The sequence below is a fragment of the Ctenopharyngodon idella genome, chromosome 6, assembly GCF_019924925.1.
Source record: "Ctenopharyngodon idella isolate HZGC_01 chromosome 6, HZGC01, whole genome shotgun sequence".
Classification (NCBI taxonomy): domain Eukaryota; kingdom Metazoa; phylum Chordata; class Actinopteri; order Cypriniformes; family Xenocyprididae; genus Ctenopharyngodon; species Ctenopharyngodon idella.
The window spans coordinates 31,569,949-31,858,306 of NC_067225.1; the positions used below are offsets into that span (position 1 = coordinate 31,569,949).

The following is a 288,358-nucleotide window of genomic DNA, read 5'->3' on the forward strand; positions in this document are numbered from 1 at the left end:
AATTCGGAACACAACTTGGTTAGACATATGGCTTTCATTTGATAGCAATTTTAGAGTAAAATATATTTGATAAAATATAAATTTTATATAAAATAAAAAAAATGTTTAGTACAGGACATTTGATTTACAGTAAATTTAAACTTCCATAACTTTTTCATACTTTAATTTTTTCACTACAGCAATAATCTGCTGGGTGTCTTCTTTAAAACAAGACCAAACTTAGGTCTGTACTCCAAAGCATTCTCGAATTATAATCATTGAAGCTTGGATAGTGCATTTTTATGTCCATTCTCAAAAATGGAGGTGACAGTTAAACAAAGATGCTCACGGAGAAATCATTTAATATTCTATAAAAAAAAAAACCAAGAACTGTCCATTTTGATTTCATGGTGACTTTATATAATGTTTTTGCGGCATATAGTGACTATGACCCGAAATATATTTTATGCAAGTACGCAGATATGAACGCTTGACCAATGCATTAGAAGCACAAGGTCCTGTTGAATATACTTAACATGCATTTTTGCAGCATCAATATTCTGCACAACATCCATGGACAAAAGAATATCATAACAGCATGAGAATAAATGAGTCATTTTATTTCTGGGTGAACTGCCTCTTTAAATTTTGAATTTCAGCTCCATCCTGCATGATTTTAAAGGTCAAACTATCTTACTAAACCTTTTTAAAATTGGGGTTCAATGCAAATGTCAAATATAACATGCAGCAAAAGAGAAGTTTTGCTTCCATGCATTTTATCCCCAAATGTTTGATTCTGTTCCAAACAGGAAAAGGAAAAACCTCATGACTCATCTGAGGATGCTGAAGAGGATGACGAGGAGGAGCAGTAACAATCTAACCGGAGCACTACCTCATACTCAACCAAACAAGCCGACTGGTCTCCAACCTGGAATGTCAATCAATTCTTTCTACAACCACAAAAGGACAGTAATAGATGTAATATTCTGCATTAATATTACATATGTCATTAGATCAAATATACTGTAGACCAGAATCACACTGCATACAAATATGTCATGTGTTTCCAGCTATTTTTACTATATATATATATATATATATATTATTGAACTGAGGTGCTTTTCTACGTAAGCTTTGTTTGTAGATTTGTTTAGTAACGTTTGTGTCCAAGTTGTAGACTAGATTTAGATCAAACTATAATTTAACTGTGTAACATCATGTGCTTGATAGTTCTCATAGATGCATTCATTCTGAATGTAGCCGTTTACAGCTTACCTAGCTTTTTGTTAGTGTATATTCCAGTGAACATTTGTTTCAAGGCTGGTTCTTATATTTTGTAATCAAATATGAGTTACCCAGGCCAGGTGTTGAGGAAGCACATTATTTTAGCTTATAATGTGATGTTTTCCACTAGAATCCCCAGGAATCAGCATTGAGGATAATAACAAAGGTTTGTATTTGGATGTATATTTCTGCATTTGTCTGTATTTATTTGTCACTATAGAAGTTTATGGAAGCATTGGTCAATTTAAGAAGCCATCACTGACACCGATCTTGCGAGTACAAATCGCACTTTGAAACTGATTCGCAGAAAACAGACGTCTTTGCTGGTGTATTACTGTGCTAAATGACATTCCAGCTAAAAAGATTTGTGTTTTGGAACTACATGATGACATTTATTGTACTAATCCCTTATTTGGCACTTCTTAAATGGTTAAAAAGGATAAAAACTTAATGGTAAAGAAAGAAATTACACATCAAAAAAAATAATTCCCTAAAACACTTTGCTTATAGAAGTGGTTCTCAGGTGGTTATGTTTCAGGACACCATCAAGTGGTGACTCAAGGTACTAAAAAGTAAATAAAAATGTCCTTCAATTTCCTGATAATTTACTCACCCCCATGTCATCCAAGATGTTTATGTCTTTCTTTCTTCAGTCGAAAAGAAATGAAGGTTTTTGAGGAAAACATTCCAGGATTTTTCTCCATATAGTGGACTTCACTGGGGTTCAACGGGTTGAAGGTCCAAATGTCAGTTTCAGTGCAGCTTCAAAGAGCTCTACATGATCCCAGACGAGGAATAAGGGTCTTATCTAGAGAAACCATCGGTCATTTTCTTCAACCTGCTGAACCCCAGTGAAGTCCACTATATGGAGAAAAATCCTGGAATGTTTTCCTCAAAAACCTTAATTTCTTTTCGACAGAAGAAAGAAAGACATAAACATCTTGGATGACATGGGGGTGAGTAAATTATCAGGAAATTAATTCTGAAGTGAACTAATCCTTTAAAAATCGAACATTGAGATGTATTAATATTGCCAACAATATGTAAAATACACAACCCACTTTATTTTTTGCAGCATCATTCCTTAAAGGACTGTTTGCATTACAGGGATCAGCTCAAGGTTTTCCACACCCAAGTGCTTATGGAATACTTATGATTTATTTTAATCATCTGGCTGTGTACATGACAGATCACAACAGTGACAATAAGCTATGGTTCTCAAGGATTCAAATGTACTACTTTTCAGGGCACCAAAAAGCTTAATTTACACACTCCCTTGGTATCTTGAGTGAGATACATATATGTGCAATCTAAATCATGGCCCATATTAATCCTCCTTAAACACTTTAGGATTGTATTTTCTGCATTTAAGTCCTCATAACTTCAGAATTCTGAAATATTCACCTCAGGTATTATGGTGTCATGAAAAGACAGCAAAAGCCCAAGACAATGTCAATAGTAGAAATACCCTTTATTCTGCAATGATCGTCCGTGTAGCAGTAAATAGCCTATATGGGCATAGTGTGTGTGTGTGACATTTAATTAATACAATATTAGAGTTCTAAAATGTGTATTAGATTTATAAACTGTTCATGTATAATGTGTGATCTTAATAAAAAATACTTTTTCAAATTGTTTATGCATTTACATGTTTTATATGTTATATATTAAACATGTTTCAAATATTAGTATAGTCATCATTTATATACACAAAATATATAATCATAGAGTAGTCTGGTAGGCCTTATGTTGCTGTGTTGGTAAAATGGATATATTTTGGGAGAAATATATATATATTTAAAATTATTTTAGGTATTAGATGGATTTATATTTAATGATTATGATGTTTATGATGTTTTATATCCACTTCAATTTAAATACTAAAAGTGCAGAGGTAATGATTATATTTTTGTAAATATACCTATTTTTATAGAGTTTTTATTATTTGTAGCATTTGATTGATCTGTATATTTCGTAATTATTTGTCATTGTTAATGTTGTTTATTTGTATACTTATTGGTTATGATGATTTTGTTTTTTATTATTTTATTGTGAGAGATGTTATACATAGTATGATGTAATGATTTGACGGTATAGAGTCTTAAAATATTCTTAAAATAATTGTTTAAAATAGCAATAATAAATTAAAAATTAATCATATGTATATTCTGTAAAATATTTTAATAAATTTTATTAAATACGATTTATATCAAATTAATATTGTTGTTGTTAATGTTAATATAACAATAATAAATTAATAACAAATAAAAAAAACATTTATAATTAATAACAATATAACGTGTATACAATGAACAGATTACTATGCGCAATTTCATATCCGCAGGCCTTATTCTTTAAAACCTAGAACGCGCCTTTTATCAGTATGCGCTGTGCAAGTTGCGCACATCCCGTAGCGGTTTTGATAATGGCGTCTGTCTCCGAGATGCGCTCGGCTTTGGAAAAATGAAGCGTAGAAGAGTCTATTTTCAGTGATTCACGCGGGGTTTCCATTTCGCGGACTTTGCCTCTCTATCCTCGCGGCAAGTTCAGGTTCCGATCTCAGTCGTGACACCCAGCCCGAGATGATGAAGCTCAAGTCGAACCAAACGCGCACCTATGATGGAGACGGGTACAAGAAGCGGGCCGCCTGCCTGTGCTTCAGGAACGAGACCGAGCAGGAGGTGAGTAAGTGACGGTTGAATGGGCCGCCGGGAGAGCGCGCGATGTTCGCGCCTCTCAACGCGTCAGCTGGCGAATCTCAAACGCTTTGGCAGCGCGTTAGCGGCGTGCTATCAGCGGTTAGCCCGGGACTAGTTAGCAGAGTTGGCCTAGCGTTAAACGACGCGACGAAAAATAATCAATGAAGCTTCACTACGAACGCGCGACTCGGTGACAGCTTGATTGATTCATTGACATTCATCTGATGTGGGATTGTGCTAAATCTCAGTTGAGATAAGACTTTCTTGTGTAGTGGTACTATGGTAACCATGTCCAAAAAAACATGGTAATGCTATTATTTTCCTTGAACACCACTAACAACAAAAGTACCATGGTATTCATGGTATATCCGATGGTAAAATTGATTTGAAATATACCATGGTACTGAAATTCATATGTTCCATGAATATGGCAGGTTTTCCATACTCACAGTACTTCCAAGAATACCATGGTACATCTTATACATACTTTTTTTTGTAAGTATCATCTAATACCATGAATTCTTTATAAACTAAACCACTTTATTCAGTTGTTTTAAAGCATCATTCAAACTGGTAAAATGAGAATTTCCAGTTGTGACAAAAAATAATGCTAACATCTATATATTATACATTTATAAAATGCACGTAAGATCAAATTTGATCCCAAATTCCATGGATTTTATCTTATACAAAAAAGAGAGGAACAAATCAGGATTTAGAAAGGCAAAAACTTGTGAAAATGTTCTTATGTCAGACATTTTTTTTTAAATTGTTCATAGGAACATTTCGGAAAACTGTTGTACGTTCACATTTAGGATCATCCTGCACTACATCTTTACAAATGAGACCCAGATGTTCACAAAAATGCTGAAATTACTTCTATTGTATGAAATATTTACCCAAAAATAGTTAAAATGCTGGTAGATTTTGATCTGACATAAGGGGAACCATCGCTTCTGTTAATGAGCACTGGCCAATGATTATTTCACAATGGCCTATTATTAACTGGCCTGTCCGGTATATTGTTCAGTCACTGACTTTCAGCCCTTCTGATAGACTGATACCTTGTAATATGTGTCCACGCAGGTGTTATTGGTGAGCAGCAGCAGACATCCAGACAAATGGATCGTTCCTGGAGGAGGAATGGAGCCCGAGGAAGAGCCCAGCGTCGCTGCTGCCCGAGAAGTCTGTGAAGAGGTTTGACTTTTATTCAGCACATGCACTTCTCTAGGATTATCATGCACAACATTCTATAAAAGGAAATGAATCATTGAAGTTTCACACACCGTTTGTAGGAGATCTCAGTGATTTCATCATTTTACAGTGTTAGAGCTTTATAGGTTTTTATGGCTAATGTGCATAAAACATAGAATTTCTGACTTAAATGCATACTTGTTTTGTACGATATTTACTTAAAATAGATAAAGCTCAGTAAATTCTTGCTTTAAATCTTGGTGGAATGACTAATAGGCCTGATCATTTTAATATGGCCATATACCAGCTAATTAATTGCCTGACTGATGTATTAGGCCATGTTCAGACTGCCAGCAAAAATCTGAGTTTTTGCACATCCAGATGTTATCCAGATGGGTTTTTGAAAGTGTGGACAGCAACAAAAAAAAAAAAAAAAAAAAGCTTGAAATCGGATTTTTTCCACATATTAGGGCTGTGCAATTGATTGCAATCGTGATTTGAGCACATGCAATTTCTAAATCGCATAAGACTGCAATTTTATTTATTAATTTATTTATATTTTAATTCAGAATATTTTGGATTTAGGAGAGAGGATGTGTCAGAGAGCAAGGTAATTTGCAAGACCTGTGAGATTATTGCAACGAAACGGGGCAATACAACAAACCTGTTCCAGCACTTGAAACAGCGCCATAAAAAACTGTATGATCAATGCATGTCGACAAAGTCCATCGAAACTAACAAAAGCACACCTCAAAGCCAGCTTGAACCAACTGAACATGTATCCATTGTTCAAGCATTTGCAAGCATCACGCCTTATGAGAAAAGATCAAAACGGCATATATATGCAAAGACATGGTGCCTGCGGACATCGTCAGTAAAGACGGCTTCCGAAGACTAATGCAAACACTCGACAAAAGATACCAAAAGATGCCATCTCTGTTTATCAAGCTGTTAATACTATGTTATTTAATTGTGAAATGTTTCGTTATGCACTTCTTGCGCGCTGAATACATTTAGAATGTAGCATATTTGAAAAAGCAAAAACAGTAGCTAAAATTGCAAATAAAATCGCAATTGCAATATTCATTAAAAAAAATCACAATATGATTATTTTGTCCATATTGCACAGCCCCACCACATATAGAGGTGGTTTGAAATGGGATTCCAATCAGATTTTTACAGATGCGTCTCAGTATAGACACTCCGGCTGCTCAAATTGCATTTCAGACTGTCTTTTGCGTCACTCTTAACACGACACACAATGATAATGTCAAAACTGGTGACGAAAATGCCGGAAGTATTTATATAGTGTTCAAATAGTATGTCCGAAGATTTCGGCATTTTCCTGTGCGACGGAGGGGCTCTGCACTGAAACTTGACAGGGCGCTTATTTGGAGAGCAATAGGGCTGCACGATTATTTGAAATTAACCCTAAATCGTGCTTAAACCGTTTGGCTTAGTGCGATTATGAAATTGCAACGGTTGCAATTATTTTATTTTCATGCACAGCTTGTCAGTGAAGCACGGCTCTGTGATCAGTAGTAAATGCTGCTCCATCTGAAAGCACTGCGAGTTTGAGTCGCTTATAACGTGCATTTGATAAAGCAACATGCGTTAAACATCTTTCCAGACATGAGAAGCTTTTATGAACCTCTTTTCGAACAAAAAAACAACATTTAATAACATGTTTTTACTCCAAACTCACTTCATGTTCGTTGAGTCTTTGAAATAACATCCTTCTATGAGATGATGTGGCTTCTTACACAGAAGAAGGCACACAACAAATCATTTCATAGTATTCTATACAGTGATAAAGGCTATGTCGATTAGTATTGCATTATAAATATACTTTATTATCATGAAAATACCTAAGACGAACTCTGATAAAAAATATATTGTCGTAGTCGTGTGTTTATTAAACATGTTTAATCATTCAAAGCGTTTCAAACTTCTGTTTATTCAGCTACAGCGATAGCCTGATGCCCACAGAGATTTCCTGCATTTTCTTTCTTCTGCGGGGCATATTTGGAGTTTCTGCGTGAGAGCGCCCTCTGGCTTTCAGATGGAGCAGTATTTAGCTGTGCTTCACTGACAAGCTGCGCATTAAAAAAAATCGCAGCCAGTTGCGGTTTAATTTTGATTAATCGTGAGCGAGATGATGCACCTCCATTTTTCCTGCATCCATTTTGAAAGCCACTTGCAATTAATAGTGCAGGACAGTCTGCCTGAAAAGATCTGATTTGAGGGAAAAAAACGATTTGGCTACAGTCTGAGCATAGCCTTCATAGTCAATCATTATTCTAACAATAACTGTAGTAACTCTGATGTTTAGGCATAAATTTTTTTCTTGAGCCATTGTTCAAAGATGGAAACTCTAGGTTTTCTCTCTGCTGACACTTAACCTATGGGGTTTCTCATAAAGAGAAGTGATAATGTTCCATCAGCTGAGATCCGCCACACTCTCTTTCTTTCGCTGGCCACCTGACAGACAGCGAACATGCTGCTCATTCTGCCGTGACGATCGCCTTACAGTTTTAAAGGGCATTACACTCAGATTAAGAGCTGCTCTTCACACCTCGACTGCCAGACAGTAGCCAAGAGTGACCGCGGACTATAAACGTACCATGACACAATGCCATCAGCGTTCAGCGTTGCTAAATACTTTTTATTTAGCAAGAATGCATTAAATTGATCAAAAGTGACAGTAAAGTCATTTATAATGTCACAAAAGATTTATATGATGCTGTTTTGAAAGTATCCTGAAAAAAATGAACCAGGGTTTCCTCAAAATATGAAGCAGCACAACTGTTTTCAACATTGATAATATACTGAAGACTGGCGTAATGATGCTGAAAATTCAGCTTTGATCACAGGAATAAATTACATTTTACAATATATTACAATAGAAAATAGTTATTTTAAATTGTAATAACATTTCACATTATTACAGTTTTTACTGTGTTTGGTGAGCATAAGAGACTTCTTTCAAAAATAGGTAAAAAAAAAATCCCAAACTTTTGACCGGTAGTGTATATTACATTTTAAATTAATGTAATAGTATAATCACTAGTGGTCTCAGACATTTGGACCACCGCTTTATAATCAGGATTAAATTTAGACCATGTTTGACGGCAATCAACTACTCAAGTTGAGGTCAACCACCATGTTGTGTACATGACATTTGGCCTAAAGAGCGTCATGATGGATCGCTATCACTCAGGACGGGTGTAGACTGTCACTGACTGAAGAAGGCCTTCATGTTCCTACTTGAGTTCACCACTACATCAAAACAAACTGTCTTTTCTTGACCTCTGAAAACATATCAGCTGTCAGATTCCCACATACTGTCAGTCAGCAAACTGAAGAACCTCACATTATAATGACTGTCTCTTAAAATTCTTTGTTTTATAGGCTGGTGTCAAGGGCACTTTAGGAAGACTAGTAGGAATATTTGAGGTAAGTAGAAGTACTATGAGAAAGCATGGTGTTCTATAAAAGCTGATCAATTATTGTTAAGCATTTAAAATGTTGTGCTGCTTGTCTTAACTATTTTATTGTTTTGTTTTATGCTCAGAATCGAGATAGGAAACACAGAACGTATGTCTACGTTCTCATTGTTACCGAAGTTCTGGAAGATTGGGAGGATTCAGTAAACATTGGTTAGTACTTCTGAATAATACACTATCCTTCAAAAGTTTGGGCTTGGTAAGATTTTTTTTAAATATCACCAAATACACAGTAACACAGTAATATTGTGAAATGTTATTACAATTTAAAATAACTGGTTTTTATTAGAATATATTGTAAAATGTAATTTATTCCTGTGATGTAAAGCTGAATTTTCAGCATCATTACTCCAGTCTCCAGTGTCACATGATCCTTCAGAAATCATTCTAATATGATGATTTGCTGCTCAAGAAACATTTATGATTATTATCAATGTTAAAAGCAGCTGTGCTGCTTCATATTTTTGTAGAAACTGATACAATTTTTTTTCAGGATTCTTTGATGAATAGAAAGTTCAAAAGAACAGCATTTAATTGAAATATAAATCTTTTGTGACATTATAAATGTCTTTACTGTCACCTTTGATCAATTTAATGCATTCTTGCTAAATAAAAGTATTCATTTCTTTAAAAAAAAATTTGAACGGTACATCTAGAGTCAGCCTCAATGACACTTACATGCATATTATTTGCCGGTTAAAGGTCAGTAATCTAGTAGAATAATCAGCCTGAGTAAACTAAGAAATGCATGTTCTTTTCCTGTTATTCCTCTGTGGAAATACTGGAGATGTTTGCATTTGTTTCTCATAGCACCCAGAAGTGTGTGTGTGTGTGTGTGTATGTATGTATGTATGTATGTATGTATGTGAAGGAATATTTCTATACATTGTATATAATGAATAAAGTGTGCACATGACACATAATTCAGATTAACACCGTCATGTGGCAGTGTTTAAGCAACATTTACATCATGTACACTATATTGCCAAAAGTTTTGGGACGCCTGCCTTTATGTGCACATGAACTTTAATAACATCCCATTCTTAATCTGTAGGGTTCAATATGGAGTTGGCCCACCCTTTGCAGCTATAACAGCTTCAACTCTTCTGGGAAGGCTTTCCACAAGGTGTAGGAGTGTGTTTATAGGAATTTTTGACCATTCTTCTAGAAGCGCATTTGTGAGGTCAGGCAGTGATGTTGGAGAGAAAGCCTGGCTCGCAATCTCCGCTCTAATTCATCCCAAAGGTGTTCTATCGGGTTGAGGTCAGGCCAGTCAAGTTCCTCTACACCAAACTCGCTCATCCATGTCTTTCTGGACCTTTCTGTGTCCACTGGTGCGCAGTCATGTTGGAACAGGAAGGGGCCATCCCCAAACTGTTCCCACAAAGTTGGGAGCATGAAATTGTCCAAAATGTCTTGGTATGCTGAAGCATTAAGAGTTCCTTTCACTGGAACTAAGGGGCCAAGCCCAACCCCTGAAAAACAACCCCACACCATAATCCCCCCTCCACCAAACTTTACACTTGGCACAATGCAGTCAGGCAAGTACCGTTCTCCTGGCAACCGCCAAACCCAGACTCATCCATCGGATTGCCAGACAGAGAAGCGTGATTCGTCACTCCAGAGAACACGTCTCCACTGCTCTAGAGTCCAGTGGTGGTGTGCTTTACACCACTGCATCCCACACTTTGCATTGCACTTGATGTAAGGCTTGGATGCAGCTGCTCGGCCATGGAAACCCATTCCATGAAGCTCTCTGCACACTGTTCTTGAGCGTGGCCTACCACTTTGTGGCTGAGTTGCTGTTGTTCCCAATTGCTTCCACTTTGTTATGATACCACTAACAGTTGACTGTGGAATATTTAGTAGTGAGGAAATTTCACGAATGGACTTCTTGCACAGGTGGCATCCTATCACGGTACCACGCTTGAATTCACTGAGCTCCTGAGAGTGACCCATTCTTTCACAAATGTTTGTAGAAGCAGTCTGCATGCCTAGGTGCTTGATTTTATACACCTGTGGCCATGGAAGTGATTGGAACACCTGAATTCAGTGATTTGTTGGGGTGTCCCAATACTTGTGGAAATATAGTGTATATCTCAAATAAGACCCAATTCTAATTAAAGGGATAGTTCACCCAAAAATGAAAATTCTGGCATTAATTACTCACCCTCGTGTCGTTCTAAACCCGTAAGACCTTCGTTCATCTTCAATTTTATGAATCGACACATCACGACGCATGCATGTTGTGTTGATACGAGAGCAGGCGCATTGGAGATTAATATTTTGTTAATAAAGTGGTAAATTATTTTTTTTTTTTTTCACAAACAAAGCACTTGCGTCGCTTCATAAAATTGAGGTTAAACCACTGGAGTCACATGGATTACTTTAATGATGTCTTTACTACCTTTCTGGACCTTGAAAGTGGTAGTTGCGTAGGCTGTCAATGAAGGGACAGAAAGCTCTCATATTTCCTTAAAAAGATCTTCATTTGTGTTCTGAAGATGAATGAAGGTCTTACGGGTGTGGAACGACATGAGGGTGAGTAATTAATGACAGAATTTTCATTTTTGAGTGAACTAACCCTTTAATATCAGAATATTCTTATGAGTGCCACTGTGGGATGTGCAAGTGTGTAAAACCTTAAAAGGTCCTAAAATCAAAAGTTTGTGATTGACTCACACACAGTTGCATTGTGCTGACTAACATCAACCCGTTTGTGTCATAACACCTGTTTGTCTTTTTTGTTTTGACAGGGAGAAAACGGGAATGGTTCAAAATTGACGATGCCATAGAAGTATTGCAGTGTCACAAACCAGTACAGGCCACTTACTTCACGGCTCTACAGGAAGGCTGTCTGAACAGTAACGGGACGCCCCTGGTGGCAACGATAGGCGGAGATATGTCGCCCACCTACAGCATTAATCAGAGCTCCGTCTCTGATATCAGATAACTAATGCAAAACACAGACACTCCGGATGCTTCCACCACTCTTGCTCTTACTTTCATTATTCTGTTCTTATTTGGATTCTTTTTCTTTAAAAAAAAAAGACACAAAAACAACGGTTTGCCAAGGCTTTTTGAGCTCCAAGAAGGTGGCAAAGGAGTGTTGGTTGAATATTCAAAACGATGTTTTGTAAATGTAATACTTTTGCTTTTCCCTGTTTAATTCTCCTTTCATGCGGACTGTTGAATGAAACCCATGACCCACGTCCTTTTAGCGGCCCAAGTGTGTGATTAAACGAATGCAAGAACTACTTTTTACTGTTGTGATGTAAAAATATACACATGGTGCGTCAGCATGTGGCTTTCAGTATTTTTACACTTTGGATTTCCTCTGCGTGTGTATGTGTGAACGAGTTTTTCATTGGTTCTATTTCCGCTGTTGTGAGGGAAAGCGTTTAGTCGTGTGAATGGTGGAACTGTGAGAACTTGATAGTTTTGCATGAACACTGGTATTTATTTGTCTAATGAGTTTGTGTGATGCGATGAATGTTTAACCTGTACTTCGTGTTAAATTGTTGCTCTTAACTTAACCATTTTTTTTTGTCTTGCCATCTTGTAAATAACTTATGGGCCTCCAAAAAACACATTTAATTTATTCTAGTACCTGATTAGACTGGAGCGTAATTCTACAAGCGCACACTTTTTAATTCAGAACATTTTTTTCCAAATAGCTGATGTTTGAAGGACTTTGAATTTAATATTGTAAAATCTACAATGAATCCTGTGTGTAATTTTGTGCCACTAGCAGCACCAATTAATTGCAACTGAATTGTTCGGACATTATTTTTGCAGTTCTGTTTGGTGATGCAGAAACGAACACTTCCCCTAAGCGAACTGTGATATAATGGCGGTATGATTTTGTGCTGTTAGGGTTATCTGTAGCACTTTTTAAAGTCAGCATGGAAACAAAATTTACTTTTTAATACACTTGCCTGGTTTCATCAGTGCACCATATTGTGCCGGCACAATTTGACTGCAAACCCATTCTGGTATGAATTATGAAACGCTTTTCATGATCTAATCACTTCCAGATTTATTTTATTCCTCGCCATATGTAAGTAAAATGGGTTGTGCATACAATGTTGACTTCAAGAAGTGCCACAGTAGATAGAATGGCCAATGAAATCGAGTAGCTTGGAAATCCTACACAAGAAGATACTTCAATTTTCAATGCAATTTGGCAATCTCAAATCTCTGTGAACCACATCTTTTTACTTTTTTTAATGTGCTTAATGTATTATTGAGCATGACTAATTTCAGTTCATGTTATTCCATGTGGAAAAAAAATGCCATCAAGAATGAGCAATTGATCTTCTGAAAAAATTAAGCCATTTTTCTTTTCTTATGGAATATACTGTTTCGCTCTGAAATACATCACATTAAGGAAGTAAAACGGTTTTATGTTCATTTTAGCTATTAGCAGATGTTTACATTTTGTTAATACCGTAACGGCTCTCAGATGACACCTAAAGAGCTATTTGAATGAAGATGTTTATATAGTTTATTATTTTTAGTTTAATTCAATGTGCATACATACAAAACTAGCTCTAGTGTGCACTAGCAGCGTACATACAAGACACATTTCACATCATGTTTTTGAGGGCACTTTTGACAGATCTTCAGTAGACCCCTGAAATTGTTTAATTTTCTATTAGTAGATTTGGCCATTTAATATTATTGTGACAACAATTGTTTTCTGGCCTTTATCTTGGATTTTGAGATTTTTGGTGGTTTAAACCTCCTTTAGAAGTGACCACATCTTCATCTACAACTTATTAACTGCTTAACATCGCGAGATTTTGATCAACATGCACAGATTGTTTTAGTATATAAAAAAAGTTTTAACATCTTCTCTTCTTTTGAAATGCCGCTCTGTAAAGTGCTTGGAAAGCAGCGGATGGTAAAATACTGTGAATCTTGAGCCACTGTAGTTAGAAAGATGTTTTGGTGTCTTTTCATTGCTCTTGTACAGATAAAAGGCAAAACGTCAAATTTCGAGTGCTTGTAATTGCGATGTATAGATATGGTAAACGTTAGGCTGGGAGTTTTATTTCCTCGAGACTGAACTGCATCGTTTCGCTCCTCTAGGAGTTTTAAGTGCATTTATGATGCAAGGTCCTTATTAAGTACATTTCTGATTTAAGATTTCATCTTTGTATTGTTAGTCTGACTGCAAAGTGAGTAATGAACCCAAGATTTAACAAGTGAATGAACATACATTTCTCAATGATTTACATTTACATGCCTTTGATATCTATCAACACTAATGTCATCGATTTTGCAGCTGATTGCAAGTCTTTCTCTTTCACTTTTAGTGTAGCATGTATTACTTAATCTGGACTGTTTTTTGATTGATATATGTGATGATGGCCATACTAATGTACCCCTCGTTTTCGACGGCACAACAGCATATAAAAGAACAACTTCTGTATTGAGTGGAAGTGGTCCAAACCACCTTTAGCTGACATCAGTGCTGTGAATGGCCTTCTCTGAGCACACTCATGCTACAAAACAAGGATGAGAGATCTTAACTGCTGCATTTGAAGTACAAAACCATGTGAAATACTCATATCCTTTGAAGAAAATCTCACGGGAAGCACCTTAAATTTGCCCTGCTTGTGACTCTGAATGTAAACTTTAGTAGATTGCATTTTATTTGGCCACATGAATAAAGAGTTCGCACTGGTATACGTGATGTAATTGGTCCAAATGGGATGTTGTAATTATGACTGAAATCTCCCAACGCTTCAAAACAAAAGCTGTGACCATTTTTAGTTCCACAGCTGTACGCTTCACTGGAATATTTTGCTTTTTCATTTTGGGATTGTGAAATCAACCAGTATGAGAATGTAATATAAATGTGCCAACTAATAAACACCAGTATTTCACCTCAAGGTTTCAGTGAATTTGTTTTGTTTCAAAAGTCAAATTTTTAATGGTTTAGCATGCTGCATTTTCCTGATTCATGTAACATTGTTGAAAGTTTTGAAAGGTCACGCTTTAGTGGCAATATGTAAGCTAGAGTAAACTTGTGTAGATAAAAATGTGAACCACTTGCAGAATCTGTGAAAATGTGAATAATTTTAACAAAATGAGAGATCATACAAAATGCATGCTATTTTTTATTTAGTACTGTCCTGAGTGAGATATTTTACAAAATGTTTATAGTCGACAAGAAAAAAATAGCTGAATTTATTAAAATAACCCCGTTCAAAAGTTTGTTACCCATTGGTTAATACTGTGTGTGGTTACCTGGATGATCTACGACTGTTTTTTTGTTGTGTGATGGTTGTTCATGAGTCTCTTGTTTGTTCTGAGCAGTTAAACTGAGCTCTGTTCTTCAGAAAAATCCTCCAGGTCCTGCAGGTTCTTCAGTTTTCAAGGATTTTTTTGCATATTTGAACCCTTTACAACAGTGACTGAATGATTTTGAGATCCGTCTTTTCACACTGAGGACAACTGAGGGACTCAAACACAACTATAAAAAAGGTTCAAACATTCACTGATGCTCCAGAAGGAAACACGATGCGTTAAGAGGCAGGGGGTGAAAACTTTTGAACAGGATGAAGATATCCAAATTTTTCTTATTTTGTTTAAATATCATTTAGTACTGCCCTTCGGAAACAAAGATACTTGCATGTTTCCCGGAAGACAAATTAAGTACAATTTACCTTGATCTTCAAATACAAAAAGGTTTCACTCCCTGGCTCTTAATGCACCAGGTCTTATCTCAAAATCATCATCGCTGTTGTAAAGGCTTCAAATATGCAAAAAAAATCCTTGAAACTGAAGAATCTGCAGGACCTGGAGGATTTTTCTGAAGAACAGAGCTCAATTTAACTGCTCAGAACAAAGGGACTCATGAACAACCATCACAACAAAAAAAACAGTCGTAGATCATCCAGGTAACCACACACAGTATTAAGAACCAATGGTTCACAAACTTTTGAACGGGTTTATTTTAATAAATTTTTTTCTTGTCGACTATAAACATTTTTTGTAAAATCTCTTACTCAGGACAGTACAAAAAAAAAAGAAAAAAAAAAAAAAAAAGCATTTTGTATGATTTCTCTTATTTTGTTAAAATTATTCACATTTTCAGATTCTGCAAGTGGTTCTCATACTTTTTCTTGCAACTGTATATATATTTTAACTAACAGGTTCTTTCCAGGAAAATGGGTCAAAAACACAAAGCAGGTAAGGAAATTAAACCATCATATATCACACTGAATGCATTCACAGTTACCAGCAACCAATATATGAATGAGTCGGACACAAAAGTACTTTTGAAACTTTATTGTACAGATAATGTGGAAAATCACTGTGGTTGCTGTCCTCGGCCACGGCCAAAACCACCTCTCTGAAAAAACAAACAAAATGGAGCACATGCCAAAAGTGAGCGTCACCATTTCCATTTCCCAGTTGGATTATTCAAGCTTGCATTTTTGTAATCTAGTCACACACTGAAATTGCATTTTAAATAGTATTTAAACAGCAGTACTTACAAACTGGAATTCTGTGGCTGCACCTGCACCAGCCTCACCCTTCTTATCAGCAACGGCTGTAGGACAAACAGTTTTAGTTTAACAACGCTGCACAGAGGCCACAGCTAATGATTATGCTGATGTCAACAGTATGTATTGTGTACGTACGTGGAGCTGCAGACCGCCTGTAAGCATCTCTGTCTCCCTCACCACGGGCCAGACGAGCCGGTCTCTCTCCCTCAAGACCTGAAAAACACCACGTTTGATTTAGCAAGGTCTTTGAAATGGACTTGAAATGGACAAGTTCATGGGTTTGGAACATCATGAAGGTGAAAAATAAAAAGCATTTCAAATTGAAACTGGTTAAGTGAGGAAAAGATGACCATCTTACCCTTGGGACGGGGTCTGGCGGTCTCTGGGCGGGTTTGGCGGCGGAGGGTGGCGGGCACGATCTCCGGGGGCAGGTGGAGGAAGTCCCGCAGGTACTGGATGCCCTCATTGGTCAGGTACCAGTAGAAGTGGCGCCAAGCAAACTGCTCTTTCACGTACCCACATGACTTCAGAGACTGGGAAGGCAAAAGTATTTCAGTATACTATGGCTGCAACAACTAATCGATAATAAATTGATAATGAAAATCATAGGACAACGTATGTCATTATTCGCATCTGCCCACCGTGCACAGAAAACTCCAAATTACAGCACTAAACGCATTATGTACAAAATGCATCTAAAAATAGTGGAGGAAACAGTCAGCTGCTGCGGGAAAGGTACGTGATCCAAGCTGCCCAAAACATGAGAATTCTTTAAGCTTCAAGCTAATGCATTAGTGTAATGTTGTGACATGGCTTTCCCTGTCATACGCTTTGACAGATGCACGTGCTGTTTAATGTGTGATGTTTCCTCAGCGCAAAACTTTCATTTTACGGTTATATCCTTATCTGTAAATGTTACAAACTTTACTGAATAAGCACCAGCGCATCTGCGTGTCGAACAGACGGGACGCATTAGGGAGGGAGACAATTAATATTCAGCACATAAATATTAATTTTGCTGAAATATCTGTTGTTGGATGTTAAATTTAGCTTTAAAAGTCAACATGTATTTTATGAGAGTGGTAACTATAATGGGATAATTGTGTGTAATTGACGTTTCTTACATTTACAGGATAAAGAAATTACAGTAAGAGTGAATGTGTTCCTGCAGAATATTCCTCTTATCTTTTAACACTGAGTTTGTGTTTGTTTTTCTTTATTATCTTCATTTTTAATGTAGGGATTTAAAATGCTTTATAGCTCTTTTGCATATATTAGAGATGCACCGATACTAAATTTCTCTGCCGATTATTCAGAATGAAATCGACCGATAGTTTGGTTTTTCTTAAGAAAAAAAAAAAAAAAAAAAAAAAAGAAAAAACTCTCCCAAATAATGTTGCAAACTATACAGGGAACCCTCTCATCTGGTACACTACAATATTAGAGGTTACAATTAACGGCAGAGGTATTATATTCAGCTGCTGTTTATTTTCAGATATAATTATACTCAAAAACTGAAATGTATAAAACTTAGTATCACATAAGGTAGTTTTCATAAGCACTTGTCTTCATGGCAAATTTGCACAAACATATAATTAACAGTAAATAAGCTCCTCTCGTGTTTTTTTATATATATATATATAGCTAAGGATCTGTGAACATTGGAAAACATTCCTGAGGCAAAAGTGACGTGACACTGTTCACAAGCTGTTTTATTGACGTCTTTCCCAGTTGAAACACAAATAGAGTACATGAGACATGATGCATTCTTGTAAATTGTACTATATATTTCAACATACCTGTTTTTCGAGATATAACTTGTATTGAAGAGGAAGAAAAGACTCGCGCTCTGCGCTGCCGCCTGAACTGAGGCATTACAGCGATCTGACACGCCACATTTAAGAGCGTCAAACGGCATTTATTGTTTGAATTTCATGATAAAATGGACAGAATTTGAAAACTGAAACTTTAATTCTTATCACAAGTAATAAAGCATGAATCTTTTTGTGATTATTGGATGGGAGGCGCTACAAATAATATTTGATGTAGGAAAAAAAAAACGCAGACCTGGCAACCCTGGCTTGAACTCCGGGTGATTCATAGGGTCAAAAAGAGCCTGCTTTAACATCACTATTTTTAAACTATTAATGCATTAAAATTCATGCAGTCTGAACACATCTTTCCGCACCCTTTTGATTGACAGGATATAATCGGCCCTGACCATCGGCAGTTTTTAAACAATCGGCCGATACATCGGTACATCTCTAGCGCATATATATGTTTTTATAGCATTCAACTGGCACGTTTGTTTGAAGGACAGCATTGGGCAGGATGTGGAATAGTGTTTTGTCAAAATCCGATTAATCGAAAAAATATCAGCCAACTAATCGATTATCAAAATAATCATTAGCTGCAGCCCTACAATATACATTCATAATGTCATTGATTGATCCATTAATGATGGTCAGAAGGACTCACCTGCATAGCCTTCATCACATGAAGGTTGGGTACGTTCTTGTCGGCGAGCTCTGGATGTTTTGCAAGATGCACATCTTTTTTGGCCACCATGACGCCCTCTTTAAAGAGGAGCTCATAGATAGCAATGCGGTTCTTCTTGGGCATCAACATCTGCAGAGAGAGAAAAAAAAAACAATCATGAGCATGATATGTATTCATACATTTTATGATATTTACATTATGCATTTGGCAGATGTGACTTGCATTGCATTCAATGTATATTTTATCAATTATCATCAGTATATTAATATAGAAACAAACTTAAGCAATTCTAAGAGATTTTTAAGCCAACATTTGAGACCCTAGTTTTACCAAAAACACCACGGTATTCTTTGGCATATCTTACATAACCATTTACATAATATATGACAAACAGTACCATGGTATATTATTCAAAAACACCCTACTATTTCTATCAATTCTATCATCACTAGATCAACGAAACGCCACATACAAGGAAGTACTGCTGTAGTACAGTGATGGTAATATCACACGACTATCATATTGAAGTATCGTATTATGTGCATGTTAGTACCATAGCTAAAAGAAAATATCATAGTAATAGCATGGTACTTTTAGTAACGTTAGACGATGATGTTCATGCTAAACGCCTAAACGTATTCGGCGTATTTCGGCATTTAAAATATTTCTTTTCTGAAACAACAACAATAAATCTTTTATTCAAGGTTATTTTCTTATTTCACGTTACTATTGTGACTTTATACCAGCCGTGAAACACTCTCGCGCCGTACCGTACAAGACAGGAACATATCCTGCCTTATATATAGAATTTCCCCTCTGCATATTTTCTCAAGACTGAGATATACTCATTATAAGGACTTTATTCAAATCGAATTCGCTTGAAACGACACATAAAATAGTAAGATGATGAAGATTTTGAACGGATTTTTGGCTCTTGTTTCGGCCTACCTTTACTCTTGCTGAGAGACCGGAGCCGGAAAGAACGTCATCAGCTGTTCTTCCTGTATTGTTTCGCTGCGCTTTATGCGTCACATGTGCAGCGCGATGCGCCAGCTAGTGAGCTGGAGGTAGTATTAATTTCTCACAAAATCGTATTAAAAATTATAAATAATAAAAATTTATACTAACATTACCGATCAGTAATTTTTAAAAAATGTTTTTGAAAGAAGTCTCTTCTGCTCACCAAGGCTGCATTTATTTGATCAAAAATACAGTAAAAACAGTAATATTGTGAAATATTATTGCAATTTACAATATCTGTTTTCTATGTGAATATATTGTAAAATGTAATTTATTCCTGTGATTCAAAGCTGAATTTTCAGCATCATTACTCCAGTCTTCAGTGTCACATGATCTTCAGAAATCATTCTAATATGCTGATTTGCTGCTCAAGAAACATTTCTGATTATTATCAATATTGAAAACAGTTTTTTGATGAATAGAAAATTAAAAAGAATAGCATATCTGAAATAGAAAGCTTTTGTAATATTATACACTACCATTCAAATGTTTGGGGTCAGTAAGAATTTATTTTTTGACAGAAATTAATAATTTTATTCAGCAAGGATTCATTAAATTGGTCAAAGGTGACAGTAAAAACATTTATAATGTTACAAAAGCTTTCCATTTCAGATCAATGCTTTCTATTCATCAAAGAATCCTGAAAAAGATGTTTTCAACATTGATAATAATCAGAAATGTTTCTTGAGCAGCAAATCATCATATTAGAATAATTTCTGAAGGATCATGTGACACTGAAGACTGAAGTAATGATGCTGAAAACTCAGATTTGATCACAGGACTAAATTATATATTAAAGTATATTCAAATAGAAAACAGTTTTTTTTAAATTGTAATAATATTTCACAATATTACTGTTTTACTGTATTTTGGATCAAATAAATGCAGCCTTGGTGAGCAGAAGAGACTTCTTTTAAAAACATTTAAAAATCTTACAGATTTCTAAAACTTTTGAACGGTAGTAGTATATACAGTATATTACAAATGCAGTGAATGTCCTCAGTCATAATTCGTTGTATGAATGCAAAACAGCGACCAATACAATTCCGACATCGCCTGTTTTACCCATAAATATTGTCCTGTTGTGACATCAAATACAGTCACAACCACTTTGATTCAGTTGTCATTTCTCTGCCCTGCTATTTTTTGAGTCGAATGCTAAAGGATAATCTTTATATCTCAAGGTTGCTGTCTAGTGACATAGAGGTCATCCACATCCATCATACATGAGAAGTAAGCATGCAACTTAACAATAAAGATACACTATATTGCCAAAAGTTTTAGGACGCCTGCCTTTACGTGCGCATGAACTTTAATGACATCCCATTCTTAAACAGTAGGATTTAATATGGAGTTGGCCCACCCTTTGCAGCTATAACAGCTTCAACTCTTCTGGGAAGGCTTTCCACAAGGTTTAGGAGTGTGTTTATGGGAATTTTTGACCATTCTTCTAGAAGCGCATTTGTGAGGTCAGGCAGTGATGTTTCCTCATTTAGTAGTGAGGAAATTTCACGAATGGACTTATTGCACAGGTGGCAACCTATCACGGTACCACGCTTGAATTCACTGAGCTCCTGAGAGTGACCCATTCTTTCACAAATGCTTGTAGAAGCAGTCTGCATGCCTAGGTGCTTGATTTTATACACCTGTGGCTATGGAAGTGATTGGAATACCTGAATTCAGTGATTTGGAGGGGTGTCCCAATATATTTGGCAATATAGTGTATATCCTCCTTATATATATGGCCTTTGACCTTGTTCTCAATTATGGCACTTAATGGGTTAATTTGGCATGTATTATGTATGGTCTACTATTATGGTAAATTTTTCTCAATCTTTATAGTTTGACCTTTGAAAGTAGGCCTATGTTATGAGAGAGATCAAATAAATGCTGTTTTTAAGATGAACAGTTAAATTTAAAGTTTCAGCTTCTGATTTGGCATCAGATCTGTGAGAATTTCACTAGCAATGGCTCCATTCAATCGCTAAAACTAAATTAAATCTTCATTGGATGCGTTAACGAGATGTACTGGTTAATATTTCAGCGCTCAGCACAATTCTCTGGCAGTTTGCGTTTGGCAGCGAACAGAGTTTTCCTGTTTCCCCATCTGTTTTGTGAGGCGGTGATGTGTTTAGTGCCTGAGGTTTGTGGACTTATGGGAATGAACCTTACAGGAGCTTTGATTGTTGTTCCACCTGCGCCAACAAATTGAGAAGTTAACATTGCAACACCTCCATCTGCTTTCATACACGGACCACCTGTGCCGCACTGACTTTGCAGTCGAATTCTTTTCATGTAATATTACATTTAGGAGCAGATATATGCCAGAACCGGTTAGTGCACATACTGTACAGGTTTGAATTAAACTTTTTTAAAGAGTGCAAATGCAAATGAAAATGCAAAGTAGCTCATGAATATTGTGTTCGATATTATGACGTCCTCAAACATTTAGTTTTACTGCAGTATGATGACACCGCTGACCCCAACAACACATTGAAGCTCAAGTAAATGCATTAGCAATGTTTCACCAATAGGTGGCAAAAATAAACCCTAATATACCCTGAGTGAAGTGTAAATAAATACCACAGTACATGAATTTCACTATCATAGCACCATGCTATTAACATAACTGTACTGCCACAGTGCTTTTTTGTTGTTAAATCATCCCAAACACCAGTTGTTTTGCCACTTGGACTGAATTAAGAGTTTAATTGAACCATAGTCAATTGTACGTCTTTCACGAGAATGAGAAATCATTCAAATAATATTTAAAATGATGTATTACTGCATTGGTCACCTATTCGTTAGTGCTCATTTCAGTAGAGGTCATTAATATGTAAAGTGGGTCTCTTGACTGACCATCCCCCATCTGATACACCCGCAGAACAACACTGGCTGTGTTCATCCGATACCTTTGTGTTATAGTGATGTTCGATTCGAGAACGAATCATTCTGTCGAACCGATTCTTTTTTATTCGGTTGAACTGTTTCGCAGTGCGTTTGTAAACCACTACCTATAATAGACTGAGGCACACCATATGAATGACGTATTCAAAATATGTATCGAAATATTTATTTAATTACACGAAAACACCTCGTAAAAGGATTTCTGTAAACAGACGCGGTGAACTCGCTGAAACGAATTCGCCGAGCGAACCGACTCCCTAAACTGATTCAGACAGATCACCGACCGTTATTGTGTTTTACTAGAGTGGTGGATCGTGAGAAGCTGGATTCTCGTTCATCTGTGTTTGGTATGTCTTAACGCATGACTTTGTTCTTATTTAGCTGTAGAAATGAGACCTGTATCTATATATGCGGATAGACATGTCGTCTTGTGTTGTGTCGTTTATTTCTGAACGCTTGCGCAGTCATTTAAGAACGCTGCGGTTCTTCGCATCAATGCTGAACACTGAACGCTCTGTGCACCTGGAATTAATATGCATGTGTCGAATGAAATTGAATTGCATGAATAAATTAGACTTTTATGCATTCTTCATTATTATACACATGTTTTGCATTCGGCATAATAGGATGTATTGTAAAAAATAAACTACTTAAAAGCTATTTCGTTAACTATTAATATAAGCCTACAAGATACAGCCATTTTACAGAGACTTAAGGAGAATTGTTTTAATATTTATAGAATGTACTTACTAATTTGTGTTTAAAGTAGTATGCTATTGTAAAGTTGCATTTCAGTGGTAATCACATGGTCATGCCATGGTACTTTGATAATGAAATATTTACATTGTACTCCAAGGTACTTTTTGGTACTTTTTTTGTAAGTGTTTTTGTACTGTTTCAATATAATTCTTTATAGAAAACACCTACTGTCTAAATGTTGATGCTTTAAAGTTATAAACAGCTCATTAATTTAACTTAAAATGATCTGGCTAAAATTAGTAGTCAACTTTTAGTTTAAAATAGACTGATTTTGTTTCTTAAAAAAAAGGTTTGTGCTAGCCTAACAAGAAAATACCAAACGTTTCTTGGACATGGTACCGTTGAAGTACCTAGCATGAATAAAGATGCTAATTTATGGCACTTGTTAACCCAGACCTCTGTTCTGAGATTCACAATAGTCCATTTTAGTAAGTGCAATCTCTGTTGCTCCCAAAGGACACTTTAGTGTGGTTTTGCATGCTAAATTTAAAAGGTCTGCTTTAATAAATCAATAGCAGCAGCTCAATATTAATCATTACACCAGTGTGTTGTTTGATTAGGAAATGTCTGATGGTTGTCTCTTGTTGCCATTTAGTTTGATCTTACATTGGTAGTCCCATCTGTCTCAACCAGCAGTAAATATACATATGAGTTCACAGACACCAGATGTCCGTTTGACTTCTTCTGCTCGAGTCAAAGGTGAAATCCTCCCCTTGGAGGGTCTTGAACTGTCCAAGGTCCTGAATTGTCTCTTGGCATCTGAACTCTTATTATTTGTTCTAAAGTTTTGATTTTTGTGCATTTTTGTGGGAGTTTGGCATTTCTTATCCTATATAGATTCTATGCAGCGCTATGTTAGTATTAATCTCAAATTTATTATTTAATCTCAACTATAGTGTTTTGCAATCCTTTCACCCAATGGAGTCAAAGCTATAAAGTATATACTGTAACTGGATTGTGTTGGAGGACTCGTTCACCTTCACTCTGAATCCGTCCTTCAGCCTTCAGTAGCTTCAGATGGCAATTAAACCCAAGGAGATTGTGTCCTTAGAGGCTTTTAACTCAACTCAAGATACATTACAAGGTCTGAGCACAAAATCTCAATGCAACAGTTTCAAACTCTGCTGAAATTTCATTCCAGCCAAGACATCACCTTTAGAAAATACTAGATTATCATTGCATATTGCCTAGTGCTTTTTATAAGTGTATAGTATGCAGTTAATAGCATAGGTTTGGTTGCATTATCCAGATTGAATCATTTGTAATTTATGGTGAACCACCTGTGGTTTTGAAGGATGACCCAGGGGTCAGCAGGGCCGTGTCATTGCTCACTTCAGGATGATCGGGGTCAAGACTCAGGCTCAAGGGCACACATTTTATCACCCATTACTGCCCACATGGGATTCTAAGCTTGTTACAGCGCTAATTTCTGTTCTTTTGATTAATCAGTAGCTTTTGTTGGTAGTTTTGGCAACATATCTGATCGAGCTTTAGTTATAATTTCTAGCTAAACTTATTTATATAATTAATTTGGAATTTTATTTGTAAAATTAATTTGGTACTTTATAAAATCAATTTGATATTTTATTTATAATATTAAATTACTATTTTATTTATAAAGGTAATTTTTATTTATAAAATGATTCAGTAGTTTATGTAAAAATTTAATTTGGTAATTTATTTATATAATTACTTTAGCATTTTATGTATAAATACATTAAGTTGTTTAGTAAAAATATAATTTTATATTTTATTTATAAAATTAATTTAGTGTATTTGCTGGTAGTTTTGGCAACATGTCTGATTGAGCTTTAGTTTGAATTTTTAGCAAATGTAATTTACTACCTATTATTGATATAATCAATTTGGTATTTTATTTATAAAATGAATTTGATACTTTATAAAATCAATTTTATATTTTATTTATTATATTAAATTACTATTTTTTAGGTAATTTAGCATTTTTTTAAATAAAATTATTCAGTAGTTTATGTCAAATGTAATTTTGTAATTTATTTATAAAATTCAGCATTTTATTAATACAATTGTTCAGTAGTTAAGTAAATATGTATTTTGATATTTTATTTATAAAATTAATTAAGTGTTTTTGTTGGTAGTTTTGGCAACATGTCTGATAAAGTAATTTTTAGATATAATTTTATTTGCTGCCTAGTTTTTATATAATCTATTTATAAAATTGATTATAAAATTAGCATTTTATTTATACAATTATTCAGTAGTTTATTTAACAATGTAATTTAGTATTTTATTTAAAAAAATATATATATATACTTATAAAATTCTGTTATGTATAAAATACATTAATATAATTAAATAAGTATTTTATTTGCTAACTACACTGTAAAAATTATTTTCATGATTTATCACAACTTTTTTCTTTTGTCAAATCAACTTAAGTGTTACCCATAATATTTTGAGTTTCTATTTATTAAACCAATCTCCTTCATTGTATTAACTCAAACTTTTTATTTCAAAGAACTCAAAATTTTAAGGCAACCAGGCAACTTACTTTTTAAAGTTAAACCAAAAATTATTTTTTACAGTGTAGAAATCATTTGTTATTCTTTTAGTTATTTACATGATCCAAATCAAACGTAGCATTAGTTCTGGCAGGTCACGTCAGTCAACCTCGCATCAGCTGATTCACGTCTACCTATAGAAATACGACGCATATCTTATCTCAGCATCCCAATATATAAGGTCTATTCAGTATTATCAGCAGCTTTATCTCCTCTCGTCCAGTCAGGACTTGGCCTTCTGATATTGCTCTTCGAATCAGACTCATATTTCTTGAATTATGTTGTTACATTAAATTATTGAACATTAATGATATCTGCAATACATTTATGCTGGCTCTGTTCTCTTTACCCTACGGTTATCGCTGCTCTCCCTGCTCTTAGTTCTTGCCTAGAACAGAAACACACCGCCAGTCCAAACTGTATGCTAACTGTCAATCATCTTTGATGATAGTGGTCCTGACAGAAATCAATATGTGCTTTCAACAGGAAAAAAGGAACATCTTTTTATACTTTTAATTTAGATAGTATCCAAGCTGTTTTGTATGTGTGAGACTTCTGGTGGATATAGGAAGAACAGAATCATGGGAAGAATTCTGTGGAAAAGAGAGGGAGATGTGATCAGAACATCAGTGCTGGTCGAATTTGAACCTGAGCTGCTGCAAGGAGCCAGTAGAGAGCGTTTTAAGAGTGTATGTCCGTATATGACGTCTTTTATAGGATAGATTACGCTGTTCTTTGAAGCCTCAGGGAATCCATGCAACAAGATCTCAGCTGCTGCAGCTCTCCAGCGTCGTATTACCAGGAGGCTGGCTTGCTTTTTGACAGGTTCTCATGTGTGTCTGAGGCAGTGTGGATATCAGCTGCGCTGTGACCTTGCCTTAACACACACAAACACGTGCAAATCCTCACAGACACGCTTTTGGCTGCTGTGAGGTCCTGCATTGATCCTTCTCTGCAGTCTTGCCCAAGTTTCTGCCTGTCTGTGAGATGGACAAAGATAGAGAGAAACAAATTGAAGACTTGGATGGAAGGACGTATCGATTGAGACTAAACGCTTGAGAGAATGAGATGCTGGGGAGAGATGTGAGATTTATGCTTTGAACATTGCCAAGCAGCAACGATCTGATATAAATAATCCATTCCTCGGTTTCTAAATGTCTCTGAAAATGTTTACTTGTGCTTCACGAATGCGAGTAAGAACTTATTTGAAGCTTAGTGCAGCTTGTTAGATGTTTCCACAACCTTACCCATAAGCAAAAACAATATTGTATGAGATATTTGAAATCTCAATTTTTTTTCTTAGACTTCTTTTATGAGTAAAAGCTAACATGTGTCTCCTCTAGAGATTCAGAAGAGATCTCATGCTCGGATTTGCCAAGATGCAAGTCTGCGACCAAAAAGTTAGTTATCTTGAACTCAAACAGTATATTGAGCTGAGATTGAGACTAAATGCTTGAATCCAAGGATAGTTCACCCAAAAATGAAAATTCTGTTTGGTAATCAAACGGTTGTTAGATCCCATTGACTTCCATTGTACTTTTTTTCATACTGTGAAAGTCAATAGGGACCAGCGACTGTTTGGTTTCCAACGTTCTTTAAAATATATTCTTTTTGTGTTCAACAGAACAAAGAAGCTCTTAGAGGTTTAGAACAACTTTAGGGTGAGCAAATGATGATAGAATTTTCATTTTTGGGTGAACTACCCCTTTAAGACAGCAGAAGAAATTTTAGTTCCCTAAAGCTGAATTTAAAGGGGACCTATATTGCCCCTTTTACAAGATGTGATATAAGTCTCTGGTGTTCCCAGAATGTATCTGTGAAGTTTCAGCTCAAAATTCCCCACAGATAATTTATTATAGCTTGTCAAATTCGCCCCAATTTGGGTGTGAGCAAAAACACGCCGTTTTTGTTGTGTGTCCCTTTAAATGCAAATAAGCTGCTGCTCCCGGCCCCCTTTCCAGAAGAGGGCGGGGCTTTAACAGCTCACGCTTCGATTGCTCAACAACAACAAAACTGTAGAATCTCACGCAGCCAAAATGAGGATTGTCAGTAACGGCGTTCAGCCTTACATTGTTCAAACCGGAGTCGACACTGATGGAGAGACTCAGGAAGAAGTTACAACTTTTAGAATGAAACTGGACGTTTCTGAATGGTTAGTGGATAGATTTGCGTATTCCCGGGGGCGGGGTTTATGTAAATTTTGTGGTTTGTGATGTCACCAACATGGGAAGAAGCTCATTGTAGTCCCTACCAGCCGTTTGTTGTAGTCCTTAAAAAGTGATTTCTGTAAAAGAAAATATCTCACTTTGCATTGAACTTTGAGTGTCGTAACTTTGCAGATGTTGTTTATGCTCAAACAGCAACATTACACACTAACTAAAGTTAAAAAAGTGAAATCATAATCAACCACCCCTTATAACTATATTGGTGAATATTTGTATATTATTGTACATTGAATGTGTGAACTCTCTCTTCTTAGGTTAAATAAGCCTCTGTTTTTCCAGGGTGTGACTTTCACTGCTGTTAGCTCCTCCAACACATTTTTAAAGCACGAGAGATAGAGGGAGTGTGCATCAGTCTCTTGAGTATTTATTGAATGAATGAATCAGTCTCTCAGTTTATGACTGTCTTCCTACACAAAGCTTCACCTGCGGTGTTCAAATCCAAACACAGCTGTGGAGCTTTTGTATTTCACAAACATAGCAATGATTTCCATTAATTAGGGCGTTTACTATAAGCATTTCTATTATTGCTCACATCTAGCAGTATTGGTATTGTTAATTGAAACTAAATAGTTTTCATTAATTGTAATAAAGCCGAAATTTAATTAACATTAGATTAAAAAAACTTCAGCAAAAATGAGATATATTGCCTTGGCAACTACCTGAAATCAAGTTAAAATTGAAGGACCAAAATCACTAAAACTAATACAAATAATTTAAATATAACAGAGATAATGAAACAAAAGTAATAAAAATGATAAAAGCGCATAATAAAATGACTAAAACTACAATGAAAACTGAAAATATAAAAAATATAAGCTAATTTAAAATAATAATAAGTGCTATAATAGTATATAAATAATACACTGAAAAAATGCTAAATATAATTAGTTTGAGTAGGGCAAACTCAAATTAAACAAATTAGTTAAATCAAATGAACTTTTATGAGTATTTAGGACTTTCTTTTTCTTTTGAGTTCACGTAACTGCCACATTTTAAGTAATCTGAACTGTTTCATTGTTATGAGTTTTATGAACTTGTTTCTTTTAATTTAGACAAAATCAAATTTACCTGAAACTGGGCTGAGAATCGTGTTCTAAATTACTGTGTGTACCTCTGTGTCATTATCTAATGCAATTGTCTTGCATAAATTGTATCTCTTTTATGGCTGCTGTGGGAATGGAAATCCCACCTTTCAGTTAAAAGAGCCAGTCAGCTTACTGATCATGCATATGCATTAACTGGGCCGTGATTTGAGCTGAAGATGCAATGTTTTTTATACTATCGTTGTTAGATTTTATTTGAAACAAGTGTCATATTGTTATTCTTTATGTGTAGTTCTAGTTTGGTTAAAAGTATACTAGTCAGTGTGACTGCAGTTAACATTTGCTGGCTCTCATGTCAAATGGATCCTGTCACTTTAAGTGTTATTGAGCTCAGGTGTGTGTGTGTGTGTGTGTGTGTGTGTGAATGCAGTGTTGGTAATGGATGGTCTGTGCTGCCTCAGCCACTGTATTTCACATTTGAATGCACTGAACTAGAGCCAAGTAATTTGTTGTAGAGATCTGTTTATTGTATTTAGAGGCAAAAGCAAGAGAAAGAAAGAGGCATGTAAGGGTCTATTATATGCAAAGAAACTTTGAAATCATGTAAATGCATAAAAAACTTGTTTGTTGATAGCTGCTGACTGCTCATTTTAGTCGTTATGGTTATTTTATGTGGCTTTCATTAGTATCTGTTATGCGGTGAGCTGCTCTTTCATGCTGAGGAACGAACCGAGAGAGAAAGTACACGGGCTAAATGTTAATGTGGTTATTTAGGCACAGAATAGAAGAGGACCCTTTGAATTTCCCTTTGGGTCGTGGAGGAAATTAGACTTCTGAGGATGAAGAAAAGGCCATTGTCAGCATGAACCGGGTTTGAACTCATCTGAAATTGGAAAGACATTAACAGAGTGAATCTGTAAGGCTCATCTCCTGGAAATTAGCCAGTGCAATTAAACTGACTTGAGGCGCTGAGCTGGCTAAAGAGGAACGAGAAACCTGTCAAACTCTGATTCCCACGCAAACCCTTCGATTATATGCAGTGTGAGGTACACTATAATCACTGCAGAATAGAATAGAATAGCATTGCTGACACACACACACACACATATATATATATATTCAAATTTTTACATTTTATTTTAATATTATTTATATATTATAGTATTTATTAATATTTCAATTTATTGATATAGCTTTATCTATTTTCCTTTTTGATTTTATTTTTAGTTTAAAGGGTTCACCCAACACAAATGAAGATATTTTTAATGAAATCTGAGAGATTTCTGTCCCTCCATAGACAGCTAAGCAACTACCACTTTGACACATCAAAAAGTTCATAAAGTGATCGTAAAACTAATCCAAATGAATTGAGCGGTTTAGTCCAAATTATCTAAAGAGACTCGATCACTTTATACGCTGAATAGATTGAATTTAGGCTTTTTTTCACATATAAACATTGATCAGCGAACATAAACAGAAGCTCAACTGAACCTGCTTGATGTATGAGAACAAACATATTGCGGAAGCTCAAACATGCTGCGTAACGCATGAGATTGAACCTCATTGGTTCTTGCAGAAGCTCAAACGGGCTGCGTAACACGAGATTGAACCTCATTGGTTCTTATGGAAGCTCAAACGTGCTGCGTAACACGAGAATGAACCTCATTGGTTCTTGCAGAAGCTCAAACGGGCTGCGTAACACGAGATTGAACCTCATTGGTTCTTATGGAAGCTCAAACGTGCTGCGTAACACGAGAATGAACCTCATTGGTTCTTGCAGAAGCTCAAACGGGCTGCGTAACACGAGAATGAACCTCATTGGTTCTTGTGGACGTTCAAACGTGCTGCGTAACACGAGAATGAATCTCACTGGTTCTTGCACGTCAATGGAACATGATTGAGCTTCCGTTTACCACAACTGATGTGTGAGCTGATCAATGTTTATATGTGAATAAAAGCCTAAATTCAATCTGTTCATCATATAAAGCGATCGTGTCTCTTCAGAAAATTTGGACTAAACCTCTCGATTCATATGGATTGGTTTTACGATCTCTTAATGAAATTTTTGAGGCGTGAAAGTGCTAGTAAATTGAACTGTAAATGGAGGGACAGAAATCTCTCAGATTTCATTAAAAATATCTTAATTTGTGTTCCAAAGATGAAGGAAAGTCTTACGGGTTTGGAACGACATGAGGGTGAGTAAATGATGACAGAAAATTTTTATTTTTGGGTGAAATAACCCTTTAAGTTTTAGTAATTTTGTTATAGGCCTATGCTTTTGCCATATTTGTTAGTTTTTTTTAATATTTTTATTTAGCGTTAATGTATTTTTATTTCAGTTTTAGTAATTTTAGTCCTTGAACTTAAACATATTTGTTTCAGTTACTTGTTAAGGCCACATTTCTTTTGCTAGGGCGTTGCTGTGTGGTTTCTTTGATCTTCTAGGTGGTTGTTAGGGTGTCGCTATGTTGTTGCTAGAGTGTTCAAGGTAGTTGCAAGGGCTTTGCTATGTGGTTTCATTTCAGTCATATCTGATTCTATGGTGATATCTCTCACTATACGCGCCATTAGCATCTCCAATGCACCTATACTGCATGTGTGGGGGAAACTGGAGCATCCGGAGGAAACCCACACATACACAGGGAGAACTTGCAAACTCCAGTATGAACAATAGTACTTAATAATAGTAATATTTAGCAAATTCTACTGAAAATAATACTAACATTAGCCATTTAGTTATTAGCCTCAGCATTGAGCATTTCAGCTATTGATATCTGCTGGCCTCAGTCTTCCTTCACAGTGACCCGATCAATGGTATTGATTAGTTCCTGTGGTGGGCGAGATCCAGTTGACTGTGTGCTGAACAGCTTTTAGTTGGCAATTAGCACCATTTAGCTCTCTTTCTCGACAACACTGGCGTATCCATCAGTATTACTGGTGGGTTTACTGATGTTTATGTTTCTTTCATCAACATTTTGGAACATATTAATACCAATGTCTTTGTCTGTGTCCCAGTTGGCTTAGTACTACTAGTATGCACTAAACATTGGTACTTTGCTGGTAATGGGAATAAACACTGTGTGTGTTACACATTTATGCCCCCTTGAGGAAGACTGGATTGACCTGAACTATGCATTTTATAAAATATCACTATGCATTTTACAAAATATCAGACTAGGTTAGTCTTATTAGTTGTGCCTGTCTTTTTAAGACTCAGTATGTGGTAATGTTGACATGACATTCCTCTGGTTAATCATTAATCATCTGCCATCTTGTTGGGTGGGGTTGTCAAAGTTCAGTTTAATGCGTGAGTGTGTGTCAGAGCAAATATTTCTAAATAAATATACTGTGTGTGTGTGTGTGTGTGTGTGTGTGTAGTAGAGAGTGGGAGAAGTTGTGTTTAACATCTTTAGACACGCCCACTAATCCAACACTCGTCTGATGTCAGGAGTATCCAGTGTCACTCGCAGGTCCTGGAACATCTTTCTCTTTTAGGCTGGATTTTCCAGGTGAGATATTGTCTTATATTGAACAAATATTTTAAGTCTATATCAAATACTGTAAATCTCTTTTGTGTAATAGAAATTATATCCTGTGTAAAGGTGAATGTCACGAAACCTGTCAAGAATATGTCCAGGTTATATTTCACAACAAAATCAAAAGATTTTGTATATTGTATATTATATTATGTGGTTACACTTTACAGTAAGGTCTCATTTATTAACATGAACTAACATTGAGCAATACATTTGTTACGATATTTATTAATCTTTGTTAATGTTAGTTCATACAAATACAGTCCTTCATGTTAGTTCACATTGCATTAACTAATGTTAACACATACAACTTTGATTTTAATAATGTATTAGTAAATGTTGAAATAAACATGAACTAAGATTAACAAATGCTGTAGAATTATTAATTCTTAGTTCATGTTAACTAAAGTAGTTAACTAATGAAACCTTATTATAAAGTGTTACATATATTATATTATATTATATTATATTATACTGACAATTTTTGTGTTCCAGTATTTTTAAAAGTAATAGAGTAACTGTATTACAATAAAGAGAATCTAGTGAGAATCACTATAATGGGAATTAAAATTTCATAAGTAAAACATCTAGATGCATTATTTTAATCAGAATATGTGCTTAACGTTTATGCCAGTTTTCTTCTGTAAAATATAATTTCTTTAATTTGTTTTTGGGGTGAAATGTGACTTGTTGGAAAGGTAGTGATGACAAAAGATGAATAACTGTGAATTATAACGAATGATGAAACTAACGTCAGTTATGCAGATATGCCTATAATTATGTGACATCATGCATTACGATTGGGCGTATCATCTTTAGGGCTTTTATATCTATTGCTGCAATGCAAAGCTTTTCTATCAGTATCGTGCTTGAGGATGTGGTGAAGTTTTCCCTCTCAGCTCAGGAAATTACGTCTTCTCTTATTTCGGTGTCGTCACATTTCAGGACTGCTTTAATCAACTCGATGTGGAGCCGATAGGCTGAAATTGTGTTGACTTGCACAGGGCAGCGTGTGTCAGTGATGGCTTCAGTGTGTGCGGACATCCGTCCGGTTTTTGTTGGTTGTGTGGAGAGGTTTTGGGAGAGAGGTGTTTAGTTTCAGTGCAGGGTGCCAGTGGAATATACTTTATTTATAGCTGCAGACAGCAAAGAGAACCTGGTCACTTGCCCAATGACAAGAATAAAGGATAGACAATCACCTCTGAGTTTCATCTGTGAGTTTAATTTATATGCAGAAAAAAATACACTGACAAAAAATCGGTGTATTTACATTTAAAACAATTTTCACTCAGAAATTGCATGTAAATTTCACGAATAATTAAATGTGAAATTTTGAAGAAGAAAGACTGAAATAGCATTTTCTTCATACTCTAATAATCTTTGATTTTTTACACTTTTAAAAAAAATAGTTTTTTTTAACAGTGTATACAAAGTATGCATTCATATTACAATATTGCATTAAATTAGGAAAATAAAATGCAAAAGAGGAATTTTCACTGGTGGTCTCATATTTTGGACCTGGTTTAAGCTGTAGTTTTTCATCAGGGATGGCATAATAAGATATGTTTTTTCATGGTTGAACACCTTGCAATCAGATATGCAAAGAGATTTGGTGCTCAGTTATGTTTTTGCCGCAGTTGGGTAAATGACAAGTAACATGGAGTTGAAATTTATATTTTTAATATAAATTATAAAATTTAATATATTAATAATATACATTTTTAATATATTTTAATATATTTTGAAATTTATATTTATTTAATAAATGTTTATTGTTTAATTATTATTCATTAACCTTATTAATAAATGTTAATTTATTAAACATATTAATAAATGTTAATTTCCAACATATTTTGGGTTCATTTTAAGCGAGCAATACAGTCATTTTTAAACAATAGTAACTTGAGTTAAATAAAACTACCCAGCAGTTTGGACAAACATTTAACCCAACTGCTGGGTTAAAACAACCCAATCGTTGGGTTTGTCCATTTTCAGCCCAGGGTATATATGACGGAAAATGCATTTTTTTTTTTAACTGGCCACCAATTTCTTTGAGTTTCTCACCATTTTTAATCACCATTTTGCCCCCATTTTTTATTTTTTATTTTTTTGCAGTTCACCTACAAATCCTGACAAATTAATTGCTAAATGTACAGATTTTTCATATATTTTCTCAGCTGCAGATGAGAAAATACTATTCAAGAATTAGCTAAAAATATTGTTTAAACTAGTTTTACATGGACTACATACTAACTAGCATGTCACACTGCAGGACACTGTGGTCACTGATGAAGTATCATGTCAGTTGCCCAAATGCAAAGCAGTTAATCAGAATAAATGTCCATACAGCATCTTTTGAGGGCTTTGCAAGAACCTGAAGTGTTCGTGTTCAAGGGAATCTGCATCATGAGCTGTGACATCAGATCTGAAGTCACATCAGAGAAATAACAGCCCACATGACTCAAGTTGTACAAGCGTTGGCGTATGTGGGTATGCAGGGGCTCTAGAATCAGTTGCCAATGTGATCCGTTAAATGAAAGCTGTGAATTATTCATCAACCCTGGGCTTAGCCGATCATAATCCTGCTACTCTTGCATTTTCAGAAATGGCAAACGTGGGTCATAATGCAAATCTGTGTCATTTAGTGGGTTTATCATTCTAGAGTTTGAGAGAGAGTTAAGTAGATTACTTCTGCAAAGCCAAGAATCTCTGCTTGATCCGATGAGTTCATAACAATACTCATATTCAGTCATTATTAGGGCCACTTTGTATTTTGCATGTTTTCTGTGTTGACTGTGTGGGAAATGTGATCAAATATGTGGTAAAATGGAGAGTACTAGACTTTTATTCACCGTGAACCCAAATAAGTTGGCAAAACTCAAAAAATTTGAGGCAATCAGTTACCTCAAAATTTTTAAGTTAAGAAATTCAAAGTTTAAGTAGCAGAACTGGCAGATTTTTATTTTGTACTCAGACATTTTAATTGGTCTTAAATCAAAATGTTTGAGTACACTAATTCATACATTTAACTTAAAATGATTATGTAACCTCAATGTGAACATTTTTATTAGTGTAAACTTAGCTAGCTATAACAAGATAATTCAGAAAATGCTAACTTGATAATTTGCTAACTTGTTAACAATAGTATGGCATAGCACTTGCTGAATGAGTGCAGAAATATAAAGCATTTAACATACCTGCTCTCAAACCAAGCCACATACACCACTTGTCACCATGATGGTAACTCTCCAAAAAACCACATTAACAGAAACTCTTCTAAATTAGCACAAAAAAACATTAACATTAAACACTCAATTTTAGCATTTACTCTCCCTATCGAGTGCCATGGGCAAAGCATGCTGGAAAAATTGAAATCCCAAAAATTGAAAGTTCATCTAAATTAAAAGAAATAAGTTCATAAAACTCAAAACAATGAAACAGTTCAGTTTACTTGAAATATATCAGTTCTGTGAACTTGAAAGAAAAAAAAAGTGTTAAATAGCTACTTAATTTGACTGAACTAATTTGTTTAATTTAAGTTTGTCCTACTCAAACCAATTAATCATTTTGAGCGTTGGGGTTTACAGCATGATTAAATTAGTAACACTTTACAGTAAGGTCCCGTTAGGAAATGTTAGTTAATGCGTTAACTAAAATGAACTAACAATGAGAAATTCATTTGTTGCAGTATATATTAATTTTTATTAACATTAGTTAATAAAATACAACTGTTAATTGTTAGTTTGTGAGAGTTCCATTTAATAATATTAACAGATACATCTTTTAATTTTAGTAGCGAATTAGTAAATGTTGAAATTAAAGGAACAATTTGTAAGATTTTTGGATTAAAATATCCAAAAACCACTAGAACAATGTTATATATTTTGTTGACTTGGTACTTACATTATTCAAAATGTTTCCAAGAATGTTTAAATCCAGTTAAATAAGCAATTTTAACCAGGACACTGATCAATGACATTGGAAATCATCGTTACCCTTGATTTCCGGTTTTATTTTGTAAAAATCATTGAAACACCAAAGACGCTTTAATATATTACATGTTTTATTAGACAAGGGAACAACTGTTTGGATACATTCATCGACAGAAAACTAATCATTGTTATATAGCTCAACAGGTTTAGTCTTATTATTTGAATCTTGTTTTCTTGATTATATTAATTTGATATTCTAATATCAATCTAGCTTACTGCAGCAAGTGTCTCATAGCGGCCGCCGAGCAAACGTTCAGAGTAACGTTATAACATCATTTTCAAAACCCTCAAATGTATCTAATATAATAAACAGCACTGAGTTACCCCACATATGCTTGACTGGAAGAAGCGGAAGCGGAGACTGTGGAATAATAAAAGTTCCACTGCTCTCGAGATGTGTGTCGCGCTCGTCTCTCATTAGCAATCGCTCCAGTGGCCTCGTTCAGCTCCCACAGCACTCGGCCTGCTCTGCTTCATACTAGAGTAATGTTAATAATCTCATCCATGAACATGATTTCTGCCCGAGTCCTGTCCGATTCTTTTCCCCTGGCTGTGAGATGAAGACAACATCTCCCATGATTCCGCGCTCAATCTCGGTGTCATCAAGCTATGCCTTTGTTTTGAATTGGCGACCTCTAGTGGTGAAAAATTACATATTGTGCCTTTAACAGTAGCTAAGATTAATAAATGCTTCAGAATTACTTTTCATTGTTCATGTTTACTAGTTAAACAATGTTAACACATAGAAGCTTATTGTAAAGTGTTACCATGGAATTATACATAGTAAACGAACACACAGTGGCCAGGGAATGTGTTTAATTAATGACTGATTGGCATTAGAATTGTGTGGAATTCTGTGCCTGCAGGTTCCGTGCAGGTGGAGTCTTCAGGCTCTGTGAGCCGGCGAGCGCTTGTATGTTTCTGGTTCAGAAGCGGCGTATAGGGTGTCCTTGGCTTTATTGATCTGCAGGTCTCATGAGTGCTGCAGTGGAGGCACTGCGGAGACACAGCCACTGCAGATGCAGCCGTTTATTGCTTATTACAAGATGGGTTATGATTACAGTGTGGTTCAGTACTCACTGAAGTACTTGATAACAATTCCTTAGGATGGATGTGAGAGTGAGCTTTAATAGACTGTAAAAATGTTTCGTCAGCCAACTAAAAATCTAACGTGTCAACATAAAAGTTCTAAGAGTCGCATCAGTCGGAAATAGCTTCTTTAAAGTAACATCTGCACATTTTCACTTTTAACAGTGATAGAAACAGATATAAAACAACAAAAATAAAATGAATATTTAGTTTATTTAAAATTTCAGGAAGATTTACAAGTATTTGTTGTTACCACATTTCCCCTTAGAAAAAGTATACCATAGTATTTTCTTAAAAATACTGCTAAATTTCTTTAAGGTTTGAGCGTGTGTATGTGGGCTTGACTTCTTTTGCTGCTCTTCCTGCTGACTGTGATCAATAAGAGTCAGTTCTCCTCCTCATTACGTCTTTCTTCACTCCATCCTTTTTACTTCCACCTCATGTGAGGGAGATGCTTAGATTCGTATTCACTTATCATATGTTACATTGGTTTCATTTAACATAATGTTGCAATAATCCACTTGAGGCGACATGTTGAAGTGATTAAAGGGGTCCCATTTCACGCTGTGCCTAAAAACAATCCTTAACCATTGGCTGTGTGACTTTTTAAGAGTCATTTGAATGAGCTTTTATATAATTTCTGTTTTTTTTAAGCTCCATTTGTCTTTAGTTGTGATTGAATGTGACGTGATTGAGGGCTGTAAATAACATTCTCACATAACTGTACTATACTTCAGACTTTGAACAGCAGTTGAGCAGCTTCAGATAGGTTATCTTAAAGGGATAGTTCACCCTAAAATGAAAATGAAGTCATCATTTACTCACGCTTGTGTTGTTCTAATGAAGTATGCCCTTCTTTCGTTTTGAACCACAAAAGGAGTGTTTTAAAAAAATGTCCTGCTTGTGCTCGACCATATAATGGCAGTGAATAGAGACCGTCATCAAGCTTTAAAAAAAGACGCAAAACTGTCGCAAAATGGTCTTGGTCTTTTGTGCACGGTGTTGTGCACTATTATGCCCTCTTTTACAAGATTTAATATAAGTCTCTGATGTCCCCAGAGTGTGTTTGTGAAGTTTTAGCTCAAAATACCCCACAGATAAGTTTTTATAGCATGTTAAAATTGCTACTTTTTGGGGGTGAGCAAAAACGCGCCATTTCAGTGTGTGCCCTTTAAATGCAAATGAGCTGCTGTGCTCAGCCTAAGAGGGCGGAGCTTCAAGAGCTGATTCTCCGGTGTCAAGAGTCAGTCAGGATGCACTATAATGTCAGAAACTGCGAATATATGCTGCATGGAGATAGAACAGGTATAGTTTAGTTTAATTACGGTTATAACTTATATTGTCTTCTTGTAGTACAAGCAAGTTTACCAGTGAGTTTTATGACGTTTATTGTACTTCACACAAAATATGAAGCGTCTGTTTTCACTCTAGAAAATCACTGTAAGAGCTTAATAAAACACAGTGCAAGTGTGCATTAAAATATTATCCATAAACTCTCTCTCTCTCTCTTGCAGTATCATCAACATACATACCGTATTACAGAGAAACACTCATTACAACTAACAGTAAACAAATATATAAAGACCTTATGCCTTTTCAGGTGGTGCTTAATAAACTGGTAAACTTTATATCCGTAAATCAACTCCAATGAACTGTAATAAAGTGCTCTCACCTTCATTACTGCCGTATCCAGTATCACTCTGGAGGCTGTAAGCTGGATCACGAACAGTTTGTACTGATCTATCCTTGAGTAACAAATTTTTAGCACAACCTGTTTGTATTGTCCCTTTGTACTGAGATTCGTTCACATAGCAGTCCGGTGTGAAATGATTCGCGCAGACATAAACGAATTTCGAAAGAGTTGAGGGAGCATTTTCTTGGAAAACAAAATTAATCCACCTCATCTTCAGCGGCTCAGATTTCGTAAGTAAATGGAGAGAGCTATGTGGATTAATCCATCCAGCTACAGAACACCTAAAACGCTTGGGAGACATTCTCGTCAGTGCAGCAATGGCGGACTGTACAACTCGCTGTGAATTCGCTCAGGGAGGTTCTATGTTAAAATGGCAGTGTCTGTCAACATTTGTGGGCGGGGCCTGTGGCTAATGTGACGTCACATTGTCAGGGATCTGGACACGGCTTGTTCTGAGACACTGCTTATGATTTATGGGGATTAAAAAAAAGGAATGGTTGGATTTTTATCATTATAGGGTGGTTGTGTACACACACTGCCAACACACGTTTATGTCCAAACACCATGCAAAAGTGAATTTTGCATAATAGGTCCCCTTTAACACAAACGTAGCAGCATTCCTTTAGGCATTGTGATGTCATTATGACACTCTGTAGAAGTGCTGAAAGGTGTCAGTACATTTTGTGTTTTATGTTTACATTCTAATATATATTTGATTACAGTTTTTTCAAAAAAATTTAAAAAAAAAAGTATCACAGTTTCCACAAAAATATGAAGCAACACAACTGTTTTCGACATTGATAATAATCAGAAATGTTTCTTGAGCAGCAAATCAGCATATTAGAGTGATTTCTGAAGGGTCATGTGACACTGAAGACTGGAGTAATGATGCTGAAAATTCAGTTTTGATCACAGGAATAAATTACATTTTAAAATATATTATAATAGAAAGCAGTTATTTTAAATTGTAATATATTTCACAATATTTCACTTTTTATTGTATTTTTTGATTAAATAAATGCAGCCTTAAGGTGCACATAAGATAATTCTTTCAGAAACATTAAAACATTGAATGGTAGTTTATATATTTGGAATAACATAAATCCTTTGATTACATTTTCCATATTTACAAAAGCAATACTTAACTAAAAGAACATGTATTTACCACCAGCTTGAAGCTCAACTGTATTACTGGCCTGATCGAATGAGAAACATGTTACGCTAGTAAAACAGGCGTTATTTTATTTGGGTTGGCAAACAATCGTCAAAATGCCACTGGACATTGTTATGTCTCTGTCTTTTTATGACACAGAAAGACATTCATCAATCATTAACATTGCTGTATTTAATACCCACCTGTCATGGAAAAATGTCAGAAAATGTTTAGGCATTCCAGCTGTTCTATCATTCCTGATCTTTGTTTATCGCTTCAGAGCTTTGGGCTTCAGGCATGGATATTAAAAGACATAAAGGCATAATAAAGCATACAGTTATAGAAGATAAATGGAGACAAACTTTACAAAATAGAACCAAATATCTGTGTTATTGTTGTCTAAAATAAACAGAATTCACCCCCCATCATCCCAAGGCCAAGACTGACCCCCCTCCCACCCCCCTCAATGTCAGAATAATTCAAGTCAAATGTGATTAGTCTCTCTCTCTCTCTCTCTCTCTCTCTCTCTCTCTCTCTCACACACACAATCACACACACACACACACTGCTGCTCATGTGAGCACCCACTTTGTCCACCAAGAAGCATTTTTAACTACCAGACATCAGAGGTACAGTGAGCTTGACTGCGTCTGCTGTTACTCTAATACCTAACTAAGTTAACTCAGTAAGAAAGAGGCAAAATTGAACAAAAGTGTGGAGTGGAGAGGGTTGGTTTTGAGGGGGTGGAGAGTCCCACGTGCCTGAATCTGAATGCAGCCTAAGCCACAGCTGAACGCGGGGGATCGGTGAGCCTTTTGTTGCTTTTCCTCTTTTGTCATGGCTGGATTGGACTCTTTGGATGGAGCGTTCGTCATCAGTATGGAGTAGATGATGCATGTGTGTGGATGTTGGAGGAGAGCTTTGTTTGGGGGTAGTGTGGGGTTTTGTTTTTGATGGTGCAATTTGGAGAGAGACTGTCTGACGCGTATTTACATTCATGCATTTAGCAGACGCTTTTATGATACTTGATTTGCATTTAAGGTATACATACAATCAGCTCATGATTAGGTCAGTTTATCAAATTTACTTTAACACACAAGCTCATGCAATTAGCTGGAGTCTGTCTTTTCGTGTTTTTGTGTGTATTTTAGTGCATTCATACATGCACTGGCCTTTGTTCTTTTGGTGTGTAGATTTTATTTGAAGTTGTATTATTCAAAACTCTCATATAATTTGAAATGAGATAAAGATAGCATTTAATGTCAAAGACTATCAGTACTATTTTTAATGTGATCTAAATATAGAAAGTGGTTAAAGTTTATAATCTTAAATAACATGCATGCGGTGGCATGTTTTATTCATTTGGGAAGCAATGTTTTGAGTGTTGCTATGACCTTGTGTAAGTCAATCAATAGTTAGGAAGCCTAACCACTTTTATAGTTCTTTTGTCTAATGTGCCAAAGAGAGTCATGTGCAATGATTAAAATGCCTCCCACTGCCGCCCCGTCAATTTGAATGGATTAACTGAACATGCCGCTCAGATTGAGGCCATTTTGCCAAATTGTTTTTGAGCAACTTGCACTATAATTAGTTTAACCCTGAAAATCTGACATATGAAATAATAGTTAGGGAAATAAATAATGGAATTGTTTATTGATTCTTTAGACAATTCTGTTTTTAAAAAATCTTTAAAAAAAATACATTTGATACATCAGGACTTTTTGGCTCATATAGTATGGCTCATATAGACTACTTACATAAAATGCATATAAATATTAGCGGTCACTTTATATTTCTAAAAATATATGACTGATTAAGATTATATTTAAATGCTTAGTTTTATGATCAAAGCTCTGTACTTTATAATGTGGCGGGCAAAAAATATAATGCAATGCAATACAATGATGATTGAGAGATGAACAAATAAACATTCATCAAAAGCCTGTTGTATAAAATTTTAGATATTTTAACAATTTTTCTAAAAAAAAAAAGTGTGGATAATTAAGTAGACCTAAGTTGCTTCAGTCCAGTAAATGTTTATCTTGAAATATTACAAATATTTTTAAATAAATTATACTAAAAGGCCTTTCACTTGCTAATCAGACAACAGAAGGCATGTAGTAGCATTATTAGCAGTTTTGAGCATGTTTATTATTTAGAGGCCTTAGAAATTTGCATATCAAATGATACAGTAGGCTTTATTAGGCTTAAAGGGTTAGTTCACCCTCATGTCGTTCAACATCCATAAGACCTTTGTTCATCTTCAGAACACAAATTAAGATATTTTTGATAAAAAAATATATTTTTGGCTCAGTGAGGCAGTTCATGTGAGCACAGCGGTTCAACCTTAATGTTATGAAGCGACGAGAATACTTTTTGTGCGCCAGAAAAAACAAAATAACGGCTTTATTCAGCAATATCTAGTGATGGGCGATTTCAAAACACTGCTTCATGAAGCTTCGAAGCTTTACGAATCTTTTGTTTCGAATCAGTGGTTCGGAGCGTGTATCAAACTGCCAAAGCCACGTGAACCATTGAAATTTCGAAACGTTTCGAAACGCTTATGATGTAACGAAGAATCGTTTACTGAAATCACGTGACTTTGGCAGTTTGAGACACGCTCCGAACCACTGATTTGAAACAAAAGATTCGTAAAGCTTCGAAGCTTCATGAAGCAGTGTTTTGAAATCCCCTATCACTAGATATTGTTGAATAAAGTCGTTATTTTGTTTTTTTGGTAAAACAAAATAACAAAAAGTATTCTCGTCGCTTCATAACATTAAGGTTAAACCACTGTAGTCACATGAGCTGTTTTAAATATGTCTTTAGTAGCTTTCTGGTCATTTGAAAATTTTAATTATCTTGCTGTCAATGCAGGCCTCACTGAGCCATCAGATTTTATCAAAAATATCTTAATTTGTGTTGCGAAGATGAACGAAGGTCTTACGGTGTGGAACGACATGATGGTGAGTAATTAATGACAGAATTTTCATTTTTGGGTGAACTAACCCTTTAAGATTTCATATTTTGTTGTAAATGTTTGTGCATTTTTGCCACCCTTCATTGTTTTTGTTACTCTAAACTGTTCACATTTATTGGTTTCAATTGACCCAAATATTATTCACCCGCCCTCCCAGTATCCTATAAATAAGTGGAGGCCGTCTTGTCTTGTCAAGTCTGAATAATGGCATGATATCATCATGGCTCACCCATAATTTTATTATTATTGCAAACACTCAGAAGTCACTTGAGTCATTTGTCAATGTCGTTTTTGTTAGTTTTGTTAGTACGCCTTCAGCACAGCAATTCGTAGTGACATTCATACATTTTATTCCAAGGTTACATAAAGATATACAGTCATCAGATGTTATTGTGCATGCAGGTTATGTTTGTGTGATGTTGTGACATTGGATTAATCACGTCAATTATACAATCTTAACAATTTAAAAAAAGTATTTAATATGAGATAAGATATCTGTATATATTTTTTGCTCATTTCCTTCAGTGTTTTCACTCTGATTGTTGTCCATCACTGTGATGAGACCACTGACAGAGAATTAAATTATCAAGGGCTCAAGGTTGAAGGCTGAAGGTTTGTGTTTGTGTTTGTTTTTGAGCATAATGTGGCCTGGAATAGATCAGGTGGATCACAGATTTAAAGTGGCAGTGTGATTTAATCACACTGAGTCATTTGTGTAGTCTGGGTGGGTGATGCCTTTATCTTCAAAGTCTGGTCTTTTTAGTGACTTTTCTTTGAGTGAGAATATAAATTCAGTGTTTTAAAGATTGGATGCCATATCTGGATTGTGCAAACAGTTACATTGCTCTTTTGCCCTGAAAGATCACATTGATCTCTACATTACTAATTTGTCACATTAACAACTTATTGAATGTTTTGCACAGGCAAAAACTACATTTTAATTAAATTTCTTCCAACAGATTCAATTAAGATATTGTCTGGGTTTAGGTAATCACAAAACAACATAACTTAAGTCATGACAATTATAAAAATTTCCTGTGTTGTATTGGAAACAGCTCACTTTGTCAGATGGCGTCTGTTTTGATTCAGTTGAAATGATGTTCTTTATCATGAACCGCTGCTCACAGCAATATTGGATTAGTGAAGTGAACTATATTGGTTTAAAATTACCTTGCAAATCCATCTCAGAGTGTGCATGTCCAGAACAACAGATCTAGTTTCCACATGATTGCTAAAAGAGTACCCCAGGGCTCTGTTTTGGGCCCTACTTTGTTTTCTGTTTGTCAATGATTTAGGAAAAGGCACAGCCAAATGACTGAATAGTTTAGTACTGAAAAGGCTACTTGGGTTGGCAACCAGCAACAGGTCATTATGGACCTTTCTGCAAGATTGTAAATTAGTTTTGAATACTCTGAAAACAAACTTCATGACTAATACAAAACAAGACACTACATGACTGTCCGTTGTTTCCATGCTTTTAAGGCTACTTAAACTATTAAATGCACAGTCTTTTTGTTAGCTGGGTTGTTAGATTTTTATTCTATACTTTTTCCTTTTATTTTAAATGCAACCATATATGTTCATTATTAAGTTCTCATAACTTTTGTCTTTCTTTTTCTGCAGTACATGGTGAATTTCATTTGTTAGCTTCAATCCTGCTCTGCCAAATTTCACAGCATGTCGGGTGCCTACGATGAGTCCGCCATGTTCGACGAGACCACAGACAGTTTCTGGGAGGTCAGGCTCAAAAATTTACTAATTCTGTAATATTATTATTCACATTATGTAGGTTAAATGTCTTATTCGTGCAGGAAACCACAGCCATGAAGCTCTGGTGGTTTGATTAGCTGCCAAACAAACTGTTAGCTGCTGTCACATGTTGTTGTATCATATTGACTAATTGACTTTTAATGCTGTGGAAGTATGTCATTCAGCCAAAGGGCAACCAAACATTATATTGAATAGTATGGTGTTAACATAGTATTAGAAGTAAAACTGTGTCATTGTTGATTTATCGGCTATACATTACAGCGCAGACTGTAGTAGGATCACATTCATTTTTTCCAGAGATATCGATGTTTAACAGATAATATATAAACCTTTCAAGACCGACTGACATGAGCTCTGAAATTATTACCACAAGTAAATGTGATTTTGACTTCATTTAAAAATATTAGTTTAAATGAATAAAATTCCAGGTCAAGAACTACACTAGCCATAATCCTGAGAGAGTTTTAAACTACTCATTTACATGTATAATATTTGAATATAATTAAGGATTCATTATTTTTATTATTATTATTACTATCCATCCATCCATCCATCCATCCATCTATCTATCGTTCTATCGATCATTCTATCCATCCATCCATCCATCCATCGTTCTATCATTCTATCTATTGTTTTATCGATCGTTCAATCCATCCATCCATCGTTCGATCATTCTATCTAATCGTTCTATCGATAGTTCAGTCCATCCATCCATTGTTTGTTTCATCCATCTATCTATCTATCTATCTATCGTTCTATCTATCGATTGTTCAATCATCCATCCATCCATCCATCTATCTATCTATTGTTCTATCGTTCTATCGTTCTATCTATCATTCTATCCATGGTTCTATCCATCGTTCTATCCATCGTTCTATCCATCCATCGTTCTATCGTTCTATCTATAGTTCTATCGAAACTCCATCCATCAATCCATCCGTTCTGTCTATCGATTGTTCAATCATCCATCCATCCATCCATCCATCCATCTATCTACCTACCTACCTATCTATCTATCTATCTATTGTTCTATCGTTCTATCTATCATTCTATCGATTGTTCTATCCATCATTCTATCCATCCATCCATCATCCATCCATTGTTCTATTGTTCTATCTATCGTTCTATCGATCGTTCAATCCATCCATCCATCCATCCATCCATCCATCCATCCATCCATCCATCGTTCAATCCATCCATCAATCCATCCATCCATTGTTTGTTCCATCCATCCACCATCCATCTGTCTATCGTTCTATCTATCGATTGTTCAATCATCCATCCATCCTTCAATCCATCCATCCATCCATCCATCGTTCAATCCATCCATCCATCCATCCATCCATTGTTTGTTCCATCCACCATCCATCTGTCTGTCTATCTATCTATCGTTCTATTGATTGTTCAATCCATCCATCCATCCATCCATCATTACATCCATCTATCTATCTATCTATCTATCTATCTATCTATCTATCTATCTATCTATCTATCTATCTATCTATCTATCGTTCCATCCATCCATCATCTATCTATCTGTCCATCTGTCTGATTAACGTCACTGGCAATCATGGGATGGGTATCATAAGCCCCTCATAAAATACATTACATCTATAACTTTTATCTTACATTAATATACTTTTTTTTATTTGTTTAAAATCAAAATTTGTAATATTAATTGGTTTAATTAATTAGATTCATGTGAAATACTTCTAGAGCCAAAGACACCGAAAAATGTGGATGGCGACTGTTTTCTATTGAATTATAGATAATTTAGCTCTAATGCTTTAGTAGTGCACTGTCCTTGACTTTACCTATGTTTCTCAGGTCGGGAACTACAAGCGTACAGTAAAGCGAATCGAGGATGGCCATCGACTCTGCAATGACATGATGAATTGCATACAGGAGCGTGCCAAGATCGAGAAGGCCTATGCCCAGCAGCTCACCGACTGGTCTAAGAGGTGGAGGCAGCTCGTGGAGAGAGGTGCTGAATGATTTATGATGTGGCCATAGAGAATGACGTTTATGCACATGAGAAACCCTTGAATACATTTAAAGTGACAACCTTGAAAGCAAACGTTGTGTTACTTCTCAATCTAAACAAGCTTCTCTTTCATCCTTGCATTCTAACTCAATCAATTTTAATGCGCTGTTTATTGCTGCTCGCAGGGCCGCAGTACGGTTCTGTGGAGAGAGCCTGGTTAGCTGTGATGACAGAAGCAGAAAAAGTGAGCGAGTTGCATCAAGAGGTGAAAAATAACCTGCTGAACGAGGACTTAGAGAAGGTGAAGAACTGGCAGAAAGATGCCTACCACAAACAAATGATGGGCGGATTCAAAGAAACCAAAGAGGCGGACGAGGGGTTCAGGAAAGCCCAGAAACCTTGGGCCAAAAAACTCAAAGAGGTGAGGCGACAGATCTTCTCTCACAAGTCTTTTTTTGGGACCCATTTCCAATTAATGATCGCAGATCTACATTCTTCTAAACGTGCACTGTCATTTTTCCACTTAAAAACATAAATATTACTTTCAAAAAATGATTTATAGAGAATATCAGCTTATTATTTGCACACCAATCAACCTGAAGTGAAATACCATAAATGCTGATGATTTAGAGGCAGCAAAACCTGGGCTACATTTGGAATATATATATATATATATATATATGAAAAAAAGATTAGATTAAAAAATGCCAAATAACCATATTTATTTCTTGAGATTATAATTGGTCACCATTTGGTGAATTAAACATGAGGTTATGTGACAGCTAGGTATAATGTGTTCTGTTTCACATACTATTTTTAAAAAATATAGTATGCAGCAAGCAGTACTCTACTATTCCATTCCAAATATAGCCATTAACAAGAATTGACTTAGTGCATGTTATATCTTGGCTGAAGAAATATCTTCATGTGAAACTACAAACAAATCATTGAATAATTCACTCAACTTGCTTATGTTCATCTTTAATTTTTCATGTTATCTTTAATTTGCAGTTGGAAACAGCAAAGAAAACATACCATATGGCCTGCAAGGAAGAAAAAATTGCATCTACAAGGGAGGCCAATAGCAAAGGAGAGGCGTCAGTCACATCAGATCAGCAAAAGAAACTCCAAGAGAAGGTGGACAAGTGCAAAAACGACGTTCAGAAGGTCAGCCAAGAAAACAATGCATGTTATGTACAACTTGCATTTTTCATAAACAAACCAAAAGTTGTTTATGTCATGTACATACAATTAAAGTCTATGGAACAACTCTAACATTCCTTTAAATTGTGTGCATGACATATATTATTGTCATTGTTTTTGTATTTTAGCAGTATCCAAAACAATTTTGATCTAGAATGCAGCTTATTTGTGGCCTGGTTTCTTCTGAAATTCATGTTGCACTTTATGTGAAATTTCTTTCGGTCATCTGTTAACAAAAAAAAAAAAAAAAAAATCTTTTCAAAGCCCACCACAATAGATGCAACAGACGGCAGCCAACAGAAATATCCTCAAGCAATTTCATCCGCTATTCATTACACCAGCAGGTCCGACTCCCCAGAGCTTGCTTTCATATTACTGCTCTGCCTTTGGACCACTTAATGGGAAACAACACAGGGGTGTTCAATAAATGGGCCTCGAACGCACTGTAGAGCCAATTCATTAGCCTTTAATCTAACCCAGCATCCATTATAAGCACTTAACCCAGAGTCCCAGTGGAATCAGCTGTGTCACAGTAGAACAATGGACAAGCTGGACATTTGAGTGACGGCTGTAGTTGCCTATAAAACCATCCCATATAATGATATTGTTCAATTAAGAAAATGTACACATGCTCTAACTTTACAACTCACATTTCACCCCTAAAAGAAAAAATATAGAGATATTTTGCATAAAGCAATCAAACCTGCTTCAAGAGTCATTAAGATGTTTGCATTTTGTTATTACTTTCATGACAATTAAGCTTGTTTCCGCCATGAAATAAAAAAATAAAAAAGGTAATTGTGACTTTTTATCTCACAATTCTTTTTTTCTCGCAATTGCAAAATATAAAGTCAGAATTGTGAGTTATAAAGTCAGAATTGCGAGTTGTAAACTCAGAATTGCGTGATATAAAGTCAGAATTGTGAGTTATAAACAATTCCGAGAAAAAAAAGTCAGAATTGCGAGTTTACATCACACAGTTCTGACTTTATAAGACACAATTGCGAGTTTATATCTCACAATTAACTCTCAATTTTTACTTTTTTTCTCAGAATTGCGAGTTATAACTCACAATTGTGAGAAAAAAAGTCATGATTGAGAATTATAAAGTCAGAATTACGAGATATAAACCCACAATTCTGAGAAAAAAAGTCGCAATTACCTTTTTAATTTTTTTTATTTAGTGGTGGAAACAAGCTTCTATATATTTCCCTCAGAAATGATAAATTACTTAAATGTGTCTGGACATTTAACTTTTGAGCTTATTTTTCTTTCATTTCTTTGAATAATGATTCTTAAATTACTATAATAGTTATTTTAATACACCATAATAAAATAAAAAAAATTTGTCATTCTTTTTTTTTTGTATTACGATAATGAGAATTTGGGGGAAATTGTCATAAAGTGAGCAAACATTATATACCTTAGTGGTCCCAAAAATAGTTTTATTTGTTATTAAATATATATTTACCTAAATTTCATTTTAAATTGATTGTGTCATTTTTTTTATTATTATTTAGTTTTTTGTTCTTTCAGTCCACTTATAATGCCATGGTTTTGTGTACCAAAGTCATTATTTAGTTTAACATGACCATTTTCCATCCTCTCTAATCCTTGAACAGGGCTAGAATTTAATAGGCTTTAATTTTAGAACTTTATGCAAATTCCCTTTGTTATGATTGGCTTACCTTTTTACATTTGCATAAATAAGACATCTCACATTATATGCAACAAGTCAGAGGATTTAAGATGTCATTTGTTTTGTGTTTCAGGCCAAAGAGAAATACGAGAAGACCCTTGATGAGCTCAGCAAGTGCACGCCGCCGTACATGGAGAACATGGAGGTTGCGTTCGACTTGTGCCAGCAGTTTGAGGAGAAGAGGCTGAACTTCCTCCGCGAGGTGCTTCTGGATGTCAAACGCCATCTTAACCTCACCGAGAGCCAAAGGTCAGCTTGAAATCACAGATCTGGTCTCCTAAGCCTGGTGGTCTGAAGCCTAGTTAATTTTATTAACATAATGCACACATAATTCACAGTATTTTTCTTTTTGGAAAACAGAACAAAAATATGTATGCTGGCCCATATACAATTTTCTCAAATTATAAGCTGTCAAGTGTGATAAGCCCTTCAATGTCCAGCCACTAACTTCCTACTGTATGTGAATAGGAAATGCATTAGCACATAAGAAAGAAAATTGCATTTACTAAAACAAGCATCAGTCTCTTATTAATCTCTATAATTCTAATTCTACAGCTATGCCGCAGTCTACCAGGAACTGGAGCGTACCATCACCTCAGCCAGTGCCCAAGAAGACCTCAAGTGGTTCAGCAGCGTCCACGGGCCCGGCATGCACATGAACTGGCCACAGTTTGAGGTAAAGTCCGTATGTGGGATCAGTGAGAATGCACAACAACACATATCTGGTGTTAGGACTGTTTATTTTATTTAACAGTTGCTGAGTATTTCTCATATAATTCACCTTGTCTCTAAATCAGGAGTTCAACCCAGAACTGAGCCACTCCATTAATAAGAAAGAGAAGGTGAAGAGGAACTATGATGGAGTCACGTTGACTCACATCACACATGGTGTAGAACACGGCACACCGAAGTCTGGAGACCGGGGCAGGTAAAGAGGTTTTTTGTGTTATTTAACCCTATAAAGTCTTCTGTATCATATTTGATACACACGTTTCTAATGCCTCTAAGTGATCAACATGTTCAAAATTTTGAAAAACCTGTTGCACACAATCTAATACATGCCCTCTATCATCTGATTGATAGTTTATACATTTATAGCAAGGAAAAATCTTTTTAGTATAATCGTAAAAACATCCTCCTTCAGGTCGTGGTCTTTTTGCTGTAAAATCTTGACTGATTTTTATAAAGTAAATGTAAGAATAATTTTCAGATTGTTATTAATATTTCAAGATGAACATTTACTGGACTAAACCAACTTAGGTTTACTTGATTATTCATTCATCCATTCACTTTTTTTTTTTAAATCATGCTAAAATGTGAGTATCAAATATGATACATCAGGCTTTTGAGGAATGTTTATTTGTTCATCTCTCAATCATAATATATTATACTATGGAGCTGTTGAATGCTTGAATCTGATTGGTTGATGAACGTTCTAAGGTGTGCAATTATTTTCAGGAAAACACACAGCTAAAGTAGTTCTAGGCAGGTCTTGACCGCAGTATATGTCTGTATCACTTCGCCAAATGATTTCAGTTATTTCAAAGAACCTTACAGCCTACAACAGCAAAAGAACCAAAACCCAAATAAATATAGTAAACAATAGGATAAAAACGACATTATTTCCATGCTTTTTTGTCACAAAATTAAGTTTTATTATGAAAGCACATACTCCCTCTCCCACTCAAACGCACACATACAGTACGGACACACACTCGCACAGAAACGTGTTGTCCACACTGCTCTGACGATTTTATCAGTAAAATAGTTTAGCAACTTAATAGCTACATGACATTTCTCACTAGCGAGGTAATAACGCCGCTGTTCTTGAAGCAGATAAACTTACAGTTTAGCTATTAGTAGAGACGCTGCTGCCGAACACTGTTGAGAGACGCACAGACTCAGGTAATTCACATGCTTAATCTCTGTCTCTCTCTCTCTCTCTCTCTCTCTAATAACTGCATAAAGGCCCGTTCACGCCAAGAACGATAACTATGATGATAACTATATTTGCGTCCACACCAACAAACGTTAACGGTCTGTTAATTCTAAGCTCACACACTGCGATTTTAAAGTGTGTATAGCATGTTTTTGCTGTTCTTGTTGCATTTACACGGCGTAAGAAATTTGTAAGAAATTTGTCCTTCACACAAGAGCGTTTTAAGGACAAAAACCTGACAAATATCTTAAAATACAACATCTGAACAATGTCTTGAAGTGTGGTAACCGTAGTATAAGCAGAATAATTGACTCAGGTTAGATTATTTTCTAATAATTCAACAGACCGGAGTCAGTTATTCCTTACGCATTGCATTATATGTTTTGCCCTCCAGAATTAAAACTACAGAGCTTTGTTCATAAAACTAAGCATTTAAATATCATCTTAATAAGACAAATCTGTTCTATGTGTGGACTCTTATGTTGTTTTTCCTTTGGTTTCCATGTTTCCTTCCGTGTTTTGTTTCTGTTCCCTTTGTTGCTAGTTGGTTTCTAAGGTTACTCATTGGTTAATTGATTATGTTCACCTGAGTCGTGTTTGGTTCCTCATTTAGCCATGTATTTAAGCCCTCGGTTTGGTTCTTCTCTTTGTCCTATATTGTCTTTGCATTAGTGAAGCTGTTACGTTGAGTGTTTCCTTCTGGATTGCCTTTGTTGTTGTAAGTAAAAGTATATCTGCTGCAACTTAGATCCTCTGCTCCTCTTCCCTTGCCTGCACTGTGCTGTTTGTGAATGTTCACCATTGTTGCTAACCCTAATCTCTGGAGAAATTAACCTGCGCTTCTCCCATCTGGTTGTCGTGTTCAGCGTAAGCAGTTACGAGAAGAACCAGCAGCGTTCTGCCGAGTGGTCTGATGACGAGCAGCCGCCTGCCGCCCGACCAGCCAGTGAATCTAACGGTGGTGAAAATCCATTCGATGAGGAGAGTAAAGGAGTGCGAGTGAAAGCGCTGTATGACTACGACGGCCAAGAACAAGACGAGCTCACGTTTAAAGCTGGTGAGAATCACATGACAGATGTTTTTGAGAGAAGTTTTTATGTTCACAAGGCTGCATTTCTTTGATCAAAAAACAGGAATATTGTGAAATATTGTAATTTAAAATAATTATTTTAAAATATATTTAAATAGAACATGTGATGTATTCCTGTGATGCAAATACTGTCACATGATCCTTCAGAAATCACTCTAATATGCTGATTTGCTGCTCAAGAAACATTTCTGATTATTATCAATGTTGAAAACAGTTGTGCTGCTTCATATTTTAGTGGAAACCATGATACATTATTTTCAGGATTCTTTGATTAATTGAAAGTTCAAAAGAACAGCATTTATTTGAAATAGAAATCTTTTGTAACATTATAAATGTCTTTACTGGCACTTTTGATCAATGTAATGCATCCTTGCTGAATAAAAGCATTTTTTTTTTTTTTTCAGGAAAAAAAAAGTTTTGAGCAGTAGTGTATATCATATGGTGGTTATGGCTCTGCTATAGCCTACAATTTATGTTTTAAAAATGTTTTTCAAACATTCCAGGGCTCGACATTAAGCCTTGTTATGTTTTTGTCCTTTGGACAAGTAAATCGATGACCTTGTTACAGTAAATACATTATCCATTATTTATGGAAGCTTGTTTCCGTCATGAAACAAAAAATAAAAAAGGTAATTGCGACTTTTTATCTCACAATTCTGACTTTTTTTTCTCAGAATTGCTTGATATAAAGTCAGAATTGTGAGAAAACACGCAATTCTGACTTCATATCTCGCAATTCTGACTTTATAACACGCAATTCTGACTTTATAACACGCAATTCTGACTTTATATCACGCAATTCTGACTTTATATCACGCAATTGTGAGGAAAAAAACAGAAATCATTCTCGTCTGAGAATTTTTTGGTGTCTGAAGTTTCGGTGCTTCCCAGGTTATTTTTTTATTTTTCATTTTAATCAGACTACTTAGCCGGTCGGGCAAGGAAAATCCTCTTTCGCTGGCCCTTTCAAAAAAAATCCACTTTCGAGCCCTCGAGTTGTCGAGCCCTGCGTTTCATTTCGGTTGTGAGAATCTTAAACTGTACCTGTTTTCTTACTGTGAATAGAATGTTGTTTAAACGTTCTAACAATGTTGATTTCGAATATTCAGATAGTGAGTATTGAATATGTAAGGATAAAGTACATTTAGCTGTTTATTATAATGGCCATTTCACTGTTCGCTTACCAAACAGATAAATAAATGGACATTAAATATTGAGTTTAAAACTTATTACGCTACTGGAACATATTTAATGATGCGACTTGCATCTTTAAAAGTGCATACTTTAGCATTTTATCAGCTCGTATTAACTGTTGATCAACATGTTTTCCCAGGAGATGAGCTGACCAAACTGGAAGATGAGGACGAGCAGGGTTGGTGCAAAGGCCGGTTGGACAGCGGTCGGCTAGGCTTGTACCCGGCTAACTATGTGGAGACCATTTAGTTGCCTCATGCGGTGAAGAAGGCCTTAAAGACTTTACCCCACACTGCTCGAATGCGAGATTCCGGAGAAACTATTTCCTTGCCTGATTGACTTGCTGAAAAGCTTTACTTAGCATTTCTTTAATACCGTAACGAAAACCTACAGCATCCAAAACACATATCGAATCCCAGCGAGAGCAGGGAATGATTCTGTGCGTCTATATAGCCATGTTCAGTATGAGTTATTGTGCTGCTGACATGTGTTTGCGTATGGTCTCCTGTAACAATATTAATGTACTGACGTCCATGAAGCCTAGCATAGCAAGAATCGGCTATGCAATATGTACACTAGACTTTATTTTGAAGTGAAGTGTTCTGTGTTGAACCTAGTGAACTTGAAACAGCATTTCGCTTACATAATCTGACGTATTTATGTGTGAAATAACAACATATTCAATAAGAACAAATTTAGGGCGGGGCTTGATTTAATGCTAATTGGATTATGAAAAGTGGGCGTTACCATAATGGATTGAAGGGGAGGGGTTTAAAATTTAAAGGGTTTGGTGACATCATTCAACAAGGAGAGAGAATGTAGAGGTGGAGCATTTTAAAACGTATTATTCTTGATAAATTGTGTACAAGACCAGAAATATGTGTTAACAAAGTAAATAGGGTCAGTTTTGAATACATGTTGGCTTTAATGCGAGATGCGTCAGGATTTTTGTCCTTTTTTTTTTTTTTTTTCATCTAAGTGCAAATTATGCCTCAAAACACATTAAATGCACATTTCCATGTTTTTCTTCTCATTTTTTTTAATCTTTAGTTTTTCCAGCCATTTTTAGAACCTGCAAAGAGCCTGTGAACAAATTGTAAGCTTTTACTTTAAAGAGGAGTGAAACTTTTTTTTTTTTTTTTAAATATCCTGATTCTAAAGGATTGCTAATGGAATTTTTGTCTTAATTTGGAATAAATCCAGAATGAATCAGAACTGAAATTCTAAAAGAAAAAGAAGTTTAGTTTATCTAGTGCATTATATATATATATATATATTTTTTTTTTTTTTTTTACTTTTTTTTTATTTTTTTTTTTATTAAATCATTATAAAAAAAATAATTAGTTATGATTTCATGACCATTGAACTGTGTGGTTCACAGTGATATCTGGGCACATGCTATTGAAAAGTATGTTCAAATGCTTTTAAGTATTTCTTTTGCCTTTTTGTCTCTTTATGTAAATGGAAATGTCTTTTAACATGCGATCCATAACTTATGTAGCACAACAATAATTTAATTTGTCATTTGTTTTTAACACTGTAGCGTTGTTTTTAGTGTGGGAGCTCACTCGGGCTCAGCTGTAATGGATTATGTCTTTAAGAGCAGGATGGAGGAGGTGATGTGTGTGTGTGTATATACTGTATGTTTAGACTGGGCTGATGTGTTCTACTCTTCATGTCAGTGTAGTAACTGTTCCAATCAAGTTCACAATAAAAATTATTACAAAGCTTTGGGTCACCACTAGAGGTCAGCATTGCAGAATACCTTTACTATACTGTTTAAAGTGCCCAATAATATCTAGTAAATCGATCATATTTCACCCCAAAATCAGTAGATAAAAAGCAGTAATAATTAAGATTTTGAGATTTTTTTCATTACTATTTCTTACATAAAAATTATAATAATAATAAAAAAAAAAGTATTAGAATAAAATTTTAATAAAAATATTCTTTTTTTTTGTTTTGTTTAATTTGCATCTGAAAGGGGAAAAAATATTAAAAGTAAAATATATGGATGCATTTTGGTAAAGAGAATGTGTTTGTGGCCATTTTTTTTTTTTTTTTTTTTTTGTGAGATTCACCCGTACCCTTTTAGAAAACAAATTAAAAATATCATGGTACATGTTAAGTATTCAATTCTATAATGATAAAATTATGATTAAACACTTACAAAAGAACAAGTGAAATATACAGGAGACAGCCAAATGAAAAAGGAATATTTAATAAAGAAGCTGAGGCAAAATTCATGAGGAAAAAACAACTGAATGTACATGAAAAATTGCTTTTCAGCTCTGATATAGTTATAACAGTACGGATAATATTTCGTAACAACTGTTATCTAATGACTCTTCGAGATTAGAGTTCACAATAGAGATTTACAAAAATACAAAAGCCACAATAGAAACCAAACCTCCCTCGGGCTCAAAATGACTTTCTCTCTCAAACTCGGACTTCCTGACTTAAACGTGTGTCAATTAACCGTTACAGCACACGTGACACATGCGGTATAAGAAAATACGCGGGCCGTCGGTAAGCCCTCGTTTGCATCAGTATAAAGCCTGACGCGATCACGGAGGTGTGTACAAAGCTGGCCGATTATTGAAGAAAGTGGAGAAAGTTCACATGGACAGACTTGAAAGGTTTGCAGTGCAATTAATCAGAAACCAGAAAAAAGGGGATGTTTGTTGGGTGGCAGGCAGAGATTAACGCGAACTCGTGGCCTTTCCACTGCAAATCATGGGCAGGGAAATGAAGGTTTGCTTAGAGACACGCTGGCAGATTCACACGGTGATTCACAGGCAGACCTTGCGAGTAACCTGTAACATACTTTAAAGAATATAGGCTACTAAATCTCTCTTATTTTAATATTAGTGCTAAACATCATCATTTATTCTTGAAGTAACAGGAAGTAGCAGTGCAGAGCTGATACCACGTTTGAGGCAAGACATTACAGGCAAAAGCACAGGTCAATTTTGAGATGTTGGGCTGTTTTGCTTACATAACATGTTTTCTTTCAGACTAGTGGAAAGAAAACATTCAGAATACACATTTAAGTGTTTATTTTATATGTAGATTTCAATTACAAAACAAAGGCTGAGTTTTTTTCTCCTCAGAAATCTACGGAAGCTTGTTTAGGCCACGTACTAGTAGAAAATTTTTAAAGATAATTGCGATTTTTTAATCTAGCAATTATGACTTTTGTCTCGTAATTGGGAGTTTATATCTAAACTCCCAATTGCGTGTTATAAAGTCAGAATTGCGCAATATAGACCTTATGTAGCTCCGCCCCTTTTCAGCGCTTCGCTCGTTTTCTTTTGACTTCCGGTTTGTATTTCCACAGCGATCTTATGTATTTATGAATGAACTGATCGTTTTAAAATCTTCCCGGTCTACTGACATTTGTTAAGACATCTGCTTTAAACATACAATGCTCATAATAACTTTTGTTAACTCTACAAGTAAATTTACTCCACCAGTTAGTTATTCTTTGACAGCAATACTATATACAGAGCTACCGCAAAAACGGAAGTTCAAAGACAATATTATAAAGATGGCGGCGCACTTGTTTCTCTGGCGAATAAGGTCTATAAACAGGCAATTTTGAGGAAAAAGTAATAATCGCGCGTTTCTATCTTGCAATTTTTACTTTATAACTCGCAATTGCGAGTTTATATCACGCAGTTCTGAGGAAAAACTTTAGTTTAGGGTCATATTCTCACTGTTAACTACGACTTTTGCCTTAATAAACTCTTAATTACTGCTTAATAATAGTTAGTAAGGTAGTCGTTAAGTTTAGGTAGGCTATTGGGTAGGATTAAAGGGATAGTTCACCCAAAAATGAAAATTCTGTCATCATTTACTCCCCTTCAAGTCGTTTCAAACCTGTATAAATTTCTTTGTTCTGCTGTACACAAAGGAAGATATTCGGAAGAACGTTTGTAACCAAGCAGATCTCGCCCCCCATTGACTACCATAGTGGGAAAAAACATACTATGGTAGTCAATGGGGGGCGAGATCTGCTTGGCTACAAACGTTCTTCCGAATATCTTCCTTTGTGTATTTAAATTTATACAGGTTTGGAACAACTCGAGGGCAGTAAATGATGACAGAATTTTCGTTTTTGGGTGAACTATCCCTTTAAGGGATGTAGAATATGGTCATGAAGAATAAGACATTAATATGTGCTTTATAAGTACTAATAAACAGCCAATATCCTAGTAATATGCATGCTGATACGGAACTAGTTAATAGTGAGAATTGGACCCTAAACTAAAGTGTCACCAAAGTCTGAATTGTGAGATGTAGAACAAAAATTTCGCAATTAGCTTTTTAATTTTTTATTCAGTAGCGGAAACAAGCTTCCATAGAAATCTTTACTTTAGTATCACTTACATACTCCAAAGTTTACAGTTTTATTCCTATCTATATTCTAAAGATTTTTACAGAGGGGTTTGTTGTAGAGATGCACCGATATATCAGGCAATAATCGGCCGATAAAAGCAAATTTTCACATTATCGGTTATCGACCGATAGTTTAAAAACAGCTGATAGTCAGGGCCGATATATCCTTTCAATCAAAAAAGGACAGGAAAATGCACTGAATTTGTACTTTGTGTAAAGAAAATGCTAAGAAACCAGTTTGAAACCAATTAATAACATTCAGGAAGAAATATAAATAATGTGTTTGTTTATAATTATACCAGTTACTCTGAAACAAGTTGATGAAATGGAGAGAATAAAGTTTTTATTTGCATTTCTTTCAAAATATAATTATTAATTATTAATTATAATGAAATTATCATTAACTTAAAAGAAGGTAGGCTATAAAAGGCAGAACCCCCAAACTATCGGTATCGTTATCGACAGATATCACTCTGAATAATCGGCTATCGGTGGAGAAATTTAGCATCGGTGCATCTCTAGTTTGTTCATATATCATTTGCTTGATTTATATGACATTGTATTCCTAAAAACATGGTGACTTTATTTTTCTGGCTGTTGACAGTTTTTCCTGATTTATGGATTGATAAAAAGAGATCCAAAAAACCCTTTGTAAAAACCTTTAACTCTAATATGTCAACAAAATCAAACAACCATTTTTGAGCCATGGCTTTCTCCAATGTACAGGTTTTTGTTCTGGAAATTTATGCAAATTAGTGCATATTTCATTAGATAATGCATCATTTGCATATTGCATAAACAAAACATTTCAGAAAACTGTACTGTCATTAATTATCTATTAGTTCACCTCTAGTTTCTCGCTTTAATGGTACATTTAAAATGTTAAACAGACACACAAGTGTTTTTAAAAGAGTGCAAGTTTATATTGGACGTTTCCAAGCACAATTCTATTTTATACTTAGAAAAAGATTTAACTTCCTTACATTTTTCTTGGTTTCGCTGGTGTGCGAAACCCAGAAATAGTCTCCAAAATAAAGCAAGAAATGTGTAGGAGGGTTTGTCAGTTCATAAAGTTCTGAGTTCACTATCTCTCTTATACTGGATGGACAAACTGATAGACGAGTCTTTGAGAGACATCTGGCTTCCGGATGATGCCCTTTTTATAGTACTGCCGAATAGAGCGGCTGAGTTTATCATAGTTCATAGCCGGACGGTTCTTCCTCAAACCCCAGAGACGTGCCACGTGAGCAGAATCTTCGATTTTGAAGATCCCTGTGAAGACACAGATCCAAAAGAATGGCATTAGGTAAGTAACTTAACTAACAAACCAAATAGTAGTATTAAAAATAAAAGTTTCAAAAGTTTTTGCGGTGATGCTATACAAGAAACAGTTCGGGTTTCTTCAAATAGCCTTACAGTGAGCAGTTCCATTTCTTCTTAGTGTGAAGAACACTTCTGAATGTTTTGTGCAGTGAAAAGATTCATTGGATGTTAAAGGTTCTTCATGAAACTATTGATGCCAAATAAAGGGATAGTTCACCCAAAAATGAAAATTATTCCATGATTTACTCCCCCTTAAGCCATCCTAGGTGTATATGACTATCTTCTCTCAGACGAACACAATCAGAGATATATTTAAAAATATCCTGGCTCTTCTAAGCTTTATAATGGTAGTTAACGGGGGGCTTGTTTTGAAGCCCAAAAAGTGCATCCATCCATCATAAAAAATAATCCATACGGCTCCAGGGGGTTAGTAAAGGCCTTCTGAAACGAAACGATGGGTTTTTGTAAGACAAAAATATCCATATTTAAAACTTCATAAATCAAAATAACTAGCTTCCGGCAGACGGCCATACGCATCGATTTGCGGCGGAAGAGTGACCTCTGACCCGACGCATGACGTAATGACAAACGCGGAAGCGCAGAGGATAGAGCAAAACAAAACACTGGTCAGGAATTAGAAGTCTAAAACGATCATTTTTAAAGAGAAAGGGAGTTAACTTTTGTGGCACAAGTTGACTTGTGCAGTATGTGTACGGTCGTCTGCCGGAAGCTAGTTATTTTACTTTATAAAGTTTTAAATATGGATATTTTTTCTTAGCAAAAACCCATCGCTTCTCTTCAGAAGGCCTTTACTAACCCCCTGGAGCCGTATGGATTATATTTATAATGGATGGATGCATTTATTTTGGGCTTCAAAACACGCCTTCTGTTCACTCCCATAATAAAGCTTGGAAGAGCCAGGATATTTTTAAATATATCTCTGATTGTGTTCATATGAAAGAAGATAGTCATATACACCTAGGATGGCATGAGTAAATTATTGGATAATTTTCATTTTTGGGTGAACTATTCCTTTAAGAATCTTTAATTTTAAGACTGTAGCATGGTATTCTTGAAAATAGTACCATGGTTTAAAGCATTGTGGTAACCATTCAAAAAGTCCCTTTTTACTGACCCATCATCAGCATCCAAGACTGACCATTATTCTTTGGCCATTAAGAGCTGCCTGAGTAATGTCCTCACCTTTGTCTTTATTCAGCCAGCGGATGCATCGTCCGTAATTGTGAGGTTTGAGGAGAAGTTCTCTGAGGAACTGCCACAGGTGGATCGGCTGACCAGAACAAGACGAATCTGCTTCTGACCACAGCTCTTCACCTTCTGTGAGAAACACACACACAGACGTGGTCACCGGGAGTTTGCCAAGTAAGACGTTCCATTTTGATTGTTTTGAAAAATGTAGTCCTAATCCTATCCTTACCCCTAAACCTATCCCTACCCATAACTTATCCGTAATATCGGATAGAAATGATAGGTGAATAACACTGATGCAGAAGCACCTAACCTTGGTTGTAAGTCTAAATTTGACCAAAACTTGTCCCTCAAATCTGATTGGTTGATTGGAATGTTCGAGGATCAACAAAGACGTTGATCCAGGCATATGTTGTACTTGGTGAACTGTGATTTTGCCAAGCAAGTTTTTGTAAACAATACATTATCGTCTCCGTGTAAACTACAAAAACGTGAATTTGTGAAAACGGTGATGTCATGCACGTGTATTACATGTTAAGTCTATAGGCACGTAGTGTTTCTTTACAAAGTGACATCGCCATCTACTGGCCTGGCAGTAGAATACAGCTTTTTTAGTCGTTTTCGCAGATCCGTGTGAACAGGGATCGAGTTTGATTTTGACATTGTTGTCGTCTGTACGTGAAAAGGAAAAACTTTTCCATTTTTAGTACATGGTTGTAGTGTAAACGTGCCCTGAGTTTTAGTTAAAAATAACAACACTGCCATGGAAATAACATGGTATGTGAATATTGTAAGCAGCATCAGTACCTTGATATTGCTAGAGTATTTGTAAAAGTAGTGCAATTTAACTTGCAGTGAAAATTCTGTATTGAAAATGTCTATTGATGATCTGATCTGGACAGATTAATCATTACATGGCAATGACAACTCTCTGCTGTCCTTTTCCGGTCTGTCCATTGTAGATTTGTAAGTGAATGCCATGGTATTTTTCTGTACTTAGTATCATCTGTGTAGTTTACTGTGACGTACCTCTCATCCTGGTCTCTCCACCTGTACATCTTTCCTTCATCCAGGCAGCTGAATTCAAAAAGAAGCGAGAAATACAGCATGAATACACACACATGCAAGCATCCAAGATGCCTCATACAATACAATTTCTGAATTTAAAATACAGTTTCAAACAGGATGCAAACTTAGATGTAAATGTGAATATAAGCAAGTGGAATTAAAATGGAATGGAAAGAAAGCTGCTACAAGTGGTTTTTAATGATAAATAGTCATTTTTCATTACGAGTTACCTGTAAATATGTTACATTAATAAACTATGTTAATTGTTTTGACAGTATTTTGTAACTTAAAGAAATGGGTCTTAAAATGGATTCTACATATAAGCGAATAAATATGTATTATTAGTCAAAATGATTAACATTATTATTATTAACATCTTTAACTTCCTTTTATTTTTTCGGTAACGCTTTACAATAAGGTTCATTTGTTAACATTAGTTAATGTATTAGGTAACATGAACTAACAATGAGCAATACATTTGTTACAGTATTAATCTTTGTTAATGTTAGTTAATACAAATACAGTGATTCTAGTTTGATTCATAGTTTGTTCATGTTAGTTCACAGTGCATTAACTAATGTTAACAAATACAACTTTTGACTTTAATAATGTATTAGTAAATGATGAAATTAATATTAGCTAACATTAATAAATGCTGTAGAAGTATTCTTAGTTCATGTTAATGTTTTAAAACATTTTTTATTTTAGCTTTTTTTTTAATTTAATGAAATTGAACAGTTTTAGTTAACAGTAACAACACTGTCACTGTATTGTGTTTCAATATTATAGTGTAGAAAGTTTCACTTCCTGCCATTCAAATTCCAATTCAACTTCCTGTAGGGACAATTTTATTCAAATTCACATAGACGAATCGAAAGGGAGTGAATTTTCGCATTCTGAATTTTCACAACCCTGAATTCAAACAGTTCTTTGCATGCAGTACTTCATCGTTGACTTAGTACACGCATACTGATCCGAATATTTCACCTGATTTCCATATATCCAGATGTGCGTGTAACGTTTCACTGCACTGTGGCGAACGCTGTCGGAAGTCTTCCTCACTCATGGAACATAAATCTTTCCCATCCAGATCTTGGAAGGCCTTTCCCACCTGCGGAAGCCTGTAGAGATGCTCCGTCCATAATAGCCACTTCTGAACGTTCCCACAATTCCACTCCATCGGGTCTGAAAGATCAAATCAGATCAGATAAGTCACTCATGATCGGTCTGGAGCGCCCAACCACCTCTGACAAAGCACACTGTTGGGATTCAGAGCTGTTTGGACAGACTCCAGAATGTTTTGAAACGTCTTAAAGAGAGTTAGTGAAGGAAAGCGACATTCAGAAGAGCAAACAGTGGGGATGGGTGTTTGCGCAAGGTGGTGTGACTTTATAAAGATGCAAAATTTTAAGTGATACCACAAATTGCGTGAGCGCATTCATAAAATAAGGATAAATCAATAGCAGTATGACATATCACTGATAATTAAAGCCAATTAAAAGCTATTTTTAATATACATCGCTATTAAAAAACAATATCTGCAAGACCTATTTGATTGTTTGCTTTCTCATTATTGTTATACGGGAGGGGTTTGAATGTCCTTAAGGAAAGTTAGTGCAACAAAGCTCTCAGCACATTAGTGAAACTCCGGAGGATTAGGCAGATCCTGGTGGAGATACTTTCAGCTGCCTTCAGGGGTGGTTCAGTCAAAGACCTTTTCTAACAGTTTCATTATGAATGTTTGCACGGCTCAATCATAACCCAGAGCTGCCTGTCACTCACATTGAACATGAGTGATGAATGGTGTGTTGTTCATTTGAATAAGTGTCATGAAAATATCAGCATGTTATGTTTTAATGCCGCACCTGTGAATAAGATGCGTCATAGCTGTATTACGGTATTTCATGTGGAAGTATTTTTAGGCGATACGTAGGTTGTTTGCTAAATTTGGAAATTGAAACATTTCGCATATATATTTTACCTTAATATATTAATACCTGTATACTATATACTTATAACTATATATAAATAAATATATGTGAACTTCATCATATCTTTGTTATTAATATAACTAATATAGCTGCTCTACTTGAAAATACCCCTTTATTCTATATGGCCCTAATCTGAATCTAATAATCTGAATTTGGGAGATTACTGTCTAAGATCTTGTCTAAGTTTTTGCATAAATATCAGACCTTAATTTGTTTCTGTACTATTTTATGATTGGGTTAATATGCATAAAAAGTCACATTCTGTGTTTAATCTGTTTAATTACAGTATACTTCTTTTTGAAACTGAGTATCATATGTTTTTCTTGGATGCTTTATTTAACAGCTTTATTGCAACATGCATAAAATCATAATCTGAATCGAATCGTAATTTCATCTAAATTCCGTGTTCACACCTGTTTCTAACTGTAAACTGAATGTAATTGACTATACCAGTGTAAATGTGTGACTGTCCACATGGTACTCTCGCTTAAACGTCTTTAAGTTAAGGCATATTTAACATAAACATTAAACACATTAAATGCGTAGAGTGAAAATTTTGAAAGCAAGACATTAATACAGTTTTGTACACATTTTCCAATGTTGCACCAAAAAGATATTTATATATTTTATATATTTCTTTTTCTTTTATTCTATTTTTAAAATCTAAATAATATAAATATTTTCTTTCAAAAATACACATATATTTCTTTATTTTTTATTAATAAAAATATATTTTAATATTTAAAAAAAAATCTATTTTCTTTTGAAAAAAAAAACATATATCTTTATTTTTTAGTGAATATAAGAATTAATATTTATATAATATAATGTATATATAATTTTATATATAAGAACATATTAATATTATTTAACATAATAATGTTATTTAAATATTAAATTTGTTAATTTTAATTAATAAATATTTAATTAAATATATATAAAATACACATATTTTTTTAATTTTTAATTAATAACAAATATATTTTAAACACAATTTATTATATTAAACACAATTTCTATTTTCTTTTAAAAAATACATATATATTTCTTTATTTTTAATTAATAAAATAATATTTTAATATTTAAATTATATATATATATATATATATATAAAGAACATATCAATATTATGTAAATATTAAAAGTAATTTTAATTAATATTTAATTTAATTAATTATTAATAATTGTATTCATTTTTAATAATTTCTTTTTGTTATTTATATATTTAATAAAAAATTATTTTAATATTTAAACAATATTTATATGTTCTTATAATATAATAATATACACATAATTTCTTTCTTTTTTTATTGGAATGATTCTGCAGCTTCATTAACCAACATAAAAGTCTGTATTATCTCACCTGGTGTGATGTTGAGAAGTTTACAAGCTGTTTCAATGTCCTTCAGAACTTCTCCCACTACCAGACTCTGCACCTGTTCTAAAGATCTCTCCTCCACCTGTTCTTCCAGGGTGGGAGACAGCGGTGAGGCTCCCAGCCCGGGGCTGTCGATCACAGGGCACTGCTCCGGTTCCTGACACGGCTCCAGTCTGGACCCGCCACCCGCAGACGTGGACGAATCTGACACCCTGACCAGCCAGGCGGCGTCCTCGGTGAACAGCATATCGAAGCAGGACAGATAGAGTCCCGGATGGCCTCGGTCCGAGCCGTCAAGACGGGGTTTGTGTTCAACCATCTCTGAAGTCTGCACTATGCCATCTTCTCGCTTGAGAAGGGCCAGCGAGCTCTCGGTGAAGCCTGTGGAGCGTGGTGGCTGAAGAACAGTGCTGTCTGTCTGGATTCGGACTGGACTGGCCATTGTTTCCTGCAGAAGTTAAAGAGAAGAAACTTTAAATGAAACCATACACCTCGATATTATCCAATACTATCAGTTTATAATGCGTAAAAGAGCTGACGTATACCAGAACGCTCAGCAAACTGCTGGGTCTTGAGCGTTTTGGTGTTCCATAGCCAACCAACCTATCCTATCCAAAGAAATCACTGAGTCTAGGTGATGCTGTTTCTGTTTTTAAGGGTTTCAGGACGAATGGGAATGAATGAAGAAAGTCAGTGCAGCATGGGGGAAGCAAACTGGATTTGACTGAGTCACTTACTCATGGGTCACTTGTACAGAATGACGGGTGACACTGAAGCAAAGCAGCGGTTTGGAGGACTGCTTTCAAGGTGCCGTCCCCGCTCTCCTGTCTCCTGTGTCAGCATGAGTTTTTAATCAAATTGCAAAGAGGAAAAGACACAATGCACAATGCATTCTGGGTAATATTATTAAACGTTTTCGAGAAAGTAACCTATAGGCTACTCTCTCGAAAATGACAAATATTACCCAGAATACATTGTTTTTACAGTATATTACTTCTGTATATTACAATGCATTCTGGGTAATATTATTTGTTGTTTTTGAGAAAGTAGCCTATAGGCCTCTTTTCTTAAAACAACAAATATTACCCAGAATGCATTGTTTTTATGGTATATTACTGTTTCAATGGAAAACAGTATTTTACTGAGTAAATTTGTTTCGTTTTTTTGCAGTCATATATATATATATATCAGTTTATTTACAGTCTCACACACACACACACACATATATATATATATATATATATATATATATATATATATATATAAACCAGTGTTGACTGGATAATTAAAACTATTGATAATAATAAAAAAGATTATATAAGATATGAATATAAATAGTAAATGCAAAACTTAAACTTAAAGAACTTAGGCAACTAACTCAAATAAGTTTAAGTTGAAGTATAAAATGACTGAAAAAACTGAAATTAAAAATTAATTAAAACTAAATAGAAATGTTAAAAAAAACAAACTAATAAAAATAGCAAATGCACATAACAAAATTACTAAAACTTCAACTGAAATTAAAAAAATTGGAAATATACAAATACAAGCTAAAATATTAAAAATAAAATAATCAAAAATTAATAAATAATATATAAATAACACTAATATAAACTACATTTTTACATTTTCTGAAGAAAATATGAGTGTTGTGGATGCTTGTCCTTAATACACTGAAAAAATATATATATTTTTCCTAAAAATATATGTTGTTCTTTGAATAAAGGCTGTGTAACATTAAAATCTGGCCTAGGGCATCTAAGAACCTGTACTCTGAGGAATGCAAAAAAGCTGTAAAATATTCCCAGTGACAGAAACAAGGAACTTCATGAATCATGAAGGTCTTGTGAGGGCCTCCACATTACATGAAGAACACTGCAGGCAGCCAGTGAGGTGCTGTCGGAACGAACAAAGCGTGACTTAATGTGCTGACACGGGTCAAGTGAGTACAACTGTAATTTAAACATGCTAAATGTTAAATGTCATAGTTGCATTTGTAAAAGTACAGATGGTTCACAAGTATTTTCAAGTATGCATAAAGATTTGGCAACACTTTATTTTGATGGTCCACTTTAGACATTCTACTAACTATAAATAACTTTGCAATGAGATTTTAGGTTAAGGTTAGGTATCAGTAGACTGTTTGCTTAATATCTGCAACTTTATTTTGATGCTCCACTAACAGACATTCTACTGACTGTAAGTAACTTTGCAACTACTAATCTGACTGCTAAAACTTAACCCTAACAGTCTACTATACTCTAATGAGAATTAGATGACATGTAGTTGCAAAGTTAGTTAGTAGAAGTTTAAAGTGGACCATCAAACTTAAAGTGTACCTGAGGATTTTCTCTGCTCTTAAAGAGATAGTTCACCTTAAAATAAAAATTCTGTCATCATTTCAAAATCAAACATTCTTTTTTTTGATTTTGTGTTTTGCAGGAGAAAGAGTCATACAGGTTTGGAATGGCATGAGGGTGAGTAAAAAAATTTTTTTCAACATTTAGTGGAATTTTCCCTTTAATGTGGATACTGCGAGTTCAGGTCCAGTCTGTGTCATTTCCCCTTTTCGCCACAAAAAAAATCTTCCAGCAACCACATTTCTGATTTCTGTATCCATCCTGCATTGCCATTTTCCTCCTTGCACTGTTTGCTTGCCATAAATGCTTCTTATATAGATCCTGTGAGGGTATTTGTTGGACAGCCTCCTCTCTTCATCCCATAAGTAAATATGCGCCCATAATCGTTTGATTTAAAGTTCACGGCACAGATGGAGAATAAGACGCATTTGTAGGTAATCAGTTGTCATTAGAGCGTATGTCTACAGGACATTCCCTATCTGCCACATGTTCTCGGACAACCTCCGTTTGTTTGGACACGCCACTGCCGTCATTCATAAAATTGTGAGATTGCTCCACACCCAGCAATAGCAGAGGAAATGAGGTATAAAATGAAAACAATCAGTTTTAAAGGATGGATTATAGTGGCTTTAATCTTTTATTGTGTCTTTCAGTTGACGTTTTAATCATTTTTTAAAGTTTTTAAAAGTCAGATTTTCCAGAATTCCACTTTGTCAATATTTTTGGGTAACACTTTACAGTAAGGTCCCATTAACATTAGTTAAAACATTGACTAACAACAACTAATTATGAGCAATATGTTTGTTACAGTATTTATTCATTTTTTGTTAATGTTAATTAATAAAAAGCTTAGTTTGGCTTAGCTCATGTGCATTATACTGTATAATAATATTGGTACAACAGATACAAATTTTGATTTTAATAATGTAGTAGTAAATGTAATTAACATGAATAACATGTAGTTCATAATGTTAACTAATGGAAACTTACTGTAAAGTGTTACCAATGATTGTTATTATTTATTTTATACTTCAATTAGAAATCATCTGCTATTTGTGTACAGTTTATACTTTTTTTACCTACTCGCCATCATTAACATCATGTCAAGTATTGAAAACAATTGAGTCTTTCTAAAATAAGTATATCTGTTTTCATAAAAAATAAGATGGACATGTTCTATAGCAATACAGATCGTTTCAAAGCAGCTTTACTGTAATAAGCAGGAAAGTAATGATCAATGATGCAAACAGAGATTAATTCTGCTGTAAAGCAGCTCTAAAAAGACAACAGTGTCATTGTTCGGCTGAAGTCAGTTCAGTGTTGATTCAGTTTGGTTCAATGACTGTGTAAAGTTCATCCGTTATGAAATGAGTTTATAAAGTAGCTCTGGAGAAAGCAGTGAAGTCATCATCCAGCTCAATTCAGTTCTAATCTGAAATATTATTAGATCAGATCTTTATTCCAGGACATATTATTATTGTTTTAACAAAAATAGTTTGAAGGCGTTTCATTTATCAAGATTTTAAATAGTAAAAATTGTCAAAACTGCGCTGCTGCTGCATGTGTCACGTTGGACACAGCGATAGAATGGCAGAGGGTCAGAGGTCAAACCATTTGTCTCTCGCTTTTTCACTTCTCCGTATGCAAAGACAAACGGAGGCCCCGGACCGTGTCTTTGAAGCTGTCCTGGAGTAAACCCTAAAGGAAATGAAGTTATCCTTCCTGGAATCCCTGTTCTCATCTCCAAACTCCTGCTGCTTTCACATCCCCCTCCCTCTCTTCTCCGAAGAAAATGATGGAGCGTGATTTTGCGGCCGGCTTAGTTTCAAGTCTGTAACCTAGTGTCCACTCTTGCTCGCAACAGCTTGCAATAAGCCCATTAGACAGGCACATTTAGTCATATTGACTCTGGCCAGCAGAGAAAAAGCAGCGGTGAGGAGATGCAAACACACTCCCCAGGCACGGGATTAAACCCGTGACTGATCCTTAAATGAGTTTGGTTAAAGACTCGAAAATTCATTTTGGAAGGGTTAAGAGCTGCTCCATTTGCCAGGTCAGCAGCATTCAGTGCTAAATAACGACTGTTTATCAGCAGGGTGCGAATTACACAATAGCCTTCAGGGGGGTCAGAGAGATGAGGGGGTTTTATATATATATATATATATATTACACCTACTGTTATAGTAATGAATACAACTTTCGCGCTCCTGTTTCAGTGTTGTTAAATTGTGGATATTTTCAACAAAAAGTTTGCTTCGTACATTCAGTTTAACAGCATTAAAGAGGGCAAATGTTATCATTCAACTGAACTGTGTATATGCATTTTAAACACATTATGTTCTTCATCAATGCAATAAATGCACGTCCCATAATGCATAACCTATCAAGCCTTCTTTAGGGGGGGGGTCAACCCATCCCCTGACCCGTAATTCGCACCATTTATCGGCGTCTCACACCAGAAGACACAAGACTGGCTCTTCCCAGCAGTTACATTACTATACTTGTGCTTTATTTATAGTGATTAATTTATGCATGGTACACTACTTTAAAAAACATAAATAAATCATAATAAATAGAGGTAAATTCCCTACTATATATATATAGTTCAGTATTGAGAATTTGGGAGGAAAAAAGTTTTAATAAAAAAGCAAAAATAAATAGAATCAATAAATAAAACAGGTTTTATTTATAGTGATTCATTAATGGATAGTGCACTTCTTTAAAAAAAACACAGAAAATAAAATAAATGAAAATAGGTAAAAAAAAAAAAAAAGGTTAAAAAAATTCATTTTCACTATAATTAATTACAGTCCTCAAATAGGTATCATTTTCTTTTTTCAAAATATAGTTTCTTATTTCTTATTCTTTATATGTTGAAAAATGCTACTTTAACTTAATTTTCTGGCAGCAAACACATTTTTCATATTTTATTACCATTTTTTAAACTATAGTGAATACAGTTTATTCACTATAGTTTAAAAAAATGGTAATAAAATATGGCAAGATCTCAGAGTTAAACTGTGTCAGAAAAAAATTAATTATTATGTCAGATAACACTTAAAGGATTAGTTCACTTTCATATAATAAAATTTCCTGATAATTTACTCACCCCCATGTCATCCAAGATGTCCATGTCCTTCTTTCTTCAGAAGAAATTAAGGTTTTTGATGAAAACATTCCAGGATTATTCTCCTTATAGTGGACTTCAGTGGCCTCCAAACGGTTGAAGGTCAAAATTACAGTTTCAGTGCAGCTTCAAAGGGCTTTAAACGATACCAGACAAGGAATAAGGGTCTTATCTAGAGGAATGATCGGTCATTTTCTAAAAAAATATAAAAATGTATATGCTTTATAAACACAAATGATCGCCTCGCAAGTGCATCCGCCAGAACGCCTTCCGTATTCTTCAAAAAGATTACGCTGTCCTACACCTTCCCTATTCACCTTACGGGAAAAATGGAACTGATGCCGCGTTCATTATGTAATTTGAATAGGGAAGGTGTAGGACATACAGTGTAAGCTTTTTGAAGAATACGGAAGGCGGTCTGGCGGAAGCACTTGCGAGGCAATCATTTGTATTTATAAAGTATATACATTTTAATTTTGTTTTTTAGAAAATGTCAGATCGTTTCGCTAGATAAGACCCTTATTCCTCCTTAGACCTTAATTTCTTTTCGACTGAAGAAAGAAGGACATGGACATCTTGGATGACATGGGGGTGAGTAAATTATCAGGAAATTTTAATATGAAAGTGAACTAATCCTTTAAGCAAAACATGGTCAGGTCAAAGTGTCTGAATAATTTTTGGTTCCAAATTTTTATCAATTTTACTGGTAGTCCACTGTATGAAGAATTTGTGGGTATAATATGTCACAGTTTACTTTATTTTGCTATCCTCCCTTACATAAATGAACTATAGTGTCCTGCACCCACTAGTAAAAATATATCAAAAATGTCTGAAAATTTTTTGGTTTGATATATATATATATATATATATAATGATTCCTGTTCTGTCCCAGCATAGCAACCAGCACAGCACAGTTCAATAGCAAAACATTACCTATTAATAACAAGTCTCCCCGCTCAATGAGTCTATTAGGTTGTGTACATGCCGTGCTCATAGTAAGCGTCTCTTACTGGAGGAAATGCTCCGTCGACTGCAGGGTTTCAACAACAGCTGCGCAATATTCAGCTTGTTCACATCATAAGGACATAAAAGATTTGGTAATCATTACAAGCAATTAGTGCGGCAGCTCCCCCAGCATATGACTGAGCTCCAGTGATGTGTCGTACAACGATTGGCTGATTCTTAAAAACCATCAACAGAATCTCTAAAAAACACTCTTCAAGGTCAAAACGCTTACCTACAAAAGCTCATATCCATGTAAAGTATTTGGACACACTTAAATTTGTTGGAATATCATTAGATAACAAATTGTCAAAACCATGTTATATCAAAATATATCTAAAGAAATGCCATTCAGACATTTTCAAGTATGTCTTGAGTGTCCAGATAGTCTTGGGGGGATTCATTAATAGCCTAAATATGAATTGTAATTTTTTAATTCAATTGTAACAAACATTTTGACAAATGATCAAAATGACTGGCCTGCAATAGTAAGGAAATTATGGTTTTAAAAATCAGAGGGGCTATAGCTTGTCTTTCACTGATTTGAAGTTAAAATGCAAATTTGTTGCATTTCTCAGTGACATTATAAGGCCGTCATCTATCTTTTCACACTGTAAAAACTTTGAATTTTGCCGTAATTTCTTTACAAACACAGCACTCCCAGCTGTTTGAACAAAAACTGGCATAGCATGTTTATATGCAAATTGGCAAATTAAGTCACTCAACCGCTGACAGCCGCCTTTGATAAGTATCTCTGATCCATTCTGGGATCTTTAAGCCCAAGTGAAATCATAGAGGGGAATTCTTAATGACTCAAGATCACATTTAATGTTCCTCGACCTCCAGAGCAGGTGTGATGTACCTGTGCCAGGTTGACTCAGATGATTAGGTTATCTACTTGTCAATCTCATCATGTGACACTGGGACCAAAAGATTGAAATCAAATATCTCATTTGTAAAGATGTCGTGCAAATGAAAATTTGGAATTCGTTCCTAACTCATACTGTTTTCCATATAGTGAAAATGAACCGTGATTTTTACTGTCAAGCCACAAAAAAGTACTTGGTGTTCATGCACTACATTCTATGGAAGCTTGTTTCTGCCACTAAATAAAAAAATTAAAAAGGTAATTGCGACTTTTTATCTTTATCAATTCTGACTTTTCTTCTTGCAATTGCGAGATTTAAACTCACAATTGTGTGATATATAGTCAGAATTGCGTAATATAAACTCGCAATTCTGACTTTGTCTCACAATTCTGACTTTATAACTCACACTTCTGACTTTATATCTCACAATTCTGACTTTATATCTCACAATTCTGACTTTATATCTCACAATTCTGACTTTATATCTGACAATTCTGACTTTATAACTCACACTTCTGACTTTATATCTCACAATTCTGACTTTATATCTCACAATTCTGACTTTATATCTGACAATTCTGACTTTATAACTCACACTTCTGACTTTATATCTGACAATTCTGACTTTATATCTCACAATTCTGACTTTATATCTGACAATTCTGACTTTATAACTCACACTTCTGACTTTATATCTCACAATTCTGACTTTATAACTCACAATTCTGACTTTATAACTCACACTTCTGACTTTATATCTCACAATTCTGACTTTATATCTCACAATTCTGACTTTATATCTGACAATTCTGACTTTATAACTCACACTTCTGACTTTATATCTCACAATTCTGACTTTATATCTCACAATTCTGACTTTATATCTGACAATTCTGACTTTATAACTCACACTTCTGACTTTATATCTCACAATTCTGACTTTATAACTCACAATTCTGACTTTATAACTCACACTTCTGACTTTATATCTGACAATTCTGACTTTATAACTCACACTTCTGACTTTATATCTCACAATTCTGACTTTATATCTCACAATTCTGACTTTATATCTGACAATTCTGACTTTATAACTCACACTTCTGACTTTATATCTCACAATTCTGACTTTATAACTCACACAATTCTGACTTTATAACTCACAATTCTGACTTTATAACTCACACTTCTGACTTTATAACTCACAATTCTGACTTTATATCTCACAATTCTGACTTTATAACTCACACTTCTGACTTTATAACTCACAATTCTGACTTTATAACTCACACTTCTGACTTTATAACTCACACTTCTGACTTTATATCTCACAATTCTGACTTTATAACTCACACTTCTGACTTTATAACTCACAATTCTGACTTTATAACTCACACTTCTGACTTTATAACTCACACTTCTGACTTTATATCTCACAATTCTGACTTTATAACTCACACTTCTGACTTTATAACTCACACTTCTGACTTTATATCTCACAATTCTGACTTTATAACTCACACTTCTGACTTTATAACTCACAATTCTGACTTTGTATCTCTCAATTCTGACTTTATAACTCACAATTCTGACTATATCTTGCAATTCTGACTTTATAACTCATAATTCTGACTTTATATCTCGCAATTCCAACTTTATATCATGCAATTCTCACTTTATAACTCACAACTGTGAGTTTGTAACTCGAAATTCTAAGGGGAAAAAAGTCAGAATTGTGAGATATAAATTCGCAATTGTGAGAAAAAAAGTTGCAGTTACCTTTTTTATTTCATTGCGCAAACAAGCTTCCATAATATTCTGACTTTAACTTACTTAAAAACTCTTAAAAATAAAGGTTCTTTATTGGCATCAATGATTCCATGAAGAACCTTTATTAGCATTCATTGAACCTTTCCTTTCTACAAAAGGTTCTTTATAGTGGAAAAAGGTTCTTTAGGTCTTTAAAATGTTCTTTAAACTAAGAAAAAAAAAATGGTTCTTTTAAGAACTGTTCACTGAAAGGTTCTTTGGGAAACCAAAATGGATGTTCTTCATGGAACCATCGATGCTTCTTTGGCATGACTGTAAAAATACCCTTTAGGAACCTTTACTTTAAGAGAGCATGATGCTCCAAAAAAAGTTTGGAACAACATGGGATTTTTAAACTATTCCTTTAAGGAAAAATTGCCAACTTGACACAACTCCATAAAGAGTTTAGTTCTAGTCACTCAGTACAATGTAACACTTGAGCTCAGTCACAATACCGTGCTTAGCCTCAATGGAAATCAATTGAAACTTTACATTTGCCTTTGGGAATTGAGCTCTTTTCTTCTTCTGAAGGATTTGGCCATCAGCCAGAACACGAGTCACTTGCACTTTTCCCTTCAGGGGAAAAAAACAGTCATTTGTGGTTTGCTGGTGGTGTTCTGGAGGCCAGCCAGGTAACATTTGAAGACCCAAGAGCTTTACACCTTTTAATTTTTGGAGACATGTTCCCGTTTATCTTTCTAAATGAAGGCACATCGCATGTGAACAACAGGTGAACTGTGTCAGCTTGAGAACAGGTGCATTCAGAACCATCTGAATTCATATCGGCCTCTATTAATAAAAGGCAATACGATACGAGCTGGTGATAAGGCTGATCGCTCGGTTGCCTAGAGATATAGACACATTTACAAATGCATTTTTGTTTTGCTGCACTAATATTTGGACACAGCTCCTCATTCTTTATAGAGTGCAACAGTTGGGTTACGGAAGTAAAAACTCCATTAAATTTCTCCATAGGGAAATTGATTTTGAACGTTAACTTATAAACCTTTAAAGACAGACCTACTGTGATCTACGAGGTTGTTAACCCATGGTATTCACTCTCAAAATACTTAAAGGTTTATATATATATATATGCATATTTTGCAATAAACGTAAATATATTGTTTTTAGATATATAATCAACAGTTGTAAAAGAATAATTTTATATTTCTCCATCATTTTTAAAGCTGTTCGCAATGCTTCATGGGATTGTAGTTCTTTCCCTCAGTAAAACCGTTAAGTTCACGGTCTTGTCTTTTTGTCCAATTTTCAAATCAAAATTTGTAATGTTGTGATTCACTTCGTAGCCGATTGGCTTGGTTCATGGCTTATAACTCTTTAACGGAGACTTTTTTTAAGTCCCTATGGGAAAAATGAATACTTCCGCTGAAAAAGGGGGCACTGTTGCACTCTATTATGACGTCTTAAAACAACAGTTAAGTCATGACAACTATGAAACAACACAAAAAGAAATATGGGAATGACGTAGTGACCAAAACATGTCTCGCAAATGAAAACAATCTCAAATTTGAGCTTCTTCTCACTCTGGACGTTCATGAAGTGCATCCTGGGATGCTTTTAAACACTATCGTGAAAGAAGAACTAGTGCGATGATGCTTTTCTGCTCCAACACATGCAATTTCCATTTTTACATTCAAATAATTTTAGTTTTATAAACACTGATAGGCACAATATATGTGTAACAAGCAATCAAGCATTCACGCAGAAGGTAATATCAGTTAAAATGTGTCCAAACTGTTGCTTTTCTTTCTTAAGTACACATAAAATACATGTAAGCTGTAATATCCCTTAGAAGTGGGATGATAGGAGGTAGCAGCGCAGACTTACCTGTCCAGCTGAATACAGTGTTGCAGGTGCGAGCAGGAAGGCCTTTCCTTGTTTCCTTTGGTTTCCGCTTGTTTCTCAAATGTGGGACTAATTCTAGGCCTCCTACAGACTCAACAGGGAATGCGGCAGGCTGGAATTGTGGAGTGCCACATTACTAACCTCAATGACTAATACTGCTAGTGACAGGAAAGTGTGTGTGTGTGTGTTTGTGTGTGTGAGTGCACCTGATGTGGGTGTGCGCAAGACTTCAAGTAAGAGTGAGTGAAGGAATGCCTGCTTCATTGACTCCCGTGGCACTTTTATACACAGGCCTTATTAAGCTGTGTAAACATTGTCTCAGAGCCCCATTCCCAGCCTGAAGGCGTTTGACATGCCTGTCCGTTGTTGTGGACCACTAACCCCCCACCTTCAGAGGAGGAAAGAGACAGTTTCCAGAGGAATTGCTTGATTAAATATCTGACATCCGCTTTGTAATCTTAAATGACAATAGTTATAAGAAATCATGCGTGATCATCAGAGGCAAATATGGCAAGATGACCTACTTGTTTTATGTTTTTTTTAATTCAGTTGCAGTCAATTATTGTATGTGCACATCAAATATGCACATAAATGCAAATATATACTAGTAATTTAATTTACTTTCATGTTTAAAACTAATTGTAAACATTTTTATTTCTTATTTTTATTTTTTATTTATTTATTTATTTATTTTGCATTAAATATGTTCCAAGTGGTTAAAAATAAAATAAAATTATAAATAAAAAATAAAGTAAAACTCATGCAAAATGTCATGAAAGCATTTCCCGGTCACTTTTCACTCCAAAATAAAATACAATAATAAAATAAAATTGATATTTTTGATATATTTTTACTAGTGGGTGCGGGACACTATAGTTCATTTCTGTAAGTGAGGATAGCAAAATAAAGTAAACTGTGACATATTATACCCACATATTCTTCATACAGTGGACTACCAGTAAAATTGATAAAAATTTGGAACCAAAAATTATTCAGACACTTTGACCTGACCATGTTTTACTTAAGTGTTATCTGACATAATTAAGATTATTTTTTTCTGACACAGTTTAACTCTGAGATCTTGTCATATTTTATTACCATTTTTTAAAACTATAGTGTATAAACTGTATTAATGAATGAAATGTTCAAGGTGTCTGAATAAATCTTGGTTTTCATGACATTCACCCAATAACTCAGAGGCAAAACAGACCCAAACAAGAGACCCAAATCTGATACTAAGATGCATATGTATAGAAATCCCTTCTTTTCTTTTAATATTCTTCTACGTGTGCAGATGTTATGGTAGAGACATTTCACTGTATTCAAGGCATTTCTGAAGTATATTTCTGTGCATTTGAGAGTGTGAGAGTTTGTGCTTGCGTCAATGTGCTGATGAACGTCTGCAAGCACGCAGCATGCCACAATGTTTGCACAGTTAAACAGACACACCAATACAAACCACACACACACACACACACACACACACACACACACACACTTAATACAGTCTTTATTGATAATAGAAAATAAAAGAGGGTAAGTGAGAGAAAGATTGTATATCAGATTATCATTTTACATGCTATTACACAGACTTCCTCAGAAACGCCTGATAATGACAGTATCTTTTTTACATTGCAAAAAAAATGTCTGTTTGAAAATAATAAAATAACTTTTTTTATTAAAATAAAATAAAGAAATCTGCCGATGCAACAAGATAAAATAAATATTGTAAATCGATTTTGTTTTAAGGGTGCTTTTACTTTCACTCGCAGAATCCTTATAGTCCAAATACTGCACAATATCATCCTTGGATATCTATAACACTTTAACAATTTTATTTCCAGACTATAAAAAGCGACAGCTGCTCAGATAAGAAATGGGAAACGTGTGGAATGTCTTGCTCCAAACAAAGGTTTCCTTCTCTGTATTTTTGTTTGTCTAGCACATTTCCCAGAGGGGGTTCATTTGCATGGCAGTTAGAAAGACCGCAGGTTTAAGATGTGCTCTTTTCAGTGTCTTACTGTGAAACAACTTTCTCATGCACTAGATAACCATTTATGGACAGAAAGGTTACTGTCACCGCCAAAGGTGTCCGTTTACGATGAAGTTCAGTTGAGCCATTTGTCAGAACGTGCACACCTAGAACTCACTCGATGCTGTCAATGGTTCATTGTGAAAGAGACTGCGCACATGAAACCCTCCGAGTTTGAGTTGGGTTCAAACCATAATCCTTCAGACTTCTCCATGATGGATGTGGAAAGCATTAGGAGTAGTGCCTTTTGGGCATAAGTTTATGAGATGTACCCTCATAAAAAGCTGTCAATTAGAGATATATACAGTATATCATTTGAAACCTAAAATTAAGAAACTGATGAACATGTTATTAGAAGAACAAAATGCTTTAGTGACGTTGTGCAAGTTAGTAATGACAATAATGTAATCAAAAAAATAAGTAACACTTTATTTTAAGGTGACGTAGTTACACGTAACTCTAGTAAGTACATGTAGTTAATTAATATTAGTAAGTACTTATTTGAGTAAGTACAATGTAACTACGTCACCTTAAATTGAAGCGTAACCACAATATGATCAATAAGTCATCACAACATGTTTTTACTTTAACTCACTTCATTTCAACTTTTTTCAAAGTTATATAAGATTCAAGTCAGTTTAATATAGCATAATTGAAGTTGAAATGACTTGTACAGTTAATTTGATTATACTTAAAAATTTTTAACTTTTTTACAGCGAAGAGTTTCTTTTCTAGATCTCGTGGTCACTTTCAGTGAAGTAGCTAAAGAAAATTATGCTGCAAGTGCTGAAGAATATGTGTTAGAATATACTTTTCCCAGAAAAGCATTCCAGAATAAATTCTGTGAGACATTTTGTAATCACTAAAATTACAAAACACAGCAACGACTAAATGACTAAACTCTGAGGATGACAAATATCTTCAAGAATGTTGACAACGTTAGAAAACAGTTGCATACAATTATATTTTTCCCCATTTGAATTTAAACCTAAATATTTCATGAGAATTCACTTGATGGGCAGATTTCCAAAAACAAATTATACTGATAAACATCGAGGGAGGACTTGCATGTGAACTTAAACAAGTACCAGAGAGGTTTCCTCTATAGTTTCCTTACAAACACAAGCACATAGCTTAGCTGCACAATAACATTAGCCTGCTACATTTAGTCAATATACTCCTAAAGGGTTAAACGAAAATAAAAACTTGTTGCTACAGATACTATAAGTGAGTCATGCACAAAACTAAGAGCACGTAAGGTGAGGCGTCGCTATAGCAGTGTTGAAACTGCAATGTACAACACTTGAGATGCGCTGTTTTAGTGTGTCTGCTCACAGTATAACTAAAGAGTATAGATAATAGGTTGTAGTAGTCTAAAGATATGAATTGAAAAGTTAGATTACAAAACGCATATCATTTGGCGCCAAACCAAACATCTTACCAACAGAACTGGCGTTTGCCTGAGGTGGTATTTTGAGATATGAGCTTTATACAGCTTTTTACAGTGGATGGACTTGAAAACAGCAAGCAAGTCAATCCCTCACAGCCTCGCTTTCATACCCGTCATGCTCTGAAAAAGCCTGTATTTATATTAGGCTACCTATGTGTACTTTGTAAGCAGAGCTGGGTAGATTACTTATAAATTGTAATCAGTTACTGATTACAAATTACATGACAAAATTTGTAATCAGTAATACAATCTCTTAGATTACACAATTTTGCTAACGTAATCTGATTACTTTTGGATTACATTTAGATTACTTCTGTGCTAAAATTAAGTAAATTTCGAAAACAGCAACATTACAAAAACGAATATTGAAAAACATGAAATTCACAGCAATTTCACTGCTACATCAATATCTATATCTATATTTCATATATTATTATTATTATAATATTATTTCATATATATTTCATCTATATTTCCCCCTTACTGCTGGAAAAGCTAGAAGAATCACGAACGTATATAAGCGGCAGGTTTTTAATGAAAAAAATATAAATGTTAAAAAAATGAAAAATTAGGAGAATCAATGAATTGTGAACAACAATACTGCCATTGTGTAAGAAATATGTAATCATGTAATCCATAAAAAAAGTAACTGTAGTCTGATTATGAGTATTTTAAAAAGTAGTTTACTCTAATTACAAGTACTTGATTTTTGGAATCTGATTACGTAATCCAGATTACATGTAATCTGTTACTACCCAGCTCTGTTTATATGTATACTTATTTACATATTTGTATCTTACTCATGTAGCCCTTGTCAAATGTTCTGCAGTCAGTCACAGTCCAGTGCTGATATCAGTGTACCAAACCACAACAAAGCTGACCTGCTCTTTGAGCAGGTGTCACTGGCACAAGTTAAGGCCATCATTATGCGTTTGAAGCCTACATCTGGTGGTTGCGATGTGGTTCCTTTATGTCTTCTTAAGGAGATGGTTGATGTTGTTGTTGGGCAGAGTATTACTTCTGTTACTAACAGTAGTCTTCATAATGGGATTGTTCCAACAGGCCTTAAGCAAGTGGTTATTCAGTCACTTCTTAAAAAAGCCTAATTTAGACCCTCTAGAAATAAAGAGTTATCGGCCCATCTCAAAACTACCATGCTTATCAAAGATTTTAGAGAAGGTGGTTTATTCACAGCTAATGTCATTTTTAAGTATGAGATCTTTGACAAATTTCAGTCCGGTTTTAGGGCAGGTCACAGCACTGAGTCTGCACTCTTTAGAGTTGTTAATGACCTTTGTATAATCAGAGATGCAGGTAACGCTCTGATTTTATTGGACTTGAGCGCCGCTTTTGAAACAATAGACCATGTGATTCTTGCAACATGTTCTCCAACCAATACACCTATATAGGTCGTTTGTCACTTCCCTGAAATACGACCCATAGGAGCGTTTACTAAAGTTGCACCCCTATCAATAACAGGACACTTTCATTTTAATTAATGAAATACGACCCATAGGAGCGTTTGCTAAAAAAATATGGCATGTCTTACCATTTGTATGCTGATGATACACAGATTTATTTTCCTTTGAGAGTGGGAACAATGGCTCTAACTTACATTTTGCATGTCTAGAGGAGGTTAAGAGCTGGATGGCTCACAATTTGGTCCAGCTGAACCAAAGTAAAACTGAGATTATGCTTTTTGGCCCCGCCAGAGGATGCTTAGACATGTCCATGCATTTAGGTTGATGGTCAGACTATTGCCATGACCAAATAAGGAACTTAGGCATTGTGTTTGACCCAGAGCTGAAATTTGATAAGCAGATTAATGTCGTGGTTAAGAGTTGTTTCTTCCAGATTGCTCGATTAAAGCCTATTCTGTCTAGAAAAGATTTAGAGATGGTTATTAATGCCGTTGTTCTGTCTCGTCTGGACTATTGCAATGTGTTGTATGTGGGGTCCTGCCAGACCACTATTTCACTTTTGCAATTAGTTCAGAATTTAGTGGGTGCTAAGAAAAGTCATCATATCTCTCCTATTTTGGCTTCTCTCAAGTGGCTACCAGTGGACTACAGGGTAAAATATAAAATTCTGTTGTATGTTTTTAAAGCAGTGCATGGAATGGCTCCTGCTTATGTGTCTGAGCTCACTGCTCTTCGCCAAGCACCGAGGCCTTTAAGATCAACTAATAAGTTATTGCTTACTGTCCCTCGAACTCATTTAAAGTTAAAAGGGGATCAGGCCTTTGCTGTTGCTGGTCCGAGGCTCTGGAATAGCCTTCCTCAGGAACTTAAAAAGGTTACATCTTTAAATGCTTTTAAAGCTGATGTTAAAAACTACTTGTTTTTAGCCTTTGAGAGGGTGGGCTAGTATCTGTTTTAGTAGGATGTGTGTTGTTTTTTTTTTTAATTAAGTTTCTCTTGATTGTACAGCACTTTGGTCTGCAGGTGCAATTGTAAAGTGCTTTATAAATAAAGTGAATGAATGAATGATTTATCAGCATTTTCCATTCCATTGCATTAGCCTACTGTGAGATAAGTCTGGAAACACAGCAAAGAGTGGTGCATATCAACTCTTAGGAATAAGATATTTGCCCTTTGAGACTGCATGACAGGTTTACTTACCACACCAACAAACTATTACACCCAACTGTGTAAATACCGAGTCTAAATGTGTATGTTTACCCCCCACACTAGAAAATTATGAAAATGCACAGTCTTGGTTGATCTCTACAGCCTGCAGTAATAAAGGAAGCTGTTCTACTGAAATACATTAATGATAATGCCCTGCAGTCTGAAACTTCCTTGTTTGCAGTTGTCGTCTTGGTGAGGCTTTAGTGACATCAGGGGAAAAAAAATTACATTTAGGGAGCTAAATGGCAGAAAAATCCAGTCAAACTTTTCAAATGAATCAATATCCAACACCAGGAAACAATTGCTGATAGTTTAAACATAGAAACAAAAAATGCTCAAGGCACATTTCACTTAAATCAGTGTTTTTATACAAGACCCTATTACCATCCTCCAGATACCACAGAATTTGCCTGCCGCTTCAAACTCCCACAACCCACACAAGTGCAGCTGTCAAACCAAGAGGAAATACTTTGCATTTGTTTAAGGTCTTTCAATGATCTTACATGTTTGTCAGGTGGGTAATATTACGATAGCACTAAGGCAAGTTGCACAAGACCTGAGATGTGAGCAAATATTTGCCTAGATATGGTCTCCTCATCCCAGATCAACACATCCCAGCTATGGTAATTAGTGTAAACAAGATTATATTCTTCCTGAAGGGCCATAGAACATCAGGGTTGTACTGGAATTCAGTTTATGATTAGAAGTAGACATGGTTTTGGTCATAAAAGGCATAAACATATAATCTTCACAAGTGAAATTCTCATCTGGTATTACTGAGGATGGGGAAACTTTAAAGCCCCCTGTAGTCAATCATTTTATCCCTTAAAACTCATTTTTGATCACCAAAATGACATTTAATTGACATTGAATGTAACTCTACACCCTTGCCTCATTTAGTATACATGGTTCTATAAATATGCAAATTAGCCCCGTCTCCACCAGTTCAGAGATGATCACGCTTTTGACGCGATTGGTTACAAGGTAGTTTGTGACGTCAGAAACACCAACTATTTCAAACCGCGTTTTTGAGACGTGTCTTTTTTCACTGCAGTTTTAAGGAGAAAATACTCAGCAATGGTGTTGACTAATAAATTTGCACATGGTTTGTCTTAAAGCATATTAAAAACACCACATAAACATTAAAACATTAGACATAAACATTAAAAACTTGATTTTCACCACTTTAAATGAGTTAAATCAGTTAAAATGAGTGACTGTCAATGATTAGATATCAAAATATCACACCAAGTAGTTTTAAATTGCACACAAAGTTCATAGTTAATGTGAAGTTGAACAAATGATTCTGTGTGAACTTGAGAACAGACTTCATACATCCACTAAAATCACCAGAACTCAAGTTAAAAGTCATTGAGGCTTCAAAAATGAAGTGAAGCTAGTGAAACAATCCTTTTGGCTCAGGGACAGACATTTGCTTTGATATTTTATCTAATACAATGACATTCAGACATATTTAAGTGCAACTTAAGTGTGCAAATACATTTTGGCACCTGGACTTGTTAAATTGCCACAGTATATTAAATTTAAGGTGTATAACTCTTGAAAATAAAGGTTCCTAAAGAGGGTTTTTGCAGTGATACCATAGAACCATTTTGGTTCCCCAAATAAGCCTTCAGTGAACGGTTCTTAGTAGAACCAGATTCACTTAGTATGGAGAACATTTTAATAATTGTTTGTGCGAAAGAAAGATTCCATGAACGTTAAAGGTTCTTAATGGAACATTCATGCCCATAAAGAACTTTTATTTTTCAGAATGTAAAACAACTAAAAACACTAATATTCCTATAAGGCCAAATTTTGAATAGGCAATGCTGGCAAGGAATTGAATGCTTCAAGACAGTCTATTTACTGCCAAATCATTTTTGAAGGTAAAAAACAAGCAAGATGTAAAGGACAATGACTTCTTCTGGGAACTGCATTAACAAAAATCACACTGCTCACATATGCTGCATGCAAAACACATGACGACAGAATCATTTGTTTCAGTGTTAATTTAATCATACAAATGTTCAATTATACATACAGGAAAAGGCTTTTCATATTTTCTCTCTTTCACTGTGCTATCATAGGACTCTATGCAAACTCTCCGCTCAGTCATACACCATGCCACAGTGCAGAAAACCCAACAAATCTAACAGGAAAAAAAAGAAATCAGAAAAAAGACAATAAACGCAGCAATGAATCAATCACACTTCTCACATGCATAAGCAACACCCCCCTCCCCCCTCCCCAAAACAAAAAAGAGAAAGAGAAAAATCCAGAGTGTAATTATAAATCGGAAGGAGGCTGTGAAGTGTGCAGCGCTTGGGATGAGGACATTCACAAAGAACAGCTCAAAGGAAGACTTGACTGATGAAGCGGTGACATCAACCAATGAGCTGTTTATGGGCCGAGCACTAGGAGAAATGTCAGTGTTGTTCTGTCCTTACGGCAACATGAATGGCGACCAGTTTCAGAACATTAACTTCTTCTATGCTTCAACTGTGAGTGCAACTTTTGGAATACAGAAGGGACTGTCCCTTAAAACACTGCATAGATCATTTGCAATGTAAGAGTGAAGCCACGGTAATTCTAGAAATTTGGACGCAATGTCAGTATCCGTTAATGTCGAAATCTTCCAGGTGCATAGAATTAGGGTGAAACAGACAAGAATTGCCTGACGCATTAAATTTAACAGGACATGCTGACACCAATCTCTTTTTTTCCTTGACATAAAGGTCAATTTGGACTCATTGATTTGCATACTGCTTCAGGACACCGGGGAATTTGTTTAAACGCTTCCATCTTTTCTTCTTAGTAAACGGACAAAGAAAGAAAAACATTATAGGAGGCTGTTGTTAACGTTTTATGTTTTATAAATTGCCTAACCAATGCAGCAAAACAGAAAATGGTGAGTAAAACGGCCTTTCAGATATATTTAGCGAGATATAAACATCCAAGAAGCTTTCCATCATACCAAACACAGGCACGATTTAAACCAAATAAATTCCACAAAAATTCTTTATGCATTAAAATATTATTTGGAGCTTTCCAGCTCAAAATTTACCATTTCAACATTTAGCAACATCTCAAGAGAATACAATTTAAAAGAATATTTTTGATTAAATGCAGGCGCTACCACAGAAAATAATTGGTACCTTAGTAAAACAGAAAAAGAGAGGAGAAAAAAGCAAAAATGTGTATAGGGAAATGCCCTTACAACAGAAGCAGTGCACTTGCCACATAGACTTCAATTGTAGGCACATAAAATGTCAATGCATTTTCAATTCAGAAAGGTACAAATCGAAATTTCCTGTCAATGGAGCACAACTGGCATTTAACCCAGAATATTCCTTTAAAATGAACTCATTCTCACGCTTTCCCTCATTAAAACACCCTCAGCTCATTTAAAAAAGCTTAATACCATCGCAGGTCTAGGTGAACGGCAGAAATGTATGATTGGGAACATAAATCAATGATGTGCTTGTGAACTCTTAGGTCAGTAAACAAGGGAACCAAAGCCACATCTGCTTACTATCAATTCTGATGGATTGTGTCATCACGAGTGGAAACCAACATCAGCACTCAATAACTCCAGAAAAACATCAATGTAAACAAATATGACAACAGCAACAAGATAGTAAGGGCATCTCTGACAACAGCTATGACTTGACCTGTAGTGGCAGTACAGATGTATACTTCAATATGATGAGACATTATGTGCTCATGTACGCTGTACAGGTTGCTGGGTTTTTTAGTGAATCCAGAGCAGGTTTCAATAGCAATTACAAGTGGCTGGCAAAGGACCATATGAAATCTTTGTCGTTTCTACCAATTACATTTAACCTCCAAATAGGCACGTTGACCTTTCTTTTCTTTTTTTTTTTTTTTTTACTTGAAACGGTTCAGTTTGTGAAGTAAAAGTCAAAGAACATTGATGAAAAATTATAAAACTACTTGACAGGAATTAATTCTTCATTCATTTGTTGATGGCTTTTGTGCATGGCTGAAACACTCAGTCGCACACATATTCAGGTGACTCTCACAAACCTGTCAAGAACAAACCCCAGTCATATTTCACTGCAAAATCAAAAGAAATGAGAAATGATATTTTGCTTAAAGAAAACAAAGTCCTGTTTTTAGGACCATTAAATCTTCCTTCATTGTGACATTATTTTCATGGTATTTAATCATTTGTTATAATGCAAATTTTTTTATATTTAAATTGAAAGTATTTATACATTGTTGTACATTTTGGTTGTATTTCAGTTAGGCTAATTAAAAAGAAAACAGTGCAAGTACATTTAAAAGAAATGTAATACATTCATTTAAAGGTGAGAACAATGGGAATTACAGAAATATAATTGTCCGTATTTATTACAGTAATGAGAATTTGGTGGAAATGGTCATGAAAATAATGCCATGAAGCAAAATATCTTGTCCTAAAAGCAGGCTTTATTTTCTTTAAGCGAAATATGGTTTTCTATTGATTTTGGGGTGAAATGACTTGGATTAATTTGTTCATTCATTCATCCACCCGCCCTGCCTCTCTTTCTCTTACGCATTCAAGCACTCACACATCTGAATTTACTGCTGTAATGTGACAATACAGATCAGAAAAAACGGTGTATTTTTCATTATATCTCTTTAGAATTTCTAGCACTCGTCTAAATCTAGCATTCACACATGCGTAACACAGGTGTTGCTTCAATATTGATTTGGAGCCAAACAGATTTGTCCACACATTTATGTGATGTTGTGATGCATCGGGGGAGAGGGAGGGTCACCAAGTCTTTAGAGTAAATCTGTTCCTCCTCTCACTGAACCCCTGAAAAGGGCAAAAGCAGCAGCTCCGATGAGCTACCGGATGGTTTCTGTATCTTAAGACTGTCCAAACGGGAAGGGTCCATTAATGCCCTGGGAATAAACAGAAAGAGTGAGATAAAACTCTGTCAAAACAAGATCAATTGTCAATAGATTTTTTACATTTGCTGAAGAAAACGCAAATGGCACTTGACCGTGCCATGATACTAGGGCACTGCTATACGGTTGATTTGAGTGATACAGCACAAATAAAAAGAGCACCAAGTTTCTGGCTCAGGTCCCTCCTCCGATGTAAGTCTACTATGGGATTCATAATAATATTACCACATAGATTAATATTTAGGGTTAAGGGCATAGGCGCAGTCTAATCTAATGCCTAATCAATTGAGTTTCGGTTGGTGATTGGTGGACAACAACCTGACGCATAAGTTTGTGCTTTTTGTTTTTGCACGGTGATAAATTGCATTTTAAAGGGGTCATGATATGAGAAATCATATTTGCCTTGATCTTTTGACATATAAGAGGTATTTGTACCATTAATTATTGAGTAATGAGCATGGTAAAATGTTTTATGGGGAATTTGATGAGTATGTCTATGTGTCACCTTGCTTAGCCAAGTTATCATTTGCTCATGGAAAAAAAGGTGAATAAATGGTTTGTAATGTATTTGCACTTGCAAGTTTCCAAAAAAAAAAAAAAAAAACCTTGTTTCTTTTCACAGGGAAACATAAATCGGCGCCTATGGTTAAAGTTCCTGTGAACTGGAAGTTGCAACCGCCTTTACTTCAGTGTTGACACATTTTCAAGTGAAACGGAACATTGAATAGAGGACGGGGTTTTACTTTAGCGCGCCTCCTCTTCATCCCTCGCTCATAGCAGACTGATGGTTGGAGGGGAGTTATTAAGGATATTCAACCCAAGCCGTCAAACTGACGTCATCAGAAAGAATGCCATTCCAGAGCGGAAGCAAATTGAGATTTTGATTAAAGATTACCATGACAAATTTTTTTTTCTGTGTATTAACTTGCATGGATTAATTGTTCACTTCAAGACTAGTAATGTGTACTAACAAAGTAAATAGGGTCAATTTTGATTTCATGACGCCTTTAAGGGTTTGTTCAAATATGAGCAGTGTATGAGTTATGACAGTACAACACCATGTATTACATAAATATTTGACCCTCGGGTTGTTGTGAAAGGGATAGTTCATGAAAATTCTGTCATCATTTACTCACCTTCAAGTTGTTTCAAACCTGAATGAATTTATTTCTTCTGTAGAACACAAAAGAAGATATTTTGAAGAAAATGGGTAACCAAATATTTGATGGACCCCATTCACTTCCATAGTACGGGGGGGGGGGGGGGGGGGGGGGGGGGATACTATGGGGTCCATCAACTGTTTGGTTACTGACATTCTTCAAAATATCTTCTTTGTGTTCAGCAGAAGAAAGAAACTCATACAGGTTTGGAACAAGACGGCGAGTAAATGATGACAGAATTTTCATTTTTGGGTGAACTATCCCTTTAAGGCAAAATAGTCTAACTCAAAATCAATACTAGATTTTCAGCATTACACTGGGAATATATTTATGCTATGGGTTGGTTTGGTTGTTAGTAATTTGTGAGATTTCAACTATGACTTATTTCACTGGTTAATGACATTTCTGAATCAGCTCACATGTTTGCCTGGAACTCCATCTTGTGGCCGAGAGGCAAAGTTTAACCCCCTCAAGGGCCAATTAAACAGCCTCTCATTCATAGATGTCAACCCTGCAGTTAACAAATTAAGGCCAAATTCAGAACGAAAAACTTCTACATGGGGCTGGGAGATAAAGCATTCAATATTTTCAGCCTAATGGCATTTGAAATACATCTCAACACCAATTTATTAAATGGCTTAAAGGGTGTTTTTAAAAACTAGGGAACAAACCAAATAGCCATTGTTAGCAAGCAGATTCAATACACAAAAAGTAAATATTAAGTTAAAATAATGAGTGCATGTTTTCCAGTTTTCACTAAATGAACACTGGAATAATAATATTAATTCATTTTTTATTTATATGCACCAATTTAACAATACAAAAATCAAACAGCAATATTTACCTACATATATTTTTACATTTTATATTTTAAAAATGGAATGCGTAATGAACATTTTTGAGTGAGTTATAATATTCATTAAAATGAGCAGCTTAAATGGATTTACAGACATTAATCAAATTTATCAACTACGTTTTTAAAACTGAGACACTATTAAAACAGTCACAAGACATTCAAAATTAGTCTAATGACAGCCTTTATTTAATGGCCAATTAAAATGGCACTAAAACCACTGGTAGCAATAAGATCACAAATATATCATGAATATTTCCCAGTCCTACTTCTACATATGATTTTCTTTCACAAGGACAGCTGCATTTTGTTGTTTTAAATACCTTTAGGTGTGTCTGAAAACATTATCTTTGGTATGGTGCTAATCATCCACACAGGTCACAAGTCAGTAGTAATGTCAGCAGAGAGCCAATCAGTACTTTCTGGCTATCTGGATGGAAATTTAGTACAGGTTTTTCCAGTATTCCAAGGAAAACGTACTAGAATATGCTGTTGTCAGGTCAGGAACTTTTCAGTCTATTCCTACGTATCAATTCTTAATCAAAACTTGTTGCATTATCACTCAAAAATGTTCATGCTGTGGCATTATTCACTTAATCATATAATAAAATAAATATTGCTATTTATATTGGTGCATATAAAAGAAAACTAAAACAGTAAAATTAAGTTACTACATATGCTTGGCTACAATGAGTGTTTAGTCAAAATAATTGAAGAAAAAAAAAATTCAACCACAAAAATCACCCTTTCAAGACATTTTAAAGCAACTACATAATCAGAATAAAGATATGAATTAAATCGTCAAAAGGCTGAAACTGTTTTAGCTGTATTTCCCAGCTTCAGTATCACATGTGTGCAGAATGAGGAAAGGTGTAACCAAACACGGTGAATCATCACAATGTGCTTTTCTTTAGTTAGATGTCACAAAACAGGGCAGAGAACAGAAAGGTGACGCACTGTTGTTAAGTGACCTTCTGTGCCAATAGATCAGATGGCGGTCAGCACATTGAGAGCTCTCCAGTACAGACTTTTGGCATGAAAGGAAGATTTTGGGAGGGTGTTAAAACCTGCCGAGTGTTTCATCTTGGTTTTCGAACTGAATCTTGTGCTGTATGCATCTTGACCTATTAACTTACCTTTGGAAAAAGCTCCTCATTTCATGAACATTGATATCAGGTTCATAGAATTAGACTGTTGAGCTTGTACTCAGAGTTAGTGAACATTAGTTGTAATCACTCATTATTCTGACTGCTGGGTGATATATTGAACATTCATAATATATCTGCGATGATTTTGTTGCCATTATACTATGCTGTTTAAAAAGTTTGGGATCAGTGCGCTTTTTAAAATGCTTTTTTAACAAAAAGTTTCTCAAGTCTCACTAGGACTGCATTTATTTGATCAATAATACAGTAAAAACAGTAATATTGTGAAATATTACTACAACTGTTTTCTACTTCACTATATTTTAAAATGTAATTTATTCCTTTGATCAAAGCTGAATTTTCAGCATCATTACTTCAGTCTTCAGTGTCACATGATCCTTCAGAAATCATTCTAATATGATGATTTGCTGCTCAAGAAACATTTCTGACTATCATCAATGATGAAAACAGTTGAAAACAGCAGTGCTGCTTCATATTTTTGTGGAAACCGTGATACATTTATTTATTCATGATTCTTTGATGAATAGAAAGCTCAAAAGATCAGCATTAATTTGAAATATAAATATTTATATATTATACATGTCTTTACTGTCACTTTTGATTAATTAATTGGTCCTTGGTAAATAAATGCATCTCCAAATGTATTTCTTTCAAAAAGAAAAATCTTACTGACCCCAAACATATATTTTAATCATTTTAACTAGTGAATAACTAAAGATCGTACCATTAGTCTCTCCTTCTTGGAACTCACGAGTGCATTAAGAGGGATTTAATTTATTTTTATTGCCATTTCAGCAAAGATTAAATTCATGGCTAGAATAAAAAAAACTGAACTTGTTACCACATTGTAATAACGAAAGATTATTAATAGTACCCCTGTTAAATAATAGGAGTAAAAATGCCAGTAAAGTTCATAACAGTCTGTTTCAATGAATCGGTTCAAAAACAATTTGCTATATGGGCCCGTCCACACGGAGGCGCGTTTAGGTGTACATGCAAAAATGTTGTATCGTATAGGCATTTCGTCCAGACGGATCCGGCGTTTTTAGAACGTGAAACCGATTTTTTGAAACCGGGTCCCAGAGTGGATACATCTGAAAACGACACCGTTGCGTTTGTGTGTGTACAGCCAATCCGTATATATTTTGTGAAACGATGATGTCATCACCCCACGTGTCGACCCTAGTCAGACACGCTACGTCACATAACAGCAACAACAACAACAACAGCGGACTACATGCTTGTGTTCATGCTGCAGAAGCTACCGAGCCTATTAGCTTTACTAAAATAAAGCTTTATTTCTAAGCTTTACTAAAGTTTGTATACAGCGCGCACGGCTCCAAGTCTTATTCTCCATTTTTAGTGTATCTCTGTGGCAGAATTACAGCGTCACATACTGATCTGGCATATAAACTACATCGTTTTGAGTCGGTTTTAGTGTTTTGTGTGTACGCAGATATTTCTTAAGACGAGGAAAAAAAAAAAAAAAGATCACATAGGGAAAGCTCTGGCTTCGTGTGGATGTAGCCTATATCACCCAGCCGTATTCACACCCCATTATCATGCTAATCTTCATTCAACTCAATGAAACACTCCAAATGGCATACATACCTGGCTGTAAGTCACTACTGATAAGTTGTTTTGGAGACCATTTGGTGTAATATTTACAGAGCTGTGATTGAGTCCATTTTGATCTTGCTGAATGGAGTCCAGTGGGGCCTCCCAGGGGCCCCCGGGGTCTTTTAGATTATCCTCATTGGTGTCCTGCTTGTTCTTCTGTGGTGAGGCAAAAGGGTTGAAGCCTCCCTCCACACTGCGGTGTGGCTGCGTGTTGAACTCCGTCTCGAAGGAGGATAACTGCTGTGTGACGCCCAGCAGGCCTCCCTCTTCCACACTCAAGATCACCCAGATCACATCTGCAAAACAAGTGGAGTGAGGTGAGCCAGGCATCCTTCAGGTCACCAAAGTTGGTTGTAGAAACTCAGAACTTGCAGAACTAATGCTCTGAATGACATGATACGAGACATTTTATTTCATGACAACAATATACGTTGATATAAGGGATAATCGTCTGTTAGCTGTGCATTAAACGACATGGAGGCAAAGAACCACCTGACATGAAGCAGAGTGCATTCAAATCATTTAATGCACAGCTAGCCATGGATTATCCTGCTTATACCATGTTTGCAGCATGAAATTTGACTGGAAGGGTTATTTTCATCAGCTACGACTCGTTAGATCTAGCATTCTGTCCACTTTAAATCTGATACAGAGATAAAGTAGTGCGGTAAGGTTATACTTATTTGATTGAATTATAACATTGATTTGAATGAATTAGTCTATGGAGAGAGAAAGGGAGAGAGAGATGTGCATGTGAATTACCTGCATCTGTTCAGCGTCTCTCTAGAAATGAAGCTGTAAGTTGAATTACTTCAAAAACAGCGACGTTACCACCTTCTTGCTGAGTAGTATAATGTAGCGATTCAGTAGCGAAGTTAATTTATTAATTAAAGTCGTGGGGCACACCTTCCAGCCAATCAGATTTGAGTATTCAGACAGACCATGGTATAAATCACAATATACACAGAAATAAATTTGCTGTAGAAACAATTTTCACTCAGAAATTGCTAGAAAATTTCACAATTAATTACAAAGAAATGACGAGTAACATTGAATTAAATGTGAAATCAAGTAGAAAGACTGAAGCGGTATTTTCCTGTAAAACGTACTCCAATAATCTTTGAAAGATAATGTAGTAACAGTGAACTACTTTTATTTTTGTAATTAAAAATAAGAACAAAGAAGCAAATTACAAACAATAGGACAAATACAATAAAACAAAGATACAAATTAAAGTTCTTCATGTACAGTAGGTTTATTTAACAATTGAATGATTAAATGTAAAAATAAAAAACTGCATAGTCTTCACTGTATAAATTACATATAAATTAATCCTGGTTAAAGCTACAAAAGTTACACAGACAGCAGCAGGAATATTAGGCTGCTGTCACTTTAAGACGGAATGCACGGATCCAATATACTGATACACATGCGTTTCCTTGTTGTCAAATTCTTACATTCAATTAAGACAAAACTGACTGTGTTTACAATGATACTCGCCAAGATGGGTATTTTGGTATATTTTTGTGTGCATTTCACTGGTCAAGACACGAAAGAGAACTCAAATCGGTATTAGTGCAAACTGAGTTTTCTTTCGCATCTTCTTGCACTTGAATGGTTTAATTGGCAAGACATAAAAACACAGTATGCAGAAAGAAAATCATTTGAGGATGACTAAATGTCCACAGTGTTTTCATTTTTGGGTGAAATATCCCTTTAAAACAGTCATTGCATAACATTTCACATATTTTTTTTAAACAATAGTTGTTTCCTTAGCTCACTGTCGTGAAAACATTGACTGTTACTTTTATCGTTCGAGTCTCACCTCCGTAGAATAGTCCGGTGGCTGTGCACATTCTCCACTGGCCCTGATACATGCCAGGAACGGCTGGACTGCGCATCTGCACGCTCACGTCTGAGATCTCCTGCGGGTCCAGAGACCGCACCATCACCATGTTCACATGACCAAATTGATCCCCGCCAACATACTTCAGACACACACCCGGGGGCCACGACTCTGTACCTGCAATGCACAAAGACAGGAATGACATTAGGATTTAATTCGAGGTGGCTAGATCAGCAAAAATGAAAATTCTGTCATTAATTACTCCCCCCTTATATCATTCCAAACCTGTAAGACTTTCGTTCATCTTTAGAACACAAATTAAGATCTTTTTAAAGAAATCTGACAGCTTTCTGTCCCACCCATTGACAGACTTTCAAGCCCCAAAAAGTCAGTAAAGACATTATAAAATTAATCCATGTGACTCCAGTGGTTTAACCTCAATTTTATGAAGCGATGCAAGTGCTTTGTTTGTGCAAAAACACGATTTACCACTTAATTTACAAAATATTAATCTCTAACACACATTCATGAGAGCATCACGACGCATGCGTGTTGTGTTGACAGGAGAGCAGACGTTGTTGCGTGAATGTGTGTCAAAGATTAACATTTTGTAAATAAAGTGGTAAATTATGTTTTTTTGCACAAATGAACAAATGTCTTAAGGGTTTGGAACGACATGATAGCAAGTAATTAATGACAGAATTTTCATTTTTGGGTGAACTAACCCTTTAATTAAAAGGAAAAATAAAACTATCAAATTAACCAATATAAACATGAAACAAGTAAGACATAAAAGAAAATACCGACAATAAATATAACACAGTTAATCATGATTTATTGCAAAATGACCAGTAAACACATGGAAAAATACAAACATTTCTTTTGGACATTATATGTTACATTACGATTCCACTATGAAGGAATATTTAAAGGGTTCGTTCACCCAAAAACGAAAATTCTGTCAATAATTACTCACCCTCATGTCGTTCCAAACCTGTAAGACCTTTGTTCATCTTCGCAACACAAATTAAGATATTTTTGATGAAATCCGAGAGCTTTTTGACCTCCGAATCCGACACACTGTAACGTTATTACCACTTTCAAGGCCCAGAAAGGTAGTAAAGACATTGTTAAAATAGTCCATTGTGGTTCTACACTGTAGTGACTACAGTGGTTCAACCTTAAAGGATTAGTTCACTTTGAAATGAAAATTAGCCCAACCTTTACTCACCCTCAAGCCATCCTAGGTGTATATGATTTTCTTCTTTTTTGATGAACATAATCGCAGAAATATTACTAAATATCCTGACGCTTCCGAGCTTTATAATAGCAGTGATAGGGATCAATGAGTATGAGCTGAAGAAAGTGCTTCCATCCACATCCATCCATCATAAATATGTGCTCCACACAGCTCCAGGGGGTTAATAAAGACCTTCTGAAGTGAAGCGATGTGTTTGTGTAAAAAAAATTTAAAAAAAATCCATATTTAACAAGTTATGAAGTAAAATATGTAGCTACCGCCAGACCGCCTTCCGCATTGAAGTTACGAAGAAAGTGTAAACTGGTGTCACGTCAGTTACACTTTTTTCCGTAAGTTGAATAGGGAAGGAGTAGGACATAGCATAAGCTTTGTAAACTGCAAGAGTTTTACACTTTCTGTGTATGTTGATGGATGGATATTTTACTTCATAACTTGCTACATATGGATTTTTAATTCTTTTTTTTTTTTACACAAATGCATCGCTTCGCTTCAGAAGGCCTTTATTAACCCCCTGGAGCTGTGTGGAGTACGTTTATGATGGATGGATGTGGATGGAAGCACTTTCTTCAGCTCATACTCATTGATCCCTATCAATGCCATTATAAAGCTTGGATGCGTCAGGATATTTATTAATATTTCTGCGATTATGTTCATCAGAAAGAAGAAAGTCATACACCTAGGATGGCTTGAGGGTGAGTAAAGCTTGGGCTAATTTTCATTTCAAAGTGAACTAACCCTATAATGTTATAAAGCAACGAGAATACTTTTTGTGCGCAAAAACAAACAAAAATAATGACTTTATTCAACAATTTCCTCTCTTCCCTGTCATTCTCCTACGCTGTTTTATGTTGTATAGACAGTGCAGGCTTCTGTGTTCTACTTCAGAAGGCCGACTCATTATTGGCCAGCTCCTGCGTCAGCATCACATGCACACATCGTGCTGCTCACGTGAACAGTGCCGGCCAATACCGAGTCGGCGTCCTGACGTAGAACCTGGAAGTGCTGCACTGTGTTTACTACGTGAACAGCATAGGAGAATGACAGGGGAGAAGAAATTGTTGATTTTTTGGTTGATTGTTTTTTTGCGCTCAAAAAGTATTCTCGTCCCTTCATAATATTAAGGTTGAACCACTGTTGTCACATGGACTATTTTAGCGATGTCTTTACTACCTTTCTGGGCCTTGAAAGTGGTAATAACGTTACAGTCTATCGGAGGTCAGAAAGCTCACAGATTTCATCAAAAATATCTTAATTTGTGTTCCGAAGATGAACGAAGGTCTTACGGGTTTGGAACGACATGAGGGTGAGTAATTAATGACAGAATTTTCATTTTGGGGTGAACTAACCCTTTAAGGTAAATGTGTGATTTCTGTGCCTGCATGCGAATATAACAACACTGGTGTACGTTTGGGTCATTCAGCATCTTCATATCTACAACCAGAACAAAACTAAAAACCCTCTAACCTGTGTTCTGTATCCTCCATGTCTTTGTGAACTGTGTGTCAGGAGGAACGGATTCCCCCTCTCCAATCGTCACATCTTCCACAAAAGACATTGACGGCGTGTTGATATTTGGACTCTCAAAGTCATAATATGCACCAATAGCTGCTTGAAGGTTCCTGATCAGACACAAATACAGACAGATCAACATGGGAGATTTAACCACAATTTAATTACCAAGAGGAAAACGACATGCATATAGTTAAACATATGTAAAGTGGCCCGAATGTAAAGTCATGTTCAAAACAAAAGAACAAGGAGGGACAAACTTGTGTTGGCCTGTGTGTAAGACCTCTGATGAAAGTACACTCGTGCATTACGTAACTCTGAGGAAAACTTTACAATAGCCTATCCATGTCAACAAACAACAAGTTTACGCAAAAAAAAAGCAACATAGAAACACTCAGTGTGCCGTTTTTACAAATGAAATGTAAGATATCACTGTCGTTAAGCAAAACGGTATTTTTTAAGAGTCGTGACTGAGCAACATTAAACAATGTCTGTGGCTCAAAACATAGCGAGACCCCTACTACATAGACAGCATCTTGAATGCACTACCCTAGTCAGCAGCATTTCAGGTCAGAAAAAAAAAACCAAAGAATGCTGCTTAGATAGGGAACTCGCGAGGATTTGAAACACAACCACTATAGTAGCGAGCTACTAGCACATACAAGCTACATGTTTGACAACTGACATAAATGAAACAAAACACATTATTTAAGAACATGTTTGAGAAAATGCATTTTTAAGAAGCCAACTGTCTAAAATATTACTTCTATAGTTCATATGAGCCGAAATATTACATTTGTTGTCTTTGTAAACAGTCAATTAGCTATTAGCTTGTTGTCTTTTTCGCTTTAGCTTTATTTAAACTCCACTGGGCTCATGACAACTGTCCTCGCGAAGCTATTTTTGACATGTAAGGCATTTTAAAGCAAGAAACCGCAGTGGTAAACTCTTTATGTTCAGTTCAGCTGTAGGCCGCGGCCGAGTCCCCGGACTCACCAGTTGGTCATGTCCAGGAAGAAGGCGCAGCCTGCCGGGTTGAGCTGAAAACCCAGCAGCCTCTGAAACTCCGAGATGAGGACATCTTTATCCGTGGTGCCCATGCAGCTGAATTTTTGCATGAGCTCCGGATCCAGGTCTATGTCCATGCCCTCCATGAGCATGCGGCTGTCCCGGGGATAAGTTTTAATTGAGTCCGAGGCCTTCTCCAGTCATAACAAGCGACCCGATAACAAGCAGAGTACGCATGGCTGCGGGCGGGGCGTGACGTCACGCACAACGTAACTATGGTGCGGGGGAACGTCAGCTGTTGCTATTCGACTGCGGCGTGTCGTAAACCGGAGCTTTCATACAAACCAGTAGGCCTGTTGGTACTGTGGTACCGTGGTAGCATAAGGTAAAATATACAACGATATTAAATGATCACCAATTTAATTTACCATAGTATTCACATGGTGCGCAAAGGTAGGCTACTTCAGAAATATGTCCAACAAGTCATGATATTACCATGGCACACGCCCAATAAATATCAGACAACAAAAAAAGAACTATCGCCATGTTTTTGGACATGGTTTGATTTGTACACACTCTGTTCTGTGTAATGGCGTGCATATTTATTTTTAAACTGTGATCTAAAATAACTTTCCAATTATGCAGCTAAGAAATCCAATGCACGTTTTTATTTAAAAAGGACCTATCATGCCCCTTTTCACAAGTCTCTGGTGTCCTCAGAATGTGTCTGTAAAGTTTCAGCTCAAAATACCCCACAGATCATTTATTAGCTTGTCAAATTTGCCCATATTTGGGTGTGAGCAAAAACACGCCGTTTTTGTGTGTGTCCCTTTAAATGCAAATGAGCTGCTGCTCCTGGCCCCCTTCCCAAAAGAGGGCGGAGCTTTAACAGCTCGCGCTTCGGTTGCTCAACAACAACAAAGCTGGAGAATCTCACGCAGCCAAAATGAGGATTGTCAGTAACGGTGTTCAGCCTTACATTGTTCAAACCGGAGTCGGACACTGATGGAGAGACTCAGGAAGAAGTTAACATACAACTTTTAGAATGCAACTGGACGTTTCTGAATGGTTAGTGGATAAATTTATGTAGTTGCTGTGGAGTTGATTCAACTCATTGAGCATAGCACGTGCCATCATCAAAGTCCCTTTAAGTCTTTGCCATCATGTTTATCTTTTGTGGAAAACCCGTATGGACGCCCACTATACATAACATACCTGTTTGCTAAACAGAGCCATACACACCTGGCTAAAGTTTATGATTGCTATCAAATGCTGTGAATGGTCTAATATTTTTTCCAAAATATCGCTCGGACAGAAACACTACTTTTTTTTTAGCAGTCGAGCTTACCAGGGTAAACTTGCAGGCTATCCAAGCTAACGAGACATTAAATCGTGTTCTGTACTCATCTGTGCAGCCAACGACAGAACAGTTAGCATGCTTTGCTCGAACTTTTGCTATGGCGTTAGAACCGGTACAACGTTGTCGCTTGCGAAAACAAAATGGCGGCGCCGTGGGTGGAAACGTGCAGATTAAGGGGAGGTAATATTATAATAAGACCCCCTTCCTACGTCACTAGGGGAGCGAAATCTGAGCGGGTCGTTTTTTCACATGCTTGCAGAGAAAGGCTTACCAAAACAAAGTTACTGGGTGGTTCTTTTTCACATTTTCTGGGTTGGTAGATGCACTGGGGACACGATTATAACACTTAAACTTGGAAAAAGTCTGATTGTCATGATATGTCCCCTTTAATGGTTTTAAATTAAAGTTATTATTATTTAATTAAAATTATTTATTATTTTAATTGATTATTTAAATAAATTATTTAATTAATTCCTCCTCTAAGAGTCTAACCCTGTTGTTTACCAATGGCATTACATTACCATGGTAATAACTTGTGCCCACTCTATTCAGTATAATGCGCATTGGATTTTCTAGCGGCATAATTGGAACACAGTGCTGTTATTTTAGATCAAAGTTTCTCAGAGAATGACCCAACTACTTGCATCATGTAAAGAGAATAGCCAGGCCCACCAGCCTGTGTGAGAGTCTCAGTAACCTGATTAGCCAGCCTGTCACTTATAATAAGGCCAGTCCTTGGATCTAGTAGCCATCGCTGTGTCAGCTAGTGTGTGATGACAAGGAAGACTGGGAGAACCAACCACAACAGGAGACAAAGAAGTGAGTAACTTAAAATAAAGCAAAAGGTGTGTGTTTTAAAATATTGTGTGCTTGCATGCTCAATTTAACATTTAACAAGGTTTCGCTTTAGAGATGGTGATGTGGGCTGAACAGATATTGTTCTGGAACACTTGCGTCGCTGGGTTTGTAATAGACCCTAAGCCTAAAGAACCATTTCAACATATTGTTCTAAATTGAATTAATATAATAAAATGTAATAAAAGTTGATTTATTATATATTTCAATTGTTTATTTATTTTTAATTTAATTATTTTATTAATAAATTAACTTAATTGTTTTTAATTATTTAAACAACTCTTCCAACCTCATTGTTTCAAGCTGTTATTTCAAGCTCTATAATGCACCTTTTAATCTATGCTGTTGAGTGATTTGTGATCAATTGTTTTAGGGCTGTTTTAGGCTGCAAGCTTCTGCAGGGAAACGGGGCGTCTATAGTGACTGTGGTAGTGAGTAAAACAGACAGACAGGCAGGCAGGGAGGGAGGGGAAGGAAAGAGTCTTTCAAAAAACCCATGGAGTTTCTTGGCAAGGGGAGGGTGAAGGAACACAAACTGTGGGTGGAACCCTGTAACAATGTAGATCAGGCACCTACACCCTCCCTGGTTCAAAAACACTAGTACCACGAGTGCTTACAGTGGTTAGTACTGCTTTAGATCAGGGAGGCTATTAAGTTTAAGTTTAATTTGATGGATAATACAGGCTTACGCTGAGTAATACCAGGTGGACAAGGACTAATAGTCTGCTTATTGTAGGTAAAGAGGATTTGTGTCCAGATCCCCAGACAGACCCCTGCTTTGCTGTTAAAGACAGGAAAATCCGGAATGTCCAATCCCGCACTGGACGCTCATCAAACCAATGCCCAAGCGGCCCGTCCGGACCAGACCGAGAGCAATGGGTCATCCGCGCCATCACCCCAAGCTTTGAGGAAACCACCTGGGCATCTGAAGTTGGCATGCAGCCTTTCTAAATCAGACTCCGACCTGCTGGCTTCCCCTCATTGTGAGGACGACGGGCCTCTAGGTGGCCGGAGCGAATCCCTGTCCAACTGTGCCGATGAGAGGAAGGAAATGGAGCAGATGCCTTCGTTTGCCTCTGAATGGGACGAGGTAAGAACTGATGAACTACAGATTAAAGAGCAGAGGAGGGAGAACATGAGACTTCCTCTCATGAGGGACAAATGAGAGAGAATGTAAGACGTGAGCAGTGTTGTGTGTGACGTTTGACAAGTAATGCACAGTTATGTTTTGAATTTACACTATAGTACCCAAGTTACTTTTTAAAACACACAACTGTTCAAAAGTTTGGGGTCAGTATGTTTTTTCTTTTCTTTTTGCAATGATGCATTAAATTGATCAAAGTGACAGTAAGACATTTGTGATGTTACAAAACATTTCTGTTTCAACCTTTTATTCATTCAAAGAATCATGCATCACATGTTTCCACAAAGTTATGAAGCAGCACAACTGTTTTCAACATTGATAATAATCAGAAATGTTTCTTGAGCAGCAAATCATCATATTAGAATGATTTCTGAAGGATCATGTGACACTGAAGTAATGATGCTGAAAATTCAGCTCTGATCACAGGAATAAATTACATTTTACAATATATTACAAAAGAAAGCAGTTGTGTTAAATATTTCACAATATTTACTGTGTTTTGATCAAATAAAAATAGCCTTAATGAGCAGAAGAGACTTCTTTCAAAAACACATTAGAATATTTTACTGACCCCAAACTTTTTAATGGTAGTGTATGTATGTTTGTAAGTTTTCTATTTAGTCTTATTTACTGGCAAATGCAATATATAATATCTCTCTTCCCCATAATGTAGTGCCTTAGGCCTATGTAGTGTATGTGACACAGTGTCTATACAGAAGCAAGCAGCGTGGTGCAATAAAACTTTATCTCTGCTATTATAATTGACAAAAACGCTGATACAGTATGGGGTGTAGGTGTTGCATGCAAAGTACAGTATGTCAGCCTTGTCCAAAAAAAAAAAAAATACAACTAGCCAAGAATAGTGGTAGCATTCTGGAAAAGACACTACTTTTTATTTACTGAAAATTACCATTTCAAATGTCTCCCTTTACCATAGCATAGTCATGTAATAATTTAAGAAATGTTTCCTTGGCAACCAACTGAAATAAAATAAATTAAATTTGAAGTTGTATAAATGAAAATAAATTAAACTTAAATATTACTATTTAAAGAGGACCTATAATGCCCCTTTTACAAGATGTATTATAAGTCTCTGGTGTCCCCAGAATGTGTCTGTGAAGTTTCAGCTCAAAATACCCCACAGATCATTTATTATAGCTTGTCAAATTTGGTTGTTTGGGTCTGAGCAAAAACACACCGTTTTTTAAATGCAAATGAGCTGCTGCTCCCGGCCCCCTTTCCAGAAGAGGGCGGAGCTTTAACAGCTCGCGCTTTGGTTGTTCAACAACAACAAAGCTGGAGAATCTCACGCAGCCAAAATGAGGATTGTCAGTAACGGTGTTCAGCCTTACATTGTTCAAACCGGAGTCGACACTGATGGAGAGACTCAGGAAGAAGTTACAACTTTTAGAATGAAACTGGATGTTTTTGAATGGTTAGTGGATAAATTTATGTAGTTGCTGTGGAGTTGATTCAACTCATCGACTAGCTTGTGCCGTCATGTTAATCTTTTGTGCAAATCCAGCGTTGAATTTATCCTCGTTTGTGAAGCAGTCCGCGGTAAAATGACGGCATGACAACAACACTCTACTACAACAACTCGTCTTCTTCTCTAAAGCAGCCAAACATGGCGTTGCCCACTTTGTTACGTGTTCTCGGGGGCGGGGTTTATGTAAATTTTGGGGTTTGTGATGTTACTAACCCGGGAAGAAGCTCGTTGTAGACCGTTCCGTCCCTTTGTTGTAGTACTTAAAAAGTGATTTCTGTAAAAGAAAATATTTCCCTTTGCATTGAACTTTGCAGATGTTGTTTATGCTCAAACAGCAACATTACACACTAACTGATGTTAAAAAAAGTGAAATCATAATCAACCACCCCTTTAAAAAAAAAGACTAATAAAAATGACAAAAGCATATACTAAAAAATTGTAACTAAAATTAAAATATAAAAATAAAAGCTAGTTAAAAAAAATATTAAAAGCTATAGTAGTATCAAAATAACACTGGTTCAGAACAAAATGTGAGTAAACGATGACAGAATTTTTTAAGAGAGAGACAAATAACAGTAACTGTCATGTTACTTTGCATAAAAGCAACAATGTAAAAAAAATTTCATTTTTAGAACTTTTATTATGGGTAGTGCAGCAATGTAATGTGTTACTTTTAAAAGTAACATTCTCCACCTCTAGTTGTGGGTGGGAAAGAAAATCTAGCAGTGCGTAAGGTTGAGGAGGAAGGGCGGAAGACGAGGCAGCGAGTCTTGACAGTATCAGCGCCAGTGGCTGAATGCTGAACGCTTGGCTGGGCCCATCAGTCCTTCTGCTGCTCTATGCTGGCCACAGCACACGGGGCTAATTGGGCCTTAACTGTCACTCCGCATCTTCTCAGGAAGCTTCCCAGGGGTCGGCCCACGCTGCACACACAACAGCTCCCCTCCCCTCGCGCCAGAGCTTTAGTCAGAGCCCGAATGAGTGCAGCCGCTGCATTCACACCTTGTGCTGATCAGCGGTTCACATCAGGGACAATGACAAACATGCATGTTGATTAAATCACTGATTGTGATTATTGACGCTGTCAGCTGTTGTAATGGTATCTGACTAGGCAAATGTATGAGTGTTTTCAGTAAATAAAATAAAGCAATAACCCACTCAGTCCTGGATGTTACAGGGATTTTCCCACAGTTAAAATCAGCATGAAACAGAAGTTGCGATTGTCTTTTCTTACCAACTGTGATGTATATCTGTGTGACAAGGCTTCTCGAACAAGAAAAATATAGGGCGGGGCTTGATTTTGTTCGTGGGGAATTGATTAGATGGTTGTGAGAAGAGATGTATGGAAGCTTGTTTTCACCACTAAATAAAAAAGGTAATTGCAACTTTTTATCTCACAATTCTGACTTTTTTCTCAGAAGTGCGAGATTTAAACTTAAATTACGTGATATAAATTCAGAATTGCGTGATATAAATTCAGAATTGCGAGTTATAAAGTCAGAATTGTGAGATATAAAGTCGGAATTGTGAGATATAAAGTCAGAATTGCGTGAAATAAAGTCAGAACTGTATGATATAAAGTCAAAATTGCGAGATATAAACTTTTTCTCAGAATTGTGAGTTTGTATCACGCAATTCTGACTTCATAACTCGCAATTCTCACTTTATATCTTGCAATTCCTATTTTATATCTCACAATTCTGACCTTATATCACGCAATTCTGACTTCATAACTCGCAGTTCTCACTTTATATCATACAATTCTGACTTTATAATTTGCAACTCTAACTTTAAAACTCACAATCGTGAGTTTATATCTCGCAATTCTGAGGGAAAAAAAAACAGAATTGTGAGATTAAAAGTCGCAATTAGCTTTCTTATTTTTTTATTTCATGGCGGAAACAAGCTTCCATAGAGATGTCACTGCAAGAGGGAGGGGAAGTTATTCTGATTAAAGATCACGAGGCACATGAAATAAAAAAAATAATAATAATGATGTACACGGATAAATCATTTATAATAAACACTGCAATATTCCATAAGAAACAAAGATTGTCCATTTTGATTTCATGGTGATTTTAAGGGGTGTGGTTAGTTCCTAAAATCCTCTTGGATGTGCTAAGGTTTTATGGGTTATTGCAAGAACATTGCTAATGTGCTTGTTTAAGTATTTTTAGTTATTTTTCTAGGATGTTGTTAGGCAGTGGCTAACTGAGTCATTGCTAGACTGTTCCTGTGCAGTTCCTGAGACTGTGCTATTTTAATATTGTTTATATACTATTATAGTATTTCATTTTTAATTTTCATCATTTATTTTTATATTGCTTTGTTTTACTGGGTGCTTGCTAGGGTTTCTAGGTCATTGCTAAACAGACACAGATAAGATGGTAACTTAGCTCATTAATATTAAATTCAGTTGTGCAGTCACATGAATGCATATTTCGAGTATTTTACAAATGCTTGACTTGCGTTACTCATCTGATCAGAATTGAGACTCTATCCGTTTTGTTATAAAAATACCACTGCTTAACATTCTTTTTTTTTTTTTTTTTTTAATAAAAGAAGAATACTAGGGGCAATCACATCTATACTCAAAGTTTTATGAAACATTAGACTCAGGTGGTACTGGGAGCAATTATATTATCAGATTCTGGAGCATTATTCAAACTGTAGATTTAACCAGTTTAATGGATCTGCTGTCAGATCATCTATTTGGCTCTCAGGGTGGAGTGTCCTGTTCTCAAGAACATCCTGTTTCACAGTCGTCCACTGATGCTGCATCCCATTATATATAGATGACATCTATAAGCTTGAGAGAGGGAGGCTGAAAATGAGAGAGGGTGGGTTTGGAGAAATGACTGGGAAGATGAGGTGGTTTTACTGTTAACACACCAATACGAAACAACCTCTAATGCTAAATCAGAGCCGAGCGGGACACAGCCAATATGCTGGCACACGCTCACACTGTATCCCGTGCAAAATGGCTGTATCAGCATTTGTGCGTTAGTCACGGTAATGAACATTCCTCGGACAACTTCTGAAGTGTGTAATGTTTTTGATGTAAAAAATGTTATCCTTTGCCAGTACCATGGCAGGATCCAGTATTTGACGTGCATTGAATTGCAATGTAAATAGCATGGTATATGAATTAAAATGGCACATTTTAACACCGTTATTAGCCAAAGTACTACATTTCTGTATCGTGGTATTGTACTAGCAATTGGCAAACAGAAAGTTTTGATGAATTAATGAATTCCACTTTTGACACACAATATTCAATTCATTAAACTCATATTGATTCAGTTGTGCCATAGAGGTTTAAATGATAAAACTACTCAATTTTATTTTATTTTAAAACAAGTTGCCGTAGTTGTACTTTTCGCATAATAAAATGCTAGGAAAATCAATTCATTTTTCAATAATAAAATATTTTCTTGACAATATAGGTTGTATTTAAATGCATGTAAAGTAAGCCTTCCTTGCATTTTTAACACCGACGGTGTGTCTAAAACAGCCCATAGCTCAGAGTGTTAATGTTTCAGCACTTCTGCAGAAAACCTGTTTAAAAATAATTTCGTGTTTGAGTGAGCGGTCAAACATGCTTTCCAAAGATGGCTATATAAGTCTCTTCATAATTTATATGCTAACGGAAGATGTCAAGGGAAACGCATCTTCAGATGGCAAGCGAAAGATGCGCACAGGGGAAAAGAAGTGGGCGGCAAATGCTTTCACCTGTCAGAGAGCTTCTGAGACTTTACAGCCCGTTCCACACACAGGCCCTGCATGTTCACTGAGCTTTGTTGCAAATTAGTGGCATTGGCCAGTCCTTATTTTTTCTAAAATCAATTTTTGTTGGCATTTGCATGAGATGTGAGTACAAGAATGCAGTTAGGAGTACACATGGAGCAAATGCATGTAAAGAGGTTAACAGTAAAACGTGTAGTTAATTATTACCAAAATAGTCAGCATAAATGAAAGTTGTGATAGTCTTTTCTTCCCTATTGTGATGTATATCCGAGTGAAATGGCTTCTGGAAGAAGAAAAAATGTAGGGTGGGACTTGATTGGATTTGATTGGATGGTTGTAGTCTGCTGTTGGCGGATCTCATGTGAGTGACAGGTTGCCCCGCCCTCACGCCAGTAAACACGTCATCAGAGAAGAGATGTCACTGCAAGAGGGAGGGGAAGTTATTTTGATTAAATTAAAGTTTAGGCGGGCACATGGATTTTTTAAAAAAATGTGCACGGATAAATCATTTATTAATATATTCCATAAAAAATATTAATCGTCAGTTGACATGAGGGTGAGTAATTAATGACAGAATTTTCATTTTTAGGTGAACTAACCCTTTAAGCATGTGTCTTCTTGAACCCCACAGCTTGGTGATTTTTACCGAAGATGGCAGATTGAAATAAAAATACTACCCAGTAAATAATTTACCTCTATTATTCATAAAACAATAATATGCAATGTCTTGTTATATATTGATGTCTTGTCCATACTTATGATTTATTAACTGTTTTAGCCCAATTTTACATTCACAAAATTAGAACAGCACATTTGTATTTTACATTGCTGACCTGTATTGAAACTCTTTCAGTAATGCAGAAACCTTAAACTAGGTAAAACTTTCACATTTATGTAAATGCTTTATTTTATTTTATTTGCTTATCAGCAAATATTGATGTAAACGTGATTTATTTAATTAATGAATAAACATATAATGTAATTAATTCAATAAAAAAATGACTGACAACCATAGTTTCAATATAGTATACAAAGGCTTTTTTTGTGCTATTCTCATTTCGTGGGTGTAAAATAATGTTTAATTAGAATATACTTTTTATTTTCTGATATGCATGGACTTTCAAAATATAACAAGATATGTGTTTTATGGCTTTTACAAAATTCTGCTCTTTTATCCAGTTTGAAGTATTACAGAATGCGCTGCATAACAGTTGCACAGTTGCATTTACTGATTGGTATAAATTGCAAAGTGCATATATGTGGTTTTCAGAATGAGACTGTGGTGGTGATCATATCCTGATCTTATGGCTTTGCTTTAATCAGAGTTCCTCTGTGGTGTCAGCGAGGTTTGGCCATCACTCCGGTCTCTGAAGCCTGTAATCTTGTTACTCCTCTGGCACATGGGACGAGGTAGAGCTGTATGAAATCTTTATTACCCCCCTACTTCACATTTTCTCAAGCTGCTGGCTTCTACATATTCACTCATTAGGTTGGACATTGTGTGATGTTCCTTATTGCTGTCTCTGCAGAATGAAAATGCTCGCCTTTCATGAACTGCTTTTGGAACTCCATGGCTTGAGGCTACGACCGCAATAACTCTCCTGCTACGTCGCTGTCTCTCTCTCTCTCCGTCTCTCTCTCCAATTTCATGAGACTACACTTCAGTGAATTCCTCAAAAACAAACTTCTACACATTTCCAAGAATCTGTGCATTTTTAGATAATATACGAACGCTCAAGTCCTTCATACACTATATGTTTGTAATGGAAAAGATGTTAAAGGAATATTCTGGGTTAAAAATCTGTGGCATCATGCTGCTGATTACTACAGACTTGCCCCACAGAGCAAATAATAAAATGCATTGACAGAAATCAACGTACAACTGAAGTCTATGGTTCAGTCGTTGTTGAAATAAGGACATTTTTGTAGTTGTATTCCTTTAAAAAATGTAATGTAAAAGGTAACACTTAATTTGTTAACAATGCTTCTAAAGCTTTTATTAATCTTAGTTCATGTTAATTTCAACATTTATTAATACATTTTTAAAATCAAATGTTGTATTAGTTAACATTAGTTAATGCACTGTGAACTAACATGAACAAACAATGAACATTTATAATTTTAACTAATATTAACAAAGATTAATAAATGATGGAAAAATATTACTATTACTAATACATTAGTTAATGTTAACAAATGAGACCTTATTATAAAGTGTTACCATGTAGAATATTTTATTTTGTTTATTTTTGAAATATTTTATTTTATTTTAAAATCAGTCGCTGTAGAGGTTTACAACACTGAAACAAAAATGTAAAATATTTGCAAACTCTTTTTTTTTGTAACAAAACCAATGCTGAATGAAGATATTTTAATGAAATCTGAGAGCTTTCTGTCCCTCCATTGACATCCTACGCAACTACCACTTTAATGCTTCAATAAGTTCATTAAGAGATCGTAAAACTAACCCAATGAATTGAGCGATTTAGTCCAAAATTTCCTGAAGAGACTCAATCACTTTATATGATGAACAGATTTAATTTAGGCTTTTATTCACATATAAACATTCATCAACTCCCACATCAGTTGGTCATCACACCGTTCATCATCAGGTAAACGGAAGCTCAAGCATGTTTGCTTGACATGCGAGAACCAATGAGGTTCATTCTCGTGTTACGCCACACATTTGAGCTTCCTCAAGAACCAATGAGGTCCATTCTCGTGTTACGCCACACATTTGAGCTTCCGCAAGAACCAATGAGGTTCATTCTCGTGTTACGCAGCACGTTTGAGCTTCCGCAAGAACCAATGAGGTTCATTCTCATGTTACACAGCACGTTTGAGCTTCCGCAAGAACCAATGAGGTCCATTCTCGTGTTACGCAGCACGTTTGATGTTCTGCCAGAACCAATGAGGTCTGTTCTTGCGTGTCAAGCATAATTTGAGCTTCTGTTCATGTTCGCTGATCAATGTTTATATGTGAATAAAAGCCTAAATTCAATCTGTTCATCATATAAAGCGATCGAGTCTCTTCAGAAAATTTGGACTAAACCGCTCAATTCATATGGATTAGTTTTACGATCTCTTTGTGAACTTTCTGAAGCGTCAGTTGCTTAGCTGTCAATGCAGGGAGAGAAAGCTTTTGGATTTCATTCAGATATCTTCATTTGTGTTCTGAAGATGAACGAAAGTCTTACTGGTTTAGAACGACATGAGGGTGAGTAAATGATGACAGAATTTTCATTTTTGGGTGAACCTAACCTTTTAATTATCCATGTTAATCCATCTTATCAACGTGAAGAACAAGATATTATGAAAGTAAAATTGATTTGCACATGCTATGCATTTCCAAATGAGCCGGGTAGGACTTGATTTTATCTGTTGGAAATTGATTAGTTTTACTTTGGAATAGCATGAATTGTGCAGAATATAAATCAGGACTTTGCATTAATAGGGTAAATCAAGTTTCTTTTTATGTTAAGCCTATAGTTTTAGTATAAATGTCATACATTGCCAATCCACCAATATTTATCTTTATATAGAGCTGAGTACCTCTTCCCTTAATGTGATCTGTAAAATGTCTGTACTTCCGAACACACATGAGGAGATGAAGACTGGAATGCGCACAGGCAGCTGAGGGATTCTGGGATGTGCGCCATGGAATGGTGTGATGATGCATTGTGCATTCTATAATGGATAGACATGGGAAGTGTACAGAAGTAAGTCAGTACAGTATGTAGGTTACTTGAGAGTGGGAAATGCAAAGGCCTGTATGGCTAGAGGGGATCTAGCACGTGGACCGTGGCATCTGACTGCTAAATGAATCTAGGGGCTTGCCAGCATGTTGATGCCACAAGCGCACAGCAGATGAGTTTGCCAGACTTTAAATATTACATCAAAAACCAACGTTTTTCTATTTCAGGCTCCTCCTAAAAGTCTATTGATTGGAGAGTAATCTTCAAGCTTTTACTCGGAAGCAAAAGCATTCTTATAAATGTGCTTTCAGTTTGTTTCTCTAGTCGGTGTGGTTTTGGTATATTGCAGAGGGTGATTGGGTTATTTTTTTATTATTATTTTTTTGTGACTTCCTTTTGATTTGTTTTAATGTGAACATTTGTGACCCTGGACCACAAAGCCAGTCTTACGTTGCATGGGTATATTTGTAGCAATAGCCAACAATACATTGTATGGGTCAAAATTATCGATTTTTCTTTTATGCTAAAAATCATTAGGATATTAAGTAAAGATCATGTTCCATGAAGATATTTTGTAAATTTCCTACCGTAAATATATCAAAAATCTATTTTTGTGAGTGGATATGCATTGCTAAGGACTTCATTTGGACAACTTTAAAGGTGATTTTCTCAATATTTTGATTTTTTTTTTTTTTTTTTTTTTTGCACCCTCAGATTCCAGCTTTTCAAATAGTTGTATCTCGGCAAAATATTGTCCTATCCTGACAAACTATACATCAACGGAAAGCTCAATTTCAAAAAATTGACCCTTATGACTGGTTTTGTGGTCTAGGGTCACATTTATGGTTCTGACTGATTCAGGACCAACACCGGGTGTGAGTTTTTCCACTATCTGTCTTTTTTTTTTTTTTTTTTTACTATCTAGGAGAAATGAAAAACTACTCAATCTTCTACATTTCAGATCTTTTGCATTCAGATACAGTTGTTTTGGCCAACAAAACATATGAATTATGAATAAAAATCAGTTATAACAAAGTCCAATGAAGAGAGTAACCTGTCATGGCAGATTACAGTAAAATTAAATATTTAACTGCATTTTATAACTCTTCTTTTCTTGATGTTGTATTGTAGATTGAAAGGATCATGACTCTAATTACCGGCATCGAGATCTCCAAGGAGAATCAACCTGTATTGGAAGGTAAATATGAGAGCTGCACATGAGTGATGAGATATGACACAATATATATTTGCTTTATATCAGCTTTATTTTAATTAAAGAAAATTTTTTTTGACAGTTTTAGTTTTCGATTTAGTTAAGAATAACAGCACTGGTCATGCAGGTTTGAAACTACATGAGGGTCAGTAAATAATGACAGGATTTTCATTTTTGAGTGAACTAACTAACTTCATACCATGGAACTCGTCCTGAACTGTTTGTCTGCAACTGTTGTTGCGGATGTTTTCTTTGGAGAATCCTTTGTATGGCAGAATTGAATGATATCAAACCTCAACAAGTATGAAATATCAGCTATAAACTAAGGGTGTGTTCACACTTGGCATGTTTGGTTCGATTAAAACGATTGCTCTGTTAGTGCAGGTCATTTGAACAAGTGTGAGTGCTGCCATCAGAACAAGTGGACCGAGGCCCCTGAAAAGATGGGTCTCAGTCCGCTTTCAAATGAACTCTAGTGCAGTTTGACTGAAATATGAACAACATGTAACCATATAAAAAAAAAAAAAAACAGGACGTGATGTTACAATGATGCGACCCTAAAAAGGGCAGAATGCCCAAGCATACCTGTTTTTTCTCGTCTAGTCATGATGTTGCCCTGTACAGTTCGGTACAGGCATCAGAACCTCGCAGCACAACTTTGTTTGTGTGTGTGACGGAGAAATTCCTGCTGCAGTTTTGACTCCATTTCACACATTATATGAGCTCTTCACGAGTTGTCAGCTCCATCATATACCATCATACTGTATATACGCACATACAGTATACTGTATATATCTGCACACAGCATTGTTCTGGATGTTCAACAAGTTCCTTTGCAAAATATGTCATAAAAGCCTCTTTTTTTTTTTTTTTTTTTTTTTGTATCTTTAGGTTTATTGCTAAAAATGACAGTGTGAATGCTAAGTGAACCAGGACTAAATGTATCATTTTCTTTTTTGGTCCAGACCAAGAGAACCAATAGAAACAAAAAGTGTGAACACACCCTAACAAAGCAATGGTACTAAAGTTGCTGAGAAAGCCTTTAGAAGCAATGTATTTTTTGTGTTTTGCATATTACTTTTTTTCTTTCCTTAAGAGAGGAACCATGCTTTTTTGAAGGAAAGATATAGATTTTTAGAGGCAAATGAAAACGTTAAAGGCAAAAACATGAGATTAATTGTGATTTTAATATATACTGACAGCCTGATTATAATCAATCGTATCATTTTGTTCATTGTATATGTCTAAACACAGTAGTCTGTGAAAGCCCACAAAGGGTTTTTTTCACAAAGCTTTGCTTTGGCTGAATCATCCCTTGAGTCAGAACTATTTCATTAGCGTCTTTAACTACCAGCAGTTTTCTTTCTCAACCACATGGTCTCACTTTTCACCCCAATTTGGTCTGATATTTTTGTACCTCATATTCGACACAGACACCCTCCGGTACACAATTGGCGCAGAGGGCCTACTTTAAAGAGATGAGATGACCATTTACTGTGGCCATCTCACCGATATTCAGTAATTAGGACTTTTCTTTTTGAGTTGAGCCTCCCAAGGTAGTTGCTATATATGGAGCGACAGCACTATATTTTAATGGACTTTTCTAGAAGAGGTACAATTCTTTAGAAATTGTACAGCAGAGAATCACCTTAAAGGAACAGACAGCACTATTGTTCTGTGAGACAGTATCCTTAAATTTTCACGTAACAAGACGCTCGTTGAGTTGTTTGCTGCTGTTAGTGAAGAAAATGCCAGTGTTTTCTGAAATACATAATTTGATCAATTCTCAAATTTTTACAGTGTCACAATAGGCCATTTTTTAAAGTCAAAATGTATTGGAAAAGTTGAGAGCTCTTAAGAGGAGGAATGTAATATTGGAGTTAGAGAACAGAGATTGGAAAATGTGTTATTTTGCAAGAAATATAAAATAAATATGAATACATTTATTATTAAATTTTTTTTGTAAATTTAGTACGTCTTATGGTATTACCATAAGACGTACTATGGTAGAATCATTATATATGTTTTTGATATAATATAGCTTTTGATGGTACATCGACATCCATTTTATTGCTATTGTGCCATGGTCCAAGTCGAAAAATGCTGGCTTTGCTTAAAATGATTTGCTCCTTTTTGCTAAATTGCTAGTGTTTTTCCTTATTTTGCTCACGTTGGATAAAAGCATCTGCTGAATAAATACATGTAAATGTAATATAAACACTGGAAAAAATTAGAGTTTTTGTCTTGTTTCTAGTCCAAATATCTAAAAATTCTTAAATCAAGAAGCATGTTCTAGATAAGTAAAAATTCTTGTTTTCAGAAAAAAAAAAAAAAAAAAAGTCAAAATTAAGTTTTTGCTTAAAACAAGCAAAATAATCTGCCAATGGGGTAAGCAAAATAATCTTATTTCAAACCGAAAACAAGATTATTTTGCTTACTCCATTGGCAGATTATTTTGCTTGAAGAATTTTTAGAAATTTGGACTGGAAATGAGATGAGAAAATCTATGTAAGAAAAGCACTTTTTGCAGTGTACTACTATGGCACATGTAAAAAAAAAATAGCATATCTAAGAAACCATGATAATACCATGTTGAAATTCAGTATAGCGCCATTGCTATTATTGTTTAGCTCCTTTTTGCCAAATTGTCAGTGTTTTTCCTCATTTTGCTTGTCATTTAGATAAATGAATGAATGTTCCTCCTTTAGAAATGAGCGTCCTTTTGAGCATGCAGATGTTAGGATGTACTTTACATCTTAAGCCTTATTCAGTGTCTGTATGGATATGAATAACGCTCTGGCAGGCTGACAGTTTGTATGATTCCCCTGCTCTCAGCTGCATGCAGATAATGCCCTACATGCATGCATGAAGCAGCACTCATGTGTGACACTGAATTAGACCACATCACGCTATGGAAAATGCGGTCGGCATCGTCTACATGTGAGACACGAACGCTACTGTTTAATCACATCTGGCAAACCTGAATTCTGGCGATTGGACTCGGATGTGTCCGATATGAATGTGGGCACAGGTGGGATTACGTTAAGTGCAGCATGTGCACGGTGCATTTCGCTGACTTAACGTTTAACGTGCAGCCCTCCTCTCCTCTCCGGTACAGTGACACATTCATGAATTTAATTCCTCTGATGATTTACCGTGGTATGTGGCTTGGCTGCGATTTAATTTTTCATAGAGAGAGTGCAGAGGCACTGGAAGCACTTAAGTGCGGAGGGGATAGGGATGGGGTTGTGGGGTGTGGGGTTAGAGGAACCTGTACGGGGTTTTTTCCCCCCTCTGTCTGATCCTGGCACAGTAGTGTGTGGTTTGGGTTTGTCTCTTGTTCCTTTTTCTGATGGTGTCCTTTCTGCACCAGCAAGATCAGAGAGCCTGCGTGCAATTTTAATCAGTACGGGGAGCGGGGAATAGATAGAGGGGCAGAGAGAGAGAGAGTGAGACAGAGAAAAGGGGGTGGGGGGATTGATCGCCACAGAGAGAGAGAGTGTGTGTGTGTGTGTATGTGAGACAGATACAGAAAAAGAGGCATAGAGACGGCAGGGAGGGGGGTTTGGGAACGAACAGAGCGTATATGCCGTGCAGCGGGTCTCGGCATCAGACGGCGTATGGCAGCCCTGCAGACTCTTTCAATGAGGAGTAAAAATCAAGTCAAAGAAGAAAGAGAGCTGGATACAGTGAGTGGATGTGATACACAGCTAAACTGAATGCATAAGAAGATGTCTTTAAGGTGATTACCAGTTGCAACCGTGCAGGCGATGCGCTACCGATGGCTTTCTGGAGGAGCACTATGTCATCTGGATGTTTTGCTTTGTGAGTGCCGAATGCAGCTGCTTCTGTGACTGAGCGTTCCTGGATCAGGGATGCAGCAATCCTTGCCCCCGAGCGCAAGACCCTTAGGAACGTCTGCTAGAGGAACGGAGCAACCAGAGCAGGGGGCTGGGCTGCAACAAGAGGGACCGTGCCGTCAACGGGGCTTACTAATGGGGTTATCCGTCCATTGTGGGAGGTCACTTTATTTCCATTGGATCAAGGCTTGGCTGTACCTCGCTTTGATGGTGTGCTCCATTCTGGTATGTTAGCCCTAAGCTCGGAGGGACCAGCAGTCCTTGCATTATCGTGATAAGGGGCAGAAGGAACGTCTTCTAAAGGAACGAAGCGACCAGAGCAAGTGGGCTGGGCTGCAGGAAGAGGGACCGAGCCGTCAACGGAGCTTTCTTACCCATTGTTTCCACTGGATAAAGGCTTGGCTTTACCTCGTTTTGATGGTGTGTTTCGTTCTGGTATGTTAGCCCGGCGAGGTGCGTCTAAGCTCGGAAGGACCAGGAGTACTTGGATTACCGTGACAGAGCACTACCTAATCAGGGACTGCTTGGGGAAGTGGTCAAACCGGCTACTTTCTGATGGTGGGAGGGGTTCCTCGAGCTCAACAACTCAACAACGGGAAGGGAGGAATGGGAAAATGTGCCATGAGGACGAGCTGGCGTCACGCAAGGCTTCTGGTGTTGAAGAACTGGCATTGTGGTGGACTGCTGATCAATGAGTTGAGCTGCTTGGCTTGAGGGTCCATGATTCTGTTGTAGACAAACTCACTGGCATTATTCTTACTCTCCAACTGTTCTTAGTTCTTTGCTAAAGGATTTTGCTTCCAATTTTAAGGACAAGTCTGTTTTATCATGCCTTGCATCGTGTAGGAATGTTTTGACGTGTAAGGGAAGAGCATGTTGGTAAAGTTCCTGCAACTTCCTAGTAGCTTCTTGTAGATTTTGGTGCAAGCCAAAAGCTGTTTTTGAACTTTTATGATCTTCCTGTCGGAGCAACGTGCTGATGACCCTTGGTGTGAATGTTTGAATCAGATACAGAAAAGCTGTGTAGACGCCGTTTCGTTTGCTTGCCCTCTTTTTGAAGAGCAACGCCAAATTGTACCAATTAACTGACTTGACGCTCTTCTTTAAAGGACTACCTGCCAAGGTCTACCTCCATAACCCATTCAGCCTTGGTCCTCATCTCCAACGCAGTGAGGGCTTGTGGAGGAATCTCCATTACTAGTTTAGTCTATATATCTGGGGCCCTGCGTCTAGCGGAGGCCCGTCGCTCAAGCCTGGACACTGCCTTGCTGTTGCTGCTGCTGCCCTCAGCTCTGCTGGCCAAAGATGATGTGGCAGTGCCACATCTCGGCCTCCGAGTGCCGTTGCTACAGGCTAAATGGTTTTTCACTGCTCAAACGTCATCCTTTGTCGGCAGATGCAGCTGGGAGCCGTGTGCTGGAGCAATCGGTGGGGGAGTGGCTGGAACATGTGGGCTTTCCTCAGTACGAGAGCAAACTGGTGCTCAATGGCTTCGATGACCTGCGCTACATGGTGAGTGACTTTTGTGTGTGGGGATTGATTGACACAGCAGGTTGGTCAGGGATGTGGTGAGTTTATATATATCCGATATACTAAAGCCCAAAATATGATTCAGTCCACTGAACACCGTCATTCATGGATTAATATTTTTTTCCAAGTGAGGAAAATCTGTTTTGTTTTATCCTCAATGTAGATCCAATGTATGTGTTTTTTAATTTGATTTGAATTCTGTGATATTTAATTGCTATAAAAAAAAATCTGTTTTTATAATTTAAACAAAAAAATTTTTACATTAAAAGTAAAATTTAAAAGTGTAAGTTCAGTTCTTTAAAATAAAAGGGTACACAACATGAAATTTGCAGTTCTTGCAGTTTGACAAGCTATAAGCCATATGAAACTTTATATTTTTCTGTAAATGTTGCATATTTGTTATTGATGCATTTTTATGACCTCATATTAATTGGGAAACTACATGGAATATTTGTTCCTTTGAATATTTGAATATTTGAAAACAGCTAAAAAGGTGATTAAAAAAGGTAAAATTATTGAAAAAATTGTTATAGTACATTTCAGCCGCAGCACCTTAAATATAAATATTATGTATTATAATTGTAATATAAAAGTGTATAGCCTACAAAAAGGTAAATCTTATTTTGCCAACTATATACTATCACTATGTTGTATGTATGTATGTATGTATGTATGTATGTATGCACTAGGCAGATATACATACGTGTGAGTGTGGGTGTGGGTGTGTAAATATATAGTCAAACCAAAAATTATTCAGACATTTTTTTATATATTTTTACTAGTGGGTGCAGGACACTATAGTTCATTTATGTAAGTGATGATAGAAAAATAAAGTAAACTGACATATTATACCCAAAAATTCTTCATACAGTGGACTACCAGTAAAATTGATAAAAATTTGGGACCAAAAATTTTTCAGACACTTTGACCTGACCATGTTTTGCTTAAGTGTTATCTGACATAATTAAGATTATTTTATTCTGACACAGTTTAACTCTGAGATCTTGTCATATTTTATTACCATTTTTTAAACTATAGTGAATAAACTGTATTAATGAATGAAATGTTCAAGGTGTCTGAATAAATTTTGGTTTGACTGTGTGTATATATATATATATATATATGTATATATATACAGAGAGAGAGAGAGAGAGAGAATTGGTTAATGGTCTAAATATATTTGCAAGGCACTAAGTGTCAGTATTCATAAGTACTGTATGTGCCTGAATCTGTTGTAGTAAACTACCTCTGCTGTCACTTTCATGCAACACTTGGTTGTTCTCATGAATTTAAGTAAAGCAGAAATTCATGTGAATGTGCATACATTTAGGGGAGCAACGTGATGGAAGATGAGGACCTTCAGGAAATTGGCATCACTGACCCAGGCCACAGGAAGAAAATCCTTCATGCAGCAAAAAGCTTTCCGAAGGTAGCGTGTTTCAGTCCCCAAATAGTATTTTTGGACACTAAGTGTGAAAACAAGTTTTCATCCACTTCCACTTAAAATTACCTTGGGAGTGGGTTAAAAGTCATTGCAAATATGTCTCAGAAAAAATAAAGTTAGTTCTGAGAGAAGCTTGTTCTGTATTTGTTTGCACTAGATTTAATATTTTGTTAGCTAATGCAATCACATTCAGACATTTTAAGTGTGAATGAGGTATACAAATGTCTCTCCTGGCTTTACTCAAAGTGCATTATATATGCTATGCCATGCAATTTGAGAGAGTGTTTTATTCCTACTTCAGGTGAAAGCTCTGGGGTGTGACGGAAGCACCTCTCTGTCCTCATGGCTGGAAAGTTTAGGCCTCGGAGAATATCTGCACAACTTCCTGTCTAGTGGCTACCGCACCCTGGACTGCGTGAAGAACCTGTGGGAGCTTGAAATTGTCAATGTAAATGTGCTTTCATGCTGGTTCAAACTATTTTTGTCAGCAGGAATGAGTTTTGTGAACTGTGATCTGATACAATGACCATATTTCCTCTGTGCAGGTGTTAAAAATTGGCCTTCTTGGTCACAGAAAAAGAATCATAGCCTCGATAGCAGAGCGACCGTATGAGGAAGCACCTTCAAAATCCAACCGCTTTTCCCAGCTCAAGGTGATAAACACAGACCACATGACATCCATATTACCAAATTATTTTCAATTAAAGATACAACATGCATGCAAATGTAACAATGCAATATGTATATAAAACTTCCATAAATAATATTTGTGCTTGATAGATTCAGGACCTGTTGTCTCAGAATACGTCGCCGCTCAGTTATATGGACCCGTACACCAGTCGCTCCATGGACATGCTGCTTCCACTGGGAGAATCAGGCAGAAAGAGCAGAGCATTGGATCAGGATGGCAGTATCTCCCTTCGCTCCTTTGGTGAAAGGTCACGCTCACATGTAAGTACCTCTGTGACCAAGATCAATGTGATTATAACGACTCCTTCCAAGTAACATGAATCACATTTGAGTCACTCTATGATAAATGTTGCAAACCATGTCTAAGCAGTTAAAGGGGACCTATTATGCCTCCTTTAGATGTAATATAAGTCTCTGGTGTCCCCAGAATGTGTCTGTGAAGTTTCAGCTCAAAATACCCCACAGATCATTTATTATAGCTTAGCAAATTTGCCCCATTTGAGTGTGAGCAAAAACACAGCGTTTTTGTGTGTGTCCCTTTAAATGCAAATGAGCTGCTGCTCCCGGCCCCCTTTCCAGAAGAGGGCGGAGCTTTAACAGCTCATGCTTTGGTTGTTCAACAACAAAAAAAGCTGGAGAATCTCACGCAGACAAAATGAGGATTGTCAGTAACGGTGTTCAGCCTTACATTGTTCAAACCGGAGTCAACACTGATGGAGAGACTCAGGAAGAAGTTACAACTTTTAGACGTTTCTGAATGGTTAGTGGATAAATTTATGTAGTTGCTGTGGAGTTGATTCATCTCATCGACTAGCATGTGCCGTCATGTTAATCTTTTGTGTTGAATTGACCCTCGTTTGTGAAGCAGTCCGGCGTAAAATGACGGCATGGCAACAACACTCTACTACAACAACTCTTCTTCTCTAAAGCAGCCCAACATGGCCTCACCCCCTTTGTTGTGTGTTCTCGGGGGCGGGGTTTATGTAAATTTTAGGGTTAGTGATGTCACAAACCTGGGAAGAAGCTCATTGTAGTCCCTACCAGCCGTTTGTTGTAGTCCTTAAACAGAGATTTCTTTTGCATTGAACTTTGAGCGTCGTAACTTTGCAGATGTTGTTTATGCTCAAACAGCAACATTACACACTAACTAAGCTTTTGTATTTTTGTTAAATGTGTCTAAAATTCTGAAAATATCTGGACACAATTTTTTGGTGTCTCTAGTGCTATTTTAAATACTAAATATTCAGTTTTAATGAAACATATTTAGTAATATTTACTATTTATGTTTCCACATGCTCTCTAACAAATTAGTTAAAATGGTTACGAGGTCTTTGTGAAGAATTCGTTCTTGTACATGTTTGAAGGCTGATGTCTGTTACCACAGGGCACAGTAACACTTTTGAACACCACAGAACATGAATAATTAATAGCGTTTTTAAATAAGGCAAATTTTTTAAATAATTTAAACTCATTATGCTTTGAAATTTATGGAGGAACAATAGAAAAATGCTGCAAAATAACATTAAATGTAACTCCACTTTGAATATAAATTTACAGAATTTTTTTTATTTTTTTAGTTGGTGTGACCTTGACAAAGATTTCACTTGTTGTTGTGTTTTCCTTTAGGACCGTCATGCAGATCGTCACTCACGTCCACATATTCGCCCTTCCAGCCACTCTGCCACATATACCACTGTCTCCACCTGGCACCATCACCCTGAGAAACTTATCACAGAGTCCTGTGTTTATGAGGCCAGAGTAAGTCTTTTTCTGTGAGGATTTGTCAGTTTATACACTTCACAATAGATTTATCTGGACGTTTGCTACTTTTACTGAAAGCAAAGGGTTGGTTTACTTTGTTACTTTTAACAAAGGGTTGGTATGATACTAACTTCCCTCAGTTGCTTTATACACCAAAAGACTATCAGAGGAAAATATTCTTTACATGTTTGTGTGTTTTAATCAAACAAATTGACATGCATCTGATTTAAAAACACGACAAGGCAATATTTCAGAAGTTTTATTTTTAATAGCTTTAAGCGTAGTTTTTTGGCTGAAAATCGAGTTTGCCGAGGGATATAAGAGAGAGAACAGGAAATGGTGGGGAAATAAGATCAGGAAATTACTCAAACTGGCTTCACTATGTGTCAGAGTACGAAACCCCCAAAAGGATTGTCAAAAGCATTGTGACTCAGGTCGTAAAGATCAAAACCAGACCAAGACAGCGTCTATATTTAAATAAATAAAATATCTATTAATGAGCTCCACATTAAAAATTAAAGTGCTCTTTTGAACCATCATTGTTATTTTTAAAATGTGAATCCTGGGATGAAGCTGAGAGAGTAAGTATTGTGTAGCACAATAGTATGTAAGCTTGTTTCTGCCACTGAATAAAAAAGAAAAAAGGTAATTGCAACTTTTATATCTCGCAATTCTGACTTTATTTCTAGCAATTCTGACTTTATAACACGCAATTATGAGTTTATATCTCAAAATTCTGAGAAAAGAAGTCAGAATTGTGAGATAAAAAGTTGCAATTACCTTTTTTTCTTTTTTATTTAGTGGCGGAAACAAGCTTCCATAGAATAGCAGTAGATATATAGATAGTGATAGAATTATACATTTATAATGTTACAAAAGATTTCTATTTCAAGTAAATGCTGTTCTTTTTTAACTTTCTATTCATCAAAGAATCCTGAAAAATATATATCATGGTTTAAACAAAAATATGAAGCAGCGCAACTGTTTAGATAGATAGATAGATAAATAGATAGATAGATAGATAGAATAAACGTGAATATGAATGTAAATTTATGACATATACCATCCTTGAAAAATATATTTCTCTAATCTTCCTTTTCCAGTATTTAGGGTCTGTGATCATCCGAGATCTACGAGGAATTGAATCTACACAGGAGGCCTGTGCTAGAATAAGGGTATATATGCATAAATAAGTCAATATGCCACTTTTATTTCTTAAATTGTTGTTAAGTAACTCAGTGTATGTATATACATTTTGCACGTTAAACAGTTTGATTTTTCTGACTTCTAATTTTCACCAGAAATCAAAGGATCACCGAAAAGGCCCCGTTATAATTCTGAATATCACCTACAAAGGAGTCAAGTTTGTTGACGCAGCCACAAAGGTTAAAGAAACCTCCAGTACATACTGTAACTAAAGTTAACACTAGTTTACCTTAATGTTTCTTCTTATTAGTAGTGTTTGCTAAGCCAAGCATCACTATCAGAGTTAGAGATTTGCTCTACAGTAACCCGTCCTGCACTATTTGTGGCACGGACATGAATGATAGATTATGGTTATATATGGTTACATAGGCCTGTATGGTTATGAATTAGTTAAGTGCTCATGTTTTTAGTGGATGTTTGAAAATTGTGATGGATTCACTCAGTATTTTTGTACTTTTGCAGGCGCTGGTTGCAGAGCATGAGATCCAGAACATCTCGTGCGCGGCCCAGGATCCCGATGACCTTTGCACATTTGCGTACATCACAAAAGACCTGAAGTCTGGTTACCACTTCTGCCATGTCTTCACTACAGTAGAAGTGGTGGGTGTTGTTTTATCTGCTATTTTATTGGGGAACCAATCATGGCTGAGAAACTGATTTGTTAAAGTCAAAATGGACCCCATTTAGTCTAAGTGTGCTATAGAGCTGATAATAGAGTCTAAATCAATATTTATGATCAAACAAAAGATGGATGGAATATTTAAACTTGCTATATTCTGCAGTTTTGCAGCATTTTTAAAGTAACTTTTTTTTAAAGTTTATTTTATTAAGGTGCCAAGGTGTCTTTTACCAAAGATGTAATTTAGTTTTTATTAATTATTATATGAAATGTATTTATTATTTTAAATGCATTTCAGTAATATAGATAGATAGATAATATTTATTAATATATAATTATATAAAAGATTATAAAATACAATAAATTTCTTACATTGATAATAGGAAATCTTGAGGAGCAAATAAGCAAATCAGAATCATAGAAAAGTCATTTTAAATTTTAATAGTATTTCACAATATTGCTGTTTTACTGTATTTTTTTAATCAAAAAAGGCAGCCTTGGTGAGAATAAGACTTCTTTTAAAAACATTAAAATATTTTTGCTTTTTATGTTATTTTATATGCATTTTATTATTTAATTTAATTAGATTTCAAATTTCTGACATTGATTTGAAACTAGACAGGATAATATTTATTTTAGTGCTGTCAAACGATTAATCGCATCTAAAATGTGATTTGTGTTTACATAATAAACGTGTGTACTGTGTATTTTTATTTTATTTATATATATACACACACACTCACACACACATATGAATGCATATATTTAACAAAAAATACATTATATTTATATAAAGATATTTATATATAATATAAATTATATATATATATATATATACATGTAAATATTTCATAAAATATACATGTATGTGTGTATTTATATATACATAATATACACGGTACATACACAAATATTATGTAAACACAAAGTTTTATTTTGAATGTGATTAATCGTTTGTCAGCCCTAATTGATTTATTTAATTTAACACCCCCCCCCCCAATCTCATTTGACCCTTAGAATTAAACCGTGCTGATTATCTGTCTGACCGCTTTATGTAAATGAGCTCTGTTGTGAATTGTGATTGGCAAGCCTCTTCACATGTGAAAATGAGTAACACTTACAGTTTGCAGTTTGGCTGTCAGGTCCAATACAGTTTCCTCTGTCACTTTTTGCTTTTTATAGCCTTACTGAGAGTGAAAATACATATTGTGTAATTATTTAATGCCTCAACTAATGGCTGTTCTCCGTACAGACACAGACCTATGAGATCATCCTGACGCTGGGACAAGCATTTGAGGTAGCATATCATATGGCTCTCCAGGCACAGAAGGCCCGTCGTCACAGTTCATATGCTGGTCCAGCCTCCGAAAACATAGAAACCAAGACCAACAGGCCCACCTCGCAGTCCCGCAACAGTATGAGTCGCCGCTCCACTGTGAGTATGAGTTCGGCACACATAACGTCTGCATAAATGCATGGTGTGATTAAGGATGAAGGATGAGTGTATGTTCACATGTTTTTGATTACCTCAGGAAATTCTTTTCCCTCAGCTAGTAATAAGTAGCATTTACAGTATTGCACTTATAATGGACAAGACATTTAGAAGAGTTTAAAAGCAGAAATGTGCAGCTTATATATTTTTGTTAAAACACTTCTTCTGATTCAGTGCAAAATGTGTTTTATTTGAGTTGTAAAGCTGTCTAAATCGTACATATAGTGGTCTGACTAGTCGTGGATGAAGTTGAATGTTGAATGCACTGCAAAAAAAGATTTTCTTCCTCAGTAATTTTGTCTTGTTTTCCAGTACAAATATCTAAACATTTCTTAAATCAAGATACATTCACTTGAAAAGCAATATACTTCGGATATTAAGTCTTGTTTTTTTGAAAAAATTATCGAAATTAAGTGAGTTTATGCTTAAAACAAGAAAAAAAAAATCTGCTTAATATTTGTGAAGAAGAACAAGACAAAAATATAACCCCTTTTTTGGTATCCTGTAAGTTTTATGTCACTAATGTTATTTACTTTTAAATGTGTATTTTCTGTATTTTAAAGGTTATTCTATTGTGATGTATTGTCCTCCATTATGAGTGCATCACTGTAAAGATAATTTTTGCTTCCTTATACAAACTGTGGGACGAGTTAAAATTATTTTCTGTGTTAATCAACAGCTTGTCACAGATGCTGTCTATAAATCTTGAAACCTGAACTAAAATATTGACTTGAATATCCCAGAATCAATAGACTTTAGTCAGAGTATATCGTAGATGTCATATTTAATGGCTTTAATGGCTTAGTTTGCATTTGTGTCAGATAAATATGTTTTTGAGTCAATATATTGGCAGCACACACTTCATTCTTATTTGTGTCTAATTCAATATGGGATTGATTTTGAACAATTATAGTGTTGGTTTGTTTCACAACTTAGAACTTAAACTGAATTTTTTTTTTTCAGCATAAGCTGTTTTGTTTTGATCAAGCCCAGACTGTTAAATATGATTAGATTATTTACAGAATTACAAGACAATAAACATGATGTATATAATGTATAAAATAAAGAGCTAAAGTTAGCCATTGCTCAACAAGGGATAGTTAACTTGATAGAAAGGTGGAAAAAGAGGAAAATTATAATTTTGTTCAATTATAAGTTAATTTTGCTATTGTTTCAAACATATTTTGAAATGTTCATATACTAATTTCTATAGTTTTATCTAGCTGTATGGAATGTTTTAGAGTGAAAATATATAATCAAACCAAAAGAAGAAAGAATAAATGCAGAAACATTTTTGAACATGTTTTTCATGTTAGAAGTGCAGTATGAAAAACATGTGCTAAAACCAAGGTAGTGAACCCATTTAAAATTTACCTTCACTTGTGATGTTGTGATGAAAGAACACTAATATGATTTCCATCTTTAAAAATTGTTCACTTAGTTTTTTTTATCCAATTTATTAAAACATATATGATGGAGTGGTATAAAATATACTGCACATTAGGAATGACCCACATGATCCACTTCTTGGAATGGGTTTAATTGTGTCGAGAGGTGTCACCTGTATATTTTTCATGTCTTATATGTCTTTACTTTACTGCCGTAAGCCTGTAATCTATGTCTCTGTGCTTCTGCCCGGTCCTCCTTCCCAGGGTGCACCTGTGCTTGAATGCCGCTGCTGTTACTGTCACACGTGCTCCGCCCACCGCCCCTCCTACCTCCCGCTGCCCTCTATCAGCCCTGGAGTTCAGGTTCTGCTCTCTCTCTTCCTCACATTCTCCAGCACTCTTTCTCCTGCTACTTCTCTGGCTTTCTTCTCCCTGCCACTTATTCACTTTACTAATTTTCCTGTTACGTTTTCCAATTTTCACTGTTATCCACCTATTTTTTCCCCCATGTACATTTTTGGTTGACACTAGCAACAGGTCACAACTTTAAAATGTGGTATAAGGAAAATCTTTTAAATTCAAGATGATATAAAGGTTGCAGTCATGTATAATCCAAGGATGAGGATCTGTTGTGTTATTGGCAAATTCTTGTTTTGGCCTGAAGATGTGCTCGATATGTCAAAAGAATAAAGTCTGTTTAGGTGACTCTCACCAAACCTGTCAAGAACATGTCCAGATGATATTTCACTCCAGCATCAAAAGGAAAAAATAAGATATTATATTTTGCATAAAGAAAATTATGACTAGAAATTTTGTTTTGCATTCTGACATTATTTTGATGACAATTAAGCATTAAAAAATCTCTTTCTTAATATATATATAAAACATAAACATAAAAATGTATATACTTTTTAACCACAAATGCTCGTCTTGCATTGCTCTGCGATGTGCCACACATTATGTATATATATATATATATATATATATATATATATATACAAACAATTTTTTAAATATATGTTTATACATTTTTGTGTATATAACGAGAAAGAGATTTTTTCACACATATAAATAGATAATAATACAATAAATAGTAAAACGTTCATGAGCATTACGGTAATGAAACTTTTGTGCATAATTGTCTTAAAGGATTAGTTTAATTTCCTGATAATTTACTCACCCCCATGTCATTCAAGATGTTTATGTCTTTCTTTCTTCAGTCGAAAAGAAATGAAGGTTTTTGAGGAAAATATTCCAGGATTTTTCTCCATATAGTGGACTTCACTGGGGTTCAACGGGTTGAAGGTCCAAATGTCAGTTTCAGTGCAGCTTCAAAGAGCTCTACATGATCCCAGACGAGGAATAAGTGTCTTATCTAGAGAAACCATCGGTCACTTTTTAAAAACATAAAAATTTATATACTTTTTAACCACAAATGCTCGTCTTGCACTGCTCTGCGATGTGCCACACATTATGTAATCATGTTGGAAAGGTCACGCGTGACGTAGACGGAAGTACCGATTCAGTGTCTACAAAGCGAACGTGCAAAGACTAAATCAAATGGCCTTTACAAAAAAAGGGAAAACAACGATGTCAGACGATTTTGAAGTTGGAGGAGAAAATGAGATGATGTGAGTGAATGAGAATGAGTTTATCACCCTACCACTGTACTTCCGCCTATGTCACGCGTGACCTTTCCAACATGATTACATAATGTGTGGCGCATCGCAGAGCAGTGCAAGACGAGCATTTGTGGTTAAAAAGTATATAAATTTTTATGTTTTTAAAAAGTGACCGATGGTTTCTCTAGATAAGACCCTTATTCCTCGTCTGGGATCGTGTGGAGCCCTTTGAAGCTGCACTGAAACTGACATTTGGACCTTCAACCTGTTGAACCCCAGTGAAGTCCACTATATGGAGAAAAATCCTGGAATTTTTTCCTCAAAAACCTTAATTTCTTTTTGACTGGAAAAAGAAAGACTTAAACATCTTGGGTGACATGGGGGTGAGTAAATTATCAGGAAATTTTAATTCTGAAGTGAACTAATGCTTTAATGTCATAATGCAAAATTCTAATGGTTTAGTTTAATTTAAGCAAAATTCAAGTGATGAGGATTTTGGGGTGAAATGTGACCCAGACATGTTTTCGTCAGATTCGTGCAGTTATAGTTGTACTTCACAGATCACTACACAATTCTTCTATTAGGTTTGCCAAGCCTGGAGCAATGTCTTTGAAATTATTAGAAAACAATATTCCACATAGTGGGCGTTTCATATAGTGAAACGAAAAGTTTGTGTCGCCAAACAGTGTCATTGAGAGGACTTTTCAAAAACAAAGTATTGCGCTTTAAGCAATACTTAAAATATCTTACATTTACACTTTTTATTATCTAACTCAATATCATCACTTTTTTTTTGGAAAAAACTCAAAATGACAGTATCAGGCGACCTACTTTTAAAATCTGATAAATGATTTTAAGATGAAGATTGCGTGCAATTTGAAAGGACGCATTTTCCTCAATTTCTTGTAAATTGATTCTTAAATTTATGTCTACAATTAAGCAACTATTTCCAGGCATTTGTGTATAAACTCTCAAACCACCATCAGGTCCAGATATAAGTGTTGTTGTCTATGTCTACGGTGATTTCTCCTACATGGTGTTCATCCACAACGGCCATCTCCTCACTTGTGTGAAATGTGGGTTTCCGTTGGCTGCCATTCTCTCCTGCAGTCTCACTCCTCGCTCCTACTTCTCCGGCAGATCGACCCTCTGGAGCCGGAAACGGACCTGCAGTCCCTAGGCAGCACCAGTTGGCTCTACGAACCACGGGACTCCTCCAGGCCTTCGAGTAGCACCAAGTATGAGACCACCATATTTTGAAGCAGGGCACAGCCCTTGTCCAATCCCGCCTGCTGCCCCATTTCAACCCCACGCCCCATAGACTCGAGTGCCCCGTGCCTTCTCACTGTGATTTGTAGCCTCCCTCAGGGCAAGACTACTTCCCACGCCAATCCCGACCCCGGTCCTTGCCTGCATTGCCCTCTCAGAGAGCCGAACGCCTCCACCATCCTTTTTTGTCGTCTTGACAGATGAGCGCTTTCTGGAATTCTTGGATTTGCAGTATAACCAGCCTCCTCAAACTCTTCCGTCATGGTCCAAAATCGCCTCTGAAAGCTTCCATATTTTATACATTACACTGAATGTTTACGGTTTGGTCCCTCGTACCAGAGGGTTCTCTATCACAAAACCTCCGAACTTGAGCCAATGTGTAGGCGCCGAGTCCTATCGAGTAGCTTGGACACTTGTAGCATTTCTACATCTCCTCATCCAGATGGACACGTTGGCGGAACTTTATTAAAAATTAGTAGATCAACAAACTCTCAGACTGCAACAGCAATACTAGTACTGTTTTTCAAGTTTACGTAGTTCACGATCATGAATGCAACATAACGCAGTTTCCCATCAGCGCTCCCCAAACCCCGTAGCACTAGATCACTTTTTTCCCCCCGTAGTTGGACCCACGTTTCCCCCCCAGCATTTCTTCAGTTTTTCAAAAGAGTTGGTCTGTAATTTCGATTCACATCCAGTGCTTCCTTTTTTCTTACCAGGCATCTGCAGCTCTGAGGCCCTCGGAAGAAAGACAATGCCTGTTTAGAGTGTTTTAGAGGTTGGGATTGGAAATGCAATACTGTTTTACTAGGAAGAGTAAAATACAGCCCCAAGAAAATGGAATAACCAAGACAACATTCCCATTCGGTTTTCTTGTTGTATTTGGGACGTAATTTGATTAATGACCTTGTATCTAACAAGGGAATCTATTTTATTTCGTAAAGTTCTATATTTGAAACTTTACATTGTTAACATCACATGATAAATGTGTGTATAACCTCTATGTTCATTTTGTGATTGATTGATTTGTTCCGTAAATTTAGTTACCTGAGAGAAGTAATTTGCAGAAAGATAAGACAAAATATTTTCGTAGACGTAATAACTGTAAATGTTACTATTTTCAATTGTAGAAGAATTCCCATGGTGACAATTATCTTTAGAGAGAAGATAATGAAGCCAAGAAAAGAAAAAGCACTAAGGCTAGAGAAAAAAGTTCCAAACAGCCTTACGCATATTGTGACAAGTACTGAACGTTTGGAAAACCACTGTAAGTTTGCACCACTTTGTTTATTCACGCAAAAAATGTTATTTCAGTGTATTAGATGCTAGAAATCTGCTGTTTTACTTTGGATAAATGGCACAAGTTTTATGTTCCGTCTTGTTTCGTAGGCCTATGCCATGTTCACACTGCAGCTAAATACGATTTATTTTATTCCTAGTTCCATTATATACAGCAGTAACAATCGCATTTTGAAAATAGATTCACACAGGAAACATTTAAATAGTGACAACTGCATTTTATTAAATCTGCGTAGCATACGCGACCGAACCAAACTAGTAATTAACGCAGTGACGTCATTCTCACGGACACTACAACTCTTCTGAGGTGCCAGAAAAACCACAGAAACTAAGGTATGTGTCTTGATTTGTTCGCATATTTCGATAGTACCACTTCACCGTAGTTTCTCCCACCAAACCTAAAAATATAGGACACAAATACGCCTCTGTTCGCTTATATTCATCGTCAAAAATAACGGCGTCCATATTTCTGGATTATAACCGCCACAGCTGTCGCTATGGTGACAGTTTCGCAACGGTCGCGATTGCGCGTTCCGGAGTGACTCCGGTATATCATACACATACAGAATTCAAGTTTAGCTGATTCATTTCTCATTTAAATGTTGTTGTCACTCTCAAAACGTTGCAGTGTGTACTTGGCTGTTTTTTATTCTTGTGTGGAAAAGAACGGTTTGATTTTGGCTGTGACTCACCTTTGAACTGCAGTGTTTGTCTCTCATGTCCTGTTTTATCTGTTAAAGTTGTGGTAATTTCTTTGTGACTGTGTTGCACATCCTCAGCCTCCAGACATTGCTATCATCCTCACACATTAATAACCACCGTTTGACATTGTTTTGTCCCATTTCCTAACTGAAAATTGCCAAAGAGGCTTACTTAAGATTCATTTAACTCATGCCATCACATCCTGTAACGTGAGCTTTGTGTATTTTTTGACACTGTGTTCATATTTCTGAAATTTTGTCACATATTTAATATTTCTAGTTTAATTAGCAGTCCTGACTGGGCTCTGACAACTTGATTGGGATTTTAGAGCATTCCCATTTCTGAATTCCAATATATTTTTCCTTGTGTAGCTTACTCCACCTTTCAAGTTTCCGGACACCAAGGTGTGAATTGAAGGGGACTCAGGTGAAACTTTATGTGAGTCCAAATGAGGAAGAAATTGAGTGAGTATGCGAGAGAGAAAGTGGAATACAAAATTAGCACTTAACTGCCGTACCAAACGGACTGTCCAAAGTTGCTCCTACTGCAAAAATAAACTTGAAAAAGGACATTACTCGACCGATAAACTGATTTGCTGGTGACGTGGAAATGGACATGACACGTCAAATATTAAAATATGAAGCAGCATGATATTCAGTTTGATTGAATCTCACAAAGTAATGTCGTATTTCACCCCAAAATCAAAGGTGATATTTTGCATAGGCCTATAGCAAATGAAGCCTAGTTTTAGGACTATTAAGATTTTGGGACATTATTTTCTTGACACATATTCACTGCAAATCATGACTGTAATGTGGGTGAAAAAATAAAAAATCTATAAGAATATATTAAATATAAGATGCAACCAAAATGTATAGGCCTACTGACAGTTGTACTCTTCAAATGTAGTCTATTTTATTTAATAATAAAATATATTATATAATAATATATTTCTCAATATGATGAAAAAGATGTTGGGGGAAATTTGCTTAATTGCAAAAAAAAAAAAGTATGGTCCTAAAAATAGGTTTTATTCGCCGCTTTGATTTGATTTTGGGATGATTCAGGCATTTCTCAAGTTTTCCATGAGATTCACTCACTTCTATTTTCAAATAGCAAACGGAACTTTATGGAATTTCTGGAAAACTGGAATTCTCTTTCCTGAGCACTGTGTGAACATTATGACATTTTAGTGTTCAATGTTTCCTCTTAAACTGTGGTTTATTTTCATATGGAGAAGGACTTTGTGAGTGACGTTAGCTGCGTATACCTAAAAAAAAAAAAATGAAAAATGAGTTTCTTGATCTTTTTGAACTCTTTGTACATTGTAGAACTGCTTGTTGAAGATTTATGGCATAATCAGCAAAAAGTGTATATGAAGAATCCAGCTAAATTAAAATCAAATCAATGGTTGATGCAATGATCTTACTGTGAAATAGCGAAGATGTAGCATATTTAGGCTATTGATTTGCCGTATGAAAACAGAGCTGAATTAAATGTCACTTTATGGCCACCTGTCACAAAGCCTAGCTGTTTAAGCATCACAACAAGTGTTTTATTTTTTTTTATAGTTAGCAGGTTGTGTTTGTGGGCACATATGCTGCAGTGGAATAGTTAGAATGATTTACAGAAATGAGAAAGAAAAAAAAGAAAAAATGCAAACCCCTCAGGCAACACTTCTCCCTCGCTTCCTCTTTGAATTCACTTGAATTTCTTTTGAACTTCACATAATTTGAGCAAATATTGACAAACAATTTAACACAAATTACATTAGTAACCTCTATTTTCCCTGGTTGGGAAGAGTACGAGGATGTCAGAAACATACCAGGATCAGGGCTGAATGCTTGCACTTGACAACACAAGAAAAAATACCACTGTTGGCCTATGTAGAAGGTAAAGTAACTACGATTAAAAGATGTCGATTAAATTTACTTTTTGTCCTGAATGTTCATACTATTCTGTATGTTCATTCCATTTAAGGAACAATCATTATACTATCTCAATGCCATTGAACTAATAAATTCAAGACTTTTTGCTCTACGTTTGTGTCTTTTGTCTTGAGCTGGCTTTATTGATTTGATTACATTATTGTGAGTAATCAAGATGCATTTTACTGTGTTTAAATGCTGTACAAGTAGACCAAATCAAAACAAGCAAAAATAGATGTTTTTCATTTTATTTTCTCAAAATACATGAAAAACAGAATGCTGAAAATAATCCCAACAGTAAATAAAAACAAAACAACCATCAACGTAATAAATGCACATCATACACAAACCCATTATGTAACGCCCTCTGGTCTGTCATAAATATGAAATGAAAGCCAATGGAAGGTTCATTAAATTTTACAGGAATTTGTGATAATCCGAGTCACTCGAGCGAACCAACATTTCCTGAACCACAGGCATTAGTCATCATAAAACGCAAATGGACTAACTATAAAAATCTTCAATCGACTGTAAAACCAGTGTAGATATTTGGCTGAGTCTTCCATGGATGTCGGATGGGAAATCATGGCACCGTGGTTTTATCGATCAGGTCGCACCATACCAGGTCTAACAGACAGCATCATTGGCCGAGCAGGAGGTCGCATCATGTGTGGCCCGGGCATCATTTGCATAGGTCCGCCCATTGGTGGACGCATACCTGGACCTGGAAAGACATTCAATTCAGAATGTTGTTGACAAGACATCCTTCACATTAACTAAGCTACATCTACATTTGAACAATCTTACCTGGTCCTCCAGGCATCATGCCATGAGGAGGTGGACCCATCATGGGCATCATAGGAGGACCACCCATTGGAGGAGCTGGTAACATGCCAGGTCTCGGAGGTCCGCCTGCAAGTTAAAAGAGAAAAACAGCTTATTCCTTGTACATAATCTTCAAATGAAAACAAGCGTGTTTTTATATTGTGATGTAAAAAACTTAAATTTAACTCAAACTCCTCCTGTAGTAAATTTTCTCTAAACTCAGATTTGATCACGAAAGTATTATAATACATATTTAAGCATTTTTTCCTGTGGGAATTTTTTTTTTTCTTCATGCCTTAAAGTAGCTTGAATGTAGCTCTACACCCTTGCTTCATTCAATATATGCATATCTATTAATATGCTAATTAGCCCCGCCTCCACTTGGTCAACTTACTGAGGTAAACGCTGAATTTTCATATCAACAGAAAAATATACTGGGATAAGCTTCTTGAGACTCTCCTGCTTCAGATCGGTCATAGTTAATGATATACTAAAGCCCGCCAGCACGTTGACGTGATTGGTTACAAGGTAGTTTGTGATGTCAGAAACATCAGCAAAACTGCAGTTTTAAAGAGAAAATACTCAGCAATGGTGTTGACTTATGAATTTGCACATGGTTTGTCTTAAAGCATGGTAAAAACACCACATAGACATATAAACAACATTAAAAACTTGATTTTCACCACAGGAGGACTTTAAAGTAAATTCTCAATTTATTGGTTGACCAATATGACTGATATCTAGAGAGCAGGGTGACTGATATCATGCCAATATTTATATAATACAATTTAGTGTGAAATACACAATTTCAGAATTTAAATGTGTTAAGGCAAGATACCACAGGTGAACAGGGTAAATTAACAATAGTTTTTCATTACAAGTTTTCTGAAATGTTATGTTTAAATATGCAATATCTACAGTGCTATGAAAAAGTATTTGCCCCCTTCCTTTTTTTTTTTTAGCTTTTGCATATTTGATTCAGATCATCAAACAAATTTTAATATTACACAAAGATAACCAGAGTAAATACAAAAAAGCAGTTTTTAAATGATGATTTCATTTATTAAGGGAAAAAAAGCTGTCCAAACCCACCTGGCCCTATGTAAAAAAAAAAAAGTAATTTAACACTTAAATGTGTACTTCGGATGTTTTCTTTTCACTATTCTGAAAGACACGCTGTGGAAGCAGAATAGCCCAAAATCTTAAAATTGACTAGTGCATGAAAAACAAAAAAAAACAATGGGTCTCATTCACCAAGCATGCATACGCACAAACGTATGCGTGAAATCTGTGTACGACCTTTTCACAAACAAATCATGTTAAATGATATTACATATTAAAATTTTATAATTTATATATAAAATTCTATAATAAAACACCATTTAATTTCATCTTAAATATTTCATCATATACAGTGAGAGTAAGAAATGGTGCATAATAGCTTCAGCTGCGAGGTTTCTCTGAATAACGCAGATATACGAGTATGTGTACATCTGGCTAATGAGAGGCCTGTAATCTGGGTTTTGAGAATGAGAATCTGGCAAGAGTGCGTCTGCAGAGAGCGCTGAGTTTGACGAAAAAAATGCAGAAAGCCCTTAGACGGAGATGGTTGGGCGTGTTTTATGCAAATGACTAACCTTGTGCACACGCCCGCTCATTTAGAATACTTTAAATTCATTAATGCTCGAATGAGGTTAAGAGCAAATCCACATGTGTTGTGAATTATTTTCATGAGAAGTTCTGTGCGTACAAATATGAAATAATCCACGCAAATATTCGTGAATTAGTGGTTTTGCCTGTAAAATCTTGCCTTAATTAAGCATTGAGTTACTCAGAACTATTGACAAGGCTGTTGGTAAGCTTTGTGACTGACAGGAAAGGGAGCAAACATTTCAGAGCTCCAAAACTTACTAATGTTTGGATGAGGAAGCAGAGATCCGCCAGGTGGAGGGGCTCCTGGGAACGGGGTGGGTGGAATTTTACCCTGCTGGAAGGCAGCCGCTGTAACACAAAAATGAAGAAAATAAGTGCCCAATCAACTGAATCAAGATAATTATATCAAATATGCATTTGTATAGATCAGTGTTAATGTCTAATAACATCCACAAGAATATGATTTACTCACTTGTTTTGTCGATGAGACTCTGAGCCTGCTCCTCCATCCATTTCTGATAATAATCTTTCACATTTTCTTTATGTTTACGTCCACTGCAGTGTGTCTTTCTGACTGATGGCTGCAGAGATTCAATATACAGACAATAAACATTTGCATAGATAATAATGAATGTCATTTCAGATTAACAACAGATTGTATAAAAAGTGCTAATCTTACCGAATCATGTGTCAGGTATGTGTCACAATAATCACAATAAAACCTGGATGAGAAAAAAAAACTGGTGTTACACAAAAACAACTCAACCTTACACAAAAATACTGTAGTGGTACTAGAGTACAGGGATGACTTACACACTAATGATAATATCACAGCTATTTAAAGTACTGCCACTTGCAAAAGTAACAAAGTACCATGATTTTGTTGGACATGTACCATGAAAGTGTCTTCTTGGAAGTAATTTGGAGCACCATATAAATAGCATACCATGACACTGAAATTCACGCACAATGGTATTTACATGGTAGTATTTGTTATGGCTGATTTTGCACATTTTCTACTGTTAAAAATCGATTACTCCAGCAAAATGTTATTTGAAGCAGTTAAACTGTGTGTAAACATAAGAACTAGCATACTAAAGCAAATATTTTGAACCCATTTTAACGCTGGCTTAGCTTACAGAGCTAGCTCTTGTCTGAGAAACACAGTTGTTTTTGTAATGTGGTTTTCTAAATTGCCTAAATGCACAACCGATACAATGATTAACCTCTCGTGACTAAGATGTGTTGGTTTGTTTTTAAAATACATCGTATATGTTTGTATAAAATAAGCATAAAAGATTGACTCACTTCGGCATCTTCACAGCGGAACAGCGCGGGGCGAAAACCACCGGATGTAGAATATGAGAATCCGTTTACGTCTTTGTTTGCGCGAACACGTGCGTGCACTGGCGCCACCCCGTGTTTGGGAGAGGATCTGTATTAGATTACCCACTTCAAAAGGTCTCACTTCACGCCTAAATAAATACATTTGTGTTTGCGTTTACTGTAGTGACGGTTAAGAACATTTTCCCCTAATATATTTAAATGTAATACCTATAGCGTATGAAAAACATTTTCGTTATATCTGTACAATAACAAAAAAGAGCTCTGACTTCAACTAATTCTCATTAATATAATGAAACATTATTAAAATTGTATTTATACATCATTGTAGTATTTGTGTACTGTATTAATTGTTTACAATCATGACTTTGGCCCTAAAAGGCAAACATTTCTTCAGGGTGAAATATGACTAGACATTTTTTTGCCAGGGTTCGTGAGATTCACCGTTGTGCTCTGTAAGAATCTATCAATACTTATTTATACCAATACTATAAGCATCAACAGATAAGGGACACTGCAGAATATAGTTTTATTCTGACAAAACAATTGAGAAGACATCTTAAAGCAACGAGTATTTCGCAACACGTTTGAGAAACCATGCAGCTGCCATGAGATGTTTCCTTGTGCAGCTTTAAGCAGTTCAACTTTAATGTTTTATGTTGTTCATTCATTCAAATCTACAAAGTTCCACCAAAAGCAAAACCATTGACAAAATGCCTGTAATACAGTACAATGTCTAACAGGTTGCAACACCTTTTTTCAATTCTACCATCTTATCTATTTTGAGCCTGCAGCATGACAGTTCATATTTAGCCTTTCTATTGTAGTAGTCAGTAATAAACTTGTAGCTGAAAGTGCTTGAGAAACAGGATGTTGCAACAGTATATGTAAAATATCTGGTTGATCTGATTTGCTTTAAACCTTTACAAAAGCATGTATGATGCCATTACTTATCGCAAACAAATTTTGAAAGCGATACTGATTGTAGCAGACAGACGTGGGTTGAAATTGAATGCAAAATACATTAAACATGTAAACATTAAACAGCATTTGAGACCAATTTTACTTCCTTAATGTGACATCTCTATTAATATTAAACGGAAAATAAAAAATAAAAAAGCAGGCATCCACATTTAACTTTGTTCTGTGGAACAACATGCTCAATAACAACAGGAACGTCTATCAAGAGAGTCCATTTTGATTTCATGTCGACTTAAACTCTGCCATTGGTAACTGTAAAACGGTGACTTGATAAAACATGAAAACCACTTATTTCTTTCCAAAGGATAAGGAACCATTATCCAAGTATTCAGAATTACATTGCATTTTATTTTAGATAAAGACTTACACATAAGACATGATGTTTTCTGCGCTGTTAGAACACACATCGCTTTCATATTTTCAGTAGCCATCTGTGAATGATGAAAACTGTTGATCCTAAATAATTACTAAATATACTAATTACAATAGTCCCTTTGAAATGATGCGAATGCTTGCGGGAAGTCATCATCCTAACATGATGCAGCTTGAAAACCCATCTGACATATGCGGCACATCTCAATGTCATCTGGATTAAATACAGTGACGTGACCAATCCATCACCAGAAAACCAAGTCCCTTCTGCTCATCCTCCTGGAAAACCACAGCAGCATTAGTCAACACACCAGCCCTGCCGATACGCCGACCTCATTCACTCCAACTGTGGCACATCTGTCTCTAAACAGTCCTCATAGGTTGGATTTGGGTGCCGTGTTGACAGGAATTGCTCTGAGCTCTGTCCGCATGCATAAGTACTCGCCAATGACTGCCATGAGGGCCATGCAGGCCACGTTGACCAACCACCATGACAGGGCGGCTGGGATGTGGGCGTTATAGATCCAGCAGCCGATCATGTGGAAGAAATGCACTGTTACGGTGAAGTCCAAGCACTGCTTTCCCCGTCGGATGAAAAACCACAGGCCAAGAGCACTGAGAAGAGAAACAGAGCCAGGAATGACTTAAGATAAAAGATAAAACAGAGATAACTGTTTGGAATAAGAGACATTAATATAAACTTACCATGTGAGAGAATTCAGAATGAATGCCATCATAGACAAGCGGCCTTGTGTTGTTGAAAAGCCAAGAACCTTGAAAGAAAGTAAACTAGTTATTTGTAGGGCTGGGTTGACAATATCAGTTTTAACTGATCTTCATTTTGATGAACCAGTATTGATTTTTAAAGCATTAGTGCACTTCAGAATTCAAATTTCCTGATAATTTACTCACACCCATGTCATCCAAGATGTTTACGTCTTTCTTTCTTCAGTCGAAAAGAAATTACAAATGTCAGTTTCAGTGCAGCTTCAAAAGAGCTCTATGCGATCCCAGACGAGGAAGAAGAGTCTTATCTAGCGAAACGATCGGTCATTTTCTAAAAAATAAAATAAAAATTTATATATTTTAACCACAAATGCTGGTCTTGCACTGCTCCGCAACACTCCACGCTTTACGTAATCATGTTGGAAAGGTCACACATACCAATCCAGTGTTTACAAAGCGGATGTGCAAAGACTAAGTCAAACGGCCTTTACAAAAAAAAGGTAAAACAATGATGTCAGACGATTTTGAAGTTGGAGGAGAAAATGAGATAGAGATTTTCGCCCTACTGCGGTACTTCCACCTACGTCATGCGTGACCTTTCTAACGTGATTGCGTAATGCATGGCACATCGCAGAGCAGTGCAAGACGAGCATTTGTGGTACAAAAGTATATACATTTTTTATTTATTTTTTTATAAAATGACCAATCGTTTCACTAGATAAGACCCTTATTCCTTGTCTGGGATCGGGTAGAGTCCTTTGAAGCTGCACTGAAACTGACATTTGGACCTTTAACTCGTTGGTAACTGTTGAAGTCCACTATATGGAAAAAAATCCTGGAATGTTTTCCTCAGAAACCTTAATTTCTTTTCGACTGAAGAAAGAAAGACATAAACGTCTTGGATGACATGGGGGTGAGTAAATTATCAGGAAATTTTAATTCTGAAGTGAACTAATCCTTTAAATCCCAAGATCGATCTTTCAGTCTATGCTGTTTTCTGTTGATGCATGAACAAAACACCTTCCATTCAGAAATCACAATAAACTTTGTGCTTTGTTACTTTTGATAAGAAACAAAGTCTTAGCTTTCAGATCCTGTCAATTTTATCCCAAAATGCAAACAATAAATACAGTTTTGACGCTCTTTAATGTGGCGTGACAGATCGCTGTAGTGCTAATCATGAACCGATCATCTCTTCCTTTTTACTATTAGTTATAGCTTGAAATAAACATGAATGAACATCATACGGTATGATGAATGAAACAGTACAACTTACTAAAATGTATCATGTCTCATGTAATCACTCAATCAGTGTTTCAACCGCGGAAGGACGTCAATAAAACAGCTTGTAAACAATACGTGCCACGTAACGTTATATTTACTTCAGGAAAGCATTCAATTTCCATATCTTGTTAGTCAATAGAGGAGCATTTTGCTAAGTATATGCACTATATTATATATTCATTACATTTTTAGTGGTCTCATTTATTGTATGTTTGAATGAATCTGCCATGAAACAAATTATGACAATCACAGTTTAAATGTTTATATTTCAACACCGAATTAAAGTAGAAACATAATTGAAAAGTCGATATATATGCAATTTAATTGTTGTGTTTGTAGTATACAGTTCTGATTATTATATCTAAAAATAAATAATTGAATTTTATTAATTCTAACCTTTAATATTATAGTAATGTAACAACTGACTTGGTTCCTTGTATAGTTTACAGCATTTGTTGAGAAAGAATTTTCCCTTTGGAAAAATTGCCATACTGTACCTGATACAAAACCAAATGAAATGAGTCCAGAATCGAATCAAGAGCATGTGAATTTTGATTCGTGAAATCTGTCAAAACCCAGCTCTAGCTATTTGTCACTCAAAGGCAGCATATGGACCATAATCTTTGTTAGAGAGCAATATTTAGCTAAAAGGATGATGATTTTATCATCTCTACACTCATTACTTATTGAGTTCTGCATCGATTATAAATTATTGCTACTGACCTATAAGGCTCTAAATGGCTTAGCTCCTGTGTATTTAAAGGGTTAGTTCACCCAAAAATGAAAATTGTCATTTATTACTCACCCTCATGTCGTTCTACACCCATAAGACCTTCGCTCATCTTCAGAACACATATTAAGATATTTTTTGTGAAATCTGATGGCTCAGAGAAAACACTGCTTTGAAGCTTTACGAATCTTTTGTTTCGAATCAGTGGTTCAGAGCACCAAAGTCACGTGATTTCAGTAAACGAGGCTTCGTTACATCTTAAGTGTTTTGAAATGTCAATATTTCACGTGACTTTGGCAGTTTGATACACGATCCGAACCACTGATTCGAAACAAAAGATTCATAAAGCTTCAAAGCAGGGTTTTAAAATTGCCCATCACTAGATATTGTTGAAAAGTCGCTATTTTGTTTTTTTTGGTGCAGAAAAAATATTCTCGTCGCTTTACAATATTAAGGTTGAACCACTGTAGTCACATGAACTATCTTAATTTGTGTTCTGAAGATGAACGAAGGTCTTACGGGTGTGGAACGACATGAGGTTGAGTAATTAATGACAGAATTTTCATTTTTGGGTGAACTAACCGTTTAACTGATCTTCTATCGCCCTACAATCCATCACGCTCTTTAAGATCACAAAACTCTGGACTTCTGGTTGTACATAGGATATCTAAGTCCACTAAAGGAGGAAGAGCGTTTTCACATTTGGCTCCTAAACTCTGGAATAGCCTTCCTGATAATGTTCGGGGCTCAGGGTCACCCAGTTTAAACCTAGATTAAAGACGCATCTCTTTAGCCAAGCATTCACATAATGCATCTCATATCAGATCAATTGCACATGACTATCTTTGCTTAATGTTACGAACAGCAGCTAAGCTAATTATACTCCATTTGCTCTTCTGTTTTATCTCAGGATGCCCATCCCAAGGTGACTAGAGAGTACATCAGCTTCAGTTAGGATCCAGTCTCTTATGAAGATGACCACCACCCGTGAAGAGACGGCGCCAACCCCTGTAAGGACTTCAGATGACGCAAACTCTGGATCAACGTGCACCATTCCAAATTTTGCTATATATCCTAATCACTGTTAACATGTATTCATTACTTCCAAAAGCTCATTGTTTCTACCTTAAATTAATACATTGTTAGCTAACTGCGTGATTTGTATATGTACATTTCTGAAATTGGACACAGTCACCTCTGATAACAGATTACTCTAAATTGTAATGTTGACATGCATTCTCTGTAAAGCTGCTTTGAAACGATATGCATTGTGAAAAGCGCTATACAAATAAATGTGAATTGAACTGAAAAGGATGAGAGAGCCATTTTTTAGCCATTGTCTGCAAAATAATGATTGTAAGTCTTTCATCCAGCTCTATTTAGACAGGTACTTACCTCATAACTGAATATCTGGTCAAGTGATCTACTGGTATGGACCAAACCATCAACACCAGCCAACCACAGACCCAAGAAGCTGTAGTAGATGCACTGCATGAGAACAATCTGAGAGATGATGAGGATCGGATCCCAGATGTAGCTGCGGAAATGACTGCCCATCTCGCAGGAGAAGAGGGGGACAACACACGTCCCACACCGGCTGGATGGGTTAACAGGAGCCCCAAGATTTGAGTTTCAACCTGTCAATGCCAAAAGAATAACAGTGCACAATTCAGTTAGTTTGTCAGACCTACTTCTGAGAATACCATGATAGATCACCAAAAATATGGTCTTTTTTGTTAGTAACCACGAAAGCTAAGTAAACCAACCCAGATAATGTGAAATCAATTTTACTGAGACTAAATAACTTCCGCTGGTCAGCATTATTAGGCAACATACGCACTAGTTAGCATTCAAACATTCTATAGTCAAGAATAATAATGTGTTATCTTCAATATTTTTATAGTTATATAAACATAATTAATATAATATAAACTTAATGTCGTTTCATATCAATAAACAAACATGTATATGTAAAATATACAGGCGAACAGGCTGTTTATTAGCATTCGCTAGCTAAAACAGTGCTAACCAGCGACTTTGTTGACGTCCGTCTGTGAGTATTATAATGTCATGAAAACACGAACCCTTAATAAGACACATCCGTAATGAGATGTTGAGGTCGGTCCAACGCCTGACAATTTAAAATTAAGGACAGGAAACGCTTTATGTGGCTAATAATATTAAGTTCAACCGGATGCGAAACTTTGAGCCGATGTTCAGAGCTTGACGTCATTATCATCTGTGTGTCCCGCGGCGCAGATTCGATACATTATCAACCTTCACCGATCACAAAACAGATGATCAGCTCTTCGACTGAAATAACTGGAAAAATAATTACATTGAGGTTCAGTTGATGTCATGAGTTGATATTATTATTCTTTTTATCCTTATCCTTTTTTTCATAAAAATGAAGCCTATAATTAGGACTATGAAGCTTTTTTGTCTATTATTTCAGTGTTTTAGCACATTTTCCCCAACTGTCATTACTGCAGTGGGAAAATTATTATTAAATCATTGTCTGTTTTATTATATATATATATATATATATACACTACCGTTCAAAAGTTTGGGATCGGTAAGATTTTTAATGTCTTTCGTCTGCTCACCAAGATTGCATTTGTTTAATTAAAAATACAGTAAAAACAGTAATATTGTGAAATATTATTACAATTTAAAATAACTGTTTTCTATTTGAATATATTTTAAAAATGTAGGCTAATTTATTTCTGTGATGGCAAAGCTGAATTTTCAGCATCATTACTCCAGTCTTCAGTGTCACATGATCCTTCAGAAATCATTCTAATATACCGATTTTCCGCTCAAGAAACATTTCTTATTATTATCAATGTTAAAAACAGTTGTGTACTTTTTTTTTCAGGATTCCTTGATGAATAGAAAGTTCAAAAGAACAGCATTTATCTGAAATACAAAGCTTTTGAAACATTATACACTACCGTTCAAAAGTTTGGGGTCAGTAAGAATTTTAATTTTTATTTTTTTGAAAAGAAATGAAGAAATTAATACTTCTATTCAGCAAGGATGCATTAAATCGACCAAAAGTGACAGTAAAGACATTTATAATGTTACAAAAGATTATATTTCAAATAAACGCTGTTCTTTTGAACTTTCTATTCATCAAAGAATCCTGAAAACAAAATATTGTATACAAATATTTTGTACAATTGTACACAATAAATGTTTCTTGAGCAGCAAATCGTCATATTAGAATGATTTCTGAAGGATCATGTGACACTGAAGACTGGAGTAATGATGCTGAAAATTCAGCTTTGATCACAGAAATAAATTCAAATTTAAAAAATATACAAATAGAAAGCAGTTATTTTAAATTGTAATAATATTTCACAATATTACTGATTTTACTGTATCGGTGAGCAGACGAAACTTCTTTTAAAGACATTAAAATCTAATATCTTACCGATCCCAAACTTTTGAACGGTATCGTTTTATATATATATATATATATATATATATATGATTTGATATGTTCGAGCACCTATAAATTGTTGTCATAGTTCAACTTCATAATTCAATAGCTATTATTGCAAACTAGAAAAAGAAAGTTTGAATTTGGGTTTGAGAAAGCCTTATCTGGAAGTTTAAACCCGTTTAAAAGTAAAGTGTATGGCGTGGTTTCACAGACAGGGTTTAGATTAAGATAGGATTATTTAGGCCTTAGTTCAATTAGGACATTTAAGTAGCTTTTTTAAACGTGCCTTAGAAAAAATAAACATTACTTGTGTGCATCTTGAGACAAAACAATGGCACTGACATATTTCAATATATGTCAGTGCAAGTTGCTTTCAGTTATATCAGTTTAAACATGCATTTTAGTTTGGGACTAGCTTAAGCATTTTCTGTGAAACCAAGCATATATAAAGTTAAAGTTAAAATTTACCTAAGCCTTGTTGTGTAATTTGAAAGCAGTTATATTAAGCAGGCTATATGCTGCATGGTGTGCTGGGTGATTGCTAGGTTGTGGTTTGAGTGTTTTGGGTGGTTTCTACTTAAACATTTGCTACTGGGAAATACATGATGGTTGCTAAGAAGTTGCTTGGTGGTTTCTAAGGTGTTCTGAGCGGTTGCTAGGATGTTTATAGGTAGATGTTTGCCAAGCCAACATAATTACCGCTTCAAGACTTCAGAAAGATATATAGGCCCTGATGTGCTTATGCCAATGACATTATGATTTATGTTTTTTTTCCCCACCCACTTACTGGCATAGTGAAAGTTTATAGTTGTTATCTGTGACTTATTTGTCATATTTTGTGGTCAGAATGCCTGTAACACTTCTCACATTTCACCAGAGCTTCCTTTTGTCTCGCTCATCTCTTGAGTTGGCATTTGACATTCACACTGTGGTCCGTCAGTTGGTTTGTCGCTTGAATGAGAAACAAGAACTGAAATTAAGACCTTTGACTCTTCTAGTACACTGGATGCATTATATATATATCTTAGTCAACATATGTATAAATCAGTAAATGGGTAGTTTGTGATCATGATGTATTTTGATATGGGATGCAACTGTGAGTCAGGTATTCCTAAACCCATTTTCATATTAATCTTGATGATGTACCAACATACAGTTTATTGGCAGTCTGGGACAGTTAATTATTGGTTAACTGTATAATTCAAGTCATGTGTTAAATGCAAATTCTTCTTATCTTTACTGTCATAAAAGCACAATATCTTACTCTATAGTTCAGTATGGCTATGTGAATTTGCTGGATAGTTTGTTACCTAAAACTTTTTTACTATTATTTCCATGTTTTAGCACATTTTCCCTAATTGTAGTGTGAAAATTATTATGATAACAAATCATTATTTTATATAATGTAATTCATAATATAATAAAATATATGTTATTTTAAATAATTGACCCACCTATAAATTGTTGATTTAAAAGGTAATTTAAAAAATAGTTGTAAAAAGATGATTCTCAGTTATGAATCACATTTGGAAATAAACAAAACAGTAAAACATCCAGACTTTAAAGCTTTGTGTTGCCAGGGCATTGCAATGCAGTTGATAAGGTGTTCTGGATGTTTTTAGCATGTTTTGAGGTGGTTGATAGGGTGTTCTTTGGGGGTTGTTCGCTGCTTGATGTGCAATTTATGCATTCACAAAAAATTATTGTTTTCAAACAGGCTTCCTGAAGACTCCATCTGTCATTTAAAAAAAAAAAAGGTATTCAATTTGATACATTTCTATTAATTTTCTATTAATCAATAAATACAAATTCTTCACTGCATGCTATTGGTAGTAGTTTTTAATTGAAGACATTTCACTCAAAAACTATAGACACACAAGATCCAGTGTTTCCTATGGGATAGAAATGTGCAAACAAAATATGTGCAACCAAATCCAAACCATTAGCTGGAAAAAGCATTACGACTGTAATGAATATTGGTGTGTTTTGCTCATTAGTGGAAAATTGGTTATGTTAAATTGTCCCATTTTAATCTATTTAGTTGTTTGCTGTGCATTTCAATGACATGACAAGTCTAACAAATCATCCAATGCTCATCCTTAGCAACATCAGGCCACAAAATATTTTTATTACATTCAAAAGATCTTTCAAGTACCTGTCCATAGTTTAACTCACAGCGGTGAATTCACTGCACAGCTGTCACTTTTACATTCTGCATTTCAGCAAAAAAAACTTCTTATTCACTACTAGTCACATGCCATCCAACTTAACCAGGGGCCGGATGCATAAACTACTGTTTATAACTGCATTTTTTTAAGTCAGTTAGATTCTGATACTGAAAAGTAAAACTGATTACCCCTAACTAACTGCTAGTATGTCATACTATTTCTTAAGACTTAGAGGTGCGTCCCAATTTGCGTACTTATGCACTATTCTATGCCCATTAGTATAATAATAATAATAATAAGTTTTATTTATATAGCGCCTTTCCAGAGCTCAAGGACGCTATACAATGTACATTTAACAAGGAAGAGATAATGTGAGTAGACAATGATGAAAAACAATAATGGACAGGGAAGCATACAGAAGAATAGAGTCAAGCACAATAAAATACAAAACAGGACTTAAGAGACATAACATAACATTCAGAGAACTATTAGTTAATTAAGCAGAGCAATCAATCCATCAAATCAGAGGTATAACATTCAGAAAACAAGTGAGTTTTGAGTAATGATTTAAATTCAGAGATATTATTAACACAACAGAGTGAGCGGGGGAGAGAATTCCAGAGTTTGGGTGCGATAGCACTGAATGATCTGCCCCCTATTGAAGAGAGGCAATGCAGAGGGACAATGAGAAGGCCAGAGTCAGAGGAACGTAGTGAGCGAGTCGGGGTGTAGGGGACGAGCATGTTACAAAGATAAGGGGGAGCCAGGACGGAGTTGGGCAATGCGACATAGATGAAAGAATGCAGATTTGCTAATAGAGGTAATATGAGACTGAAAGGAAAGGGTGGAGTCGAAGATTACACCTAATTTTTTAACAGTATTAGAAGATTTGATGTGAGAACCAGCAATCTCACAGGTGAAATTGGTACAAATATTGCTGGTAAGTGAGGGAGTTCCAATGACAATAATCTCAGTTTTGTCCATGTTAAGTTTCAGAAAATTTGAATTAAGCCAATCTTTTATGTCTTTCACACAAGCAGAGATTTTGTCTGTTTGGGCAGGTAGAGCAGGTGTGCAGATAGAGTATAATTGAATGTCATCAGCGTAAAAGTGATAGTTAAAATCTGACCAAGTGGTATTATGTAAATTATGAATAATAAAGGCCCGAGAACGGATCCCTGGGGAACACCTCGCTTCAGGGGGACAGTAGGTGATCGAAAATCCTTAACTGAGATGTAGAATTGTCTGTCAGAGAGAAAACCAAAAAAGAGCAGTACCAGAAATACCCAAATCAGAGAGACGAGAAACAAGTAATTCATGGGAGACGGTATCGAAGGCAGAGCTGAGGTCAAGTAGCAGAAGTATAGACAGAGAACCAGAGTCACCAGAAAGCAGTAGGTCATTCACTACCTTTACAACTATGGAGGGAGCGAAAACAAGATTGAAAGGGATCAAAGAGATTATTTTCAACTAGAAAAGACTGGAGTTGGGAGGCAACAGTGCTTTCTAGTAATTTAGCTATGATGGGTAAATTTGAAATAGGACGGTAATTAGATTTGAGTGGCAGAGGAAATGAAGCAGAGGTAAGAGATGTATTGATGAAGTGAGAAATAGGTGCAGAGATTTCAGGAGAGAAGTAGGAGCAGGATCAAGCTGACAGGATGAAGAGTTGGATTTCAAGATTAACTTAGAGACAGAAGATGGGGTCGTCAAAGAAAAACAAGACAGAGACTGACTGGATAGATATACATAGTGCAAGTAGTGTGTTCACACTGAAAATTCCAAAAACAAAAAGTGCACTTTAAATACCCAGATAATGCACTTAATTAACCGAAAAAACGAAGTGTGGAATGTTGAACACTTTTTGCACTCAACTGCCGCAGCTTTAATTAGATAATGGAGGGGCAGGGGCTATCAGACCCGTTGATGAATGACAAAATAACCTTATAAAATTCATAAACTACACGGTTGAGTACATAGTGTATATGTGTATAGTGTGTCATTTGGGACATGCAAAGTGCAGTATAGCATTGCACTTTGAAGTCATAGTCACTCTGTCCAGTGCATCACACCTCCTTGCTATGTAAATAAGGCTTAATATGGAATGCACCGTATTTACAAAACTGCTATTTGCCTGGCACAATTACGTCTGAAAAGCGATGTTTGTGTACATTTTCCTGTGACCACAGCAGCAGTAATTCATCAAATGATAGAGAAGAGCATTATAACTGGGCATATTTCCAGACACACAGTGTAGACAAGTGCTCTTTCTGCATTTTAAAGAGCTGATTCAGATGCATGAACTGCAGCAATGTCCGATTGCAGTAGCCTGCAGCATCCTCTACAATGTAATGCATAATGAAAAATTGCATTGCACAATTTTGGGTGTGTTTATGCTGTTATGTGATTTGCATAGTTCCTTTAGTCCAAGGGTCTCCAAACTCGGTCCTGGAGGGCCACTGTCCTGAAGAGTTTAGCTCCAACTTGCCTCAACACACCTGCCTGGAAGTTTCTAGTATGCCTAATTAGACCTGGATTAGCTGGTTCAGGTGTGTTTAATTGGGATTGGAGCTAAACTCTGCAGGACAGTGGCCCTGCAGGACTGAGTTCGGAGACCCCTGCTTTAGTCAATCAGATGCTAAAACAACTCCAAACGTACGCTACCATTCTTAGTGAATTCCCCCTTAGTCTTAGTTGCTATTGAACTTGGGTTTTCTCCGTAATTGGTCCAGGACCGTGCTGGCTTGGGCTTTTACAGAGCACAAATCGCTGGATGATATGAATCAGTGTATCACGGAAGCGCTGGATGCGGAACGCATACACTAGTGGGTTGAGTGCGGAGTTAACGTGTGACATAAAGATGCCCACATAAACAGCACTCTTGGGCATTGTGCATGTCGGGCAAAAAAACACAATACTGTTCATTATATGAAGCGGCAGCCAGCAGAGCGCAAAAAGAAACAGAACTAGTGCTAACGACTTTGCCAGTTTCAGCTCTTTGCGGTAGTACTTGCTCGAGTCGCAAGTGGCTTCGGCTCGACGATTGAGCTGACGGGAAATCACGCGGAAGATCTCGGCGTACAGTCCAATCATGATGGTCAGGGGCACCACCACCCAAACGAAGAAGTTGAAGTAGACCATATAATCCATGCACATGACATTGATGAACTGGCATTGGATGGTCGTCGTACTGACATTTGCGGGTGGACTGCGGTGCCAGCCGGCCATAGGCACTAATCCAGTCAGAAACGAGATGAGCCAGCACAAACCCACAGCTACCCATGCCCGCCTCTGCGTAACAATGATGTTGTACCTGTCAAAAAATACAAATGCAATGGCATAAATTGCTTTTTGAAACCAATCATAACAGCAAGTGGTGATGCAAGTGTTGTTCTATATAAAGCACGCCTCTTTAATTTTAAGTAATATCAAAGGCTATAGAATAACACAAGACGCATCACTTGTAATATTTTGAATGGGGAAGTGCAACATGCAATATGGCGGAATAAGTCCCGCCTTCTAAATAAGAGCCAGTCACCGATTGGTAAAGTCATTGCGTCACTGCAGCGGCCAATAGAAGCTCCGGTTCCTATATAAACAATCAGACGCACACTTCCTGTTTCCTTTGAACTTCTGTTTTCACGGTAGCTCTGTATATTTCTATGGCATCGCTGTCATAGAATAATTAGCTGGTGAAGTGGATTTACTTGTTGTAGAGTTAATGAAAGTCATCGTGAGCATTGTATTGTTTAAAGCAGATGTCTTAACAAATGTCAGTCGACCGGGAAGATTTTAAAATGAGCAGTTCATTCATAAATACGTAAGTTCGCTGTGGAAATACAAACCGGAAGACAAAAGACATGAGCGCAGCGCTGAAAAGGGGCGGGGCTACATAAGGTCTATAGAGACGCGCACTTAGGACTGCGCATGCGCATTAGCCCGATCCAGCCTGAAAAATACAGTTATTTTTGTCATGATTTGAACGTTTAGAAACAAAATTTATGAGACAATTGTTTGTCAGATTCCCTTGGTGATTTTAAATATGAAATTTAACCGAAAGCTTGGCAAACAGCTTTGGAGAATTTTATGTTTCCCCATTCAAAGAGATAGGAGCTGCACTTGCATGCCCGAGAGCTGTTTCAAAGATGGCCACCAAATGAAATGACTTGTCTTAAAGGGACTTTGGTAATATAACTCATTAGGTCATTTAACAAATAGGCCTACTGCAAAAACGTGTCCAAAAACAACACACTTGGTTGTGTTGACAGGATTCTGACACATGTTGTGTGGGATTTTAACACATAATGTGTAATTTTAAAAAAAAAATGCCTCTGGACAGATTGGTACAATATATGTGTTATCTCCTGGGTGGGCAGTTTGTGTTTATGGAAATAAAAACAATACATATATATAGGCTATATAATTATATTTCATATGGTACCACTTAAAAAGCTCTAAAACGAATAAAAATTATTAATAAAATAAATATACAATATATAATTTCAATTAATTAAACTTAAAATATTAACGGCTGTTTTTTGTCGGCCAATCATTTCAGGCGTCTTGTCTTTTTAAACTGTGGCGGATCCCGCTCTTTTCACTCTGGCCCGGTTTGAGGGGGATCGCGATGCTGCTGGACTCAGCGCAAATCCGTGAGTTACAGCAGTTAATACTCTTTAAAATGCGTAGTGCTGCAAAAATACGATCATAGAAATAGTTAGCTACCAAATACGTTGTTAATCAGTTGGAAAGTGGCGACGTGCACTGAGCAAGGCAGAGCGCATAACTGAAATGAAAGACGCTGAAAAACGCGACCAAATAATTTGTCCAGCGCACCAGATCATTTTATAAAAACCTAAAAGAGGATTATAAGTGATCAATTTAACGTGGAGCATGAAATGTTGTTTGTTCTCATGGCATTACTTACATTCTATGGTATGAATTGTCTTTAAAGGCGTTGTTGTGTTAATCATGAGATTAACACTGGGCCTTATTTTCAAGAATTCGTTGATATTGACAAAGATGAAGATTTTCGACCGATTTCAAGACTTCACGTCAAGCACAGGAGCAGCTTGACATTTTCAGAAAGGGAGGTTAGTTGCTCACAGATCTCTATTTTCTTTCTAGTTATGGCTTGGGTGTGGAGTCTGTGGGATTTTTCCCCAGACGTTTTATCATCCTCAAGACGAAAGAGGTAAGTAAAAATTATTTAGAAATAAATAATGAATTATTAACATTATTGTTATGCAGTACAAATAGACTGGGATTAGTTGTACTTGCCTTAGGCAGTACAAGTAAATTTTCTGAATGAAAATAAACTCTTTTTTCTTTTTTTTTTTTTTAGATATAAATGATGTATTTTAATATATTTTAATATATTCAATTCACCGTTCCCCACAAATGTGTTACTTAAGCGTAAGTCACATGCCATCAAACATCAAGCAAATGAGTGGTTAGGTATGCTGCCAAAATACTATCAGACCAGTGAACATCATTCCCTTTGACAGACAGCAGGGATTTAATTTAGTTAAAAGCCTTGCATTACACCAGCCTATTGATTTGCATTAAAGAAAGCAACAGATATATTGCTGTCTGGCCAAGGAACATGATAAAACACAACTGATGCATTAAAGGTAAAGTTTAATCTCTACGTGGCAAAATGCAAATTTATAAAATTAAATAGTTCTGACTCTGACACCTGATTGGATGAGAAACTCTCAAGGCTTTGTTGTTTGCCGAACAATTATTATTATTATTAAATTAAACTGTTTATTGAATATTGGTGTTTTTTTTTTTTTATCAAAATGCTGTTGCATGACCGCAGTAATCTACTCAAGGCTGTGCATGATGATTTTGTTAAATTATTGCTTTGTGTCATGCAATTTGAACAGTAATTTTAATGTGAATAAGTTGGCGAAATGCATCAGTATTTTTTATGCACCACAATCCGTAGTTTTTTTGGTGGACTTGCACACCAATTGTGACGTCCTAGAATCTAAAGTCAGTTAACTAGCATAAAATTTGTGATTTTTCTTTCCTATTATATGTTATACTTAAGCAGATTCTGCACTAATAAATATAGACAGTTGTAAAACATAGTAAATATGTTTGTGCATCGTCCTGATATGGTTTATTTAGAAGAGGGATTTATAAATGTACAGCATATTTCAAGGTATTATTTTCAATGGTCTGATGTCAGTTGACATGTTTTTTCTTTAATTAATTATTAATAAATTTTAAAAATGTAATCTTTATTCAGTAAGTGTTTCAGACTCACCTGGTCGGGATTTTGACACGTAGGAAGCGGTCGATGGCGATGGCCAGCAGGGACAGTATGGAGCTTTGGGTGATGATGACGAGAAGGCAGGAAATGAAGAGGCAGGTGTAAAATTGTGTTTTGAGACCCAGGCTGATGACCACCGCGAGCGGAATGACAAGAACGCCGACCGCAATATCGGCCAGCGCCAGAGATACGATAAAGCAGAAGGTCGGGTCTCTAAGAGCCTGGTTCATGCCCACCACCAAGACCACCAGCACATTCCCAAGCACCGACGCCAGGGCGATAGTGCTCTCAATGGAGATGTACATCAGGTCCGCTTTCTCCCAGCTCTCAGTTACTGTGACAGTTGACATCTTTGCCATCCCTAGAAGTAGTTCCTGTTCCATTGCGTCTTCTACAAGATTCTCACGATGTCCTCAAATGCTGGTATGTGCTCTCATTTTAATCTATTTCTCAGTCTACTCCACTGTTTTGTTTTTTAGTCTTTATGGCTGTCTTGTAATTAAGTCTTTCTTACTGGTAGTAGCTGAACTGGCCTGCCATGAAAAGCACTCAGAGTTACTTCATAAGCAGATCCATGTCATCTATAGTTACTTTGAGCTGCCGTATGCCTTGTCCTTTGCATCTTCACAAACTCCTGCTTCTCCTTCTGTTGCGTAGGCTCTGCTGGCTGGGAAGGGAGGGGTGGTTCATTCTCTGCAGCACTATTTCCTTGCCCACTGCTTGCATCACTCACCATTTCTCTCTTTCTCTCTTTTCTCACACTTTTGAAACCTGAAACACCAGTTGTGCCATTTAGAATTGAATTAAGAATGCCATTTGAATCTGAATTGAGTTTGCAAACAGAATATGAAATTGAAATTTGAATTTAAAATAAGGAAGTAGAATTTAAAGGATTAGTTCACTTTCAAATGAAAATTACCCCAAGTTTTACTCACCCTCAAGCCATCCTAGGTGTATATGACTTTATTCTTTCTGATGAACACAGTCAGGGAAATGTTAATAAATATCCTGACGCATCCGAACTTTATAATGGCAGTAAGCATTACCAAACGAGTATGAGCTGAAGAAAGTGTCTCCATCCATCATAAACATATTCCACATGGCTCCGGGGGGTTAATAAAGGCCTTCTGAAGCGAAGCTATGCGTTTGTGTGTAAAAAAAAAAAAAAAAAAAAAAAAAATCTGTTATGAAATAAAATATCTAGCTTCCGCCAGACCACCTTCTGTATTCAAATAAAAAAAAAATAAAAGTTGAATAGGGAAGGCGTAGGACGTAGCGTAAGCTTTTTGAACTGCGAAAGTTTTACACTTTTTTTGTAAGTAGAATACGGAAGGCGGTCTGGCGGAAGCTAGATATTTTACTTCACAACTTGTTAAATATGGATATTTTTTTTACACAAACGCATCACTTCACTTCAGAAGGCCTTTATTAACCCCCCGGAGCCGTTTATGATGGATGGATGTGGATGGAGACACTTTATTCAGCTCATACTCGTTTGGTATGAGCGTTTGAATTTTTAGCATCATTACTCCAGTCTTCAGTGTCACATGATCCTTCAGAAATCATTCTAATATGCTGATTTGCTGCTCAAGAAACATTTTTGATCATTATCAATGTTGAAAACAGTTGTGTTGCTTCATATTTTAGTGGAAACCATGATACATAAATTTTAGGATTCTTTGATGAATAGAAAGTTGCATATAGAAACACCTACATGTAGAAGGTCATCTGTTTTTGCCCATTTTGTTGAATATCTTCTTCTGTTCCTTAAATTATTTTTCCTGTCATTCCAGTTCAAATTCCTTTTCAACATCCTGTGGGTCTTGGCTAATTCAATTCAAATTTACACACTTGAACTGAAAGGGACCAATTTTATTTAATTTCGAATCAGGCGCATGCATGACCCAGAATCTTCTGTTTCCTGCCTTCTATCCCTTTGTGTCTCTCTCACTGCATGGAGAGAGACATAATTCGATATTCAAATGTTTCTACCCAGGAAATCGGACATCATCTTCATCAAATAAATTTTTCAGTAATGTTCATTGTAGTGTAGTAATGGATTCGTCTCATTATTGAGAGAAGCACTTGCCTTCCATGATCGTTTCATCTTGTTCCCTGGGCTCCTCAGCATTATCATGACTATTTTAGTTCTCTCATGCAGAATTAAGATTTCCTTTTTGAGTCATAACACAAGGAAGATCTTATCACACTTTTAGAGCTCAGAGGAATTTTCACTTATGCTTCATTGCAATATCAACTTTGTCTGTTTTGTCTGTTTCAACAAAATGTTCTTTGGAGAATAAAAATATAATGAATGAGGATAGCATAGCTCAGATTATTTGTTTGTGGGAGAGATTGTGGAGAAATGTTTGGGTTACGCTTTATTTTACAGAATGTGTACTTACAGTGTACTTACCCAATAAAGTACTGGTAATATAAGGTAACTACATTGGTTAAGGTTAGGTTTAGGGGTAGGTTCAGGGTTAGTACCTAGTTATAACCCAGTTGTTGTAATTGCTATAATAAGTACATACTATGTACATAAGGAGCAGGAGTCGGACTGCAAAATAAAGTGCTACCAATGTTTGAGTTCATATTGAGATCATGGCAGATCTGAGCACAGTTTGTGATATTTTAATTAGTACCTAGTTATAATCCAGGTGTTGTAATTTCTATAATAAGTACATAGTATGTACATAAGGAACAGGACTGTAAAATAAAGTGCTACCAGTGTTTGAGTTCAGATTGAGATCATGGCAGATCTGAGCACAGTTTGTGATATTTTAATTAGTACCTAGTTATAATCCAGGTGTTGTAATTTCTATAATAAGTACATAGTATGTACATAAGGAACAGGACTGTAAAATAAAGTGCTACCAGTGTTTGAGTTCAGATTGAGATCATGGCAGATCTGAGCACAGTTTGTGATATTTTAATTAGTACCTAGTTATAATCCAGGTGTTGTAATTTCTATAATAAGTACATAGTATGTACATAAGGAACAGGACTGTAAAATAAAGTGCTACCAGTGTTTGAGTTCAGATTGAGATCATGGCAGATCTGAGCACAGTTTGTGATATTTTAGTTAGTACCTAGTTATAACCCAGTTGTTGTAATTGCTATAATATGTACATGCTATGTACATAAGGAACAGGACAGTAAAATAAAATTCTACCAATGTTTGAGTTCAGATTGAGATCATGACAGATATGAGCACAGTTTGTGATAAAGATTTTTTTCTGAAACTTTAGAGGAGACACAAGTGAGATTACTGGGTTTTTTTTTTCCTCAGGAGAAACGTGTCTGAAACATGAGACTTAAATTAGAGTCTCCATTTTCTCTCCATTTAATATTGTTACTTTCTAGAGGATACGACTGAGAAATTAAAGAGATCTCATTCGTTCTCATTCTCATGCACTAATGATGAACAGACATACAAAACATGGTAAATACGTTTGCATTATTTCTGGTGCATTACCCTGATGTGATTCATTTAGAAGAGAGATTCACAAACTTAAACCATAATGTTTTAAGTTATTTCGGTAATTACACATCACATTTGCATTGGATTGGTCTCTAATGTCGGTTAATGGTCACATGACATGGACATCTTTTTAGTGTTTTAATTTTGGTTTATATATTTTAATTTTACATTTTTATGCTTTAATTTTCATCAACTCAAGGAGCACATTGATTTAGATTGTTTCGACTGACCAATCAAAATCAAGTATTCAATCAAGTACAGCTGCGTCATAATGAAATTAAATGGCGCGCCACCTTGCCAAGAACTTCTAAAATGTTCTCTTTGGATGTTCGAGAATTTTAAGACTGTCTAGCACAGTGATGCTTGAAGTAAATGTTGTTCTCGTGCTTTTCTGAAAGGATGTCTTAATAAGCCAATCTCTCTGATTAGTTTCATTCCATTAAGATGTTGTAGACACCTAAATGTCATTCCAAAAAATGCAGTACTTTAGATTTACTATTATTGATGATATTTTCTAAGTCAAGCATCACTGTAGAGTGCAACAGCCGTGTTCCGGAAATAAAAACTATTAATTTTCTCCATAGGGAAATTGATTTTTGATTGATTGACTTATAAACCTTTAAAGACAGACTTACTCTAAGCTACAAGGTTGTTAATGCATGCACTGTAAAAAATGATTTTCATGATTTGTTATCATAACATTTTTCTATTTTGTCAAATCAACTTAGATAATGTAGTTCAGAAAACATAATATTGTCTGTTGATTAAACCAATCACCTTTATTATATTAACTCAAATGTTTAATTTCAATGAACTCAAAATTTCAAGGCAACCATGTAACTTACTTTTTTAAGTTAAACCAACAATTCTTTTTTACAGTGTGGTGTTTGCTTCTGTTGAAGCTGTCAGTATTATTTCAGTTTATTTTTTAAAATAATCATGTTTAACAGTGGAAATACTGGTGAAAAACTACATTACATTAGCCTAAGTACAAGTTCTTGTACCTTTTGTCTTTTTGTCCAATTTTCAAATTTTACAATTTTCCTATGGAAAAAATGAATGAATTTTTTTTTTCAGAACCAGCACCTCTGAAAAAGGGGGCGGGCGCTAATGCACTCTATTGCTCATACTCAGGATTAGTGACTTGTCCTGCAACATTTGTGTTGAAGTGCGGTTGTGCTATTACTTTTCTAAGCTGTCAAACCTAATAGCTGCTTCTAGTTTTGACCTTTGTTTGCATGTGATGGACAATTTACAGTAGGTAAAACATGTAAGTAGTATTGCAAATGCAAGCTGAAAAGCATTATGCAAACCTTCTGGTAGGGACTTCTCGCCAAGCATAACCGTCTTTGCAGTTTTCCTGTGACGAGTGGCAAGAGAACAATAAAGCCCTGAGTTGTTATGGTGACATATGCTGTCATCTAATTGAAGAGAGATCAGCATATCAAGCACCAGGGGCTTTGGCTGCCCCATAGGACTATTGACTTGAGCGGTAAGCAGTAAATGTGCCACGCACGACTGGCATGATGCACAGAGCAATAATGAATCTGTTTACGCCATTTCATTGATGATGATGATGATGATGATGTTGGATAAGTGCTCTAATAATGTCTGCAATTAAAAACAAACTATTGTACTGATGTAAAGTGCATAATGTGAGCTTACACTGAAGAGACCCAGCCATATCTAGAGACATTGGAATATCACAGAGACTTCAGTGTTCAAATAAGCAACTACCTAGAATTCCAGAGCAACCAGTCACAACTCTAGCAGTATGGTGGTGAGATTTGAGCAAGTAACACATAAAAACACCTTAGCAACTAACCAGAGTTCCTTAGCAACCATTCACAACTCTAGCATTGTGGCGATGCTAGAGCAAGCAAGCCCTTAGTGACCACCTAAGAACCACATAGCAACACCTTAGCAACTACTCAAGATTCCCTATAGCAATCATTAACAACAATGGCATCATGATGGCAAGATTTGAGCAAACAAGCCACCACATAACATCACCCTAGCAGCTACCCATAATTCCTAGCAGCCATTCACAACTATAGCATCATGGTGGGAAGATTTGAGCAAACAAGCAACCACATAGCATCAACCTACCAACCATTTACAACACTGACTGTGGCTGCAAGATTTGAGCAAGCAAGCAACCACATAGCAACAACCTACCAACTACCCAGAGTTCCTTAGCGACATTTCACAACTCTAGCATTGTGGCTGTGAGATTAGAGCAAGCAAGCATGCCCTTAGCGACCACCTAAGAACCACCTAGCAACACTTTAGCGACTACCCAAGATTCCCTACACTGTAAAACTCAATAAGTTCAGAATACTCAAAACATTTGAGGAAACTTATTACCTCAAAACATTTAAGTTAACTAACTTATTTTTTTTAAGTTGGTAGAACTTAATTTTTTTGTGACAAGTGGGGCGGGGCCGAGAGCCGTGGAGGTGGAGCAAGGCCAGTGTGGTGCACAGGTGTCTCTCATTAACAATCACATCACTGGCATTCCTTCGCTCCCACGGTTCTCAGCCTCGCCCCACTCAAGTACATATAGTTAATTTACATAAACATCACATTCAGATCTTGGTTAAATGTTAGTTAGCAAAAAACACATGCTATTATAACTATCAAAGAGACTGTCAATATATACTTGCATGTATGTAATCAAACAACATACAGAATATGTGGTCTTAAAAGTTTTGCAGCACATCCTCAACCTAACCACACGGTCTACTCTTCACCAGAATGGTAACCCTACAAAACTAACATAACAGAACCCCCTGTCAATCCCAACATAACACAACATTAAACACTAACTTATGTCTCCCTATGTTAATCTTATGCAAAAACACACAAAATAACACTTAATTTCAACATTTATACAGTCTGATGCAAAGCATGCTGGGAATTAGAAATCTGCTGCAACTCAACTCAATCATATTAAGTTAGTGCCATAGTGCCATGGGCAAAGCATGGGCAAAACAATTTAGTTTACTTGAAATATGTCAGTGCTGTGAACTCAAAAGTAAAATAAAGTTTTAAATACTCATAACAGTTAATTTAACTGAATTAATTTGTTTAATTTAAGTTTGTCCTACTCAAACGAATTAAGTATTTTGAGCGTTAGGGTTTACAGTGTAGCAACCATTAACTACAATAGCATCATGGTGGCAAGATTTGAGCAAACAAGCAACCACACAGCATCAGAATTCTTAGCAGCCATTTACAACTATATCATCATGATGGGAAGATTTGAGCAAGTAAGCAATCTCCTAGCAACCACCCAGGATTTCCTAGCAACCATTAACAATAGCACCATGATGGCAAGATTTGAGCAAACAAGCGACCCTAGCAACTACCCATAACACCCAGCAACCATTCACAACACTGTGACCTAGGGATGTGCAGCAACCGAGTACTCGAATACTCAACCGTGACATCGACGATCGATCATGTAAACGATGATCGAACTGTATTTTTTCTTTTTTCTCCTGATTGGTTATAGCAGCATTTTGAGCGGTGCCCAGAGCTCCAGTTGTTTAGCTTTCTACAGCATGCGTCAAAAGACGTGAGAAGAGAGAGAATGGCCTCGTAGTCACGTAATGATGTCTAGTTTCACTTTGACAATTGTGCAGCACCAAGCTTTTATCTTGTGCTGAAAATATCCTTTAAATTCTATTCATAATTAATTTAGCAATAATTGTCAGTGATTTTCATACTGTAAAATAGCATTTTGGTTGATGAGAGTGCAATTTAAATCCAAAATATTGCTGAAATATTAGTGACACTTTTTAAAGCACAATCGGAGTTACACTTTCATTCAAGCTCACGTTTGCATTCGCAAACATTTTGCAGATGAAAGTTGTAATATCTACATCTGATTAATCTAATATGGGATGCGTTGGGATATCAACATTTATTAACATGCTGAATGCGCTGCATATCAGTGTTTAGTTTCATGCTCAAATGCAATGCCCGATATCGATTGAGTTATTTGAGATGGTCATATTGCTTTTAGATGTTTCTTTAAAAAAAAAAAATTAAAAATACTGATGTTATAATAATGCAGCAGTGCAGTTTTCGTCGTATTTGTTCAATGGCATAATTCGGATGGCTTCGAAAACGCGCAGGCGATTTATGGAATCACTTAATGTGATTAAAATAAAGCACAGATCTGCCATAAACATGCCATTATAATGAGAACTTTATAGAAATCTACAGTAAATTCTGTCCTTACCCGTTATTCAGCACGCTGTCGTGAAAGCGCATCACGGCGCAAGCTCTCTCTTACGCTTTCTCTCTCTCACTCTCGCTATAGCGCGTAACTTAAAGTTTACTGGCATTTGCATCCTTTTGTGCCAATACAAGTTGTAATGTTACGTCTATAATATGAATCTTAAGTTATCTGATTAATATCATAGGATGTGTCATAGAACGGGCTTTAGTTTATTGGCGTCACTCACCTCAGGCAGCTATTTCTTTTAGATGCTTCTTTATTAATAACATTGCTGCATCATAATCAATCTAACACTGTTCTAATCACGTTTATATAGACAGGTTTTCATGTCATATTTTTATTTTTAACATTCATTTTCCTTACAGTCTTCAGATATTTTCATTATCTCCACCCCCCACACACCGTTTTTGAAACCTATCGATGATCGAAATGAAAGATTGCCAAAAATGTCCATCCCTACTATGACCATGGCTGTGAGATTTGAACAAGCAACCACATGGCAACACCTTAGCAACTACCCAGAATTTCTAGCAACCATTCACAACACTATGACCGTGACTGCGAGATTTGAGCAAGCAAGCAACCACATAGCAACTACCCAGAACACCCTAGCAACCACACAGCAACGCCCTAACAACTACCCACAATTTCCCAGCAACCATTCACAACACTAGCAATGTGGTGGCAAGATTTGAGCAAGTAAGCAACTCCCCAGAACACCCTAGCAACAACTCAGAATTCCATAGCAATGATTATCATCATGGCAAGATTTTTGTGAGCAAACAACTCACATTTTCTGTAAAAATCTAGTTGCGTTCTACAGATATTAGGTATTTTGAATCAAGTTTTTGTGGAGCTATATAAATATCAGTTACTCAAAATTAGCCTTAAAAAAGTGTAAATACATCACAACCGCTTTCTGTGTGGTGACAAGTGGAGATGTTAGTGGTCAAAGACAAGTTCCGCAAAACCTGTATGAAAGAGTTTTTCAGAGCTTTCTCAGGTTTGTTTTCAATGATCTAATGAACATTATTGTCTAAACAATCGATACCCAGGTACACATGGGCATACTGAGCGGGCTGTACATCTCTCCCTCGCAGCTGTTGTCATTTGCATCAAATTAAATGCGGCGTTTAGATGTGTGGTTTCATAACCCTTGGTTTTCAAGCCACTGATGAGAATTGATTTGGATATTGCTTTTCAATGCAGTCCCAGAAGGTACATTGTACATTTTTCAACTTCAATCAGCAGAATGAACTCAAGCGATGTTAGAAAAAGTAATAATGTGGGAGATGAACGTCATAAATCCTGCTTGTTCTACTCACGCTGTTTGGACCGAGGCCGATATTATGCTGTACAGGGAAAGAACAAAATGGCCTGTGGAGATGTATTTTACAGAAATCCAGTACTCCTCCGCGAGATACGCTCCAAACATTCCCTCAGGATCAGCATTGTTCACTCACTTCCACTTGGCCCGATGCCAATAAATCAATTACAGAGACTACAAAGAAGCGCCTGACAGAGGGAACGTCTAGTCTAATATACAGCAAATTTTCTGAGAACACAATGATAATCTCATCTAAACCTGCAGGTAAACAGAAAGTTACAGGATTTTAAAAAGTGTTATGACGTGAAATAAATAAATCGTGCACTAAATATGTTCCTGTGCACATTTAAGATACTTAAAATGTATTTTTATGATTTTTCATAATTATGTTTTGTCAATTTCAGAGCTCAGATTCCTTTATAAAAAAAGAGCACTCTACATGGACATTCCAATAAACATAATCTTTCACTGAAGAATAAAGTCATACAGGTTTGGAACGACATGAGGGTGAGTAAATGATGACAGAAATTGCATTGTTGTGTGGTTGTAACATTTATGAAGTTATGAAGGAAGGATGTGGATGCTCTGTTGAAAAACATTTGCAGGCTCAGAATGATTCTGTCAGTTTCTCTTCCTCTTTCATCATGGTGACATTAAGTATTTGCTTCTGAATGATAGTAACCTGTGTTTTTTAAATGACCGAGGTCATTATCTAGAGAGCAGAGCTGCAGATGTTTGATGGATTTTAATGATGGCACGTGATACGTACATAAAATAGCTCAAATCAAACATTTATTTCCACTATATTTATTTAACACTACCATTCTACCTCCTGAAATTCATTGCCAGAATCATCAGTCGGTTTATGTATATTTACACTGCCATTCAAAAGATTTTTTTAATGTTTATGAAAGAATTCTCTTCTGCTCACCAATGCTGCATTTATTTGAAAAACATTTATTTTTTATTTATTTATATTTATGATATATTTATTTATTAAAAAATATATAGTAAAAACATTAATAATTGTTGCTCAAACAAAACATTTATTCTTGCTTATTATGCTTTATATTTTTATGGAAACTGTGATACAGTTTATTCAGGATTAGTTGATGAATTAAAGATTTATTTGAAATAGAAATTGTTTGTAACATGAATTTCTTTACTGTCACTTTTAATCATTTTAATGCGTTCTTGCTTCATAAAGGTAGGCTATTAATTTCTCAAAAATAAAAATCTTTCTGACCCCAAACACCGGTAGTGTATTTACTCAAAACAATTTGAAGAAAACAAAAAAAGTACATTATCCATTGCCAAGACTGTCTGTGATATTTTGGAAATGACACAGCGTCGACATCAGCAGATATTTGCTGTGTCTGAAATCGCATACTGTATAGTCGGTACAACATTTGGTTGGAAACTTACTTCGCTACCGTTAAAAAGGTATGTTCTATATGGTACAAATGTGTGTAGTATGAATGAAATTCTGACATACTACATCTGCCATATTGTTATTGTCATGTGACCTACGGAGTCAGTTGTGTCGCTTCACCTCCATTCACAAATCCTCTCCCGTGGCCTCATGGGATAGTAAAATATCCATCAAATGCTTCTTCAGAATATTACCAGAAGTAGTAGGTCATCTGGGTACTTTTCGCTGAAAAAGAAACTGCTGTGCAGCTCCAAATAGAAACTGAGGCTAGATGTCACACTTTTTGAGTAAATATATTTTTCAATCTGGCTTTATTTTTTAACACATTTCTGCTTAAGCAACATACAATCTGTTTTATTTTTTACATTATTGAGGGGGGAAAAAATACAGTTAATTGGAACACATGTTGAACCTAGCTGGGCAAGTTGTCACACTATATAGGTACCTGCCTTTAAAAAGTTTAATATAGGGTTTCAGCAAAATTTGTAAAACAGTAAAATACAAAACCAATTAAAGCTGCAAGCAGCGATGAAAGGGCCCTCACACCCGGGCTCACCGCCACCTGTTGGCCTTAGGAAAACAGTGAACAGTGGGCGACATGCATGTAAGCGAGTGAATACAGGAGAATTATGGCAAAGTCATTTCAAAGTGCCACACTTCCTGCTGCCAACAGGTGGCGCTTTGACTGTAACTGAATATTTCCATGTAGATGTCTTCAGGCTAGGACTATTATCAAGCATGTGAAGTTTGGAGCAGATCGGACATTATATGTCTGAGTTACAACAACTTCCTGTTTCATGGCGTTAATCGCATATATTAGCACTTAGCCAAGTGTTGCATGATTTAACGTGTTTCTAGCGTGGTTGGTACTTCATGGCATATACAAATGTGTTTCTGGGAGTGAATTACAGTGTAAAGCATGCCATTTCCTGTTGCCAGCAGATGGTGCTATGACTAACTGAATATTGGCATATAGATGTCTTCAGGCCAGGACTTTTATCAAACATTGGAAGTTTGGGGCAGATTGGACATTGCATGCCTGACCAGCTTCCTGTTTCATGGCGAAACATCAGACTTTGTCAGGCCATCGCGGACACACCGTTCAACGAAAACTCGAGATCTCTGCAATTTAACGTCGCTAAGGCCTTAAGATTCATGGGAGTGGGCATTTCATGCAGAGTTCGTTTGGCACAATTTGCTCTCTGGTGGATTTTTCTGTGCAGCATCATGGGTAATGTTGTTTTTCACCACAAATTCCACTGTTAAACACAATAATTTTAAAAATAAGTTGAAATAATGCAAAGGGATGGTTTCAACAAAAGCCTATACCACTGATTAACAACCTCAGCGCTTATATCAGGTCTGTCTTTAAAAATTAAAAATCATTTTACCTATAGAGAAAATTGAGTTTTTTTTATTTCCCAGAACCCAACTTTTGCCTGCTGTAGTTTGGACATTAAAATTCAGACTTTTTTTTAAACTAACATAAAACCACTACTGGAGAAATTGCTCATTTGTATAATTGAACTTTTGTCTCTAGTTCTAGCCCTGGTCTCCCCTACTTATTGTGCTTGAGAACAGACTCATGCTAATCGTCCTGATTGTTGGCTAAAACTACCTGTGGGTTTAATTTCATGGTACACCTGGCGGTGCTGTTTGAGTTGCTGTTGGCATTATCCAAAGTCTGGCTGCTCTGATTCAGCTCTGTGCTTGTCAGCTTCATCAAGATGCTTTTATATGCCATCTTAATCTTAGGGATCTTAAAAGCGTACACTATGGGGTTAACTGCAGAGTTGGCGTGAGAGAGGAGGATGCCGATGTGGAAGGAGACAGTGGGCACTTCTACAATCTTGTAATACACCAGCGTGTTCATTATGTGCAGCGGGAGCCAACAAACGGCAAACAGAACCAGCACCAAAGCCAGAGAATTGGCCAGTCTCCGTTCCTTGTGGTAAAATGACCTGGGCTTCACGGTGCACCCGACTCCTTTTCTCAGCTGCTTAGATATCATATTAAAGAGTAACATGTAGAGGGCTATCATAATGACGGTGGGTGGCAGGATGCAAGCGAGGAAGTTGAAGTTGACCATGAAGGACATGTGTATAACTGTGATGAAATTACATGTAATAGTGGAGTTTTCTCTTGTTGTGGTGTCTTCGTTGTGCCATCCGAGCATGGGGATGAGGCCTAGTATAGAAGCAGAGAGCCAACATACAGTGACCGCGACCCACAAGTGGTGCTTTTTGACTGCTCCTCTGTACCTGAAAATCAATGAGAAATTATGTTTATATATCTTGAAAGGTACTATATATATATATATATATATATGTATATGTATATGTATGTATATGTATGTGTGTCTGTGTGTGTGTGTGTGTGTGTGTAAAACACTTTACAGTAAGGTTTCATTAGTTAACGTTGTGACGTCACAACGAAACATTAGCATATTGCCCGCCCACTTATTGCGCATGCAGACGGCAGGGAAAATTCATTTTTTCAACAATACCACAGAAGTACAATCTTTTGTTGTGTTCCCGTCATTTTACTAATGACTGCTTCTCAAACCTCGGGGAGTTTAACACAGGATTCACAAAACGCTTGGTCTTAAAGGTTGAGATTCAGAGGAGCAAGCTGGTCCAAATAAACTGGGCATTGATCCGTATTTTAAGTATGATTAATAATTGATGTTTATATTTTCTAGCAATCGTTCAAAATTTGTAGTTTTGTATGTTATGTTGTGTAACGTACACCCTAGTCTAACTGGCTAACTCATGTTTCTGTAGTTCTGCTATTAAGATGTGGGTCCAGTGTTGTCTAAAAATTTGTCGATTTAATGCAGCTTGTCTGTCTTATTACTTGGAGTAATGATCAAGGATGGAGCACGACTTTTGTTTACAAAGTGAAATGCGTTATCAGCTATTCACGTTTGTGCTCGGCTAAGTTTACAACATACAAAACAAACTTTTTTTCCTGTTTTTATTATTACAGTAGAGTGGAGCTCTATCTGTATTGTAATAGGATGTTAAGGTGCTAGTCCACGCTAACTAGTAGTTATTCTCTCTGTAAACAGTAAACACCCATTGTAATGTCAAACAATGATATAGCCATTTTTTACTTTGTTAATAGTTATGACGAAAAAGTCTGTGTACACATCTGGCCTAAATGTTTATCTTATGTTAGAGGTTTTCAGCTTCGCTTGGCATTCTGATACAGTTCACACAGGTGCATAAAGTATAACAGTGATGCTGCTATCACGTCTTATAAATAAATAACTAAGGTGACACTTACCATATAGAAACGTTGTACTCCAGTCGTGATTGCGAATCAGTTTCTAGTTGATCAACTACTTTAGACGTTTCATCGTCGGACTCAAATTGATATGGTAAAATCAATGCTATCTTTTCTGCCCATACATTGTATATAATGTCTTGCGAATTGATAGCTGTCATTCATTTGTGGCGATGGGTGCGTGGTGCGCGCAGTAGACCAATCACAAAGGATTGAGCCATCTGACCAATCAGAACAGTGTAGGCTCACTGAAAGGAGGGGTTTAGAGAGACTGATTCTTTGAACTGCTTCTAACATATCGTTTACAAAACATTGAAAACTCATGTGAAATTAAATGTATATTATGAGAAAACGAAAGTGTTTTTTGACCTAAAACCTGTAAACCTGTTGTAGGAGACTCCCAAAACAATATTAGGAACCTTAAAAAATAAAATAATAGCATAATAGGGGCACTTTAATAAAAGTATATATGACAGTTGATTGGATTGTGTAAAGTGGGGTATTTCAGTACTTAAAAATCATATTAAAAAGAAAAGATCAATTATGATTTCATGTTTTACTTCATAACTTCATGAACCCTATTTAAAGTTACATTTTGGAAGCACTCAGGAGAGAAATGGCTGAAATGCAACCACAAGGGCTCTAATGTTTTTCTTTTTGTTTTTTTTTTATTGAGGAATATCTTTGCCAGTTCTATATTTGCTACACTAGTTTTCTGTTGGTCAATGGCAACATGATGATATCAGACAAAACAGAAAGTCATTTTTTATGTCACAATGTCAATGTCAGTTTTATTTATATAGCACTATTAAATACAACCCAGGTTGACCAATGTGCTTTACAACAGTTATTTTGATTGAAGATTATGAAATTCTGTGAAATAAATACATTCTTAATGTACATTAACGATGTAAATGGGGTCCATTTCAATTTCATGTTTACACCTAAAGAAGTTCTTTTTTTTAGGTTGCATGTTATTGCATGTATGATAAAAATAAGCGTGCATCATTTCTGAGATCTGCAAATGTTTGATTTCCTCCTTATCAGCAAGCTTGATCAATTTTGTTCTCACTCAAAATCTTCAAATATAAATTGCAAAATACATGACTATTAAATGTTCAAACCTGAGAGGGTTATAAACACGCAGGTATCGGTCCACAGCGATGGCCAGCAGGGAGTGGACGGAGGCCTGGGTCAACACAATGACCACACAGCTGATGAAGAGGCAGCAGTGGAAACTAGTCTTCAGCCTTCCATCAACTACCACTGCGAAAGGCACAGCCACCAGCCCCACCAGAAAATCTGCCACCGCCAGCGACACAACGAAACAGAATGTTGTCTGACTCAGGGCACGACACGACCACACGGCCCAGATCACCAGCATGTTCCCCAGGCAGCATCCTACAGCGATGAGCACCTCCAGGGAAGTATAGATCATCTTCTCATCATCAGCCATGATTAGACAAAAAGCACAAGAACTCTACAGGAACTTACTTGAAGTACTTGTGGTTAAAATAGGAAGTTGTCTCACTCACTCACTCATCCACACAGCCAACCAAATATGCACACACAAAAGATTTTTTGCGAGATCAGTACTTTGAAGTGGCTTGTATGCTTCAAGTACACAGTGTTTTATTTATTTATTTATTTTTAATAAATACTTTTTTTAATTAATATTTTTTATTCAGTAAATTAATACTTTTATTCAGCAAGGATGCATTAAATTGGTAAAAAGTGACAGTAAAGACATTTATAATGTTACCAAAGATTTCCATTTCAAATAAATGCTGTTCTTTTGAACTTTCTATTCATCAAAGAGTCCTGAATAAAAATGTATCGTGGTTTCCACAAAAATATTAAGCAGCACAACTTATTTCAACACTGATAATAATAATAATAATTATAAAAGTTTCTTGAGCAGCAAATCAGCATATTAGAATGATTTCTGAAGGATCATGGGACACTGAAGACTGGAGTAATGATGCTGAAAATTCAGCTTTGATCACAAGAAATTTTTTTAAGTATATTACAATAGAAAACAGTTCTTTTAAGTTGTAATAAATATTTCACAATATTACTGTTTTTACTGTATTTTTTTATCAAATAAACACAGACTTGGTGAGCAGAAGAGGCTTCATAAATGATTATGAAATCATTTAAAAATGTATAGCGTCTGACAAAAATGTACATTTATCAGTTTATGCACTCCTTGGGATTCAAACCCATGACCTTGACATTGACTAGCACCATTCTCTACTGTTTGAGCCACAGAAAAGTACACATCTATAAATTTGATGTGCTCTAATTTCTCTGCTAGAAATTTAGCAATACACCTTGGAGGTCGTGTGGCATAAAATTGTGGCTAAGCTCATATCTGGTAAAGCAGGAAGTTGTTGGTTTGTTCACTGCAAGAAGCGAGTCAGACGCCATTGCTATTTATACCTCAAGCTAAATGTACAGTAATCAAAATTGATCTTATTTAAATTTTATTAATTTTATTATTGTGCATGATTCATCAGTGCACATTATTGTGAAGAAAAACATGTTTGATCAAGTCTGTCATCAAAATGTAATGATTTTCTCCTTCTCAAACCATTTTAATTTTCAACTGATCCTAGACCATGCAGACCATTGTCAAGTAATGATTTGAAAGAAAAAAAGTGTTGGCATTGGGATATCTGGTCTTTCTTATCATTTACGTCCATCATAATAAGTTTCCTTTTTTTGGTTTTGTTTCATGATTTTATGACTATTAGGCCTTGATTTTGCAATGTACCCGGAAACAAAAAAAGCAAGATTCATTTGATTTCAGACTTCATGGTTTCTGTGAAACAGTTTCCACTTATAATGCACACTGCAAAAAGCCCACTAAACTGACCTCATACTTGGCAGGGCCATAACCACTAATAATTATATGGCCAAATTGTATTTCATACACTTGGAATCAAAATTATCGAACCCCCCTAACCTGCAAGACATACTGGTTTTGTGAACAAAATTGTATGAAAACACTTCAACTAAGGCATCAGTAAACCATCATAGAAAGCTTATTATTACACATTTGAGTGATTCTGAGAACATAAAGTTGAGTTACTGAGTTCAAAATATCAAACTGGCTATAAACATCCATTTACAAAATTATTCAACCCCAAAAGTTAAGTTTTGTAGAGAATCCTTCACTTTTATAATCTCAAATAAATATTGTCTATAAGTGCTTACAAGCTTCTTGCACTCTACTGGAATCTTAGGCCATTCCTTGTGTGTACAAGCTTCCAGCTCACTGATATTCTGTGGTTTCTGTGCTGCCACTGCTTTTTTCAAATATCACCAAGGATTTTCAAGGAACTTTAAATCTGGAGACTGAGCAGGCCGTTTAAAACATTCCAGGATTGATACCTGAACAAAGCTTTGGTATTTGAATTTATACTTGGGATCATTGTCCCGGTGGAAAGTCCAATGATCCAGTGAAGCTTCAGTTTACATAGTCCAGGCATCATAATCTTTGCCAAAATGGCCTGATAATTCAGCAAATCCATGACGCTGATCACATGGTCAAGATGGTGTTCTTCTAGTCATAAGTCAAGCTTTTTTTTTTGTGCCAGACTACTTCTGATCCATGGATCTAAAAAGTTCCCGTTTGATCTCATCACTCCATAAAACATTCTTTCAGAATGCCACAGGCCTATCCAAGTTCATTTAGCATATTCAAGTTGGCCTTTTATGTTCTCTTGGTCAAGTTAGGCATTTGTTGAGGCATTCGGACATGAAGTCAATGCTTGTTTGTTTAGTGTTCTTCGTATAGTCTGCACTGAAAAGTTTTTCCTCCTTTCAACAGGTCATCTAGGAAGTCTTTGGCAGTAAACTGAGTTTTGTTGCTTTGATCAAACATCTTATTCCCCTTGATGAAATTATGCCTTTTCTTCCATGCCCTGAAAGGTTTGCTATGGTATCATATGTTTTAAACTTATAAACAATGCTGTCAACTGTGACTCTAGGAACTTTTAGTGTCTTGGAAATGTTCTTGTAGGCATACCCTTCTTCCTGTGGCTTTTGTGAGAGCTCTTTTGTCTTTGCCATATTTGCTACTTAACTTCAGTACATGCATGGGCTAAATTTATGCATGGCTTTCAACTGAAGCTAATTAATTGTCATTATAGAGGCCCCAAAGGCTTATAAGTAACCCCAAGTAATAGTATAGCACAAAGAAGATATTTTTGATAGATATCCATATAATGAATGTGGGTTCAAAATAACAATGGGCTCCATTAACTTTAATTGTATGGACAAAACAACCCACCGAGGCACATATTTAAAAACTCTGTTATGTTCCACAAAAGAAAGTCGAATGTTTGGAGCCACATGAGGTTAGTTAATGATGACAGAAGAATTATCCCTAGTGTGACCCTATAGCGCCATCAGCTGTTAGTTATAGAGAATCTGAAGTTGTTTGTTTGAAATGTGTGTACAGTATATTATGATTGTAAGGCTTCATTAGTTTTTTTTGCTGTTTTTTTTTTACAAAATCCATGATGAAAAAAATCAACAACCTTTTTTACATGACTAAGACAAGGCTAAACTGCATATATAATATTTCATGCAATGCAGTATTGTTAATGAAAAAAGACAACCTTAGTGAAAAAAACCTATACCAAAATGTAATTAAAATACATCTATTTCATACTAAGTATAATACAAATCCATTGACGTATTTACTGACATAATGCTTGAGACTTACTTTAAACTTTATTTGGAGTACTTTTGCACAATGCACATTTCTTAATATTAAGCCTAAAATGTGTTTCACTGTTAGGAGGGATAGTATGATCTCTGTGTCATATCAGTCTTTAAATGCATTGTATTTAAAGTGTACCTAAAGTATACTTGCAATAGTTCAATTTTAGCACAATCAAATATACTTCAGTATATCTTTAGTTGGACCTCAGCACTACTTCTTGATAACTAAAGTACAAAATTAGTTGTTCCAATTTAGCAGGATTCAAGTATATCAATTTAGTATACCAAAAGTACAATTGCAGGATATTTATATTAAGTACATAAATATGTAAATGTATTTATAGTATACTTAGCATAATATAAATGTATTTACATTTTGGTATGTTTATTTTTCACTTGGGAAGAGTAAAATGTAGATTAAAAAAACAAAATCTATCTTTATTTAATTGACAAATAAGTAGACAAGACTTTTTTTTTTTTTTTTTTTCAATGGATTTTGTTGACTAAAAAAAATAAAATTCCCAGACTTTTAGTCAAGTAACTTGACAAAAATTGACAAAACAAATGTCAGGTTAAGGTTGAACATCTAAAACTAAATGAGTCTCTTCAGGAAGAGACTTGTGGGTGTTTTGCAGATAATTGCTTAATATTTCCTCTTTACTAAAACGGCTTCTCTTATTAACACTACTGCAGACGTTTCCAGTCCTGTTAACATGGCTTTAGGTGGAGGGTTAATTTACATCTCTCTTGAGGTGCTCATCGCTGTAGGATGCTGTCTGGGCAATGTGCTGGTGATGTGGGCCGTGTGGAGGAGCGGAGCCCTGAACCAAACCACTTTCTGCCTGATTGTGTCGCTGGCGATGGCTGATTTCCTGGTTGGAGCCGTGGCCATTCCTCTGGCTCTGATTGTGGACGTCCATGTGAAGATCCCTTTCCATGCCTGTCTGTTCATCAGTTGTGTCCTGATCGTCCCGATCCAAGCATCAGTGCTCACCCTCCTGGCCATTGCTGTGGATCGCTGTCTGCGGGTCTGTATCCCATTCGGGTGAGTCGACCTCCAGATGATTTTGAATAGGCTTCAGTATATGTCAAGCTTGTTGAAAACACAAACAGCTTTTGTTTTATCTTTAAATTAATGTAATGCAATTTAAGCATCCTTAGTTATCATATTTTACATAATTGGAGAGTTTGGACACATCCAAAACTCTGAGAAATATATGATTCTATGCTATTTTTAGGTCAAATTATCAAATACTTAATCAAATAAAGCTATTTGACTCCTTTGTGCAGTTTTTCTTGCTTCTGTTGAAGCTCAAGATGCTCTTTGGAACAAATTTATTAATTCACATTTATTCATTAATTTCTCAGATGGATAATTTAATTATTTTTCTGACATAATTTGTAATGACAAAAATTATGTTTAAATTATTATATTATATTCACATTCAGAACTCAAAAACAAAATTAAAATATGGAATTTTCTTTATTTAAACCTGGAAATTGACATGAAAGTTTTAGAATTTAGAAACATTTCGAACAAAATACATTTTTTTTGGATGTAATATACTTAATTTTTTGTGATATGTTTAGGTGAAATAATATACTAAATAATCAAATACATAATCAAAGTTCATTGATTGTGAACTCCTTTGTGCAGATTTTATAATTTAAAATAGTACCCTGGTTATCTGTTGCTAAGCATCTAGCTGTAACATTCTAACACCGCATCGTTTCACACTGTACAAGTTTGGCACCGCAATGCAGGGTTAATACAATTTCTGAGAAATGCTGTTGAACGTGGAAAAGACAGAGCACCAAAACACACTTGCCAATCAGCATAAACACTCATAATGGTGGAGGAGAGAGAGTGAGCAAGTGGGAAATTTGAAGAAAGACTGTTGAAATTGAGATGGCTGAGAGGCATTACACAAGAGAAAAAGTCTGGAAAAAGAACGGTTATGAACAGGAAAGAGCTTTAGGACCCGCGTTAATATTAGAAAAGCTTTCTAGCGCCGGAGAGACTTAAGCAGGAAGGCCTGAAAACAGATGCCAAGGTTGTGTTGTCTCTGCTCCGTACTTCAGTAACTGGTTTTGCTGTTTTACAGAAGCAAGATATGCTGTTGTTGTAATGCTATAGTAACAGGAGAGTTTTGAGTTTCATTTTTTGTCTGGAGCTGCTGTGCTCGTGTTTGTATATACTCGTGTACTGTATGTTAATTTTTTGTTCTTGCTTGTGGTTTGTTCGTCATCTTTGCTTTATTTTCCGTGCAGCATTATTTTGCTTCAGCTATGATAAAGAAACATCACTCTTGCATTGCGTGTTCATGCATTTTGGGGGCAAAGCAATGAAGGGAGGGGTGTGTTTGTTTGGGTTGATTTCAGATATCAACATTGTTTCTCAGAAATCACTTACTACACTTTTAAAAGGTCTTTCATTTTAAGAAATATTTCTCTCTGGCAGGTATAAGACTACAGTCACTAAGAAGCGCTCATGGATCATCGCCGCTGTGTGCTGGATTCTGGCGTCTGTACTGGGCTTCTTACCGATGTTTGGATGGTACAACCATGACACACTGACACATTACAACTCCACCTCCATAGACTGTCAATTCATTGCTGTCATTCCTACTTCATACCTGGTCCACTTCATCTTTGAGGGGTGTTTTCTTCCTCCACTGGCAGTCATGATTACTTTGTATTGCTACATCTTTTTTAAAGTTAGGAGACAGTCGAGGGGGAGAGCAGGGGTGGCGTCTGAAACTGGTGCATGTAATAAAAAGGAACACAAACTGGCCAGCTCTCTGGTTTTGGTTTTGGCTCTTTTTATTGTTTGCTGGCTGCCATTACACTTGATACAAACCATCAGATACTATGACCAGAATATACATGTACCATCCATTGCTTTGTACTTTGGCATTCTCCTTTCTCATGCCAACTCGATGGTTAACCCTGTAGTGTATGCCTTCAAAATCCCTAAGATTAAGCAGGAGTACAGGAAGATTTGGAGGAAAGTGATTGGTCGACAGCAGCAGGCAGATATAAACGCTACTGCTAGTAATACCACAGACAGCCATGATGGATGAGTTCATGTGAGAATCAGTCCACAGGTGGGAGTCAGTGGTATTATTTAACTCCATTCCATGTACCACAGAACATAGCAAAAGAAGGGGGGATTTGTATGATTTTTTTAGAATGCATTTGCAATACAGCTTTTTCAAACCTTTCAAGCTTTCCTGACCTAAACTAATAATCTAACTGACAGGTTGCAGTTACACTGTTGTGCTAGTAGGGCTCCTTCAAACACCACTGTCAAAGTCTGAGAGTAACTGTAGGATGTGTCTTATAGCTGAATCTGGATTATAGAGGAGTGTGTAATTTAGTGCCCAATAATATGGTTCTACTATAGTACAAATAAGAGCCTGTAGTGATGTGTAAACAAGCTTTAAATGTTTATCTTGCAGCTTTCCTGATGAGCTACAATTGATTATTTTATTTTTTTTCATTTTGAAGCAATTATATGAGGTGTGTAATAAATAAAAATATGCATAAGCACATAATTTAATTATTTGTGTTTTTCATTATGTTTATGCAGTATTTATATTTTTCTTTTTAGAATTATACGTTTTATTCAGAAGAGACACTAAAAGTATCACCCATAAAAATAATTAAAATTTTAGTGTGCTTTATTAGGATGACAAAAACTACATTTTTATTTTCGATGTGTTTGCAGCATAGCTGTGAGAAATTGTGCAATGTAAAATAAACTTAAGTAATATTAATTTATTAACAAATAAAATTAAATATTAGTAATGGAAAATAAAATGTTGCAGTGTAAAATAAAATAACAGTGCAGAGTAAACTAAGCAGCTGATCTTTATAAAACTACAATATGATGTTTTAGTACTTTATATTAGTTTTTATGTACTAGTTTTAAAGGGATAGTTCACCCAAAAATGACAATTCAGTCATCATTCACTGCCCCTTAAGTTTTTTTCTTTTCTTTTTCTATTAAACACAAAAGAAGATATTTTGAAGAATGTTGGTAACCAAAACAACTGCTGGTCCCCATTGGTAAAAGATACATCATCCAGATGTGCTGAGACACATCAAAAGTGATTTATCCTGGGGTCATTGGTTGTTACGGGTGTTTTGCCCAGGCGACCCAGCCGGAGTTGATCAGGCCCTGGCCTGTGTCAGAGCAGCATTTGCCCATGGTTCTGCCCTCTTAATCCAAAGTCACCTAGTGGCTTTCTCTGTGATTTCAGTTGCGAATCTGATCACCTTTTTCTTTGCCTCCCAGTAATGCCTAATAGTGTACACACTTTGCAGAGTGATCTCCCTGAAAATCTTCTGCAGCCCACCTCCGGAGGCTCACAACAAGTTTGCAAGCCCTGCCTCCCACACTCTTCCACTAGCTCCTGGTACTTGGCGCACTTCCTCTCATTGGCCTCATCCTTGCGCTCTTCCCAAGGCACAGTGATCTCCAGCAAGATCAGTTGTTTGGTAGAATCTGAGACAATGATCATGTCTGGATGAAGCTGCATGGATATTATTCTGGTCACAATCTTCAGCCGTTTGCCAAGATCCACTTCCAGTTGCCAGTCAGTGGGGGTAGTGAGGACGGCAGACTTTGGTTTCGGTTGTTGATGGGCCTTCTCTCCGGCTCTGAGAAACTTGGTGGTCTTTGGTTTGTGGTGGCCCTTGATGGAACTGAAGGCTGTGGCTATGCTCTCCTTGCCCAGTTGATGAGCTTCTCTAGCCCTTGGAATATCCACCTGCTGCCCGAGACAGATGTGGTGGTGACAGTCAGGTCATCCATGAAGGCTCTTATTGGGGGCTGTCGCACTCCAGATCTCATCAAAGGGCCTCTGCACTCTACCTCTGCCGACTTAAAAATCATGTTTATGGTGAGGGCGAAGAGAATGACTGAGATGGTGCAACATGTAATTATGCCTTTCTCTAGCCGATGACAGTCTGATGTACCTGACCCAGTGGTGGCTCTTAGCCTGAACTTGCTGTAATAGTCCGTGATTTTGCTAGGAACATGATGTCTATATAGTTGTTCTTCAGGAGGAACTCCGTTAGTTGTCGTGACAGGATGCTGAAGAATATCTTGGAATATCACCTTTGAATATCAACTTCGATGCTTAGCAGTGAGATGACTCTGAACTGACTGATGTTCTTTGAATTCTCTTGCTTAGGGATCCACACTCCTTCTGCATATCTCCACTGCTTGGCATCTCTTCCCCTGTGCCAGAACCCTCAGACTCTTCCACAGGTGCCGAAGGAGTTGCGGGCAGCGCTTGTACACAGTATATGGAACTCCACTAGCGGAGGCTGATCTGGCTCTTTTCACCACCTTCTGAACCTCCACCCAGCTGGGCTCCCTCATGACAAACTTAACTGCCTGAGGTTGTGGGCTTATGAGGGCTGTGTGTAGTTCCAGTTCACTTCCTCAAACTTCCTCAAATACCCCGCCTCCGGTGCCACTCTGCCCTGCGTAGGGACATGAGCTTCTTTCTTGAGATGTTGTGAAGCTCAGGAAGTGGTTGCTTTTCTTCTTCTCTCCCCTTGTACTGTTGTTTAAGACTTCAAAGCTCCTGACACAGTTGATGTATATTTGTGGCTCTATGGTTCGTAGCGTAGGAGGGCTTGGTGTTTCCGCTCTCGACATGGCCAAATCTCTTGGCTAACAATGATTTCCGTCATGGCCTTGAGCTGGCTGTCCACTTCCCCCTTAGCTGTAGCTTTAAGGACCTTGCTAACGTCTGTGTCAAACTGAGACCACATGGTTTGGCTGTTAGCTATTCTGCAGGATTTGGAGGGCTCTACTGCTTGGAGGGACTGGGCTCTGTGGGGTGAATCCTGGCCGGGCTCCTCCTGCGTCTCACCAGGTTCAGATCCTGTGTGCTGCAGTACGTTCTCCCGCTGCGTGCATTTCATCCTTGCCTGATGTATCTTCAGGTCATGCAGATTCTTGCATATTTTTCCGCAGATGCATCTTACTTTTGTTATCGAATTCCCTTTTGCATGGGTCGATACCGTTGGGTCCATCCTACTGGGGTTCTCATTGCCCACAGTTCTGCCCTCTTAATCCAAAGCCACCTAGTGGCTTTCTCTGTGGCTTCGGTTGCAGATATGATCACCTTTCTCTCCCCGGTGATGCCTAGTAGTAGGGCTGCATGATTATGACAAAAATCATTATTGTCGATTAATTGTAATTGTGATTATGAATTATGATTATCACAACTTACATTGAATGATGTACTGAATAGCTTTATACCATTGTTTGAAGCAACTGCATGCCATACTTTTGTATAAAAATAAAAAAACAATCTGAAAACGCAATTTTTTTATTGTTTTTCTGTAGCATTAAACCTTAAATGTCAACTATATATTGGTATGGTTTCTTCTTTAAATAATAATAATAAAAAAGTCAGCATATGCATGGTATAATAATAGGAACTTTTGGCACCAGTGTGGTTCCCCGAAGACTAATGTTCCCCTAGGGCCAGAAGTGACGTAAACTGCACTTGTTGTTGTTACTTTTATTTTGACGGTGCGGCTCCGTCTTCATTAGTTTACGATCTGTTTAACAGTCCCGTCTAATACGTTATTAGATAGAACTGTTATACAAAGAAAGTAGACAGTATATGAAAAAGTATTAGCTTTTGCCGTGTGGTTGATGCCCCGTGTTGCTAGCTTAGCACAAATACATAATCATGTTTCGCTTTGTCTGCTCAAAGTCGCCCTTGATTTTATCCTTAGCGTACGGTTCAGAGGTCCATCTATCACTGTTTTCCATGTTTGTAGAGGTAGTTCGCGGAGTAAATATATAGGCTGTGTACACGGCATTTTAAAAATGGTGGGTGCTGGTGTTTTGTGTGCGTTCGACATATCAGCGTACACTTACGTCACTAGTAGCTTAGACCTTTTACATACTGAAGTAGTCGTGATTCACCTCTCACAACGTGACATGCTCTTAAACATGCAGCATAATGTAAGTGGATATTTTTCCTTGTAATCGAGCCTTTGAATGATTACGAAATCGTGGCATCCGTAATCGTAATCGCGATTAGACATTCGATTAATTGTGCAGCCCTACCTAGTAGTGTAAACACTTTCGCCCTGCAAATCCTCTGCAGCCCACCTCCAGAGGCTTACAACAAGTTTGCCAGCCCTGCCTCCTGCACTCTTCCACTAGCTCTTGGTACTTGCCGCACTTCCTCTTATTATGGAAGTCATTGGGAACCAGAAACTGTTTGGTTACCAACATTCTTCAAAATATCTTCTTTTGTATTCAACAGAACAAATAAACTCATACAGGTTTAGAACAACTTGAGTGAAAGTAATTGATGACAGAATTTTGGGTGAACTATCCCTTTAAATAAAGTTTTCCATTCAGTCCAGACTGGTTAAAAACACTCAAGTAACTTTTTGTCTTGGTGTTCAAAATGATCTGTTTTTACAGTCTATAGCCCTATTCGGACGGGTTTAGTTTTACATGGGGAGGTGGGGTAAAGTAATTATTATCAGAGCTTCTCAGTGATTTTAGTCCCGTCCGAATGTGCCATCTCAGTAATCATTCCGGACAATGTCAGTAAAGATTACGGCGACTTTTACCTTCTGTAAAAGGGTCCGGAAAAATTACCTCAGGTAATACTAATCCCGTTCAAATAGACCCGCTGTAAATATGTATGGTGAAATTCCGTCATTTCCTATTTAAAAGTAGTTTTCCATGCGTTTTTCAATCATGGAAGCACTTGAAGAAACATTCAGTTGTGTTGAAGGTGGTGGGACAAGTCTGTGGCAAACCTCAAGTATTTTCCACATACCATTCAGAGCAAAAAGAAGCAAACAAAACTAATTTTAGCTTTAGCTAAGTGCCTATTACCATCAGAATCCAATCAGAATTTAATTAATAAATCATTTGACTGGACCTAACTGTTATTTATAGTTTATATATTTAGATTATATGTGTTTGCGCACATGGTATCAGGAAGCAACGTATACAAACATGACAACAGGGAGGTGACGGCGGTGTGTAAATCGAGTTACCCCTCCCACCTCTGCTAGTTTTACTGAGATGTCTTATCTCGTGCAAATTGGCCATTAATATTACAGATGTCCTGTGGTAAAATTACAATACTCCACCTCCCCATGTAAAACTAATCCCGTCCGAATAGGGCTTAAGGCAATAGACTGTGGCAGATTAAAAAAAAAAAATCTGTTGTGTTCCACAGAAGAAAGTACGTCAAAGGTTTGGAGCCACATGAGGTTAGTAAATGATGGCAGAAGTTTCATTTTTGGGTGAACTATCCCTATTCTGACCCTATAGTGCCATAAGCTGTTAGTTATTTGATTGATGTGTGTGTACAGTACACTGTGATTGTGTTGCTTCATTATAAAGGTACAGATGTTTCTGTAAGTCAGTCTCAAAAAACTAGTTTTAATTTTTTTTTAAATCTATGATGAAAAAATAGACAACCCTTTTTCCATAACTCAGACAAGACTAAACTGTGTATATAATGCAATATTGATCATAGGAAAAGACTAAAATGTAGTTTAAAAAACAAACACTTTATTTTATACAAAACAAAGTCATTATTTTCTTTGACAAATAAGTAGACAAGACTTTTTAAAAAAAATTTTTGATGGATTTTGTTGACTAAAAAAAAAATCCCCAGACTATTAGTCAACTAAAAATTGACTAACAAATAACAGGTTAAGGTTGATTATAAAATGAGTCTCTTCCGGAAGAGACTTGTGGGTGTGAATGTTTTCACCAGATAGTAAATATAGCCTCAATATTTCCTCTTTACGTAAAATAGCATCTCTTATTAACACTCCTACAGACGTTTCCAGTCTTGTTAACATGGCTTTAGGTGGAGGGTTAATTTACATCTCTCTTGAGGTGCTCATCGCTCTAGGATGCTGTCTGGGCAATGTGCTGGTGATGTGGGCCGTGTGGAGGAGCGGAGCCCTGAACCAAACCACTTTCTGCCTGATTGTGTCGCTGGCGATGGCTGATTTCCTGGTTGGAGCCGTGGCCATTCCTCTGGCTGTACTTGTGGATGTCCATGTGATGATCCCTTTCCATGCCTGTCTGTTCATCAGTTGTGTCCTGATCGTCCCGCAGCAAGCATCAGTGCTCACCCTCCTGGCCATTGCTGTGGATCGCTGTCTGCGGGTCTGTATCCCATTCGGGTGAGTCGGCCTCCAGATGAATTTGAAATGTTATGCACAATATGCTTTAAGTTTGATGAAAGCACAAACAGCTTGTGTTTTATCTTTAAATTACTGTAATTCTGGAAATGCTTAGTTGTTATATTTAACACATTTGCACACATCCAAAACTCTTAGACACACAGGAAATATGGGGTTGTCTTCATCTAAACATGTTAAAAAGAGAAAGTTTTAGAATTTTGAAACATTGTAAACAAAGAAAGTTTTTGATGTAAAATTTATTTACATTTGATTATTTATTTATTTATTTATAAATTTATTTATTATTTGACCATGTATTTTATAATGTATTTGATTATTTGAACTAAAGATATGAAGATATTACTTGACCTGAAAAATAATTAGGTCAAATAATCAAATACATAATCAAATAAAGCTCATTGATCATGTCAATCTCAGAAGATTTTCATGCTTCCACTGAAACTCAAGATGCACTTTGGATCATTCTCAAATGTATGAATTCATTTATCTTATAAAATAATTTGCAGTTAATTTTTTTATACTATTATATTATAAACGTCAAACTCCACACTGAAAACATTGGATTTTCTTTATTTAAACCTGGAGACAAAGAAAGTTGTAAAATTTTGAAACATTTCAAACAAAGATTTTTTTTTTGATGAATATCTTAAGTTGAAATAATAAAATACATAAGCGAATGAAGCTCATTGATTATCAACTCCTATATTTGGATTTTATATTTATAATTTAAAGGTAGGGTAGGCTATTGAACACAGCATAAGCTCGTTGTTTTGGTTCAGGAGGAACTGTAAAAGGCGACTGCTGTTTGTTTGTGGCGCTCAGTGACTGTCTACAACTCTGCATTGCACTAAAGATGTGTGATGTCTGCGCGGTGGGGAGGTGGGGGAGGTATGGAAATACATATGTCGACAGATAGGTAGGACATCCTGTTATTGCACCAAATGCAATGATTGGATGAACATTTTTTTGGTCCTGAGACTTCAGATATATGTTTTTAAAAAAAAAAAAAAAAATTTAGATCACTTCTATTATTGATAGTTTATGTTTAGGAAAAACAGTGCCTACCATACCTTTTAATATATACATTTAGATATTATATTTTATAAGCAGGTAACACTTTACAATAATGTCTTGTTTGTTAACATTAGTTAATGCATTATCTAACATGAACTAATAATTAGCAATATATTTTTACAGCATTTATTATCCTTTGTTAATCTTCATGTTCAACATTAACTTAAACATTATTAACATTATTAAATGTTGTACAAGTATTGTTCATTGCTAGTTCATGTTAACTAATGTAGTTAATGTTAACAAATTAAACTTTATTGTAAAGTGTTACCAGCATAATACACGGATCATGCGTAACATTATGACCACCTTCCTAATATTGTGTTGGTTCCCCTTTTGCTGCCAAAACAGCCCTGACCCATCAAGGCATGGACTCCACTAGACTCCTGAAGGTGTGCTGTGGTATCTGCACCAAGATGTTAGCAGCAGATCCTTTAAGTCCTGTAAGTTGCAAGGTGGGGCCCACACATTAGACCTTATGTTGCTGCATGGTATCTCGATTCGTGACCTTGAAATCCTTGATTTGAGTTTTTCTGACCATATGCCTGTTATATTTACTTGTTCTTTTCCAAATGGCATTTCAAAAACTATGAGGCTTTCGCAGCAGACTCGTACCTTTACTCCATCTTCTAGTGGTGATTTCTCTGTTCTTTTCAAAGAGTTTAATGATATTTTGTTGTCTGTTGATTCAGGGGATTCTGTGATACTCTTACTTTTAGATTTAAGTGCTGCCTTCGACACTGTGGACCACAAAATTTTGATCTCACAACTTGAACAATGTGTGGGAATTGAAGGTTGCACTCTAAATTGGTTTAAGTCCTATTTGAATGCTAGAACATTTTCTGTTTGTCTTGATGGGTTCTCTTCTTCTGTATCTTTTTTGGATTATGGAGTCCCTCAGGGCTCCATTCTGGCCCCTGCTTTGTTCTCGTTGTATATGCTTCCTTTGGGGACTATTCTTACTAAACATGGTGTGTCATTTCCTTTTTATGCTGATGACACCCAAATTTATTTGCCCTTAAAAAAAAAACGACAAAAAAGCTTTAAGCTCATTATCAGCATGCTTGTCTGATATTAAGTCTTAGTTTTCTTTTAATTTTTTTGCATCTAAACGAGAGCAAAACTGAGGTTATTGTTTTCGGGCCTACAGATGTGTTAGCAAATTCTGATGGTGACCTGGGAGATTTGGTCTCTTATGTAAAACACTCTATGAAAAACTTAAATTTGACAAACAGATTAATGCTGTAATTAAATCTAGTTTTTTCCAATTAAGACTATTATCTAAGGCTAAGAGTTTTCTAACATTTGCAGAGTTTGAGAGAGTGATCCATTCGTTTATTTCATCGAGACTTGACTATTGTAATTCTCTTTATATTGGAATGAGCCAATCCAATATTAGTCGTCTTCAGATGGTCCAAAATGCAGCAACCAGGCTGTTGACTGGGACACGGAAATGTAATTATATTTCCCCAATATTACAAGCGTTGCACTGGCTGCCGGTTTGTTATAGAATTGATTTTAAAATCCTGCTTTTTGTTTTTAAAGTCCTAAATGGATCAGCTCCAAAATATCTCTCTGAACTTTTGAAATTAAATAACTCTGCTACATCATTAAGGTCATCTAATCAAAGATTGCTGATGGTTCCGAGATCTAGGCTTAAGACGAGGGGTGACCGTGCTTTTACTATTATTGGTCCAAAATTGTGGAATAGTCTTCCTCTGTCTTTAAGACTAGTAGCCACAGAGTCTGATTTTAAATCTAAGTTGAAAACTTACTTTTTCTCTCAGGCTTAAAAACTATATTTGATTTTTAACATTTATTTATTTTTTTTTTATTTTTTTTTTCTCAAACGTTGATTTGTAAAGATTTATTTCAAATTAGTGTTTCCGATGTAAACTCCCTTTATTATTGCTTTGTGTTTTTTTAATATTTTTTTATTTATTTGTTTATTTATCCTCTTGTACAGCACAATGTCCAACTACTGTTGTACTTATTGTGCTATATAAATAAAATTTTGATTTGATTTGATAATGTATCCCACCCACTAACAGGTGCCGTGATGGTGCCGTCATAATGTTATGCATGATCGGTGTATATAGATAATTATTTGAGAAAACAATGTGAAATAGAAGCATTTTCAGACCCTAATGCACTGAGAAACATTTCCAGTATACAGTACAGTGTGCCAATTCAATTTAAAAGGTCTTTAATTTTTAAGAAATATTTCTCATTTCTTCTCTCTGGCAGGTATAAGACTACAGTCACTAAGAAGCGCTCATGGATCATCGCCGCTGTGTGCTGGATTCTGGCGTCTGTACTGGGCTTCTTACCGATGTTTGGATGGTACAACTATGACACACTGACACATTACAACTCCACCTCTATAGACTGTGATTTTGTTGCTGTCATTCCTGCTTCATACCTGGTCCACTTCATCTTTGAGGGGTGTTTTCTTCCTCCACTGGCAGTCATGATTACTTTGTATTGCTACATCTTTTTTAAAGATAGGAGACAGTCGAGGGGGAGAGCAGGGGTGGCTTCTGAAACTGGTGCATGTAATAAAAAGGAACACAAACTGGCCAGCTCTCTGGTTTTGGTTTTGGCTCTTTTTATTGTTTGCTGGCTGCCATTACACGTGAAACATGCCATCACATACTATAACCAGAATATACATGTACCATCCATCGCTTTGTACTTTGGCATTCTCCTTTCTCATGCCAACTCGATGGTTAACCCTGTAGTGTATGCCTTCAAAATCCCTAAGATTAAGCAGGAGTACAGGAAGATTTGGAGGAAAGTGATTGGTCTACAGCAGCAGGCAGATATAAACGCTACTGCTAGTAATACCACAGACAGCCATGATGGACAAGTTCATGTGAGAATTAGTCCACAGGAGAGAGTCAGTGGTATTATCTAGTCATCTCAATGGCAAAAAGTGTCCTAATCATCCTGAATTCACCCTACCAAAAGTACAATTGCAGGATATTTATATAAAGTACATAAATATGTATTTGTAGTATACTTGGCATAAAATAAATGTATTTCAAATACATTTTGGTATGTTTATTTTTCACTTGGGAAGAGTAAAATGTAGATTAAAAAACAAAATCTATCTTTATTTAATTGACAAATAAGTAGACAAGACTTTTTTTTGATGGATTTTGTTGGCTAAAAAGACTTTTAGTCAAGTAGAACTTGACAAAACAAATATCAGGTTAAGGTTGAACATCTAAAACCACTAAATGAGTCTCTTCCGGAAGAGACTTTTGGGTGTGAAAGTTTTTTGCAGAGAGTATACAAATAGCCTCAATATTTCCTCTTTACTAAAACAGCTTCTCTTATTAACACTACTGCAGACGTTTCCAGTCCTGTTAACATGGTTTTAGGTGGAGGGTTAATTTACATCTCTCTTGAGGTGCTCATCGCTGTAGGATGCTGTCTGGGCAATGTGCTGGTGATGTGGGCCGTGTGGAGGAGCGGAGCCCTGAACCAAACCACTTTCTGCCTGATTGTGTCGCTGGCGATGGCTGATTTCCTGGTTGGAGCCGTGGCCATTCCTCTGGCTGTGATTGTGGACGTCCATGTGAAGATCCCTTTCCATGCCTGTCTGTTCATCAGTTGTGTCCTGATTGTCCCGTTGCAAGCATCAGTGCTCACCCTCCTGGCCATTGCTGTGGATCGCTGTCTGCGGGTCTGTATCCCATTCAAGTGAGTCGGCCTCCAAATGATTTTGAATAGGCTTCAGTATATGTCAAGCTTGTTGAAAACACAAACAGCTTTTGTTTTATCTTTAAATTAATGTAATGCAATTTAAGCATCCTTAGTTATCATATTTTACATAATTGGAGAGTTTGGAAACATATGGGATTCTGTGCTATCTTTAGGTCAAATTATCAAATAATTAAAGCTAATTGACTCCTTTGTGCAGTTTTTCTTGCTTCCGTTGAAGCTCAAGATGCTCTTTGGAACAAATTTATTCATTCATTTCTCAGTTGGACTTTTTAATTATTTTTCTGACATAATTTGTAATGAAAAATATTTAAATTATATTATATTATATTATATTATATTTATTATATTATATTCACATTCAGAACTCAAAAACCACAATAAAGTATGGAATTTTTTTTATTTAAACCTGGAAATTAAAGAGAAAGTTTTAGAATTTAGAAACATTTCAAAACAAAAACAGGTTTTTTCAAAACACTGCTTCATGAAGCTTCGGAGCGTTATGAACCAGCGTGTCGAATCAGGGGTTCGGAGCACCAAAGTCATGTGATTTCAGCAGTTTGGCGGTTTGACACGCGATCCGAATCATGATTCGACACGCTGATTCATAACCCCCCGAAGCTTCATGAAGCAGTGTTTTGAAATCGGCCATCACTAAATAAGTCGTTATTTTGTTTTTTTGGTGCACCGAAAATATTCTCGTCACTTTATAGTATTGATATTGAACCACTGTACTCACATGAACTGATTTAAATATGTTTTTAGTACATTAATGGATCTTGAGAGAGGAAATGTCATTGCTGGCGATGGAGGCCTCACTGAGCCACCGGATTTCAACAAAAATATCTTAAAGGTATATCCGAAGATTAACGAAGGTCTTACGGGTGTGGAATGGCATGAGGGTGAGACCCTAATAAATGACATTATTTTCATTTTTGGGTGAACTAACCCTTTAATAGAAAAGCTTTCTAGCGCCGGAGAGACCTAACCAGGAAGGCCTGAAAACAGATGCCAAGGTTGTGTTGTTTCTGCTCCGTACTTGAGTAACTAGTTTTGCTGTTTTACAAAAGCAAGATATGCTGTTGTTGTAATGCTATAGTAACAGGAGAGCTTTGAGTGTCATTGCTTGTCTGGAGCTGCTGTGCTCCTGTTTGTATATACTCATGTACTGTATGTTCATTTTTTGTTCTTGCTTGTGGTTTGTTCGTCATCTTTGCTCAGCTATGATAAAGAAACATCACTTCTGCATTGCGTGTTCATGCATTTTGGGGGCAAAGCAATGAAGGGAGGGGTGTGTTTGTTTGGGTTGATTTCAGATATCAACATTGTTTCTCAGAAATCACTTACTACACCTTTAAAAGGTCTTTCATTTTAAGAAATATTTCTCTCTGGCAGGTATAAGACTACAGTCACTAAGAAGCGCTCATGGATCATCGCCGCTGTGTGCTGGATTCTGGCGTCCGTACTGGGCTTCTTACCGATGTTTGGATGGTACAACCATGACACACTGACACATTACAACTCCACCTCCATAGACTGTCAATTCATTGCTGTCATTCCTGCTTCATACCTGGTCCACTTTATCTATGAGGGGTGTTTTCTTCCTCCACTGGCAGTCATGATTACTTTGTATTGCTACATCTTTTTTAAAGTTAGGAGACAGTCGAGGGGGAGAGCAGGGGTGGCGTCTGAAACTGGTGCATGTAATAAAAAGGAACAGAAACTAGCCAGCTCTCTGGTTTTGGTTTTGGCTCTTTTTATTGTTTGCTGGCTGCCATTACACGTGATACAAGCCATCACATACTATAACCAGAATATACATGTACCATCCATTGCTTTGTACTTTGGCATTCTCCTTTCTCATGCCAACTCGATGGTTAACCCTGTAGTGTATGCCTTCAAAATCCCTAAGATTATGCAGGAGTACAGGAAGATTTGGAGGAAAGTGATTGGTCGACAGCAGCAGGCAGATATAAACGCTACTGCTAGTACCACAGACAGCCATGATGGACAAGTTCATGTGAGAATCAGTCCACAGGAGAGAGTCAGTGGTATTATTTAACTCTATTCCATGTACCGCAGAACATAGCAAAAGAAGGGGGGATTTATAAAATGATTTTTTTAGAATGTATTTGCAATACAGCTTTTTCAAACCTTTCAAGCTTTCCTGACCTAAACTAATAATCTAACTGACAGGTTGCAGTTACACTGTTGTGCCAGTAGGGCTCCTCCAAACACCACTGTCAAAGTCTGAGAGTAACTGTAGGATGTGTCTTATAGCTGAATCTGGATTATAGAGGAGTGTGTAATTTAGTGCCCAATAATATGGTTCTACTATAGTACAAATAAGAGCCTGTAGTGATGTGTAAACAAGCTTTATATGTTTATCTTGCACCTTTCCTGATGAGCTACAATTGATTTTTTTTTTTTTTTCATTTTGAAGCACTTACATGAAGTGTGCAATAAATAAAAATATGCATAAGCACATAATTTAATTATTTGTGTCTTTCATTATGTTCATGCAGTATTCATATTTTTCTTTTTAGAATTATATGTTTTATTCAGAAGAGACACTAAAAGTATCACCCATAAAAATAATTAAAATTTTAGTGTGCTTTATTAGGATGACAAAAACTACATTTTTATTTTCGATGTGTTTGCAGCATAGCTGTGAGAAATTGTGCAATGTAAAATAAACTTAAGTAATATTAATTTATTAACAAATAAAATTAAATATTAGTAATGGAAAATAAAATGTTGCAATGTAAAATAAAATAACAGCAGAGTAAACTAAGCAGCTGATCTTTATAAAACTACAATATGATGTTTTAATACTTTATATTTGTATTTTTGTACCTGTTTTAAAGGGATAGTTCACCCAAAAATGAAAAATCTGTCATTATTTACTCACGCTCGAGTTGTTTTAAACCTGCATGAATTTCTTTCTTCTGTTGAACATAAAAGAAGGCATTTTGAAGAATGTGGGTAACCAAACAGTTTCTGGTCCCCATTGACTTTCATAGTATGAAGGGGGGGGAAAAGATGAAAAAAATGGAAGTCAATGGGGACCAGAAACTGTTTGGTTACCCCCATTCAGGTTTAGAACAACTTGAGTGAGTAAATGATGACAGAATTTTCATTTTTGGGTGAACTATCCCTTTAAATAAAGTTTCCCATTTGGTTCAGACTGGTTAAAAACACTCCAGCAACTCTTTCTCTTGGTGTTCAAAATGATCAAATGTTTTTACTCTCGCTCATTGTGCCTCACAAGGAAGGCAATAGACTGTATAGTTATCACCCAAATAGGATGTGATCCTTCCCACAAACTATACAACCTACTACCTCAGCTTGTAGATACACACAGATCTGCAGTTTCACTGTACGGGAGCACAAACTCCACAGAGTAACTTGAAACGTTATTTAAAGGCCCAGAGTGTTTCTTCAGTTTCTTCAGTTGATAGCTGGTTATTCTGCCTCCGTAAGAAAGACAGTAGATTGTATAGTTATCTCAAAGGGAGGTTTTATACTCCACAACTATTCAATCTACTACCTCAGCTTTAGGGACAGCAAACACACATGCCGTGGCTTTAGTTTCCTCACTGAATCTGGACGGGGATGAAAGAAAGAGGGAGAGAGACATTATTTATTATGAGTCATACAAAATTGTGCCTTTCATAATGTTTAGTATTCAAGTTTTATGTAGAAGAGACACTAAAAGTATTAATTAAAATTTTCAGTGCGACAAACTACGTTTTTATTGCCAACGCGTTTGCTTTATAAAAAAAATTGTGCAATATAAAATAAACAAAATAGTAACATATATAACATAGTAGTGAAATAATAATTACTATAGTAATAACATAGTAATATTAATTTATTAACAAATAAAATAAAATATCAGTAGTGCAAAATAAAATAAATATTACATGACAATTGTAATATAAATGTATATATTCATAATATAATATATATATATATTGCCAAAATTTAAATTATTTATTAAACTATCAATAATCACAATCATACATTGTAAAGTAAAACACTGGACTCCACCTGGTTTACAAACACCTTAAAGTGCAGAGGGAAGTTTCAGTATTTCCTTCTTTGTCTCTTTCTGCTTTGCTTTTGAAAGATTAGCAAAATAATCCACAATATGTATTACAATATACACAATATAGCATGCTAATTTGTGACTCTCTGGCAGGCAGAAGTCCTGGCATGAAGCAGAGGTGAGCCGCACAACAAAATACTGCCCGTTTTTTTTTTTTTACACGTGGCTCCTTGCAACCTTCACACGCCTGTGGTGTGGCATGCCATTTAATTGCCTGAAGTAAATCGCTGAATTTGAACGTAGCTTTCCCAGCTGTCTTCCTTAAAAAAATGCTACATGTTGTCTGCTAGCAAAGCAAGAAAGAGAGGGAAAAGGACCAAACAAAATGGCCGCCTTCCTGCCATCTTAAACGAGTGTTCAGTTAGAAGTCAAGAACGTTTAAAGACGAAAACTGCTCATGCTTATTTCGAGAAAGGTAAATGAAATCACTCATATTCTTCATATTGAGCAGGAGGAACTGTAAATATACTGTAATACCGTGGTACTGTTTGATATTCATTGGCCATAGTATTTAAATAGTTCTGTATGGTAATAAAAAAAATTCAAGAAATGTTTCTTGAGCAGCAAATCAGCATATTAGAATGATTTCTGAAGGATCATGTGACACTGAAGACTGGAGTAATGATGCTGAAAATTCAGCTTTGATCACAGGAATAAATTACATTTTACAATATATTCAAACAGAAAACAGTTATTTTAAATGGTAATAATATTTCATAATATTACAATATTTTTAGGGTTTTTTTTTTTTTTTTTGGATCAAATAAATGCAGAAGAGACTTCTTTCAAAAACATAAACAATCTTAATGAATCCAAACTTTTGACCGGTAGTGCATATATAATATTTAATATTTATGAAAATGTATGAATATATAATTTGTGATAATTACCTGCTGACTGTACAATAGCCCATATATATATATATATATATATATATATATATACATATACATACATACATACATATGTATTGTTGTAATGCCCTTTAATCTACACAAATGATGGCCGTCCCAGCATGATGGTGTGGTTCATGTCTGGCAGACGGGGGTCACCAGGGCAGGCCAAAAGAATGGACTGCCATGGCAAAGCGGTGGGGTGGCGGCACCGTCTCTTTGCATAAATTAGCATGTGAACCGGAGGAACTGAAAGACACTGGGGCGGGACATTAACATTCCGAATTCCTCTTTGGCCTAATTAATGGCAGTGATTGAAATGTTTTGGCCTGGCAGTTGGCCGAGACAGTGGGCCAGTGTGAAAAAGACCAGGCGGACTGAAGGCTGAAGTCTCGTAATTGAGATGTTGGATCAGATAAAGAAATCAAAAATTTCTAAAAAAAATTTTTAGTGTATATAAAAGTTTTTTAGGCTGACATGTGGACAAAAATGTATATAATTGTGGCCACAAAGTGGCCTCATTTCGTTCCCTCATTTTAGTGAATCATTGCTGTTGGACTAATTAATTCCCTCGATTTAGTAAATCGTAGCCACATTGTACTCATTCGTTCCCTCGTTTTAGTAAATCGCAGTAGCCACATTGGACTAATTCATTCCCTTGTTTTAGTAAATCGCAGTAGCCATGTTGGACTAATTCGTTCCCTCGTTTTAGTAAATCGCAGTAGCCACGTTGGACTAATTCGTTCCCTCGTTTTAGTAAATCGCAGTAGCCACATTGGACTAATTCGTTCCCTCGTTTTAGTAAATTGCAGTAGCCACATTGGACTAATTCGTTCCCTCGTTTTAGTAAATCGTTTCTACTTTGGACTAATTCGTTCCCTTGTTTTAGTAAATCGCAGTAGCCACATTGGACTAATTCGTTCCCTCGTTTTAGTAAATCGTTGCTACTTTGGACTAATTCGTTCCCTCGTTTTAGTAAATCGCAGTAGCCACATTGGACTAATTCGTTCCCTCGTTTTAGTAAATTGCAGTAGCCACATTGGACTAATTCGTTCCCTCGTTTTAGTAAATCGTTTCTACTTTGGACTAATTCGTTCCCTTGTTTTAGTAAATCGCAGTAGCCACATTGGACTAATTCGTTCCCTCGTTTTAGTAAATCGTTGCTACTTTGGACTAATTCGTTCCCTCGTTTTAGTAAATTGCAGTAGCCACATTGGACTAATTCATTCCCTTGTTTTAGTAAACCGTTGCTACTTTGGACTAATTCATTCCCTTGTTTTAGTAAATCGTTGCTACTTTGGACTAATTCATTCCCTTGTTTTAGTAAATCGTTGCTACTTTGGACTAATTCGTTCCCTCGTTTTAGTAAATCGCAGTAGCCACGTTGGACTAATTCATTCCCTTGTTTTAGTAAATCGTTGCTACTTTGGACTAATTCGTTCCCTCATTTTAGTAAATCGTTGCTACTTTGGACTAATTCGTTCCCTCATTTTAGTAAATCGTTGCTACTTTGGACTAATTCATTCCCTTGTTTTAGTAAATCGTTGCTACTTTGGACTAATTCGTTCCCTCATTTTAGTAAATCGTTGCTACTTTGGACTAATTCGTTCCCTTGTTTTAGTAAATCGCAGTAGCCACATTGGACTAATTCGTTCCCTTGTTTTAGTAAATTGCAGTAGCCACATTGGACTAATTCGTTCCCTCGTTTTAGTAAATCGTTGCTACTTTGGACTAATTCGTTCCCTCGTTTTAGTAAATTGCAGTAGCCACGTTGGACTAATTCATTCCCTTGTTTTAGTAAATCGTTGCTACTTTGGACTAATTCGTTCGCTCGTTTTTAGTAAATCGTAGTAGCCACATTGGACTAATTCATTCCCTTGTTTTAGTAAATCGTTGCTACTTTGGACTAATTCGTTCCCTCGTTTTTGTAAATCACAGTAGCCACATTGGACTAATTCATTCCCTTGTTTTAGTAAATCATTGCTACTTTGGACTAATTCATTCCCTCATTTTTAGTAAATCGTAGTAGCCACATTGGACTAATTCATTCCCTCGTTTTAGTAAAACGTAGCCATGTTGAACTAATTCGTTCCTAATTCAAGTCTGATGTTGGCATGTTGCTAAGCACAAACATGTATAGCAGACAAAAATATTGGGTGAAATAGTCAATTTTTAATTAGATGGATCTATTTTTACTTTTCAGTTTTAAATAAAATGTATGTTAATAATCATCATTTACCTGTCTTCCAGCTCACCACAGTGCATTCTGGGATTGCCTTATCCACGAAGGACACTTTAGATTCTGGCAAAATTAAGGTATTTTATCAAGCGGCATGTCGAACACATTTTTGGAGTGTGCTCATGATGCATAATAATGCTGTCTAGATAGGCAGCTCACTATGTTTCAAGTGTTTCTCTGGGGCTGTTTCTATCAGGTACTATGGCCTCATTTGACATTTTTCTTGGATCTTAAAAGGACTATTTGTTATTCCATCACAGTATATGGTCCACGTCTCACTGAAGTCCATGGATCATTACACAAAGTAATGGCTATGTCAACATGAGGCTAAATCTTCATGTCTTGTGAGAGATAATATATGGAAAGCAAAGGAAAGACGCTCTACATAAACAGTATTATATAAACTCTCTCCTTCAGCAGAGAGCAGATTCATGTATATATCTACTAGAACTCGATCACATCTGTAATTCAAACAGAATTTGGTATAATGTATTTGGCAATAGCATGTTTGTGATATTATGATGATTTCAAGAAAACTAACAGCATGCTTGTCAGCGGAAGTGTTTCAGTTTGGCTAACCTCGATCTTGTGGTTAAACGCAAAGGTGCTCACTTTTTATGCCACCTCAGCTGTCAACATTTCCCTGAGTGTTCGCTGTTCACACCTACCTACATCAACTTTTATTTGAACCTTCATTTAGCTGTAGAATGAGAACAGAACATACTTTTGTGCACAACATGCTGCTTGTTATCTTATAAAAGCTCAAGTAAATATATCACTGATATGATTTCGAAATCTTAATTTTCGCTTTAGTCTATACCTTTTAATTACATTTTTATTTTTTTTGGTTAATGTACACTGATGCACCACACAAAATAAGACCAGGAATGTGCATTTAGAAAGTAAATAGGACGAAATTTGATTTTTTCTTTCAAACTTTGTTCTTTTAGTCCTTCAAAAAGGCTTTTTTTTTTATCCTAATCTGGTGCCATTTTTAACAAGAAAAGCCATAAGTGCTGCAGTAAAGCATTGTAAGTTGGGGAACTGTTAACATTTACAGCATACTTGCATGATAACTGTCAGTTTAATTAAATGCATTGTGACCTTTACGAAAGTGAGTAAATATAGTCCTATCTGCTCGTTAAAAGTGGGATGACACTCCCACATCTGAATGTCATCTACTTATGCAGTGTGTTTAAACCCACGGCTGTGCAGTGGTACAAATCCAGAGGCCTTTTAACTCACAAAAATAGCAATTCTAAACAGGAAGTCCCTGTTGACCTCATTTGTGTATGCGCTCATGTTAAGTTCAGCGCTTATCAGTGCGATAGCTGTATTGCAAACAGACGCAGCTTACAACATTTGGCATTATGGTTGCAAAAATAGAGCGTTTCCAGTGCAGATAAAAGGGGAAATGCAAAACCCCTTTTTTCCCCTAATTTGGTATCACATTTATTGACACTGTCTTGTTAATTATACCTCACAGTATAATAAAACACAAAGTGTAATTTCTGGACAACTAGCACCACCTAATAGAATAGCAAAAATAATTATTGCTTTCAAATAGGTTTCCCAAACACTCTCTGCAGATAGTCCTGCCCACAAACTCGCGCCATTGGTCGAGAAGGTCTGGATTCTCGAACAAGCAGTTTTGAAATCGCCTAAGTGTTGTTTTTCAGGGAAATCAATCTCTGAACAACTTACTTGTAGTTGTCACACTGAGCTAGGATAGCAGAGGGTATTTTACCATTAAATGAACATTTTTGCATGCAGCATGTGACCGAAACAGTGCTTTATAAGAAACTACTCTAGGACATAACTTGATCTGTTAATGTTTTTATGGATACATGTGAGACAAATGTGATCTGAATTGCTACAAAATGAGACCTCGGATTTCAATAGCAATAAATACCTGCTCTGGCAGCTCCAAGTCCCAGGGTTCGGCTGATGTCCTCTTTTTCTCCATAACGTGATGCTGTTCGCGGTGTTGTTGCTTCTGAATTGCAGGTGATTACTAAAATATTTTTCCCCGATAAAGGTTCTGTGACTTTGTTTCTGGTTTCCACACTGACACAGAGAGAGAAAGAGTGAGAGAGGGAGGGAGCACAAAAATAGCAGGAAGTAGAGAGGGCAGGCCAGAGAAAAAAAAAATCATCAAGTAACGTGACAAGTTCATCTGAGGATAGTGAGGGAGGGGTGGAGGAAGTTTTTTCATTTTTTTTCGTCTATCACTCCACCCACCACCTTATTGCTTTTTTTTTTCTTACTCGGTTTTCTCTTTGTATAGTGTTCAGTGCAGCTTTCATTTACAGTAGTAGTAGATCTTCTCTAAAAGAATTACAATTCTTTGTTGACAGTGTTAATGAACTAAAAGTAGTTAGACCAACAAAACATGGAAACGCAATGTATAATCAGATTGCATAAACAATCTTCAAATGTGCGTTCATTTCATTCGTAGATGAAACAAAGAAACACAAAGTGTGTGTTTTAATATTATTTGTATTATTACTTTTTGTTGTTTATATAATTATGGTGATTAAAACTGTTTGTGTAAATTTAGAGTGGTGTCCACAAGTCTGAGACCGCATTGAAAATATGGATTTTTAAAAAACAACTGTAATTAAATATAAATATATATGCTAGAAGCATATATATATATATATATATATATATATATATATATATATATATATATATATATAGTTTGTTTATATTAATTATAAATCTGGAATGTTTTATATAAACCTGGTTTTAAACAGGATTTTGAAAAACAGCTGCATTCAATTCTAACTTAAATAGAAGCATTTGCTCTAAATATGTGAATGTTAATATATAAATATATATTGTTTTATATTAATAATAATTATTAGTTATTAGCTATTTTATTTTAATTTGTAATGTTCATTTATATTATATTTGTATACTTAATTTGAAAGTCTCGTTCTTTTGCTCTTGATCTTGTTTAGCATATTCTTCTCTGTGGTTTCAGTCTCATTTATAAGGCTCAGTTCCTCTAAATAAGGTAGACTAGGAATAGACTTTATGTGGTGTACCACTTAACAGCCAGTAGTAACAAAGAATGATTATGAAGCATTTTGCATCAGTTCTAGTGTGATTGTAAGGTTAATTTTTCTTCTCCCGATGTAGTTTGGCAAAGCGCTGCTCTTTGTTTTGAAGGCCTCAGACATGTAACTTAGCACAATAGAGAGTATGTTAGCTTTAATGGTCTTTATAATAACACAATGTTACTGTAAATGGAAAACCGAATGTTTGTATAACCTCTGAAAACTATTTATTGATAGCTATTATGCGAACAAGTTGTATATAAAAAGGAACAGCGGTCACGAACGGAAATAAGACAAACAAGGCATTAAAAAAAAAAAACCATGTAAAATCACTAGCGGCCTGCTACATTCGTGGTTTATCTAAAAATATGTTGTTTTTTAATTAAAAAAAAAAAGTGTTTTATGTCTCATCCAACAGAAACGAAAGACACTTTATCATGGCGGCAGCAGATAAACGACATGTGCTGGAGGAGGATGAGGATGAGGAGAAGCGAAAGTCAGAGAAAATGACGTTATTGCAACACAAGAAAGTTAAAAAATGCAAGGTGGACATTCAAACGAAAAATAAAATGCTGGAAGTACCTGAGTGAGACCTTTTTTGTTTTTCGCAGGATGGCGCGGGAGACTCCCGATGGGGTAAAGTACAACTGTACGACAACCGAAAAATACAAAAAAAAACAGCAGGGAGGAAGAAAGAAGAGGAGAGACCCTTTCCATGTCGCTCACAAGACAAGGGGAAAAGCAGAGAGAGGTGTGCGATCGAACAGCCCTCCTCACACGAGCCCCTGCCAATGCTGAGCAGATTCAGCTATGCCCTCCTATTCGCCTGCCCACTTCAGCACCGCTGCCAAAAGAGCGAGAACGAGCGGGAGAAAGAAGGAGAGAGAGGTCACAACACCATGAGAAAGGAAAAGAAAACAAGGCGGCGACTTTTGCTGCCACCTTTCACCGTTCATCTGTTGTTGTTGGGTTAGCAGTCATTCCTCCATGTTTATTACCTCTATGGGAGTTGGCACGAAATGCTGAACACCGTCACCTGGCTCGGGCCCGAAAGCAGGAGTGGAACCTGGTCCAAAACCAAGCGAAATAAGCAAATCTCAACCTATCCCTCATTGCTCAGACGTCGATATCAGGTACATCTACTTACTCAGTCCAAGAGAGCACCAAATTACGTCAAAGATCTGACACACGTCCTCAAATAAAGAGTTAAGAATCCCCAAATAAGTCTTTTGTCAGCATTTGGCATCCTTCCCAGGTACTACAAGCCTTTCGATTCCTGTTTTACAGAAGTCATTGCAGCATCTTTAGCTGTCCTGCCATTGCCTGCATTTTTCATGCAGTATACTTTGATGTTTAACCACATGCATTCGTGCACATCAACTTTTGTTAGTGCCTTTGCAATGTGCACGTTCAAACTGAATCAAAAGTTCAAGTAAGGTAAGTCCACGATCATCAGCTTTTGCAAGTAAATCCTTTTTTTTAAGAGTTTGAGTCCTCAAAGAGTTCTTGCTGTGCTGAAGCGAGAGGACAGAGTGAGAAAGTTAAACCCGAGGTGCTAGGACAAAGAAAGCAAGACAGCGACTTGTCACAGCACTTGTGGTGAAAGTTTGTGGTAACACTGCTCTATATCCTGCTCAGCTGTAGAGAGCGCGTCCCAGCCAGAACGCCTCAAAATAATCCAGTGTCACCCTGCCAAAAAGTGTGCCGCCCCTTTCCTGACGGGGCAGAGATGGTGACAGAGAGGGAGAGAAAGATTTGCAATCGTCCTGTCTTCTTTCAGGCATTGTCATGGGCAGCACAGTGTGTGACGTCAGCGCCCTCCTTTCGTCCTTTTGTTATTTGTCCATTTATTTCTCACAGTACTGTCCTCATGTTGCATTTTCTCCCAATTTTGCTCTCTCGAGTTAAGGAAAGAACCATTTCTATATGTCTGACTTGGGGAGAGAGAAAGAGAGAGGGGCAGGGATATAAATAAAGCACAAGAGCACAAGTGAATAGAGAAAGAGAAGCTGTCCTTACAAATCTCTCAGTCTGTCTTCCTGCCTTCCGACCCGAGCGCTTGTAAAACTTTCAGCTGTGGCGTCCAGGGCCGGCCTCCATTGGCAGCGGTTCAAGAAGAGGGCTGGCTGCATCTAGAGCCCCCGCTGACTGTCTCGGAGGAAGACGAGCTAGTGGAGAGAGAGAGAGAGAGAGAGAGAGAGAGAGAGAGAGAGAGAGAGAGAGAGAGAGAGAGAGAGAGAGAGAGAGAGAGAAAGGGGGTCGGGCTGGTACCCACGAGGAGGGTGCCGGTGCGGACAGTAGGTCAGGGTAAGGGGGGCAGCAGAGGTGGTGCATGTGCCAAAGGAAACTTCTCTGGGAGTTCAGACAGAGAGCATGAACCAGAGTAGAAAGAGGACACTCTACATCCCAAGGTTCTCAATAAAAATAATGGTTCCAAAAGGGGGTTTGGACAGTGATGCTGTAGAAGAACAATTTTTGGTTCCCCAAAGAACCTTTCAGTGAACTGTTCTTAAAAGAACCCTTTTTTTTTTCTTAGTGTGAACATTTTAAAAATCTAAAGAACATTTTTTGGAATGAAAAAGGTTCCATGGATGTTAAAGGATCTTCACGGAACCATCAATGCCAATAAAAAAAAACTTTATTTTTAAGAATGCAGAACACTTCTGTGCAGCTTCTGCAAAGCAACATTATGAAGCAACACCACTTTTCTTGACTATTATAGGTATGTAGCGGGGTTGTGTACTATTTAGATTTGGGGCCAGATTTACTAAACAGGGCAAATTAGCTTGAGAGCGCAATTCCAAAAAAGCACAGATGGGAGTGGAAAGTTTTGCGCGTGATCTACCGACGACACACAAATTAAAGAACACAGACGGATCATTTCCATAATGACCAACGCAATCTACTATGAGCAGCGCAAATTAGTGTCTGGTTTAAGACATGCTTTTTTGGGCGGTAAATAATGGTGCAAATACCAGTAAAATGACTAGCGCAAACCTTAGTAAATCACACTGCATGATTCAATGAAATACTCTCCTTCCATAAATTTTGCATCTGAAAAGGAAACTCCTACAAACGCATATGCAGTAAGGTCAGACAGCCGCAAAAATAACTGTCCACGCCTTTTCAGCTATAATTTTTCACTGCATGTCTTTAGTAAATCCTGACAGTAGTTTTTTATTGCCAAAAAGTCCCTATTCTCTTAATGAGTCATGGGTGTGTTTTGGGCGTAACGTGCAATAAACCAATCAGAGTGTCATTTCCCATTCCCTTTAAAAGCCAAGTGCCCTTGCACCATAGCGGATTGCTATTTACATGGTGGAATATAGACACTCTCAACCTGACGAGTCAGTTTAAATACATGTGTTTATTGCCACGATTGGTCAAATAATCAGCCAATTTCATTCGTCAGTTCTGCAAAAAGGTAATTCTGATACATGCAATGACTATCCATTATGACATGTAGGCATTTTTTTATCTCTGTGTACACAATAATATTTTTTTACATTGTAATCCTTTTATTTTTAATATTTGGCATGTTTGTGTGCTTCTGCGCATCCCTGTGTGTGTAACAAGCAGAGTGTACACGCGTTGTGCACTTACCTATAGGCACATATTACTAACACACCCTTTAGATGCAACTGTAGACCAGGTTTTTGTTGGTCAATGGCACAGTCGTTTTCAGTTGCCTCATAATAGCAACACGCCAACAATGCGCCTGAACTCGTTTTCAGACCAGCACGCCCATTGGCGAACAGATGGGCGTGAGTGCATTTGCTATTTAAACAACGTGGTGCTGGACGTGAAAATGATAACGGTGTCGGGCTGAAACTAGCAAAAAACACTTGCGTCACGCCTGGCGTCGTATTGCGCCGGATGTATGATAGGGCCCTATAAGTGTCTTTACTGTCATATTTAATCAATTTAATGCGTCCTTGCTGAATAAAAGTATTAATTTCTTTTTTTTTTTTTAATCATACTTACCCCAGAGTTTTTAACAGTAATGCATGCCAAAAAATCCTGAACTCAGTGCCCATGAAGCAAAGATGGCAAAGCATGCTTCAACCGGCAATTGCCATTGAACTCAATGGGGCCGTTAAGAGATAGTTTCCCTCAGATATATTAGAACACCTTTATCAGGTTAAGCAGTGTTTAAACTCTTCAGAAACACAAACAGCAAGTATTTTAACATAGAAAAATGACACATATCAGCCTTAAATAAATGTTGGTGGTGTTTATTTTTTATTCCAGGGCTCCATTCCACCTTTAACAACTCTCTGCTACCTGTGACCCCATCTGACAGCGCTGTAGATGGCAAATTGGCTCTGATAGACCGATAGTCTTGCCTTTTTCTGGGAGACTTTGCCAAATGGCCCCAACTGCCTTAATGACACATAATGGCTGGAGCTGAAGGACGGCTGCTGGGGAAACGTCCTAGGTGCGTTACTCGAGCGCTGGGGGGACGCTGCAGGGTCTAATCGCCTGCTCGGCGCCAGCAGCTGAAGGACGCTGCCTCTCCCACAGGAGCTATTAGAGTCCCAGAGTCCCACCACACTGATGTCATCCTGTGTAACGGAACGCTGAAGCCGCAAAGAGAACCAAAGTTCTGCTCACTTCCCCCATCTGTATGCAGTGACATTAATGTAAAATATGGATTTAATGAAAGCCACTTCTTGCTATACCGTCAGAGGTTTTTCACCTTCTTTGCAAGTGTATGATTGGACAGGAGTGATTCCTTTCAAAGCAATCCTTGCACATTTTTGCACTTAAAATAACTGGGGGAAAAAAACTTTGCAGGACATTTCAGCTGGAATTTCTGTGGTTATATTGTTTGTGCAAGACCTGTCCTGATATGACATTGTAATGGATTTGATTCTGCGGTCTTTAGTGCCCTTGTTAGCTCACCTGCCTCCCATGCCGGTTCGAATCTCGAGTTGGACCAGTTACATTGGTGCCGTGACCCGGATGGGAGTGAGGTTTAGGGGGGTGAGTGTAACGGAGGCCAGCTAGTAAGAGCTGTGCAGATAAACCTCACTCCTCTTGCCTCAAGAGGCGCACTAGCGACTGACGCTAGAGACTGCTGTCTTTAGCCTCCTTGTTAGTGCACCCCCCTCCCATGCCGGAGACCTGGGTTCGAGGCCAGGACGGAGCGGGGCGAGTAGGACCTGAGGGGTTACAGATAGATAGATAGATGTTGCTAGGGGTTGCTAGGGTGTTCAGGCCATTGCTAGATGGTTGCTAGGGTGTTCAGGGCATTGCTAGGATGTTCTAGACATTGTTTTGTGGTTGCTAGAGTGTTCTGGGAGGTCTGTTTGGTTTATTATTCTTTCTTCAATATGTCTAGTGAAGGTTTTTGCTCATTTTTACAAAATTATCTAATATAATCTAATATATCTAATAAATTAAGTTTGATCACTCGGAAAAGTTATAACACACCTCTCCTGAAGAAGTTGCATGATTTTAGGTAACACTCTGTAGCATACGCACTTTTTAAGTAGATCATGTTTCAGTGCAACTCTTGAAGCATACTTCAGTTTAAGACACTACATGTACATGTACCATTTATGCATAATTCATCAGCATGAGCATAAGAAACAGCACCTGAACAAGCTCTAATATCCACACTAACAATCTTGCATTACAGATCATGTTTCTATTTTTCTTTCGGTGTGATGTCAGAGGTTCTTGAGGGCATTATCACATGATCTTTAGGAGTCGTTCTGGGTAATCAGTCCCTGACAAAACCGCACAAGTTTGAGTTAACTGTTCATTGACCAGCTGGTGACAATTTGGCATAGTTATCGCATTGCACGAAAAAACAAAGGATGAAACGTTTTTTAGTTGCATTAGTCACTAAAAGATGATTAAGCATTAACCTAATTATGTTTTCTATGGTAAGCATTACGGTGCTGTTGCTTACATTTTCTGGAAAAAACAACAAAGCAAAACACATTAGCAACACCTGGCATCATGCATCAAGGAAAACACTGCAAATATTTCAACAGAACCTCAAAATCTGTTTTCGCTATAATTACTATGCATTTTTGCTTTTCAGAAAAGATCATTTTGAAACACACACACACACACACTGTAAATTTAAATTCCTCAAACGTCTTCTAACATACTGTCACATGAGAATGTCACTGGATCAGTTTTGCCTGTAAGTACACTTTAGCCAAAGTCAATATATTAATGGAGAAATCTGATCTTTGGTCCTGTTTACACCTAATATTAAAGGGATAGTCCCTTTCTGTCATTAATTACCCTCATGTCGTTCCACACCCATAAGATCTTCGTTCATCTTCGGAACACAAATGAAGATATTTTTGATGAAATCAGAGAGATCTCTGACTCCTCCATAGACAGCAATTAAATTAAAGACATTGTTAAAATAGTCTACGTGACTACAGTGGTTCAACCTTAATGTTATGAAGCGACGAGAATACTTTTTGTGCGCAAAAACAAAAAAATAACTTTATATGATATCATAAGGGATGAGACAGAAAACATTAGAAACTGCATAGCAATACATTAAAATACTCTGAAAACCTTAGCAGCTGCACCCTGCAATTAGCAACACCCTGGCAACCACTTAGAACACTTTAATAACCACAGCAACATAGTAAGACCGCTCAAAACACCCTGGCAAGTACTCAAACATTGGAACTGTATATCAGCACACTACAATACTTTAGTAACTGCATTGCAATTAATTACCACATAGCAACATGCTAAAACCACTCAGAACACCACAAAGAAAAGCCCTGGCAAATGCTCAGAATACCAATGGAACCACATAGCAACATGCTAGAATACCTTAGCAACTGCTTTGCAACACCCTGGTAACCATACAATGCATGAGAGTAACATTAGCCACATGTTAAAAAACACTCAGGACTTAGCAGCTGCATAGCAACGCCCTGGTAACCACTCAGAACATTCTAGTAACTCCATAGCAACACACTAAGAACACTCAGAACCACCACAAATTGCTCAAACCCTGGCAATTGCTCAGAATACCATAGGCGTGCTAGAGCAACACACTAGTATACCTTTGCAAGTGTATAGAAATGCCTTGGTATGGTAACCACCCAGAACATCTTAGTAACGGCATAGCAACAAGCTAAAATGCTCAGAATACCCTAGAAACTGCATAGCAACACACTATACCTTAGCAACTGCATAGCAATGCCCTGGCAACCACCCGTAACACTTTATTCACCACAAAGCTATATGGTAAAAGAGGGGGATTTGCACAGGCAAGTACCACAGTTTAAAACCTTTCCTTCCTATACTGTTATTCCGCATTATGGCAAGGGCGATTGCATCATGGGAACTTGTTTACTGTGAAAAGAGGTCAGCAGGACACTTTCATACTGTATTTTCCTCTGTGTTCATCTGATGTGGTATCCTTGACTTACCGCATTTGTTTTACAGTGAGGCAGTATCCTGTCGCCTTTGTTTAGTTTGAGTCACATTCAGCACACACACACACACACACGCACACACACACACACACACGCACACACACACACACACACACACACATCCCTCAGGAGCATGTGCTCTCCTCTGACCCACATCTCCATGGGTTGGCCTCATTGTTTGTGGTTGTGAAGACAGGATGGTGAGTGTGTGTGAGTAATAAACCCACTGGTGTGAGGTCATGTCCTTAAGTCACACAGTTGCAGCTGTGTGTACGCCATATTTCTGCTTCTGTATTATTTAATCTTATCAGTTTCAGTGTATTAAATATCTTATATAACTTAAACAAATAAATACTATAATCATTGTTGGTCTGTAAATACGAAAATGTATTTTAAAGAGGAGCATTTCAGTGTTCCAGTTTCATATATAAATTGGTGTTTCCCAAACCTGTTTCTGGAGGCACACCAACAGTACACATTTTGGATGTGTCCCTTACCTGAGTCTCTTCTAATGAGCTGATGAGTTGAATCAGGTGTGTTTGATTAGGAAGAGTTTGAAAAAGTGTAGTGTTTGTGTGCCTCCGGGAACAGGGTTGGGAAACACCGATCTGTTACTGTACAGTTACATAATAAACTGTCTCTTTAAGATCTCGAGCCCCACCTCTTAACCTCTTTTTTTCTGAGTTCACTGGCCCTCATTGAGCCCTCTGAGATCATGAGCCAAGAACAGGAAGATGAAGGACCAGCGCCATCTTGCCACCGGATGAAGCACTGCAGCCCAGACAGCTTCATTTTACCACAGAACAGGGATGACCAATCATGATCCAGGGATCAGTTGTTCAAAAAGTTTCATCTGGATCAGAATGATCTGTATTTGGAAATCCCATGTTTTGCTGTCCAGGATCGGGTAATCCATCTTACTTTTGTGCTGGTTTTTCAAAGCAAAATAAGATTGCATCACATTTTTTTCAGTTGACCAAATCTGGATTACAAGTACTCTAAATGGGATCACATATCACAATGTAGGCTAGCTATGTAAAAAAACAACAGGTAGGACAGTCAATGTGGAGTCACTTCAAGTGTTTTTATTTGAAGAGACAGAAAACAATACAAACATCCCCTTCCATTTTCAATTTCCTTTAAACAGTCAGACCCCTACGGAGCCCCTAAAGGGACATGATGATGGAAAAAAATATGAGATGGGAGGAAAAAAAAAATATTTCAGTGTTTTTGCATCCTCTCAGAAAAGTTTTGCATTGCGTTCGCCTGAGAAACTTTGAGTTTGCAAAGTTTCTCGGATGAATGCAAAACATTTGTGTGAGAACGCAAAAGCATTAAAAGGTGATTTTTTTTCCATCACCATGTTCCTTTAGGGACCCTGTAGCCCTTTATCTGACCGACAACAAATAAATAAAAACAAATACACATGCAATAATGGATGCAATTGTTAGAAACTACTTTTCTCTTTTAATCACGAGCAAAATAGAAATAGTGTGCCTATATGACATGATACAAATGATGTATTTTTGGCCAGTTTTAAAGTTTTATTGCATTTTTGTTCTTGAAATCCACCCTTCTGCTGGGATCAGGATAATCCTGATTTTTTTTGGATCAAAGGTACTAATCTTACTAAAAAGTTATGAGCAACTGACGATTTGATCCAGATCAAAACCAAGATTGGATGTTGTGATCTAATCCGATTTCAGAATCCCTTTTTTTTCTTTTGAAACAACCCATTTTCAAAATTTGATCCAATCCGATAGCCGAAATCCAATCAGATTACTTTTGAACAACTGGGCCCAGGTCTTTAACTGCAGAGGATGTGACAGTACGTCCTTCTAGATGCAAACTGTATTCTACGAGATTTTGTGTACAGGCTTTTGGTCCAATAAGTAATACTTCGGTCTTATCCGAATTTAATAGAAGAAAATTACTGGTCATCCAATATTTTATATCTTTAACACTCTGTCATCTTGGATAATTTAGAGATTTCATCTGGTCGTGATGAAATATATAACTATATGTATCATCGGCATAACAGTGGAAACTAATTCCATGTTTTCTTATAATATTACCAAGTGGCAGCATATATATTGAAAATAACAGCGGGCCTAACACAGATCCTTGTGGCACTCCATAATTTACTGATGTTATTTTTGATTTTTTTTTTTCCCTGTTTAAATAGACAAAATGGTAATGGTCTGATAGGTACATATCTAAACCACTTTAATGCCTGTCCCTGAATACCGGTGTAATTTTGTAGTTGATCTAAGAGTATGTTATGATACCAGGGGTGTCCAAACTCGGTCCTGGAGGGCCACTGTCCTTACCATTTTGTCTATTTAAACGAGGAAAAATAAAAAATAATGTCAGTAAATTATGGAGTGCCGCAAGGATCTGTGTTAGGCCCTCTGTTATTTTCAATATATATGCTGCCACTTGGTAATATTATAAGAAAACATGGAATTAGTTTGCACTGTTACATTGATGATACAATGCCTTAGGTCAGAAGCTAGAAGTAAGAAATTTGTAATAACTTTTAATGAGTTATCAGATTACTTTTGAACAACTGGACCTGGATTGGACACCCCTGCCATAGAACATGTTCTTGAGCCAGTTTCCACATTTAATTCTATGTATTTAACTATATCGCAACCTAGTGTCAGGGCAAAAACCATTTATATAATTAGATACATATAAATAAATATTAATAATATAAATGACACATTTTAGCCTATATATAAAAAATAAATACACAAAAATAGCACCAATTCTAAGCAAAAATATGTAACAGAATATTTAGTAATTGCATAATATTTGAATATTATATTTAATTTGCTAGCATTGTTGCAGCCTAGTATTAGGGCACATTCATTTAAATAAATATGATAAAATATTAATTTAAATGATACACATTAGCCTATATACTGTATATTTTAGTCTACTTTCTATTTAGAACTAATTTTATATAGTAAGTATTAGTTTAATTTGCTCTAACATTATCGCTTGAAAGGATATTTATCTAAATAAATATTATTAATATAAATATAATATAAACAGATTCTAGCCATGCACTTTCTACATCTACAATATTGTCACTAGAAAGATGCACTATCTTTAATTGCCCGTAGGTGGTGCAAAATGACCATTCTAACAATGTGTTCATCTTGATGGAGATAAACACTAATTAACAAGCATACAATCAGATATACAAAGGGAATATTACATTTCCTCTCATAGCACCTTTTTTGTATTATGTTATTTGCCTGCTAAAATAATGCCAACTAAAATAAATGACAATTAAAAAATATGTATAGAGGACCATTTAGCATGCAATTTGTCAAACAGTAAGGAGCCAGAGACAGTAAGTTGTTAAAGTCTTAAAATGTTTAGTTTAAACAATGCTGCAAAAATAACTTGATAGTAAAAATGAGAGGTAGACCTACTTCTAGTTATGAATTATTGTGAACATATTTGATATATTAAGATATAAATCACACTATTCCTCTAGCGCACCAGCTTTTCTCAATGGCTGATCTGCCAGCAGCCGCCATGACCTGCTTTTGCACAGGCCAAGTACAGCTAAACCAATAAGAGGAGAAAGCTCTACAATTTACCCCAGCGATAAGCTCCACATCCTGCAGGTTGATTCTGTTCCAGACGGCTTTTACACCCTCGTGATTGACAGATACTCTGGCCTAAATCTGCTTCAGTGCAAAGCCTACAGCTCAAGAAAGTGTACTATCAAAGTGCACAACAGGAGTTTCATCTGTGAATGAGCAAGCACATTGTCTTCACAAAATGTAAAAATGAACTTACAATATCTTTTTGTTCAGAAATAGCAGAAGTGGCCTGATGTAAACATGTATTTTGAGACCTTGCTAAATGTACTGTGGTGGTACCATGGTATATTGATGGTATCAGATGGTAATTACGTGTATCACATTATTTGCATATTTCAAAGAATGTTATGGGATGCATCCAAAAACGTAGTAAGATAGTTCTCATAAACAGGTCTACAATGGTGAAACAAACTGTACATGTTTCTTAAATGTGTCAGCAGGGGGAGTGTCAAAAACACGTTTAACAATGACTCGTTCAACTAAATTTAAACCTGCTAACTTTATCTGACACTTCATCAAGGCAGTAACAGGTGAGTTATAAATCCACCAGTAATATGGATCATGTGTAATTGTAAGAAATCCCAGTATTTACATCAATTAGGCTAATGTACATTAATGTGGTGACTGGCTCTGGTCATTTCTGGTCAATTTTCTTTATTTTTTTTATAGTTTGGCTGGACAGCAATACATAAATTAATAAAAACCATAGAATATATCCATAATCATGAAGTTATCTATTCAAACTTTATTTATTTCTTTGCACTTTCAAGTAAGAGTGTCTTATTGTTATCTGTTAAATAAAAAAACAAACAAACATCAGAATGAATCATGAGAATATAAATATAATTTAAACATACTGGCATGATCTAATTGTGTCTATTTTCACAAATGACAGTCAAAATGCAGATTGTGACATATTGAGCCCTGTGGAATGACTCACAAAATCTATTTTTAAACAGCCGTTATCAGGGGGGTCTAATGTTACTAATCAGGACCAAAAAAGAAAGAAAAAAAAGAAGTAAATAAGGCATTTTCAAGCTTGTAAGTGGGAAATATGGATACTTCCTAGTATTAATTAAACTTGAGAGGTTTATGTGGATCTAGGTCCTTGCTCATTTATTCATTGAAAAGAACTAGTAAAGGCAAAATAAATAAATAAATAAATAGAAAAACAGTAACCAATCACAACATGCAACAATACATAAAATTTCCCTTAATATATTAAAGGGTTAGTTCACCCCAAAATAAACATTCTTTCACTAATTTCTCACCCTCATGTTGTTCCACACCCATAAGACTTTCGTTCATCTTCGGAACACAAATGAAGATATTTTTAATGAAATCTGAGAGATTTCTGTCCCTCCATTGACGGTCTACGCAACTACCACTTTTAAGCCATAGAAAGGTAGTAAAGACATCACAAAAGTAATATATGTGACTCCAAAAACATAATTTACCACTTTATTTACAAAATATTAATCTTCGAAGCACGTTCTGCTCTCGCGTACAAACAACACGCATGCGTCGTGGTGAAAGTGTCAGTTGCGTAGGCTGTCAATGAAGGGACAGAAAGCTCTCAGATTTCATTAAAAAGATCTTCATTTGTGTTCCGAAGATGAACTAAAGTCTTACGCGTTCGGAACGAGATGAGGGTGAGTAAAAGGGTTATTTCACCCAAAAATTATGTCGTTAATTACTCACCCTCATATTGTTCCACACCCGTAAGACCTTTGTTCATCTTCGGAACACAAATTAAGATATTTTTGATAAAATCCAATGGCTTAGTAAGGCCTGCATTGCCAGCAATAACACTCCCTTTTTCAATGCCCAGAAAGCTACTAAAAAAAATATTTAAAACAGTTCATGTGGTTCAACCTTAATATTATAAAGGAACTAGAATACTTTTTGTGCGGCAAAAATAACAAAATAGCGACTTTATTCCACAATATCTAGCGATGGGCGATTTCAAAACACTGCTTTATGAAGCTCCGAAGCTTAACGAATCATTTGTTTCGAATCAGTGGTTCGGACCGCGTATCAAACCCACGTTAACTATTGAAGTTTCAAAACACTTATGACGTAACGAACGTTTACTGAAATCATGGAATTATGGCGCTTTGAACCACTAATTCTAAACAAATGATTCGTTAAGCTTCGAAGCTTCATAAAGCAGTGTTTTGAAATCGCCCCTTCACTAGATATTGTGCAACAAAGTCGCTATTTTGTTATTTTTGGCGCACAAAAAGTATTCTCGTCGCTTTATAATATTAAGGTTAAACCACTGTAGCCACATTTTAAATATGTTTTTAGTAGCTTTATGGGCATTGAAAAGGGAGTGTTATTTCCTTACTGAGCCATCGGATTTTATCAAAAATATCTTAATTTGTGTTCCGAAGATGAATGAAGGTCTTACGGGTGTGGAACGACATGATGATGAGTAATTAATGACATTATTTTCATTTTTGGGTGAACCAAGACTTTAAGGTTTAGCCTACAGTCTTGAAGTTGACGTTCGTGTCCATTTGTCGCATCTATCTTCTCTTACTATTTCTACTATACTGAGAAACTTTCGTTAATAATTAGAAAATTCCCGCCTCAAACCCCAAGAGTTCCGCGCGCTTCCCGCCCGTCACAGTCAGTCGTGTATCTTGATGTGTCAGTGTGACAGATGGGTCAGTGTGAAAATCCTCTTAGCAACTTTCTGCTGATGGAGGTTCATTGAGTAAAGCTCCACACTTTCGCAGTACTAGCGAGGCCTCGCTCGCTTTGTGTTCGGCTTTATTGGATTCAGATTCAGGATCCGGACATGTCTGCCGAAAAGGTGAGTCTGTTTTTAATAGATTGATTGCTTAACTGTTGCATGTTGTTTAGTAGCCTAATTATGTTTTGAATACCTGTTGATCTAAACGTTGATTCAATGAAGGACATGTTATCTGAATTATTTTGCATATTCTGTTCTAAACTACATCTGTTATCAGAATAGATCTGACCCCACGGTGTATTTTTAACATTAATAATTTAAAAACTTACTGAACACGCTGTCATGAGCTTGTTGGTTGATGTCACATGTCTAGATTAGTGAGTTCTGGTAAGGTCAGGTCTAGTTTTACAGGAAATTCAGTGAATAATTGTGAAGCAAACACGTGCACATTACTGAAACAAACACTTCCAGCCATGAATTTCAATTTTCATTCATCAGTTTGTTTTGTTTCTTGTGATGTTAAGTGCTAAATACCTATAAAAAATTTTACATAGTGACATTTGCATAAATATTTTTAGTATTTCTTACTAAAATAGCTAGTAAGAAATGTTAGAGTTTGCAGATGTATATATATATATATTTATATGGTGATATAGTCCTTGAATATGTTTGAAAACTTTAGCTCCAGGGTTCAGAGCTTAAAAGATCATTTTTTTGAAATGATAGAATTAAAAATGGAAATATGTGAATGTCTCATTCAGTGTATAAAAGATGACCTACAAATCCAACTTGAGTTCATTTAGACAGCACAGATATTTGAATTTTTAACCACAGAGGTTGTATTTGAAGGGACCCGCCTTATTTGTGGTTGATTTCAAAAATGTCTTTGGTAAATGGATAAAAAAAATCTTTTTGCTTAGAACTGGTGCAATATTTGTTGTTTATTTGATGGAAACATGATTGAATTAGGGTTTGTGTTTTTTTTCCACACCTCATGACAGGGATTGACTATAAGGTGACGGTATTAATAGCCTTATTCTGGCTGTGTCTTAAGTGGATCACACACACACACACACACACACACAGACAGAAAGAAAGAGAGAGAGACTCATTGACTGTCAGTACAGTCAGTACAATACTTTTAACTTATGAAGATGTGTGGGTAATACATATGAAGACAGTCCACAAGGAAAAAAATAATGCATAGATGTGATTTGTTTCCATAATTGACTCCTGTGCTTAGCAACAGGATGAGTTGCATTATGTTGTTATGCATCAGATCAATCATTAGATTTAGAGATGATCTAGAGCATCTAAAACATATAACAAATATCAGTGTGCATCATAAGTCATTGTTATCTAAATAAATAATGCATAAAAAAACTTAAAATGCACATTTTTGGATGCTGTTTTACATGTGTTTTGTGCTTTAGATTTTTCTCCCACATCTTTTTTAAATGTTCTTTGGCATTTTATTAAGACAACTGAAAATAATTGTCTAAAACATCTTTCATCAGTACTGTAAAACTTCCTCCGCATCAGACAGATCAGTCAGCACGTTTCAAACAAAAATATGACTATTGAGCACTTCTGGGTCATTCTGTGTAAAATCAACAAAATTTTGGAAACTTCCCCGGCTCAAATTTTAGATTTTTTTTTTTTTTTTTTTTTTCTGAAGAAAGACCAACATTAATAGTGATGAAAGTGAAAATATTAAATGTATGTTTACTGAGTAATCCACTGTTTTGTAGAGTGGGGTCAAAATTTTCACCTCAGATTTGGAGCCAAATTACAGGTGGGCGAAAATGACTTTATAAAGATGGCAGCATCATTATTTTATTTTTACACAGAGATTGTTAGGTCTGTTAGTAAAATCTGTTGCCTTCAGCAATCCTTGTTGCATTATATACCAACTGTGACAGTTCAAAATGGGAAAAAAACACTTCATGTTTTATCCCCAAAGTTTGCATGCCTGTAACTCAAGAAGTATTAAAGATATCTTAATATCCTTTTAGATTCTGGTTCTTAAGAAACTTTTCTTTTGGTATCTTCATTTTAAAAGCCCTATATGGTTCAATCCCAGAGATATGGGGATCTTAATGTGGCTGTGTGTGCAAATTATTGAATTTAACACATTTTCAGTAGTCGAAAACCAAATGTGGGTGACTTTTCAAACAGCTGATACTTATTGTATTTGAAGAGAAATGTCTGAAAAACAAATAGTTAAAACTATAAATGCATCTTCTTTCCTTCTATCAAAACAAAATTGAACATACCAATTTTAACAATATTTCAGTACCAAAAATACACTTAAAATGGCCAAGTTGAGGCACATTAACCCTTCCAGAGATTTGTAGAAGTACATTTATGAAATACAAAAGTGAAATAAAAGTATTGCACCAGCTAAAGCCATATTTTCTTTATTCTTAATAACAGTATGTTTTTGGACTCTCAAAAATCAAGATATTGACATTATTGTGAATGTGAATAAACATAGGAACATTTTCACTTTTAACATTATTTGTTCTTCAGACACTTTTCTTTAAACACAATAAATATCAGCTGTATGGTTTTTGACAATTGAAAATGGGTAAAGTTCAACAATTTGCCCATAGAGCCACATTGAGATCTCCATATCTCTGGGAATAAATTATATAAAGCCTTAAAAATTAACATACCAAAGTTAATAACCAGAATCTAAAAGGATATTGAGATATCTTTAATACTTCTTGAGTTACAGTCACACAAACATTGGAAAAAGAATATTTTTGGCACTCAGACAGGTATGTTCTATACAATTATTTTGATAGAGGAAAACAAGATACATTTCTAGTTTCTTCAGACATTGCTCTTTAAAAAGAAAAATGTATCAGCTGTATGCAGAGTGACTAACATTTGGTTTCTGACCACTGAAAATGTAGACAATTTACACAACGAGATCCCCATATCTCTGGGATTGAGCCATACAGATCCTAAATTGAAGATACCAAAAGAATAGTTTGATAAGAACTAGAATCTAAAAACATATTGTGATATCTTTACTACTTTTTGAGTTACATGCATGCCTACTTTGGAAAAAAGACACGTGCTTCTCCCCATTTTTGACCCATCACCATTGGTATATAATGAAACAAAGATTGCTAAACACAACAGAAATTAATAATAGACCTACCAATCTCTGTGTAAAAATAAAATAATGATGCTGCCATCTTTCTAAAGTCATTTTCGCCCACCTGTAATCTGGCATTAAATTTTAGGTGAAAATTGTCATTTGACCCCCGTCTACAAAATAGTGGATTACTCAGTAAATATTCATCCATGGCATTTAATATCTTGTCTTTCATTGCTATTTTAGTTTGTCTTTCTTCAGAAAATATATTAACAAAATTACAAATTTGAGCCGGGGACCTCTGGTTGACACAGAATGACCCATATATGACTCCAAGAACACTATATAACCATAAGTTGTACACAAACTTGAAGAAAATGATATGTGCAGTAGGATGAAGAATGAGATGCTTCTGAATAACTTGAAAGTGATTTGTTGTGATTTTATTTGTTGCTTTCACTTGCATCTTTACTGGTGAGTTCTCTAATTTTCTAACTTTGGTTAAAAAAAATTCTTCATCTGTGCTCTCACTATTCTTTCATCCCTCCCTGTTGTAGCTTGTACTTTTCTGAATGATATCTGACACTTTGTATTACTAGCATTTCTTGTGTTTATTGCGTCTTTAAAGGTGCAGTAAGCGATTTCTGAGAAATGCTGTTGAAAGTGGATCAGATTGAGCACCAAAACACACTTGTAGCCAATCAGCAGTAAGGGGCGTGTCCACTCATGAGGGGGGAGGTGCCTGTGTTGCATAGCATGTTTGTGAATTTGGGGGCAGAGCTAATTCTTTTTGGTAGGGGCATATTTGTTTTGGTGATTAATTTCAAATATCAACAGCATTTCTCAGAAATCGCTTACTGCATCTTTAAAGATTAATTTCTTGTTGTATTCTTTAGTTGCTTTGGTTAAAAGTGTCTGCTAAATGAATAAATGTAAATGCTTACTTTTTTATCTCTCCAACATATCAAAATTTTATGACTGCGCACATCAGAATATGACAGAAGCCCAAAAAGAAGAAGCCCGAGTCCACTCCAGTAGAGACCAATGGAAGCGAAGCCAAACCCAAAAAGACCAAGAGCAAGAAGAGCGGAGATCTGTCGGCTGAGAGCAGCCCGGCCACTCAGAGTACGGCAGAGAGTTCATGACCTGAGTGTTACATCACTGCGCTTCTGTCAGTCTGTTTACACAATTCTCACAAACCTCCCTCACAGATGGAGAGAAGGTGAAGAAGAAGAAACTTGAGAAGGAAAAAGAATCAACAGAGAAGGAGAAAGAATCCAAAAAGAAAGCGAAAAGTGCCCCAAAGAAGAAGAAGAGTAAGTGACCCATGTGTATACACTATTACATTAGTTATTAATATTTTTAATTGGCTTTTATTTTTGTATTTTCAGTTTTTATTTTAATTTTGTTTTATTTAAATTAAATTTCTATTTAGCTTTAATTTCTTTTTATTTCAGTTTTTGCAACTTTAGTACTTCAACTTGCCAAGGCAACATCTCTAATTTGAAGACATCATTAATTTTAAGTTAAAATGTTAAATGACAATGATTCGGCTGTGTCTATTAAACCTTTGACAAGATCAAACCAAGATCAACCTTTGATCACAACAAACTTTTAGATCTGTGTTGACGCTGCTGTCGCTGATCCAGAGAGAGCCGTTGTCATGTATGGGTATGAAACAGCTTCACAAACAGTCTTTTCAACCACACAGTATCATTATTTCTGGAATTAAAATTATCACAGAAGAACTGGGATAAAAGTTTATAGTTCGGATATAAACACTGATGTCTGTGGTAGTGAGCAAAATAGAGTAAATCACCTTATGAAAGTAATTTTACTCTTCAAATAAAGATTGTATCAGTAGGTGGCGACAAGTTACTGTAAAAAATGTGTTTGTCATTGAATCATTCATTCATTACAAAACGCTTATTTATCCAGTAATGAAACAAGTGACGTCTTTATGATTGAGTCATTGAATCATTCATTAAACCGATTACATAAAAAAAAAATTTTTTTTAAATAGACTATAAATAGACTTTTAAATAGACTTTTGTTTAGTTCAATTGTGATTTGCAATTTATCCAGAATTCTCATAAAACTCTAGTTTCAGTTTTCATCTAATATTTTCATTTATTTAAGCTTTATTTCAGTTAACGAAAACTTCTTTTAATAGTTTTAGTTAACAATAACAACACTGAAGTGACCTTTCACAAATTCTGTTTTATTGATGTCTCAATTTTTTTTTTTCTAAAACTGTGGGGATATAGACACATATAAGACAATCACTGACATAAATTAAGAATATATAGCTATGAAATGAATGTGTATAGCATTTTTGATCAAAAGTATTTGAGATCATATTAATACTTTTGATTTCAGTTTAAAACATTAGTTGAAACTGAGATGATTGGAGTTTGTTTCTCAGGAGAAAATGTAATTCATCCAATTTGTCTCATTACTGTCTATGAGAAACAACTGTGATACTAAACAGTGTCTTCTCTTTCCTACAGGATGATGGCGTAACATTTGAAAAGTGTACCTTTTTTTTAACTAAGCACTAAAAATGTGTTTGTTGCAAAACAGGTTGTACAGAAGATGATGACGATGATGAAGAGGACGATGGGGAGACCGCTCCTCAGAAGAAGACGAAGAAAAAGATTTCAAAAGAAAGTTCTGATGGAAAAGAAAAAGAGAAGGAAAAAGACAAGAAGTCCAAATCAAAAGGTTTCCTCTGTTCAAATGAGTAACTTAAAGCTCTTTAAACTTTCTATTATGAGCTCTGATGTTAGTCAGCAATACCTGCTAACTAGATTTTTTTTTTTTTTGCTTTATGTAAACATGAAGACGTCAAAGAGGATGCAGACAGTAAAGGAAAATCTAAAGCCAAGAAAAAGGAGCCGGCCTCCATGTTTCAGATTAATGGAGACAAGTCTGAAACCAAGAGTAAAAAGAAAGGTAATGTTCTGACAGCTTTTCTACATGCATGTCTGTTTTATGATTCAGAATAATATATATGTTTGCTTATCTTGCATGACGAAGCTGCCAAATCTGAGAGTGAAGATGAGAGTGAACCAGAAACCAAAACCAGCAAGACGAAGAAGAAGAGCAGCTCAAACCCAGCGTCCATGTTTCAAACAGGAGGAGACAAAGACAAGGACAAGGACAAAAAGACAAAAAAGACCAAAAGCAAGTTCTGTTCCTTTCTTAAACCATTATGTTATGCACAATAAAAAGACATAAAAGCTTAAATAGAATGGAAAATATTTCATGTTACTACAGGTGCTGGTCATATAATTAGAATATTGTGAAAAAGTTCATTTTTTTTATTGTAAATTATTTTAAAAAATGAAACTTTCATATATTCTAGATTCCCTACATGTAAAGTAAAACATTTCAAAAGTTTTTTTTTTTTTTTTTTTTTAATTTGTTGATTAGAGCGTACAGCTAATGAAAGTCCAAAATCCAGTATCTCAAAATATTAGAATATTTACATTTGAGTTTCATTAAATGACCATCCCTACAGTATAAATTCCGGGTATCTTTTGTTCTTTGAAACCACACTAATGGGGAAGACTGCTGACTTGGCAATGGTCCAGGAGACAATCATTGACACCCTCCACAAAGAGAGTAAGTCACAGAAGGTCATTACTGAATGGGGTGGCTGTTTACAGAGTGATGTATCAAAGCATATTAAATGCAAAGTTGACTGGAAGGAAGAAATTGGGTAGGCAAAGGTGCACAAGCAACAGGGATGACCGCAAGCTTGAGAATACTGTCAAGTAAAGCCGATTCAAACACTTGGGAGAGCTTCACAATGAGTAGAATGAAGCCGGAGTCAGCGCATCAAGAGTCACCACACTCAGACATCTTCAGGAAAAGGACTACCAAGCCACTTCTGAACCAGAGACAACGTCAGAAGCATCTTACCTGGGCTAAGGAGAAAAAGAACTGGACAGTGAACAGTGGTCGAAAGTCCTCTTTTCAGATAAAAGTAAATTTTGCATTTCATGTTGAAATCATGGTCCCAGAGTCTGAAGGAAGACTGAAGAGGCACAGAATCCAAACTGCTTGAAGTCTAGTGTGAAGTTTCTGAAGTCAATAATGATTTGGGGGGGCCGTGACGTCTGCTGGTGTTGGTCCATTGTGTTTTATCAAGTGCAAAGTCAATGCAGCCATTTTCCAGGAGATTTTGGAGCACTTTATGCTTCCATCTGCTGACAAGCTTTATGGAGATGCTGATTTCCTTTTCCAGCAGGACTTTAGCACCTGCCCACAGTGCAAAAACCACTTCCAAGTGGTTTGCTGACCATGATATTACTGTGCTTTATTGGCCAGCCAACATGCCTGACCTGAATCTATGGGATATTTTCAAGAGAAAGATGAGAAACAGTCGATCCAACAATATACAGATGATCTGAAGGCTCAATAGTGCCTCAGCAGTGCCACAGGCTGATCACTTCCATGCCACACTTCACTGATGCAGTAATTTGTGCTAGGAGCAAGTCATTTGCTGTAATATGTCCTGCCGATCAAGTATTGAGTGCACAAAAGAACATACTTTAAAGAACTTGAACTTTTCTGTTTTGCAAATCCATTTTTTGATTGATCTTAGGAAATATTCTAATATTTTGGACTTTCATGAGCTGTACGCTCTAATCAAATTTAAAAAAAAAAAAAACTTTTGAAATGTTTTACTTTACATGTAGGGAATCTAGAATATATGAAAGTTTCATTTTTAAAAATAATTTATAATAAAAAAATGAACTTTTTGATGATATTCTAATTATATGACCAGCACCTGTATATTACTTTTATTATTTGTTATATTATATATTTTGTTAATGATTACACAAAACTGTATCACTATAAATACTACACAAATAAATAAATAATAAATAAATTCAAACATACAGTATTTTATAAGTTGCATTGATTCCAACAAGGCAATATGTTGGAACAAACACACCAAGCACACGTCTGTTTCCATGTCTGATTTGATTGTTTCTCGTCCTCAGGTCCTGCTAAAGCAGAAGAGACTGAAGACTCTGATTCAGAAGTGACACAGAAAAAGAAAAAGGGCAAAGGGAAAAAAGGCAAAAAGGTGAATTCATTATATTCCACATTATTCTCATTCTAGTATTAATTTTGTTTGGTATATTTTGTATGGTTACCTCTTTTATTCCTGTGAAGGAGGAGCGAGCACCTTCTCCTGTCATCGAGTTTGACAATCTGGAGGAGTTTGTACTTCAACCCGCACAACAAGGCGTCACGGTAAAGTGCAAAGTGACCCGTGACAAGAGAGGGATGGACCGAGGCCTTTACCCAACTTACTACCTGCACCTGGATAACGAGAAGAAAGTACGACATCTACTGTGACGTTTGTATTTATGAAAGAAGTCTCTTCTGCTCACCAAGGCTGCATTTATTTGATCAAAAATACAGTAATATTGTGAAATATTATTACAATTTAAAATAACTGTTTTCTATTTGAATATATTTTAAAATGTAATTTATTCCTGTAATTTTCAGCATCGTTACTCCAGTCTTCAGTGTCACATGATCCTTCAGAAATCATTCTAATATTCTGATTCTAACATTATAAATGTCTTTAATGTCACTTTTGATTAATTTAATTTGTCCATTTCTTTCTTACCCCAATCTATGGGCCAATAAATGTCACTAATTTTAGCTTTGCAAATGGGAGTAATATGAATTCTGATGTCCATCTTACATCCAGGTATTTTTGTTAGCGGGAAGGAAGAGGAAAAAAAGCACAACCTCAAACTACTTGATCTCCATAGACCCCACTGACCTCTCCAGAGGAGGGGAAAACTTCATTGGGAAGCTGAGGTATGTGGGTTTGGACCATTACCAATATAGCTGCTCTTTGTAGGATGCTTTTGTAGGTCTATGACACAATCTCACTGATTTAAAGATTATTTGCACTTGTATTTCAGGTCTAATCTGATGGGAACTAAGTTCACAGTGTTTGATAATGCACTGCATCCAGACCGAGCTCTGCCGGACATGTCTAACGCTCGGCAGGAATTAGCAGCCATTATCTATGTAAGGCAACATTACCATACTGCTGTAGTTTTGGTTAAAGCACTAATCAATTAAACAATATCAGTTATATTTCATAATGTTAATTTGAAATTACTTTGCGGCTTCAGGAAACAAATGTTTTGGGCATGAAAGGACCGAGACGAATGATTATAGTTATTCCTGGCATGACCAAAGACGGTGAACGAGTCCCCATACGACCACGTAGTGTAAGTAAAACACAAATATATATATATATATATAGACACACACATCTAATTTTTTTTTTTTTAATGATAACTGAATATACTGCTTCCCAATAGGACAATGATGGCCTCCTCATGAGACATCAAAACAGAAATATGGAAAACTTGATAGAGCTACGCAATAAGACGCCAGTGTGGAATGAAGAAACGGCGTCACATGTGTTAAACTTCAATGGCAGAGTCACGCAGGCCTCCATCAAAAATTTCCAGATTGTGCATAACAAAGACCGTAAGTATCGCAGCTATATCTCTGCAGAGCTGCTGATATTGCTCCAAAAATAGGCTGTTTGAAAAAGCATTCTCAAATACTACTCATTTTGCAGTATGCAAATCATTACAGCTACTACAGTTGCCAAAATGTGAAGTATACCACCAGAGCACACTGCAGTATTATTTAAGGATATTTATATACTATTATAGTATTTATTAATATTTTAAATTAGCTTTTATTTTCATATTTTCATTTTCATTTGTGCTTTTTATTGTGCTTTTGCCATTTTTATTAGTTTGCTTTTTAAATTTCTATTTAGTGATAATTTATCATTATTTTCAGTTTTAGTAATTTTAGTGCCAAGGCAGCATTTCTATTTTCTTATTTTTTAAAGTTTAAAGTTTTTTTTTATTTATCTCATTTTATCTTTTATCTAATTTTTATTTTACTTTATATCAGCTTTCTTTAAATAAATGAAAAACTTTATAAAAAAAAAAAACATATATATATATAAAAGTTTTAGTATTAGTTAACAATAACAACACTGGTACATGGTGCTAATAAAAACAAGGTAATGGGGCACATAATGAGAGCATAATACTTTAAATGCTCTTAAAGCTGATTTGGATAAAAGTGCGTGCCAAATTAGTTAAAGCAATATACTGTATCCCACAATGCAATGCACTTAATTTCACCATCCAGTTCCAGTGTGACAAATACATCAGAAATATCAACAGCAATTTTTTTTATCTCTTTCTTGACTTATTATTTGATTGAACTGCGAAAAGTTAAGACATATGTAAAAAATGTATTAAAAATGCAAAATAATCATTTGTATTTTGAAATGCAACACATTGAATTAAACAAAATCCTCAAATGTTGCATGTTATTATTTGAAAAGTTTCATATTGCATACTGTTTTTGTATAATAGTATAAAGTGCGCAGTATACACTGTACAGAAGGATGTTTTAATGTAAGTATTAATATGTTAGCTAAGTACATAAAACATTACATGACCTTGTTTGTGCTATATTTCAGAGGACTACATTGTGATGCAGTTTGGGAGAGTTGCAGACGATGCTTTTACTCTGGACTACAGTTATCCTCTGTGTGCCGTACAAGCCTTTGCCATCGCCCTCTCCAGCTTTGATGGCAAAATCGCCTGCGAGTAACAGCGCAAAGACGTCCTGCTGGTCTCTTTCTGTGATTTTGTCACATGCAGCATATGGGAAACGTTCTCACTCAGCATCAGCTCAATTCTATACGAGAAGACCGAAACCCATACATCTGTAAAATAAAGCCACCATTGCTTGTCTGGTTGCATGATGTTACGTGCCGTAGAGAGATCTGTTGGTAATATCCTCTTATATGGACTAAGGTCAAATAATGGTTGTACAATGGATGTATTGGAGAAAGAAGGAAGTGCGTTGAGATGTTTGATTTGAGAGTGTGAAAGATGCAAATGACCCTCTTAAAAATAAATGGTTCCATGAAAAACCTTTAACATTCATGGAACCTTTCCATTGGTCAAAAGGTTTTTTATGGCGGAAAAAAGGTTCTTCAATGTTCTTCACACTAAGGAAAAAATGGTTCTCCTCAGAACTGTTCACCAGCAGATTCTTTGGGGTACCAAAAATAGCAGCATCGCTGCGAAAACCCCCTTTTGGAACCTTTATTTTTAAGCGTGAGGTCACATTAGATGTGGTATGTGCTTGAAAAAGGAAAAAGAAATAGACTGTGTTGTATTTTTTGGTTGTATACAATATAATTAGGAAAATTGTATTTTAATATTGTCTGCTTCACATTTTAGCAAACCGGGTTAAAAACAGTGTTACATAACCTAATGACATAAATAGAAAAGGCACGGTTTAAAAAATATATATTGTATGTATTATTGGAAGTCGTGTAACGTTTTGTGTGCGTGTAACTGTGTAAAAATTCTTGTCCAAGAGAAAGCAAGCAACAAAGGGGGTGTCTGTGCAAGTGTGCCGAAAGCTCGAGATTAAAGCAAGGTCCAGATTTATCTGAGCTGATAGTAAATTTCAGATTTTTGCACATGCAATATCATTGGCACGACTGATGCTCAGAGAATGTCAAACATCTCAACCACTCATGCAGTTTCTTGCTTAAGCAAAAATGATCTGGAATAATATGTGTAATTTCTGAAATAATTCCATGATCACAGATGTGTGTTTGGGGTTTATTTTGTTTTGCCTTTTTACATGTCATTATAGTTTATGATTACTTGACTTCTGTAACATAGGCTCTATTTGATAAAAACCCATAACTGTCTTAATGCGTGCAGACAAAAGTAAATCAAATTAGACATGTTCTTCCGTTTTTACTCAATGTGAATGTAGGAAGGAAAATGCAATATTTGAAATGAAATAAAAGTGTTTGTAAAAATGTGCTTTGTTTAAGAATTTCTTTTATAGGTGTGTTTGACGGATATGCAAATGTTAAAATCAATATGAAATAAAACTACTTTCATCTTGAGCATTCATGGTATTTTTGTGCATATTTTTTTAAAAGCTTGTCTTCTCTGCAGCCACTTTCTTTTTCACTTGATGCCACCTAAAGCCCAAAGTATAGTTCACTTTTTACACATACGCTAGTGTACGCGCCCAGTCGAGCGCACAACCTTGCAAAGTATACTTCATTCGACTCGTACCATACACAGGCGCTCGACGCATGCGCAGTTTGGAGCAATCTCTCGCCACGAGTTACAACCCATGTAAACTTTGTATTCTTTCATGCTAGAGTTGTACAAATGAGGGTACTTTCTAACCTCTTTGCACAATCTGTCGTCCATTGTCGCTGTAGCTTTCATGCATTCCGATCTGTATTTATGCAGTTTTTCTTGGATGACCTTGTGAATCGACGCCCCCAGGGCATGGTTGCCACCTTGTGGATAAACTAATTACTGCAAAAACAATTAAATGCACATGTGCGACCTGCATGTACTAAGTACGCGAGGTTACAAAAATCCGGTGGTGCGCGTACGAAATTTGCGTTACGTGCACTATATGCTGACCCTCGCATACATGTAAAAAGTGAACTATTTTGGGCTTGACGCAAATTTCGTGATCAGAAGAATAGGCGCGTACTGTACGCGCACTGGTGGATTTTTGTATGCGCAGGTCGCACATGCACATTTAATTGTTTTTGCAGTAATTCGTTTATCCACAAGGTGGCAACTGTGCCCTAGGGGTGTCGATTCACAAGGTAGTCAAAGAAAAACTGCATAACCGGACACATGCAAGCTACAGGTACGACGGAGGCCTACATAGATGAGAGATTGTGCAAAGAGGTTAGAAAGTACCCTAATTTATACAGCTCTAGCATAAAAGAATACAAAGTTTACATGGGTTGTAACTCGTGGCGAGAGATTGCTCCAAACTGCGCATGCGTCAAACGTCTGTGTACGCGTACGAGTCGAATGAAGTATACTTTCCAAGGCTGTGTGTTCGACTGTGCACTAGAGTATGCGTAAAAAACGAAGTATACCCATGGCTTAAAGGGTTAGTTCACCCAAAAATGAAAATTCTGTCATTAATTACTCACCCTCATGTTGTTCCAAACCTGTAAGGCCTTCGTTCATCTGAAGGTCACAAATTAAGATATGTAATATTTGCTTGCCTCCAATGACAGCAAGATAATTAACACTTTCAACGCCCAGAAAAGTACTAAAAACATATTTAAAACAGTTCATGTGACTACAGTGGTTCAACCTTAATGTTATGAAGCGACGAGAATACTTTTTGTGCGCCAAAAAAACAAAATAACGACTTTATTCAACAATATCTAGTGATGGGCGATTTCAAAACACTGCTTCATGAAGCTTCGAAGCTTTACGAATCTTTTGTCTCGAATCAGTGGTTCAGAGCACGTATCAAACTGCCAAAGTCAACTGAACCATTGAAATTTCGAAACGTTTCGAAACACTTATAACGTAACGAAGCCTCGTTTACTGAAATCACGTGACTTTGGCAGTTTGATACACGCTCCGAACCACTGATTAGAAACAAAAGATTTGTAAAGCTTCGAAGCTTCATGAAGCAGTGTATACAAAATACAAAAAGTATTCTTGTCGCTTCATAACGTTAAGGTTGAACCACTGTAGTCACATGAGCTGTTTTAAATATAGATTTCTGGTCATCTGAAAGTGTTAATTATCTTGCTGGCAATGGAGGCCTCACTGAGTCGGATTTCATCAAAAATATCTTAATTTGTGTTCCGAAGATGAACGAAGGTCTTACGAGTGTGGAACAACATGAGGGTGAGTAATTAATGACAGAATTTTCATTTTTGGGTGAACTAACCCTTTAAGCAGCTTTAACAGGGAAAATGATGTTAACCAATAGCCAAATAGCTATTTTGACATTTGTTTTAGGCTTTTAATTCTGCTTAATGTTCATTTAATTAATGTCATGGCAATAATAGCAAACTTACAATCTAATAATAGATTGTGAATGCTGACTTTAAATGCTTTTCTAAAGCTTACAAAGTAAAAATATAGATCTTGAAGATTAAGTAAGTCATTGCATGGGGCCGAATGAATGAACTGAACAACAAATGAAAGTCTCTGTGGTGTTATTATCACTTTAGCTCAGCTTAAGCTGTGATGTTACACTGAGGATCTCTCTTTAAACTTTCAGCCTCAGGCCAGACCAGATGATCTGTCACAGCCTGCTGGGTTGGTTGTCCAAACTTGTAGGTCTTAGAAAAGTTTACCAACTAGAGTTGCTGTGATAGTTTCAACTACTTCCTCATCTTGTCCCTGTTGCTTTGTATAACCTTTGTAAAATGTTAACTTTTCTTAGCTGATCTTTACTTTGGACTATATACTCACAAGTTTCAGGTTTGACCTACAGACGGAGCTCTATGCCTGTAGAGATGTATGTTAAAGCAGCACGCATGCATTATAATCTTAGGCTCCCTTCCAGGATATTACATCACTGAGTTTGACTGCTCTGCTCCCCTGAGACGTGGTTGTGGTGAAGAGGTTTCACTGTTCACACTCATCGCTCTGGAATGTTGAATGGATTCTATTAGAATTCCTGGACAAGGAAGATGAAGATGATGATGGACTTCTAAAAAAGGGTCTGGGAACCATGCAGTATTTGACCTGCAAAGATAATCATTGGTTTATGCAGTTATAAGCTATTTAAATATTGAATTAATTATACAGATGTTTTAAATTATTATTATTATTATAAAAACATTTAATCCTATATTGAAAAAGGCAGATTTTATGAATTATTCAGAATTTTTGTCTTAAGACTATGAGTATATAACATGTATAAATTTAAAAATATACAATCTCAGTGAGTCACATGGGAAACATTCCTGTTCAATGAAATTCCTTTCTTCCAAAACATGTATCTTTTATATCTGCAAAGACTCTGAAATACTAGTTAACTAGTAAAAGTTACTAGTCTAACTAGTTTACAAGTGTTTAATTAAAGAAAGTTACAGTAACATATTAGTAGTTTGAATATTTTAGAAAAATGTGCAATAAAAAAAGATATGGTGATGACGGTACATTTTAGGGAATGTGCTCCTCTTTTTTTGTCAATTGTCTTCCTGTCATTAATAAAAAAAAAGTAATCACATTAACCTAAACTTGTTTTTTCATTTGTTACACTAAGTACAGTAGCTCAAGTACAGCTTTCTTTTTTTCCCTTTTTTTTTTTTCATGTGGCCCAAAGTGGGCGGGCCTTTGGAGAAATCTCCGCCCCCAGCCGTGTTGATTGACGCTCAACAGTGGCCCCTCCTTAAACTTTTTTTCCCTCCTTCGTTTTCCACTGAAGTGCGTGAATTTCATACCAAACCCATACTTCGCATTCCACCTTTACTGTCAAACCGGGAGAAATATTACTGAAAACAATAGAGCACCAAGATAAATATAACTTTAAAGAAATAAACCTCGTCCTGTTCTATCGGTAGAGGTGTTTCCTAATAAAGGTGAGTTTTAGATTCACTCGTTCCCTTTGTCTGATCGCGTTTTTCATGCCGCTCTAGCGAAGTTTTCAGATCTTTGTCATATTTTGCATTTTTCCTCGGAACTCCCTGCGTTGGGTGGGATGAGGGACACAATTCCGTGTGGATATGCTGTAATTGTGAGTGTGAGAGAGCGAGGAAGCCGATTTTAGCTTGATAGCCGGGAACTTTTGCCTTAGAATTAGACTTTTAAGTTAGAAACATTATTCTAACTAACGCTTCCATTGTTGCACGTAGAAGTTAAGTCGAAAATGTCATGCTCGTCTGCACAGGCTCTTATTTACTCTGGTAGCAGGATTTTCCAAACACTTGTGATTGAAAATAAGCAAAGAGGTTTTGTTGTTCCAGAGAATTGTCAGAGAGAAACGACAGAAGTGTTTGGAGAGATCGTTCACCCCTTTTTCTGCGTTATCAGGTAAGTGTTGTTTCACTTGACAGGCTCAAGAAGTGTACTATATTAAATATTTAGTGATTTCGGTGAGGTTAATGCTGACATAATTTTAAGAGTAGAGAAATATGTGCATCAAACGTGATGCTCTTTATTTACTAAACTTTTTTTTCTTCAGAACATGTGAAGTGAAAACAAATGACACTGTTGGAAAGAAAAGTATAATGTTGATTCAGTAAGCTATTTAAATAGATCCATAATATTGTTTTAAGTTAACCTATTTAAAAACAATTTATTATGAAACTAGTTGATTTGATAATAACAACTGATTTCTGTGGAAACGGTCGTATTTGCCCTCAGGCACTTTACATATAGTACAATTCAGACTGGTTTATCAAAACCGAATTAAATAATTTTCATATTTTGTATGAGGCTTTATGTCTTAATGTTTGTAATCTATTGTTTATACTAGAATGATTTTTTTTTTTTTTTTTTTGGTATAAAAAAAGCTATTTTGTCGATAAAAAAAAAAAGATCAGTTTACCTCAGGTAAAGCAGTGACGTTGAGTGATCTTCCCGCCCAAACAGCTATCTTTCCTCAAATTGAAGGTTTCGATATTAACCCTTTTATGGTTTTAAGATAATTTTTAACCTTTTTGGTGTATGAACCCGGCTTTGTGACATTTTCAAGGATATGTAAACAAACAAACAAATAAAAGCAGTTTACAGGTTGTTTTTAATAAAAATATATTTCATCTGTGGTCTTTATGGTCAAATTTGTTGAAGAACCAATCATGGCCTTTCAAGATGTTATACAGGATTAAATAATTTCTGTAAATCTATGAAATTTAAAAATATATAAATAATATAATTTTTAAACATCATATAGGCCTAATTTGCGACCAGATTAAACACTTCGTCCGTAAAGAGTGTCTTTAGACCCTCATGAATTAATTTTTTTTTCAATGTGACAAATTACTGGCACAATACAGTAGGAGGGTTAACGAATTCTCATCTTATTGATAACATTTCTGTCTCATCAGTGTATTAATTTGCATTTTTCAGTTTTTTTCTGGGTGAGTGGGTGAGACCCAAGTATTTTCAGTTTTGTCCACCTCATAATATGTGAGTTTTTATTTTATTTTTTTAGTTCTCCCACACATATGCAAGTGTGTTTAACGATGCCCTCCACATTTTGATTGTTCCTCTGACTTTCTATTAATGGACAGGTTTCGTTAAACAGAAATGCTGCACTTCAGGTTCGACTTAGTCAGTTCAGCCCAAACTGCCTCTTCAAGTTCTGCTGCTTGGTTGGGTTGTCTTATGTTTTACCTCCTTTTAGAAAGGTTGGGCTTCTAAAAAAAGGTTGAAATCCATCTAGATTTAGGTCAAGTGGTGTTAAGGTTTGTTTAGAAGTGATTGTTGTTGTGTGAAATTCTTTTTTGTGTTTGTTTGCATATTGTTTCTCTTTAAAGAGACTGTATGTACACCAGATGTTGTGGTGTTTTCTGTTTAGTCAACAGTAAAAGTAACTAAATTGTGCTCCATTTTGTTTTGTCTAACTTTTTGTTTACATTTTGATTGGTTCATTTAGAGCCAAATCTAAATTGGGTTTTTTTTTTTTTTGTGCATATTTGATATCTAAAATTTACTGAGACGTCACCCCAGTATCTGATCAACAACAAATGAAACCAATTAGTGTATTGTTAAGGGAAGTTTAGTCTACTTTAGCTTGTGACATGCACTTTAGGCAACCTGTCCTGGTATTTGCCACTTATGTGATGTGTGCACTTTACTGTAAGTCACCGCTGAGGTACGGAAATGTGTGTTGAAAAATTTCTTTGGGTAAATATGTAAGCTCAAGCCCTCTAGTTGTTAATGTTAGTGGTCCCTAATGCAGTATTCAATGGCCAATATTGATGGAGATCACAAAGCATGGATAATGTAATGCTGATTTTAGACTTAATACAGTTTAATGATTGTAAATGACATTAACACTCAGAATTCACAGAAAATGTGAAACAAAACATGTTTTTTTCCATTGACCAGGTTTTGAGGCAATGTTTTGGAAAGGAGGTGATTTTTTTTAAATATTAGTTTAATGCTAAATTGTAGGTTTTTCCTGATTGTTTTAAATGCAACCCATTTGTGCATTGCATTTTAAGCAGACATACATTTTTTTGGGGTGAATTTAAACAGATGCCGCATGTTGCCTTTTATGGCTTTTGCGATGGGCCACATTTGTTGCTCAGCTGCAAATTTTCTGTTTGCTGTTCTCATTTTTTCAGACATCACAAACTAACCCCGAACTCCCTCCGCTGTCAGGCTTTGCCGAGCGAGGGCATTTCAACGTCTGCTTTTGCTCTTCCGCGCTAAATAGAGCTTTACTGTTTAATAAGCTAACAAATCAGTTTTAATGATTTGTTTGTTCTTGCGCAGAGCTCTCAGTCCAGTACCCAAACCAGTCCTGAAGTTTGCAGTCATCTTCACAGCAGTTCTCGATGCAACGTATCCTCCTAAAAGGATAGAGCGTGCGCGATTGGAGCAGATTGTTTGTGCCATATGTGTTTATGTTGCTGGCCAGTTGACAGTTCCTTTAGCTGGTTTGTGTTAAGGGCCCAGCTGAGAGCGTAATGAGCCTCTTTCCATTTGTGCAGACTGAAGCGGCCTTTTAGCACCCGCCGCAGAAGTGGCTCTCCAAATGGTGACCACTTACCTGTCTGTCAACAGAGCTCTGAACAAATATCTAGCTGTGTGTGTTTTCAAGCATTTGAGAGAAAGAGAACATCTTGATGATGCACTGTCGTTTGGCCTCCTCACCGCCCTGTGTTTGCAGAAGGAAACATTTTATACGGTCTTCAGTTCCCCAAAATTTAATTTTTCCCTTTCAAATTAAAGTCCTTTTCCACGTCGCGGTCGAAGGAGCCTGTGGCGAGACGCGAGCCAAGGCACACAGAATGTGTCGCTATGCTTTATTAATTATGATGGAGAGGCGGCCCATGAAAGAGTGTTTACATTGCACCGAGAATTAATGCCTGCTCCCGGGACACTTGTTTACATACATTTCCTGCGCGAGACATTGGCAGATAAGATTTTCTGGCTTCTCTGTGGCCGTTTTCGGATTGAGGGAGGGGCGAGCTGTGGGCTAGAACAGTATAGCCTTTGTTTCTGTCTGTCTGAAGTTGCTAAACTTTCCAGTTGTTCTTGAAACCAACTGTTTGTGGCAGTGCACCGGGGTTCACGCGGCAGTCAGCTACGCTCCACGCACACATGCACCTGAGTTGCATCTAATTTAGTAATGTGAATTGGAAAAAGGAAGGCAAGTTGACTATTTTCAGCCTTCTCTCTTGTAGTTGCTTTTATTTGACATTGTTTGCTAAGAAGATCTTTCATGTGAGTGTGATTAATTATTACAGTGAACATTGTTGGTGTTTTTTTTTTTTTTTTTTTTTTTTTTTTTGTCATATCATTACTAAATGTATTAATTAACTTCAGTTATGGCTCATGCTTACTGGGTTTGGGTTTCTTCAAATCACTAGCCGTAAGTATTAAAGAAATAATTCACTCAAAAATTAAAATTCTGTCATCGTTTACTCACCCTTAAGTCATTCAAAACCTGTACCTGTACATAAAAGAAGATATTTTAAAAAATGTCTCGTGTAAAACTAAACATGGTCCAAAACAACATTGGACCCATTTACTTTTATTGGTGTAGTGTCGTTTCGGACCCCACTTAGTTTCCGAATATGATATGACTGATTTTGACTGAACTATCTCTTTAAATTATGTATGATATGTTAGATCACAAGGCTTTTTGAAGAGATGTGTACTTTACTTTAAGGGAACATACTCACCTGATAAAACGGATGAAAAATTCCACTAAATCTAGCGTTGTTTTGATGTATTATCAAATGCATCTACTCTAGTTTTACAGATCGATTGTTTTCCATTTTAGATCAAACCAATGAATTTTGCTATTTTGTTGGCTATCTTTTATACTTTTGCATTATTTGTTTTGAAAACTTCTAATCTAAGCTTTAATCTAATTGTAATATACTGGAAAAAATTTGGTGTAGGATTTACTTTGAAATAGGGCTGCACGATATTGGAAAAAACTGACTTAGCGATATTTTGTTTTTCTGCTATATATATATATATATAATGTGATATGGGAATCTATTTGGAAAATAATTAATCATTCTAGAATCATTGGGGCGATTTTATAGGTGAGTGAATCCGCATAGACAAATTACATGCAAAGATAAATATAATTGAACGAAGAAGACACAAATAAATAAACAGTGCTTTAAATCTTTTAGGTAGGCTAAATCTAACAGTATTCAGGTACAGAAATTGAATAATCAAATGTAAAATAACACTGCAAAGTCTTCACTGTATAAATTAAATATAATTAATCTGTGTTAAAGCTACAAAAGTGATTTTCTCTTTGTCTTTTGTTGTTTGATTAACATTCATGACACAGAAAGCAGCAGGAATATTAGGCTGCTGTCACTTTAACATTTAATGCGCGGATACAATATACTGTTACACATCCGTTTTATTTTTCAATTATTTACCTTCACTTAAGCCATAAGCAACTGTGTTTATGAGGGTACTCGCAGAGACATGCATTTCGGCATAATTTTGCGTGTATGTTTCCGTTCAAGATGAGGAAGAGAATGGAATATGGTGTTCATGTGCGTCTGCGCGGCTATGTGTGCAGAGAAAATGGCGCGCGTGTTCAGAATTGAGCGCTTGTTCGCGCCTTCTTGAACTCGAATGGTTTGAAATCGCTTAAATGTTAAAACTGACAGGGCCTAATGGCGTTTTTCCACTGCATGGTACGACTCGGGTCGGTACAGCATGGCTCGGCTTGCTTTACTTTCGGTTTGCTTTTCCACTGCAGTTTAGTACTGCTTCAAAGTGGGTGGGATTATAGACTGATCGTATAGTTGCGCTGCCTCTACTGCCGTGGATCCGCTCCACGTCTACCTTGTCTACTGACCACGATACAGCCATTTCTTTTTTCAAGTTGCATGCGATGGTCGTTTAAAGTAAGTCGTTTAAAAAAAGTTGCGCAAACAAATGATACTGCGGTGGCTGTTACTGACTATTTAAATCTAGTGGGTTTGGTGTCTCGTGTTTCAAATCCAATGACGCTGGTAGTGATGATTCTCTGATCAATCATTGATCTGCAGTGTTTACACATCACATTTAGTATCGGTACGGCACGCTTGGAACCTCCATCGTGATGGTACTATTTAAGCAAGCCATACCGTGCCGCATCAAGCTGTACCATGCAGTGGAAAAGCGCCAAAAAGTGAGCCGTACCAAACCATACCATAATGTGGAAAAGTGCCAAACACCTGCAAATGATAAACTTTCATTGTATTTTGCAATTAATCCGAGAATCTTGTGCGTTTTGAACTGTGGTGTCTGGTCCGTACGGATTAACATCGCAATGTTTTAGCATTGCGATGTTAAAACGATATATCGTGCAGCCCTACTTTAAAACCCTTTTCACCAGGAAATTTCTAGTAAATTGCACGATTAATTACAAAGAAATGGCAAGTAACACATCGAATTAAGACCCGGTTTCACAGACAGGGCTTAGACTAAGCCAGGATTAGGCCTTAGTTCAATTAGGGCATTTAAGTAGCTTTTATAAATGTACCCTAGAAAAAAACATTACTGGTGTGCATTAGGGATGTGACGGTGAGAAAATTTTTCCACCGGTTAATCGACATGAGACAACACCGGTAATACCGGTGTCACCGGGGGGCTACCTCTTTTCGCTTATGGGGCCGTTCACATATCGCGTCTAAAAACGCATGGAAAGCGCGGCCACGCGCTTTTCCTTGTTTCCAAAGCGCTTGCGCTCCCGTGGCATCTGTCATTGCTATGCAACTATGAACTGCGCTCTCCGCGACTAGGAATGTTTTTGACATGAAAAATAAAACAGCTGTAAAACTGTACAGCTATGATCAGCTGTTCAGCTGAGCTTTCGATGTTTTGTTACGGAAAGGCCGACTTTCAAATGAACGGCAATTGCTTGAATGGTGGGTTACTCTTACTGAAAAACGCTCGACAAAACGGACATTTTGGCATAATTTGTGTGTGTTACGGTTTATTAAGAGCAGAAGAGAACTCGATACTGGCGCGCGCGGGTTGTGTGTGTGTGTGTGTGTGTGTGTGTGTGTGTGTGTGTGTGTGTCACATAGGCAGGACATTCACAGACAGCGCGTTCTCTTTTGCCTTGTCGCGCTTGAATGGTTTAAAAGCATTAGCATGAATAAGAGCTTCATCATATAACGCAGAAAACGGATATTACGTTAATAGCATTAAATGCAAATATTTTTAACGCATTAAAGTGGAAAAAAAAATTAACTTCGGTGCCGCGGTGGGCAAGTGATGAAACCGGTGTTGCGACTGAACACCGGTAACACCGACTACCGTAGCAAGCCTAGTGTGCATCTTGAGACAAAACAATGACAGTGACGTATTTTAAGATCTGTCAGTACAAGTTTCTTTCAGTTAAAACAGCTCAAACATGCATCTTAGTCTGGGACTAGCTTAAGCCTCGTCTGTGAAACCGGGGGAATATGTGATATTTTAAGTAGAAAGACTAAAATAGTATTTTCTTGTAAAACATATTCCAATAATCTTTGTTTTATTTATCACTTGGAAAAATCATTTTAACAGTGTACTCAATAAATCAGATTGCAAGTATAATTTGTATGAACTTGAGTAGATTGTATCATTTTGGCGTAGAAGTGTGACTCTGAGATCAGCACATGGGGCCTCTTTCTTTCTGCCATCCCAAGAGTCCTGTGAGCGTTTGTCTCTTTATGCATGTCTTTTCGGTTTTCGTGGGGTTTGGCATGGGCCCCTGCCTCAGCCACTAAATGACCAAGTCAGGCAAGAGCACTCCTTCACAAATTCGCCTGACGCTTTTCCTCGGAAAGTGCTGAATCAGACGTTCGAGCGAGTCCTCTGGCACACGCGGCGCTCTTTGTGTCAGTCTTTCCTCTGCTGACTGAATCAGGACTAGAGCAAACCATATGGAGAGATCTGAGAGCAGACGGCCGTCCTGGAAAGTCACCCCCATGGATAATGTCGAAAGTCAGGAATCGGGAGCTGTTAATATACTGGAGATTCATGTCTAGCTGTCTCGTATGCGTCAAGGGTTATTTCCACGAGGGGCTTCTGTTCATGTAAAGAGTCATTTTAGTGCTCTTAGTTGAGTAAGAGCATTTTATCCCTAAATTCACTCTCTAAGTAATTTTACACTTTTCTCGTCTGTCGAGCTTTTCGGCAGCTCTCTCTCTCTCTCACAGACTCTTCAACAGTGATTGTTTCCTGAGTGCCGAGCCAGAGAGGAAGTAAGAGGAAGTTGTTGGAGGAGAAGGGTAGAATTTATTAGAGCTAAATGCAGAGAAGGAAAGAACGTGACTGGGAGATGGAGAATTGAAGAAAGAGATAAAATGCAAGAGAGATGTGTTGAGACCGAAAATGTTTACTCTCTCAGATAAGCTAACAGTACTGGAAGGGAGCTGAAGCGATGTATCTCCAGTAGTTCCCTGACTTTTAAACAAACTTAATATAATAGCTTACATTATGTGCTGGAAGTCAGAGCTCTGAAATGGAGAACTTGTTTTAATACTATCAAACTTGATTAATATCACATCTAAGGCTCTAAACGCTCTATGCAAGTACATGTAGGCAGATATTACTAGCTATTAGTTATTACTTCTGTGAGGCATATGTGGAGGTTTTGCGCGAGGGCGCCCTCCAGCTTCCAGTATGAATGAAACAGACGTGTTTAGCGCTCAGTAATGCTCACTCCATCCTGTTTTGGGTAAATAAATAAATAAATAAATACTTACATTTATATGATAATCCGCATGTTTTTCTCCAGTGTGTAGAAGCGTACAGGAGTTTTTTTTTTCTACAGTGGATGCATAAGAGGCTCAAATTATCATTTCAGACATGGACTCTTGATTTTGCATATCTCCTGACCTAAATTATGAAATTGTCACAGATTTTTATCATAATAATATAATATTTTATAATAAATCCTTAGATCTTTGTAATGATTTATAGTAATAGGCTGCCTGCATGTTAACAGGTAACCCTGCAGTTTTTTGTAAAATAAAATTATTATTATTATTATTTCTTATTTATATAATGTTATATTTATTCTTAAATACTCAATTTTTTTGCTTTTAATTTTGAAGGTGTTATTACGTAACAGATGTAGGCTAGTAAAAGCTGCGGTCTTTAGCTTCCTTGTTAGAGCGCCCGCCTCCCATGCGGACGGGCCCGGGTTCGAGTCCTGCTTAAAGCGGCTGGTTCGAACCGGAGGGGCTACAATTACAATAGTAATATTTCTTATTTTGATTAATATTTTTATTTAGCAATAATAATAATCATAATAATTATTGTTAGTCATATTAATATATAAGCACAAAATGTTTGGCCAAATTGTGCAACCCTACAAACAAGCACAACAAACAAGGTGTTTGTGTGTGTATATATATTATTAAACTTCAAAATGCTATTATTTCATTTAAAAAAGATTGTTGCATGTTGCAAAGTCACTAAAGGCGGCGCTGTTGCGCGTTCTACAGGCTCGCGCTTCAAAGTGATTCTCTATCAATGAATAGCGCACAATTATGCCAGACGATTGCTAATGAACTCGAGTTGATGAATTATGACAATGTCTACTTTATGGCCTTTATATAATATGTTTTAGACGGTTGTAAGAATGCATATTTTATCTCTCTCATCTGAAGGATCAGCCCGCAATAGTACAGACTTTTCAAAATAAGAGTCCCGATAATTAAAAGTCACACGCTAAGTTTTTTTTTCTTCTGGGCGTTATTGGTATTTTGGTTGCACAATAAATTGTATTTAATTTGATTTCCATTTAATTCATAGTAAATTATTGTAGTCTTTGGCTGGGATGCTCCCCCAAAGGAAGAGAAGTCTAAGAACATTATTTGAAACACATTATTCAATATATAGATTTTACTAGTATAAGTGAAATCTGTGTCCCATTCACTGAGAGAGACACTAAATGACATAGCAAGGAGAACTCTACCATTTAAGTGCTGTAATTTTGCATAATTTACAATGCATAATATTAGTATGCAATTAAATGTAATAGTAGCCTATGTAATTAAAATTAGTTTCAATAAATAAAAATATTGTTAAAAATCACACATTATTTGTTGTTTGTCACATGTAGTAGACCATTTTTGTGCCGTGGGTAATAGGAGGATTTTCCACCCGGCTACCACCGCAAGTATATTTCAAACCTGTGGGAAGCACTGTAATAGTATATTTAATATTGGCCATTTATTGGTTTTTGGCCTTAACATATAAATAATAATAAGCCAGAATTGTAATATTGGCGCACACATGGTATTAATATCCAACAAACGCTATATTTAGCTTATGAGATGATCCAGCCCATACTCAGTCACATTTTGAACCTTAATATATCTTTGTACATTATCTGTAGGCTGATTTCTATTACATAATTATTTCTCCTGGCTTTTTTAAGTGGTAAGACAAAGTGAAAATTCACAAAACAGTGACTATATGTAGTTAAACTAATTAAACTAGGTTGATTTTCTAAGGTTGTTCCTCTAGTTGGCCACCCATATGTTTTATGATGGCCGGTTCCCAGTGTATGGCCTTGGGTTGGAAGGCCATAAACGGTGTGTAGACCATCAAAGCCAACGAGCTAAAAAAGAGAAACAGACCAGAGCGAATGGCAGGTATATGTACGTTTGTCACTTTTGGGCCCACGCATATCCATATAGACATGTTCAGACTTGAACTGCCGTAACGATCGTGTAAACAGACACTGAAGTGTGAATAAAGCTTGAACCAATCTTTGATTTTGATTGTCCCACCCATCAGATTTGCATACATTATGCTTTGGCAAATAAATCAAGCTAGTGCTTTCCAGTGATCCTCGCTGACAGTCACAAAAGATAAAAGTGATGCTGGGAAGACATGACTTCTCAAGAATAGGTTGAGTCATACTCTCTCTAGTTTACTTTGATGAATCATACAAGTAAGGGATGGTCTAAAATGAGTTTCCTCTCCAGTAGGAAGTAGAAGAGTCTCATGGTGTGAAGGATGTGCTTTTGGCTGTAGTTGGAACTCTGTGCTGGACAATGAGGAGAAGAGAAGGAGGCACTCTAAACGTCTTTATCTGTAATCTGAACCCAACCAGCAGCTGCTGCTACACTTGTCCAGCCCTGTTGTTCTCTCACTGCTGACTGTGTGTGTGTGTTTGGGAAGGAGCAGAATACATTGAAGAGTATTCGGTGTGTACTCTCAGTGCGTGAGTGAAGGGCGGGTGTGTTGTGAAGGCTGCCCGGAGGGAAAAGCTCCCCGGAGGCGCCTATTGCCAACAAGTGTTCCAGCTGCAACAGTTTCCTAACAAATCTCACATTCTGAGCTGCGTTAGACAGGAAAAACAGCTTGTTGAAAAAGCTTTGTGCATTACTTAATACTAAAAAAGGGAATTCGCACTCTTGTAAATACTTTAATTTTAGGCCATTTTTTCCCAGGCTAGTTGTGACACCTTAGCGTAGATTCCTCTAAATCTCTACATCTTTCTGTTTAGGTTTCATATCCCCTGGAAGTGTCCAACTTCATTGAGTTGACCAAGAATTCACATTTGTGTAGAGTATGAAGTCCATTTATCGGTACCATATGTTATTGGTCATTTAGAGATTTTAAAATGTATTATTGTCATCGATGCCGGATAATGCATGCTATGACATTTGTCATCATCAGTTGCTAACTTAAAGTTAAAGGATTAGTTCACTACAGAATTAAAATTTCCTGATAATTTACTAAGCCCAATGTCATCTAAGATATTTATGTCTTTCTATCTTCATTCGAAAAGAAATTGTTTTTTGAGGAAAACATTCCAGGGTTTTTCTCCATACTTCTGGCACTTCCTGACTTCAACAGCTACCAACGGATTGAAGGTCCAAAATGTCAGTTTCAGTGCAGCTTTAAAGGGCTCTACACGATCCCAGACGTGGAAATAAGGGTCTTATCTAGCGAAATGATTGGTCATTTTCTAAAAAAAATAAATACAAATTATATACTTTTTACCACAAATGCTCATCTTGCACTGCTCTGCGATGCGCCACACATGACATAATCACGTTGGAGAGGTTACGTGTGACATAGGCGGAAGTTGTTGAAGTCCACTATATGGAGAAAAGTTCTGGAATGTTTTCCTCAAAAACCTTAATTTCTTTTTAACTAAAGAAAGAAAGACATAAACATCTTGGATGACATGGGGGTGAGTAAATTATCAGAAAATTTTAATTCTGAAATGAACTAATCCTTTAAGTCTGATGCCTAATTATCATTTAAAATTGGCAATTTTTAGTTTTTAATTGATTTAGACATGGAATAAACAATAAATATTATAGTATAGAAATATTTAATATTCACCATTTGTTGATTATTGGCCATAACATGAAAATTATTATTGGCCAGAAATGTAATATTGGTGCATTCCTATTTTTCTTGCGTTATATGATATTAACATGTCCAACAGACGGGAAAACAGAAAGTAGGATTTAATCGTTAGGTTTGGCTCCCTGCCGAGCAACCATTACCTTCCCCCGCATCCCTTCTTTCACTGGCAGGATGGCGTGAAGACCTCCCTCCTGGACAGGATCCTCCACTCACTTGTTTCCCGCCAAAAATGTCCGGCTGGGATGACTAACACGCAGATGGACTCCAGCGCTCGCTCTTTGCACTGGAAAGTCCCTCTGCTCCTTTGACAGTTAGCGGAGACCCTGAAATGTAATAAGACTTATTGAGAGTGGAAGAGACGTTATAATAATAATAATAATAATAATAATAATAATAATAAGCAAGACGTGGAGATCTTGCTTCTTTGAGAAACATAGCACATTTTCATTTCAAAGTGTGACATTGTAAAATTGTTTTGAAATAATGTTGGGAAGTTCAGATTTGGATTAAATCCCATGATAGATTCATGAATTTTCTTTTTTTTTCTGATTAACCCAAAAATTGATTTCTTGCCAAGACTCCTCCATGGCATTTTCTGGATATTGACTGATAAATTTAACTTTGGTAACACTTTAGTTTAGGGTCCAATTCTCACTATTAGCTAGCTGCTTATTAGCATGCATATTACTAGGATATTGGCTGTTCATTAGTACTTATAAAGCACATATTAATACCTTATTCTGCATGACCATATTCTACATCCCTTAATTCTACTCAATATCTAAAGTTAACAACTATTAGGTATAATATAAGGTAGTAATAAGCAGTAATTAGGAGTTTATTGAGGCACACGTCATAGTTTATAGTTAGTTAATAGTGAGAATTGGACCCTAAACTAAAGTGTGTCTGTAACTTTTTAATGTTATCTTCATTAGTCTGATAAGTAAAATAGGATATGTTTAAGCTGATAAATCATAGCCATATAATCACATTTCTAGTTAACTTGCCTATTGTTAAAAAAACAACAATAACAAAAAAAACCAAATTATTATTTAGGGCATCAAAGATTTTTTTAATCCATGGTGCACAAGCATTTTATTATTCCTTCATTATTTTTTTTTTTTTATATATTTACATGTAGTTTGGTGGCATAAGTGTGTCTCTGGGAGTATTTTGCTAAGCTTTATTGCAAATCTTCATCAACAGTTCACAAAATGCGTACAAACTAAAACATACTTAAAATACATAATAATCCATAGCATTTTGTTTCCACCATTTAATTGACACATCTACAGCTCAGCTAAGCCTGTATTCTGTGAAACTTGTCTGGTAACTGCACTTCAAGCATCTAGATCTTTTCACCAGTAAACCATAACTACAGTGAACATCTATATCAGCTGTGTAATTTTTTTGTGCTACGTCATGAAGGCACCATTCAGTTCTAGTCCAGTCCTCTGTCTCTTAATGCCTGTCCATGTGCAATGTGACCACAGTGTCTGACTTTGAGTCATAAACAAACTCTCTGAGAGGAAAATCCAAGTAAAGAGGCCACCAAATAAACCTCAATCATTGCCCCTTTCCTGGAACGGCCGTATGACTAATCGTTCTGATTCTGGTAAGAATAGTCTGGCAACTTCAGTCCCCCCCAAACTCCTCCATGATTCCATGCCGGACCGCATTGGTTGGAAGCGTCAGCTCTGGGGAAAAACTGGTTGTAAATCAATGTGTTGTAATTGATATTAGATCATATTGCTCTTTGAAGTGTGTTTCCCTGGACTTTTTACTACAGAGATTGCGAGGAATCAGTGCTGGAGCCAATTCAACACTTCAACTGACAACAATACATACTGTGTTGGAGCTCTGTGAGATAGTGGGCAGGGAGGGCTTGTGTTCATTCAATGGGCGTCTCAATGAATGTGTGCGCTGCGTGGCTTTTACTGCATTATTTACATTCCTGGACCACATGGAAATTCTTCTGCATTATATACTGACTAAGAGCTCTGTTTGGTTGGGAGGGAGAGAGAGGAGGCGGGAAAGTGCCCCTGTGTTGGACTAAATATGTGTGCCATGTCATTCAAAGTTAAGTCCCAGCTGCCTTATGGGAAAATGGAGTTTTTGTGTTTGCATCGGCTGCATCACATTGAGTTGAATGGCCTTCAGCGTTCGAGGATGAGCGTGTTTGTTTTGCAACAGATGTTTTGCAGTTGTGTCCATCTGACCTATTCTTGCTCACTTGCCATGTCTCTTTTTGAAAGAAACTGAAAGTTCATGTTTGCAAAGTTGCTTCAAGATAAAAGGGTAAGATAGAGAGAATGCACTACCAGATGTTAGTTGCCTATTAAAATAAACTTCTTTTTTCTTTGTTCTTTGTTGGCAAGGCATTGCATCATTGTGTTTTGCAACTGCTGGTTTGTTTTTTTTGGGTTTTTTTTGTTCCTTCAGGACAGTTTTGTGAATTTGAATTTGTACCTTTTTTTTTTTTTCCCCATTTATTTTTCGCTAACACCGTGAGATTAGCATAAATAGTGTTTTTTTTTTTTAACACTTAGAAAATACCATGGTACAAACATGGCTTTTTGGTCATATACATGTAATTCAACACCATGGCTTGTGTGTGTATGTATGTATATAGACTAGAGATGCACCGATGTATCGGCCAACAATCGGTATTGGCCGATAAAAGCTATTATCACTATCGGCCATCGGCCGATTGTTTAAAAACAGCCGATGATGAGGGCCGATTATATCCTGTCAATCAAAAGGGTGCGGAAAAACGTGTTCAGACTGCAACTCATACTGTGTGTGAAGAAAATCACTCTTGTGTTCAATTTAGTTAACGTGACAATAACGCATTAACACTTAAAAAATAGTGACATTAAAGCAGGCTGTATTTGACCCTATGAATCACCCGTAGTTCAATCCAGGGTTGCCAGGTCTGCGTTTTTTGTTTTGTTTTTTTGCTACATCATTGTACCGCCTCCTATCCAATAATCACAAAGAGCTTTGTGCTTTGTTACTTCTGATGAGAAATAAAGTCTCAGTTTTCAAATGCTGGCCATTTTATCACGAAATTCAAACAATAAATGCTAGGGATACGCCGATATGAAAATGTTGGCCAATACCGATAATTCTTAATATTTGAAAGCCGATAACTGATATATTGACCGATAAATCTAAATAAAAATTTTTATATAATTTTTGAGAGCCTGATTACAAAAACAAAAGTCTCACCATTAAAAGCCATGTCCCAAGCACACAATTATAATGTTCTCATTATAATTTTATTTAGCCTATATGACAGACTTGTGCTGTACTTAACTGTATTTTCCTTTTTTGGAGTGATTTCAATCATATTTCAAGCATTTCAAAACCATAATGGTGAACAGTGCATATCTGAAGTGTCTCAGCTGAAGGAAATAATCAATTATTTATCGGCTGTAATATATCGGCTAAATTTTTTTATTGGGCCGATAACAATAACATTAAAAATGAACATATATCGGCGATACCGATATGGTGGCCGATATAGTGCATCCCTAATAAATGCTGTTTTAACGCTTTTAAATGTGATGTGACAGATCGCTGTAGCACCTCCAATCAAGCGGCAGTGTGGCGCACGAGTCTTTTCGTCCACATTAATACAAGATATATCTCCAAAAACATGCATGAACATCAAAAGTTATGCTGAAAGATATAGTACAACTTACCGGAATGTATCATGTCTCATGTAATCACTTAATCTGTGTTTCAACCGCGGAAAGACGTCGATAAAATAGCTTGTCAACAATATGTCACATAACGTCACATTTAGTTAGACAGGAGCTTATTTACTGTTAATTATATGTTTGAATAAATTGGCCATGAAGACAAGTGTTTATGAAAACTACCTTATGTGCAACTGAGTTTTATACAAATATTTTAGTTTTTATTTAAGTGTAGTTATTATATCTGAAAATAAATAGCAGCTGAATATAATACCTATATGCTAATATTATAGTGTACCAAATGAGAGGGTCCCCTGTATAGTTTGCAGCATTTTTTAGGAGAGATTTTTTGAATGATATCGGCATGGGCCGATATCATTCTGAATATTCGGCTATCGGTATCAGCAGAAAAATTTAGTATCGGTGCATCTCTAATATAGGCACTTTTTTTTTTATCGGAAGTAACAAAACGCAGAGCTTATTGCGATTATTGGAGGTTAGGCTAAAATGCTGTATTCGCAGGACGAAATCAAATGTCAAGGAAGAATTTAGTTTTGTGACATAAGGTAAAGTGAGGTCAACCTCAACAATGGGCCAGGGCTGGGCTGGGGCGACAGGGGGTGTTCGGTACACCATGAGAGTACCGCGGTGCGTACCGTAGGTGGTGTATCGTGGTTTTTCGGTTTGGTTTGAATATCGTTACACCCCTAGTTATTAGAGAGAGAGAGCGATTAAGAGTGTGTGAATTACCTAAGTCTGTGCGTCTCTCTCAAGTGTTCGGCAGCAGCGAACAGCGAAACTGTATGTTTATCTGCTTGAAGAACAGCGGCGTTATTACCTCGCTAGTGAGAAATGTCATATAGCTTTTAAGTTGCTAAACTATTTTACTGATAGGATAACCAGAGCAGCGCTAACAACATGTTTCTGTGTGAATGTGTGTCCGTACTGTATGTGTGCGTTTGAGTGGGAGCGAGAGAGTGTACTTTCCATACATAATAAAACGTAATTTTGTGGCAAAAAACATGGAAATAATTTGTCATTTTTATCCTACTGTTTACTATATTTACTTGGCCAGTGTTGTTGTGGGTTTTGGTTCAAAATAAAAATGTTTTTGTATACACAGTACATTTCTTCAATATCCCATGGTGTATGAATAAATTATTTTGTTTTAATTTCTTTATGAATAAGCCATGTCAGTTTCCCGTTGTTAGCAGTAGTACCCTTTCTTTATCAGTAGTGCCGAGAACGCTCAGGTCCCCAGGCGTGCTGATGTTGCATTTTGTCCAAAACAATCCCACTGTTTTTCAGACTCCGGAGTGGATGTCTAAATTGGTCAGTCCTCTCCTCCCGTCCCTCCTGCTTTGTCCCCCCCCTACACACCCCTTGACTCCCGCACTCCTCCCTCCCTCCCTCTACCTCCCCCTCCCCTCATCCTTTGCTCGCCTCTCCTTATTTGGGCAGAGTGCTTGGGAGCGAAGGGTGGGGAAGAGAGTAGAGTGAGAGGGGGCTCGGTTGACATAAGGGAGGGAGAGAGAGAACTCACGCCGCACTTCCTTAATAAGGACATGTCTGGAATTTAAGCCCAACTCTCCAATAGAACGGCTTCTCCGTGCTCCCCATGCACACACTCGTCTCTCACCCTCTCCCCTAGTGTGCACACACACACACACACACACACACTAAATGGAGAAGTTTTTTTTTCAGAGCATGCAGCCATGCCTTTTTTTTTTTTTAGAAAAGTTTGCTTGTTTGTGTTACGTTGCATTATGTGACTTTATTTGGTGACATGGCAGACATCACTGCATATAGATGTGTACAGTAAAATATATTATTAATGGTGAGGAGCACTGAAAGTTTATAAATGTGTGCCATCATTTAGTTGGTGGTATAATTCATATCGCTAACACCGTTTGTGCTGCCAGTATAAGTGATACCTGAAACCTGCTCACCCATGTTATTTTTAACTAAAACTATTAAAAATCATTTTTGTTAATTGAATAAAATAAAATATAAATATTAGATAAAAAAAAAACTTAAATGTAAATGCAAATTAGAAATGTTGCCTTGGCAAATACAAATTAATTGCAGATTTTTCTGTAATTAAAAAAATAACAACTGTTAATTTAAGTGAACTTCACATAAACCCGTTATATTAAATGTCACATTTAGCTGTGCCTTTGATATAGCAGGGCTCAATGCTAAGGATTTTTTTTCTATTCTAATTTTATTCTAATTCTACTTGCTCTGCCAAAATATATAATAGATTAATCCTTGTTAAAGCTACAAAAGTGATTCAGTCAAGAGCAGTGAGTGATTTTCTCTCTGTCTTTTGTTGTTTGATTAACTTTACTGACACAGACAGCATCAGGTTTATTAGGCTGCTATCACTTTAAGACCTGACACACATGACTCAGATCTGACACACATCTGATGTTCTCACAACTCTTTATGGTCATTTAAGATGTATTATCTTGTTTAAGACTGTGCTTATGAGGATACTCGCCAGTAACAACATAATTTTGTGTGTTTCTGTCCATTCAAGCGCGAAAGAGAACTCAATGAGTTATTGGAGTGGCTTTCTGTGTGCACGTTTCGGGTGAGTGAACACAGAGAACCGCTTCACAGACATTGTGCCAGTATATATTTGAGTTCTCTTTTGCATCTTGTCATGCTTGAATGGTTTCAAATGAATGAATGATAGCATTTGATAGCACTTGAATGAATGATAGCATCGTATAATCTAACGCTAGCTAAAGGATGCCAGGAAATGCGTTAAATATTTTTAATGCTTTAAAATGAAAAAAATTAATCACAAAATTAACATGTTAATTTTGACAGCCCTAAAAGTTACTAAAACTGAAATAAAATAAAGTAGAAAAATAGATATCTTAAAAAACAAAAACTAATACAAAATGTCAAAATCACATAACCAAGTTTGTAAAACTTAAGCTCAAAATTAAAATAAACACTGAAAATATTAAAAAATTCTAATTCAAAATATATGTAAATAATACTAAAATAACACTTGCTCAACCAATTTAATCATCAGTATCTGATTATTTCACTGAGTTGCATTTGCAATTTCTTTTCTCTTAATTTTCTTCCCAAAGAAAGCACTAATACCTATTAACATCCTTTAATGAGGGGTTCTCAAAGCAAAAATTATCTGTTTTGAATTATCTTTCAATGTTTTTTACATTTCGGTAAATGATGGAAATGTTTCTGTTAATGCACCCTTTCATGTGATGTGTAAGTAGCGATTTGCATTTTCAATCTTTTTGTGATCACACTGGAAATGCTCTGGAATGAAGGTGTAAATTCAATCCTGCCAAAAAATATACAAATACTATCCAGAAATAGAATGAATTTTAATGCCATGAGAAAAGGCATTAAGGCATAGATACTTGGGAGTGGGCACTTTTGACCTAGCAATGAACTAAAAGTCTCTCAGATCACCTTAGCAACCGCATAGCGACACCCTGGGAACCGATCACAACACCATAGCATTGTGGCGCCAAGTTTAGCAAGTGCATTCAGCGCTTATCTTGCTTGAATCCCAAATCATATAATTCAGTTTTGAAAACCAATGCCTAATTGCGCCAAGTGTTGGCTCTTCTGCAGGATCAGACATTCTGTAACTTCTGTGGAACATCCAGTGACTACAGCCGTCAAGATTGCACAGAATGAACACTGTTGCTTGTCGTCTAAGAGGCAAATGCGATTTAGAAATGTATCGCTAATTGTCCTCCCTGCAGCATTAGATTGCGCTTAGGTCTGAGGTCTGCAATGTCGAAAAGTAATTAGGCCGCTCACTTATTCCAACGCTCTCCGTTCCCGTTGTTTTGCTCATTCTGTGTCTTCGGGCTGCCAAGTCAAGCTTATTCTTTCAGCGTGCGTGTAACCAGAGCGTTTGAATATCCCCTAAGGAAGGTCTCAATCGGAGTCGGCCGTATTTACCCAAGCCGCGTTTTTTCGTCAACATCAGCAGAAAGTGAAATAAAAGAATGAAATATGTGGGCACACAAGTGACTCTTGGGACACGATCCTCATGAACAATACCATGCGAAAAAGAGGCAGCCTGAAAAGCGCTTAAGATCCTTTAACCATTTTCAGACATTTAGACAGCCACACTGAACCGCGCGCTCCCGACCACAAGCATTTTTGCAGGCTAGTCCTAATTATCTAATCCTTTTAAATGGGGCTTTATATAATGTTTAAAAATTCATTTGTCATTTTGGGAGCCTTTGAGGAGAGGAAATGGTAATAAGAGTCACAGCTGCTGTTGTCTTCATCAGCTGAATTAAACGCAAGCTTTAAAGGTGTTGAAAATTTGTTGGTGTGCATGACTAAAGAGAGCGGTTTTGCATGGATATTTTCTGCCATCTTTATGCCCACAATAAAGTAACGGTCTCTTTTTCTCCACCTCCCTTTCCTTGTTTCTTTCTCGCAGTACTTGTGTAGCGTGGGGGCTCGTGGAAGGGCCCGGTAGGAGCCGGCACCATTGCGTCCAACAAGTGGAGTGCCAACGGCAGCCCGGAGCAGGGGCTGGAGGATGGGGGTGATGAGCTGGACAAGGCCATGGACGGAGATGCCGAGGGTGTGTGGAGCCCCGATATCGAGCAGAGTTTTCAGGAGGCACTGGCTATATATCCGCCCTGTGGACGGCGCAAGATCATCCTGTCAGACGAGGGAAAGATGTACGGTAAGTGAGCTTGCAATGCATTAATGTGCTGAAGGGAAGTTGCGATTCAACCACAAGCAAATTCTTTACTTTATTATGGTGAGTTCACATCAACAGCGATTGAATTGTTGGAAGTTGATAAATGACTGTGCTGTTGGATGCTAGTAGTTGTTCCAACTTGACCGCTGTATCCAGCGTGCTCCTATGGGATTTGCCACATCGTGCCACGTTGAATTTGAACTTCAATTCTTTGTGGTGTCTTTTAACTACCATTTATTTTGATTACTGGTTAACTGGTCTGATTGGATAAAGCCAGTAATTAATGAAAATTCTTTCATTAATTACTCACCCTCATGTCATTCCAAACCTGTAAGACTTATCTTCATAACACAAATGAAGATCTTTTTAATGAAATATGTTGCTCCATTGACAGCCTACTACCACTTTCAAGCCCCAGAAAGGTAGTAATGACATCATAAAAGTAATCCATGTGACTCCAGTGGTGTAACCTCAATTTTATGAAGTGACACGAGTGCTTTGTTTGCGCAAAAAAACATAATTTATTACTTTATTTATAAAATATTAATCTCCAACACAACAATGTCTGCTCTAGCGTACACACAACGTGCTCACATGAACGTGTGTTGGAGACTAATATTTTGTAAATAAATGTAAATTATGTTTTTTTTTTTTTTTTTTTTTGCTCAAACAAAGCAGTCATGTCACTTTATTAAAGGGGTGGTTGATTATGATTTCACTTTTTTAACTTTAGTTAGTGTGTAATGTTGCTGTTTGAGCATAAACAACATCTGCAAAGTTACAACACTCAAAGTTCAATGCAAAGGGAGATATTTTCTTTTAAAGAATTCGCTGTTTAAGGACTACAACAAATGACTGGTAAGGACTACAACGAGCTTCTTCCCGGGTTAGTGACATCACTAACCTTAAAATTTACATAAACCCCTGCCCCCGAGAACACGCAACAAATGGGGTGAGGCCATGTTATTGCAATACAGTACGTAAGACAAATGCAATAGCATGTCATAAAAGCAAGATGACAACATAAGTTATAACCGTAATTAAACTAAATTATACCTGTTCTATCTTCATGCAGCATATATTTTCTGACTCTGTAGGCATCTTACAACAGCTCCCACATGAGCATTCTACATGTTGTCACTTCTTCTTGAGCCTCTCCATCGTTGTCCGACTCCGGTTTTGAACATAAAAGGCTGAACAGTTTCTGACATTTTAAGTTAGTCTGCGTGAGGTAATCAGCGCTGCTAATACGAGCTCTTGAAACTCCATTTAAGGGGACACACACAAAAACGGAGTGTTTTTGCTCACCCTCAAAAAATGACAAATTTAACATGCTATATAAAAAATGATCTGTGGGGTATTTTGAGCTAAAACTTCACATTCACACCCTGGGGACATCAGAGACTTATTTTACATCTTGTAAAAGTGGCATTATATGACCCCTTTAAATTGAGGTTAAACCAATGGAGTCACATAGAATACTTTAATGAGGTCTTTACTACCTTTCTGGGGCTTGAAAGTGGTAGTTATGTATAGGGCTGGGTTTCGTTCAAATATTTTCGATACCGATACCTTGACTTCGATACTGATTCCTGAACGATACCTTTTTCGATACCAATTTATTTAAAATTAAAGTTCTTAACTGGTCGCGTGTTTCCATAAACTTGAGGAACGAACTCTGATGTAAAGCTGCTGTGTGTTGTACCTGTCCATAACTAGTCTAAAAACATTGCACGTCCCGCTGTTTCTGCAGGCAGTGCGACACTTCTGTTTTCTGTTCACAGTATCTGTAGTGAACCAGCTGTTTATGTGACTCACCCGTCCTTTTCAAAGATAAACTGAAAGTGAAACCCTTGATTCATTCGCTCTCTCGCACATAGGGTCTCTCTCGCGTGCATAGTTTTATTTATTTAGATATAAATAACAATGTAGTGCAAAGTTATTACTTGCTCAACGAGACAGCGACAGCATTTCTCCGCCCCCTCTTCCCGGCTCCGTTCTGAGGTAACAAAATTTGGTACTGAATGACAAGACACTTTTCGATACTCGATAGTATCGACGCAATTCGGTCGGTACCTAAAAAGTATCGAGTTCGATACCCAGCCCTAGTTATGTAGCTGTCTATGGAGGGACAGAAAGCTCTCAGATTTACTAACTAAAAGTGAAGCTGAACGAAAAAGTGAAGATGAACGAAAGTCTTACAGGTTTGGAACGTTATGAGTGTGAGTAAGTGAAGAGTTCAGATGCAAAAGCCGCCACTTCCGTCAAAAATTACTTAATGATATTGAGCGAATGCTCTCCGCACATAGTATACGCTTATCAAATACTTTTGCTTCAAATTGACTAAATCCCAGCGTCAGCCCATTCAGAAATACCGGTTCATTGGCAGAAACCACTAAGCGCCACTTCCATTTGCCAGCAAAAGCCTCTTAAGTCCACAGAAAATCCAGTCGGAAGACGCGAATTAAATCATATGATTTCACGATAAATGACGGTGTGCATATGAGCCGCACTTAATTGCCGAGCTGCAAGTTTTTATCATGTTTTGTCCATCGTTACAGTGGCAATGACAGGATTTTGCGAGTGGCACAACAGTTTCATTTGCTACAAGTAATGACAGAAATTTCATATTTGAGTGAGCTAACCCTTTGAATCTTTTATTGACAATAACATATATGGCCCAACATTGTCCGTCATTTAAACTGACAACATAGGCCATGATATACATATTATTAGTGATTTTATCAATTCGTTGTTGCAGCCCTGATCTCTTTCGCTCATGTCGCCTCAAATCATATACGCTCATTTAAAATGAAACACTGCCAGTGTGACCTTTGTTAGTTTTTGCCATAACCTGTTGTACTGGATAGTACCTGTTTTAAAGTCCTTGTGACATAGTTTTTAGCTAACTAATAGTTTTTATGTGATTTGAGGGACGTAATTATTGGCTTTGTAATTTGTGCTGCACAAACAGTATTTTGAGGGAACTTTAGATTGTATTTATGAGCTGAAGAGAGTCGCTCATGGACTGAGATGAGTGTTCAACTGCCGAGATCGTATCGCTGCAGTGCAGGTTTTCTGATGGAGATGTTTTTGTACATTTGATGGTTGTAAGACAGGTGTTTCAAGATAGAATGGTTCGTGGGGGGGGATGGAAATTAGAGAAAAGATAAGAGAGCGGGAGATAATGGGCAAATAGAGCCGGGTTGTGATATCCAGCACACTTTCATCTGCATGCACGATCCACTTGAGGATCCCGTTGCACATGCCACCAGCGAAATCCATGCATGCATAAACCATTTCCACTGTTTCATAAAGCATTGTAAAGTCTTTCATTCGTACGCCATCTGCTCTCTTACATAATCTCGTATTCAGTCATGCTCACTGTCTAGTAGTCATTCACTACCACCCATCAATGGCTTCATATTATAATGTAGGTGTTCAGTTTTGTTCCATCAACAGAGGTTCTCGTTCACTAATACACCCACGCATCTTACAAACACACATACATGCATGTCTTAGCCAGCAGTTGTGTTTTTTCAGAGCGCATAAAACAGGCCTGCACTTGTCCTGGAGTAGTGCTGTGGACTACAGGCCCGGCAACAGACAGGTTTCTCAAGAACGTATCACTCTTTCCTTTGGTTCTCTGTCACTGCTTGCTTAATTGCCCCCTCCTCTCGTTTTTGTCTTTTTTCAACTCCCCCGTTCACCCTCAAACTGGTTTTATTTATCATATCCGATCATTAGCAACTCTTTTATTCCAACCCTGTGAGAGAGTTGTCGTTTATTTTCCTTCTGCCTCCCTCTCACCCAGTTGAAAAAGTGGCAAAACCAGCTCTGTTTGTCTTGCTCAATCAAGGTTTGTTCCCCCACAAGATCTCACTCACCCTCCCTCCTCCATTTTCTTTACTCCTCTTTTTTTTTTTTCCCTACTAGTTCTTCCTCCTAAACAGGGTAGGTCTTTCCCCGAGGCAGAGCGCTTTAATGACTCCAGGTGCAAAGTGGTATTTCCAGTGATAAAGCGTTAAACTCTCATTAGACTAAGGACAAAAATTTGTTCAAGTATGTGAAAGCAAACATTGCTAGAGGTGTAATCTTGACTGATGCGTTCTGAAATGTCTAATATCACAGTGCAGGTATGTGATGCATTCTCAACATTTGACATGAGAAAATTGTCAATTTCTACTGTCAGTTTTCTGACATGGTGGAGCAACAGTTCAAAGATAATCTTGCTTAGCAAGTTGGTTAAACTATACTGTTTCTAGTCTAAAACTGCTAATTAGAATTTATTGATTTACGGATTATAAAACTGCAGAAAGTTAGCAGGACAGAACCAGCAAATCTGTTGCTTCAAGTTGTTAAATTGTAAAAGTGACCAAATCCGATTGGTAAACTCTTGTCTTGAGCAATATGTCTCTTTTTCAGTTGTGTGTTCGTTATGGCAGATGGACGCTCAGTTTGGCTGGATTGGGAGGGTCCAGGTGTTTGGCGTTGGTCCCCTCCTCCTCAAACTGTCTGCTCTCCTTTCTTCTCCTCAGAGAAACAGACAAGACAAAACCCAAGCGCTGGTTTGAATTAGCAAGCCAAGCCTCGATACAAACCAGGCCGCGAGAAAGCATGGCAAACTGACAGAAAGCGTCCTGAACACAACCCAGTGTTGGCGAAGTAACTTTGAGGTTCTTTTAGGGTTGCGGTTGTCTTTCCTTGGAGAACCCAATGTTAAACGCAGCTCTTGTGATCATATTCATTCATATTTCTAGGGCATTACTCTATAACATTGTTTTATTGTAAAAAGTTGTCTTTAATTCAAAACATGTCTTTTTGGCTAGACTAATTCAGAAGACATTTACTTCATATCACGTATGTTCCTTGCAGGTTGTTTCCTCAGGTTTCCGTTTTATACAGGTTACTGAGGAGATTCATTCACAAAAAAACTATCTGGAAATACTGATCTGATCGCAGTTTTCACATTCCCCGGGTTTGAGTCACTGCTGAGGGACTCTACTGATCGTAAGTCAGTCATAGTCTCTTGGCTGCTGCTTCATAGAGCTCAAGTGTGGCCACCCAGTTATTAAAAAAACAAAACGGTGCACTCTTCCAAACCCCACTGAGCTCCCTACCTAGACAGCATCGTATCATAGGTATGCTCCCAGTGCAGAAATATCTAACAGTAGCTAGCAAAATGATGCCCTCTTTTAAGATTCTTTGGTTTGGCCATATTCAAAGTTAGTCCCAGAATGTGTTGTGACAAAACTTTTACACTTTTACAATACTGTAAGGCAGGAATGTCCAATCCTGTTCCTGGTGGGCAACTATCCTGTAGAGTTTAGCTCTAATCCTAATTAAACACACCTGAGCCAACTAATCAAGGTCTTCAGGAATACTGGAAACATCCGGGCAAGTGTGTTGGGGTGGATTGAAGCTAAACTCTGCACCACTTTGGTCCTCCAGGAGCAGAATTGGACACCCCTGCTGTAGGGTCTTTCATCTGTCATTTTACAAGTCTAAAGGTGGTCACTGTGTGGCCTTTTGCTAAGTTGGTGCCAATGTAGATGGGTAATCTCGAGCCTGGCATTTGAGTTGAGGGAAATGTCAATTTTAAGTATAGCTATATATTATTCGCCTGTGAAATGTGTGTATGTATAGACTACAGTTCCATCAAAATTGAAGTGAATGAACATTTTTTGTATTTGCTTATTAGAGGTTTTCTTTAGTCTAGCAGAATATTAACGTCTGCCTATTAGAATTAACTGTGAGCATTAGTGCATCTCTTGTGGATTTTTTTGTAGCGTGTGTGAATGAATGTCAACAAATCATCATGCCTCAGAAGGTGCAGAGCTGCATGTGTTCACTGTAGATGAAGAGGGAGAGAGAGTGTGCTAAATTTTGCAACCAAGCCTCCAGAGTCTCTTCTTTAGTCTGGGATTACATCATCCAGGCTTTATCCTCCTCTTGCTGGTAAATCTAAACACATACTGACTCACTATGAAGTCAGAAGGATGTTCACAACACTGTGCGGTGCTGTGGATGCCGAGGCTGGTTGATAAGAAAATACTGGAATATTGACATTGTTAGCATTTTCTGAAAGCTCATGATATTTGTTTTATATCTCTCTTTTTGTTGAGGGATTCCCTTGAAACCATGTGGCCTTATGATGGTATCCTTGGTTCTTGGTTTTCTGTTGTCATTTACAGAATGTTTGACTCATACGCCGCAGGTTTGGTGGTTTATTTCAAATGGGAAAACTGGTGTGTTGATTTGACACTACTGATTAAGCAATTCATTTTCACTAGCCTTATTGTGCCAATAATGTGAAGTTCCACAAATTGGATTTATTAATAAATCAAGTTGTAAACATATCCCAGCATGTCATTGGCTCTCACCATCTCCAGAAAAGCGCGTGTTGGCCTCATGGAGAGCCTGCTCTTTCCAGCGACTGTAAACACCTTATCCATTTACATGCAGTCATCTGCCTGAGCTCTGCCACTGAAGAAGCCCACTCACGAGGAGAATGACGTCAGCGCTCATAATACCACTGCTGATGTGAGGCCTCGGGAACGCCGTCTGCTTCGGCCCTGTTAACACCGCCTGTATCGGGCCTGAAAAGCCTGTAGTGTAATGTGAAGTGCAGAGCCGCCACTTCTTTTTATTTTTTTAAATTCCACCAACATTGATGGGTGGAAATGAGTGTGTTCCACCAAGACAACTTTTATGAGTTATGCTTTGAATGAAATTTAATTTCGTAATCCCTCCAGCAGGAAATGCCTCCAAGAGCTTTAATTATCTTTGTAGTTGTATTTCAAGGCATCGCCCAATAGCAACTTTATTTCTTGTAAAAGTAACTCTTTCTTGTATTGACAACTAAATCACAGAATTGCACCTTCATATTTTCTAGCTTTTCATAAGCTTGTGGCCTCAATCTAAAGAAATAAATGGTCACAGATTTACAGTTGTTTTTACGAGAAATTCATTCATAATCTCATCCATCTAACAACACACACACACAACGTGACATCTGTACATGTTGCACACCAATTGTCAAGCCAGAACTTACATTTACAAGTTTTTGTACAACTTTTGATGCTACCAGGCTTTCCCTCATCTCTGCTTCTAGCATCTTGGCTTTGCCCGGTTGATTTACGGCCCAATTGAATGGCAGAAATGCTGTCTGGTTTCATAGTTGTTACACTGTCAAGATATTTTCCACCTTTGAGATATTTTTTCCACCTGTGCTTCAATGGGAACAGAGGCTTGCAAAAATGCACTGCTCCCTGAGGATGGAGCCAAGTACCATACACTCATTTGACTTGTCCGATCCACCATAGGTGTCATTTCTACTCAACAGCTTCTTAGACATGCTCCGTCACAACAGAGCATGAAAGGCATTTGAAGGGAAGGCAAATCTGTAAGATAAGTTTGTGTTGATTGTTAGGGATGCACCGATATGACAATTTTGGCCGATACCGATAACCGATAATTATTTATATTTAAAGAGCCGATAACCGATATATTGTCCGATAAATCTAAATCCAAATTTTTATATAGTTTTTGAGAGACTGATTACAAAAACAAAAGCTTTACCATTAAAAGTCATGTCCTAAACACACAATTATAATGTTCTCATGTAGCCTATTTGACAGATTTGCTCTGAACATGTTGCACTTAATTGTATTTTTCTTTTTGAAGTGACTCCAATCATATTTCAAGCAATTCAAAACCATCATGGTGAACAGTGTGCATCTGAAGTGTCTCAGCTGAAGGAAATAATCCATCATTTATCGGCTTTAATATATTGGCCAAATACGGGCCGATAACATTAAAAATGAACATATATAGGCCGATACCGATATGGTGGCCGATATACCGTGCATCCCTATTGATTGTAGTTTGATTAGTGGATCACAGCCCATTCTTTGCAGGGATTGATCCAGCAAAATTCCAGTGACCAGCTATGAGGTTTGACCACTACACCACACCATCCCAAGAAGTTATCAGGTGTTAATCCAGAACCAAAACACTCCTGCTTGAACTTCCTTTACAGACGCACTCTAAGAGCAAAGGTTGAGAAGAAACCTGAAGAGGGAATCAGAGCTGGCAGATCGGAATATGGGACACAGGGGGTCCGTGTTATTCTTTGCCTCCTGCAGGGACTGTTCGTGGCAGGTGTGGGTGTCCGTTTGGTAGGACTGGATGATCTTCAGCTGCCAGTTGTTGGCAGAGACAGCAAAGCTCTTTGTTTCTCTATCTCCCTCAAATTTTTTCGGGCCGTTCTCTCGCTCTCTGAACGCATGCTCCAGGCTGTTGCCCTCATCAAATCAAGTTGTGTGGGGCAGATGTCACAGGCGCAGAGGAATGCGAGGAATGCGGAGGCTCGGAGAGAGAGCGAGGGAGAGAGAGGGTGTGTCTGGGGAAGGGTGTGCAGACACCAAACTCAAATCAGTGCAGCGGTCTCTCTGCTGTGGAAGACTGTTTCCGTCTCAGAGTAAAAAAAAACAAAACAAATTGTGCATTCTTTTAATAACGACTATTTCACAGAATATGTCTTTTATATATGAGATGCAACTTTATTTCTCACAGTGTTCCCCTTACTGATTTTATTTAGGTATTTTTATATCACAAATACCTTTTTTTTTCTCTGAGGCAGAAATGGGCTTTCACATTCTCTTCTTACTCAACATTGCAAACACTTACGGGGCGGCAAATGTTGCTAGCTAATGATTGTTTTATATCAAACACAAAGTTGTCTTCCTCAAGGGGGCGCTGAATGCCCCATAGGGTTGCATTCAAATTTCTTGACAGTTTTTGTCTTTAGTAAGGACTTTTGAAAAGTGAAGTGTTTAATTTTTTTAAAATATTTTTTGATTTATTATTATATAGCAATGTATTATTTTCAATAGGTATATCTACATACAGTATTTAAAAATAATAATAATACATCAATGTGTATTTTTTGTTTCTTTTTTGGGTATTTTTTATTTGTAGGTAAATGGTCAGTAATAAAATAAAGAAGAAAGAAGCATGATAAAAGCTCATGAGCTGTTAATAGCAATTAGCTTTTTTTGAGCCTTGGGTTTCTGCTTAAATTACTATATTACGCAAAAATGGCACATATAGAGCATGGTATATTCACACAGCAATTTTTCTTTATTAATATTTGTCTTTTACAGTAAACAAAATCTAAACAGTCTCAAAGGGGTCCTTCATTATGATTTCACTTTTTTAACTTTAGTTAATCTGCAATGTTGCTGTTTGAGCATAAACAACATGAGGCCATGTTGGGCTGCTTTAGAGAAGAGGAAGAGTTGTTGTAGTAGAGTGTTGTTGTCATGCCGTCATTTTACGCCGGACTGCTTCACAAACGAGGGTCAATTCAACGCTGCATTTGCACAAAAGATTAACATGACGGCACATGCTAGTTGATGAGTTGAATCAACTCCACAGCAACTACACAAATTTATCCACTAACCATTTAGAAACGTCCAGTTTCATTCTAAAAGTTGTAACTTCTTCCTGAGTCTCTCCATCAGTGTCGACTCCGGTTTGAACAATGTGAGGCTGAACACCGTTACTGACAATCCTCATTTTGGCTGCGTGAGATTCTCCAGCTTTGTTGTTCGAGCTGTTGAAGCTCTGCCCTCTTCTGCAAAGGGGGCCGGGAGCAGCAGCTCATTTGCATTTAAAGGGACACACACAAAATGGCGTGTTTTTGCTCACACCCAAATAGGGGCAAATTTGACAAGATATAATAAATGATCTGTGGGGTTTTTTGGGCTGAAACTTCACAGACACATTCTGAGCTTATTTCTAACACCTGAAAAATGATGCTGTGAAACTTTAATAGCCACTGAATTGATGCATATCATGTCCACTTGATTACTTGATGCATGTTATGTAGAGCATTACAGAATAGGCACTTTTTACCACGACTGAGAGTAGTGGTAATAAAATGGTCCAATTTGAAGCATGTTTTTTCCCCATCGTTTGAAGGCAAATCTAATATATATATAAAGGCAAAAACTTCATTACTATTTGTGGTTTTCAGCCTCATGAAGTCAGCAAGTATTGTTGATAGATATGTGCACCTCTTTCATTGCTTTTGTCGCCACCTTTTGGTCACTGAAACTTTTTTTCCCCTCAGGTCGCAATGAGCTTATTGCCAGATACATCAAGCTGAGAACAGGCAAAACCCGCACACGAAAACAGGTATTTACTGTACATGCAACATGCACTTTATATATACTACTGATCGCATTAAATTGTTTGCATAACAACAAATAATGGGATTGATGAACGTTTTCTGTTGTAGTAGGTAAAATAGTGTGTTGTGATGTGCCTGTGCATGTGTTTTTTGTTTTTTTTTTTTGTTAAACTGTCTCAAAATTCTTCAGGTATCTAGTCACATACAGGTGTTAGCACGGAAGAAAGTTCGAGAGTATCAAGCAGGTATAAAGGTAGGTTGGAAACGCAGCGGCGCATCGTTTCCCTCTTTGGTTACGGCGTCTCTCTCTCTTTCTCCTCTTCTACCTCCTCTTTTTCTTTTCTTCCTCTTTGGCTTTTCTGTTCTGCAGGTTTCTAGCCATTTGCAGGTTCTTGCCCGGAGAAAATCTCGCGAGATACAGTCAAAGCTGAAGGTATGCGCTTTCCTGCGGGTGGGGTGGGGCTTAATGGCATTTGCCTTTGCACAAACCAATGAGAGACCGCTATAAGTTCCAGGAATATATTGGCTGAATAAAATCCTGAGGAATGAGTGTTTGCATCAGTATTTGGCAAAAAAAACAAAAACAAAGTTAGAAGTGCTACGGAAGCTCAACCTGTGTTAAGTAGCATAGTGCTTTGTGTTTGGCGCTGCTGAATGTCGTAGAGGCTGAAAGTGCATGATTGGCTGATATCTTTGCCTGTTGGCTTTCCTGAGGCTCACTGTTTTCTCAACCTTCCTTTCCTTGCATCCAGACTCCATATGTCTGTCACCAATACTCAGTTTTCACTTGTAAAATCTTGAGATGACACAACAGTACTGCGTATAAGCGCTCGACCTGAAATGTTTTTTTGTGCAGATTATTTTGTAAGCAGGCTAGCCGAGACTTAAACTTGTTGAAATTAAATTAAATCTTATTAAAATTAATTGGCCTGGCATATATGTTTATATATAGGTCTGTTCATGCTAAAAATGTTTTCATGTTTTACAGAACTTAATATTTTTAAATTGTGTGTACATTTGGAAAAAAGTTTGAATAAAATCCTGATTAAAATACTGTTTTTTTTTTTTTTTTTTTTCTCTCCTTACACTCAGGATAAGGGGATGTGAAATTGCAAAATTGCATAATTTACACAAACATAATGAATTCTAAACATTAATATGTATAATTTGCATTAATAGTCATGCAGTATTTTTGACTTCTTTTTCATGTTTTAGGCTTGTTGCATTTTAGACTGTAGTGTTTAGCGCCATCTGCCTGTGTATACATGAACTACAAGACAGCAGTAGATTATTTTCAGAAATGCACAGTATTTTTGTTATTAGTGCTTGTTTTTTGTTGAGGTAGATTATGAAAACATTGAACAAATGGACTTGCAGTATGTGGTACGTTTTTGCACACAAGAAGTACAACAATTTCTGCCCGGCAAGTTGTTCATAGATGCGTATTTTCTAAAAAAAATTCACACTTACAAGCCATTTTAAGTTCTAGAAAATAGTCTCAGAATATCTAGAATAGAATTGACTGTGACTAGTTTATGTAGTTAGCATACATCCAAAGATTTTTTTTGTCAGGGACAATAGGTTTAGTAAAATTGCTCTCCAAATATTGTACTAATGGTCTTTCTTTCTTTTGATTCAGGCCATGAACTTGGTAAGTGTGGATTTGAATTGTGCGAATTATTGTTGACTTTTTATTTTTGCTTCGCTTTGCTTGGCTGTCCTGCACAGGTTCAGCTTACATCCAGCACTGCCATTATAAAGTCCTCTTCTCTGGCCCTGCGGTGTGCATAGATTGCTCATAATTCTTGTGTAAATAATGTGCCTGGCCGTTTTGCTCTCTGAAGTTTCCATGTCGTCCCTCCGTTTTATGATGTACTGCAGGCTTTACAAATTCAAGAAACTTAATTGTGATCCACCACTTATTGTGGTCATGCTTCCGAGTCAGCCGAGTCTTTTTATTATCCACATTCATTTATTGTGATGCAAAGTGACGTGCTTCACGATCAGCCTCTGGAAAACTGGAATTTTAATGCAAAACGTATAGTTAAATTCTGCTTTCAATTGTGAGGCGTGTTTTTGGTGGGGCATAATTTAATATCCTTGATGAAGGAGCTTGACCAGGATGTATTAGGTGAATGACTCTGTGAGCTTGAAGATAAAACTGGAAAGTGGTTCAAAAACGTGCATGTTTCTTTGACATATCCCTGGCCAGTATGTTGCTGTTGCTTTGTTGGCTGTACAATAATTGATATCTATCAGTATTGCTTTTGCTTTTTGCTTCTCATTAAAAATGAAAACCAGAGATGCTAATTAAAGAAAAACTGTATATTCAGTATCCAATTACAATAACTGATTATTGAAATAGCCACATAATTATAGTGTTTGCAAGGCAGCACTGAATTGATACTCTTTAAACATTATGCTTAGGGTTTGTTCTAAACCACTAACTGTAACTATTAAACTTTTGGGCATTATTATTCAACCTGAACAGCTTAACGATAGTTTCAGATATGATGTATAATTTTAACTTCTATAGACTTTATAGACCTACTTTTTGATACATTTTGAGATTTGGATTGAGTGACTTGTGTTGTTTGAATATTCAGCGTTCTAAAGTCTAACTAACAGCAATGACATTATATTATTTGCGTACTGACTTGTGATTAGTCTTCTTTCTGACATCTGTTTGCATACTGTATTACGATTTTTTTTTCCTTCTCATTCTTGCATCCATTAAACCATCTAAATCCGCCTTTATGCTGGGGGTGAGAGATGCAGGGATATGTGTTGATTTTCATGTACAGCTGAAAGAAAACAAGATGTAATAGGGCTGTCAAAATGGCTGACAAACAAAATTAGAATTTTATACTTAAATATTACTAATATTCTAATTATATTCAAATTTAAAATGCATCATTTCAGTTAGGGGGGAAAGCTTTTGGCTTGTCTCCTGAGGCCACAAGAGGGTGCAATGAGCAAAATATTAATGCACAGCATTAAATTGTTTATTCAAAGCAATGAAATAACATGACTGTCTTTACAAAATAAGTGCAAAATAACATTTATAAATCAAATATAAGTTTGCAAATTCCATAAACAATTGACCGTTCGCAAAGACCCGTCCCCTTTAGTTACTGTTGCTACGTCTGACAAACCATGCCGATCTCTCGCCACACATCATGTTCTCACGGAGTGAAAAATACATTGCGGAGCAAAGAGAACACTGACAGCGCGTCGACAGACAGAGCAGGTTACTTTTGATATGAAACAAAGTCTTAAATTTTGTCATTTTTAAAAAAAATTAAACAATAAATACCATTTGTGGCTCTTTAATGTGTTGTGACAGATCGCTGCAGCGCCTCAGTTTAAGCGGCCCGTGAACTGATCATCTCCTCCTACTAGTTAATTTATAGCATCAAATAAACATGAATGAACATCAGAAGGAGTGTTGTTCAATCGCGGAAAGATGTCAGTACACACCATTTTTCAAGTTCAAGTCCACCTACGTTAATCTGCTAACTCCCCTGACTGCTTTGTCGGACAAAATGGCAGATTCAGCATTATAATTGGTTAGATCGTCTGTCAATCAAACTCCTGGCGAAGGGTCAATTATGATGAAAACAGCATCTTGTATTTATGCATAGTTTAATACAAATAGCCAATCACACAGAGTACTTTTTTGTGTTTAAAAACACGAGATGCAGTGGTATGGGAAAAACCCCACAAAGTCTCGAGACATGAGACAACTTCTTTTAACTTCTTTCTAAACATGCGTCTCTCTGTTGCGAGACGTGAGTGCAATGGTCAAAGAGGTCCGTCTAGCGCATTTTTACATATAAAACAATGGAAAAGCAGCGCAGAAAATGCTTTGTGTGTGAACAGCTTGGTTGCGGTTTTGACATAACCAAGATCTTCTCCGCATTGAGCTTCTCTATTTCTGTAATGTTTTGAATAAACAATTCATTTGACAGCCCTAACATATGAAGCCTAAAACATCAACTTACCTGAAACTTTAACACATTTCCTTTGCTGTCTTGCAAACACTGGAAATGCAAATCTAATTCTCTACATCAGGGGTGTCCAAACTCGGTCCTGGAGGGCTACTGTCCTGCACAGTTTACCTCCAACTTGCTTCAACACACCTCCCTGGGAGTTTCTAGTACACTTAGTAAGACCTTGATTAGCTGTTTCAGGTGTGTTTAACTGGGGTTGGAGCTAAACTTTGCAGGACAGTGGCCCTTCAGAAGCAGGATTGGACACCCCTGCTCTATATGATTCATTTGGTGCTCTCTGATTTCCTATTATTTTCCCTTCTTCTGATGCTTCTATCTTGCTTAATCATAAATCAGCAGGCTGCTTTGCATTAGTTAAAATTAACAGTATTTCTTGCCATGATTTTGTCTGTATTTTCTCCTGGATTATTCTGCTCACCTGGGTCTCCGTCTCCTCAGGATCAAGCGTCCAAAGACAAGGCTCTCCAGAACATGGCGGCACTCTCCTCCGCTCAGATTGTGTCTCCGAGTCTAATCAAGACCCCGCTTCCGCCTCTTCCGCAGTCCCCCTACCCTCCAACTGCACGAGTATGCTTTAGATGGTTACTTCCAGATAAAAGACCACTATTTAAACAAATTATGAAGTGATTTGATTGTTTTGGTCGTTTTGTTTTCCAGTTCTGGCCGACCCCCATCCCAGGTCAACCTGGACCCTCTCAGGAGTGAGTAACTCATGAATTCATACGTTGTGTTTCTCGGTGTGTTTGTGTATCTGGCACATTTAATGGATCCCGTTTTTATGTATCAGGCTGGTTCTTAAGCACAACCCAGGAAGAAGTCCTGGGCTTGGCCGCACCAGCTACTCGTAAGTTCCCTCCACAGAGCTTGAACTGATATTTAGCTAGCACTAGCACTGCATCACTGCTAGGGATGGGAATCGTAAAGGATGTAATGATTCTAATTCAGATGCCAGTTACTCTTAACGATTCCATTGACAGTAGTATAATAAGTCCGACTGTTTCATTAGGTTTTTTTACCACTTCAAAATAGTAATTCATGAGTTTGAGACAGTGTTATTTTAGTATTATCTGTATACTATTATTTATTTTGAATTCATTTTTATTTGTACATTTTTAGTTTTCATTTAAGTTTTAGTAATTGTATGTGCTTTTGTCATTTTCATTACTTTTTGTACAGAGCCTCGCACATGACATGCAAGAAAAAAAATCGTGTGCACGATTTACTATTTCGTTCCCTCGATTTACTAAATCGTGTGCACAATTTACTAAATCGTGTGCACAATTTACTAAATCGTGTGCACAATTTACTATTTCGTTCCCTCGATTTGCTAAATTGTGCAGAATTACTATTTCGTTCTCTCGATTAGCCATATTTTGTTCCCTCGATTTGCTAAATCGTGCAGACTTACTATTTCGTTCCCTCGATTTGCTATATTTTGTTCCCTCGATTTGCTAAATCATGTGCACAATTTACGATTTAGTTCCCTCGATTTGCTAAATCGTGCAGACTTACTATTTCGTTCCCTCGATTTGCTAAATCGTGCGGACGATTTACTATTTCGATCCCTCGATTTGCTATATTTTGTACCCTCGATTTGGTAAATCGTGCGCACAATTTACTATTTTGTTCCCTCAATCTGCTAAATCGTGCGCACAATTTATTTCGTTCCCTGGATTTACTAAATTGTGCGCACAATTTACTATTTTGTTCCCTCGATTTGCTAAATCGTGCTCATTTAGCCTACTATTTTTTTTTTTTCCTGCATGTCATGTGCGGGGCTTCATATTTTTGTTTTTTGAATATTTTTATTTAGCTTTAATATTTAACTTTTTATTTAAATTTTAGAACTCCAACTTGTTAGTTGCTAAGGCAACATCTCTAATTTTCATTTAAATTTTGTAGGATTTTTGTCTAATATTTTTTTATTTTTTTATTTCAGCTTTCAATTTCTATTACTGAAAACTATTTTTAATAGTTTTGGTTTTAGTTAATGACAACATGGGTTTGAGACTCTGAGAATCAGACGGCACTGTGTTTTTGCGTGCAACTAGTGGAGAAGATGTGTCTGATTATTGTCTTTGTACAAGATTACCATGCTCATGGAAAAGCGGGAAATATTAGGGAACTTCCTGTGCTTGAAAAAACTATGGAAATTAGTAAAATCATGATGTAATGGAAATACAGTATAAATGATTCTAGTCACGCTTAGCTCTAAAATAATTCATTGGCTAGAAATTTCTATTTGTAAGTGCAAAGTTATTGAACAATCAACTGAGAAAGTAATGGAAAGTCATTGGTTAAAGATTTTCTTAGCCGACTGTTAGTTGTTCATTTAAGCCATTAGTCGGAGGAGAAATACATGTATCCAAGTTAACGTTAATGCGAGTGGCCATGTAAAATGCCTAACGTTAGGCTACTACTTAAAAGTTTTAAATGATAGATCATGTTTGAGGTTGTATGTCCACTTTTTGTGGTCGTTCTTTACCATCTCGAAATGTTCCCACACTTGAATTTTCTGCCAGACATATTACCACATGGACCGGCCGTGTTAACGATCCGTCACTGTGTGACTTCAATTCCTGTGGATTTTTTTTTTCTGTGGCTAACCTACTAATTAAAATTTAGTCGACCAAGTCTCTTCTTACCAATTATCTTTTAGCCGACTATTAGAGGGCAGCCCTAATTATTTTATGATGGCCACTCTTTCTCATCGCATTCGGATCAAATTTCAAGCTCACAACTCTGATCAAACTTGGTGCAGGAAATTCCCATTGCTTCCCTACCCAAATTTTGATTCCCATCCTTATTAATTGGCAACATACTAAACTAATTCCTCTCTCCATCATGGGCTCTGTGGTCTCACCCTCTGTTGAGATCTCTTGAGCATGTGTGTTATCAGACGTGAGCTAGCGCACATGACTTTTGTCATGTTGCACTCCCTCGCTCAAGTAGGTGAACTTACGCTTAGCTGATACGGCCGAAACGAACAGTTGTGGGATAAGTGAAGTGTCAAGGTGTGAAATATACCACCTTATATACCAACCAAAAACAATTTCAGTGCATAAGAAAGGGTTCCCACAGTCATGGACAACAGAAAGATATCAGGGAATTTGTGTCTTTTAGGACTTGAAAAGTTATGGAAACTAATTAGTAAGTGATAATATACAGTCAGCTAGTCATTATCACAAAATAACCCCTCAGGTAGGGTGATCAGGACAAGTCATGAGGATTTTGGCAGTAATGCCTGGCTCGTTGTCCACTATGCAAAGTATTAAACTGCTATATACTGAATTAATAAATGTATGGACAAGAAATATCTTTCTTAAAATATTTGATTTCATCATGGCCATTTCTATAAATAATATACACCGATCAGGCATAACATTATGAGCACTGACAGGTGAAGTGAATGACACTGATTATCTCTTCATCACGGCACCTGTTAGTGGGTGGATATATTAGGCAGGAAGTGAACATTTTGTCCTCAAAGTTGATGTGTTAGAAGCAGGAAAAACGGGCAAGCGTAAGGATTTGAGCGAGTTTGACAAGGGCCAAACTGTGATGGCTAGACGACTGGGTCAGAGCATCTCCAAAACTGCAGCTCTTGTGGGGTGTTCCCGGTCTGCAGTGGTCAGTATCTATCAAAAGTGGTCCAAGGAAGGAACAGTGGTGAACTGACGACAGGGTCACGGGCGGCCAAGGCTCATTGATGGCTGGCCCGTGTGGTCCGATCCAACAGACAAGCTACTGTAGCTCAAACTGCTCAAGAAGTTAATGCTGGTTTTGATAGAAAGGTGTCAGAATACACAGTGCATCACAGTTTGTTGCGTATGGGGCTGCAGAGCCGCAGACCAGTCAGGGTGCCCACGCTGACGGAGCAATGGAAGAAGGTGGCCTGGTCTGATGAATCACGTTTTCTTTTACATCACGTGGATGGCCGGGGGCGTGTGCGTCGCTTACCTGGGGAACATGTGGCACCAGGATGCACTATGGGAAGAAGGCAAGCCGGCAGAGGCAGTGTGATGCTTTGGGCAATGTTCTGCTGGGAAACCTTTGGTCCTGCCATCCATGTGGATGTTACTTTGACACGTACCACCTAACTAAGCATTGTTGCAGACCATGTACACCCTTTCATGGAAACGGTATTCCCTGGTGGCTGTGGCCTCTTTCAGCAGGATAATGCGCCCTGCCACAAAGCAAAAATGGTTCAGGAATGGTTTGAGGAGCACAACAACGAGTTTGAGATGTTGACTTGGCCTCCAAATTCCCCAGATCTCAATCCAATCGAGCATCTGTGGGATGTGCTGAACAAACAAGTCCGATCCATGGAGGCCCAAACTCGCAACTTACAGGACTTAAAGGATCTGCTGCTAACATCTTGGTGCAGATACCACAGCACACCTTCAGGGGTCTAGTGGAGTCCATGCCTCGACGGGTCAGGGCTGTTTTGGCAGCAGAAGGGGGACCAACACAATATTAGGAAGGCGTCATAATGTTATGCCTGATTGGTGTACATTTTCTAGTTCTATGCTCTGCTATATATTGCTCTTGTCTAGCATAAAATTTATTTATAAGCCATAGTGATGTTCGATTTGTGAGTGAATCATTCTTTTTAGTCAGTTTTCAATTGATTCATTTGAACTGGTTCACAAATCAATCTAAATGATTCATTAACAATCCTCATCCAGTAGTCACAAATGATTGGAAATAGTCAAAAAGTGTGGGAACCCTAATAAGAGAATGTTTAACCCAAGTAAATAACTTTAAATAATAACTTGAATTTGATTCTAACAAATCCTGAACACTTTTTCAGCATCAAGCCATTTGCACAAACTCCTTACCCAAACCTATCAGGACCTGTTCAACCCCCCTTATCATGTAAGTGTACTAGTACACTAGTAGTCCATTTCGAGCACAGCTCACGTCTGCCACCATTTCTTCTGTTTATGTCTGTGATTGAGTCTAACTAGCGCCCTCTTGTGTTTGTCCAGCATATGAGTCTCTGGCCCCTCCTCCCCCGCCGGTTGCCACTGCAGTGCCTGTGTGGCAGGATCGCACCATCGCCTCCTCCAAACTGCGTCTTCTGGAGTACTCCGCATTCATGGAGGTCCCGCAGGACCAGGACTCTGTGAGTAGAGAGCCAAATGTGCTTATCTACAGAGTTAAAGGCTTAAAAAGTAGTGAAAATGCTTTTAGTTTGCATTCTTCTAATTTAATAAAAAGAAAATCATTTCATTTTACAAATATATTATCAGTATAACAGTTTAAGTAAAAAGCTGGATTAACATGAATTTCATAATATTTGGGTTTCCTTTAGCGTTGGAGGTGACATTATGTATAATGTTATTGATTTGTAGACATTTGAATTAATTTGTTTTCATAGATTCAAAATTTATTTTGAAAAATTCTCAAAGTCTTAATACTTTTAGACAGTAATAAAAATGATCCTGTTTTTAATTTATTTATTTAGATTTTATTAAAATTAGCATAAAGGCAGTACAACTAATGCTACCATGATGCATAAGTACTTCACACTTTAAATGTGCTTAAATGTAGGCATAATGTCACAATGCAGAAATGGATTTTTTTTTTTTTTTTGCATAAAAAATGTTGGTAACACTTTACAATAAGGTCTCATTTGTTAACATTAGCTAATGCTTTAACTAACATGAACTAACAATGAGCAATATATTTTTACAGCATTTATTAACCTTTGTTAGTTAATTAAACAGTGCATTAACTATGTTAATAGATAGAACTTTTGATCTTAAAAATATATTGGTAAATTCTGAGATTAATATTAGCTAAGCTTAATAAATGCTGTAGAAGTATTGTTCATTGTTAGTTCATGTTAAGTAATGTAGTTAGATAATGTTAACAAATGAAACCTTATTATAAATTGTTACCGAAAATATTTTCTTTTCTTTTGATTTTGGGGTGAAATAAGACATGGACATGTTCCTAATGATTTGCACATTCAATTTTTATTTTACATCCTTTATTAAAAATTAAAAGACAGATGAAGCATAGACTGACTATATTAGCACTTCCAATTGTGAAGTTGCATACAGAAATACAGACAGCTCTTAAATGAAATGAAATGAACTTTAATAACAATATATTTTGCATTTCTGTTTACAGTACAGCAAACACCTGTTTGTTCACATTGGCCAGACCAACCCCTCCTACAGCGACCCTCTGCTGGAGGCGGTGGACATCCGACAGATCTACGACAAGTTCCCTGAGAAGAAGGGAGGACTCAAGGAGTTGTACGAGAAGGGCCCTCAAAACGCCTTCTTCCTTGTCAAATTTTGGGTGGGTCACATCAGCTACTTTTCTCCCACAATTCTGAATAGAGAACTAAACTAAATGACATGATTTACTAGAGGTTTTGACAAAATGTTAATTGCTGCACTCTATTTAAAAAATTTGAATTAATAGCATTAAATCTGTTTAATGATTGATTCAATCACTCACTCATGCATAAAGTGTTTAAGTGTTCCATTACTGGATCAATCAGCGTTTTTGAACGAAATTCTTGAATGAACGATTCAATGACAAATACATTTTTAAGTCATTTGTCGCCACCTACTGGCGTAAAGACAAAATTGATACAATCTTTATTTTAAGCATCAAGTTGCTTTCAAAAGGTGATTTACTCTATTTTGATCGCTATCATATACATCAGTGTTTATATCCGAACTATAAACTTTTATCCAAGTATTTCTATGATCATTTGAATTATTGTAACAAAGAAATAATGATACTGTGTGGTTGAAAAGAGCTTGTTTTGTACCTATACATGACGACGGCTCTCTCTCGACACAGTCAAATCATTGTCATTTAGCAATAAGATCATGTGGGTGTTTGAATCGAGATCTCAATCTTTTAATGAGTGCAGCTCTAATCTCATTTATGAAATAGTATGTGCGTAACCTTCACAGAAAATTACTTTAGAGATAGCATGGTATTTTGACACATACGTGCCTTGTTTTTGTTTTTGTGTTATTTCTGTGGACGATGACTCCTCAAAGCTTGAATGTTGTTGGTTGTAGCATCGCATGCACTACAGTACTGAGTTTATTTTTCCTCTCAGGCGGATCTGAATAACGGTGGCGTCCAGGATGGACCGGGCTCCTTCTATGGAGTCAGCAGTCAGTACAGCAGCTCAGAGAACATGACCATCACCGTCTCAACCAAAGTGTGCTCCTTCGGGAAGCAAGTGGTGGAAAAAGTGGAGGTGAGTGTGATCGCCAACACGATTAAAATGACTGAAAAGCGCTAGTGCTTCTCTTTTAAAAGCACTATTTGGATTTACAGACGGAGTACGCTCGTGTCGAGGGAGGGAAGTGTTTGTATCGGATCCATCGTTCTCCCATGTGCGAGTATATGATCAACTTCATCCACAAGCTCAAGCACCTGCCTGAGAAATACATGATGAACAGCGTATTAGAAAACTTCACCATCTTACAGGTAAAATGCCCAAGAATATTTTGTAGTTGATTCTGAAAGATTGTTAACAGTCAAGGTTACATGTTTATATTTATCTGTTGTTTTATAGGTTTCATTTCATGAAAAGTACTTTTCGTAACATTTAAAATAAGGCTTAGAATTAATTGAGAATTACTGATTTCAACTGAATAATGACTGTTTACTATTGTCTTTTTAGAGCCGATTTAAAGCAGAATTGAATTCTGTTTGCATTAGTGAATCATTATTGCATTAGTAAATCTGTATTGTATAAAGGTGTCTTGACTTGAATTAATAGAGTTTATCAGAGAATTTTTCTGTAATTAATGGAAATCATAAAATAAAATTTATATATAATAAAATTTACCAAAGTAAAATTAATTTCTTTGTTCTTATTTTTAAAACAAAAAACAAAAATATATATGTATATATATTTAGTGTTGTCATATTGATTAATCGCATCCAAAATGAAAGTTTACATTATACAGTATGTGTGTGTGCTGTGTATATTTATGTATATATAAATACACACATACATGTAAATATTTCTTAAATATATACATCTGTGCGTATATGTGTGTGTAATTTGTTATATATAAATATAAATATTTTATATATAAATATAATATATTTTTGTTAAATATATAATATGCATGTGTGTGTATTTATAAATACATAATAAATATACACAGTACACACATATTATGTAAACACAAACATTTATTTTGGATGCAATTAATCGCTATGTGTGTATATATATATATATATATATATATATATATATATATATATATATATATATATATATATGTATGTATATACAGTCAAATAAAAAATTATTCAGACATTTTTGATATATTTTTACTAGTGGGTGCAGGACACTATAGTTCATTCATGTAAGTGAGGATAGTAAAATAAAGTAAACTGTGACATATTATACCCAAAAATTCTTCATACAGTAATTCTGATAAAAATTTGGAACCAAAAAAAAAATTCAGACACTTTGACCTGACCATGTTTTGCCTAAGTGTTATCTGACATAATTAAGATAAATTTTTTCTGACACAGTTTAACTCTGAGATCTTGTCATATTTTATTACCATTTTTTTAAGCTCTAGTGAATAAACTATTAATGAAAGAAATGTTCAAGGTGTCTGAATAAATCTTGGTTATTATATATTATTTTTATATATATATATATATATATATATATATATATAAATATATATATATATATATATATATAAATCTTTTTTTTTTTTTTTTAATTTTTTTTTTTATAAACATCGTGAAATATTAGATTTTGGTCATATCACCGACCCCTACATGTGTGAATTAGACATTACTTGTTTCTTTTTTAGAAAATGAATGAATCAGTGTTTTATATTTCTGTAATAGAAATTCTCTTCTGCAATATTTAGCATTTCTTTCCTCTCTGTTTGACTTTCTGCAGGTGGTGACCAACAGGGAAACCCAGGAGACACTACTGTGTATAGCGTTTGTATTTGAAGTGTCGACAAGTGAACACGGGGCACAATACCACGTCTATAGGCTCATTAAGGACTAGCACGGCCGCGAGCTGTTCTGTCAACAGACTTCTGTTGCTTTGCACAGTCCCTCCGTCACACATATGGAGGAATATGCCAAATTGTCCAAACATCGGAGGAATACGCCAAAATGTTACACAAAACCAAATGTTTTGCTTCTGGTGCAGAATTTAATTGAGTCTTTGAGGACATAAAAAATATAGTATTACTCTGTTAAAAAAAAAAAAAAAACTTTTTGTATTTGTTTTTAAATGCCTTAAATACAAAATGGGTCACGTTGGTTTTGTTGCATATACAGATCATAGATGTCTTTTAAGCTTTGTTGTGTCTCCACGGAGGGAATGTGAATGTGTGGATGGGAAAGAATGTCATGGAAGACAATGTGTGCCGTTTATAAGTGGTGCATGCAGCATTTTACAGTGATATAAAAAGGTGAATCTCATGAAGAATACTCTAAAATTAAAAGAAAAAATATATACCATATGCATATTTTGAATGAAGGCTATTTTAGGGCCATTTTTTGCATTTTGACCTTTTCATGAAGCATGTTGCCTCCCTAAATTCTTATCATAATGCAACTGAAAACGTTATTCTCATTACTCTTAAGACAGCATTATATTACTAGCATTATATTAATCAGAATTGGGAGGAAATGTGCTCAATTGTCATCAATATAATGTCATAATGTAATGAAATATATATATATATATATATATATATATATATATAATATAAACTATTTTCGATATTTTTTTTTTTCTTTTGATTTTGGAGTGAAATATGACCTGAACATGTTCTTGACAGGTTTCATGAGATTTCACCTGATTTGTAAATGAGGACCAGCAGAGGGTTTACGTTCATTTTTATTAAGGACAGACCTACTGAAAACACACTGCAGTTACATTTTTTGGAAAACAAAGCCTTTTCCTGTCCTTTTTTATTTAACCAAATAACACAAGATTTCGGTTAAAAATGTTTTTCAACACCTGTCCTTTGAACAACAGGAGAGGCGTCAGAAACCGTTTTGCAGGTACTAAAGGATTTTTGAGTAGTTGACCCAAATGTGAGTGCCTTTCTTCAAAGAACACAAGTTGATTGATACTCTGAAGTGCCTTTTGACTACCTCTCGACGTAAAATAGTAGGAATAGATAAAACGATCAATTTCTTTATGCTACAACATGACAAAGTATTTGACTCTGCTGTTCATTGAAGCTTTTGCAAGATGTGTGAACTGAGGAAAAGGTCCGGTTGTTGAAATGTCAAGCCTGACAGGCTAAATGTCACTCTGGTACAATGAAAAATGGCTTTCACAGTTGCTGCCCATCGAGATTTTAAACATTTAATCCTGGAACAATACCTCGATAGAGTTGCTTGTTTTTTTTGTTTTTTTGTCTTTTTGAATGAGAATGTTGCGTTGCTGTCGTACTTTCTGGTGCTTTAAACCCTCAGAGAATGTTTGCATCTCTTACTATTTTTTGTTTTTAAATCTTCACCTTCACCTTCACAACATCCCTGCACTGTGTGCCTTCTTTTGCAACAAGTACATTTCTCTTGAGTTACATGTCGGCTTCTTTAGTTTCCAGTTAAAGCATCAGTTTTTCTTTTTAGTATTCCTGGTGTTAAAGTGTAAAAGGGAAAGTCATTAATTTCACCATGTATTTCAACACAACTGTGTTACAGTTCTTATCATTTGTGCATCTCTTTTTTTACTCCCTTTAGATGTATAGTCAGTCTCTTTACGATTACTTTTTGGTTACATGAATGCACCAGGTGTTTGAAATGGTTATGCATGCGTTTTTACAGAACTATGCCATTTTAACAGTGCTGAACTGAGATCTTTTGCTACTACTGAAAATAGAACCGTTTGTTTTCCCCATAGAGAACTAAAGACTTGAATTTTAGATCTGATTCGATGTTTCAAATGCCTGTTCTTAATGAAACCATGTAGCGTTTTTGTTCCACTTGCCCTTTTAATTCAAAGACCGCACGGTTTGTATGTTAAATTTTCTTGGGATGGTTTTTAGACACGAGTTGGCGCTCGCTGATAGCAGTTTTATGTCTAGATGAGTTCTGAAGGTACTGCTAATTCTTGGGTACACCTTAAAAGCAGAAATTTAATGTATATTGGTACAATCTTAACCTGCATTTTCATGTTTGAACTTCAGTGACGAGAGTTTCCTCAATTGTATTTTTTTTTCTTACAGGCTTTTTTGTTTCCTTTTTATAATTATTGTTATTATAATTATTAATTTTATGTTTGCTCTTTGACTTTCAATTGATCCTATATGCATACATTGAAAATTTTGTGTGTTACTTCTGTTATTTTATGCCATAATCTAAGTGGTGTTGGCAAAAGCTTTCCCCCTGTTTTTAACAGTTCGTTGTGGCCTTGGTTACCAGTTGTGCATTGCAGTTATGTATCGAATATCTTCAATGTTAGGGGTTTGTACAATATAATCAAAACAATGTATAGCAATACCAATAAAATGGCATGGGTCTCCTTGGACCGTATTTCTTAAAACACACTTACAACTTTGTAAAAGTGTCTTATTCTCTTTCACAAAAATGTTAATGAAAGCAAAGAGGGAACATGTTTAATTTAAATGGCAGTACTAAACAACAGAATATTTCAGAAAAACTTCTGAATAAACATGTTAATTGTGTTTTGTAATGAATTATCACCAACTGCAGCTTTACTGGCTGTCGAGAAAAACGTAGCATTCCTCTTATAAAAAAAGTACTATGGTGCTTTAATATATACTCATAGGTATTTAAAGGAATACTATGGTAAATGTCCAAAAACTTTACTATGAGTTGCAGATTTTCCTCTTGAGAAAGGCGCTTCAGAAAAAAACACCGTTTTTTTTATGTTGTTTGCAGATATTTTTACTCTAGAAAGTACTTTTGTGTAAATATTGATGAAAATATTTACACAAGTAAACAATGATTCTTATTTGGCGCACCCAAGTAAATTTAAAACGATCTTAAAAACCTCATCTCTATTATTCACCAACGCATGTGATTGGTCCATCCTGGAAAGCGCTGAGAAAAGTAACACGTATGATGTGACCGCGCAATCCACACTTCACCAACGGTCTTGAAAACAGTTTACAAACGAATAATGATTTAATAGCTGTTTAACTGAAATTAGGCAGTGAATATAATAGTGTTAAAATGGGACAATTATTATTTTAAGTTGTTGTACCTAACCAAACAAATTCAATTATAAGTAAACGTTTCTTAAAGAAAACTCATTTTCCCAAGATTCCAGGCAACGTGGCGCTGTTAATGACGGATCCTTTACGTCGAACGTCGGCGTACGCACGGACACGGTTACCAACTTTAATGCATTTGCTGCAAAGTAGCACTTGTTCGGAAAAAAAGAACAAAAAACGTCTTTGAACCTTTTATTGCAAAACTCTGATTATACGCCACACAAACGCGTGTGTCAGTCACAGAGAGACTCTTAATAAAGCTTTATTTTGATACACGTGAACACGTTTACTCATTTTACATGTTAAAAGTTTAAAGTTAAATGTGAAATGTCCTTTTGATAAAGCCGAATGACTTTTCTGCAGACGACATCCAGGTCAGTGGCAGATGAGGAAGTAGCGGTCTGACTGAAACAAATGGACAGGATATGAGACTCGCAGCTCATGAAAATTTGTTTATAACAGAGATAACGCCGAAAACAAATTCGGATTGATTGAGTGAAACACTGCCAAGTATAAAGGTAAGATCGGATCTCCAACATATATGATTACATTTAATATGATTACATGCAACAGCATTTTAAAAGCTTTTGAAAGATCCTGCATCATTTAAACGTCTGTATATTACACAATATGTTTTCATTACCTTCAATAATGTACCTATGTATGTGTAAGTATATATATATGTGTGTGTGTGTGTGTGTAAAATGCACACAAAAGCTAATTTATTTTGTAAGCCCATATTAAAGAACAAAGTAAAAATACTTGCTGAGAATTTACAGAAAACTGTCATTTAAAACTGTAATAATATTTATGTGATCAAATAAATTCCCTGCTGAACATAAGAGACTTATTACAAAAACATTAAAAATGTTACTATATATTTATGTATAGTAATGTACTTTGCTGGTCGGTTTCTTCAAGTGTCTTGGAGACACGGCCACAGTTCTTCTGGATTTAGTTTGTCTCAGTTTCATCTTTTTCTTCATGTAATCACAGACAGATTCGATGATGGTGAGATCAGATCTCAGTGTGGAGCACCGGCTGTTGTCAGACTCCTTGTGCATACAAAAATCTCACTGGATTATTAAAATTAATGGCAAAATGAATGTTTGGAAATGTGAACTGATATTTCCTACTGACACACTACAGCAAAATATATAAATAACTGGCTTAAAACCCTTTTTTGGGGGTGAAAATACTGACGTGCCTAAGACTTTTGCACAGTAGGCTTACTGTATACACACACACACACACACACACACACACATACACACACACACACACACACACACACACACATATATATATATATATATATATACACAGGGTGCGATTTGTGAAAAAAACCAGAGGGGGGGGATGTTTTGAAAAGTTTTTTTTTCCCTTTTGAAAATAAACCACAAACCACAGTGAGCTATATATAAATTTTTGGCAGCTGCCAGTTACAGAAACATTTTTACAATAAATATTCTGATTTAACCTTGAGTTTTGAAGGATTAGACAGATTAGATAGCTTTGATATTTGCACCACTATTTACAATGACACTAAAAATTCTTAATTTCTAATAGGAATGCAAAATCATGCAAAATCAATCAGTAGTTATTGATTTTTTTAATAGAATAACGAGACACAGACCTCTACATTCAATCACGTTTGCTCTTATTTATTTTTGATCACAGTGCATACACAAACGTTTAGTCCCAATGTGCACACATTTGGAGAAATTTTGATTTCCTTGGTGTAGACGTGCATTTTAAGGCCAACAAATTGGATAACACTTGCTTTGAAACAATGTCAATTATTATTTAAGCTATAATAAAGTAATGTGCAGCATGTGCCGCTGCATTTGCGCATGCAATTCTTGAGTGCGTGCCGCGAGCACAGTATAACGGCTGATTAGACAGTCATGTTCATTTTTCTGAGTTTTGCTGACAACATCTCGTCTGACCGCAGTTCACTGTCGTTCAAGTAAAGCTCCCTCGTCCTCACCTATCTTTTCCGCGCGCTGCACATTACTTTATTATAGCTTAAATAAAGCGCAAATGAAACTACGAGCATGCACCGTCGTTCATCTGTTGTAAATTAAGTCATGAAATTACCAAATGTGATTAAAGCTGCCTCAAAACTGTGCATGCATAGGCTATTTGTTGACATTGTTTCAAAGCAATTGTTATCCAATTTGTTAGCCTTAAAATGCACATGTCTACACCAAGGAAATAAAAAAATTTTCGGGGGAGCATGCCCCTGTACCCCCCTAGACTAGTAAAGTACATTTTGTGACCTCGGTAATTATGAAACCGTGTACGGCCCTGCTTCTGTTTTATCTAATAAAATATAAGGTAAACGTGTATTTCTTCAAATGTGCGCATTTTGGGACTAAACGTTTGTGTATGCACTGTGATCAAAAATAAATAGGAGCAAATGCGATTGAATGTAGAGGTCTGTGCAAATATCGAAGCTATCTAATCTGTCTAATACTTCAAAACTCAAGGTTAAATCAGAATATTTGTTGTAAAAATGTTTCTGTAACAGGCAGCTGCCAAAAATTAGTATATAGCTCCACTGTGGTTTGTGGTTTATTTTCAAAAGGGGAAAAAAAGACAAAAAAAAAAAAAAAATTTTTTTAAAACATCCCCCCCTCTGGTTTTTTCACAAATCGCACCCTATATATATATATATATATATATATATGTGGTACACAGTATTTCAAAAAATATTGTCCATAAACCATATTACAATGGCACATGACCAATAAACAAGGTAGTACCATTTGTTTGGTGAAGTTTTCCAGGTAAACTGATTTGGTTGAAGCTCAGTCGCTCGTCTCCCTCATATCTTACGTTAGAGTCGGTCAGTAAACACGGATCCTCCTGGCGCCTGTCAGTGCTTGTGTGGAGCAGCTGTGTCTGTGTTTACTGTCCCTGGATGATCATAACGCTGCAGCAAATGTTGTTGCTTACTGGTGTAAAATGAACACAGACTGATGTACTGTCAACACAGGCACATGCTGCCGTTACAGTTCAGATCAGTAAGTATGTAAATTGCTGGGAGTTAATGTTAGAAGGATCTTAGTGGATTTGCAAGAATCTAGTACCATAAAAATACCATGGTACATTAATTTCAGTGGTGAATGATGTGCCATAGTTTTACCATAGTGTGATATTATTACAGCACCATCCGTTAGAAAGAGGTGTTGGTGACACTTCACTTAAAGCCTTTATGTATAATGCATTATTAAGGTGTTCATAGTGCATGTTATAATCTTTTCATAAATAATTGTAACCAAAGTTAAAATATTTCCAGATTCCTTGGTGCATCTGAAATGTGTTGTTTTAGTGCATTATACTTTCTAAAGGAATAGATCAGTATTATAACTGTGGTTACAATTATTCATGAGACCATGCAAAGCATTATAACGTGCATAATTAATGCATTATATAAATGTGTGTATATAAGGTTATCTTCACAGCCACTCTACAAGGTGTGTTGTGCACAGTGTCACCATGACAACACAGTAAGTGGACCTTTGACCCTCGGGATTGAGGTGGAGCCATAATGATATCCAGCAGCATTGCTGGGTGCCGGGCTTTATGATTTATGAGCGCTGTATGTCAGACATGTGTTTCTGAGCCGTGTCTCTGTTTCACTTCTGTCTGTGGATTTACTCTCGCTCAAAGTAGGTATTTAAATGACTTGCATGTTCAGGTGCTTGTGAACTAGTTTCTGTTAGAAAGCTTCAGACTAAAGCACACCAGTCTTGCTTTAATGCAGATTTTAGCCAGGTCAGGTAAAAATGAGATTTTATTTTAGATTTGGTGAAGTGCTTTTGAGTTGTTTTGTGTTGATGATGTGGGAGTGTATTTGTATTTTTAATAATGATTTTTCACAGTATGTTTCAAGACATTGACAAACCAGTAAGTTTCCCTGTAGTCTCACTAACTTAAGCTTTTAGTGCACTGAAAAGAATGGTTTTCTGTATTTTGTGTAAACATTTTCAAACGTGCAGTAACGCTCATTCTGAGAAGTTCACAACTGAATCAAACCAGTTTTGTTTTGTGTGTTGGAACGAGTTTGAGCTCAAACTGAATTCTCTCATTTATCCTTACAGACCAACCCAAAAGACTTATCGCCATGACAACCTCAGCACCAATCAGATTACGTGTCTTCTCTCTCAACTGCTGGCAAGTTCACTCTTTACATCAACGCTTGTTTCCTTTTGTATGTAAATGCGCTCAAGATTCCGATATTCCTAAATTATATCTAACGGATCCTACTCAGAATATTTTATGTAAATATTAGGAATATTGGGTTTTTAAAGCCAAAATAAATCTGACTTCGTATTAACTTTGCATATCTTTTTCTACAAAATATTTGTTTTCATACCAATTGATATTAACCCATTTGTGCCCACATTTTTCTAAATGGTTCATGCATATATTTGTGTTAATAGTGTCCCATGTGAACATGTTCTGCATTTATTTTCCCCAGGTTTTTTTTTTTTTTTTCTTAAAAATCGTATTTGAATGTGCGCCAACTAGTTGCTGGTGGGCAAATATTTTGTAAGCACCCTTTCATTGTCAAATTTGAATAGGACGAGAACATTTGGCATCTAACTCAAAATAACTGCTTTGAACAGATCAATCTCTATTCATAAACACATTTATTATGTATAAAAGTCGAAGAACATTCAATGCAAACCCAAAAAAAGCTGCATCTAGCTTATAATCCCTTGAATATGAAAACACAACAAATCCATTTGTTTTAAAGTGGTGGAACACAGTGCAGAACAAAGTGCAGCCCATTAAGTTGCCCCAACAGAGCATTGTGAATCAAAAAGTTAAATAAAAATAAATAAATAAAAATAAAAAGAAGGGAGAAAATTTTACATCTATATGTGACCCAGGACCACAAAACCAGTTATAAGTCGCATGGATATATTTGTAGTAATAGCCAACAATACATTGTATGGGTTAAAATGATCGATTTTTCTTTTATTCCCAAAATCATTAGGAAAGATCATGTTCCATGAAGATATTTTGTAAATTTCCTACCATAATTATATCAAAAATGTATTTTTGTGAGTGGATATGCATTGCTAAAGACTTTATTTGGACAACTTTAAAGGCGATTTTCTCAATATTTTGATATAATAATTTTTGTGATATTATGTATAAATCTCAATTAAAAAAAAAAAAAAAAAGATTGACCCTTATGACTGGTTTTGTGGTCCAGGGTCACATAAAATAAATAAATAAATAAATAACAGTGCATACAGATAGTGTCTTTCAAAAGACATTCAGAATAGGAAGTTATGTCATATGTGTCTGTGTTGGGTAGAGTTTTAGTGGTTTGCATGAAATTTCTTGAAGCACTCAACATGCAAGGCAACACCGCATTTCTCACATGCAAAGGAAGTGCGTCCATCACTATCAAATTAAGCTGTACAGCAGAGATGTCAGTTAAAGGATTAAGTTATGTTCTAGGTGGGATATTATTAAAGAAAAAAGCACTAAACAAGACCAATAACTTTGACTTATTAAGCTATTAACACTGTATACCCCATTTCACCATCATATATGTACAAGTCATTTGCCCACCGGCAACTATAGTTGCTGCTTGGACTATAGTGTACAAAAAACTATAGATCTCTTGTAAGATTTGTTTTGTTTGGATGATTCTAGAGACCTTCATGATTATGTAGATATGTAAATGTCAACAAAAAATACTTATTAGTAACATGAAAATTACATTTCTTTGGGAGAGTTTGCCTTCGCCATGCTTCCTGGAAGTATGGGTAGGAAGCTGACAGCCTCATGTGGCAGGAAGGAAGTTAATACCTTTTTTTTGTTCTTGAAATCCTTTATTTGGTTGTTTTCATGCATGTCATTGAGACATAAAACATGGATAACATCCAAAAAAATACTTACAAAAGGAAAATGACAACTATACACTGCGGCAACTATAGTTGCCGGTGGGCTGAAATGGGTTAAACGCATTTTTAATTAAAATAAAATGTATTTGTTTAGAGATATTCATAATAAATATGTCATAATAAATATTTTACATTTGTATACAAATTATAAAACAGAAAAATAATAGGTATATAAACTAGTTATAAACATTTTTACTGTATGTTGCAGGAATGAGAGATTTGCATAATCAAATTTGTGGTTTTCATTTTTTACTATTAAAATACATTTCGTAAAATCTTTTTCTTTTCTCTCATATGTCTGTGCACTGGATTTATATTATTAACCAATAAATTTATAACAGCATAAATGTGTGCATGAACCACATTTGATTGTTTTAGGGGGATCAGATACCTCAGTAAGAACTGCATAGAGCGATTTGTTCTGATCGGAGACCTGCTGAATCAGGAACAGCTTGATATAGCGTTACTACAGGAGGTGAAGCATGTTCACACACACATACACAGGCAAATACATTCTGCATTGATCAAATATACAGGGGTTGGACAATGAAATTAAAACACCTGGTAATTTATGAGTATGGTGTAGGGCCTTCTTTTGCGGCCAATAGAGCATCAGTTTGTCTTGGGAATGACAGATACAGTGGCCAGAGGGATTTTGAGCCGACTCAGAACAGTATCCAGGTCACTATGTGATGAAATGTTTTCTGACTTGCTCCTCCAAAATACCTCAAAGTGACTCAAAAATGTTCAGATCTGGTGACTGTGCAGGCCATGGGAGATGTTCCAATTCACTTTTATGTTCATCAAACCATTCTGTCACAAGTCTTGCTGTGTGTATTGGTGCATTATCATCCTGATACACGACACCCCCTTCAGGGTACAATGTTTGAAACATTAGGTGCACATGGTCCTCCAGAATGGTTCAGTAGTCTTTGGTTCATCAAGCACAGTAGGGAATGTCATGATTTTGCAGCCAAAACTCTGGGCAGCTACAGCAGTAAGATCTTTTGAGGCTTCTCTACACCGTAACTCCCATGGATGTGGGAAACACAGTGAAGGTGGACTCATCAGAGAACCATGCATGTTTCACATTATCCACAGCCCAAGATTTGCACCGTTGGCACCAATGAAACTGACATTTGGCATTGGTACAAGTGACCAAAGGTTTGGCTATAGCAGCCTGACTAGGGTTGGGATCAAAAATCAATTCCAATTCTGGAATCGGATACTTGTCATAAAACTAAAAATTAAATTCTTCTTATCAATTTTTTTTTAAGACTCGCATGCTGTTTTCACATTCAAAACATGCTCAGAGAAAGCCATCTCTCATACTGTATAGTGTGTGATACTCAAAATATCCTTGTAAACACAGTCGGTTATGTCTTAAGTGAACGTAAATAGTTGACAAAAAAACGGATGTGTAACAGTATATTGGATCTGTGCAGCTCTTAAAGTGACAGCAGCCTAATAAACCTGCTGCCATCTCGAACAATAAAGAACACTTACACATGGAACTTTTGCCTATGGTTTAAAAATACCATTGCAAAAACAACTAGCCCAATGGTCTCAAACTCAGTTCCTGGAGGGCCACAGCTCTGCACAGTTTTGCTCCAACCCTAATCAAACACACCTGATCAAGCTAAAGCTGCAATATGTACAATTTTTGCAGTAAAATATCCAAAAACCACTAGTCCAGTGTTATATATTTTGTTCAGTTGAGTACTTACAATATCCCAAATGTTTCCAACTATTTGTAAATCGTGAGAAAATTGCAATTTTAACCAAGGCTCCAGGACGTGTGAGGAGCCGCCTGTCAATTGCGTCATACCCGCGTTACCCTCGGTTTCCGTTTTATTTTGTAGAAACCATGGAAACAACAAAGATGCTATAATATATTACATGTTTTAATAGACAAGGGAACAACTGTTTGGTTACATTTATAGACAGAAAACTATTGTTATATAGCTCAACACGTTTAGTCTTACTGTTTAAATCTAATTTTCTTGATTTTTTGCGAGTACCATGCTTTACCATGCCTCAGAGAAAAACACTATTTTGTCAAGTAGCTAACATAGCATAATCAGATGCAGCTTTATTTTTAGTAACAGTAATACAGAATTTTCTCCATCGTACAATACGTTTTAAAATGAATTGCATGCCATTTATCAACACAAGCCATCCAGCATTTAATATGATATTCTAAAATCGATCTATCTTACTGAAGTGTGTAACAAGTGTCTCACAGCAGCCGCCGAGTGAACGCACAGAGTAACGTTATAACATAATTTTCAACACTCTCAAATGTATATAATATGATAAACAGAGCTGTGTTACCTCGTACTCATGACTGGAAACGAGGAAGTGGCATAATAAAAGTTCCGCTGCTCGTGAGGCGTGTGTTGCGCAATCGCTCCAGTGGCCTCGTTTGGCTCCCACAACACTCGGTCCTGCTCTGCTTCATACTACAGTAACGTTAATAATCGCATCCATGAACATGATTTCTGCCCGAGTCCTATCCCGATTTATTTCCACCGGCTGTGAGGTGAAGACCACATGTCCCAAGATTCCATGCTCAAACTTGGCATCATCAAGCTACACTTTGTTTTGAATAGGCGCCCCCTAGCGGATGGAAAACTACATAGTGCACCTTTAATCAAGGTCTTCAAGATTACTAGAAACTTCCAAGCAGGTGTAAGTTGGAGCTAAACAGTGCAGAGCTGTGGCCCTCCAGGAATTGAGTTTGAGACCACTGAACTAGCCTAACTAATATAAATTTCAAGCATTATTAAAGACAAGTAAACAAGTAATTAAAAAAGAACAAATAATCAAATTAGCAATCGCACAAATAAATACAACAAAGGTATTCAGCTACAAAGAAATGTTTTGAAATAAGACTTAGAATACATGTAAATGATATCCAAGTTTTTAAATTTTTTTTATTAAATCGATAAGAATCGGAATCGGAATTGTTAAAATTCAAACGATATCCAATCCTACTCCCAACAAACAGTGTTGGTGGAAACAGGAGAGTCAAGCTGTGGTTTTATGTTTTTTGAATACAGTCCAGCTTATTACCTGGACATCCCTTTCACACAGCTTCCTCTCGCTCCACAGTCACTGCTGTTGGATGTGGTTCAACCTACGTGTTGGTATGCAGACATTACTCTGGATATCATAGCTCTCGATACAACACACACTTGCTATCTTGGTCACAGATGAACCAGCGAGGCGCGCACCAACAATTTGTCCTCTTTTGAACTCTGATACGTCTCCCATTATGTTGTGTGGATTGCAGTATTTTCTGTACAGCTGTAGTGTTGCTCTGCTAGCTCAACCTTCACACTCGCCTCTTACTGATGAAAAGTAAAATCAGTGAATATCGGCCACCAGGCCACACATAAATAAAACCTCCAACAATATATTGGCCAGTGTTTCAGTTTCATTGTCCAGCCCCTGCATAGCAGTTTTTAATATTATCGATTGCCACATATTCCACACATTGAGAGGAGCCAGTTTAAAAATTATTATTCATCATTAAATGAACTCTTTAAACAATATGATTCAGATAATTTAGTTGTCTTTTAGCTAATTGTTTGAAAACAGGATTGTACTGTAGAATTACATGATTTTTGGTTACAGGTCTGGTGCGAGAAAGACTTCCTGTTTTTAAAGAAGAATCTAGGCAGTGTCTATCCGTATTCACATTATTTTAAAAGGTAAGTCATGATCTTTAAATGCATGAATATAACAGCGAAGTTCTGTCTCTGAAAGGTTCTTTGGGCTTGAATGCACAAATTTATAAGCACAAGGACACAATTATAAATGCATTTCCTTTTAAAGAAACTTCTTTTCGTCTTCAGTGGATTTATAGGGAGCGGATTGGCCGTCTTTTCCAGACATCGAATCCATGATGCCTTTCTGTACAGATACTCATTAAATGGATATCCATACATGGTGGGTCTGATGAATTATGTGCACAGACATCCTGCTTTTCTACTTAAAAATAAAAATGATGTCTGGAAGAATAGTGTTTAATTCCCATGGTACAAATAACACAAGACATTTAGTTTCCTGTACTACATATTTAAGAAATGATCACATTCACAATATAGTGCATCCTTGAGTACTGTATTGATTTATAAAATACTTACTAAAGATATTATGGTTTTAAACATTATTTTACATCCTAAGTCAAACCTGTAAATCTTGCTTCCTGTTGTAAATTAACTTGTATATGTGCCATTTATGTGGCGTGAGTTTCCTCTTTCAGTGTCAGAGCTGATTGATTGGTCTGAAGGCTTGTTAATGATCTAATCTTATATCAGGCACAACATGGTGACTGGTTTGGTGGCAAGGCCGTCGGGAAGGTCTTGCTTAACATCAGTGGGTTGACGGTTCATGTCTTTGTAACTCATGTAAGTTCATGCAAAATGTGTGAATCAGTCTTATTTTAGTTTTATTTATATACTATTTAAGTATTTATTAATATTTTTTAACAAGGTTTTTATTTTTTTACAACAATACAGTAACTTTTTATTTTTTATTTTAGTTTTAATGTTAGTAATTTTATTATGCGGTTTTGTCTCTCTTTTTTTTTGTCTCTTTTAATTTAGATTTCATTTATTTTTATTTTAATTTTAGTAATTTTATTACCTCAACTTAAACTTATTTTATTTCAGTTAGTTGCTAAGGCAACATTTCTAATGTCCATTTAAGTTTTTTTTAAGTGTTTTAAGTTTTTCTGTAACACTTCACAATAAGGTTTTATTTGTTAACATCAGAGAACTACATTGGTTTACTTTACATGAAATAAACAATAAATAAACAAAAGCATTTATTAATCCTAGTTGCTATTAATTTTAACATTTGCTAATACATTATTAAAATCAAAAGTTGTATCCATTAATATTATTTAATGAACTTAAAATGAACGGTTGTATAAGATGAATAAATACTGTAAAAAAATGCTTATCCCTAGTTTTAATTTTAATAGTTTTAGTTAACAATAACAACATTGGCATGTATGCATGAATGTTTGTGTGGGACAATACATCGGGACGATCACTGTGGAGCACTCTTCTTCATGAGCGTTTGAGTGTGTGGTTAAAAACTAGCCTAGAGCGCCATCTGCTGATAAAACTAAGCTCAGAATTGATTTGAGAGAGAAAATATAAGGATCGATCCAGATTCATTGTATCATGAATCGAGAATCGATGTATTGTCCCAGCCCTAGTTTATACCCTGCCATGTTCACGCTGTCAGTTTTTGGGATTGACAACTGCATTTACTTACAAGTGTGAGTCTCGAAATGTCCTATTCACACAGCAACTTACAGTAGCATCTTGAATACTGTGTGCATGAATGTGCAATGGGAGTCAAGCCTGTATTCCCTTATCAGTAACCATATCATTATCAACAGTGACCATATATCAAAAATGGCGGTGTGTATTAATCTGAAAGGTCTTATCACTTTTGACACGACAACAGTCCAATCGAGCCACGATTTCATCCATCAAATCTTCATTACCTGTCAGCAGCTTTTATAACTGGATGAAGAGCGGAGCATTTGAGTTGTGCATAAAACACAAAACTGACCATAATCTTATATCTCCATCGCTGTAACTTACCAAAACCACACACAAAAACAAGTAACACATGGTAGACATGCGTTTGTGCTCGCTCTGCTTGACGTGACAGACAACTACTTGTCCGGTCCGGTTCCGTTCACACAGAGAATGCGGTTGTGAGTCCTGAAAATTAACGGGTGTGAGTTCGGCTATAGAATACAGTTGTCACTCCTGTAAATAACTAAACTGACAACCGTATTCTGCAGCTGTGTGAACATGGCCCCTGTGTTACAGCAGTTTTCTTTTCCTTGCAGCTGCATGCAGAATATTGCAGAGAGAAAGATTCGTATCTCCCGCACCGAGTGGTTCAAGCCTGGGAGCTGCAGCAGTTCATAAGGTCTCTTTTTTGCAATTTTACCCTTGGCTGCGGGTTCATTTTCAAGCCTAATATAGGTTTTAATTGCTCGATCCTTCAATAAAATGTGCCGTTCAAACTGATCTGATCAGGTATTTCATTGAAAATAAACTTCAGCCGCTCAGATTTCTGCTCTCATTGCTTAATGCTTACGACTGAGTGTATTTTTCTGAAAAGGCATACTAGTGCTGGAGCGGACGTGGTGATTCTGGGTGGAGATCTGAACATGCACCCGGACGATCACGGTACCAGACTGCTGAGAAACTACACTGGACTACTGGATAGCTTCAGTGAGGCCGCCAAGTTTGACGTTAGTACTGCAGCGTGAGGTTATCTGAAATCTTGTGATGACTGTGTGTCACATAGCTAAGTTATGATTTATAATGACCTCCTATCGTTAATTCCAGGGATGTGAGGAAGGATTCACCCATATATCTGAAAACCCTTTCACACACACGGATGGTCTCGTCCCATTTGGGGGAGGAGTCCGGATAGACTACATCCTGTTCAAGGTAAATTAGTTACATTTTCTACTCTTTCTGTTGTATTAAGTGGTGTTTTCTGAGACTCAAACTGTACTCTAGTTTAGTGATCTGAACAAACCTCAACCCTGAGTATTAAACGTTGACGCAAACTCGTCCTGCAGACGAGTAAATGATACCTCAGAAATGTCTAGTTTTCAAACTCTTCTGAGTTTTAGCTTTCTTTACTTGTATGCACATGACTGCTGACAGCGCTGTTTCTTGCCAGGGATCAGGGGAAGTAGATGTGAGCTGTGAATCTTTGTCCACCACTAAGGGTCCAGTTCCTGGACAGCCCTTTCCTTACTCTGACCATGAAGCTCTCACTGCAGAGTTCCTGTTTAAGCCATCTAAAAAGGGAAATGGATGCTCAGAGAGAGAATTTGGCTGTATTTCAGGTATTTGTGTTTCAGTTTTGGGGTCTTGAAATATTAATTACATGCAGTTTTGCTTAAACAACAATAACAACAACAACAACAAACATCTTGCCAATAAACCAATGCGGTGTTATTTGCTGCTCCGCAATAAATTTGGAAACTGGCTGCATGTTTTTTGGATATCAAGGTGTTTTAAAGGAACAGTTGACCCAAAAATATTCATGTACTCACCCTCATATTGTTCCAAACTCATATAATATTATATTTTCGTGGAATACATAAAGGAGAAATCTTCACAGAGTTTGTCTGAGAAGCTAATACAAATAATTATCCTTATTGATTCATCAGATCATTTCCCTTTGTGTTCCATGAAAAAAAATAACCACTTTTTGGGTATGAAACATGAGTGTGAGTGATGTCATAATTTTCATTTTAGGGTGAACTACTTCTTTAAAGATTATTCTTTAATTGTTTTGACATCATCAAAAGTTTGAGGTTTTTGTCAAAAGTTTTTGAAAGAAGTTTCTTCTGCTCACCAAGGCTGCATTTATTTGATTAAAAGTGCAGTAAAATAAATAATATAGTGAAATATTATTGCAATTTAAAATAAATGTTTTTTATTTTAATATATTTTACAATATATTTTATTTATTCCTGAGATGGTAAAGCTGAATTTTCAGCATCATTACTCCAGTCTTCAGTGTCACATGATCCTTCAGAAATCATTCTTATATGCTGATTTGCTGCTCAAGAAACATTTATTATTATCAATGTTAAACAGTTATGCTGCTTAATATTTTTGTGGAAACCGTGATGTATTTGTTTCAGGATTCCTTGATAAATAGAAAGTTCAAAAGAACAGCATTTATGTGAAATGGAAATCTTTTGTAACATTATAAATGTATTTTGATAAATTTAATGTGTCTGACCCCAAACTTTTAAATGGTAGTTCCATTCTGTCACTTTGTTTCTTTCTCAGATAAGCTTCCTGAGCTGATCAACACAGTCAATGAAGCTCGTACTGAAGTAAAGGTGGGTCTACACTGCTCTGAGCGCATGCGCCACACCGCGGCACGTACAGGCATCATGGGTCTTGTCCTGTTAGTGCTTGAGCTAGCCATCGCCGCTGTCCCATTGTTTTCTCTGGGAGCTGAACAGCCCTTTCCTAAAGCCTCTTTCTACTTGCTTGGGGCGCTGTGCTTTGCCGTCCTCCTCTCTACACTGATGCTGTACATCTTCTATAGCATTGAGGTGAAGGCACTGCAAGGCACAGAGGACCAGATGAGACTGGCACTAAGTAGCCTTCAGGAACGGATTAAGGAGTCCCCCAAGGTTCTATCCGCGGACCATTTGCGAAATCCACTAGACGGCAAGGATTCTGTGCATTTGTAGCCAGATAGCTGAATTAAATGTGGTGTTTGGATGGAATTCTGAACTGAAACTTGAGAAGGAGACTGGGTCACTGTTTTATGATGTCTTAACTCAACTGTATTCAGCTTTTTCACACTGTTTAAAGGTTTTGTTTTTTGTTTGTTTTGGCTAGACATTAAGGATAATTATTCTGGGAACAAAGAAACCAGGAAATTAGATGACAAGTTAGCAAAATCATTAATTCCATGACAGATCTACTTCACTTTAGAACAGTTGCTCTCAACCAGGTGGCCTCAGCAAACTTCCAAGGAGGCTACAGGATGACTTATAATATACATATACGTACACACTGTGTGTGTGTATATATATATATATATATATAACAGTCAAACCAAAATTTATTCAGACACCTTGAACGTTTCATTCATTATTACAGTTTATTCACTGTAGTTTAAAAAAATGGTAATAAAATATGACAAGATCTCAGAGTTAAACTGTGTCAGAAAAAATTAATCTTAATTATGTCAGATAACACATAAGCAAAACATGGTCAGGTCAAAGTGTCTGAATAATTTTTGGTCCCAAATTTTTATGGTAGTCCACTGTATGAAGAATTTTTGGTTATAATATGTCATAGTTTACTTTATTTTGCTATCCTCACTTACATAAATGAACTATAGTGTCCTGCACCCACTAGTAAAAATATATCAAAAATGTCTGAATAATTTTTGGTTTGATTATATATATATATATATAATTACTTAAAATAATTAATATAATACATGGGTAATATAATTAATGTTATTAATAATAGGAATATTTTTAACCATTTTTAATGTAAATTAATGATTAATTTTAATTAGATAATTAAAATGCTAAAAAAAAAAACATTAAATCGTGAACTGAAATCACATTTCTTTTCTCCCTCCATAACTAATAAGTTGTTTTTAGCGAAAAACATACAGTTCTTAAAACTTCTGCAATCATTATATATGTGTGAATGAATGTATGTACTGTAGGTAGGTTGAGAACCAGTACTTTAGAAGAATGGACCACTGTCAATCACATATGACAGCTCATAATCGCTTACTAATTGAATATTCTTTTGTTCGTTAACCTTTGTAAATGGAGACCTGCTGGGCAGGTGTTTCTGTCCTTTATATGTTAAGTGTTTCCAATCACCAGCTTTTGAAGTTTGCATTCATTGTGATTGTGTATGGTTATGTTCATGATAAGGCCATTTTGGGATACCAGGAACAACCTCATATCTTCAGCTATTTTACAGTTTCTGTTTGGGGAAATTCAAGTGGAGAAAGATAAAAGCATACAATGCATTATCATGATGTTGTCATTTTGTTTTGTCAAATCACTCCATAACTGTGTCTGTGAAGTTATTTTCCTTTTGTTTAACATGTCAACAACCTCATTTATCTCTAATATAACAGTTTTGTTACACAAGTCTACCTTTTATAAAAAGAATAAACAATGCACATCAATTTTTCAGCAAGCTGGTGGTGTTTTATGTTGGTTTTAATGTGATCTACTTGCCACAAGGGTGCAGTGTTGGTTATAAGAATGATAAGAATCTTTGGTAAGTTAAAAAAAAGTTTAATGGTATCTATTTTTGTAGCTATTATTACCCAAATATACAGTATACTGACAGTTACTACATTTAGTAGATATTAGGACTAGTTCTTTTGTTTGAAAATGAAGTTTGATATCTTTCTCAGAGTTCACATCTATGAAAATGCTAAAATAGACATATATTATATAACTTGAGTAATCACAGCAAAATTATGTTTTTTAATTGTTGTTTAATATGTTTATTTATTTTGACTTAAGAAGTACAAGAAGAGGAAGTGTCCTTTGTTCCAGGACAAACAAACACATTGTCTGAAAGTTTACGCTGTCATTTGCCGTTGACGTGTTTTAACATTAATGATGACACATTTCTCGAGTGAGACCTGCCCATGCAGATGACTACCGGGCAGTTTTGTCATGGGTGTGGTCTGCACTGTCTGTACATGTGTTGTGTTACTAATGCCTTACATCTGATCGGCTGATGAGTCTTCATCTTAGTCATGGAGAGCTTCTTGTGTTACTGGTATCATGGCTGCAATCTTTTGTTTATAGGAAAATGTCTCAAATGAATACATTCGAACAAAAGCGCATTTTATAATACTACTAGTGCAGTGTAAAATTGAAATGATTCATCACTCTAAAAAATGCTGGGTTGTTTCAACCAATGTTTGGGTCAAATATGGACAAACCCAATGGTTGGGTTTAAAAAATTAATTCAAAAATTTGAACCAACCGTTGGGTTTATCCATATTTGACCCAACATTTTTTAGAGTGATGAGACGTCATTTGGAGTTGCTCAGATATGCAATCCTAGAAACTTTTCTGTTCTTTACATGTTCCTACAACAACTTGATTTGCAACTGTTCCCCTGGTAAATGTTTATATGTTCAGGTATAAAGACCTATTTATGCTGTGTGCGGATGTATATTTATATATATATATATATATATATATATATATATATATATATATTAAGTAGTATATATTTAAGGTCTGTGGTTGCACAATAAGACATTCAAGGCACCTTCATTGGGGCAAAATGGAGTTATGAACAAAATCAGGTCTTTGTGATAGATGGGTCAGGCTTCAGCAG

At 36.3% G+C, this 288,358-nt stretch overlaps 15 protein-coding genes and 1 long non-coding RNA gene across 44 annotated transcripts in view; 9 read left to right on the plus strand and 7 right to left on the minus strand.

Annotated features, from left to right (window-relative positions):
• hmga1b (high mobility group AT-hook 1b) overlaps nucleotides 1–1,546 on the plus strand; it is a 4,529-nt gene extending 2,983 nt beyond the window's left edge. For all 4 annotated transcript variants that reach the window (XM_051898283.1, XM_051898282.1, XM_051898285.1 and 1 more), the window contains exon 5: nucleotides 789–1,546. In XM_051898283.1, the coding sequence (XP_051754243.1) occupies nucleotides 789–851 (63 nt within the window). In that variant the 3' untranslated portion in view covers nucleotides 852–1,546. The remainder of the gene's footprint in view (nucleotides 1–788) is intronic.
• A 2,098-nt stretch (nucleotides 1,547–3,644) lies between these two features.
• nudt3b (nudix (nucleoside diphosphate linked moiety X)-type motif 3b) lies at nucleotides 3,645–14,562 on the plus strand. Its single transcript, XM_051897251.1, has 5 exons — nucleotides 3,645–3,944; nucleotides 5,049–5,159; nucleotides 8,568–8,612; nucleotides 8,731–8,815; nucleotides 11,419–14,562. Exons 1-5 carry the CDS (start codon nucleotides 3,846–3,848, stop codon nucleotides 11,613–11,615), a joined length of 537 nt encoding a protein of 178 aa, XP_051753211.1. The 5' UTR covers nucleotides 3,645–3,845; the 3' UTR covers nucleotides 11,616–14,562.
• A 1,387-nt stretch (nucleotides 14,563–15,949) lies between these two features.
• rps10 (ribosomal protein S10) lies at nucleotides 15,950–19,728 on the minus strand. Its single transcript, XM_051897805.1, has 6 exons — nucleotides 19,633–19,728; nucleotides 18,664–18,813; nucleotides 16,544–16,718; nucleotides 16,321–16,398; nucleotides 16,174–16,229; nucleotides 15,950–16,028 (listed from the first exon to the last, which is right to left on the minus strand). Exons 2-6 carry the CDS (start codon nucleotides 18,811–18,813, stop codon nucleotides 15,987–15,989), a joined length of 501 nt encoding a protein of 166 aa, XP_051753765.1. The 5' UTR covers nucleotides 19,633–19,728; the 3' UTR covers nucleotides 15,950–15,986.
• A 3,128-nt stretch (nucleotides 19,729–22,856) lies between these two features.
• On the plus strand, nucleotides 22,857–56,244 carry pacsin1b (protein kinase C and casein kinase substrate in neurons 1b). Of its 3 annotated transcripts, XM_051897825.1 has the most exons (11): nucleotides 22,857–22,958; nucleotides 32,557–32,687; nucleotides 45,245–45,358; nucleotides 47,219–47,375; nucleotides 47,561–47,796; nucleotides 48,387–48,542; nucleotides 50,351–50,526; nucleotides 50,833–50,953; nucleotides 51,075–51,205; nucleotides 53,083–53,273; nucleotides 54,640–56,244. In XM_051897825.1, exons 3-11 carry the CDS (start codon nucleotides 45,299–45,301, stop codon nucleotides 54,747–54,749), a joined length of 1,338 nt encoding a protein of 445 aa, XP_051753785.1. In that variant the 5' UTR covers nucleotides 22,857–22,958; nucleotides 32,557–32,687; nucleotides 45,245–45,298; the 3' UTR covers nucleotides 54,750–56,244. The 3 variants fall into 3 exon arrangements, with proteins under 3 accessions (XP_051753785.1, XP_051753786.1, XP_051753787.1); XM_051897826.1 differs by lacking the exon at nucleotides 32,557–32,687 and having other exon boundaries at nucleotides 22,876–22,958; XM_051897827.1 differs by lacking the exons at nucleotides 22,857–22,958; nucleotides 32,557–32,687 and adding an exon at nucleotides 41,428–41,447.
• A 3,556-nt stretch (nucleotides 56,245–59,800) lies between these two features.
• On the minus strand, nucleotides 59,801–77,142 carry LOC127514358 (SAM pointed domain-containing Ets transcription factor). Of its 2 annotated transcripts, none has more exons than XM_051897132.1 (6): nucleotides 76,886–77,142; nucleotides 65,856–66,318; nucleotides 63,489–63,686; nucleotides 62,463–62,510; nucleotides 61,428–61,562; nucleotides 59,801–60,173 (listed from the first exon to the last, which is right to left on the minus strand). In XM_051897132.1, exons 2-6 carry the CDS (start codon nucleotides 66,310–66,312, stop codon nucleotides 59,995–59,997), a joined length of 1,017 nt encoding a protein of 338 aa, XP_051753092.1. In that variant the 5' UTR covers nucleotides 66,313–66,318; nucleotides 76,886–77,142; the 3' UTR covers nucleotides 59,801–59,994. The 2 variants fall into 2 exon arrangements, with proteins under 2 accessions (XP_051753092.1, XP_051753093.1); XM_051897133.1 differs by lacking the exon at nucleotides 76,886–77,142 and adding an exon at nucleotides 66,416–66,901.
• Nucleotides 77,143–85,012: 7,870 nt separating this feature from the next.
• ilrun (inflammation and lipid regulator with UBA-like and NBR1-like domains) lies at nucleotides 85,013–98,634 on the minus strand. The gene is made up of 5 exons (XM_051896715.1): nucleotides 98,350–98,634; nucleotides 97,309–97,463; nucleotides 94,563–94,760; nucleotides 92,729–93,033; nucleotides 85,013–87,932 (listed from the first exon to the last, which is right to left on the minus strand). Exons 1-5 carry the CDS (start codon nucleotides 98,511–98,513, stop codon nucleotides 87,897–87,899), a joined length of 858 nt encoding a protein of 285 aa, XP_051752675.1. The 5' UTR covers nucleotides 98,514–98,634; the 3' UTR covers nucleotides 85,013–87,896.
• A 2,528-nt stretch (nucleotides 98,635–101,162) lies between these two features.
• Nucleotides 101,163–132,786, plus strand: anks1ab (ankyrin repeat and sterile alpha motif domain containing 1Ab). 6 transcript variants are annotated; one of them, XM_051896850.1, is made up of 14 exons: nucleotides 101,163–101,666; nucleotides 111,783–111,849; nucleotides 117,121–117,236; nucleotides 118,585–118,683; nucleotides 119,000–119,146; nucleotides 119,244–119,351; nucleotides 119,479–119,649; nucleotides 121,015–121,146; nucleotides 122,253–122,324; nucleotides 122,451–122,534; nucleotides 122,818–122,955; nucleotides 124,227–124,409; nucleotides 126,119–126,217; nucleotides 131,118–132,786. In XM_051896850.1, the coding sequence occupies exons 1-14, from the start codon at nucleotides 101,382–101,384 to the stop codon at nucleotides 131,154–131,156; spliced, it is 1,740 nt and encodes a 579-aa protein (XP_051752810.1). In that variant the 5' UTR covers nucleotides 101,163–101,381; the 3' UTR covers nucleotides 131,157–132,786. The 6 variants fall into 6 exon arrangements, with proteins under 6 accessions (XP_051752810.1, XP_051752807.1, XP_051752808.1 ...); XM_051896847.1 differs by lacking the exon at nucleotides 131,118–132,786 and adding an exon at nucleotides 128,587–129,479; XM_051896848.1 differs by lacking the exon at nucleotides 131,118–132,786 and adding an exon at nucleotides 128,617–129,479.
• A 120-nt stretch (nucleotides 132,787–132,906) lies between these two features.
• Nucleotides 132,907–136,585, minus strand: snrpc (small nuclear ribonucleoprotein polypeptide C). The gene is made up of 6 exons (XM_051896854.1): nucleotides 136,461–136,585; nucleotides 135,832–135,874; nucleotides 135,625–135,733; nucleotides 135,411–135,500; nucleotides 133,482–133,586; nucleotides 132,907–133,398 (listed from the first exon to the last, which is right to left on the minus strand). The coding sequence occupies exons 1-6, from the start codon at nucleotides 136,466–136,468 to the stop codon at nucleotides 133,274–133,276; spliced, it is 480 nt and encodes a 159-aa protein (XP_051752814.1). The 5' UTR covers nucleotides 136,469–136,585; the 3' UTR covers nucleotides 132,907–133,273.
• Nucleotides 136,586–137,006: 421 nt separating this feature from the next.
• On the minus strand, nucleotides 137,007–142,842 carry sys1 (SYS1 golgi trafficking protein). The gene is made up of 4 exons (XM_051896855.1): nucleotides 142,674–142,842; nucleotides 141,985–142,226; nucleotides 138,555–138,622; nucleotides 137,007–138,464 (listed from the first exon to the last, which is right to left on the minus strand). The coding sequence occupies exons 2-4, from the start codon at nucleotides 142,144–142,146 to the stop codon at nucleotides 138,224–138,226; spliced, it is 471 nt and encodes a 156-aa protein (XP_051752815.1). The 5' UTR covers nucleotides 142,147–142,226; nucleotides 142,674–142,842; the 3' UTR covers nucleotides 137,007–138,223.
• Nucleotides 142,843–145,870: 3,028 nt separating this feature from the next.
• LOC127514476 (adenosine receptor A1) lies at nucleotides 145,871–152,910 on the minus strand. Of its 2 annotated transcripts, XM_051897346.1 has the most exons (2): nucleotides 152,483–152,910; nucleotides 145,871–149,518 (listed from the first exon to the last, which is right to left on the minus strand). In XM_051897346.1, exons 1-2 carry the CDS (start codon nucleotides 152,869–152,871, stop codon nucleotides 148,903–148,905), a joined length of 1,005 nt encoding a protein of 334 aa, XP_051753306.1. In that variant the 5' UTR covers nucleotides 152,872–152,910; the 3' UTR covers nucleotides 145,871–148,902. The 2 variants fall into 2 exon arrangements, with proteins under 2 accessions (XP_051753306.1, XP_051753307.1); XM_051897347.1 differs by lacking the exon at nucleotides 145,871–149,518 and having other exon boundaries at nucleotides 152,469–152,910.
• Nucleotides 152,911–164,209: 11,299 nt separating this feature from the next.
• Nucleotides 164,210–170,033, minus strand: LOC127514475 (adenosine receptor A1). The gene is made up of 2 exons (XM_051897345.1): nucleotides 167,393–170,033; nucleotides 164,210–165,241 (listed from the first exon to the last, which is right to left on the minus strand). The coding sequence occupies exons 1-2, from the start codon at nucleotides 167,722–167,724 to the stop codon at nucleotides 164,569–164,571; spliced, it is 1,005 nt and encodes a 334-aa protein (XP_051753305.1). The 5' UTR covers nucleotides 167,725–170,033; the 3' UTR covers nucleotides 164,210–164,568.
• A 155-nt stretch (nucleotides 170,034–170,188) lies between these two features.
• Nucleotides 170,189–187,523, plus strand: adora4a (adenosine A4 receptor a). Of its 12 annotated transcripts, XM_051897344.1 has the most exons (5): nucleotides 179,902–180,209; nucleotides 181,656–181,747; nucleotides 183,552–183,647; nucleotides 184,736–185,012; nucleotides 186,429–187,523. In XM_051897344.1, the coding sequence occupies exons 4-5, from the start codon at nucleotides 184,762–184,764 to the stop codon at nucleotides 187,093–187,095; spliced, it is 918 nt and encodes a 305-aa protein (XP_051753304.1). In that variant the 5' UTR covers nucleotides 179,902–180,209; nucleotides 181,656–181,747; nucleotides 183,552–183,647; nucleotides 184,736–184,761; the 3' UTR covers nucleotides 187,096–187,523. The 12 variants fall into 12 exon arrangements, 10 of the variants coding, with proteins under 10 accessions (XP_051753295.1, XP_051753299.1, XP_051753302.1 ...); XM_051897339.1 differs by lacking the exons at nucleotides 179,902–180,209; nucleotides 181,656–181,747 and adding an exon at nucleotides 171,575–172,047; XM_051897342.1 differs by lacking the exons at nucleotides 179,902–180,209; nucleotides 181,656–181,747 and adding an exon at nucleotides 171,575–172,030.
• Nucleotides 187,524–195,006: 7,483 nt separating this feature from the next.
• LOC127514904 (uncharacterized) lies at nucleotides 195,007–203,422 on the plus strand. Its single transcript, XR_007930734.1, has 2 exons — nucleotides 195,007–196,474; nucleotides 199,593–203,422. It is a non-coding gene; the product is annotated as an uncharacterized LOC127514904 (long non-coding RNA).
• A 5,775-nt stretch (nucleotides 203,423–209,197) lies between these two features.
• On the plus strand, nucleotides 209,198–221,127 carry LOC127514884 (tubby-related protein 1-like). The gene is made up of 13 exons (XM_051898138.1): nucleotides 209,198–209,212; nucleotides 213,203–213,326; nucleotides 213,413–213,517; nucleotides 214,785–214,925; nucleotides 215,046–215,156; nucleotides 215,241–215,387; nucleotides 217,217–217,302; nucleotides 217,392–217,559; nucleotides 217,939–218,051; nucleotides 218,159–218,267; nucleotides 218,375–218,473; nucleotides 218,567–218,738; nucleotides 219,760–221,127. Exons 1-13 carry the CDS (start codon nucleotides 209,198–209,200, stop codon nucleotides 219,891–219,893), a joined length of 1,524 nt encoding a protein of 507 aa, XP_051754098.1. The 3' UTR covers nucleotides 219,894–221,127.
• Nucleotides 221,128–224,510: 3,383 nt separating this feature from the next.
• Nucleotides 224,511–270,810, plus strand: tead3b (TEA domain family member 3 b). 6 transcript variants are annotated; one of them, XM_051897399.1, is made up of 15 exons: nucleotides 224,511–224,688; nucleotides 225,073–225,139; nucleotides 244,787–245,038; nucleotides 255,195–255,259; nucleotides 255,445–255,507; nucleotides 256,894–256,905; nucleotides 259,706–259,834; nucleotides 259,925–259,968; nucleotides 260,055–260,111; nucleotides 264,081–264,145; nucleotides 264,259–264,395; nucleotides 265,409–265,582; nucleotides 266,364–266,507; nucleotides 266,588–266,740; nucleotides 268,191–270,810. In XM_051897399.1, the coding sequence occupies exons 3-15, from the start codon at nucleotides 244,915–244,917 to the stop codon at nucleotides 268,302–268,304; spliced, it is 1,281 nt and encodes a 426-aa protein (XP_051753359.1). In that variant the 5' UTR covers nucleotides 224,511–224,688; nucleotides 225,073–225,139; nucleotides 244,787–244,914; the 3' UTR covers nucleotides 268,305–270,810. The 6 variants fall into 6 exon arrangements, with proteins under 6 accessions (XP_051753359.1, XP_051753360.1, XP_051753361.1 ...); XM_051897400.1 differs by lacking the exon at nucleotides 256,894–256,905; XM_051897401.1 differs by lacking the exons at nucleotides 255,445–255,507; nucleotides 256,894–256,905 and adding an exon at nucleotides 255,625–255,687.
• A 779-nt stretch (nucleotides 270,811–271,589) lies between these two features.
• On the plus strand, nucleotides 271,590–287,191 carry smpd2b (sphingomyelin phosphodiesterase 2b). The gene is made up of 11 exons (XM_051897824.1): nucleotides 271,590–272,018; nucleotides 275,610–275,682; nucleotides 277,812–277,908; nucleotides 281,073–281,149; nucleotides 281,294–281,387; nucleotides 281,759–281,848; nucleotides 283,315–283,397; nucleotides 283,593–283,725; nucleotides 283,823–283,927; nucleotides 284,166–284,334; nucleotides 285,293–287,191. Exons 2-11 carry the CDS (start codon nucleotides 275,633–275,635, stop codon nucleotides 285,703–285,705), a joined length of 1,311 nt encoding a protein of 436 aa, XP_051753784.1. The 5' UTR covers nucleotides 271,590–272,018; nucleotides 275,610–275,632; the 3' UTR covers nucleotides 285,706–287,191.
• Nucleotides 287,192–288,358: the final 1,167 nt, after the last annotated feature.

What these genes read in the sequence shown, in the direction of transcription:
- nudt3b (XM_051897251.1), top strand. Translation starts at nt 3,846, where the DNA reads ATGATGAAGCTCAAGTCGAACCAAACGCGCACCTATGATGGAGACGGG. An exon ending in GGAACGAGACCGAGCAGGAG is followed by an intron (nt 3,945 to 5,048) that starts GTGAGTAAGTGA and finishes GTGTCCACGCAG; the next exon opens with GTGTTATTGGTGAGCAGCAG. An exon ending in CCCGAGAAGTCTGTGAAGAG is followed by an intron (nt 5,160 to 8,567) that starts GTTTGACTTTTA and finishes TTTGTTTTATAG; the next exon opens with GCTGGTGTCAAGGGCACTTT.
- rps10 (XM_051897805.1), bottom strand. Translation starts at nt 18,813, where the DNA reads ATGTTGATGCCCAAGAAGAACCGCATTGCTATCTATGAGCTCCTCTTT. An exon ending in ATGTGATGAAGGCTATGCAG is followed by an intron (nt 16,719 to 18,663) that starts GTGAGTCCTTCT and finishes TTGCCTTCCCAG; the next exon opens with TCTCTGAAGTCATGTGGGTA. An exon ending in CAGGCGGTCTGCAGCTCCAC is followed by an intron (nt 16,230 to 16,320) that starts GTACGTACACAA and finishes TTTGTCCTACAG; the next exon opens with CCGTTGCTGATAAGAAGGGT.
- pacsin1b (XM_051897825.1), top strand. Translation starts at nt 45,299, where the DNA reads ATGTCGGGTGCCTACGATGAGTCCGCCATGTTCGACGAGACCACAGAC. An exon ending in GAGGCAGCTCGTGGAGAGAG is followed by an intron (nt 47,376 to 47,560) that starts GTGCTGAATGAT and finishes TGCTGCTCGCAG; the next exon opens with GGCCGCAGTACGGTTCTGTG. An exon ending in CGAGCTCACGTTTAAAGCTG is followed by an intron (nt 53,274 to 54,639) that starts GTGAGAATCACA and finishes ATGTTTTCCCAG; the next exon opens with GAGATGAGCTGACCAAACTG.
- LOC127514358 (XM_051897132.1), bottom strand. Translation starts at nt 66,312, where the DNA reads ATGGCCAGTCCAGTCCGAATCCAGACAGACAGCACTGTTCTTCAGCCA. An exon ending in TCTGGATATATGGAAATCAG is followed by an intron (nt 62,511 to 63,488) that starts GTGAAATATTCG and finishes TTTTGAATTCAG; the next exon opens with CTGCCTGGATGAAGGAAAGA. An exon ending in CTGGCTGAATAAAGACAAAG is followed by an intron (nt 60,174 to 61,427) that starts GTGAGGACATTA and finishes GTGTCTTCACAG; the next exon opens with GGATCTTCAAAATCGAAGAT.
- ilrun (XM_051896715.1), bottom strand. Translation starts at nt 98,513, where the DNA reads ATGCTCATGGAGGGCATGGACATAGACCTGGATCCGGAGCTCATGCAA. An exon ending in TTCCTGGACATGACCAACTG is followed by an intron (nt 97,464 to 98,349) that starts GTGAGTCCGGGG and finishes GTGTCTGATCAG; the next exon opens with GAACCTTCAAGCAGCTATTG. An exon ending in ATGGAGGATACAGAACACAG is followed by an intron (nt 94,761 to 97,308) that starts GTTAGAGGGTTT and finishes TGTGCATTGCAG; the next exon opens with GTACAGAGTCGTGGCCCCCG.
- anks1ab (XM_051896847.1), top strand. Translation starts at nt 101,382, where the DNA reads ATGTCCAATCCCGCACTGGACGCTCATCAAACCAATGCCCAAGCGGCC. An exon ending in TTGCCTCTGAATGGGACGAG is followed by an intron (nt 101,667 to 111,782) that starts GTAAGAACTGAT and finishes GTTGTATTGTAG; the next exon opens with ATTGAAAGGATCATGACTCT. An exon ending in GTGAAAGGTCACGCTCACAT is followed by an intron (nt 119,650 to 121,014) that starts GTAAGTACCTCT and finishes GTTTTCCTTTAG; the next exon opens with GACCGTCATGCAGATCGTCA.
- snrpc (XM_051896854.1), bottom strand. An exon ending in GAGTCTCATCGACAAAACAA is followed by an intron (nt 135,501 to 135,624) that starts GTGAGTAAATCA and finishes TTTGTGTTACAG; the next exon opens with CGGCTGCCTTCCAGCAGGGT. An exon ending in CATGATGCCTGGAGGACCAG is followed by an intron (nt 133,399 to 133,481) that starts GTAAGATTGTTC and finishes ATGTCTTTCCAG; the next exon opens with GTCCAGGTATGCGTCCACCA.
- sys1 (XM_051896855.1), bottom strand. Translation starts at nt 142,146, where the DNA reads ATGGGCAGTCATTTCCGCAGCTACATCTGGGATCCGATCCTCATCATC. An exon ending in ACCAGATATTCAGTTATGAG is followed by an intron (nt 138,623 to 141,984) that starts GTAAGTACCTGT and finishes CTTTCTTTCAAG; the next exon opens with GTTCTTGGCTTTTCAACAAC. An exon ending in ATTCTGAATTCTCTCACATG is followed by an intron (nt 138,465 to 138,554) that starts GTAAGTTTATAT and finishes TTCTCTTCTCAG; the next exon opens with TGCTCTTGGCCTGTGGTTTT.
- LOC127514476 (XM_051897346.1), bottom strand. Translation starts at nt 152,871, where the DNA reads ATGGAACAGGAACTACTTCTAGGGATGGCAAAGATGTCAACTGTCACA. An exon ending in CGTGTCAAAATCCCGACCAG is followed by an intron (nt 149,519 to 152,482) that starts GTGAGTCTGAAA and finishes ATTTTTTGACAG; the next exon opens with GTACAACATCATTGTTACGC.
- LOC127514475 (XM_051897345.1), bottom strand. Translation starts at nt 167,724, where the DNA reads ATGGCTGATGATGAGAAGATGATCTATACTTCCCTGGAGGTGCTCATC. An exon ending in CGTGTTTATAACCCTCTCAG is followed by an intron (nt 165,242 to 167,392) that starts GTTTGAACATTT and finishes ATTGATTTTCAG; the next exon opens with GTACAGAGGAGCAGTCAAAA.
- adora4a (XM_051897334.1), top strand. Translation starts at nt 179,779, where the DNA reads ATGTTTTCACCAGATAGTAAATATAGCCTCAATATTTCCTCTTTACGT. An exon ending in TCTTGTTAACATGGCTTTAG is followed by an intron (nt 179,888 to 184,690) that starts GTGGAGGGTTAA and finishes ACATGGTTTTAG; the next exon opens with GTGGAGGGTTAATTTACATC. An exon ending in CGGGTCTGTATCCCATTCAA is followed by an intron (nt 185,013 to 186,428) that starts GTGAGTCGGCCT and finishes TCTCTCTGGCAG; the next exon opens with GTATAAGACTACAGTCACTA.
- LOC127514884 (XM_051898138.1), top strand. An exon ending in AACCAAGAGTAAAAAGAAAG is followed by an intron (nt 215,157 to 215,240) that starts GTAATGTTCTGA and finishes TGCATGACGAAG; the next exon opens with CTGCCAAATCTGAGAGTGAA. An exon ending in GATTGTGCATAACAAAGACC is followed by an intron (nt 218,739 to 219,759) that starts GTAAGTATCGCA and finishes GCTATATTTCAG; the next exon opens with AGGACTACATTGTGATGCAG.
- tead3b (XM_051897399.1), top strand. Translation starts at nt 244,915, where the DNA reads ATGGACGGAGATGCCGAGGGTGTGTGGAGCCCCGATATCGAGCAGAGT. An exon ending in CAACCTGGACCCTCTCAGGA is followed by an intron (nt 259,969 to 260,054) that starts GTGAGTAACTCA and finishes TTTATGTATCAG; the next exon opens with GCTGGTTCTTAAGCACAACC. An exon ending in AAAACTTCACCATCTTACAG is followed by an intron (nt 266,741 to 268,190) that starts GTAAAATGCCCA and finishes GACTTTCTGCAG; the next exon opens with GTGGTGACCAACAGGGAAAC.
- smpd2b (XM_051897824.1), top strand. Translation starts at nt 275,633, where the DNA reads ATGACAACCTCAGCACCAATCAGATTACGTGTCTTCTCTCTCAACTGC. An exon ending in TTCATGTCTTTGTAACTCAT is followed by an intron (nt 281,849 to 283,314) that starts GTAAGTTCATGC and finishes TTTTCCTTGCAG; the next exon opens with CTGCATGCAGAATATTGCAG. An exon ending in GAGCTGCAGCAGTTCATAAG is followed by an intron (nt 283,398 to 283,592) that starts GTCTCTTTTTTG and finishes TTTTCTGAAAAG; the next exon opens with GCATACTAGTGCTGGAGCGG.